At 46.8% G+C, this 288,358-nt stretch overlaps 1 protein-coding gene across 1 annotated transcript; it reads right to left on the bottom strand.

Moving 5' to 3' along the window:
• Positions 1-90,091: 90,091 nt before the first annotated feature.
• On the bottom strand, positions 90,092-238,181 carry LOC119978902 (adenosine receptor A1-like). Its single transcript, XM_038820831.1, has 2 exons — positions 236,996-238,181; positions 90,092-92,059 (listed from the first exon to the last, which is right to left on the bottom strand). Exons 1-2 carry the CDS (start codon positions 237,355-237,357, stop codon positions 91,399-91,401), a joined length of 1,023 nt encoding a protein of 340 aa, XP_038676759.1. The 5' UTR covers positions 237,358-238,181; the 3' UTR covers positions 90,092-91,398.
• Between the last annotated feature and the right edge of the window lie 50,177 nt (positions 238,182-288,358).

Genomic DNA, 288,358 nt, shown 5'->3' with positions numbered 1-288,358 from the left:
AACTGCTTCAACTCCTAATACCACATTCTGAATCTCCTGCTTTCCTTACTATTACTACCTTTACCTCCTGGTGGTTCTGCCACTCTTTCCTTCCAGGCTATTATTCAGTTTGTTATGAATATCCAGAAAATCTGGCTACCATTAACCTTCTCACTTCTCTTGTGCAGGGAAAGATGGTGAACAATAAGAGGGGAGGCAAGGATTGGAGGAGGGACAGCAGTAAGTCGTGTCAACAATAAATGCAGATCACATGTGTTTGGGTAATCTTAGGGTCATGGCGAATGTTAATACTGGCAGGTGAGTCCTGCCGGATTATTGTCTATCATACACTTTCACTGAAACATTACTTACACTCTAGGCTTGACATAGTGCAGTCTGCCTCTACTTACAATTTACTCTAAAAGCCTGTCCTTGTCCCTCTCTTCCCTTTCAGGTCAACAAAATATAGAGCGGGCAGAGTCTGCAGGGAATACAGAAAACATCAGCCATGATGATCCTACATCCTCAACCTTACTTGAGCAAGTAGCGGCCCAGAGACTTGTTCTACCCTCAGAACAGAGATAGTGAAGGTGCAGCCCCAGATTTGTGTCCATTGTCTCCATGGAAAAGGGTCATGTTGCCCTTTATCATGGTGACAAAATGTCTGATCGCCCATCAGCCACTGACCCAGTACTTTTGCTCCACACTGCCAGCTGGGTCAAGCTGCCCTGGTGAACACTGTGACACAGCAGTCTACACCGAGACCTTCAATGTCGTGGTCATCTATCATGACCATCTCAAGTGTGCTGAACAAATAATCTGCAGCATTCCAGTTCCCAGGTTCCTGCAACAGGGGAACCTTCTCAGAGTAAAACCAACGTGGATAACGGGCCGGAAAGTCGGATACTGAGGGAATAACTATTTTCAAAATGAAAAGAAGGCTGAGATATTAAATCTACAATATGCACAATATGAAGTTAAGAGGAGTCTTTCTTTTTGCATTGATGTTGGTTTTCATTTTCTTCATGTAAAAGGAAGACCCAGGATGTTGTTCGTGTTGAAGACCATTCAGGAGGTGAGTGAAAGGATTGGGTAAAACGGTGGGATATTGTGTGTTACAGGGTGGAGAGTAAGGGTCGGTTTGGAAAAATATCTTCAATTATTTGTTGTCTTGTGGCTCCGACAACAGGCAGCACTGCTCGGTCTCCCTCATCATCCACGTCTTGACCTTCCTCCTTTGGCAGCCACAAAGCTGGGCCCACCCTGAACAAATAGATGTGTAGCACTGCTGTGTGCTGTAAATCCAGAAACTTCACCCAGGACGAGGCAGGATCATTATTAGCACCGCAACGTTTGCCACAGAACCCCTCTGCTGAAAATAACCACCCAGAAACTTGCCTGTGTGGAGATTGAGACACCTATAAGTGTTGCTGGCTCGATTTCCACTGAGCATTTGTGTCATGTTTTCCTGACTGGTTGTAAGAATGAGCAAATCAATCACACCCACTTTGCGAAGATCGGCAGGGGACCCCTTATTTACATAATTTGATGAGGCAAGCTTTCATTCCAGGTGATGGTCACAGATACCTACAGTAAGTGCCTTAATCAATATGGCTGACATCACATTTAAATTTGTTTTACTTAAAAATAGCCAGTTCACCAACTCCTTCCCAAGGGCAATTAGAGATGGGCAATAAATGCTGGGCTAGCCAGCGACACATCTCATGAATGAATAAAAAGAATAAATGGGTAGTAAGGGATATAACTGTTCTTATGATTGCCTTTGCAATAATGTGATTTCAACACTCAGCGCCTTTGTTTTTCTGCAAATTAAAGGGGCTGAGAGATGCATTACTTCGAGGAGCCACTTCTTTTCAGAAAAGACGGAACTAAGCCTTATTGACTTAAAATCCAAAGCAGGCTTCATTTCTATTAATGTAGCACTTCCTTGGGGCATGTGCGTGTAAAAGATCCTCTGTCTAGCATTGTGGACTTAAACACTGATAGTCAGGAGACTTTGGCAGAGAATTGGCCACAGGAAAAATAAAGATTGGCCTCATTTTCATTTCTACGTGCAAGTTAGCAGCAATCCACTCCATAAATAACAGGAAAACAAGGCAAGTTGCTGCTCCCAAGTAGGACAGAGAGGAGGAAACTATGGCCAATTCAAATGAGCTCCGTGGAGCATTTCTCAAAGTAAATTGTAATGTTGAGCCTCAAGTAGAACGTCAGGATAGTATGCGTTCATTTAATATTCTACTCACCTGTCATAAGCATAACAAGTGACATTAGTGCTGGGGGATGGAACACCTCCACACCCCCATCTCAGTATTGTCAGCAATGTTGTTTCAATATCCAGCTCTCTTCTGGTTATAGGTTTAGAGAGGCGTTGCTTGAAAGCTCCCCTTACACCCAGCCAACCCTCACACCTCTATCAATGTTCATGAGCAGGCGGCAGACTCCATACATTGACTGAGCTGCTTATGAACTGGCAACGTTTTTATTCTTTGTCAATTGACATGGCCCAGGCATGCATTAAATCATTTACCGGGTCACCATATGGGATGAAGAATATGGATTTATCGGAGAAATTTCTAAGTGTCATTTTGGGCCTGATTGGCATGGTGTTTCTCAACAGCCGCATTGGCAAAATCGTAGCCCGTATTTTGGAATTAATAGCTGCCTCGCCGTCTGATTCACTGGAATCGCATCTGAGCCTCTCATCGCTAATAAGGGGGAGCTGCTTTAAAATGCTCTCTCACAACTCACTCCCAGTCAACGCACAAGCATGATAGTACACAAATCTGCTCCTCACTTTGGGCATGCTGAGCTGGCCAGGATTCTCAACGGCATCGATGCGAGACGGGATGTCCTGTTCCCCCGACGGGGTCAGAGGGCCAACGGCAGAGTCATCAATACCGTCCGGGAGGTCGTGGCAGCGGCAGTCAGTGCGGACAGTACAACAAGGTGATCCGTCGTCCAATGTCAAAAGAAGTCCATTGAGCTGAAGTTTCTCCTCCCCCCCCCCCCCTGATAAATTACTGGCTCACACCTCATACCCTCCCCAAATCCGATCTTCAAGCTTGTTTGTCAGAATCCACTGGCACCCACCAGCACAACCCCTTCATGTCCAGGTTCAGTTCCCACACATGCCACCTGCTATAGACACACCGGCCCATCAAACGTGCTGTTCACAGTGCCCTCTCGTTATCTCACAGGACAAAGTAGCCGATAATAAGTGAGAAAGGACCAAAATGGGAGGGGGAGGGGGCGGTGGAGGTAGCAGGTCTACCAAAGATTCGAGACCTCACCCTCAATGAGGAATGGGCCCTGGATATCACGGGGTTGTCGAAGGAGAGAGCAATGACCAACAGCGACTTGATCCGCATCCATATTCTTCATCCCATATGGTGACCGAGTAAATGATTTAATGCATGCCCGGGCCATGTCAATGCAGACCTCATTCAGAGGATAGGTGTGAGTGCACTGTCAGGAAAAAGGCAGGAGTCAGACTTTGGCATAAACTGAAGAACACTGGAGCTTATCTCTGAGCGAATGATCATCACTCTCCTGCCTTGTATCATGACCCGCTGTCGGTGCTGACACGGGCCCAACAGCTTGGGGTGATAAAAGCAAATTACTGCGAATGCTGGAATCTGAAATGAAAGGGAAAATGCTGGAAAATCTCAGCAAGTCTGGCAGCATCTGTAGGGAGAGAAAAGAGCTAACGTTTCGAGTCCGATGACTCTTTGTCAAAGCTTGGGGTGATGTTATACTGACCATTGAAGGGAGGAACAGGGTAGTTGGGGGTAGGGAGCAGGGATTGGGGCAGGCAGGCAGGCGATGAGCAAAATGGGGGGGGGGGGGAAGGAGGGTAATAGGGTAGGAGCGGTATTGGGTGGGAAGGCAGGGAATGGGGATAGGGGTGGGAAGGAGGGGAATGGGCTAGGTGTGGTATTGGGTGGGAAGGCAGGGAATGGGGTAGGGGTGGGAAGGAGGGGAATGGGCTAGGTGTGGTATTGGGTGGGAAGGCAGGGAATGGGGTAGGGGTGGGAAGGAGGGGAATGGGGATGGGGTGGGAAGGAGGAGAATGGGGAGGGGGAATTGAGGTGAAGGAGGAATTGGGGGTGGGAGAAGAGGCGAGCTAACGGTTTCATCCTTTGAGGATCGGGTGAGGATAAGGGCCTCCGGGCATGCTGGACCCTTGCCACCTCCCGTTCTCCATCCTCCGGCTCCTCCTGCAAGTTCTCCCGGAGCTTGTCCTCCATCCCCTCCTGGTCCGCCTCCTCCTCAGATGATGAGGCCGCATGTCCCTTCTGTCCTCCAGAATGTTGCCCCGCTTCTGTGCCAGGTTGTGGAGGGCACAGCAGACCACCTGAAAGTGGGAGACCCTCTGTGGGATGTACTGCAGGGCACAACCAAGGTGCAGTGGGCATTGGAATTCTTTTTGAGCTGTGACAGCCTGGGTGGCAAATAGGCCTTGTTATATCGGGTTTCCACCTGAGTCTCCGGCCTTCGTACTGGTGTCATCTGCCAGGGGCTCAAGGCCAGGAAATTATCCCCCAAGAGCCAACCTGTCATACTGGGGTAGAGCTCAAAGATGCTAGGGATCTCCGAGTGACCCAGGATGTAGCTATCATGCATACTCAGTGGGAAGTATGCACACGCGTACATGATTCAGAGGCGGTAGTCACACACAAGTTGAATATTAAGGGAGTGGAACCCCTTCCTGTAAATAAAGTGCACTCCCTGATGCCCCTGTGTCTGCAAGACAACATGTGTTCCATCGATTGCCCCCTCGACCTGGGGCAACCTGACAATGGCAGAGAATCCTGCAGCCCAGGCACCTTGGTGGGCCTGGACCAGCTCAAAGTTGATATAGTCGATGTCCGGGCATACAGGGCATCCATGATCTCACGGATGCATTTGTGGGCTGTAGCTTGGGAAATGCTGCACAACACCGTGCTCAATCCTTGGAATGATCTGGTTGCATAAAAGCACAGGCTGTGGTGACTGTATGGCCACCGGGAGAGATATCCTCCTTTTCCACAGGGTTAGTCCGTGAGGACGTGGTACAGGTGCTGGCTGTCTCTTTGTTAAGACAGAGACTCCTGTGGCACATTCTGTCTGCCATCTCATCGAAAGACCACAACACCTGTACACCTTGGGCCATTGCTGCTATCCCCCCTGAGTTCCTCCTCGGCCTGATAGGTGGCCAGGTCTTCAGGCTGTGGCAGCAGCCCCCTGCACATGGTGTGCTGCCTCCAGCCTGCGTCGATGCTCCTGCCTTCTCTGGCATCTGGCTGCCTGGGCTGCCACCAGCCTCTCCGGGACCGACAACACCAGCCAAATTGTGATATCTGTAAGGAATTGGAGAAGGAGACAGGCCGACAATCACACCGGGACATCAAGTTCCCCCACGCCTCCCCGACCTTTACGTGGCCCGCCTTCTCTCAGAGTGCCATCCGCTGAGCCAGTTGTGCTGGAGAATCTCGCTCTGCACACTCAACCCCAGCCACATCAATAGCCCCTAGACCCAAGATCCCTGACCCCAGACATCTGCTGGGAAAATTAGGGGCACCATTCTCCGGTGTGCTCCCCTGGTCCACACACTTACCTTTGGTCATGAGGATATCCCCAGTGCTGAAGCCCAGCTCTTCAGTGTTTGATTGTTGGCTACTATCTCTCTGGTACTGTTAATCTAGAGTTCTGGCACAGTGTTCAGACTTTGATATTTGATTGAAATGCGATGCACTGATCATCATCTGAGACACGGCATATGTACACTTGAGGAGACACTTGAGAGTTGAGGAGTGTGAAGCGCTCCCACAACTAACAAGGCTAATTCCTCATCCGCAGTAGCCTTCAGCTGTGAAGCTGCTCACAGTCAAAGGGAGTGAATGTGACCTTCCGCTCAGTCCTCGAGGGGTTTGGGAGGACAGGTAGGCAGCAGTTGTAATTGCCTCTGTTATGGACCTCCACAATATTTAAAGATGGCCTGAAGGCCTCACAGACGCAAAGCCCCTCAGTTCCTGGCCTAGGGGCGACCCCGCCCCTAGGCCCCGATCACTTCAGAACATGAAACAATGACTGATAAATGCTGATAAAATATTCTTTACAGGCTCAGCTACTCGATGGAACTTACCCAGAGGAAAATTACACTGAAACAGAAGTAAAAAAATATGATATGGAATCTGCGTGACACTTATCCTACATCCCACAATGAGTTAATGCACACATTTCCAGAAAACCACTGCTTAAAATCTCTGTATAAATCACAGCTCTTTTTAGATGAAAGGACCAGCTTCTTTTTATTCTGCAGTTCATTCGAACTAGCTATTGCATGTAAATGATGTGTTTGCTCCCACGGGGATTGGTTGGCCCTGCCAGAACTGTGATTTTTATCCTCTGTAGTTTCTTTCATGTGAAACCACTTCTTTTGAAGGGGACAAACAAAAACTTTTAACAGCCTTTACACCTTGTTAGGCAAAGTGCTAATGGCTTGACCTACAGACTTCCTAGTATCATAACAGTCTGCTTGTTCAGACACCTTGCAGTAAATGGAAATTGTATTTTTCATCTGCATTCATTGTCAATCAAAGCACCCTTTATCCTTAACAATTTATTCCTTTATACAGGCAAGCAATTACTGGTGACAGCCTCCATTTTGGTCAAATCTTATTTAACTATCCACCCATGAACACAGTCATTTCTGTTTTTATTGCAGTGTGATTAGGTACAAAGTAAACAGCTCCTCCTGTCCTGTTCTGACAATAAGCTTCAGTTTTAAATATTAAAGTGTACCCTCCTGTGACAAGTGTGCAATTTTGTTCACTTCTCACAGGCACCAACCTGCAGCCCCCTCAGAGATTGGCAAGTAAGGCAAATTAGACAGTTTTCTAGCGTGGGTCTTCACTTAGAATTCAATATCATACTTCCGATGCAATCTACCAGCTATGTCGCACCCAAACAGCAGCGCGTCACGGCGTAATGTGACCGGTAAATTACAGGAGACCCCGCTCCCGGGATGTAGCCGGCTCGCCACACTTCGCGAGATCTAACATAATCTCGCGAGGCATCGCGATGTGAAGCCCGCCAATTGTGGGTGTGATCACATTTTGGCAAATCTGTATATTGGAGCGAGACAGCTCATCTCGCTTTAGTATGCAGTGCCCTGAGGTAACCAGGCATTGGGATCTATCCCCTTTACCTTGAAGACGTTGGACAGGCGGTTTGGTACAGGTCTCCACAAATGGGGACCAGACAGAATAGCACTCGGGGGGGGGGGGGGGGGGGCACGGTGTTACCCTACCATTACTGGTGCCAACCTGGCACTGCCAAGGTGCTCAGGTGTCACTACAGGGTGAAAGGCTGGCATTTTTCTACCCAGTGGCGATAGGGTGGAGGGTTGCCCTGCGTGGGTGAGGGGGGACCCAGGGAGCCCCTTACAGTGAGTTGGGGAGAAGGGGTTTGGGGTTGCGTCAGGCGCTTGAGAGATTGGGATACCGATGGTGTCCCGATCTCTCCTGGCACTGAGGGGTTTAGGCGAGCTGGACCGCCTCAGAGTAGGAAACAGGAATAAGTTTGGCCTTGGCTGCACATTCCCTGCTGAGCTCCCGTATCTAACCGGAGTCAACCTGCGGCTAAACGCGCCCGCTGTGCTCAATTGCACCCGTCATCTGTGTAACTGTATCACAGGGCGCGTTTAGCCGCATGTTCTTAACGTGGGTAAATGTTTGTGGCGACCTCTTTACTCTACTTTAATATACAGCGGCAGCACTGACGACTGTGTTTGCAAGTCATTAGCTCAGCAATTTATCTGCAACAGGATCTCCAATGGCGGCCAGATTGTTGGTGTTATCAAATTAGAGTTGGGGGTGCAAGGGGGGGGAATTGTTGGTGCAGGGGGTGCAAAATCCAACCTATTAATAGCTTATTGTCACAAGTAGGCTTTAATGAAGTTACTGTGAAAAGCACCTAGTTGACACATTCTGGCGCCTGTTCGGGGAGGCCCGTACGGGAATTGAACCCGCGCTGCTGACATTGTTCTGCATTACAAGCCAGCTATTTAGCCCACTGTGCTAGACCAGCCCCGTCCCAGCCCCTATAGCAATCTTTACCATTGATGTACTCTTTATCACAAAATATTTCACAGCACTCTACATAATGAATTACTTTCACTTTTATTGGAATGAATGGGGGCAAGATGGGAGCCATCCTGGTGTACAGCAACACCCTACAAACAATGAACAGGTGAATGATCAGTTTTCTATGGTTTCTTGAATGAGGGAGAAATGTTGCCGAGAGGAGAGAGAGAACTGCCTGTTGTGAATAGCATCGTGGAATATCTACTGTCCAGCCCAGTCAATGGAGAAGGCAGAAAGAGTCTTGGTTTAACATCTCACATGAGAAATGAAAATGAAAGATGTGCGTTGATTAGTGGCTGATAACTCATTGAGGCGTTTCAAATGGAAGTGCCTGTTCTAATAGTCAGACCCACACAGTAATCGTAGCAACCTTTCACAACCTGGCAGCATTGTACACATGGGGTTTACATTAGATTCATTTTTTTTAGTGAAAAGATCAATGCATTGTGCCACATGACTAAATATTATCGGCTGTACTTTAAAAATGAAGTGTTTCCAAGATACTGAATTCCAATAAATCTGGCATTTGTTTACGCTGGTTATTTAGAATACAATAAAACGCAAAAACATGTCATGACAAATTTCACTGTGGGTTATTATGTTAAAGCTCTGAACCATCTATTTTGTTTTGATTCTGACAGCTGCTAATCTTATGAAAGTGTTTATTAATGCAGGAATTGCTCTGAGTAAGAAATCTCCCCCGATCAATTGTGATAAATCTTTTGTCATGTAACTTGCCTGTGGCAACTTAATAGAGTGCCTCAGTTGTAGGGTGTAACTTATAAAAGATGACAATGGTGTATGTACCATACAGAAACAGCAAATTGCACAGATTTATATCACTGCAGTAGCAGTGGTATCTAATGCCTTTCTTTACCTTATGATTTCTGTAACCTACAGTGGTGTGAATGCAATGGATACCCATGGATATTTGCTTGTATGTTCTCGAATTGCTTTATTCATAGAACCATGAATGATCAGTACAAAAAGAGGCCATTTAACCCATTGAGTTGGTGCTGTTAAAGTCATGTTCAATCCCACATACCCGCCTTTTGCCCGTAACTTTGCAAAATCTTCATCCTCAAGAACCCAACCTACACCTCTTCAAAACGTATGAAAAGACTTTTCGAGTAGAGTGTTGCAGGTCCTGACAAAAAAAAAACAATCCCATCTCCTCTTTGCATCTTTTGTCAAGGATTTTAAATCTGACCCCTCATCATTGATACCACTTGCCAGAGGGAGCAGCCTTTCTCCACCCGAACCTTTCATCTTATAAATTGGTGTTAGATCATCTCTTTACCTGCTCTGTTGAAAGGAGGAATTTTCGAACTTTCCAACTTCTCATAAGTGAAGTTCATTCCTGGAAAGTCTCTTATGGAATCAGAATGGTACATCTCAGAGGGAGGCAATCACTAATCAAGCAGGCACGGGCACTTTCAAAGAGTTAGCTCCAGTGCTCTGTTCTTTTCTCAAAGCCCTGCAATTTTCTCCCATGCAAGTATTTATCCAATTTTCTTTTGAAGGTTACTATTGCACTTATATCCAGTCAGGCAGTGAATTTTATATCCTAACCATACCTTGGGTTAAAAAAAAAGTTTTTACTCATCTTTCAAAGGGCCGTGGGGGTTACACCTGGTGTGGTTCGGGATTTGAAAATCGAGATCCCACAGAGCATCTCGAGATCTCGCCAACTGGGACTGCAATTTTCGAAGGGCCGGTGGTGGGATGGGGAGGGAATGGGAAACCTGTTTGCCACCATTTAATGACCACTGTAAGGTCCCTAAAGAACTTATTAAGAGGCTATGGCGTTCAGGAAAGCAATTTTAAAATCTGATTTTGGTGGTCCCAAACAGTTGGTGCACATTAGTGCACAGCTGTCTTGGTTACTGCAGGGCCAGTGGATGTGTGCTTCCATTTTGAATGGTCAACTAAGAGCCAGGTTGAATGCTATACCTTAACCTGGTGTCCATTGCCATTTTGTGCTGACTTTATCCTCCAGGCCCTTTAATGAACCACCTGCTCTCCTTTGCAAGTCAGTGAGAGCAGCAGCCTCCAATATGGCTGCCGCCTGCCTTTGCAACTGGCTCCAGGTCAGCAGCTCCCATCTGCTAGAGGTGGCCAGTGCTCAATTTGGGGACGTATCTCACTTCTTGCCCGATTAAGGATATCATCATTTCAACATAACATTGCAAGAGTGATGCAGTTCAGGTGACGGTTTGGGATCCAGCATTCATCTTAATGTCTGGTTTTCTCCATTTACTCTATCTGAAGTCTTCCTGTTTTTAAAGTCTAAATCAAATCTCGTATTGTGATGTTGTACGAAGTAAATAATGGCATAGAACATAGAACATTACAGCGCAGTACGGGCCCTTCGGCCCTCGATGTTGCGCCGACCTGTGAAACCATCTGAAGCCTATCAGACCTACATTATTCCATTTTCATCCATATGTCTATCCAGTGACCACTTAAATGCCCTTAAAGTTGGCGAGTCTACTACTGTTGCAGGCAGGGCATTCCACACCCCTACTACTCTCTGAGTAAAGAAACTGCCTCTGACATCTGTCCTATATCTACTACCCCTCAATTTAAAGCTATGTCCCCTCGTGTTGGTCATCACCATCTGAGGAAAGAGACTCACACTGTCCACCCTATCTAACCCTATGACTATCTTATATGTCTCTATTAAGTCATCTTTCAGCCTTCTCCTCTCTAACGAAAACAACCTCAAGTCCCTGAGCCTTTCCTCGTAAGACCTTCCCTCCATACCAGGCAACATCCTAGTAAATCTCCTCTGAACCCTTTCCAAAGCTTCCACATCCTTCCCATAACGTGGTGACCAGAACTGCATGCAGTACTCCAGGAGCGGCCGCACCAGAGTTATGTACAGCTGCAGCATGACCTTGTGGCTCCGAAACTCAATCCCCCTACTGATAAAGGCTAGCACACCATATGCCTTCTTAACAGCCCTATTAACCTGGGTGGCAACTTTCAGGGATTTATATACCTGGATGCTGAGATCTCTCTGTTCATCTACACTACCACGAATCTTGGCATTAGCCCAGTACTCTGCATTCCTGTTACTCCTTCCAAAGTGAACCACCTCACTCTTTTCCGCATTAAACTCCATCTGCCACCTCTCAGCCCAGCTCTGCAGCTTATCTATGTCCCTCTGTATCCTATAACATCCTTCAGCACTATCCACAACTCCACCAACCTTCGTGTCATCTGCAAATTTACTAACCCATCCTTCTACACCCTCTTCCAGGTCATTTATAAAAATGACAAACAGCAGTGGCCCCAAAACAGATCCTTACGGTACACCACTAGTAACTGAACTCCAGGATGAACATTTGCCATCAACCACCACCCTCTGTCTTCATTCAGCTAGCCAATTACTGATCCAAACCGCTAAATCACCTTCAATCCCATACTTCCTTATTTTCTGCAATAGCCTACCATGTGGAACCTTATCAAACGTCTTACTGAAATCCATATACACCACATCAACCGCTTTACCCTCATCCATCTGTTTGGTCACCTTCTCAAAAAACTCAATAAGGTTTGTGAGGCATGACCTACCCTTCACAAAACCGTGTTGACTATCGCTAATCAACTTGTTCTTTTCAAGATGATTATAAACCCTATCTCTTATAACCTTTTCCAACATTTTACCCACAACTGGAGTAAGGCTCACAGGTCTATAATTACCAGGGTTGTCTCTACTCCCCTCCTTGAACAAGGGGACAACATTTGCTATCCTCCAGTCTTCCGGCACTATTCCTGTCGACAAAGACGACATAAAGATCAAGGACAAAGGCTCTGCAATCTCCTCCCTAGCTTCCCAGAGAATCCTAGGATGAATCCCATCTGGCCCAGGGGACTTATCTATTTTTACACTTTCCAAAATTGCTAACACCTCCTTCTTGTGAACCTCAATTCCATCTAGCCTGGTCGACTGCACCTGAGTTTTCTCCTCGACAACATTGTCTTTCTCCAGTGTAAACACTGACGAAAAATATCCATTTAACACTTCCCCTATCTCCTCTGATTCCACACACAACTTTCCACTACTATCCTTGATTGGCCCTAATCTTACTCTAGTCATTCTTTTGTTCCTGATATACCTATAGAAAGCCTTAGGGTTTTCCTTGATCCTATCCGCCAACGACTTTTCGTGTCCTCTCCTCGCTCTTCTCAACTCTCCCTTTAGGTCCTTCCTGGCTAACTTGTAACTCTCAAGTGCCCTAACTGAGCCTTCATGTCTCATCCTAACATAAGCCTTCTTCTTCCTCTTGACAAGTGCTTCAACTTCCTTAGTAAACCACGGTTCCCTTGCTCGACAACTTCCTCCCTGCCTGACAGGTACATACTTATCAAGGACACGCAGTAGCTGTTCCTTGAAAAAGCTCCACATTTCGATTCCCATCCCCTACAGTTTCCTTCCCCATCCTATACATCCTAAATCTTGCCGAATAGCATCATAATTGCCTTTCCCCCAGCTATAATTCTTGCCTTGTGGTATATACCTATCCCTGCCCATTGCTAAAGTAAACATAACCGAATTGAGATCACTATCACCAAAGTGCTCAACTACATCTAAATCTAACACCTGGCCGGGTTCATTACCCAGTACCAAATCCAATGTGACCTCGCCCCTTGTTGGCCTTTCTACATACTGTGTCAGAAAACCCTCCTGCACACACTGCACAAAAACTGACCCATCTATAGTACTCGAACTATAGTATTTCCAGTCAATATTTGGAAAGTTAAAGTCCCCATAACAACTACCCTGTTACTCTCGCTCCTGTCAAGAATCATCTTTGCAATCCTTTCCTCTACATATCTGGAACTATTCGGAGGTCTGTAGACAACTCCCAACAGGGTGACCTCTCCTCTCCTGTTCCTAACCTCGGCCCATACTACCTCAGTAGACGAGTCCTCAAACGTCCTTTCTACCGCCATAATGCTTCCCTTGATTAACAATGCCACACCCCCCCCCCCCCCCCCTCTTTACCATCTTCTCTGTTCTTACAGAAACATCTAAATCCTGGAACCTGCAACAACCATTCCTGTCCCTGCTCTACCCATGTCTCTGAAATCGCCACAACATCGAGATCCCAGGTACCAACCCATGCTGCAAGCTCACCCACCTTATTCCGGATGCTCCTGGCATGATGGGAAAACTGGTCAACTACTGGGTACAATGTAAGAAAAGCTGACTTCGCATGACCTAAAGCCTGAATAAGATCAGAGAAGGTCAAGCTGATCCGAAATGCCTGGACTCCGTAAATTCTGATAAGACTAACTTGTCATAACCCAAAGCAGCCTAAATATGACAAGATAAGGGCAGGAAGAAACAAATCTCCTCCGACTCTTAAACAGAGTCCTGAAAGGTCAGCAAGGTGACACCTGTTTTATGATATTGCTTATGTTTGTACTTCTGATCGAATTCCTGATCAAGCTGTAGTCACGTAATCCTGATTCTGATAATGTATAAATACTGAGCTAATTTTCTATGAAAGCGCGGACTTGAGTAGGAATGAGCAGAGTCACTCCCTGTTCTCCGACCTCAACTTTCAGCCATAAACTGCAATCTGTTTGAAAATAAAGTCTTGTTATGTTTTCTTAACGAGCATTGTTGAATCCTTCTACCACAGTCCAGAAGCGGGAAAATTATTGACTTCTACAATATCTATCTACTCTGCTCTAAGGGGAACAATGCCAGCTCCTCCAGTCAGTGTGTGTATTAATTTTGAAGCAGGTGATAAATTAGGAAACCAGACACCATCCTTTTTACAGAATGCAGCATTAGAAATGTCTGTCTCCTCCCGAGCTAACACCTAGTGATCCAGAAGTCTCTCTTTATTTGTGCTCGAGGCACTTAATCAAGCAATGGCATTCACCTGTGCATCCTTAACAGCAATAATATTAAGGTGCCATTGATACAATGCATTTAATTGTAGTCCCTCATGCTAGAACCATTTCTAATAAACCTCTTCTGTACATTTCCTAAATTGAGGTCCCCAGAAATGGTCTAAGTACTCCAGCTTGGGCAGAACTGTGTAGATTTAGCATTCTTGGTTTTTGCACTCTATGCCCCTGCCCAAGATCCCATAAACTTTATTCACTGTTTTGTTAAACTATCTTTCCACCTTCAAAGATGTGCACAGAAACACTACAGGGTTCTATTCTTGCCCCTTCTTTAAAATCATGCCATTTTTGTACGTATGAACTCTCCTCATTCTTCTGACCAGAAGCTACACACGTTTCTGCAATGAATTTCACCTTGTGGCTGCTCATTCCATTTGCCTATCTATATCCTCATGAAGCCTATTATTACCTTCCTCGCTATTTATCATACTTAAAAAACTATGTCCTCTACCTCCCAAGTTCAAGTCATTCAGTATATATATATATTAAAAAAAACAATGTACACAGCACTGAAGCTGGGACACCTCAATTATACTCCTCCTAGCTTCAGTCTAAATACAGCAATTTACCACAACTGTAGTCAATTTTCTATACTGCCAATCATTTTAGTACTTTCTCTTTATTTTTATCTCATCCGATATCCTAGGAGTTTCCTTATTTACCATAGCTTTTGGAAAGCCGATACAAAGTACTCATTTAGTACTTTCCTAAAGCTTTCGGCCTTAACCAACAGTACTCTATGTTGGATCTTACTAAGCCTAGTTTCTTAACCATTTATTTATTTATTCACTTCTCCCCGAACCTTTAATATTCAGCCTGATTCCCCTTGTGTTATCAAGCTAACACCCCTCATGCACCACGGCCAGGATTCACTGCCAGTAGTGGAATTCCCGACGCAGCAGAGAATCTTGTGTCGGTCAAAATGGGATTGCACCGGCCCGTTGCGATGCCCCAGTCCCCCCTTGGCAGCGGCATTGAGGCTTGCATTGCACCCTATTAACGGGTTGGACACTGGATTTCCCGCGCTACTGTGATGGCCTGACCTTCTTGGATTCGTGTGGGTATGGATTGGTGCAAGTATTTACCAGCGTGGCCCTGAGGCGGTGGACCTCACAGTGGGCCAAAGGGGTAAGTATCTAATATAAGTGTGCCCAAAGTCCATCGGAGGGCGCCCCTAATGGAAATCCTGCCCAGACCATCCAAGCCACCCACCAGACCCCCCAATCAGACTTCCTCACCAGAGACCCCAATCAAGCCCCCACACCAGAGACCCTCATCTGACCCCTGCATCAGATTCCCCCATCAGAGACCCACTTTGAAAGAGAAATAGCTTTTAGTAAGCTGTAATTTACAGGTTACTAGCTTCTGGACAGCCAGGTGTCTTGATAATTTATTTAAATTTCCCTTCACGCTTGAATGCATCTCAAGTACCCTGCTTTGAACCTAGCCACAATGTTTATAAACATGGAGCCATGATTGAAAGCTCCTGACCTCACATCAGGAGTTAAGTGTTTTCTGCTGAGAAAAAGAAGAAGTGAAAGCACAACTCCTAGATGCCTCTGTCAGAGTCTCAGGTGGGGTCTCTGGTGGACATCTCTGGTTGGGGTCTGGTGGGTGGTTTTGATGGGGGGTTCTAATGGGGTATGGTGTGGGATTGTTGGGAGTGGGTTGGGTCACCCTCATGCGTGTATGCTGCGGAAGGGGGTGACCCAGCAATTCCCATGGTGGGGAGGGAGGATGCCCCTACTTGTCAGCGGGGACAGGATTTGCATTGTGTGAGGAAGCCTCCACTAGAAAACCTGCCTGGAGGAAAACCCCAGTCTCTCTCTCTGTAACCAGGATTTTTTTTAATTGATCCATGGAATATCGGCATCGCTGGCTGTGCCAGGTTTATTGCCCATCATAGGTAGTATTTAGGAGACAACCACATTGCTGTGGATCTAGAGTCACATGTAGGCCAGACCAGGTAAGGACGATAGATATTCTTCCCTAAAAAGCATTTGGTGAACCAGATATGTTTTTACAACAATTGTATCATAGCCATCATTAGACTTTTAGTTCATGATTTTTATTCAAATTACACCATCACCCATGTTGAGATTCGAACCCAGGTGCCCAGAGCATTTCCCTAGGTCTCTGTATTACTAGTCCAGTGTCAATACTACTACGCTACTGCCTTCCCAGGTATAAGTACCCAGTCCTCTCTTTTTTAAGCCAAGTCTCCTTTATTACCAATACATCCCATTCCCATGCCTACATCTCACTGACCTTGTTAACCAAAGTTTGAGTATTTTCATATTTGCACTTAAAATTTATTTTGTATGATCCTACCTAACTCTTTGACTTGCTCAACATGGCACATGACAGGATGAAGGCGAAGTGGGAAGCGATATAAGGCAGGAACGTGCCACCATCCTCAGTGTTCTCAGTGATACTAAATGCCATGGATTCTGTGTCAGCCGGCCCCATGATGGAGGGAACCATCTACTCTCTAGAAAAACAGGTGTCCCTGTCACCCACTGGTTCTTCTCTGTTCCATTCTATTGTGTGACATACTATCCTGCAATCGACAGGGCAGAATGTCATTGCAGCTGTGGTGATGTTTGAGTGCTGTGCCTGCCATAGCTGGATTAGCTAGAGCTCTGTGGAATTGGCTGGATATGAATGTGAGGCTGGCATTATTGGAAAGTGTGTAAAGGTGAGGTGGGATGTCTGGATGTCAAGTGTGAGGCCTGACTGCCAGCGAATGCTGATGGATAGGCGATGGAGATGCGATGCACTGAGCAGCTTGAAAGGCTGGCGCAGTGATTGGTGGGAGATACCATGTGAAGATCATTGACTATTCCTGACCACCCTACACAAGGTCATTATATATCTTGTGACACCATTGCTAGACTCTCAGGGTCCGGGGGTCTGGAAATTGTCATCCCTTCTCCCATTCTCTTCTGGGGACCCTGTGAGGGCCACCTGACCCCCAATGGAACCACAGTGTCTGTCCTTCTGTCCCCCTCCACCACTAAAGCCTCCAGAACCACATCCGTAAACCTGGAATTCTGTCTCTGCTCTGGTATTAGTGCAAAAGCCTTTATCAGCAGCCTCCTGTAATTCAGTGCAACTGTCTACCTCCACCTCAATGACCACAGATGCAAATTGTGCCCCTTAATACATGGAGCGGCACAGATTAATGCCTAATCCTATATATTTACAATAGAATTCAAATTCATGTTTCCTGCTGATCTTTTTCTCTTTGGCTCTCAAATTAAACCTTTTCAATTAACTCCTCTACTGAAAATAGATCTTCCCCCTAATTGTGTTCTTTTGCTCTCCATGGGCAGGATTCTTTTTTTCAGGAAACTAAGTGCTCCTGCTGCTGGAAATACACGCTGACATTAGAAGCTGTTCAGGACATGCAAATGTGCCAGCACACAGGCAAGATGCAGCCCGCACAATTCCTGACCCTGACTGGTGTCTCATTCACTGGGGTCAGCGTTTAAGCACTTCACTTACATCATTCTCACATTCCAGCAAGAAGATAGTGACTAGAAGAGCTGCACCTCACTTTCTGGATGCCAAAAGCAATGCTGGACACCACTGAGGAGAGGAGGGCCATCCTCTTCCCCAGGATAGTGTGGAGGCCCAAGCCTACCCTTCTCAATCAGGCTTGGGATGAAGTGGCAGAGGCTATCCATGTTGCCGACGTAACCAAGAGGACCAGCATGCAATACCATAAAAAGGTGAATGACCTCCTTCAAGCAGCTTGGGTGAGTAACCAACTCTGGCCCTTGGCATCACTCCCATCCCGTATTCCTCACAACTGCCCCATTCCCAGAAGCCAAGAACATTCCACCTGTCTGCATTTCCTTTACAGCCCACCCTCCACAAACCCCAGACACATATAATGCCATCCTTGGCTAGGAGCCTTGCACACACATGCCAATAGCTACAAGCCCCCTGATCAAACCCACTTCTCAGTGCCTCCTTTCTCTGTACCCAAAGATAAAGTAGCCCATAACCACCGGGTGCAGGAGAAGACCAGAAGGCGCATCATGGACCTATGGGTCCACAACCAGTTTGAAGTAAGAGCACTCTAAATCGTTGGGAAGGTCGAGGAGAGGGCAGTTGCTGGAATGGAGTTTGGCATGAGCCAAATACATGAAAGGCCAATGCAACGCAGATGACTCGATAGCAAGTGATACTATCATCTGCCTGTGGTGAATGTATTATACCAATTATCCACCAGTGTATTTGTATCTGTGCTGTTGCCCTTGTATTTGTATCTGTGCTATGCTGTTGCCCTTGCGGGCTTCTCCTATAGCCCATTGTATGGTATAATCCATAGGGGAACATGTTGGGGCATGTATGGGCTCCTCCCCTTGAAGGGAGGTATAAAGAGCAGTCGACCTTAAGGCGATTCTCAGTATTGGTTCAGTTGCAGACAGGCACTGTTCTAAGTTGATTAAAGCCACAGTTTACTTCTACTCATGTCTCAAGTGAATTGATGGTCGCATCACTGCCACAGACCAGTCCTTCCCAACATCTCAACCCTTGTATTTTGTCATGCAGGTTCAGCATCAGACACGGCCGGGCCGTCCGTGGTCACTGTCCCCACTAAGGCGCTCAAGACACCCCGGAGCTCGACTCCAGAGCTGTAACCTGCACCATCCAATATCACAGCGACTATCGCCTTGGTGGGTAATGTTAGTGATCAGGCTCCTGGGTCACCCTCTAGTGAGCATCACACACATGCTTCAGCACATTAGGTGGGGGGAGGCATGGACACCTGAGGGAGCAGACAATCGGAGGGCTACTCAAGCCCTGGGAACAGCTATTGTCCAGCCAGATATTGGGCTTCTAGAAAGGACTATCACAGCACTTGTGCAGATGCAGACTCAGAGTCAGAATCTACAGGAGGGAGTATCAAAGAAATTCCAGCACCTTCAAGGTCAGCTGGAGGAGTCCACTCACCTTCAGGCGCAGGAGATTTTGCTGACAATGCATGTCACCCAGGTCACTGAAAGGGTGACGGCCGAAGTGTAAGGTCTGGGGCTAGAAGTCAGAGAAATGTTTCAGGACTCCCAAGCTTTGGGGCACAATGTGCTGCCATGGCTGAGGCACAGGACAAGAGGGCCCAGGCAGAGGCGGACATTGTGTGGTCAGAAATGGACATTACTGTGACACTCCGGAGTTTGGTCCAATCACAAAGGGCATCAAGAGCATTGGCTGGATGCTGAAGGACAATGACTGGACACAGACGGATATGGCTGAGGCACTGAGGGACATAACACACTCAGAGTAAACTGTCCAAGGCACTGAGGAACATGGCTCAGTCAAAGTGTGCCTTGGTTGAGGGCATTGAGACCATGGTCAAGATGAGGCGGGCCTCCAGGGCAGGCAGTGCCAGTTGTTGATGGTGCCTCCAAAGCTCATTCCGGTCCCCCCACCATCCCATGGAGTCGACCAAGAGCCAACAAGTACCCCAAGGGAGGAGTAAGTGAAGGCCCACTCTGGTACTTCCTGTAGGAGAGATGCTGAAACACTGCAGCCCTTCTGAATCTCCCCCACATGACATTGGTGCATCTGCTGGGCAGCGGGCTGAACAGGCTGACACATCGTCACCTGTGACATCCAAAGGTTGACCGGGCCCATCTATGCTCAGGCCCTCCAGAGGATGCCCGCCAAGGGCATCACAGGTCAGAGGGCGGGACAAGCAGCAGGTCAACTCCACTTCTGATGTACTGTCTGGGGAAACACCCAGAAGGAGCATTGGGCCACAAAGAGTAGAAATGCAGATTACACTTAAACACGCATTGGTGTATTTAATACGAGGGGCACAATATTCTGATGGTGTTATGCCCGGCGCCAATCGCACTGCACCAAGTGCATAGTGGAAGAGGCCAAAAACAGGCTACAGATGGGTGCTGAGCAAAGCAGAAAGCTTTGGAAAATGCTGGTATGACCCTCGGAAGGGGAGGGGGTGCTGTGGTAGTGGGAAGGAGGGAAAGGATAAGGAAAAGGTGCAGTGAAGGACTGAGAGACAGGGAACAGGTAAGAGGTCCAGGAGAGGTGGATTCTGCACGGGGGTTGTTGAAGGGGCAGCACGGTTGCATAGTGGGTAGCACTATGACTTCACAGCGCCAGTGAACCGGGTTTGATTCACGGCTTGGGTCACTGTCTGTGCGGAGTCTGCACATTCTCCCTGTGTCTGTGTGGGTTTCCTCCGGGTGCTCCGATTTCGTCCCACAAGTCCCAAAAGACGTGCTGTTAGATGAATTGGACATTCTGAATTCTGGGGCGGGAATCTCCAATAACCGATGGGGCAGGCCGTACCGGTGCCGAGGAGTGGCGTGAACCACTCCGGCGTCAGGCCGCCCGGAAAGTGCGGTATCCTCCGGACAAAGAACAAAGAACAAAGAAAAGTACAGCACAGGAACAGGCCCTTTGGCTCTCCAAGCCCGTGCCAACCATGCTGCCCGACTAAACTACAATCTTCTACACTTCCTGGATCCGTATCCCTCTATTCCCATCCTATTCATGTATTTGTCAAGATGCCCCTTAAATGTCACTATCGTCCCTGCTTCCACCACCTCCTCTGGCAGCGAGTTCCAGGCACCCACTACCCTCTGTGTACAAAACTTGCCTCGTACATCTCCTCTAAACCTTGCCTCTCGCACCTTAAACCTATGCCCCCTAGTAATTGACCCCTCTACCCTGGGAAAAAGCCTCTGACCATCCACTCTGTCTATGCCCCTCATAATTTTGTAGACCTCTATCAGGTCGCCCCTCAACCTCCGTCGTTCCAGTGAGAACAAACCGAGTTTATTCAACCACTCCTCATAGCTAATGTCTTCCATACCAGGCAACATCCTGGTAAATCTCTTCTGCACCCTCTCTAAAGCCTCTACATCCTTCTGGTAGTGTGGTAACCAGAATTGAACACTATACTCCAAGTGTGGCCTAAGGTTCTATACAGCTGCAACATGACTTGCCAATTCTTATACTCAATTCCCCAGCCAATGAAGGCAAGCATGCCGTATGCCTTCTTGACTACCTTCTCCACCTGTGTTGCCCCTTTCAGTGATCTGTGGACCTGTACACCTAGATCTCTCTGACTTTCAATACTCTTGAGGGTTCTATCATTCACTATATATTCCCTACCTGCATTAGACCTTCCAAAATGCATTACCTCACATTTGTCCGGATTAAACTCCATCTGCCATCTCTCCGCCAAAGTCTCCAAATGATCTAAATCCTGCTGTATCCTCTGACAGTCTTCATCGCTATCCGCAATTCCACCAACCTTTGTGTCGTCTGCAAACTTACTAATCAGACCAGTTACATTTTCCTCCAAATTATTTATATATACTACGAACAGCAAAGGTCCCAGCACTGATCCCTGCAGAACACCACTAGTCACAGCCCTCCAATTAGAAAAGCACCCTTCCATTGCTACTCTCTGCCTTCTATGACCTAGCCAGTTCTGTATCCACCTTGCCAGCTCACCCCTGATCCCGTATGACTTCACCTTTTGTACCAGTCTAGCATGAGGGACCTTTTCAAAGGCATTACTGAAGTCCATATAGACAACATCCACTGCCCTACCTGCATCGATCATCTTTGTGACCTCTTCGAAAAACTCTATCAAGTTAGTGAGACACGGCCTCCCCTTTACAAAACCATGCGGCCTTTCACTAATACATCCATTTGCTTTCAAATGGGAGTAGATCTTGCCTTGAAGAATTCTCTCCAGTAATTTGCCGACCACTGACGTAAGGCTCACCGGCCTGTAGTTCCCTGGATTATACTTGCTACCCTTCTTAAACAAAGGAACAACATTGGCTATTCTCCAGTCCTCCGGGACATCACTTGAAGACAGTGAGGATCCAAAGATTTCTGTCAAGGCCTCAGCAATTTTGTCTCTCGCCTCCTTCAGTATTCTGGCGTAGATCCCATCCGGCCCTGGGGACTTATCTACCTTAATATTTTTCAAGACGCCCAACACCTCGTCTTTTTGGATCTCAATGTGGCCCAGGCTATCTACACACCCTTCTCCAGACCCAATATCCACCAATTCCTTCTCTTTGGTGAAAACCGATGCAAAGTATTCATTTAGTACCTTGCCCATTTCCTCTGGCTCCACACATAGGTTCTCTTGCCTATCCTTATGTACGTGTAAAAAGCCTTGGGATTTTCCTTAACCCTATTTGCCAATTACTTTTCGTGACCCCACCTAGCCCTCCTGATTCCTTGCTTAAGTTCCTTCCTACTTTCCTTATATTCCACACAGGCTCCGTCTGTTCCCAGCCTTCTAGCCCTGACAAATGCCTCCTTTTTCTTTTTGATGAGGCCTACAATATCTCTCGTTATCCAAGGTTCCTGAAATTTGCCGTATTTATCCTTCTTCCTCACAGGAACATGCCGGTCCTGAATTCCTTTCAACTGACATTTGAAAGCCTCCCACATGTCAGATGTTGATTTACCCTCAAACATCCGCCCCCAATCTAGGTTCTTCAGTTCCCGCCTAATATTGTTATAATTAGCCTTCCCCCAATTTAGCACATTCACCCTTGGACCACTCTTATCCTTGTCCACCAGCACTTTAAAGCTTACTGAATTGTGGTCACTGTTCCCGAAATGCTCCCCTACTGAAACTTCTACCACCTGGCCGGGCTCATTCCCCAATACCAAATCCAGTACAGACCCTTCCCTAGTTGGACTGTCTACATATTGTTTTAAGAAGCCCTCCTGGATGCTCCATACAAACTCTGCCCCGTCTAAGCCCCTTGCACCTTCAGGGGCTAGGCCGGCGCTGGCAGAGTTGGCGCCGCATCAGCCGGTGTTGAAGTGTCTCCAAGTTGGCAAATGCGCGGGTGCGCCAGCATGTGCTGGCGTCATCCCAGCGCATGCGCGGGGGGTTCTTCTCCACGCCGGCCATGGCAGACCATAACACCGGCCGGCACGGAGGGAAAGAGTGCCTCCACGGCACAGGCCCGCCCGCGGATCATGGGCCCGACCACAGTGGGGCCCCCCCCGAGGCCAGGTCCCCCCACACATCCCCCCCCCCCCCCCAAGGACTCCTCAGGCCACCCACTGAGCCAGGTCCCGCTGGTGAAGACCTGGTGTAATATACGATTCAGGCTGTACACCGGCGCTTCAGCCAACCTCATTCGCAGTCTGACCTGGATAACATCCACGTCGAGCCGAACATCCTTCCATCGGCCTGCCAGCTTCATGACTACAATGGCAATGCCATTGCTGGCAGTGGCTCATGCCAGCTTGTGGTATCGCACCGTTCCTTAAGATCCACCCTGCGTTTCGAAATTGTCGGGTCCAACAAAGCTTCCTTGCATGGTGCTTAGGACTGCAAGATCCTGAATCTCGTACAGCGACTCCATGTTGCCCGCTGAGGCATCAGCCTCGCCGGATGCCAACTTCCAAACACAATTGAATGACATCATTGCATGATACCACAGCGTCCTCGAGGGCATGGGCACACGTACAAAATTATTTTGAAACCGAATGCCACGCCTGTGGTTCATGCACCTCGTCGGGTGCCGGCGCCCCTTGAGGACCGCCTCAAGCAGCAGCTGCAGGACCTCCAGGACCAGGGCATCATTTCTAAGGTTACGGAACCCACGGACTGGGTTAACTCCATGGTTTGTGTCAAAAAACCGTCAGTGTAACTGCGGATTTGTATCGACCCCAAAGATTTGAACCGTAACATCACGAGGGAACACTACCCTATCCCAAAGCGCGAAGAGCTCACCTGCGAAATGGCTCGCGCCAAATTTTTCACAAAGTTGGATGCCTCCAAGGGGTTTTGGCAGATACAACTTGACGCATCCTGTTGGAAGCTCTGCACTTTTAACACCCCGTTTGGCCGGTATTGTTACAACCGGATGCCCTTTGGTATCATCTCCGCCTCGGAGGTGTTCCACTGAATAATGGAGCAAATGATGGAGAGCATCGAGGGGGTGTGGGTGTACATCGATGACATCATTGTCTGGTCCACGACTCTGCAGGAACACATCGATCGACTCAAGCGAGTGTTCCAGAGGATCCACGAGCATGGCCTCCGACTCAACAGAGCCAAATGCTCGTTCGGTCAAGCAGAAATAAAGTTCCTCGGTGACCATATTTCGCAGTTCGGTGTGCAGCCAGATGCAAATAAGGTGTCAGCGATCAATGCTATGAAGGCACCGGAGGACAAGAAGGCGGTCCTCCACTTCCTGGGGATGGTCAACTTCCTTGGGAAGTTTATCCCCAATCTTACATCTCACACCACAGCTCTCCGCAATCTTGTAAAGAAAACCACCGACTTCCAGTGGCTCCCCGCTCATGAGCGAGAGTGGCGTGAACTCAGGGCGAAATTCACCAGAATTCGTCGCCCGCCACAGAGACTGAATTTATAGACTGAATGTTTTGTTGCCTTGTTCTTCGTTTACTCGCCTGTACATATTGTTCTTTATAATTTGTTGTATGCACTCTAGCTGCACTAGACACCTTCCCATGTAAATACGTTCATATTCTTTGTATATAGTCAGGTTCCTAGTCATGTAAACACGCTCACATACTTTGTACATAGTCAGGCACATTCACATACTCACTATTTATTAACATATACACATTTTTTAAAAGGGGGGAGATGTCATAATATACACACAAGTATATGATGGTGCACAGACAGACATTGATTGACACACAGGATGACCAATGAATACACAGAACACAGCAGCCAATCACCAAACAGGACACGATCACTACAAAGCCAGAGGGAACTAGTTTTCCCGCTCTCTTGGGATCCAGCCTCTGAGACAGCCAGAGCCCATGAGCAACAACACGAACATCCACCATGTGGTAGTAAGATAGTCTGGTCAGGTTAGCCTCAGGTCTCCAGTCAACTCAGCATAGTGTCAACCCACAGTTAAAGTATGTTTAACAGTTGGTAGTTCAATAAAATGGAGTTCCACTTCTCCAAGTGTTGGAAGCCTGTCTCTCTCACTGCTCTGGTAAATGCAGTCCTCGCAGACCCAGCATACCCAACACATCACTTGCCATGAAAATTTATGCATGGCAATGAAAAGGCTGGCCTTCCCCGAGGGAATCCCGCTATCGGGCCATCATTTCAAGCTGGAGGCCCAATAGCGATGGACTTTGGAGGCAACTCCCTTAAGAAGTTACACCCTTGGCCCACCATGAGGTTCACCACATCAGGCTCACGTTTGGTGAAACCTGTTGTAATCCCTGCCCAGAATAGAGTGCCGGCCCCACTAAATGGATGCAAATGGATCATTAGGACCCATTTGCATTGGTTTGCAACCTCTCACAGGCGTGTGGGCGCAAACCTCGATTCTTGTGCCAGCGGGAGGGTCAGAGAATCACGTTTGGATCAGAGCCAACAAATGCCCGGCGCCAATCTTAATTTTTCAATTCTCTGCCGCATCGGGGCTCCCACAACTAGCGGTGGGTGGCAGAGAATCCAGGCCCGGATGTCACAACAGGGAGCTGAGCACGCTTCCTGGCTGGGTGCAGGATAGATGGGATCAAGGGCATGATGGACAGGCAGGGCTTGGTGACATCTCGTGATCCTCAGGGATGGGATAGATGATAGACACACTGGTAAGGCTGTCACCCTGAGGGTCTGTGTGCCAGGGAGGGTTCCAGCAACACCAGTGCATGTGTCCTTTGTTTGGGGTGAGTTCTGCTGATCCCTTGCTAGCTCTGCTGTGCAGCAGCACTTTGAAGAGGTGCAATGAGTAGTGCCAACATCTGATGGACATTAAGCATGGCCATGCCTATGCCCTTGATTACACTCTTGGGATGTGGGAGTGTCCGGATGTGCAGGCCGGATGGGAAGCCACATGATCACTGGCTCTCTGAGCATTTCCAGAATTCTGTGAACAGCCAGGAGCCTGTAAGTTAAAGCTATGCAGATAGATTTAAATGAATGTATAGGAACAATGGGTGTCTCAGGCAGGGCACCCCGATCCCGAGGGGCACACTCCATGTCCGCACTTTTGCCACAAAGCCATTCCCTGCTTGTAACTGCTTGCACCAAATCACGCCTGCATGATTCCTGACTGTGAGGGGTGGAGCATTGCAATGAGATGGAACTTCAGGCTTCCAGCCGTTAATGAGATTTAAATCCATGCAAATCCACATCATGGGGCGGAAAGGTCGCTTAGGCTGGCGGCGGGGCAGCGGAGCATCGCAATGGGTCTGGCGCCGGGTGCCAATCCTGTTTTTAGCCCATGCTCGATTCTCTGCTAGATTAGGAATCCCACTCCCCCAAGGGTGGCATGTGGCACAGTGGTTAGCACTGGGACTGTGGCGCTGAGAACCCGGGTTCGAACCCCGGCCCTGGGTCACTGTCCGTGTGGAGTTTGCACATTCTCCCCATGTCTGCGTGGGTTCCACCCCCACAACCCAAAGATGTGCAGGTTTGGTGGGTTGGCCACGCTAAATTGCTCCTTAATTGGAGAAAAAATAATTGGGTATTCTAAATTTATTATAAAAATGGGATCTCACTCCCAGTGACGGATGACAGAGAATTCCCCCCTGTATTGTTTTTGCCCTTTTTCATAATTACTTTCAACTGAATTATTTGGCAGCTACTGTTAGTTAGCTGACCAAACATCTTGCCCCACTTCACTTTCCAGGTCCTTCCTTGTTGGACTGGAAGCTTATCGATTGAGAACGTATTGTACATACAACAGCAATTTCTCTCCTTACCTATGCTTAGCACTATGTCCTACCCAGTCTATAATAGCATCATTAAAGTCTCCTGATATTGTTTTAATATGAAATTATTGTTCCACTCTTTTGAAATTTATTGACAAAATAGCCCATCTATCTCCTCACTCTTTGTAGCTCCATAAAAATTCCCAGTAATTTAACAGCTTCCCTGTTTCTTAACTCAAACCAAATATATATGGTCTGAGAGTTATCCAATAATTCCTTTCTATTTATATTGGGTGGAATCTTGTGAAACTGCAAAACTGTGAAATAAGGTAGGCAGTGGCACTTAATTGTGTGAGAGGCCAATTCCCTGCAAACCAGGAACATTATTCTCACTGAAGGAAGGCAATTGTTGCCACCTCCTTTCCACACGGATCTCTGGAGCATCAATGCATGGAAAAGGTGGCAAATGTCTGAGCGCAGAAAGAAAGTGGCCCCTCAGTCCAGCGATGCCCCCCTAGAGGTGCTCCAACAGGCCTTTCAGAAAGTAACTTCTGCTTCCCAGAGATGGCAGCAGGAGGCCCTCCTGTCTTGATCACTGTTGACCAACAGGGAGCCCTAGACTTAGCATCAGTCACATTCTGCTCTCCGCCTCTCCCACCATGGGCAACTCCACCCTCGAGGTTCACTGCAGAGAACTCTCTTTTTGGCACAGCCGTGTTCAAAATCTCACGCAGCACCCCGCCATCAGTCAGTCTCAATCTTCACTCCAATCACTTTTACACTGAATTCAATGACCTTTCATTCTTGACCAGCTTTCATTGACGTTTGAGCTATCCATGTTACTCTCAACCTGCCGTCCATCATCGTCACCATCCCTCCATCATCCTTGACCATCCCTCCGTTAACCTCGACTCTCAAAACTTCACCATTGACCTTCCCTGTGTGATCATTGGTCTCCCACAATCATTCTTCAATACTGACCTTGCCTGTACAGTGCAACTTTCTTCCTCTGTACCCTACGAGACTTCTTAGGGCTGTCACCTCTCTCCCTCTTGCCCCCAATCAGCCATGCCCATTCCGCTACACTGCCACTAGCATCAACACCTCTCAGCCATCAACACCTCCTCTCCAATAGATGAACAAAGTTCCCCATAGAAGAAAAAGCAGGTCCTGCTGACTACAAATTCACCAGGAAGACTATCTCACCTGCTGCATTCACATCTAGGCAGTTGTGAATCTGAAGGCACTTTACATATGACACCTGGACCTTTGAGCCCATGAGGAATACAAGGGGTGGGGGCATCGACTTCCTGTCTGCCTCACCGCATGATTCACTGTGCTCCTCGCACATGAAAACCTCATTGACCACAGAATGATTGCACGTGGCCAGCAACCCCTCCTGCTAGCCGAAGTGCTACAGACCTCGCGTACCGCTGTCAAAAATCTTACTGCTACTGGAAGATTCTGCCCATCACCTTCAATCACAATTGCCATACACCTCTTTTTCTTTTTCTATCTCTCCTGAATAATTGGTAGCTTGGAATATTAGGACGTCAATCCTGGCCTTGTTTGAGCCACGTCTCGGTTAATATGACTATGTCGTAATCTTTTATATCAACTTAAACCTGCAGCTCAATAACTGTATTTGACATTCATATAATTGAACATTTGCATCAACACTTTTTCTACTTTTTTGCAATTTAGTCCTTGAAATGTCTGGGATACTTCTAATTTGAATGCTGTTTATATTTCTCTGTCCTGTGATTCCATTATTGCTCTTTTCTGCTTTTCAGAGGGGTTCTTCTCCCCATGGCAAGTGAGTTGAAACTCTTCCAACAGTCCGAGTTAGCCTTACAATGAGAATAATGATCTTGGCCCAGTTCAGGTGCAATAGGTGCCTCTGTTGCCCACAGTGCCCTCTCTTTGTCCATTGTCCTGTGTCTTTTTTTTCAGTCTTCATTTAATTATCTGATTCCCTTTTTATGTCAATATTGACTTTGCTTCCACTTCCTTTCAGGGCAGTGGATTCAGAGCACAACAACCCACCGGGCAGAATTCTCCCAGCGCCACCCTTGGAGGGCTTGGTGGAGGGAAAGTACAGAGAATCTGGTGGGAGCCAAAGAGTCGGAAAATTGCCGGAGGAAAATCACATTGCAATTCTCCCAATGGCGGGTTAATGGCGAGTCAGTCATCCCGCTGGCAGATGGCATGGATGCCATTTGCAATAATTTCCACCCCATGAACGCTTATTAAAACAGCTGCCCACCAGCCACCCATCAGGCGTCCCAACCTTGCATCATGCCAGTGGAAAATCACATCAGCGACAAACCCCATTTTTGAAGAGTGGCATGCACAAGTCAACCCTCAGTTCACCAGAGGCTTGAAGGTGAATATAACAAAGCTTTTTATCCATAGTGCTGCACTGTTCATCAATCTCCCGGACAAAAATAATAATAGGGTAATTATATTAGGGGATTACAACTTCCCCAACATTAATTAGGATATTCAAGAGTGTTAAGGGTTTACAGGGACAGATTTCTTGAAACGTATTCAGGGGATGTTTTTATGTCATTTGTGTAAACTCCAACAAGGGATGGCGCAATGGGTCTAATTCTGGGGAATTCTAATTCACGGACACGTGTTTGAAGTGGTAGGGGGGGCGGGGGGGGGGGGGGGGGCATTTTTGTGATAATAACCACAACACAGTACGATTTAAGTTTGTTAAGTGGGGCAGCACTGAAGCACAGTGGGTAGCACTATTGCTTCACAGCTCCAAGGTTCTGGGTTTAATTCCCGGCTTGGGTCAATGTCTGTGCAGAGTCTGCACATTCACCCCATGTCTGCGTGGGTTTCCTCTGGGTGCTCTGGTTGCCTTCTGCAGTCCATGTGCAGGTTCGGTGAATTGGCCATGATAAATTGCCCTTAGGTTAGGTGGGGTTACTGGGTTACCGGGATAGGGTGAAGGTGTGGGCTTAGGTAGGGTGCTCTTTCCAAGGTCCGGTGAAGACTCGATGGGCAGAATGGCCTCTTTCTGCATTGTAAATTCTATGATTCTATTGAAAAAGAAAAAGCTGCTCTACAAAAAATGGCTTTGGATTGGAGGAAGGAAGATTTTATTAAGATAAGGCAGGATCTGGCCAAAGTAGACTGAGAACAGCTTCTTGTGTGAAAATCTACAGTAGAACATAGAACATAGAACAGTACAGCGCAGAACAGGCCCTTCGGCCCTCGATGTTGTGCCGAGCAATGATCACCCTACTCAAACCCACGTATCCACCCTATACCCGTAACCCAACAACCCCCCCCACCCTCCCGAACCTTACTTTTTAGGACACTACGGTCAATTTAGCATGGCCAATCCACCTAACCCGCACATCTTTGGACTGTGGGAGGAAACCGGAGCACCTGGAGGAAACCCACGCACACACGGCGAGGACGTGCAGACTCCGCACAGACAGTGACCCAGCCGGGAATCAAACCTGGGACCCTGGAGCTGTGAAGCATTTATGCTAACCACCATGCTACCGTGCTGCCCCAAAGAGAGCAGTGAGGGATTTTGATCTGGATTTGTTTATTGTCACATGTACCGTGAAAAGTATTGTTCTGGGTGTAGCTCAGACAGATCATTCCGTACACGAAAAGAAAATAGATAGGGCAAACATAAAATACACAATGTACATAAAATACACAGTGTACATAAAATGCATAATGTACATAAAATACACAATGTAAATACGTAGGCACAAGCATCGGGTGAAGCATACGGAGTGTACCACTACTCAGTAGAGAAGATGCGTGAAGAGATCAGATCAGTCCATAAGAGGGTCGTTTCGGAGTCTCGTAACAGCAGGTAAGAAGCTGTTTTTGAATCTCTTAGTGCGATGTTCAAAAAGGAAGTGGGCAGAGTGCAGGCCTAACGTGTTCCCTATCGGGTGAAATATAACAGCAATAAGCCTGGAGACCCCTGGATGTCTGGGAATATTGGATGAGCTCTTGAAATGTCACAACATTCAATATTATGGGCCAAGTGGTGGAAAGTGGGATTAGTGTAGAATTAGGGCGGGATTCTCCGGCTGCATTAATCCGGCGAACGGAAAATCCCGCCCAAGATCAATGGATTTTTCTGTTGTCGGCGTATCGCCCGTGGTGTTCTTGCGCCGCGCAGGGTGGAAGAATCTAGCCCTTAGTGTAGTTTTGTGGGTGCAGACATGATGGGTGGAAACGCCCCTTCTGCACTGTCTGACTATATTACTTTGTGGCAGACTGGTTCCTGTCTCCATCTTCATGCTGAACTGATTTTCATGCACGGCACCGTGCTGTTGGACACATGGACCCTCCTGTGTCACCAGGTCGGATCAGTACTGTGCCTGGGGTTGGGGATACAGGGGATCCCCTTCCCTTTGGTACCACACACCAGGGGCTATCGGGACTCATGCGGCTACTGCAACAGAGGTCTGAAGCTCCACCAGGGGTGAGTGCGAGGTGCGGCCAGCAGGGAGGGGTGGTGTGGTATGAACAAGTGAAGACTAGGGCGACCACGTGGAAAGAGAACTGTGCATGGTTGGGGTGGAGGCAAGGAAAGGGTTCATGATGGGAGACAAAGCGACAAGGAGATAGATGAAAAGGTCAAACACCGGAAGGCAGAAGGAAGACTAAGGGGAGGAAAGTTGGACCCTGATCTGCCTGCATGAAAAGCAGCCAAACAAGGGGGTCAAATGAATAGCACCTGTATAATGGAAGGGGATGAATGCAGATTGCAGATTATGGGATGGGGGCCTGTTAGTGCAGCACATTAGGGAAGGTTTGCGCGAACATTGAACAGGTCAGGCTGCAGTGGTTTGTAAAGGTTACTGCTGTCATGGTAATCTTCAGAAACAGGAACCATGAAAGGCTCCTATTCAAGTTCAGGGGGAACAGACAGGAGTCACAGAGTACAGTCATTCCTGCTGTGAAATGAAAAGGAGTTATAGATGATAGGCAGTCAAGGGGCTTTATGGATCTCACAGTCAGAAATCAGAAGTGTGAGAGGACAGATAAGCTAACCTATTACATCCTGCACACTAGTAAATCCAGAGATAGCTCCAAAACCGCTGAATCTCTGAGCCTAGTTATCCGCTTTCAGGGCATGGTTTACATAATGATGGGATCTCCTGTAAAGAACATTGGTCTCCTCCTGAATGCAACAGTGTTGCATCTCTGAACAATCGCAGCTTTGCCCTGCACTGCCTCTTATTCATTTGTAGAAGGGAGCAGCATTTGAGGTTGATCAGCCACAAGTGCTTCCATTTTGTCAATATGTAGTTGGTACGTGACCATCGAAAGCACATCCTGCAGTTGTACTCGGCTCCCTGGGGTTGTCATGACTCCTGCATCCTCAATCACACCCAGGTCCCTAGGATCTTCGAGGAGGATGGAATATCTGCAAGTTTGGTTGCTGGGGGATGAGGGCTACCCACTTCAACAATGGCTAATGACTCCGGTGCATCATCCTCAGACTCCAGCTGAGGAAAGGACAACACTGATCACGCCACCACACGCTCCCTCATAGAGCAGACCATAGGACTGCCATGGCCTAGGCGGAGAGAAACTCCCGAGGTCAAAAATAAAATCAAAATGCCATTGAATACAGCATTGGGTGAAATGATGGAGCTGAGAACCGTACTAGGTTATTGTGGGACCCAAGCCGTCTCCTTCAACTGAATGTGTGAGATCCATGAAGAGAGGACCAGTTTAATGCCATGCTGAGAGTTTTATAGTGGAGGGAGCTGAGAGAGGACTTACCTAGTGGAGTGCATGAAATCGTTCATCCACTTCCTGCATTGGATGATGCTTCGTGGGCAGGTGGTAGCCCTGCTGACCTCCTGGGCAATGGCCTCCCAGGCTGGAGAGGTGACTTCTTTGTCTGCTTCTCTGAGCCATCCCTCCTTCCGCACCAAATTCAAAATGTCATCATTGATTTCACACTGTCTATTCTCATTCTTCTTAGGAAAATGCATAAAATATATCAATTCAATTTCATTTTCCGCATGTCTGCCCATTTCACCAGTTTGTAGAGATCCTTACATAGTCTGTTGCTGTCCTTCTAATTGCCTACAAAATTTCAAAGTTGCCGTTCGATTATGTTATTCAGTTACATCATTCACAGCGATGGAGCCAGGACCAAAGATGGAGCTGCAGCAGCCAGGACCAAAGATGGAGCTGCAGCAGCCAGGACCAAAGATGGTGCTGCTCAAATCATCTCAGCTGGGCAGCAGCATCCTTCTGATCTGGGCTCGGAGCAGAATTGTCCCAACAGTGGTTGGTCCAACAACTGTTCTGAAGACAATACGCAGAGAAAATGCCTCAACCTGGTGATATCAATATATTATGTATTACACTGTGTCTCTATTTATTTCAGCCTCAAACCACTGCCAAGGGAAACAATGAAATTGGAGACACTCTCCTCCAGGATCCCATCTTTATTTACAATTTCCTTGTCAGTCTCTTTGTCCTTGTCTGCAAAAGAGTTTTTTGTTCTTTATTTTGCACTGTCTCCTGAAGGGGGAAGGAGGTGAGGAAGAATACGGCCCAACGCTCCTCCTGAATGCCCCATGAATACTGACACTCTCCCTGTGACAACATCAGCACATGTGCAGTGATACTGGCAGGCTGGGCATACTGGAGAGATGTTAATAGGTTGCCTTGTCTGTGTGGACCAGTGTGCGTGCACGGATTGCCATCTTGCATTGGCAGCAAGCTTTGAAATGACCCAAGTACAGGCCATGAACTTGAATAAAAAAATAAGTTTCCATCATTCTTACCTCTGGGAAACACCACTGTATACCTCCCTCCAGTCTGAAAAACAACCATTCACCGGTACTCTCTTCCTTCTGTCTCTTAGTTAACTTTTTATCCATGCTGTTGCTGTCATTTAATCCCACAGGCTTTGATTTTGCAAACAGGTCATCTGTTATAACCCCCACGAAACCCAAGGGGATGACCTGATCCATTGCCTCAAGGGGCTCGTCGGATACAAGCTTCCCTGCTGAGGGGCAGGGGCCCAATAGCCAATTCCCCAAGATAAAATCCAGCCTGAGAGGGAGCCGGCACCTACTTAGTTGCTGTATTTCCTAACTGAGTAGGAAATAAACTACTTTTGACTCACCATTTTTGGGTCCCTCAGTGACTACAATAGTCATCCAATTTTAGTTTGATCATTGGCAAGAATGTCTCAGCATGCAGTTGCCCCACAAACCATTAGCTAGTTCAGCAGGCAAAGGGAGATAATGTCTTCGCCACTGATTCGTATGAACTCCACCTTTCAGTGTATATGCCTCTGCAGTAGGGAAGCAGTCAGATCTGTGTTACTTGGAGTAGGCATGACATAAGGAACCGCTGCCAGTAACTATGAGATAGAGGGAATGAGACAAAAGGGGAGAAGGAAATTAGAGGGGAATGAGAGATAATGAGAGAAAGTTCAGAATACAAACTGAAGAAAGAGAGAATGAGAGCAACACAAGGGAACTAAGAGAAAACAGAACATGGATGAAAAAAAAGGATGAATAAAAAAGGAAGTGGAAATGAAAGAGAGAACAAAGTTGTGAGAATGTGCCCAAAAGAGACTGTGAGAAATGCAGATGGTGAATAGGGATAGAGTTTTCCAGCCATTCACTGGTAGCGGAATTCTCTAGTCTCGCTGGCAGCAAACCCGCCCATGAGAATTCCTATTGTTAGCAGTGGAATCCCGCCACTAGCGAGCGGCCGCTGCCAAGAAACATGTGGCTGGGGGGTCGGAGAATCCCGCCCTAGTAGAAAAGAACTATTTTAGCAATGAGAAAAATTGGAAAAATGGGATTTGGAATAACTAGGACAGAATGAGGAAGGACAGGAAGCGAAGACAGCGAAGATGAACAGTGGAAATCAAAGAACCCAGAAGGGAAAAAAAACAGTAAAACGGGGAAACAAAAATACTGGTCCAGACTGATTACTGCAAGACAAAAATAATGGGAAAGAAAACAACAAGAACGGAGGGGAATGAAGAGAGAATGAACAAGACGGTCAGAAAATGAAAGTCAGGGAGGAATGTGGCAAAAGGCACACTTTGTCAGAAACAGGAAATGAGAGAGAAACAGAAAGAGGAAATAATAGATTGAGATTGTGAGAGAAATGAGATTGTGAGAGAAAATGAGAAGGGAGAGGGCAAGTTGTGCATGTGAGAATGTACAATGTATAATACCGATTTAGAAACACTTGGCAAAAAAGTACATCAAGATTCATAAGTAGGTTACATTTTCTGCATGCTTTAGCGGTTATATTTTCCACAAAGGTGGGAATACCAGAAGCATATAAAGTGCTTCCTAATTAAAATGTGATTCTCTCTTAGCAATGCTGACAGGCCAGCTGCTTGCGTTGGTTGTTTATATCTTCTCAGCCATTTTTATAGCTTGTAAAGTGCACACCTCCATAAAAAGACGCTACCCTACAGATAGATCGTTTTTTTTTACTGGTTTGAGCAAACAAAGCAGCACTGATGCCATGTGCTGGCAACTTATAACGCTAACATATTGTCATTTAATAAGAGCCAGCTTGGAGGCCATGTGCATTCAGATGATGCAAACCTGGTTCATAAATTTTGAAGTAACACATTAGAGAAAACCAATTTACCTCATTATCAGGCCGCAGATCCAATTAACTTACTACAAATCGCAAATAAATCTGTGACATCTTCCATTACGGTTAGAAATCAAGCTATTCTGTAATTTACGTAAATTAATTCAGAATAACTCAATTAATTCATATTGTGCCTTTGTTCTCCACCACCAACTGCCAAGCCACCACTTACAATAATAATAATCTTTATTAGAGTCACAAGTAGGCTTACATTGACACTTGAATAAAGTTACTGTGAAAATCCCCCAGTCGCCACATTCCGCCGCCTGTTCGAGTTCATAGAGGGAGAATTCAGAGTGTCCAATTCACCTAACACCATGTCTTTTGGGACTTTTAAAAAAAATATATTTGTATTCTCCTTTTCCACATTTTCTCCCAAATTTGCACCCACCAACAATAAGCAGTGACGAATATAATGTCAATCCCCACAACAACAACAATCCCAATCCCATCCTCCCACCAACCCCCAAACAACTGCCCGCTTGTTAACATAAACAAATAACAAAAAGGAATCAAGAATCACCCATAGTCACCATTAACACATGTAGCCCCCCTCCCCACAACCCTCCCAGCCCCCCAGCCCCCCCCCACTAATGTTCGATGTTATCCAGTTCTTGAAAGTGCATAATCAATAACGCCCACCTTCTCAAGAGTCAAGAATTCCAACAAGTTCCCCCGCCATGCCAGGGCACAGGGTGGAGAGGTTGTTCTCCATCCCAACAGGATCCGCCTTTGGGCAATCAACGAGATGAAGGTTACAACATCTGCCTCCGCACCAGATTCCAACCCCGGTTGGTCTGACACCCCAAATATGGCCTCCTGAGGGCCCGGGTCCAGTTTCACGTGCACTATTTTAGAAATGACCCTAAAAACCTCCTTCCAGTAATCCTCCAGCTTTAGACAGGACCAAAACATATGAACATGATTTGCGAGGCCTCCCCCCCCCCCCCCCCCCCCGCAACATTAGAACATAGAACAGTACAGCACAGAACAGGCCCTTCGGCCCTCGATGTTGTGCCGATCAATGATCACCCTACTTCACACATTCACACACATCTTCTACCCCCTCAAAGAGCCGGCTCATTCTCGCCCTTGTGAGGTGTGCTCTATATACCACCTTCAGCTGTATCAGCCCCAAACTCGCGCATGAGGTGGAGGCGTTCACTCTCCGGAGCACGTTACCCCAGAACCCCTTCTCCATTCCCTCTCCGAACTCTTCCTCCCACTTTGCTTTGATCCCTTCCAGTGGTGCCTTCTCCTCTTCCAAAATAGCCCCGAAAACCGCCAACACTACCCCCTTCTCCAGTCCCCCTGTCGACAGCACCTCCTCCAGCAATGTGGAGGCCGGCTCCACCGGGAAGCTCTGCATCTCCTTCCTGGCAAAATCTCGAACCTGCATGTATTTAAACATTTCTCCCTGCTCCAACCCGTCTTTTGGGGATTGTGGGAGGAAACCAGAGCACCCGGAGGAAACCCACACAAACATGGAGAGAGCATGGAGACTCCGCACAGACAGTGACCCAAGGTGGGAATCGAACCTGGGACCCTGGCGCTGTGAAGCAACCGTGCTAACCACTGTGCTACCGTACCGCCCTTCTGTCTTTGTCCTTGGGTACTGTCTTAGGTTGATTGCTCGCTGCTCGGAAACCTATTTCATCCTAAACCAAGCTTCTGACTCCATTCTTTCTTCACAATGAATACCACTTGCTTCCACGTCCATTGTACCACCTGCCCCACCATTGCTTCAGCCCCTCTGCAGCAGAAATCTTCATCCATGACTATTGCTCAACATTTCTAGTACTCTCCTGGCCAGCCTCCCATCTTTCCCCATCCATAACTTGGAGCTCTTGTGAGATGCTTGCTGTCCTCAACGTCCCATTCACCCATCACTTCTTTGCTCGCTGGTTTACATTGGCTCCCTGTCCATCTGTTCCCCAATTTAAATCTTAATTTCCTCTTGTGCATTATCTTGAAGCCCCCTATGTCTTTAATTTCTTCCGTGGTGCAAATCTCCAAGAACTAACTCCACATTTCTCCAATTGCGATGAGCTCTTTGCAGGCCATACTTATTTCACCTAACTGATGGTGACCATGCCTTTGGTTATCTAAACCCCACCATCTCTCATCCTTTAAGGCTGCTCCTTAAAATTTACCTCTTTGACAAAGCTATTGGTCACCTGCACTAGTATCTCTTTCTTGGCTTGATGGCAATTCATATCCGAATAAGGAATTTGAACCGTTTTCACTGGGTGCTCAGGGTTAAAGTCACCCGCATGGACGTCTGACCCAGTTAAAGCTAAAGTACAAACTCAACGAATCAAAGAAAAGGGTGCAACAAGGTTAGAATGCAGGGGAGTAGCCAGCAGGTACTTTGAATAAATCCCAAAAAAATGACCCACCCCAGGGCCGGGATTCGCCCCTACCCGGCAGGGCGGGGGGCCCCGGCGTAGCGGAGTGGCGAGAACCACTTTGGCGTCGAGCATCCCCAAAGGTGCTGAATTCTCCGCACCTTTAGGGGATAGGCCCGGCGCCGGAGTAGCTCCCGCTCCGCCGACTGGCACCAACGGCCTTTGGTGCCCCGCCGACTGGCACGAGGCTGGCCGAAAGTACTTCGCCGGTCGGCGTGAGTCCGCGCATGCACCGGTGCGTCAGCGGTGGAGGGGGTCTCTTCCGCCTCCGCCATGGTGGAGGCCATGGCGGCGGCAGAACAGAAAGAGTGCCCCCACGGCACAGGCCCGCCCGCTGATCAGTGGGCCTTGATCGCGGGCCAGGCCACCATGGGTGCACCCCCCAGGGTCCGATCGCCGGCACAGAAGTGGTTTAAACCACGTCGGCGGGAGAGGCCTGACAGCGGCGGAACTTCGGCCCATCGCGGGCCAGAGAATCACCGCGGGGGGCCCGCCGACCGGCGGGGCACGATTCCCGCCCCCGCTGATTCCCGGGTGGCGAAGGATTCCGGCCACGGCGGGGGCAGGATTTACGACGGCTCCGGGCAATTCACCGACCTTGCGGGGGGTCGGAGAATTCCACCCATCATGTGGGAATACCCAGTGTGTTTTATTATTTTCTATCATTTCTCTCTAAACTTTCTAATTGAGGTGGTTGATATATATTTGAAAGGAGACACACTCTGTTGGAACTGCAATACATAAGGATAGCTGCTAATGTTAGCGAGATCACACATATTGAACGCATACAGCAAATATTCCAGAAGTTTGAAATGCCACGACAGAGCAAGATCCAATCTATCGGCGCAATGGGATCAACAATGCTATCAAGATTAATAATAATTGTCTTTGTTAGTATCACAAGTAGGCTTACATTAACACTGCAATGAAGTTACTGTGAAAATCCCCTAGTCGCCACACTCCGGCGCGTGTTTGGGCACACTGAGGGAGGATTCAGAATGTCCAATTCACCTAACAGATTATCCCCAAATCCCCCACTATCCACTGTGTGAGGTGGTGTGTGTGGGGGATGGGTGGGATGCACTGCAGTAATTTGCGAAGTCTCCTCAGACTGCACCTTCCAAAGCTGCGTGCCCTTTACTGTCCAGACGGACAAGGGCATAGAATGAAAAAAACACATTTTGCAATCCACATACCATTTCGACTTGGAATTATATTGCTGTTCCTTTAATGTCACTGGGTCAAAGTCCGAGCCGTCCCTTTCTAACAACACCGTAGGTGCATCTAGCACTAGCCAAACTGCCACATTTTAAGAAGGTGGCCCAATAAGCAAATTAGTAACTAACAAGTGCATGACTTCCTGTCTATAAAGAAAACAGCTTTGCAGAAAAAATTTCAAACCCACACGGGTGCAAAAATAACCAACAAAATTTTTTAATAAATTATTTAATGGGATGTAAGCATTGTTGTCAAGGTCAGTATCTGTGCCCATCCCTACTGCCTTGGAGAAGTTGGTGGTGCGCTCCCTTCTTGAACAGTTCCTGTTTATCTGATGCACCACCAATAGTGCATTTAGGAAAGGAATTCCAGGTTTTTGACCCAGTATCAAAGAAATAACAGGGATAGTTTGAAGTCAAGATGTTGTGTGACTGGACAAGGAACCTGCGGATAGAAGAGGTCACAAGTCAGGCAGGCAGCTTGGCGAGCTGAAGGAGGACTATCTTTCAGAACAGCTGGAAAATTCCCTGCCCATCTTCAATTTGTGCCATATATTACGTCGATCTGGACAGGCAGATTGATCTCTTGTTCAACAAATACATGACTACACTAAACACCAAACTGCTAGCTGCCCATTGGCATTCCTGAGGAACAGGGTGCTAGAACAAAGGCAGCAATGTAAGTGATCATGAGGAAACCAGGGTGGAAAGCCCAGATTAACACTCCAAGTCTCATCTAACTAGTTCTTACTTTCTAGGAGTAACAGGAACAGATATTGCCAGAACGTGGAGAATGGTATGGATTGAGCTAGCATCAAATTTTCCCTTGAAGTACCAGCGCTTGAACCAATCCAAAACGATTAATTGGTCTCATTGTTGCTGCACTGGTTAATATTTAGACTGTTTACATTCTGTTTTTTGTCTGGAGAAGATAAGACACTGCTTTATGTTGCTGCTGTTTAAGACGCCATTGAACAATCAGCGTTTCCAGCTCACAACTGTGAACGGCGTGAACTCCAGTCAGCAACACAGAAATTTCTATCAATTATCATTTGGAGAAAATGATGAACTCAAGGAGTAGCAAAGTTTCTATAGTCTCTGATGTGCCGACAACTTCTGACAGTCGCGTGAAATCTATTACTTTTTCCCTATCATCAGAGGGATGTGCTGCATCAAAAGAATTAGCCCGGAGTCTTTCAGTATATAGTTCATGTGATCACTTAAATCACTGACTTATTCCACAGCTATTGATGTTCCTGACTACAGGGTGTGTGTATTTTAATCTTAACTTCTCAGAATCCGATAAAAATATCAGAGAGCTGGTAACACCATTGTATGTGGATATTGATGAGTAAAGCAGATGTTTGATGGAATACTCTGCTGCAATTTTCCTGAATGCTTGCAATGCATTCACGTGTTCTATCTGAAATGCATTCACGTGTTCTATCTGAAATGCATTCACGCGAGTACTGACTGTAATTCATGGCACAAAATCTTAGGTGGGTCTGGGCACACCTTGCCCTCCAGGAGTTCTGAATTTTCTGCTCTTTCTCCAGAAATGGAGGAAATGGTCTTTGCTGTCGGGTTCAGTGCTTCTTCTCAAAATTGCTACGTATGAAATTTGAATACCCTGAAGTGCCTCAAACAGCTTCTTAACTGCATTAACTCCTGCATGTGTGCGGCTCACTCTGTGCCCACTCGTAAAAGGAGTGATAACGAGAGGGGTTGCAAGTGAGTTGTAAAAGAAGTCAATGTGATGCCAGAGAGAAACAAATTCACACAGCGAGTGGTTTGGGTCGGGAATGCACTTACTAGATGTAACGTATTCAAGAGGGCGTTAGATAATTATTTGAATAGAAACAATGTGCAAGGGTTAAGGGGAAAAGGCAGGTGAATGGCACTAAGTCATAATGCTGTTTGGAGAGCCCAATGCAGTCATGATAGGCCAAATGGCCTCCTACCATGCCGCAATAATTCTGTGATTCATATTGGTATGCTACATGGGTAACTGTAATCCAGGGCGTGATTATTCCGCCCTCCTCAACCTCACATTCTGTGACATCTCAACTCTCTCTTCTAAATCATGATGATGGAAATATGTGCTGCGGAATTCTCCATCGGCGGGATCTTCCACTTCGCCGGCAGCGCACCCACGCCTGCAGGTTCCCCGACGGCGTGGGATGGCCACAATGGGAAACCCCAATGGCCGGCTGCCGGAACGGAGGATTCCGGGGCAGGCGGCCATCGGAAAACGGGGCAGACGAGATGGAGAATCCCGCACATGAAATCGCAAAAACTTTCCAGAGTTTAATTAACGTTCACTTTGCGAACTTGACAGTTCTGGAGTGACTTTCAGTTTTCGAATTGAGGGGGGAGGTGGAAAACAGAAAGTGTCATAGTACAGTACAGACTGCACTCTGCCTGACCGACAGCCAGTTTAACTCCAGGAAAACCACCAGAGGTTCAGATCTGTTGTCTAAGCTTTAAACAAAGAGAAGCTAAACTCTTTATTATTTGCTTTCAATTACCCTTGTTTGAATTTTAATTGCAGCTTCTGTGCACAACTGTATACTAAATACATTAGAACAGCCCAAACAAAAGAAAAACCCAGAAAACACAAAGAAGCCCTGACTATATTTCAATTCCCGTTAATCTGCTGTTCCAGTCATGGCTCCTCTTTCCCCCATCCCAGGCTCGCGGATCACTTGCCTCTCCAAGATTTCTCTCCACATGTTGCAATAACTCAGCACGGACCCACCGCAATTTGTAAAGGTTTCATAGAACATAGAACATAGAACAGTACAGCACAGACCCTTCGGCCCTCGATGTTGTGCTGAGCAATGATCACCCTACTTAAACCCACGTAACCCGTATCCCAACAATCCCCCCATTAACCTTACACTACGGGCAATTTAGCATGGCCAATCCACCTAACCCGCACATCTTTGGACTGTGGGAGGAAACCGGAGCACCCGGAGGAAACCCACGCACACACAGGGAGGATGTGCAGACTCCACACAGTGACCCAGCCGGGAATCGAACCTGGGACCCTGGAGCTGTGAAGCATTGATGCTAACCACCATGCTACCGTGAGGCCCACTTGTGCAAGTTGCATAAATAGACTTATTTCTACTAATTATCCTGAGTAGATGACACTTGTCATGAGAATTTCCTTTTGCCTCCTTTGTTAATCACAGTTTCACAACTCGTGGCACTTTTGTGCAAAAGAAAGGTGGGAGTTGAACTTCAGGCGTAAAATTGGTGTGCAGGATATCTGTTTAGGATGACCTGAGCCCCAAAAAACTGCTTTTATATTGGCTATACCGATAACAGGGAGGTTGTCAGCATGCTATTATTACTTCATAAATTGACAACGTCTAGCATTCGCACATAGACAGTTGAAATCACAGTTCTGGAAATTGCTGTCAGTAATGCCCCACTTCTCCTCTGGGTTGCAGTCTCCGTTGATGCAATTTGCACAAAGATTGCTGCTATGGTGTGAAGTATTCTCACTCGAAATACAAGTGAAAATGTTAGACCTTGTACGATCAAGAACATGCAACTTTTTAATGGTGCAATGTCATCATTATAAATGAGCGCCTCTCTTGTCCTGTGAGGGTAATTTTAAAAGCATGGAGACTCATCACCTCGGAAAGAAAATGTTGTAGATTTTTTTAAAAGCTCAAGTTAAAAATGCAATTTAAATGAGGTCTGGACAGTATCAGAATGCAACCCCCCACCCCACCAATAAACAGACAAACAAACAAAAATTATACAAAAATAACAATAAAATTAACAGTCAACAGTAATTAACTCTTTAAAGCAACATTTACTTTAATGTCATAAATTCTGTCCTCTAGCTTTCAGCTTCTGAACGGATGGATCGCTTTCAGCACTGTCCTGTGTATGGCTCATTTAACAGCACCTCGAGGCTGGTCTTCCCCAAACTTCCTGGTCATCCGGTCAAAGGAGAGTGGTCCACCTTTGCAGACTGGCACAATGTAAGGTTCAGGACCACGTGCTGAGAGATGCACTGCAGATTGGGGAAGTTGCCGCAGAAGCACAGTGGTAAAAGATTACTGTCTAAGGTCCTTCAGCCAGACAGCACACCCAGGGACTGGAAACTGTGTAAAATTCCTCAAGGTATATGTTTGACATCTAATAATTATGGTAAATGTAAACTGCAATTGTCAATGTAGTGACTAACATACAGTATTGCAAAAAGTGATTTGGATTGCACCTTATGTAATGTTAACTTTGAACGTTCATGTAATGTACTGTTATAAATGTTATGAATAATGTATATTTATGGGAGTTCATGGAGGCCCGGCCCTTCAAAGAAACAGTCAGCCTCACAACTGTCGAACCTCACTCCCCACTTGGGATCTCCCACTCTCCAGACCCGATGGTCTCTCTCTCTCTCTCTCTCTGACTCTCTCCCAGTCAGTCCCAATCCCACAATCCCCCATTCTACCACCAGCCTGATCATCAAACTTCCTAATTCCCAGTGGCTGAGAACCATCCCCAAATTTCCCTGCTGTGGCCTCCAGCCAACTAATATTCCCACCAGCTGGCTAGGCTGTCAATTTGGCTGGTTACCTGGCAATAGATGGAAGAAACCAATGATAATGAGTTAATGAGTACTATTAGATTTGGTGGGGGTCATTAGCTCAGTTGACTAGATGGCTAGCATGTGATGCAGAATGATGCCAATGGTTCGATCCCCATACCAGCTACGGTAGTTCATGGAGACCTATCACCTCACCTCACCAGTCCCTCAACACACATTTAACAAATTGTCTCTCGCTCTGCAGAAAGATGCCTATGGTCCTTTGTGGACTATAGTTAATTACTTACTGTTAAATACAGTAGGATCACTGTAACCCCCACCCTTTCCATGGTTTTTAGCCATTTCCAGCCTCTCCCGTATGTTTCCCATAAACATTGGAGTAGGTTGGTAGATAATGGGAGATAATGCAATGAGGCTTGATTTCTACAAAGTGAGGCCAGAGGTGTAAAAGCAAATGTATGCTGGATACGGATAGAAACATCAATAAGCCAAAAGGAGTGGCCTAGTTAGATCAGATGCCGATAAAAGTCGGAGACAAAAGAAGGATCAGCAAGGGTTTTATAATAGTTAATCCACGAATATTGGATAGATACTAGAAATATTTTCCATGTATAAAGCGGATTATGGCATTACAGAGAGCTGAAATGAAGAAAGTTACCATGCCTTTTTTGAAGTGCTTGGAAAAGTTTTACTTCAAAGTTTGCCTAATTGTTCTGTTTTGACAATAATCCTGTAAAACCCAATATAAAAAAGGATTAAATTCACTTGTATTCAATGGTATTTGGCCCAACAAAGCAGATTATTTTACAAGACTGCTGGAATAGCCAGAGACAAATCAGGTAGGGTATTGAATATAAAGACTTGGTGGGTAAAGATTGTTTCTATTCAGTTTGCAAAAAAAGTCACGCTTTTTTTTTCCACCAAATGCTGGGGGAAATTAATATTGCGCCAAATTATCAACAGTAACAATGTGAAAAAGCACCCCAAATAATTCTAGGCTAGGTTTTGCAGAGACCTAAAAAAGTGCTGTATAAAAATAAAATCTTCTACATTCTTACTTCACTCACACGTGGCACATTATTATGCACACTTGTCTAAACATAAACATTATCCAACTGATTGTTAAAGATGAAAAATAATTGATGCTTTTAAAACCGCTGTCTGTAATTGTGTATAGGTTTCGTCAGACTGTTCCTGCAATGATGTCTGTTGTTTATTTAGAACACAGAATAATGCATGCTCTCTTTAAATTTCCAGTGAAGAGCACCCTCAGATGAAGGAGTTAATTGCCTGTTCATGTATCCATTAAGTGCACTAAATAACAGGGGGTTGTCTAGTCATCTTGCTGAGGTATTGCGTCCTTCATTCGTTAAGAAAAGTGCTAGATCACTGAGGCAGACAGAAAGAAGCCCTGCAGTTATGAGAAGACTCACACTGTCACATTTTAATGAATGTAACTTTGCTATGAGTCTGCTGCACATTCAAGGTTAATAAGGGCAATTAACATTATCTATGGAAATTGAGTTCATTTTGTAAAGATCGCGTCCCAAGGATTTGGTTCTCTCTTCTCTGACCCACGAAACATGTAGCTGCATAGTAATTATGTGTAGAACTGGGTTCAAACAACACCAAACATTTCTTTAACACCATCATTCAGCAGGACATGTTCTAACTTGCTCTCGGGTCCCTTCTCATCTATGAATGGTAGCATTATTACCTCTAAAACAAAGCTCCATCTTGTGGATACTTGTGGAACTATATGATCAGAACATCAAGAATAGGAACAACTTGGAGGCACATAGCTCCTTGAACAGGATAAAACGTTCCAAGGTATTTCACAGGAAAGATTGTTGAACGAAAGCTGGCACAATGGGCTATTAGGTCACTTGGCCAAAAGCTTTTTGAACCAGTGTGGAATCATAGTCACAAATATAGGTAGGTCTAAAAAAAAAGCACCTTAAAGGAGAAAGTGAGATTGGAGAGATTTAGGGAAGAAATTGAAGAACCACAAGACTAGACAGCTGAAGGTATGGCCACCAATGGCGGCATGATGAAAATCAGAAATGCGCAAAAAGCCAGAATTGGCAGAATACAGAAATGTTGGTGGGTTATAGGACTGGAGAATAGTACAGAGATATGGAGGCCTGGAGGGAATTGAAAACAAGGTTGAGATGCTTAACATTGAGGCCAGATCAGGAGTAATGGGGTGAATGGTAATTAAGAGTTGGTGCGCGTTAGGGTTCAGGCAACAGAGGTTTAGCTGAGCTCAAGTTTATGGAGAATACAAGGTGGGAGACTGACTAGGAATTGGAATGCTTGAGCATAGAGGCAACAGAGGCATAGATGAGTATTTTCAGCAGCAGCTGAGCTGAAGCAGGGGTGAAGACAAGCAATGTTACAGAGGTGATGATGGAGAGGATTTCATAGAATCTCAACAGCGCAGAAGGAGGCCATTCTGCACCAAACCCCCGAAAGAGCACCCTACCTAGGACCACTTCCTCACCCTATCCCTGTCACCCCATCTAACCTGCACATCTTTGGACACTAAGGGGAGATTTAGCACGGCAAATCCACCTAACCTGCATATCTTTGGACACTAAGGGGCGATTTAGCATGGTCAATCCACCTAACCTTTGGACTGTGGAATGAAACCGGAGCATCCGGGGTAAACCCACACCAACATGGGGAGAATGTGACAACTCCACACAGTCACCCAAGACTGGAATTAAAACGGGGTCCCTGGTGCTGTGAGGCAACAGTGCTAGCGACTGTGCAACTGTCTGGTCAACTTAGGGTCTAATAGGACAACAAGGTTGAACACAATCTGTTTCAAAATCAGATAATAGCCATGGACAAGGATGGAGGATGCAGGTGAGCGCTGTGACAGTTCTTCTATTTTAGGGTCTGTGAATTCCGCTTCTGCGCTGCTCTCAGGGCTGGAGTTAAGGAGCTGGCTCAGCTGCTTCCCAGATGTCCCTCCAAAAGAAAGGAAAGCTTCTTTCTCTCCTGGGCAGGAGCCTAAAAACAGGAGATATCACTCACAGCTTGGTTATCTAATGGATGGTGCAATGCTGGATCCCAACTTGGCTGATCACTGCCGAACTCTCGGACTCTTGACCCAAGTCGGCCAAACATCTGTGGACGCTGCGCCATTTTTAATCTTCAATAATAAAATTGATAAATGTTTGACTTGGTAAAGGCTCCTCAAGACGTGGAGCAAAGGCAAGTAAATGGAGTTGAGGTACAAACCCAATCTGATCGCTCTTCATGTTCCATTATTGCAAAATGATAGCAAACGGTTGGTCGTTGTTGAAATCCTTCAATGGAATATTCCCTTAAATCGACCTGAAGGCATCTCAAGTCATCTCTCTCACCTATTGCACCTTTGTTTGACATTGAGCTATTCCGATGCTGCATTAAGGTGGAAGTAATGTCGCAGACCAGGTCAGAGGTCGCTGTTCCACTGTCGGCACTGACCTGAAAATAGATTAGATCGCTTAGCAAGAACAGCTGTCTCACAATTAAAATAAAATGCAGTCGTTTGGAACTCAATTCCATAGGATGGATTTTCCTGAAAACACAAACCAATCCAAAAGGAGAAACCTTCAAATAAATTCATAATCCATTTCACATTGTTATGGTAGAATCTGTTGTTTTCCTCACACCACTGCGTCTGGGTGGAAATGCAAATGAGCACCATAATTTTCTTCAAACCTAAACGTGTTTCTGAAAATAAACTTCTTCAGAAAACAATGTTAAATTAAAATAAGTTCAGACTCTTAAATAGCTACAGCAAAGTAAAGAAACCTGGTTTTCTCAATGATTACAACTGATGGTCAATGTTATGGGCGTAGCTGTTGGCAAAGGCCACAGGGTAATTGTAGCCTTGGGTTTCATTCACTTACTGCGGGTAGCAGCACATGTAAACAAAAACTCCAAGGCAGTATTGCTTTCTCCCCATTGTTAAACTGAGGAGCTTCTGACATTCTCCCTTCAATAATTAAGAGCAAACTTATAAGTCAATGGACCTGAACACATCAATCGCCCTTCTCAAAGACAGCACAATCAGTACATACGGTGGGTGCACAGCATACTCAGATGAGTGTAAAGTAAATGAAATAATATCTTCTCTCCTTTACTTGCCACCTGCCACGCAGTCTTAGTGGCTGGAAGGATTGATTGAAGATTGGCTCCTAAGTCACTGCTGCCAACATTGTGCAATTGTTCAGTGATTGCCTTATTTTGGAACTGGCTATGTTGTTAATAACTTGGGGCCTCAGTGACCAGTGTTATTTCAGATTTCAATCCCAAATGTCATGTTTCGTCATGTTTGGTAGATAGGCAAAACGGTGGAGAGGCAGACAGAATTAAGTTTCCTGCGTGTTTGCCGCAAGAGAAAATAAAGGCAGACTTTGACTTCCGGATGATCTCATTCACATATTTCTGAAACATTTCAAAATGCTTCAGATACAATAAATGTGGTGACAATGCGGCACACAACAGGATTCCATAAGCAGCCGTTAAAGCAATGTTTTGATTCCAACATGGTAAAAGCGCACGTGATCTTGATATTCAGTAAATATACCATCATGCTTTCAAGCAAAGACTTCATGAACCATCTGACTTTTTACAGGGGTGACCATGTGGTGTGAAAAAACGTTCCCAATAGTTTAATGGAACGGAAGTAGTGGCAGTACTGATGGATAACATCGACCAGAATGTCGATTGGAATCAAGACCACGTGGTGGAAGTGTCAGCGACTGAGAGCTGCCGGCCAATCAGAGACCAGCAGCTCTTGTACTTAGCAGCACCACTGGGGACACCATGAGTGCCGCTGGAAGGACTTGTGCCTGAGTCACACGATCGCAAAGTAACCCAGACCACAGATAAGTAATGTGTGGGGGGGTTTCCAGGATAGGGGTTTCATGGAGAGGGGTGAAGCGGATTTTGGCAGCAAGGGCAAGGGAGTGGTTCCACCTGTTCCCCAATGTCATGTCCCTCTCGGCCTGGCACTGAGAGCCTTTGATCAAGGCCCCTCCCCCCGCACCCCAGGTGCTGAAAGTAGTAGCTGTCATGCATGACACATGCGTGTCTGCAACCCGGTTAATACCAGCAGTGCTGGAATGAGACCCTTAAGTGCTCATTAATTGGCAACGTAAGGACCTCAATTGACAGTGGGGCAGGAAGGTTGACTATGGGCCCTCCCGCCCAGAATTTAATTCTGGCCAAGGTGGGCAGGCAGTTGGTTGAGGTGTGTCACTTTTCCCACTTGTCCCACCTGCAAGCTGGACATCAGGGGGAGCTGAAGATTCTTCCCACAGTCTGCGAAAACCAATACTCTTTTATAATCCTAAAGGAAGGCCCATGTCAAAGCATTATGGAAAGATCTTAAACAAATGAATCATGAGGGTAATACTTTAGAAAATCTCAGCTGAGCACCAATGGAAATGTTTTGGAGCTTCCGTTCATCACATAAGTAACTACATACTGACAATAAAATAAGGGGAGATAAGGAAACATCATCCAAAATAGATTTGTAAGGCACTGCAAAGAGAAATCATTAATAAAGACAAATTTTACAAAACTACTTAACCTATCACACCGCTTCATGATGTTGAACATTGCTGTTAAATCTTCTCTTCACATTCTCTGCACCCAGTGGGTCACTCAATGAAGAAGGGAACAATTGTGCATGCACAATTACTGACTCAGAAACCAACACAAGCGTACTCACCAAACACAGAGACATTGGAAGGTCGAAAATGGTTTGGCTCAATTAGCGATTGCAGATATCTTCATTGTTAGCTCTAAACAGAGGCAGTAATAACAGAGAGCAGCTTCTTTTCAATTTCTTTTTTTTTGGAAATGTTTTTATTGAAGTGTTTTATTTTATACACTACACAATAAACAAAGATATGTGGGTCAGATAAAATTTACAAGAGCTCAACATTAGAAGTAAACATCCCCCCTATAACCCCAACTCGTGTTATTTTAAGATATTTTATTGGAATGCATATTTTACCAAAGATGATTGTCATCTATTTACAAATGTATAACTCTTTGCCTCCCTTCCCCTCTTCCCTGCCCTGATGACTGACCCCGCCAACCTTCTCCTCCCCACTCCCCTCCCCCCATGCTTTAGGTGTTCCTTTGGGGCCTTGTTCTATTTTGTTTTATTTGTTTGTGCCCAGCCGGGCTCGAGGTCCTATAGCTGGTTTTGTTGGTCTGCGGTTGTCAGTTGGTGTGGACCTTTCTGCCCATGGGTTAGAGGGCGGTTCTGCCTTGGCCGGCCCTATTTGTCCTGGGGCCCTTTGTCCCTGGTGGTGGGCACTGGCTTTGTAGCCTTGTTTTTGATCCCCGTTGTCTATTCTGGCCATTCCCCACCCCTCCTCCCACCTTGGCCTCCCCCCTCCCTCCTCTCCCCCCTCTGCCTGTTCCCTTGTGTCTTGTTAGCCTCTGTGTGTCACCCACCCTCCCCTTGTTCTATTGGCTGTTGGCTCCAAAAAATATCCTGGAACAAGTTGGTGAATGGCCTCCACGTTTTGTGGAAGCCCTCTTCTGACCACGGACGGCAAATTTGATTTTCTCCAGGAGAAGTTCCGACAGATCTGCCAGCCAATCTCAGGCTTTGGGTGGTGCTGCTGATCGCCAGCCGGGCAGAATTCTTCAGCGGGCGATGAGCGAAGCAAAGGTAAGGACGTCAGCCCCCTACGCCATAAATAGTTCTGGCTGGTCCGATAACCCAAGGATTGCACTTTTGGGCATTGCTCCACTCTCGCCTCCACAATCTTGGACATTGCTTCAAAGAAGACTTGTCCAGAACCCAACAAGTCTGGGGCAGGTTGGCCAGGCCTCCCGGGACCGTTCACATTTGTCCTCCACCTCCGGGAAGAACCTACTCATTCAGGTTCTTGTTAGGTATGGTCTGTGCACCACTTTCAATTGCATGAGGTGGAGCCTTGCACAAGTGGAGGTGGAGTTGGTCCTGCTCAGTGCTTCGCTCCAGAGTCCCCATGGGTGGGGGAGAATCGGCAACAGACCGATTAGCGGCAGCTATGGGTAGGTGGACATCATTTATCTAAACAGGGTGTATCCTGTACGTCATGCTAGCAGGGCCGTTGCTAGGAATTGCGGGCCCAATTAGAAAAGTGATGGTGGCGCCCCTACTCTACAAAAGTAAAAATTTATGTATGTTTATATTTCGTGTAGTATGCTCGTCTTTAACCAAAAAAAAAACATTAAATGCTTGATATACTAAAAGTTTGAAACTTACTTACCCGGGCGGAAGGATTTGGCGGCGCAGGGCTGAAGGATTTGTCGACGGTAATGCGGTGCGTTCCCCAAAAGTAAAAACTACCCTATAGTTCCGCTTAGAATACAGAAAAGGCTTCAAACGGTAACTCTGTCGCTGCTGGCGCGGGGCCCCCTTAAGGTGCGGGGCCCAATTTGATGAAATTGGTCAAATAGGCTTAAAACCGGCCCTGATGCTAGATGGCACTTAATGGCAGGCAAGGACATCTGAAGCACTTCTCACTCTGTCTCTCCACAATCAGGGGTTGTTGTTCCTGTTTAAACAAACTAAAGTTCAATAATCGTGGTTAGATAACCCTCCCAACAGTGATAAGACAACCTGAAAGGGCAGAAAGCGCCCTTGTTCCGGGCTTCTTTTGAGAGTTCTGCTCTTGTGCACATTCCTTTCCAACTCATTCAGCTGCTTATCTGACAGGATGTTAGCAGCCACAGCAGAACTTCAGATTACCCTGGTCTTTCCAAGTTTCACGGAAAACTGGACTGTCGGTGCTAACTCCTGAGATCAGTTTATTGCTGTCAGCTCTTAATTGTGCAAAAATGTGGCTTGCTTTAATGAGACCAGTTTCACAGTTAATGAGATGGAGATGCCGGCATTGGACTGGGGTGGGCACAGTAAGAAGTCTTACAACACCAGGTTAAAGTCCAATAGGTTTGTTTCGAATCACCAGCTTTCGGAGCACTGCTTCTTCCTCAGCTAGTGATTCGAAACAAACTTATTGAACTTTAACCTGGTGCTGTAAGACTTCTTACAGTTAATGAGCTAATTAGTGTTATTCCTTGCAGATTCACCATTCTGTTCTGATAAAAACCTAGGGCGGAATTCTCCGCTCCCACGATAAATCGGGAAGGCCATCGTGAACTCGGCCGAGTTTCATGACTGCCTCGGAGGCCGCTCCTCACACCTAAAATTCACCCCCACCCAGGGGGCTAGGAGCAGCGCTCCGTAAATCTCGGCCGCCGGGCCTTGACGCTTGCGCCAAGGCGGCGCGCCGAGAATGACGCGACGGTGCCGCCTATGTGACGTCAGACGCGCATGCGCAGGTTGGCCAGCTCCAACCCGTGCATGCGCGGCTGACGTCACGACGGCTGAAGGCTCCAACCCGCGCTTACGCGGTTGCCGTCTTCGCCTCCGCTGCTCCGCAAGATGTGGCGGCTTGATCTTGCGGGGCGGCGGAGGGGAAAGAGTGCATCGCTTTGAGTTCCCGGCCCGACGATCGGTGGGCACCAATCGCGGGCCAGTCCCCTCCCGAGCACGGCCGTGGTGCTCACTCCCCTCTCCGCCCCCCACAAGCTTCAAACTAGCATTTGCCGCCCATGTTCACGACGGCAGCGACCAGGTGTGGTTGCCGCCGTCGTGAACCAGTCGGGAATGGCAGGCCGCTCGGCCCATCGGGGCCGGAGAATCGCCGGTCGCCGTGAAAAACGGCGTGCGGCGATTCTTCCGAGCGGGGGGGGGGGGGGGGGGGGGGAGTGGGAGAATCACGGGTAGCGCCAGGGGGGCATGTCGTGAGTCGCCCTGCCCTCCCGCGATTCTCCCACCCGGCGTGGGTGCGGAGAATTCCGCCCATAATGTCAGAAATTTATTGTCTTCATTTCTTTTTTTAAAATTTTAGATTACCCAATTATTTTTTCCAATTAAGGGGCAATTTAGCGTGGCCAATCCACCTACTCTGCACATTTTTGGGTTGTGGGGGCGAAACCCATGCAGACACGGGGAGAACGTGCAAACTCCACACGGACAGTGACCCAGAGCCGGGATCGAACCTGGGACCTCAGCGCCGTGAGGCGGTTGTGCTAACCACTAGGCCACCGTGCTGCCCCTTGTCTTCATTTCTAACAGAATTGTACTGACCCACTCAAGACGGATGTATTGCAAAAACTTCTAACATCATGAGATGCATCTCCACAGATGTTGAGACAATTTGTTGCTCTATCATTTTATAATTCTTTGCATCATTCTGCCAAGCAAGTTGAAATGTACTCATTCGCTTTTTAAACTTGCAAGAAGTAATATTATTTAGGCAGATGTTTCGAATCAGTAAAAAGTTGTAAATAGGAGGTCAAATCTTATCGGATCTTAATGCTGGGATAGTCATATTGACTTTTGTGCTGGAATAGATGAGTGCTGCATTCAAAATGTAAGATGCAGCCAAGCTCTTTGATTAATTTTCTGTCCCTCTTCCAGGATTGTGATGCAATTCCGAAGACATGGCAATTGCGTTCACTTTAAGGATTTTAGCATTGATATGAAGTGCCTGCTTCCTCCAGCTAATATGGTCTTCAGGGTTTCATTACTTCAGTTCTTTGAAGTAGAACAGTAAATTAACTTCAATATGAAGTGATAAAGCTGTGATTTAACATTAATCGGCAATGTTGCTCATTAAAGCCCTGCTTGAAAGTAATAAAAGGGCACTGTCTTCAAGCTTTTAGCAAACTTTATTTCCATGCACATGAGGCCCCAGTCCAAATCACATTAGAATGTATCGTTGCATCAAATGTAAGATACTATTATACTAACCTGGGTTCACATCTCTCTCCACAGACAGAATGCTAAACATGTCACCATTAGGATAAGACCCCTTTAATGAGATGCTTACGGATTTATTTCATTTCAGAAATTTATACTCAAAGATTGGGGGGTTGGATCCTCCATTTCTCAGACTAAGGCCTGGATTCTCCGATTTTGAGGCGATGTCCAGAGGAGATGTCTAGTTTTACAATGGAAAAGTCGGCGTCGCCCCTGCACCGATGCTCCGCCCAGCGGGTCCGCTTGCACCCTGCTTTACCTGCAGATATGGATGGAGAATTGCCGGGTGCAAGTGGACCCGGACTGCGAGATAGTGGCCCCCTGTAACCCCCGTCGTTGCCACCCCCGGACCACCCCCCATCAGTCCCCCCAGCCCCCGCTGAAGCCTCCCCATCCAGCGGAACGCCCCCCCCCCCCCCCCCCCCCCCACGCTGGACACAGTCATCAGTTGCCACGCAAGGTCCCAGAAAACTGTGAGCACAAACACCCTACGCCCTCGGAAAGTCCATTGGGGGTGGAACATGGGGGGAGGGCCTAAGGTGACGTCCTGAGGCCGTCCCAATGGCGTGCGGTGTACTCAGCGATGACGCAGGGGGCGGAGGTTCCAAAAAACAGCACCAATCCCGATTTCGCCGTAAAAGCGGATTCTCCAGCCAATCGCCAAATGCAATTTTGGCTCTGGCAATTGGAGAATCCAGCCCTAAGTGTTGAAGCCGACGCAGAATGAGTGGACTTTCATGTCAGCAAAACTGCAGCCAAACCTGGACCGATTCAGCAACTGTGGAGGAACTAGCACCGGCACCACATGGAACACAATTGATTCCAATGATAAACGGTGCGGGATTCGCTGGGCCCTTGATTGACACTTGGGAGGCTGACAAGCTGCAGGCGCATATACACATTACAATTCCCAGCCAACAAGCTGGCACTAGTTGTGCTGCTGGAGCACGCCCATACAGCTGGTGGGTCAGCTAGGGTCAGAGGGCACCTAAGGTGGTGGTCGGGGGGGGGGGGGGGGGGGGGGGGGGGGGAACACCCATACAGCCCGTGGCTCTAAATTCACAGTAGGCTGTCAGCAGCATTTGCAGCTGCATGGCTGCCTTGCTGGCAATGGTGTTCCGTGTCTGTCCACCCCGACCCCACAATCCAGTTCCTGGCCACCCCCGCTACTCCCCCTGGCCTTGGTAGAAGCCCCCGGCCAGCGGCACAAATGTCAGCAAACTATGGCGAGGTTGGACACTTTCTGTACCCTCCCCCTTTCACGATACCGGTTTCATGATTTTAAAAAGTACAAGTGAGCTGCGGCATCAGGATCTCGGCCCATTGGAGGCAGAGCATCGCGGAGGCCGTGGAGAATAACGGGTCGAGCCTGCTAATGACATGTAAATGGTGTCTACTATACACGCATGCTGACCACATTGATCCTGCTGTCGAGGTGATGCAGAATTGCGATTTGGCATCAAATTGCCGCCGCCATCCGCCACTGACTTTCGCCACTGCAAACCTGTGGGTGCTCCCAACACCTTTGTAAACTTGACCCTCAGATGGACGTCGGTCTTCTGATCTTGTCTCCCAGCCTTAATATACACAGGCAGAGCTGTGTTTTCAGACTCTGAATTTTACCCCGATGAACACAACTAAGGTTGGACACCCTTCCACACTTCTCCACACGCCACCTTAGTGCTCACCCTTGCCGAGCATAGGAGATCATTGAACCTATTTCAACACTGAATCCATGTGCAGTGGAGCAAATCATGCCCGCTGACCTTGGCTGCCGCCTCTGGCCAAACTTTCCTGGTGACGTGGGGGTGGCCTATTTTTGTCGTCTTACGGCATCAATATGTCTCACCTGGCACCCACTGCCTCCACAAGACCACAAGAGCAGTCATCCAAGAAACAGGAGGCTTGATGCCCACCTGAAGTGACCTCCCACCTGGAGAATGTGCTGGATGCTGTTGATGTGTGATGCAGTGCGTCCTCTATCTCTGTGGATGTCTTCAGCAGTCTTGGGCAGTCATCATTACATGACCCGCTGGGTCGCAATGGATCCTGGCACCCACCATGCCCCCGCCCCCACCGGCCTCGTTGAACCTATGCAGATAGGTTTCCCACTGGTTGGTCCTTAATATACCTGCAGCATTGTGGTTTTTCCAGAATCTCGAGTGTAACCGGAAAATGTGGTAGTTTCTGGTCCCATCCACAGTGTGTGCATGTCGCGTGTACAATTCTCACCCAAGAACTTGTCTCACTTTTAACTCCAAATGTTATTACAAATTTAAGAATATAGTTTATTAAATGGCCACCATGAAGTGATTAGCCTCTCAATCATACCTCCTACCTTCTCGGTGTTTCTAACAGACAGTGGGCGAGATCTTCCTGCTGTTCATGGTGGTGTAATCCTCTGGCCCCGGAGACGGCACACCCTGTCACGGCTTTCCCGGCAGTGTGGGTGGATTCAATGGGAAATCCCATTGACAGTGGTGGGGCCGGAAGATTCACCGCTGGCAACAGCAGGGCACCTCACACTGCCGAAAAATATGCCGCAGGGAAGTCAGAGAATCTGGCCAATCATTGAAATATAACCTAATATAGATCCTTTCTGGCGCGATTCTCCGCAAATGCGGCGAGTCGTAAAGGCTGCCGTGAAACTGGCCGTGTTTCACGGCAGCCTCCGCGCCCCCTCCTGGGACCCGATTCTCCCCCCCGGCCGGGGCTAGCAGACAGCATCGCGGGCTTAGCGACCGTCGCTAAGTCCGCGCGCCAAGCGTCATGGCGGCTGATGCGCAGGCCGTCATGCCCCTCAACCGCCCCGCGGACTGATCCTGTGGGGCAGTGGAGGAACAAATAGTGCGTGGGTATCGGACCTGCTGCCCGCGATCGGTGCCCACCGATCGCAGGCCCATGCCACCCTTGGCACGGCCGTGGTGCAGCCGTGCCAATCGGTGCCATGGTTGTCCGGGACGGCACTTTGCGGCCGTTTTTACGAACGGTGAGAGCAGGTGTGATTGCGTTCGTGAAAACGGTCGTAAAGGCCTGGGAACTCGGCCCATCGGCCTGGGGAGAATCGCTGTTCGCCGTAAAAAACGGCGAGCAGCGATTCGTGTCGTAGGGCGGCCGTGGGGGGGGGGAGAATAGCGGGAGGGCGGGAAAAATGTCGGGAAGGCCCTCCCGCTATTCTCCGACCCGTTGTGGGAAGCGGAGAATCGCACCCGCTGTGCTTGGTGTGTTAATATCTCCTTTAGATTGGGCAAACTGCTCCTTTGAATAAGACTGACTGACAATTATATAGAAAATTGAACTTACATGATAAATATACTCAAAGATAGGGAAATCACAGGGCCTGGAGTACTTCTATATGTTGAACATCGTGAATAAAACAATTCAGCAGCTGAGGTATAATTGAAAGGCACTCCCTTATAGTCCTTGAAACAGGCACTCAGAAATATGAGTTTCAGCAGCAAACATAGCAACCTAGTATATCCTGTTGTTTCACAAACACATGATTGTTCTTTGAAAAATTAGGCAATCTGAGCATACATAATTAGATTCAATACTGAACATTTCAAATGAAAATTATATTTAATTAAATAAACCGTCTAAACCAAATAGACAAAACTAGATAACAGCTTATGACTGAGCTGACTCACCAAAATCCATTCAGAAGAGTCATGACTCATTGGCTAGTGCTGGTAAATATTCCTTGATATTCCCATTTGATTGCTACCCCAGCAACAAACATTCAATCCCATCACCACCAATGAACAGTGGTAGCCGTGTGTGCCATCTACAGGATTCACGGCAGGAACTGACCAAGGTTCCTTAGGCAGCACCTTCCAAACCCATGACCGCTACCATCTAGAAGGACGAGAGCTGCAGATACCTGGGAACCCCAGCACTGGAGGTTACCCTCCAAATTACTCACCACCCTGACCTGGAAATATATTGTCGTTCCTTCACTGTCGCTGGGTCAAAATCCTGGAATTCCCTCCCTAACACATGCACCTCAAGGACTGCAGAATCAAATCACAGAATCCCCACAGTGCATAAGAAGGCCATTCGGACCACAGATTCTGCACTAACCCTCTGAAAGTGCACTCTACCTAGATCCAATTCCCAACCATATCCCTGTAACTCTATAGGGGCAATTTAGCACAGGCAATCCACCTAACCTGCACATCTTTGGTTTGTGGGAAGAAACTGGAGCACCAGGAGGAAACCCACGCAGACACGAGGAGAATTTGCAGACTCCACACAGCCACCCAAGGTCAGAATTGAACCTGGGTCCCAGACACCGTCAGGCAGCAGTGCTAACCACTGTGTCACCGTGCCGCTCCTGATGTTCAAGAAGCCAGCTCAACACCACCTTCTGAAGGGCAACTAGGGGTGGGCAATAAATACAGGCCGAGCCAATGACGCCCACATCTCGTAAAATACATTTTAAATAACCTCATGTTCATTTCATGCTGTCCTGATAGGAAAGTTGCAACTACTCAAGGACATTTTCCGTGACTCCATTGACAATGCCTTGCAACGCCAGGATCTCCACTGAGTAGGGCAAGAACAGCAGTTGCATAGGGACACCACACCATCTGCAAGTTCCTCTCTAAGTCATAAAAGATCCTGACTTGGAACTTTATTGCCATTCCTTCACAGTCACTGGGACAAAATTCTGGAATTTTTCTATTCTTCAGTGGCTCAAGATGGCGGCTCACCACCAGCTCTCAAGGGCAATTAGGGGTGGGCAATAAATGCTAGCCTCTCCAGTGTTGCCCACATCGCAAGAACCGAAAAATTTGTCAATGTTTATAATTCTGTGAGGCACTATCTCAAATTTAGTATTTTTAAAAGAGCACAGAGCATAACCTCTCTGCCATTTTCTAAAGTGGAATGTCATGAAATATAAAAAAATTCATTCTTCTTCTCTTGGAATGCAATAGTAATATGCAAAAAACATTGTTAGGCAACACCATTGGCCACGAATTGAGTGAGTTAATATCTCCATTAAGATCCATGTCGGAAATACATTTAATTGATGTCATGAAGCATACAGGATAATTATTATAAGGAATGCAAATCTCGGCAACAAAATCTCGTAATTTGGTAGCCTTCGCCACCGCCATTGTCAAAATGAGGTTCCTGCAGGGAGGTAGGGATCCTAATTTGAATACATTCTCATCTGATTAGTGGGCAGTCCCGCTGGAACCTCCCCCCTCATCGCAATGTCCGACTCTCACAACAGGTTGATAAAAATGGGAAACTGGCAACCTCACCTTTGAGGGGGATATCGGAGGTAAGCCCACAGGTCGACTGTACCCCTCCCCCCCCCCTCCTCCTCCAGGGAGTCCATGGGGATTGAGAACAGCAGAGAGCCATGGAAGGGGGACCCAGTTAAGAGGGCCGCACTGCGTGGGGGTAAGGGGGAGTGGGTTCAGGGATGCTGCTGGAGAAAGCCACGGGTTTGGGGGAGGAATACGGTGGGTTGTGGGGGGGGGGAGCCAAGAGTTCAGCCCCTCAGTGGGGCTGTGAGTGTTCTAGGGGTAGTGGGCAAAGCCCAGGCACCGGGGCAGCACAGTGGGGTGGGGGTGGAAAGGGCAATGTTGATAAGCAGGGGTGAGGTTGGCGGCAATCATGGAGGTTCCACCATTGGCCTGCTTCTGTGAGGAGGGAATGGCTTTGCCCCTTTACCAGGGAGGTTGGACACAGCAACAAGAGGGTGTCAAAGTCAATTGTAAAACACACCCACACTGGGGCTGTAATCCACAAATGAAGGCCTCTTCCTTCTCCAAGGGCTGGGTTGAAAGGCCATGTAGCTGGGTTTAGTTGGTGGGTGGATGCATCACTAGATTGCAAGGCCTGGGGGAGCCCCAAGGTAGGGCAAGAGCCTGCCAGTGCTAGCTGACTGCTCATGTAAGCTTCAATATGGAGCCATGTGAGCAATGAGCACACACTTGCCTACCAGATTAGAAACCCACTAGTCAATTAATATTCCTTAGCTTTGACCGACAGGCCAGTTATGCTCGCAAACAAAGTTCTGATGTATGCTTGTGCCACTGATTGTTTCTCCTGAGTTAACACTTTGCTCGATGAGCTCCCTATTCAGTTAATTCCAAGGCTTGCCTTCAGCCTTTGCTGAGAGGCCGAGCTGATGTATAGCATCCCAGACAAGGGCCAAAGGTTTCAGAGCTCACCAGGCTTTATCGCAGTTGTGTGATCACATGTCAATCCCCCCCCCCCCCCCACGCTTTGAGAGCCTTACACCTATCACATGGGGCTGATGCCTTCACTTGTTGTGAGACCTCAGGGCTCAAGAGGGTGTCTGAAGTAGACGCCCATCAGTCATGCTGAGTGGGGGAATGCTGATGTATGGTCTTGGCCAGTTTGAGAGATTGTAAGGGAATGGGGCTCAGTATGATGGCTAGCACAGCAGTCATGGTGCATCAGAAGGATAGTCGTGGGTTGAATGGGCAATTAGTCAGTGCATGGACTAGACTCCTCTATGGTCACTCTTTCACTTTCTGCCCATGCAGTTAGAAGAGCGATACAAACATGGAGCCAGTAGAGTTGGCAGTAATCCGTCTCGCCATGAAGCAAGGGAGGCAACGCCTGTGCCACTGTGCCAGTGGCTCCCTGGAGGCAGGAGCTTAACCCTGAGGGGGAAAGGTGGCAGGGTCTTCTCAGCTGCCAGAAGGTGGGCCACCGAGGGTGACCACTCGGATGTGAAATTGTCACCCCCACGTTTAAAGACAGCGTCTGACTTTCTTGGGGGTGACTGAGAGCCCATGTCGCAGGAGACATGGTCATGCAACTTTACCAGGTTCTCTGAGAGTTGGCTCCACGTGGCTTTGGAAGCCACCCACTGCCTGGTGCCTTGAAGGTCACAGCCTCCTTAAAGTTCTATGCCAGTGGCTCCTTTTAGGGCACCACCAGTGAACTTTGTGGCATCTCCAAGGCCTCTGAACGTAAGTGCATCTGAGAGTTCACTTATACCCTCATCGCGAGGACACAGTGCCACATCAATTTTGACCCTAGCTTGCCTCAGAGTGTTGGCATGATGTCCTCGGATATAAGGCAATGGGGCTACCCCAATCGACCTTGTAAACTGAGGAGGATAACTGACATCCCTTCCTGGTATTCGTGACTCTACCAGTGTGGCTTTAGCAGCTGATGGGGGGGGGGGATGAGTCCAGAGGCACATCAGCTGACCAGCATTCAGCAAAGTCCTGGACTCCAGCAGTCCTCTAAACGTTGGATCCTTGGGGCGTCCCTGCCTCTGCCTGGTGTGAATCATCAGAAGTGAGGTGCTCACCAATTTGTGACCCAGAAGCCTGTCTGCTAAAAATTCCAAATGAGTTGTGAATAAGCGCTGGGATGGAGTTTAAATGATGCATCCCCCCCGCCCCCTACACCCCCCCAATTGAAGTGGTCAAGTGATATTAGGATGGGCACAAAATGAAATTTATGCTAAATTTTGTTAAAATGTGCCTAATAACATGTCTTGAAACCATTGTTTCACCATGTTCTAAATGGGGACATGCTTCGGAAATCAGAGGCACAAAGGGACTTGGGAGTCCTTGTTCACGATTCTCTTCAGGTTAATGTTGTAGGTTCAGTCAGCAGTTAAGAAGGCAAATGCAGTGTTAGCATTCATGTCAAGAGGGCTCAAATACAAGATTAGGGATGCACTTCTGAAGCTGTATAAGGCTCCAGTCAGACCACATTTGAAGTATTGTGAGCAATTTTGGGCCCCGTATCTAAGGAAGGATGTGCTGGCCTTGGAAAGGGTCCAGAGGAGGTTCACAAGAATGATCCCTGGAATGAAGAACTTGTCGTATGAGGAACGGTTGAGGACTCAGGGTCTGTACTCGTTGGAGTTTATGAGGATGAGGGGGGTTCTTTTTGAAACTTACAGGATACTGCGAGGCCTGGATAGAGTGGACATGGAGAAGATGTTTCCACTTGTAGGTAAAACTAGAACCAGAGGACACCATCTCAGGCTAAAGGGACGATCCTTTAAAACAGAGGTGAGGAGGAATTTCTTCAGCCAGAGGGTGGTGAATCTGTGGAACTCTTTGCTGCAGAAGGCTGTGGAGGCCAAATCACTGAGTTTCTTTAAGACAGAGATAGGTTCTTGATTAATAAGGGGATCAGGGGTGATGGGGAGAAGGCAGGAGAATAACAATGTGAAAATATTAGCCATGATTGAATGGCAGAGCAGACTGGATGTGCTGAGTAGCCTAATTCTGCTCCTATGTCTTCTGGTCTTATGGTTACTCTCCGCTTTTCTTGTTCAAACCAACTCTTAGCCTTAAAAAGGGAAAATTACGCCCGAAGGCTTTGACACAATTCATTCGGTGATGAAAGTAGCAAAGGCATGGCATTAACCTGTAAACTGTTTTCATTCTGAAAGCAGATCTGCTCTACACGTATGGGAATGACAGTCAAATGTATTCTGAAAATATTCCTCCATTTACCTTAATTAGTTCACTAAATCTATTTTAATGAATGGTTTTCCCACTGATTTAGTGTCTGTTGATTCCTGAGTTTATGATTAACAGTTTACCTCAAGGATAACCTGTAAAAGTAAATGCTCGAAATGGCTTCTGATTTTCTGAAGGTAATATAATGGTACCTGGTTAAATTGTAACAGAATTGTCAGGATATCAAATTACTTCACAAACTTTACTACAAGCGATCCAAGGGACTGGTTCTGACAAGAAAAGCATCTGACAAGTCAGCCGAAACCTCTGACGAAAATTACAGGCTGTGGTGTTTAGCCGGGATCTGGGAAGGGGATCTGAAGGTTGAGCTGAGCAATGATTTGAATATTTTCAGCTTGAAGCAGGTTTGATTCTGAACTGAACACCCTTGTCACATGGCCTGAAGAAAATTGATTGGACAGGTTAACGCCACACTGTCGATAGAAGCCTTGCTGACATCGCATGATGCAATTATCTTTGTTTTTCGTCAAGCAAAGTTCTCATCACATTTCATTTCATTGGGAGTCCTTGTTCACGATTCTCTTCAGGTTAATGTTGTAGGTTCAGTCGGCAGTTAAGAAGGCAAATGCAATGTTAGCATTCATGTCAAGAGGGCTCGAATACAAGACTAGGGATGCACTTCTGAGGCTGTATAAGGCTCCGGTCAGACCTCATTTGAAGTATTGTGAGCAGTTTTGGGCCCCGTATCTAAGGAAGGATGTGCTGGCCTTGGAAAGGGTCCAGAGAAAGCAAATGTTTAAGCAACCATGTGCACGTATGAAAACTGCGAGCAGAAAAAAATAACTGGACCAGTAAAGCTGCTTCGTAAAGAAAAAATTATCAATTTTTCATGCAGAAAGGGAAGAATGGACAACTAAATCTGAGTTTCAAAGCACCAGCATAGTATTGGTAACATCCTGTAACTTCATTTAACAAAAATAGAATTTAGATTATTGAGTTATCATATACCAGTGAAATAACAGATTGTGAGCCCAAAACCCCAAGGCCAATAGTGTCAGTATAACGGGGGACAACCAAGCCCTCAGTGGATCAAAGTCATAGATTTACAGTGCAGCAAGAGGCCATTTGGCCCATCAAGTCTGCACTGGCCCTTGGATTTCTTTCCCCATAATCCAGTAACCCCACCTAACCTTTTGGTCACTAAGGCCCAATTTGGCATGGCCAATCCACTTAATCTGCACATTTTTGGACTGTGAGAGGAAACTGAAGCACCCGGAGGAAACCCACACAGACACGGGGAAAAGTGCAAACTCTACAGAGAAGGTTACCCGAGTACTGGAGCTGTGAGGCAGCACTGCTAACCACTGGGCCATGCCACCCCTTACTGCTGAAGAGGAAAATCCACTGGTTCTGCAGTGTGACAGTTGCTTAGCATCTGGACAGGTGGTGTGGACAGTTAAAGTAGCAGAAGAGCACTAAACAAGGAATAGACCTTGGTTGAAACCAAGACCTTTAAAGGCTAGTGCCAACGGTTGAATTGGAGGGAGAGGAGCTATCTATTGACACCTCTTCTTCGATTCAATCAATGGGAGATCAGCACGCCACTTCTCCAGACCCACTGCCAACATTTTCCCAGATATTTTGGAAGATCCTTTGTGGCAGTGCTTGCTCTGTACAAGAAGAGATCAGTCAGTTCCACTTTCCTGAAGCTTTCTGCCAATGTGCCAATCTACCAGCAAGTGCATGCTTTGGCAATTAAAGATGGGTAATTGTTATTGGCTCAACCTCCGAGAGAGAATAAAATGAAATGAAAATCGCTTATTGTCACAAGTAGGCTTCAATAAAGTTACTGTGAAAAGCCCCTAGTCGCTGGACACAGGTGGGACAGCTGATGTGAGGGAACCATAAAGGGTTTGTATCTCTGTTGAGTTTACGCAGAATAAACTTGCTGAAGGTAAAAGATCAGTTGCCGTATTATTCCTCCATCTCATCATGTACTAGCATTTGGTATTATCATTTACTGTCGCTTTCCTGCATCATTTTGAACAGGGAGTGGAGGAAATTCCATCACGAGAAGCATTTTCCCAGTCAAGAGGAGGAAAAGCAGGTTTGGGTATGTGTGGAGAGATAAACCTCTCGGAAGAGCTGTCAGGTTGAGAAGCCGAATCATCCCACCCTCTTCTGTTTTCTCAGGGCGGTTTATTGAAGCCATCAGGGAACCTGTCAGGAAAACAAAAAGGATATTTAAAAAGGCAATTGAGGCATTCCTCGACTCTGCACCTGGCTTTCCCTGCCACTTCACGCTGAATACTTTGTCTACACCTCGTCAGATTGGCAGGGGCAAGTGCACAGCGAGACGTCATTGGTGATTTGCTTGTAACAGTGCAAAGACTGAAATTGATAAGCCTGGGGTTAGCCAAATACAAAAGGCGAGAATTGACGGGAATAGTTCTTTCAGCCTGAACTCACAACTTCCTTTGAGAACGGCAACCTTGTCCAATAACTTCCAGGTGCCTTGGGAACCACTGACCTCAATCTCACCTTCCCCTTAACACGAAGCAAAATTTGCCAAACCTGGGAGGAGGAGGTGCAGCTTGATCCAGTCCAGCAGCCACATCAACAGAAGCAGCTCTGTAAGCAGCTGCCTTCTTTTTTTTCTTAATTTATTGTTTCATGGCATCACTAGCTGCATTTGCTGCCCAAGCTTCTGAATTACTAGTCCAGTGACATTATCGTTGCACCACCGTCTCCATGAAGCTGCATGCAGCTGCAGGGAACAATGAGGATAATCCCAACACAGGTACTATAGGCCTTCCTCCTCAATATGTCCGAACAATGGCGCCTCACAGGTTCTTGCAGCAGGCGATTGCAGACATCCGCAGCCTCCTGGAAGACCTCTACCCAAGAGGAGCAGGTGGCCACAAACTGGCTGTAGCAGTCATGGCCATCCCAGTTCCCAATTTCTTTGTGCCCGGCTCTTTGTAGGGAATTGCCGGAAACATCCATCTGCAGCCCACAATTGCCTCACGCCGTTGCCGTGCTTGCCAAGACTTCCCACTGATGGATGAGGTATGTCAAGCCCAGGGGGTCTGTCAGCTTTACTTTTTTCCTGAGATTTCCATGGGTCCAAGCAGTGATTGACTGCATCCATGTCACAATCAAGGTTCCATCATATCAGCCAGACACCTTTGGTAATCAGAAGGATTTCCACTCTTAACTGCTATCTGACCACTGCAAGAATGTTGTACAAATCTGTGCCAGATATCCATAGAGTTGTCATGGCTCCAGCATCCTTTGACAATCTCAAGTACTGTATATTTTAGATCCAGCAAATAGTCTTGGAGCCTGGAAGACAAGGAATACTAACTCAAGACTCAAGTGCTTTAGAGGCACAGGAGAAATACAACAGGTGTCATGTCACTACCAGAATAATAATAGCTTGAGCTATAGGATCCCTACAGTGCAGACGGAGGCCATTCAGCCCATCAAGTCTGCAGCAACCCTTTGAAAGAGCACCCCACCCAGGCCCAATCTCCTGTCTTATCCCCGTAACCCCACCTGTCTTTCACATCTTTGGACACTAAAGGGCAATTTTAGCGTGGCCAATATCTTTGGACTGTGGGAAGAAACCGCAGTAACAGGAGGAAACTCACGCAGACACGGAGAGAATGCACAAACTCCACACAGATAGTCGACCAAGGCCAGAATCGAATCCATGTTTCCTGACGATGTGAGGCAGCGGTGCTTACCCCTGTGTGACCGTGCACCATTGGCTTGCTCAAGGTGAATTTCTGCACTGGCATATCAGGAGGCTCCAATCTATATGGTCCAGCAAGCGTCTCCAGGATTGCTGCGGCCTTCTACACTCCGACCAACGCAATGTTGCCGAGGGGACTGGAGCTGGTGCAAGAGGAAGGTGGAATCTTCGGAGGAAGAGGAGGAGGAATTTGATATGCCCCTAGTGACTGTAGCCAGTGACTTGTCTTCCAGAGAAGTGTCATGTGAGAGTACGTTTAAGAAATGGGTGTTTATAAATGGGTGTGTATATAAATATCTGTAGTGAGAGTACCTTTAAGAAATGGGCGTTTACTACTGCAGTGATGTCAGAGTGGGTGGAGCTGGGCTGTCTGTCAGCTTTTTACTTCCATTTTAGGCTGTCTGCTGCAGGGTGTGTTTTAGTTTTGTTTTCAGTGTTGGAGCTGAAGCCAGACAGAGCAGGTGTACTGTTCTCTCTGCCATGAAAAGACTATCTCTTGATCATTTGGTGAATTCAGAATTATAAATGTTCTCAGTAGTGAATGTAAACCTAATGTGCTTCTGTTAAAAGATGTTTCTTTTGTTTTCTGGATGTTGTTTGGGAAGTTATTAAGGATTGCTTAGTGTTGTATTCTTTGGGGGTTGTATTTGAATTGATGGTTGCTAAGATGTTCACTGTATGTTTTAAAAAGGTTAACTTGAGTTCATAGAATAAACGTTGTTTTGCTTTAAAAAATACTTTTCCATTTCTGCTGTACCACAGCTGTAGAGTGGGCCGTGTGCTCCCCAGACCACAATCTATTAAAAGTTATGGGTCAGGTGAACTCCATGATACAGTTTGGGTTCTCTATACCCTGGCCCATAACAGAAGTCTACAACATCCTCATCCAGACACGCTTCAGTTAAAAATTGTGTTTGTCGCATTCAACGCTTTCCATCATGACTCCATTATTAACATATTAACTACATTATTAACACACCTCCTTCCCACAGTCACCCAGCCAACTATCACATTCACACCTTTTACAAGACACAAGAAATAGAAGCAGGAGTAAACCATATGGACCAACAAACATTCTCAAGCATGGCTGGTCTTAAGCTTCAACTCCATTTTCCCACTCACTCTTCATATCCCTTAATTCTCAAAGAGAACACAAAATTGCCTGTCTCTTTAACTGTTACAGCCTTTGCTAGTTAGCTTTATCCTCATTCTCTAGATTTGATTAAGTGAACACTTAATGTAATTATATTATAAATTATCAAGTTGGTTTTAGTTGTATGCTAATAAAATCTAGTCTTACTTAATAGTTGATTAATGTGATGATTTAAACTGTACATAGTCCTCTAGCTATGCTCTAAGTTGCGTTTTATACAATTCTTGCATAAACTCCCTCCTCTATATTCTCGGCCCAAGATGGAAAGTGTCTCAAATATCTACTTGACCATTTGGTCTCCAGTCCAGCCACCTTCATTCACACTTCTCTGGGTTATCCCACTTAATATTTATTTCCCTTTGCTATGTTTACCCTCTCCAAATTCTTTGGCCGGGGTTTTGCACCTCTATTTTCCATAAGCGTAAATCGCAACAGGGGCGCAAAAACTCGCAAGAGCCAAAATACAAGATTTGCGCTGCCAGGATTTCACGATGCCAGTGTCCAAGACCCCTGCCGTTGACGTAATGGGGTTCCCAGAATGTAATGATGGGAACCCTATTTAATAGCATTTCAATATCATCAGCGGCTTCCCCGCTGCATCGCCCCTGTTGGTTGGGTTTACAATGGGTAAGTACAGCCCATGGAGAGAGAGGGGCATGCCCAGGCAATACCCTGGCACTGCCTGTGCACTATTCCCTGGCACTTACCCCTGTCACTGGGGGCAGTGCCAGAGTGGTGCCGGATGGGAGGTCGATGCATTAGTGGGTTCATGTGTCCACGGGGTGGTTCTCTGGGTCCTTTGAGGGGAGGGTGGAGATCCCCATGTGGGTGGGGGGCTCTCCGTGTTTGTGCTTAGGAACCTGGAGCGGGATATTCCAATGGCTGACGGCGAAATCGGGACGTATGATTGGGCGAAAAATGGGCTTTGACACCAAAATCGTGGCGGGCACCGGTTTCACGCCAAATCGTAATTCACTGGTTCCTCGGCGGCGCCGTCAATGTGTTCCATTCCGCACATAGAGAAAATGCTGCTGGCATAACATTAGCGATCCTGACCTGGTATTCTCCGGAGCCTCCGTGATTCTCCGCCTCCACAGGAGCGAATTGCCAATGGCGAGGTTAACTTGTGCTTTTAAAAGTTGAGAAACAGGCACCCTGCCATGACCGGGGGACAAGGGGATGGACATGGGGCCGTTGGGACCACCCATGGGACTGGGGAGGTTCCCAGGAACAGACCGCCATTACCGCGGTCTGCAAGGCAGCCATCTTGCTGCACACCCCACTGACCTCCCACCTTGGCCCGGATTCTGCAAAGTGACAATGGCTGTATGGGTTCTCACACACCAGCAGCCACATTTACACTCCACCACCCCTGCGTTCCAGGGGCACCGACGGGGCCATGGGTGCGGGGAGCGGGGATTGGAACATGCGGGGGCAGAGTCCGCAGTGCCAGCCAGGGCCACTGTGTAGCCCGGTGGATCTGGTTGGGCATGGGGTTATGCAGCATGCTAACATGTTGGCCTTTCAGACAATGGATATTGGAATGCAACCAGCACTGGAGGCCTTCCTCCAAGTCGCTGAGAATGGAGAGCCGGCTACCCAACAGGCCGAGGAGGAGGAGGTGCAAATGAGGCACTGCATGAGGTAGCATCTGCCGGACCGGGCACGCTATCAAAGACGGCTGAGCAGGTCTATAAACTTACAGCTGATGTGTGACCATCAGATGTGCATCATGTACATTGCATATGATACCTGGGCAGTGTGCACGATGCCTTCATCCTGGCTTTTGAGGAGCAGCCCCAACTTGGGGATTTGGCTCCTGGGCAACAAGGGTTGTCCACTGCAGCTGTGGCTGATGACACCTATCCGGAGGCCATAGACTGAAACGGAGACCTGCTACAAAGACGCCCATGCAGTGACCAGGGATGTGATCGAGCGGTGTTTCGGCCTCCTGAAGATGCGGTTTAGGTACCTGGAGATCTCTGGAGGGGTCCTCCAGTACAGTGCTGGGAGGATTGCCCGCATCGTGGCGGCCTGCTGTGTCCTCCACAACATTACGCAGCAGAAGGGGCAACGTGCTAGAGGAGGGGGATGAGCACCAGTCCTCATACAACGAGGGAGATGATGAGGATGGACAGCGCATGGGGCCTGGGCAGGCACAGGAGGCTGGACAACTTGTGCGCCAGGGCCAATGTACACACGATGCTCTGATTGCTCCCAGGCTTCACCAACTGGGCGAGGTGGGAGGGGGGGGGGGGGGGGGTGGTGGTGGTGGTGGTGGTGGTGCTGCTGGCATAGGAACTAGAATCAAAAGCAGGCTATTTGGCCCCTCGAGCCTGCTCCGCCATTGAATAAGATCATGGCTGATCTTTTTGTGGGCCTAGCTCCACTTACCTTTAATTCCTTTCCTGTTCAAAAATCTATCTATCTGTGCTTTAAAAATGTAACAAGGCAGCCTCAACTGCTACACTGGGCAGGGAATTCCACAGATTCACAACACTTAGGGTCAAGACGTTCCTCCTGAACTCAGTCCTAAATCTACTCCCCTTTACTTTGAGGCTATGGCCCCCAGTTCTAGTTTTAGCCGCCAGTGGAAACAACCTCCTGCTTCTATCCTATCTATTCCCTTCATAATTTTGTATTTTTCTATAAGATCCCCTCATTCTTCCATATCCCAACCCTCTGGTTTCCCACCAATCTTTATCACTTTGTATTCATTTTCTTTCAATTTGATACGTTCCTTTATTTCCTCATTTTCTAAAGCTGATTAGCCCTTTTCCTACAGTTCTTTCTCTTCACAGGTATATACTTTTGCTCAGCACTGTGAAAAATTGCTTTGAAAGTCCTCCACTGTTGCTCAATTGTCCCACCATAAAGTCTTTGTCCCCAGTCTACCTTAGTCAACATCTCTTTCATCCCATTGTAGTCTCCTTTGTTGAAGCACAATACACGGGTATTGGATTTTACCTTCTCGCCCTCCATCTGTATTTCAAATTCATTCATACTATAAGGCCATTACCCATAAGACCATAAGACATAGGAGCAGAATTAGGCCACTTGGCCCATCGAATCTGCTCCGCCAATCAATCATGGCTGATATTTTCTCATCCCCATTCTCCTGCCTTCTCCCCATAACCCCTGATCCCCTTATTAATCAAGAACCTATCTGTCTCTGCCTAAAAGACACTCAGTGATTTGGCCTCCACAGCCTTCTGCGGCACAGAGTTCACAGATTCACCACCCTCTGGCTGAAGAAATTCCTCCTCATCTCTGTTTTAAAGGATTGTCTCTTTAGTCTGAGATGGTGACCACTGGTTCTAGTTTTGCCGACAAGTGGAAACATCCTCTCCACATCCACTCTATCCAGCCCTTGCAGTATCCTGTAAGTTTCAATAAGATCCACTCTCATCCTTCTATACTCGAACGAGTACAGACACAGACACAGACAAATGAGGAACGGTTGAGTTCCTCATACGACAAGTTCTTCATTCCAGGGATCATTCTTGTGAAATTCCTCTGGACCCTTTCCAAGGCCAGCGCATCCTTCCTTATATACGGGGCCAAAACTGCTCACAATACTCCAAATGGGGTCTGACCAGAGCCTCAGAAGTACATCCCTGGTCTTTTATTCTAGCCCTCTTGACATGAATGCCATCATTGCATTTGCCTTCTTAACTGCTGACTGAACCTGCACATTAACCTTAAGAGAATCATGTACAAGGACTCCCAAGTCCCTTTGTGCTTCTGATTTCCTGAGCATTTCCCCATTTAGAAAATAGTCTATGCCTAAATTCCTCCTTCCAAAGTGCATAACCTCACACTTTTCACATTGTATTTCATTTGTCACTTCATTGCTCACTCTCCTAGCTTGCCCAAATCCTTCTGCAGCCCCCTTGCTCACTCAATATTACCTGTCCCTCTACAGATCGTTGTATCATCCGCAAACTTGGCAACAGTGCCTTCAGTTCCTTCTTCCAGATCATTAATGTATATTGTAAAAAGTTGTGGTCCCAGCACAGACCCTGAGGCACACACTCGTCACCGGCTGCCATCCTGAAAAAGACTCCTTTATCCCCACTCTCTGCCTTCTGCCAGTCAGCCAATCCTCTATCCATGCCAGGATCTTACCCTTAACACCATGGGCTCTTAACTTATTTAACAGTCTCTTATGCGGCAACTTGTCAAAGGCCTTCTGGAAATCTAAATAAATCATGTCCATTGGTTCTAATTTGTCTAATTTCCTTGTTACCTCCTCAAAGAACTCTAACAGATTTGTCAGACATGATCTCCCTTTGACAAAGCCGTGCTGACTCAGTCCTATTTTACCATGCACTTCCAAGTGCTTCGCGATCTCATCTTTAATGACAGACTCTAAAATTTTACCAATGGCCGAACTCAGGCTGACCGGCCAATAATTTCCTGTCTTCTGTCTCCCTCCCTTCTTAAACAGTGGTGTTACATTAGCCACTTTCCAGTCCTCTGGGACCCTGCCTGCCCCCAGTGAATCCTGAAAGATCACCATCACTGCCTCCACAATTTCCTCAGCTACCTCTTTTCGGACCCTGGGGTGTAGACCATCCGGTCCAGGTGACTTATCCACCTTCAGACCTTTCAGTTTCCCCAGAACCTTCTCCTTAGTGATGGCCACTGCACTCACCTCTGCCCCTTGGTTCTCCTGGAGCTCTGGCATCCCACTGATGTCTTCCACCGTGAAGACTGATGCAAAGTAATTATTCAGTTCGTCTGCCATTTCTTTGTTTTCTATTATTATTTCTCCAGCCACGTTTTCCAGTGGTCCAATGTCTATTTTTGCCTCTCTCTTACCTTTTATATATTGAAATAAACTTTTCCTACCTACCTTTATATTACTCGCTAACTTGTACTCATATTTCATCTTCTGTCCCCTTATTGTTCTTTCCGAGAGGATCCCTAACTATGAGATCATTCATTATTCCTCTCTTATTACACAAGGCCAGATCTAGGATAGCTTGCTCTCTCATAGGTTCCATTACATACTGTTTGAGAAAACCATCACGGATACATTCTATGAACTCCTCCTCAAGGCTGCCTTGACCGACCTGGTTTGACCAATTGACATGTAGATTAAAATCCCCCATGATAATTGCCATGCCATTTTTACATGCATTAGTTCTTTCTTTGTTTATTGCCCGCCCGACCGTGATGTTATTATTTGGTAGCCTATAGACTACGCCTATCAGTAATCTTTCCTCCTTACTATTTCTAATTTCCACCAAATGGATTCAACCTTTTTCTCCAATGAACCTAGATCATCTCTCAATACTGCCCTATGTCTTCCTTAAATATCAGACACATTCCTTTGCCTTCCTGCCTGTCCCGAATAGTTTGATGCTCCCGGATATTTAACTTCCAGTCGTGACCATCATGCAAACATATCTCTGAAATGGCCACTGAGTCAGACTCATTCGCGATGATTTGTGCCGTCAACTCATTTACCTTGTTGCAAATGCTCCGAACATTCAGGTAAGTTGCCTTAATGCTAGTTTTTATACCATCTTTTTGAATCCCAACATCTCCATTAATAACATCTCCTGAGTTCTTCCCTTTAACTTTTTTCATAATTTCCCATGTAGTTGAACCCACCTCCCCACGCGCTAACCTGATGCTTTGCTTCCCAATAACCATTATATTTCCCATAGGTTTACCCCCTCCCCCCCCCTCCCCCGCCCTGCACTTGCTGGTTTAAAGTACTTGTGACCTCCCTATTTATCCTTTCCACCAGAACACTGGTCTCAGATCGGTTCAGGTGAAGACCGTCCCAATACTTCTTATCCAATACTGATGCCAATGCCTCACACAAAGGAACCCCTCTTTCTCAGACCACTCCTTTAGCCACGTGTTTACGTCCCTAATTTTCTCATCCCTACACCAATTCACAAGTGGCTCGGGAAATAATCCAGTTATTACAACCGTTGAGAACCTGTTCTTTAACTTAGTTCCTAATACCTTGAGGAACGGATCCTCATGGGTTGGAATAATCCCCCAACAGGTCCTCTTTCCTAATCTTGCCTATGTTGTTTGTCCCAAAGTGGACCACAACAACTGGTTCCTCCCCCTCCCACTCCAATATTCTTTCAAGCCGGTCAGAGATGTCCCTCACCCTGGCACCCGGCTGGGAACATTACATGCGCGAACCTCAATCCTGCTTACAAAGGATGCTACTAGGTGCAGGAGTGCGTGACTAGAGGATTTTCGCAGTAACTTCATTGCAGTGTTAATGTAAGGCTACTTGTGACAATAAAGATTATGAAAAAAAATGATCAATTCCCCTTATTATACAATCCCCTGCAACTACCACTTGTCTTTTTGCTCCCCCGCTTGAATGGCCTCCTGTACCACGGTGCAGTGGTCGGCTAGCTCATGCTCTCTACAACCCCTTAACCTCATCCCACAGAGAGCAATTCCTCATATCTGTTGGACAAGATCAAGAGTTAAGGCTCCTCCATTCCTGAATTCAGATCTCTCTATCTGCTTCACTTGCAGTTATACCCCACTGTCCCTAGCCACTGCCCGAATTTGAGGTACTTAATCTACGGGGTGTGACCGCCTCCTGAAATAAAGCATCCAGGTAACTCTCCCCGTCCTGGATCTGCCATAGTATATGAAGCTCAGACTCCAGCTCATTAATTCTGAGATGAAATTCCTCAAGCAACCAACACTTGCTGCAGAAGTGGTTAATGCGGCTTGCAATGGGATCTGCCAGTTCCCACATCATGCAGTTACAGCACATTGTCTGCCCAGACATCTCTACTTAGTTAATTAGTTAATTGATTAGTTTTGCAGTGTGTATTTCAAATTTGGCACAGATTCTTTACCAGCCAATCGGGTCACAGCTTTGTGATATCATTTTTTCAGTTTTTGTCCGGCTTCAGTGGAATTCCCGAGGTAAGTTATGTTATACTCACCGAGTTTGATACCCCACCCTCCGAGACTGCTCCCTGGAGACTAGGCCGCAAATCCCCAAGATAAGTTACTTTATACTCACCGAGTTTGATACTCAGCCCTCTGAGTCTGCTCCCTGGAGCCTAGGCCGCGAATCCCCAAGGTATGTTACTTTATACTCACCGAGTTTGATGCTCCTCTCTCCATGTCAGCAGGCCATTCCATCACATGGTCCCATCGAATCCCTGGGGTGGCAGAGGTGGGGATGATGGCAGAGGGAATGGGGGTTGGGGCTGGTGGGGGTTGGGGGATGGTGAGATTGGGGTGGGACATCGAAGCGGTGAGCACTGGCTGAACTGTGGTCCCCTGAGCCAAGCCCACCTACAACATCCGGCAATCCCCCCCCATCATCCCGTGCCCCCTCTGCGGCCAGCCCAGACCAGCCCACCCCTAACACTCTTCTGACAGAGCACCGAGGCAGGTTGAAGCAATGTGCACAGGTGTTTAATGTGCAAACCTACATACAGATACGCGCCCTAGCCCATATCACTAAACTGTGCCATGCACCCGTGCCAACTTGACTGGTATCTAATTTTCTTGCCTTATGTGTCCCAACACTATGTCCAGGTGGATTCCCAGACTGTACATCAGCAGTGGAGGTGGCCTGCTGAGATCCCAACCTGTCAACCGTGGTCCCCTTTGCCAACCTTTTTAGAAACATAGCAAAAATAGGAGCAGGAGGAGGCCATTCAGACTTTTGAGCCTGCTCCACCATTCATTATGATCATGGCTGATCATCCAACTCATTAGCAAATTATGCTATTCCCCCATTTCTTTGATCCCCTTTGCCTCAAGTGCTATATCTAGCTGCTTCTTGAAACCATACAATGTTTTGGGCTCAACTACTTCCTGGGGTAATGAAATCCACAAGCCGACCACTCTCTGGGTGAAGAAATGTCCCCTCATCACTGTCCTAAATGGTCTACCCCATATCCTCAGACTGTGACCCCTGGTTCTGGACACACCCACCATCGGGAACATCCTTCCTGCATCTACCCTGTTTAGTTCTGTTCAAATTTTATAGTTTTCTGTGGATGGGCCCGGCTGCTGCTCAGGTGTCCCTGATGGCATGGTGCCGCCCTGATCTTCCCTCTGACCACCAGATGCACCAAGACAGGATTGGGGGGAGTCCAAGGTGCTGCGATGTGCCAGCACCTCCCCTGCGGGAGTTGCCGGCATGGGCCCCATCACCTCTTCCTCCCCCGATGGCCCCCCCAGGTTACTCCATGGAATGCGGTTGTGAGCGGAGCTAACCCCAGAGGCTCCCCCGCCACCTGGAGCTGCCAGTCCCGGAGGCCCACTGCCGGCTCAACCAGGGTTTGCATTCCTACGGCCATGGAGCTCAGGGAGTCGACCACCTCCACCCAGGACTGATCCACATCACACTGTGACTGTGCAACCACCTTCTGGCTCTGTACCACATCAGCCAGTGACTGCGCCATCTCCCTCTGGGACAGGGCCACCTCCCTCTGCGCCTGCGCCACATTGGCCAACGCCTGGGCAATGTCGCCGATGTTCTCAGCCATGACCTGCTGTGACAGGCTACGCTCAGGAGCTCCACTGCAATGTCCAGGTGGCTCTGTGAGAGGGCAGTCCTGTCCTGGGCCTCGGCCACCACCTGAACAGATTGGTCCAGGCCTTGGACTTGCTGATCCATAGCCAAAGCCTCAACCCCAAGGCCACCCTGTCACCTGTGCGGTATTTGCCGGCACCACCTCCTGCTCCTGCACGCAGTTGGACTCTTCCACCTGCGCCTGCACGTTTCAGAAGCCCAAAACCCGTCTGGACTACAGCTAGACTCTGGGGTCTGTCCGCCTCCTCGGGGGCTCCTACTTCCACCTGATGTACGCACTTGTGTGGTGAGCCAACAGATAGCGGAGCCTCTTCACTAAAGTGCCCAACTGAGGTGAAGGTCTCTGGGACGGTGGAGAGGTTGGAGATGGCTGTGATGGGAAATCCATGTCATCCTCAGACTTGAGCTCCCGGGTTTCCTGGGTCTCCCCTCCGTGTCGGTAACTTCGTCGCTCTTGGTGACTGCCCTTTCTTCGGGCCCACTGACCACGTCCTGGGCCCATAGCTCTGCCGCGGTGAGGGGCAGCAGGTCACGCGGTTCCCCCTCCAGTCTTCTCCCGCTCCTGGAAGTTATGGGTAGCCTTCTCCTGGGGCAGAAGATAAGAAAATGCACAGCCCGATGCATGGGGTAGGTAGCTGGTGGCTTCAGTGGACAAGGCACGCTCATGAAGGACAGGTCATGATGGCAGATACGGGTGCCACATGTAGTGCAGGGTGGGGGTTCGGCTGCCATCCAGGTGAGTGGGTGGGTTAGGGTTATGTTGTCTGGGAGGGGGATTGGTGCCAGTGGTGCAGTGCTGCCTACTCACCCTGGCTGCCCTGAGGAGATTGTGCAGTTTGTTTTGGCACTGCTCGCCGGTCTGGATGTTATCGCTTACAGCTTTGCCACTTGCGCCCAGACATGGCGAACGGTGGTGGCTGGCAGCCTCCTTCCCATGCCGGGGGTAAAGGGTGGTCTGCCTCCCCTCATGGCGTCCAGGAGGTTCTCAAGCTCGCCGTCTGTAAATCTTGATTCCGCTCTCCTTGCTGCCATCTTGTTGGCTGGGATGGTGTGTGTGGGGAGCGAAGTGTGTATATGCGGCTACAGCTTATTAGCCTCCTGAGTGTCAATTCCGAATACAGCAAATGCGACACCGTTTCTCATTGGAATCATTTGTGTTCCACATGGTGCTGGCCCCTTACCGGTTGGGGAATCGGTCCAGTTTAGCTGTCGTAGAAATCCACAAATCCTACCCTGGCGTTAACATACTTGGCGGGATTCTCCGATTGCTGATGCCAAAATTGAGTTCGGCGATTGCCAGATAATCCGTTTTTATGCCGAAATTGAAGCCGGCGCCGTTTCTGAGATGCTCCGCTCACTCAAAAACGGCATAATAGCTGAGACCCTCCCTCAATGTTCCACCCCTGATGGGCCGACTCCCTGATGGCGTCGGCCGCTTGTGCTCATAGTTTCTGGGGACCTCGCGAGGCAGCTGCGGCCTGTGTCCAGTGCCGCCACAGTCGGGGGGGGGGGGGGGGGGGGAGCCATTCCGCTGGCCGGCGTGGCTTCGGTAGCGGCTGGGGGGACTGGTGGACGTGTTCCAATGGTGGCGGTGAAGGTTACAGGAGGGTACTATCCGGCAGGCCAGGTCAGCGTGCGGCCGGCGCCATGTTGTACGGCGCGGCCGCGGACCCGGCAATTCTCCATCCGTATCTGCCGGTAAAGCAACCGGGCGCAGTTGCTGTCCCCCCCACCAGTGGGAGCATCAGCGCGGGGGCGCCGCCGACTTTTTCATTGTAAAACTGGATAGCTGCTCCGGACATAGCCTCAAAATCGGAGAATCCAGCCCGCAGTCTCAGGAATGGAGAATTCCGCCGCTTGTTTTTGTTTTTATTTCTGATTGCTGGATAGCTGACATTGTCACGGGGGTGGGCTCTTCATCGGACCCGCCTCCAGTATTTTCGTTAACTAAGTTTTGAAAAATACAGCGGTAAAGTCCGGCAGTGGGGCTGGCGGCCTAATCACCGTTTTACCCGCTCGAAAACACCACTTAGTTAAAAAGAAAATGCAGAAATCCACCCAACATCGCACACTTCTTCAGATTGAATTCTGTTTACCATTTTCCTGCTATCTGACCAGTCTATTAATATCTTCCTGTAACTCTCATTCTCATTGTCAACCACAAAGCTAATTTTTGTATCATGTCCAAACCTCTTCATCGTGGCATCTATCTTGAAGTCTAAATCATTGACGAGTACCACAAAAATGCAGAACCACACTGGCAACAGGCATCAAGGCACGGCTCAGTACTGGATGTGATTAACAGCAGAATCTAACCCCTGCTTTCAGATGTGAATTTGCTGGTGTCCCAGCAGGTTGTTGGACTGAGCGAATCCCTTCCCACACATGGAGCGGATGAATGGTCCCTTCCCTGTGCGAACACAGTGGTATGTCAATGAACCTCTTTCACTTTTAAAGCTCTTATCACTGGTTGAATATTTAAAAGGTCTCTGACCAGGGTGAACAAGTTGGTGAGTGAAGAGGCTTGATAACGCTTTCAACCCTGCTCCACATTTAAAGCAGGTGAATAACCTATGACCTGTATGTACTCCAAGAAGTGTGTAGAGTCTGGATGGCCACATATGAGTGGTTTCCCCTTGCTGTGAATGGTATAATGGGTGGGATTTCCAGCCCTTCAGGTCCTGCCGAAGGCGCCCCCCTCCCCACCTCACCCCTGGCAGGTCCCCTGGCTGTGAGGCGGGAAAATAACGCAAATGACCATTGACTTTGGTGGGACTGGAAGATCCTGTCAGCAACCAATGGCAAGCCGCCACCGCTGCCGGAACCTTCCCCACAGAGAAGGCCGGAAAATCCCGGCCAATGTATTCCAGGCTATAAAATTGGTAAAAGCTCTTTCCACAGTTAGTGCACTGGAACACTCTGACTTGGGTGTATGTGTCTTGGTGCTCTTCCAGTCACACGGATATTTGAAATCTTTTCTCACAGGCAGAACAAACAAACATATTTCCTTCCACATTCAAAGGCCGGCGATGGAAGATTCAGATGAATCAAGTGACCCTGTCAGAATCGAGTGACCCTGACAGAGCTTCACATGGCGTTTGGTTTGACTTTCCCATATGCAAATCCAACCTTCCCATTGACCCTTTACTGCTGCCTTTCCTCCTCATCAAACCTGATCATTCCATCCCCCGAAAGGAAACCGATCATGACACAATAATTTTTACGACAATGAAGAGTTCACTTAAACATAGGGGGCGGGATTCTCCGTTTCTGAGACTAAGTGTTGACACCAACGCAGAATCGTGGACTTTTACGACAGAAAAACTGGCGCCGCACCTGGACCGGTTCTGCTACCGTTGAGGGGCTAGCACCGGTGCCGCGTGAAACACAATCAATTCCATTGAAAAACGGTGTTGGATTCGCCGGGAGGCTGACAAGTTGCAGCAGCACATACACAGTACAAACCCCCACAATCCTCCATCCTCCCTCATGCTTGGAAGGTTCTCAGGAGTCATTTGATGGTGTGCACTCAAAATGCTGGTCCTCCATTCAGGATTCCTCACCCTCCTGCCTCATCTACTCCATTGGGACCTTCTGGAAATGAAAGGCATGAGTTAGTGCTGAAAGGAAGTGAAATAGGGTCCACAACATTGTGCAATTAAATCTAAATGCACTCTGTGTGTGTGTGTGTGATACCTGATGCGATCTCCAGGCCTCTGCGACACCCCCATCTCTCCATTGCCATGGTCAGGACTTGCGCCACTCTGCTGAACTCCCTTCTTTCTCCATCGCAGTCAGACTGGCGATAGCTGCAGTTCCCCCCACCAGCATCTCTGACTCTCCCTGGAGCTGTGGGCTCTCTTCTTCTGCAATAAGAAAAGGCAAAGAGTTGGGAGGTGAGGGGTGGGGTGAGCGCTTGAGGGTGGACACTGAATATTTCAGAAGGAAATGGACAGAGACTGAGTGTGACTAGGCTGAAGTTGAGATGGAGATTTTAGGAGGAGACTGGATTGTATGTGGCAGCTAGGTGTGTCGATCAGAGCAATGCTGTGCAGGAGAATGCTAAGGAGGGGTGAGATAGCGATGGTTGCCAGGGCAGTTTCGAGACACTCACCTTGTCAGACCTATATGGTCTGTAAACCTTTTCTGATACTGGATCCAGGCCCTTGGTACCAGACTCCTGCTGCTTACAGCCTCCACTACTCCTCATCGCACCTGCTTTGTCAGGCTGGCAGGCATCCTTCTCCCATCCTCAGGGAAGAGCCCTTCTCTTCTGGTCCCAGCTGTGTTCACTGTGATCTCCAGGGATGAGTCTGAGAACCAGAAGACAACCGTTCCACATCTTCCTTCCATTCTTCATTCTTCTCACTAGTATATTCAATCACTGACTGCTGCCATTGTGAGACCTGCCAGGGACCCTTTCAATAACAAACCCTCATTACATATTTACGTTCATCCAGCTGTCAACTCTCTCTAATTGGTCAGGTAACCCAGAGACAGGATGATAAAACCCGGTGGAAAACTGCCTCAGTTGTCGCTTTGCTTCCCACTCCTAGTAGTGCACAAGACACATTTTCACCTCATCCCATAACTAATTTTCCTGGAACACGTCACTGGCCTGTCGCCAGAGGCTTATAGCTTGAGGGGCGCCATGCCACATCCCACATGGCTGTCCAGGAGTCTATTCCACTGTTCTGGAAAATACAGAATGTGTCATTTGAAACATAGAAGTCTGCCAATATCTGGTCTGGGAGAGTGCAGGGAAAGATCCCACAAGAGGTTGGTGGCAGCTGAAAAGAGCAAAAACTGTGGCCAGCTCTTCTGTCAAAAATGCAGTCAATTTCAGTCTGTCAGAATTGTTATTACAACCTGCAGCAGGAGAAAGGGAAAAAGAAAAAGAGAGTTTGCATAGATTTCTTTGTGCTGTGTTGAAGCACTGTGATGTACTGAATAGAGTTATTGATCCCAAGAAAGCTCAGGCTATGAAGGGCAAGGTTGAAATAAAATTGGCCCAATCTAAGGAAGTGTACCAGCAGCAGCAACCAGCAGCAATGGGGAGGACAGAGGACAAAACACAGAGAACAGAGAAAACAGAGAGAGAGAGAAACAGCAACAGGAGAGAAGGGGAGGAGAACTACAAGAGAGAGAGAGAGAGTCTGAAGGTCCCTACAACAAACCAGCAGCATCCAGAATCACTAATAGTTTTTCCTTTCTGTAAAGAAAGTGTTTGCAACTTATTTAAAAAAAGTATAATAATAATAAAATAACTTAACCTGAAAAAGTGGTTATTAGCTTACTTCACTTCCTTAGCAATGCAGGACCCAGGACATCGATGCTACTAAGGGGTAAGTAGGTAAAATTCTTCGGTGAAGGTATGGGTTATACCGGGGAATAACTTGGAAATATAGTTTGACCTGAATGGCACCCACTGAAGCCTGCATCGGAGTCAGGGAGTGAGAATCCCTGTTCACCATTTGGAATATTGGCCCTTTTTGGTATAGGGGGAATTCTAAGACAGAGTGGTGAATTTACAAAAACACCACTCTTACCAGTGCCATTGGTATATTAGAAGGATTTTGCAAGTTGATACTCACCCTGTTTGGTTGCGTTTTGGACGCACCTTCCTTGGCCCATTTGTGGGGAGGCAGTGGCATAGTGGTATTATCGCTGGACGAGTAATCCAGAGACCCAGAGTCATGCTCTGGGGACCCAGATTCAAATCCCACCAGGGTAGATGGTGAAATCTGAATTCAATAAAAATCTGCAAGTAAAGTCTAATAATGACCATGCAACCATTGTAGACTGTTATAAAAACCCTTCTGGTTCACTAATGTCCTTTTGGGAGAGAAATTTTTTGTCCTTACCTGGTCTGACCTACACGTGACTCCAGATCGACAGCAATGTGGTTGACTCTTAAATGCCCTCAAGGATGGGCAATAAATGCTGGTCCAGCCAACGACGCCCACAATAACAAAAAAGGTCCTGGGGTGGGACTCAAACCTAGAGATTCTGGCTCAGAGGCAGCAATGCTACTCACTTTGCCACAAGACCTCTCTGAACAACCAAAGTAGAATCCACTAATTAATCAAACAAGTTTGTGATTAAGTAGTTCAATCAATTCAACAGGGTCTTGGGATTGGATTCTTCAGGAACACCCGCGATCGCCATGGATGGGACATGGACCATTGGGCTATTGACCTCGGGTGGGAATTTCTGGTTGCCGTGTAGGCAAGGCTGAAGCGTCCCACCCAATATGTGGAAAATTTAATCTGTTCTTCCCAAAATTGGATTATTTGTGACGTTCTGTCCTAAAGTCTGGGTTCGATCGTAGGGCAGGGGGGACCTTATACGTGGCCGGGCTATTTTTGGATGGGCGGTCCAGGTTGGGCGCACGGCGGATCGGGGGCACTATGTTCAGGGTCCAGCTCCATGGTCTGAGTCCACCGTGGAGCACAGCGCAGCCGCTGGAGGCCTCCGCCGTGCGCATGCGTGGCCTCTGATTCGGAAGTGCGGGGGCCTGTATCTGCAGCAGAAGCTGCTAGTTTCATGCTGGTTCACTGCTAACTCCTGCAGGGCTAGGAATATGTAGCCCTTTCACGCCAGTTTTTCTGGCGCGAAAGTCCAGTTTTTACGACGGCGAGGGGACATACTCCCAAAAACAGAGAATCCAGCTCCTGATGCCACAGGTCTATGTTTAGATCATCACAAAGCATGGATTATTTCTTTCACATGTTTTACCATCAACAATATGGGTATACAATCATACTCTCTTTAGTGAAGTGCACATACTCTCCCAATCTGATTTAAACCAGTGCTTTGAAGGAAAACTATTACATATCTATCATGAGATGGATCTAGCTTCCTATTTTAGGCCAGCGACTAAATTACACCAACTAGTTAAAACTCTTTTTCTGAGTCTACACCAAAGTTCATTGCTGTGTCTCCAACTAGAGCTCCATGCCCACTACATATTCAAATGGATGACAATTATTAGGAAAATGAGAGCAATATACAAGTCTTGATTTGTATAATGTAATTGTTTAGAAAGCCCACAATTTGTAAGCCTTTTTGAATGAAGTCTAATCAACCAAATGGGTTTTTAATTTTAGTTTCTGTCTTATTCCACAGATTCTTCAATGGTTCCATGAAGCACAATTTGGAACAATCCTACCGCTGGCCTGTGAAGTATTTTCTTTTCTCCTTTTTTGTGATGAAGAGTTTGGGGATTAAATATTGTCAGTTCTTTGAATGGTAACAGTAGCTTCAGAGGAGACCATTTAAGTCAGGTTTTACAATTGTATAAAATGTGCAGATAAATGGGTTGCACCGTTGTGCTAAAAAATTGATGTCTCAAAATCTGTATATTGCCAAGTGTATTACCAAGAACTATTCCTGTCACTCTACAGAAAAACATAAGAGGGAAAAGGAATTTTCAGCATGCGGTTATCCGAAGCTCTTGTGCTCTGGCTGGACCAGTGTTTTTCAAACTTTTTTTTCCGGGGACCTATTTCACAGGGGTCATTGATATGTGGGTGGTTTGATTTGGAAATTTGCAAATGGCACAAAGATTGGCCATGTAGTTAATAGTGAGGGGGATAGTTGTCGACTAAAGGATGGCTGGCACGGTAGAACAGTGGTGAGCACTACTGCCTCACAGCTTCAGGGACATTGGGCGGGATTCTCCAATAATGGGGCTATGTCCCCACACCTGCGAGAAAAGAGGCGCAAATCACTCCGGCATCAACGGTCCCTGATAATGAGGAATGCTCCCCTTCCGAGGGGGTTTGGTCGGCGCCGAAGTGGTCCCCGCAGCTCCAGCCGGCGCGGAAAGGCCGACGCGAACTTACGCATGCGCGGAACGGCCAGCGAGGTTCTGCGCATGCGCGGGGGTTCCCTTCTCTGCGCCGGGCCCCAGGCAATATGGCGGATCCCTATAGAGGCCCGGCACGGAGGAACATAGGCCCCCATGGAACCAGCCCACCCGCCGGTCGGTAGGCTCTGATTGCAGGCCAGGCCAACGTGGAGGCCGCCCCCGGGGTCAGATCCCCCCGCACACCCCTCACCAGGGTGGCCCCCGCGGACACGCCTTCCAGGTCCCGCCGTGTGGGACCTTAGTAACCCACGCTGGCGGGTATCGGCCGAACCCGGTGTCCACTCGGCCCGTCGGGGCCCAGAGAATTGCCGGGAGGGGGCCCGCTTTCAACGGCCCCCAACTGGCGTGGCGGGAATCCCTTGGGCACCCAAGAATCAGCGCCAGACAATCGGTAAGCCGGTGTCGGGGAGAGATTCTCACGTCCCCCGGGGATTCTCCGACCCGGCATGAGGTCGGAGAATCCTGGCCAATATTCTTGCAAATATCAGGGGCACGGGTTCAATTCCGGCATCGGGTTACTCTCTGTGTGGAGTTTGCACTTTCTCCCCGCGTCTGTGTGGGTTTCCTCCTGGTGCTCTGGTTTCCTCCCACAGTCCAAAGGTATGCAAGTCAGGTGGATGGACCATGCTAAATTGTCCCTTAGTGTGCAAAAGTTTAGGTTGTGTTACTGGGTCTATGGGGAGAGAGTGGAAGCATGGGCATTAGAAGGGTGCTCTTTCCAAGGGCCGGTGCAGACTCGATGGGCCGAATGGCCTCCTTCGGCACTGTAAATTCTATAATATCTATGGTTTGGCTGAGTAGGCAGTGATGTGGGAAATGGAATTCAATCCGGCCAAATGTGAGGCATTTTGGAGGGGGAAACAAAGCAAGGGAAGATATTGAAAGGGGTCGAGGAAGTGACAGACCCTGAAGTGCATGTCCACAGGTCATTGAAGGAGGCAGGACAGGGTGGACAAGAAAGCATACGGAATGTTTTCCTTTATTAGGCATGGTATTGAATACAAAAGCAGGGATCTGGTGATGGAACTGTATAAAGATTCTTCGGCCACAGTTGGAATTTTGTATATAGTTCTGGTCACATTACAGGAAAGTCCTAATTACTCTCGATAGTTTTACAAGAATATTGTCAGCCTTGCAAATTGCAGTTATGAAATGAGATTGGATAGGCTCGGATTATTTTTCTTCGAACAGAAGAGGTTAAGGGGTGACCTAATAAGGTGTGCAAAATGATCATGGGCCAAGATAAGGTAGACAGGAAAGACTTGTTTCCCCTTGCTGAGGGGGTCAATTAACAAGGGACATAGCTTTAAGGTGATTAATGGAAGGATTAAAGGGGACATGAGGAAAACTATTTCACTCAAATGGTGGCTGATGTCTGGAATTCACTGTCAAAGTTGGTGGTTGAGGCTGAAATGCTCAACTCGTTTAAACAGTACCTGGACCTGTATCTGAAGTGCTGCAACCTGCAAATCTAAGGACCAGATACTGGGAACAGGGATCAAAATGAACTGCAATTTATTTTTTATCTTTTTAGGCTGGCGCAGACATGATGGGCTGAATGGCCTCTTTCTGCACCGTATCCTTTCTATGGTTCCCTGAGGATCGCCATTTGTCAAGGCTTTGTCTACCCACATAGTCCCAGGGTGATGGGGAGGAATTACAGGTCAGTCATACAAACCTACAAAATGAAAACAGCAATAACAAAACCTACAACCAGTATGATTAGTTGTTTTTTTTATTCTAATACTTCTGGAAATATATATTTTATTTACACATTCACCCATTGTGTGAACACAGCAATTTCATTACATCAAACCATGACATTTGTATTTAGCAATTCATTTAAATAATACTTTTCATATATACAGAGCCGCTTTCTCTTTTGTGCTATTCTGAAATTCCTTTTACAAAACAATATCTGATGGTGAAATGTTGGTGTATAGTAAATAGAATTCAAAAGAACAACTGTGAGAAGGTGAAAGGGTCAACTGCGAATCCTGATGATTCGACATAAGAGTTTGAAATCGAGAGCTCAGCTCATTTATTGATGAAAAACACTTTAAGAGATACTACATATTATCGGGGAAAGCAAAAGATGGTTTAACAATATGATAAATCTGATGCATTCATCACACTGCCTAAAATATGATGGCTCATTTCATACTTAATACAACAAAAAGTTAATTTGTCTTCAGAAATAATTAATTCAGGTAAGGTATGCCATGGAATGTGTTAAATCCAGTTGAAAGGCCTTGCATGCGTTGGAATTGTGACTTTTATAACCCTTAGAAGGACCACAGGAAAACAATTATTGATCTCCCCGTGGGACCCGCGGAGTGCAAGCTTCCCAGATAGGGTGCGGAGGACACCCAGCTGGAGCTCACTGAAGACTTTTAGATAAAAGCCTGCCCAAAGCAGGGTCTGATATGGTTAGTTCTCCCAGCAACAACTGTACTGGGAGGGAGTTACTGCCATGAGCAGAATATCGTACATAGTTAAATAGATCTCTGTTCCACGATCTGTTCTTTAAGTTACTAAAGTGACCTACTGCAGTCATAATCATATTTAGTTTCACTTTCCATTTCTGATGTCCTCTTACTTCAGATGATGTATCGCCAAGATCATAAGGCAAATAACACAGGAACTTTTCCCACCTGCAGATGGTTTCCAATGTCACTTAACAGGCCCAACTATGAAGCAGAGTTTCCAAATTCCGGTCATATCACTACTAAATAAGTCTCAACCCGTCCAATCATTCTGATTCAAAAAATTAGCTTGAGGAAGAATATGCGTGTGTGAAAACTATTCATGAACACGTGATAAGATGTTGTCTGAACAACTTATTTCATTTCCCGGTCCTTTTATTAAGTTCTCTTCATTATAAATTGCAGCATCATATGACTTTCTGTGCTTCTGTCAATGTCTTTCAGGCAGCTCTTATTTTCAATGTAAGACTATCATTATTTTGGGTTTTTATTAAGTATATGAGATGAGGTGTCCCAGGATACGTTCGAAACAGGAATGTCACCTCAAATTGATCGAGAGTAGTTTGCTTTGATGGACTAAACATTTTTGTTCATTAATTGTCTTATAATATAGCAGAGCTACTTTTTGACTCAGAGAAGACAATCCAGCAAAGTTATTGCAATAGAGTAGAAGAAATATTTATACAAAGCATTTTTAAGGAAATATGTGTATTAACTGGTCATTTTTCACACCTGTAATGGTATCACCTGCACAACTGTCATTCCATCTGACAAGACGTCTTACCTTCATAAGAGTCTCAGGTATCACAAAGTCTCAGATTCTGCTCATACCTGATTTGAAACAATCGATACTTATTAAACTGTTACAAGAAAATGAAAGTGGTCGATTGGTCTGGTTACCAACATGATACGAATCCAAGATATTGGAAATCAATTGGAGTCTACATCGCAAAAGAGATGACCTGCTGATAAAGTCTAGACTAATAGGAGCAATTACGGTTACAATACCTTCCTTGTCATTTAATTTTGTTTCATTTCTCATTTTGACGTCTCTATTCATAAGCTTCAAATGCTACCACAAAATGACAAAGGAGTGTCCATTTCACAAACCTAATTGTAATAAAGTGCATTTGGAAAATTTATGGATGCATATGTAATAATTCTTAAAATGGGCAAATTAAATGATTTGTTAATTAAACATTGAGTGATCAGGATATTGTATTTCACTGAGTGACTGAAGATTTTGGATGATTTTCCAGCCCTTCCCAAACCCCTGCGGCAGGCAGGATGGACAAACCACGCAGAATGCCATCGGCATCCAGAGACCCTACAGTGCAGAAGGAGGCCATTCGGCTCATCAAACCTGTGCCGATTCTCTGAAAGAACACTCTATCCAGGCCACCTCCCCTGCCCTATCCCCGTAAAGCCACGTATTGATCATGGCCAATCCACCTAACTTGCACATATTTGGACTGTGGGAGGAAACTGGAGGACCTGGAGGAAACCCACGCACACACGGGGAGAACGTACAAACTCCACAGAGGCAGTCACCCAAGGTTGGAATCGAACCCAGGTCCCTGGCACTGTGAGGCAGCAGTGTTAACATTACACCACAATGATGCCCAATTGGCGGGATCAGAAAATGCTGAGCTATCTCCACTGCCAGGAAACACACCGGAAAATCCTCTGTATTAAAATAAGTAACTCCTCACTAGAACACAACCTGAAGTACCTTAACCTCTGAATGTGCATGCCTAAAGATTCCTTCAGTAACAGTAAAGTACATTATCCTAGCCTTGGAGAGGAAGTACCATGCCAAATGCTTGAAAGGTACAGCCTCCTTTCCTGAAGGCAATGAGTCATGCTGAGGTATAGTTCCACTGGCACCAGCAATGATCTAGTACCTCACACAAATGATCATTTGTCATATATCAAGTCTAGACGGTGAGTAATGGAATGCTATTACATTGAGGATGGGATCACAACCAAGCCTAGCTTTGCTCTCGTGAGTACCCACCAATGCCCACAATCCACCATGAATCACTGGATAATAAGCAGATGCAAAAGCTATGGCTGATTTTTCGTCTCTGTTGTGCTGAGCCAACAGAATCTTTCCGATGCTCTGGTTGAGATCACCCAACAAAGGAGCGGTTCAGGATCAAAAAAGGTCCTACTCTGGGTCTTTCTGTAAAAAGGCCAGGTCTAAAGTGAACCATATAAAAAACAAACTATTCATGTTTTTCATAAACTGACGAGGGAGAAAACTTTCTTATAGGGATATCTATAGAGGAATCAGTGTGTCAGCAAGCCTTGTGGCAGAATGGTAGTGCCCCTACCGCAGGACTAGAAGCTCTGGGCTCAGTCCAACGCCAGGACTTGTTGGCCAAGGAAGGAACGTTCAACATGGTTCAACGGGCTGACTGATAATCAGTGTGAAAATCCTCCCCCACTATTCCCCACAAGGGTATAGGTACGCTAGCAACAATCTGATGCTCGGTTTACCCCCGACACGGTGCGGCACGGTTTCCAGTATGACTTGGGCAAACACTTAATTTTATGTTGAATAATGTCGAGGAAACAAAATTATTTTTGCATGCCAAAGAAGAATTTTCAATTCGCTTTAAAAGCAACATTACATCAAGTGGAACTGTTCTGACATGCGAAGAAATCTCTGGATGGGCAGGAAAATATAATCCACCTTTGTTTTTGTTATGAAGAAATCGGGGGAATGATACAAGTTAACGATGCATGGGACCTTTGGTACTCATCCTAGTCTGTCTGCTGAAGCAACTGCTGTGTCACCAATAAAACTCTTTAACCCACTCCACCATTATAACCATTTGCTAACATTAGATGCTTATCAAATAATTAGTGCAAAGTAGATTGGAAACATGAAGACGATCTGGCATCACATTTTCTACAATGAACTGAGAGCTGCTTCCGAAAAACATCCAGCCATTCTCACAGAAGCCACCCCTGAACCCCAAAGTCAACAGTGCAAAAACAAAATTCCATTTGATAGGTAAAGCATTCCTTTGTCAAAATGCTCCAGTTAGACTATAACACCCGACTGAGATGTACCATTGATAACTACGTATCTTTAGAACTCCTATTGGTAACAGCACTGATGCCACCATATGCAGAGCTCCTGCTAAAGGCATACAGATTGGCACTGCCCCAGTGTATCCACTCTAGATGCCGTGCCTGAGATAGATTTCTCTCATGAAGCTTACATAAGGAACTGAAACAAAATGAAAATGATTCACCGACAAATATGAGCTGGTGAAGACATTGGAAGCTGAACACATTTAATCAATGGTGTCAGGCTGAAAAAAATTGATAAATGATAAGTCGCTGAAAGTAAGCGCACATGTAAAGCAGGCAGTAAAGAAGGAAAAAGGTATGTTGGCTTTCACAGAAGAGGATTTGAGTATAGGAATAGAGATGCTTTTTTTTTCAATTTAGAGTACCCAATTCATTTTTTCCAATCAAGGGGCAATTTAGCATGACCAATCCACCTATCCTACGCATCTTTTGGGTTGTGGGGGTGAAACCCCATGCAAACACGGGGAGAATGTGCAAACTCCACACGGACAGTTACCCAGAGCCGGGATCGAACCTGGGACCGCAGCGGTGAGGCAGTTGTGCTAACCACTGCGCCACCGTGCTGCCCAGGAATAGAGATGTTTTACTGCAATTGTATAGCAGTACACACCTGGAGTATTTTGTACAGTTTTGGTGTCCTTATCTGAGAAAGGATGTGATTGCTATGGAGGGAATCAACAAAGGCTTACGAGGCTGATTCCTGGGATGGCAGGTGAGACAAAGTCGGTTAGGATTAGGGTGGCACAGTGGCTAGGACTGCTGCCTCACAGTGCTAGGGATCTGGGTTCAATTCCGACTTCAGATGACTGTTTCTGTGGACTTTGCACTTTCTTCCTGGGTCTGCGTGGGTTTCCTCTGGGTGCCCCAATTTCCTCCCACAGTTCTAAGATGTGCAGGTGAGGTGGATTGGCCATGCTAAATTGACTTTACTATCTAAAAGGTTAGGTGGGGTTACTGGGTTATGGGAATAGGGTGGGGCCTGACTTTAGGTAGGGTGCTCTTTCAGCGGGCCGGTGCAGATTAGATGGGCTGAATGGCCTCCTTCTGCACAGTAGGAATTCTATGATTCTATATTCATTGGAGTTTAGAAGAGTGAGAGGGAATCACCATAGAAACTTACAAAACTCTGACAGGATAAGACAGGGTAGATTCAGAAAGAATGTTCCTGATGGTGGGGGAGTCCAGAACTATGATCATAGTTTGAGGATAAGGGAGTAAACCTTTTAAGACTGAGGTGAGGAGAAATTTCTTCACCCAGAGAGTGATGAATCTGTGGAATTCACTACCACAGAAAGTAGTTGAGGCGAAAATGTGTAATTTTAAGAAGGAATTAGGTATAGCTCTTGGGCTAAAGGGATCATGGGATATGGGGGCAGAAGGCGGGATCAGGGTATTGAACTTGATGATCAGCCATGGTTATAATGAATGGGGATTAGACCCCAAGAGCCAAATGGCCTACTCTATGTATATTAGATAAACACCTGGGAGCCACTCTATGCATAAATACGAATCTCTGATGGTACTGGGTTGCTCTGCATGATGAAATGTCATTAATTATATGACATGTATTTTACACATGGAAATTATTCAATTGTACCATTGGCTTACAACATCTGAATGCAGGTAAATGTTCAGATTAAATACAGAAGAAAGTCATGTACATCCTGCTCGTTACAAACTCCGTAGTAAGCGGCATAAAATAAACATGGGCAATCAACACATCTGTCGACCGCCAATGTCTTAGTGCAAATTTTAGGTCAATAACAATGATTTCTCTCTTCTAATTAACCACCAAAGATTCAAATGTCAATTAAAAAGTACCACAACAGTAGTTTACAACTAAATGTAAGGCCTGCTGGCTCTATCTTACAGAGTAATAGAGCGAAATGAACCACCTGTATCAGCAAACATACACTCGTGATTTTATAAAACACACTTGCTCGTAAAGCATATCGTCAGGCCACCACATTCCTCACAATGATGCACAGCGACGGTCTTGAATAGTAGTCTCATTTTGGCTGTTTAAGTGCATCACCGCCTTGATCTAAGTTAATGGCAGTCTGTTAAGATAATTGAATCCTTGAGGAAAGTTCACTGTGCACGTGGAAGGTGGCATCGTGGCACTTTAGCAATGATGCTGCTAGTGGAAAAGGATCTGTTTATTTGGGAACTGGAACATCTTTTCCCTCGTCGATGTGATTGACGAGGCCAGGGACTGGAAGCTAAAACCACTCTCTGCACAGTGCCGTCTGCAGCATTTCTCATCCTCCTCAATCCAGCAGCCTGGTATCTCAGCTCGTGCTCACCCTGTTGTTAAATTCTGAGAACATGTAAACATGACAGGGAGAGAAAACACAGAGCAAAAAAAAACGGTGTAAAAATAAAGGCTCAGAAAGACCTTGCCAGCTATGGTTCAAACCGTTGGGGGAAAAAAAGACATTCTTTGCTCGGATGTCACGTGACAGCTGAGGATTCATTTTGAAAGTTTACCATAGCAGCACACAGTATTTTAAAAAGTTGATGAGCTCAATGGCAATGTATCAAAGTCAGCCATGATCATTATTTTTGCACTTGATTATCCAGGCCCAATCACTTCAGGTTAAGAAGTAAATATATTACATAATACTTTTCTGTTCTCTTATAGCCCTTAAATGTTCTCTGCTCAAATTATTTGAGTTGTGATTTTTATTGCACCAAATGTACTGGCTCCAAATCTGGAGAAAAGTCACCCGGAACTTGTTTATCTTGAAGGCATAGACTATGGGGTTTACAGCAGAGTTTGCGTGAGTTAGAAAGATGGCGATGTACATCACTATATTTGGTTTTTCACAGAATGGACAGAACAGTGTAATGCAGTTGATGATGTGTAGAGGAAGCCAACATATTGCAAACAAAAGCAACACTAGAGCCAGCGACTTGGCAAGTTTCAGCTCCTTCCCAAAGTACCTGCTTGGGTCGGTATTGTTGATTGACACTGCCTTTTGATTCAGGTGCTTCCGAATAAGATTAAATATTTCCACGTAGATCACAAAGATCAACACGAGAGGTGGCAGCACCCATCCAAAAAAGTTGAAGTAGACCATGTAGTCCATGCTGATTACCGTCTCAAACTGGCACACAATTATATTGTTCACAAGGCTCGAGTTCACCCCATTTTGAGTTGCCTCTGTGTAATTGTTCCATCCAAACATTGGGATCATACCGACAATCGTAGATATGACCCAGCACAGAATAACAGCAGCCCCAGCTCGCTTCTGCGTCACAACACTCTTGTAGCTGTGGAACAGAAATAAAAACACTAGGTTAGATCATTAATTTCACATTTAAGCTCAATGTAACAATCTTCCTTCTGAAATGATTCTACTGCATAATCTAAACCAATGCACAATGTCGGAGAAGCAGGGCCCAACCATGGACTGATAGTTTTCCACCATTCTTAGCCATTTCTTCTTGAGGTCGTTCCAATAGGAAGCAAATGCTTATCCTCAGCAAATCAAGAAGAACCAAAAGTCCATTCACTCTTGGCTACTTTGAAGTACCTCCACGGAACTCTCTGGCAAAGGGACAAATGGAGAAGAGAACGTTGGGAATAATTGTAAACACAACCCTTCATTTTAATCCAGAACGTAATCCAGAATATCCAAAACTTTATTTCCCTTATAATAAACAGGACACAGATTGTGGCCTTAACTCTTCAAAATGGAGCCTGAATCAGCTCAACTAAAGCCATGGAACGTAGCACGAGAAAAGCTGATTAGTAGAAAATGATTGGTTTCTAACAGCCGCTTGCCATTAAACTTAGATTTTTGCACAGCAGAATCAAACAGTAAAGGACCTGTTCTAGATGGCAGGATGTTGCATCTGTGAGAAACATGCATTTAATTAGTAAACAATGATTGGATTGATACATTGAGTAATACAGAAATGCTGCCAATGTTAGTTTCAATTTCACAGAATTTAATTTGCTTTGATGCTTTGCCGTTACAAGTTCCAGGAAGTGGAAGGCAGAGTTGTCTAAGGTCTCACGGTAATTTGCAGACACAAAATTAGATTCGGCAGTACCACTTGTGCCGGTTTCATGGACAGCTGAAACTGCCTAAAACTGGGCCAATACTCTTCCAGCCAGGATGCTAACATGTTTGAGTTGTGCCTGCCGTTGGAAGCCTGCAGTGTGGGAAGACTGTGATGTCAAATCGCTAACACTGATTTAGCCACCATCTGCCATTTTGAGCGTGCAGGCCCATTTAACACCAAGGTTCCGGTTTCACTGCAGAGCCTGAGCACAAACACCAAGGCTGACATTCAGTACTGAGAAGGTGCTGCACTGTCAGAGGTGCAGGTGAGACATTAAAGCAAGTCACCCCCCGCCCCCTCCACCCCCCAAATCACCCCCCCCCCCCCCTCAACCACACCTACATGGACAGATGTACAAGATCCTACGGCACCATTTGAGGAAGAGTGGGTAAGTTATCCCCGGTGTCCTGGCCAATATTTTTCCCTCAATCAACACCACAAGAAAAAAACATGGGCCGCGATTTAACGGTAAAACTTATAAGTGTTATTTTGGGCGGGTTGAGCGGGATGTTTCTCGCTGGCATTTTCGGTGAGATCCACACTGGTATTTACCCACATTTATTTTTGGGCCTTGGGGAGTGTCTTATTATGCTCTAGGTGTAGCATAAGTGGCTTCCTTGTGGTGCACTTGACAAAGGAAGGATCATACGTGGAGATAACTTCAACACGTTTATTAAACTATATACACTTCTATTACTTGGGTTCGACACTACTGCTAATCCTACTATAGCTACTCAGACTGACTAACCAGACTGCTACAATCCACTTGGTGGCAGTGATATCAAATCAACCCTGTGTCTCTACTCACTGACTGTCTCCACTGGAAAGAGGCAGATCATGTGTGTGGTGTCCTTTATATATGAGTTGGTGTAACGCCCTCCTGTGGTCGTGTCACCTCTGTGAGTATCGTGAATGCCCATCGGTCGTGTCCTATCCAACTGATCTATTGGTTGAGTGTGTGTGTGATGTCTCTGGTGCTCCCTCTAATGTCTAGCTCGTCTACATGTATTTACATTAACCCCTTGTGTATTTGCAGTGATGCACATCACCACAGGGAGTTTCTCCCCAATCAAGCCCAAGCCTAGAAATGTTCTCAGCATTGGGTAGCTGAAATTGCTGGCGAGACTGGCTACTCAGAGATTGAGCCACCATTTTGAAAGGGTGCCCCAATCTCCAACTGAGCTTGAACTCCCCCACGCTCTCCACCCATGGGCAATGTCACCCGCTGCACACGTACACATTTCCCCAAACCCCCCCCCCCCCCCAAGTGAGGACATTCCCCCCTCCAGGGCCAGTCAGGGGGCCCCCTTTTCAGGCCTCCCTACCACACTTTTGGGACCTGCCCCTTTCAGGATCCCCAGCGTTCAACTCCCAATCTTTAGGAGGCCCCTTCATACCTGCGCTTCAACCCCCATCCTTCAACCCCGTTTTCGTGAGCCTGGCCCCCGTCAGGCCCTGGCCCTTGGCAATGCCACCCTGGCAATGCCACCCTTGTACCTTGACAGTGCCAGCCTGGCAGTGCCACTGGGGCACCTTGGCAGTGCCAGACTGGCAAGGTGCCTGGGTGCCAAAGCGAGAACCAATGTGCCACACTTCCCTTTCCCTGACCACCCAAGGGTCTCTAATGACCTGGGAACATCCTCCCAGGTGTCGTTAGGCCTGTTCCACATTTGTGTGGACCAGTGATAAACAGCACCATGGCGAGGTCTCCTAGGCACGGGCCTTAGCTCCCGGGCGCTGGAGTAATCCCTCACAGACAAATATAAGTGAGCTCATTTAAATATATATATATGGATGTCGTCCTCGCGTCGCCTTGCGAGATCTCGTTAGATGCCACAACACGTTCTGAATATCGCATGTCCTGCGAGAGGACTCTTGCGAGATGTAGCGGCCTTGTTGCATTACGATGTCGGGCGTGACGAGGCCGTTCGATCTGGTCACTATCACATTGCTGATTCCAGGAGCTTGCTGAGTGCGTATTGACTGTTTCCATTCCAACAACAGTCAAATTACTTCAAAAACTACCTCATTGTCTTTAAAGCACTTTGGGACGCATGTGGTCATGAAAGTCACTCTATAAATATAAGTCTTCCTTTTTCTTTCTTAATCATTTCCAGTTGAACATACTTTTAGCTGCACAAGGGACCCTCACCCCACCGTGCCACCTCCCAACCCAAACTACTTGTGGTTAAAGGGCGAATCATCCAACAATCATGTGAGGTTCTTGTGACGTTCTTTTGTTGATGCAGAGTTAGTGGAAGGTATTTATATTTGTTCACAGGATGTGGTTGTTGCTGACAAGACCAGCCTTTATTGTCCATCCTTAATTGCTGGGGCTACAATTCCTCAATTAATAAAGCAGTGTGCATGCAGCAAAATCTGGACTATATTTGGGTCTGAGCTGATAAGTGATAGACAATATTCACAGCCCACAAGAGCCAGACAATGGCCATCTCAAATCTAACTACCTCCTCTTGACATTTAATAGCATTACTGTCCCTGAAGCCCCGACTACCAATATCCTGTGACAACATTGACCAGAACCATAATAAGATCATCTATATAAACACTGGTTACAAAACCGAGTCAGTGGCTAGGAATTCTCCGGTGAGTAACGCACCACCTGACTCCCAAAAGGCTTGACCACATCTACAAAGACACAAGTCAGAGTTGTGGAATGGTCTCCACTTGATTGGACAGATGCAACTCCAGCAACACTCAAGGAACTTGACATCATTCAGGACAAAACAGCTCCTGTGATTTGCACCCCATTTACCCAGCGTCACCCAATGGTTCCTATGAACGCTGAGTGTGAACTGATTAATTATAACTCTCGCTATAGTTCCCTCATCTTCCACCAAATGAGGGAATTTGCTTTTAATTACCAACTTAAAACAGATGTTCAACTGCAGCACAATTTCAGCATTAAAATGGAGCACCAATTCCACAGGGCTCAGGTGATACGAGTGTGCCTACCCCATCTAGTTTTCTGCTGCTTTCTGTGGTTTTGATATGCTGTCCTGCAAGAAAGGGAAATGAATGTCAGTGTGTGTGTGCTGTAATGTGTTTGGGTGATGTGCCTGCACTAGCTGAATAGCTAGAGGAATGCAAAAAGTGGGTGTGAGGTGGCAAAATTGGTGTATGTTTGCGGGTGAGATGGAGCATCTGAAGGTGCGGCGTAAGTCCTGATTGCTAGAAATGGCCAATGGGCGAGTGATGGGAGTCTGGTGGCTGGAGATGTCTTTGGCATATTCATTCGCCATCCTCGACCACCCGTGTGAGGTTATTGACATCTTGCGACACTGAGGCCAAGTCCTGGGAGTTAATCACTTTACCACCTGTCCCCATGTCCTGTTTAGGATCTGTCTGAAAGGCCTCCTGGCTCCTGCGGAAACTTGGTGCCTTTCCTCCTTTCCACCTCCATCATTAGTGCCTCTAGAACCATCGTCAAATGCCTGAGAGCCTCTCTCGTTCTCTCTTGCCCGTTGCTCCAATTGTTGCACTTTGCTTTCCAGCCAATTCTCTCGCACGCCTGCAGCTCTCCCTTAGGTCTCCTGCCTTTCAGAGGTCCGGGCTGGCAGTGGGCCGTGTGAGCCAAGCACACAATTTGCTCCTTACTGAACCTGCGGCAGGTTTGCAAAGCACGGCGTTGCACGCTGAAATCTTTTCAATATGCGAGCAGCGCAACATCTGTGTGCCGGACATTGGGCTAGTCTAACCTCCCCCAGGGTATTTACTTCAGGCGAGGTTATTGCATTATAATAACATCAAATTGATCAGTAACAAGACAAGAGCTGAACACTGATCATCAATTCTGTGCAGCAGGAATCGTGTTTCAGAAAACACTGCTCACTAAATCAGACAACATTGACATTTGCAATTGGCTGAATTCCAGACACGGTCAAACACAGCACAGGGTACAAATCACTTGAAATATTTGCTGGAATCTATTTCCCTTTGCCAGCTCTATCTAATTTACTTTTGTACTTTAACATCCACCCATTTATCTGCCTGAACAGCAGTCCAAAGGTCCAACTTCCATTGTGGCGCTGCCAAGTTATGCCAGTTTGTTACTATAGCAACATAGGAACAGAAGTAGGCCATTCAACCCATCAAGCCTGCTTCTTTAATATGATCATGGCGGATCAGACACTTCAACGCCTTTTACACCCACTCACCCCATAACTCTTTACGTTACTATGAATTAGAAATGTATCAATTTCTACCTTAAACATACTCGAATGAGCTTCCATAGCTCTCTGAGGTAGAGAGTTCCAAAGATCCACAACCCTCCGTGAAAATAAATTTCTCCTCATCTAATAGTAATAATAGTAATCTTTATTGTCACAAGTAGGCTTACATTTACACTGCAATGAAGTTACTGTGAAAAGTCCCCAGTCACCACATTCCGGCTCCTGTTCGGGTACACAGAGGGAGAATTCAGAATGTCCAAATTACTTAACAGTATGTCTTTTGGGACTTGTGGGAGGAAAGTAGAGCACCCGGAGAAAACCCACGCAGACACAGGAAGAATGTCCAGACTCCACACAGACAGTGACCCAAGCCGGGTATCGAACCTGGGACCCTGGAGCTCCGAAGTGGCTTTTCCATTATCTTAAAATTGTGCTCCCTGGTTTTACACTTCCCACCAAGGGAAGCATCTTACCGGCATCTACCCTTTCTATATCTTTAAGTCCCACTACATTTAGGCGTGAGTGGTGGCAGCCATCTATCTCGTAAGATGATGGTTTGCATCACAGTTAAGCCTCAGCTGGAGCGCCATTCTGGCCTAGCAAGTCTCTGCCACATTTGCTGCAGAGGAAGACAGAGGGCTGAGAAGGTTCATAAATTGCTGGCCCCTGAGCTTTTCAATTCTGTTCACCTCTTTCAAAGTCCTTGCAAACTGTCAGACACCCGCGATCACAGCCATCAGCCACTGTCCCCCCAAGTTGTCAGTGTCTGCCATCTTCATATCTCAGTGGCTGATGGCTGTGATCTCTGATGTCTGTGTGGAGTCTGGACTTAAATAAACTGTTTCTGCTCACATGGTCAAACGTCCCGATGAGATGAATTAAGGCAGTAAATAGTGGCCTCCTTTGTTCACGGTATTTTTCTTTCAGTTGCTGAACTAAATGGATCATATCAGCTGTACATCTTTGCAGATTACTCCTTATCGATCATGAATGGAGGTGGACAATTAGACAACTTAAAAGACAAAGAGGCTCCACAAAAATCCCTAGCTTTAAGACATGTATAAAGCATCCACAACCATTTCAGCCAGATGGAGTAAGGGCACGATCTACTGGCCACAACCTGCTGGAATCGGAGCAGCATGCGAACTGTACACCCTGAGAGAGGCCTTCCCCCGGATTTCTGACGGCCGTCACACCTCGCAAGATCTAACCAAATCTCACGAGATGTCACATTCTGGACCCTGGCCACAATGTGCAGGACCCAGTGGTTTAAGAACCCACTTAGCTGTGCTGCCACCGGATCGATCAGCCTCCCGGCATCTACCAGTCTCACCGAGGAGGCCCCAGATAGGGGCTATTCAGGATTGGTCCTCGCAAACAGGGACCAGGCTGAACGGTACCTGGGGAGTCTCCCGGGTGACCGGAGGCCCCCGGTGGTCAGCCTGTGGGCAACGTGGCACCCTGGCACTGCTGGTGCCACCCAGATATCTTGGCACTGCCAACCTTGCACCCTGGCAATGCCACCTAGGCACGTTGGCAGTGCCACCTGGGTGCCAACATGACATTGCCAGTGTGTCGAGGTGGCACTACCAGTGTGTCAGGCTCACAACTGATTCTCCGCCAAATTGCCTTTCCCGATTTTGGCCTCACCCGACAGAGAATCCCACCTGTTGTTTTTAACCTTAAGTAAGTTGGCCATGGGACTCGAGTTGGATGAAGATGAGGTACATAATGGGAGGAGCCATGTTTGAGGCAGGCAGTAGTTTTAGATTAGCTTCTGGGATCGACGAGCTGAACAGCAGCTTTTGGGCAGAAGGCTTGTTGGGTCTCACAAGCGGCTGCAGGACATTCTGGGGGGGGGGGGGGGGGGGGGGGGTGAACAGCCAGCTGTCATGGTGCACATAGGCACCAACGATATAGGTACAAAATGGGACGAGGTCCTACAAGCTGAATTCAGGGGGTTAGGAGTTAAACTGAAAAGTAGGACCTCAAAGGTAGTAATCTCAGGACTGCTACCTGTGCCACGAGCTAGTCAGAGTAGGAATGTCAGGATTGGTAGGATGAATGCGAGGCTCGAGAGATGGTGCAAGAGGGAGGGATACAAATTCCTGGGGCATTGGAACTGGTTCTGGGGGAGGTGAGACCATTACAAACCGGACGGTCTGCACCTGGGCAGGATTGGAACTGATGTCCTGGGGGGGGGGGGTTTACTAGAGCTGTTGTGGAGGGTTTAAACAAATGTGGCAGGGGGATGGGAACCAAATCAGGAAGTCGGAAGGGAGTAAAACAGGGACAGAAACAAAAGGCAGTAAGGGGGAAAGTGTAAGGTAGAGAAGCCATAGTCAAAAATCAAAAAGGGCGACAGTACAAGGGACAGTGACTTAGGGGAGCTCAGTGAATAGGCCCAGTAATACTAAAAGGAATAAAACGGGAAGTAAAAATGTGAAGGGTAAGCGACGCGGCAGGTTGTTACATGAAGATATGGGTCCAATGACAAGGAAAATTAGGAGAAAAGTTAAGAGGAAATATAACTTAGGAGAGGTTACTGATCGAGGTGTTAAGATTCAAAACAGAGGGGTATGAAAGCCAACATAAGTGTACTTTACCTGAATGCTCGTAGTATTCGGAATAAGGTAAATGAGTTGATGGCGCAAATCATCGCGAATGACTATGATTTAGTGGTCATTACTGAAACATGGTAAAAGGATGGTCAAGACTGGGAGTTAAATATCCGAGGGTGTCAAACTATTCAGAAGGAGAGAGTGGATGGTAAGGAGGTGGTGTAGCTCTGTTATTTAAGGATGACATCCGGGCAATAGTGAGGGATGACATCGGTGCTATGGAGGATAAGGTTGAGTCCACTTGGGTAGAAATCAGGAATAGTAAGGCGAAAAAGTCACTGATAGGAGTAGTCTATAGGCCACCAAATAGTAACATTATGGTGGGGCAGGCAATAAACAAAGAAATAACTGATGCATGTAGAAATGGTACAGCAGTTATCATGGGGGATTTTAATCTACATGTCGATTGGTTTAACCAGGTCGGTCAAGGCAGCCTTGAGGAGGAGTTTATAGAATGTATCCGCAATAGTTTCCGAGAACAGTATGTAATGGAACCTACGAGGGAACAAGCGGTCCTAGATCTGGTCCTGCGTAATGAGACAGAATTGATTAACAATCTCATAGTTAGAGATCCTCTTGGAAGGAGCGATCACAATATGGTGGAATTTAAAATACAGATGGAGGGTGAGAAGGTCAAATCAAACACCGGTGTTTTATGCTTAAACAAAGGAGATTACAAAGGGATGAGAGAAGAGCTAGCTAAGTTGACTGGGAGCAAAGACTTTATGGTGAAACAGTTGAGGAGCAGTGGAGAACCTTCCAAGCGATTCTTCACAGTGCTCAGCAAAGGTTTATACCAACAAAAAGGAAGGACGGTAGAAAGAGGGAAAATTGACCGTGGATATCCAAGGAAATAAGGGAGAGTATCAAATTGAAGGAAAAAACAAAGTGGCAAAGATTAGTGGCAAAGTGGGAGACTCGAGGACTGGGAAATATTTAGGGGGCAACAGAAAACTACTGAAAAAGCTATAAAGAAGAGTAAAATAGATTATGAGAGTAAACTTGCTCAGAATATAAAACAGATAGTAAAAGTTTCTACAAATATATGGGAGATGAGGAAATGGCTGAGGAACTGAACAGGTTTTTTGGATCAGTCTTCACAGTGGAAGACACAAATAACATGCCAGTGACTGATAAAAATGAGGCTATGACAGGTGAGGATCTTGAGATGACTGTTATCACTAAGGAGGTAGTGATGGGCAAGCTAATGGGGCTAAAGGTAGAAACGTCTCCTGGCCCTGATGGAATGCATCCCAGAGTGCTAAAAGAGATGGCTAGGGAAATTGCAAATGCACTAGTGATAATTTACCAAAATTCACTAGACTCTGGGGTGGTCCAGGCGGATTGGAAATTGGCAAACGTGACAGCACTGTTTAAAAAAGGAGGTAGGCAGAAAGCGGGTAATTATAGGCCAGTGAGCTTAACTTCGGTAGTAGGAAAGATGCTGGAATCTATCATCAAGGAAGAACTAGCGAGGCATCTGGATGGAAATTGTCCCACTGGGCAGACGCAACATGGGTTCAGAAAGGGCAGGTCGTGCCTAACTTATTTAGTGGAATTTTTTGAGGAATTTTTTGAAGGCAGCAGGGTAGCATGGTGGTTAGCATAAATGCTTCACAGCTCCAGGGTCCCAGGTTCGATTCCCGGCTGGGTCACTGTCTGTGTTAAGTCTGCACGTCCTCCCCCTGTGTGCGTGGGTTTCCTCCGGGTGCTCCGGTTTCCTCCCACAGTCCAAAGATGTGCGGGTTAGGTGGATTGGCCATGCTAAATTGCCCGTAGTGTCCTAAAAAATAAGGTTAAGGGGGGGTTGTTGGGTTACGGGTATAGGGTGGATACGTGGGTTTGAGTAGGGTGATCATGGCTCGGCACAACATTGAGGGCCGAAGGGCCTGTTCTGTGCTGTACTGTTCTATGTTCTATGTTCTACATTACCAGTGCGGTAGATAATGGGAGCCAATGGATGTGGTATATCTGGATTTCCAGAAAGCCTTTGACAAGGTGCCACACAAAAGGTTGCTGCATAAGATAAAGATGCATGGCATTAAGGGTAAAGTAGTAGCATGGAGAGAGGATTGGTTAATTAATAGAAAGCAAAGAGTGGGGATTAATGGGTGTTTCTCAGGTTGGCAATCAGTAGCTAGTGGTGTCCCTCAGGGATCAGTGTTGGACTCACAATTGTTCATAATTTATATAGGTGATTTGGAGTTGGGGACCAAGTGCAATGTGTCGAAGTTTGCAGATGTCACTAAGGTGAATGGTAAAGCAATAAGTGCAGAGGATACCGGAAGTCTGCAGAGGGATTTGGATAGGTTGAGTGAATGGGCTAGCGTCTGGCAGATTGAATACAATGTTGACAAATGTGAGGTTATCCATTTTGATAGAAATAACAGCAAAAGGGATTATTATTTAAATGATAAAATATTAAAACATGCTGCTGTGCAGAGAGACCTGGGTGTGCTAGTGCATGAGTCGCAAAAAGTTGGTTTACAGGTGCAACAGGTGATTAAGAAGGCAAATGGAGTTTTGTCCTTCATTGCTTGAGGGATGGAGTTTAAGACTAGGGAGGTTATGCTGCAATTGTATAAGGTGTTAGTGAGGCCACACCTGGAGTATGTGTTCAGTTTTGGTCTCCTTACCTGAGAAAGGACGTACTGGCCCTGGAGGGTGTGCAGAGGAGATTCACTCGGTTGATCCCAGAGCTGAAGGGGTTGGATTACGAGGAGAGGTTGAGTAGACTGGGACTGTACTCGTTGGAATTTAGCAGGATGAGGGGGGATCTTACAGAAACATATAAAATTAGGAAGGGAATAGATAGGATAGATGTGGGCAGGTTCTTTCCACTGGCGGGTGAAAGCAGAACTAGGGGGCAAAGCCTCAAAATAAGGGGAAGTAGATTTAGGACTGAGTTTAGGAGGAACTTCTTCACCCATAGAGTTGTGAATCTATGGAATTCCTTGCCCAGTGAAGCAGTTGAGGCTCCTTCATTAAATGTTTTTAAGATAGAAATAGATCATTTTTTGAAGAATAAAGGGATTAAGGGTTATGGTGTTCTGGCTGGAAACTGTAGCTGAGTCCACAAAAGATCAGCCATGACCTCATTGAATGGCGGAGCAGGCTCGAGGGGCCAGATGGCCGACTCCTGCTCCTAGTTCTTATGTTCTTATGTTCAGCATTAATCTGAAAGGCAGGCATCTGCAGGCTGTTTACAGATGGATCTTTCTCTTTCTTCAAGCAGTCTTTTAAAATAATTCTTTATCCAGAGGCTAGCAAGTAATCCTGTGTTTGCTAATTTTATTTAGAAGTTTTTTTGACCTATAATGGATTTTGCTTGCTTGGAGATAAAGACGATATCAGTTAAAAGTTAAAGTGTTGCCTTTTATTTTATTGTTAAGCATTGTGTAACTGTTGCTTGTGAGTTACATTTCTTTAAGGTGGTTTAATACTGTGTTAATAATAAAGTTTGTTTTATTCTACCATATCCTTGCTTGTGCGTAGGATCACTCCTGGAACAAAGTATCCTTTCCTCACAGTTTTACAAATTTAAAAACATGTTGGGGTTCTTGTCTGGTATCCGAGCAACTGCTGGGGTCTGTAATGTAATAATCTTCATCCATTCACATTTACAATTTAAATGTAGTGACAATATCACAAATTGATTTGCATTTGTGGAATCGACACAATTTACAAAGATACCTCAATTGGGTTTGATATTATAATCTTCATTTCAGACACCCTACAGTACTGACATTCCTGTCCAGACTCTGAGTCGCAGAGATCGCTCCCAAGGTCAGACAACTCAGCTGAGAAAAGTAAGCTACACTGTCCATTATTGTTGACAGGTTCAAATATCAGCCAGCGCTGCTCTTAACCCCATAATTATAGCTGTCATGTGACCAATATCACAATCACGATGTCATTTCAATCTTCATGACTTTTAAACAAAAATCTCTGGAACTTTCACTTCTCCTCATCTCTCCTGAAAACATTGGCTGCGAAATCCGATATTGCCCGAAAAGTGGTCCGGTGATTGTAGTGAGTGATTAACTGTTCCTTCCAATGTGGAATAATGAGAGGTCAGTGCCATTCAAAGATGGACTACACTGCTCAAAACCAGATGGATACTTCTGAAAAAGATTTTGACTGGAATAGGGACTAGAAATAGGGAGGCAGGTATGCCTGAGCAATAAGAATAGTGAAAGATGGAGGAGTAACAAGGTAGACAGATGCAGCACTGGAGGACTTAGTCCTGGATGTGGGCAAGAGGTGCTTTATCCATAGGAGACCAGGAGGTTCTCTAGACAGAGACTACAAAGGCAGTCGGAGCAGAGATCTGTCATGGTTAATGCCGGCAGATTAGCCCCAGTGTCTTGGTTTCAGTGCAATAAAAGGTTTAATGACCTCACACAAGTGGTGAAGGCGAGCGAATGCATCTTCATAATAATAATCTTTATTGTCACAAATATGCTTACATTATCACTGCAATGTAGTTACTGTGAAAAGCCACGAGCCCCGAAAAGCACCTGTTCGGGTACTCAGAGCAAAAATTCAGAATGTCCAAATTACCTAACAGCACGTCTTTCGGGACTTGTGGGACGAAACCGGAGCACCCGGAGGAAACCCACACAGACACGGGGAGAATGTGCAGACTCCACACAGACAGTGACCCAAGCCAGGAATCGAACCTGGGACCCTGGAGTTGTGAAGCAACAGTGCTATCCACTGTGCCACCGTGCTGCCACATTACACACTGCTTGATTGGCTGCCACCCTTCCATTCACCTACCAACAAGCCTCACACTCATAGCGTCACCTTATCCTCGCACACTTAAGCATGGCTGCAAGCCTCATACTCACATCGCACAGCTTACAGACCCTGTTGGATATTCAACCATGACAACAAATTTACATCCCTTTAAGGTACAAAAATCCAGCAGTAAAAGTGATCCAACAGTGGTGAACAAGAGAAATTCTATCATATGTGAGGAAGAGGCAGAAAAGGTTGCCAAAAAAAATAGTAAGCCTGAAAGGATAGGGAGCATTTTAAAATCCAGCAGGGGGCAGCAGAGCAGAGCTTCTGATTGGCTGTTCCGGGGAGATTTGCATTCGTGCAGTGCGGTCAGCGTAAGTTGAAGGTGCACCTGCATCAGTGACCCAAGGAGTTCGACGGAAGTCAAGCACCCAAGACACTACACGTGTAGTGTCTCCCACCTGCCCTCCTCCTCTAACCTAATAATAAGACCCATTGGGGTGAGCAGGTGAGTGCCTTATTACATTATTATTTTTCTTTTTCTTATTTGTTAACCAGAACTAGGTTGAAAAAGACTATAGCAGAGGTATCCAAGTTTGTTTTTTTTTAAACTGAAATTTATACAAAGTAATAAATTAATTAACTAATCAGAGATGGCTGGGCAGGTGATGTGCTGTAGCTGTATGATGTGGGAGCTGGCTGTTCCCCTTGTGAATGGCAATGACCACATCTGCAGCAAGTGTTGGTTGCTGGAAGAACTCCGGCTCAGAGTTGATGCTCTGGAATCTGAGCTTCAAACACTGCGGCACATCCGGGAGGGGGAGAGTTACCTGGACACTTTGTTTCAGGAGGCAGTCACACCTGGGAGATTAAGTAATTCACATTCAGTAAGTGATCAGGGATTTCAGAGCGTGACTGTTAGTGAGGCAGGCAGGGGGAACCTGAGTTCAGGAGTGCAGGAGCCTCAGCCCTTGACCTTGTCCAACAGGTATGAGACTCTTGCTCCCTGTATGGATGAGGAAAAGGGCTCTGGACAGGATGAGCCAGCTGACCACGGTACCATGGTGCAGAAGGCCATTCAAGAGGGGGGAGTAAAAAGACAAGTAGTTGTTATAGGGGATTCTATAATTAGGGGGACAGATAGTATCCTATGCAAGCCGGATCGGGAGTCTCGCATGGTGTGTTGCCTGCTCGGTGCCAGGGTGCGGGACATCTCTGACCGGCTTGAAAGGATATTGGAGCGGGAGGGGGAGGATCCAGTTGTTGTGGTCCACGTTGGGACTAACAACATAGGTAAAGCTAGGGTGGAGGACCTGTTCGGGGACTATCAAGCACTAGGAAGAAAATTGAAATACAGGTCCTCAAGGGTCATAATCTCCGGATTACTGCCCGAGCCACGTGCCAATTGGCATAGGGACAAGAAAATTAGGGAAGTAAACACGTGGCTAAGGGATTGGTGTGGGAAAGAGGGATTCCACTTCATGGGACATTGGCATCAGTTTTGGAACCGGGGGGATCTGTACCGTTGGGACGGTCTCCACCTGAACCGATCTGGAACCAGTGTTCTAGCGAAGAGGATAAATAGGGTGGTCAGTAGGACTTTAAACTTCTGAGTTGGGGGGAAGGGAAAGTGAAAGCGACAGGGAGCATGGAGTTAAATGGCAAGATACGCAGGAGGATAACATGTAGGCAGGTGGATTTAAGCTTGAGGCAGACTAGGAATTCAACAAAAAGGAAGGATAACTTTGGACATCTTAGGACTTCCAATATCTGTAATGATAAGAAAGTTAGCATTAAGGTACTTTACCTGAATTGCTCGTAGCATTTGTAACAAAGTAGATGAACTAATGGCACAGATCATCGTGAATGATTATGATGTGGTAGGCATCACAGAGACATGGCTGCAGGGGGTTCAGGACTGGCAGTTAAACATCCAAGGATATACAACCTATCGAAAAGACAGGGAGGTGGGCCGAGGGGGTGGGGTTGCCTTGTTAGTTAAGAACAAAATTAAATCTATGGCACTAAACGACATAGGGTCGGATGATGTGGAGTCTGTGTGGGTAGAATTGAGGAACCACAAAGGCAAAAAAACCATAATGGGAGTTATGTACAGACCTCCTAACAGTGGTCAGGACCAGGGGCGCAACATGTACCGGGAAATAGAAAAGGCATGTCAGAAAGGCAAGGTCACGGTGATCATGGGGGACTTCAATATGCAGGTGGATTGGGTAAATAACGTAGCCAGTGGATCCAAAGAAAAGGAATTCATGGAATGCTTACAAGATGGCTTTTTGGAACAGCTTGTCATGGAGCCCACAAGGGAGCAGGCTATTCTGGACCTAGTGCTATGTAATGAACCAGACTTTATAAAAGATCTTAAAGTAAGGGAACACTTAGGAAGCAGCGATCATAATATGGTTGAGTTCAGTCTGCAGTTTGAAAGAGAGAAGGCAAAATCGGATGTAATGGTGTTACAGTTAAATAAAGGTAATTACGAGGGCATGAGAGAGGAACTGGCGAAAATCGACTGGAAGCAGACCCTAGTGGGGAAGGCAGCAGAGCAAAAATGGCAGGAGTTTGTATGCATAATTGAGGACACTGTACAGAGGTTCATCCCCAAGAAAAGAAAGATTATCCGGGGAGGGATTAGACAGCCATGGCTGACAAAGGAGGTCAGGAAATGTATCAAAGAAAAAGAGAGATCCTATAAAGTGGCCAAAAGCACTGGGAAATCAGAAGATTGGGAAGGCTACAAAAACAAACAGAGGTTAACAAAGAGACAAATAAGGAAGGAGAGGATCAAATATGAAGGCAGGCTAGCCAGTAATATAAGAAATGATAGTAAAAGTTTCTTTCAATACATAAGAAACAAACGACAGGCCAAAGTAGACATTGGGCCAATTCAAACTGATTCCGGAAGGCTAGTGATGGGAGACGAGGAAATGGCTGGAGAACTTAATAAATACTTTGCGTCTGTCTTCACAGTGGAAGACATGAGTAATATCCCAAAAATTATAGAGGGTCAGGGGGCTGAGTTGAGTATGGTTGCCATTACAAAAGAGATGGTGCTAAAAAAGCTAAAAGGTCTTAAAATTGACAAATCTCCTGGCCCCGATGGGCTACACCCTAGAGTTCTGAGAGAGGTGGCTGAAGAAATAGCCATGATGTGGAGATGCCGGCGTTGGACTGGGGTGAGCACAGTAAGAAGTCTTACAACACCAGGTTAAAGTCCAACAGGTTTGTTTCAAACACGAGCTTTCGGAGCACGGCTCCTTCTTCAGGTCCTGAAGAAGGAGCCGTGCTCCGAAAGCTCGTGTTTGAAACAAACCTGTTGGACTTTAACCTGGTGTTGTAAGACTTCTTACGAAGAAATAGCAGAAGCGTTGGTTGAGATCTTTCAAAAATCACTGGAGTCAGGGAAAGTCCCGGACGATTGGAAGATCGCTGTTGGAACCCCCTTGTTCAAGAAAGGATCAAGACAAAAGATGGAAAATTATAGGCCAATTAGCCTAACCTCGGTTGTTGGTAAAATTCTAGAATCGATCGTTAAGGGTGAGATTTCTAAATTCTTGGAAGAGCAGGGTCGGATTAGAACAAGTCAACATGGATTTAGTAAGGGGAGGTCGTGCCTGACGAACCTGTTAGAATTCTTTGAGGAGGTGACAAGTAGGTTAGACCAGGGAAACCCAGTGGATGTGGTCTATCTGGATTTCCAAAAGGCCTTTGATAAGGTGCCACACAGGAGGCTGCTGAGTAAGGTGAGGGCCCATGGTGTTCGAGGTGAGCTACTGGCATGGGTTGAGGATTGGCTGTCTGACAGAAGGCAGAGAGTTGGGATAAAAGGTTCTTTTTCGGAATGGCAGCCGGTGACCAGCGGTGTCCCACAGGGTTCAGTGTTGGGGCCACAGCTATTCACCATATATATTAATGATCTGGATGAAGGGACTGGGGGCATTCTAGCGAAGTTTGCCGATGATACGAAGTTAGGTGGTCAGGCAGGTAGTGCTGAGGAAGTGGGGAGGCTGCAGAAGGATCTAGACAGTTTGGGAGAGTGGTGCAGGAAATGGCTGATGCAATTCAACGTGAGAAAATGTGAGGTCTTGCACTTTGGAAAAAAGAATCCAAGCATAGACTACTTTCTAAACGGTGAGAAAATTCATAAAGCCAAAGTACAAAGGGATCTGGGAGTGCTAGTCGAGGATTCCCTAAAGGTAAACATGCAGGTTGAATCTGTGATTAAGAAAGCGAATGCAATGTTGTCATTTATATCAAGAGGGTTGGAATATAAAAGCAGCGATGTGCTACTGAGCCTTTATAAGGCTCTGGTTAGGCCCCATTTGGAGTACTGTGTCCAGTTTTGGGCCCCACATCTCAGGAAGGACATACTGGCACTGGAGCGTGTCCAGCGGAGATTCACACAGATGATCCCTGGAATGGCGGGTCTAACATATGATGAACGGCTGAGGATCCTGGGATTGTATTCGTTGGAGTTTAGAAGGTTAAGGGGCGATCTAATAGAAACTTACAAGATAATACATGGCTTAGAAAGGGTGGACGCAAAGAAACTGTTTCCGTTAGGCGAGGAGACGAGGACCCGTGGGCACAGCCTTAGAATTAGAGGGGGTAAATTCAGAACAGAAATGCGGAGACATTTCTTCAGCCAGAGAGTGGTGGGCCTGTGGAATTCATTGCCGCGGAGTGCAGTGGAGGCCGGGATGCTAAATGGCTTCAAGGCAGAGATAGATAAATTCTTGATGTCGCGAGGAATTAAGGGCTACGGGGAGAATGCTGGTAGGTGGAGTTGAAATGCCCATCAGCCATGATTGAATGGCGGAATGGACTCGATGGGCCGAATGGCCTTACTTCCACTCCTATGTCTTATGGTCTTATGGTCTTAAAATTCAGCAAATGGGAACCAAGAAATTGATAAAGGAAGGAAAATAGAATATGATATTAAACTAGCGGGATTATAGAAATGGACTGTAAGTTTCTATAGTAATGCAAAAGGAAAAAGGTTAATTGAGACAAATGTGGGTCTATTACAGGATGAGAATTGAGAACTTATAATGGATAATACGGAAATGACAGAGAAATCAATCAACTACTTTGGCCAGGATTATCTGGTGCTGCCTGCTGTGGGAATTATTGCGGATTTGCCAGAGAATTTGACAGGCCAGCCAAAGGTTTGCTGACTTTGGGCGCGAACCTTTGGTTCTTTGATGGACAGGACGGGAAAATCCCAGCCTTTGTATCAGTCTTCTGGAAGATATGAAATATTGGGGAGCCAAGGACTGAGTGAGATTGAGGATTTGAATTAGTATGAGTAAAAAAGTCAAACTGGTGAAATTAATGGGACTGAAAGTTGGTATGTCCCTGGACCTGATGGTCTGCATTCCAGAGTGTTGAAAAAGGTGGCTGTAGAGATAACGGATGTATTGGTGATCGTCTTTCAAACTTCTATTGATTCTAGAACAGTGTCTGCAGATTGGAAGGTAGCAAGTGTAACCCTACTATTTAAGAAGGGAGTGAGAGAGAACACAGGGAACTACAGTCCTTTTATCCTGACGTCAGTGTAGGGAAAATACTAGAATCGATTCCAAAGGATGTGATAACTGCACACTGAGGAATCAGTGGAGAGATTAGGCAGAGTCAATGTGGATTTATGAATGGGAAATCATGTTTGAGAAATGTGTTAGAGGTTTTTGAGGATGAAATTAGTAGAATCGACAAGGGAAAACCAGTAGTTGTGGTGTATTTAGATTTGCAGAAGGCTTTCGAAAAGGTTCCACATGGGTTTGTAAGCAAAATTAGAGTGCATGGGATTGGGATTCGGGGAAATATATTAGCGTGGGTTAAAGATTGTTTAATGGACAGAAAACAGAGTGTAGAGATAAACAGGTTATTCTTGGGTTGGCTTGCTGTGAAACAGTGAGTTACCACAAGGTTCTGTGCTTGGTCCTCAGCTATTTCCAATTTATAGCATTTATTTGGATGTTGGGACCAAATGTAATATTTCCCAGTTTGCTGAGGACACAAAACCTGGAACTTGTGAGGAGGATATGAAAAGGCGTCAAGGAGAATTTAGACAGACTAAGTGAGTGGACAGGAACATGACAGATGGAATATGAAGGGGTTAAATCATTGAATGCAGTGGGGTTCCCCTGGGAAGCTGCTGTCAAGTTTCCACAGCTGCAGACGGGCTGAACAAGAGACAAGAAAAAGGGAACTTTTCAGCCACAAGAAGGTCGCCATAACATCCAAGCTCTGCAAGTGTGGATGTTTGGATGGTGTAGCCATGTAGGAGTGCTTTGTGGAGCAACTGACTATTATAATTAGACAAGCACTTAGAGACTGTAACTGGTTAACTATATTCACCTGACATAAATGAAGCCATTATAACTATTAGCTGTAATTGGATATCAATGACTTTAGAACAAATGTATACTTATGATTGGTATATGCAAATCACTTGTACGATAACCAATGGTATAGTTACTGTTGCAATGAGTTGCTCAGAGAGTCAGTACACTATTTTGTGGATACGTCTCCCCTGCGTACCTGAATAAACTGGTGGGCAATTTATCATTGCCAATCCACCTAACCTGCACATCTTTGGACTGTGGGAGGAAACCGGAGCATACGGAGGAAACCCATGCAGACACGGGGAGAACGTACAGACTCCACACAGACAGTGACCCAAGCCGGGAAGCCGCATGGGCCGAGCGGCCTGCCGTTCCCGACCTGTTCACGCCGGCGCCAACCACAACTGGTCGCTGCCGGCGTGAACATAGCGCAAAAGGTAAGTTTGGGGCCTGTGGGGGGGGAGAGAAGAACGAGCAGCACGGGAGGTGACTGGCCTGCGATCGGTGCCCACCCATCATCGGGCCGGCGTCTCTAAGAGACGCACTCTTTCCCCTCCGCCACCCCGCAAGATCAAGCCGCCATGTCTTGCGGGGCAGCGGAGGGGAAGACGGCAACCGCGCATGTGCGGGTTGGAGCCGGCCAACCTGCGCATGCGTGGCTGACGTCACTTAGGCGCCGCAGTCGCGTCATTCTCGGCGCGCCGCTTTGACGCAAGCGTCAAGGTCCGGCGACCGAGTTTCTCACAACGCCGCTCCTAGGGGGGGGGGGGGGGGGGGGGTGAATAGGGTGCGAGGAGCGGCCTCCGACGCCGTCGTGAAACTCAGCGGAGTTCACGACGGCTTTCTCGATGCCGCGCGGCATCGGAAAATCGCGCCCACAGTTTGGCGGTAAGAGCAGGAGAGACACCTGGTCAGCCATGCTTGATGTGAAGTGGCGCCCCTCAATCTATAAGCCCCTGGCCGTAGACTAGCAAGCTGTCCCAGGAATAACTAGCTATGAAAATGGACGAAAGTCTGCCTTAGCGCAACACTAGATGCGGGAAGAGAGAGAAGAAGAAAGCTGACTTGCAGGTGCAACAAGCAATTTGGAAGGCAAATGGCATATTAGCCTTTATTGCTTGGGGATTTGAATACAGGAGTAAGAAAGTTTTGCCGCGTTTTGTATCGAGCCTTGCGTCGCACAGGGGCGCAGTGGTTAGCACTGCTACCTAACAGCGTTGAGGACCCGGGTTCAATCCAGTCCTTGGGACACTGTCCGTGTGCAGTTTGCACATTCTCTCCACATCTGTGTGGGTCTCACCCCCACAACCCAGAGATGTGCAGGCTAGGTGGATTGGCCACACTAAATTGCCCCTTAATTGGAAAAAATAGAATTGGGTACTCAATTTTTAAAAATATGGTATCCACGCCTGCAGTATTATGTGTAGTTTTGGTCTCCTTCGGAGGGACGGATTCACTGACCAGAAAAGAAGTGCAGTGAAGTTTCACCAGACTAATCCCAGACATGGCAGGATTGTTCTGTGAGGAAAGATTGAGGAGCCTGGGACTGTATTCTCTAGAGTTTGGAAGAATGATGGGTGAACTCATTCAAGTGTACAACACTCTTACAGGGCTTGACAGGGTAGATGCAAGATGGATATTTTGCCTTTTAAGGGGTCTAGAACCAGGGCACTCAGTCTCAGATTAAGAGGTAGGCCTCAGGACTGAGATGAGGAGGAATTTCTTTAGTCGGGGCTGCTGAATCTTTAGAATTCTCTACCCCAGAGGGCTGTGTGGGCTCAGTCATTGAGTATGTTCAAAACAGATACATTTCTAGATACCAAAGACATCAAGGGATATGGGTATAGTGCAAGACGATGACCTTGATGTGGAAGATCGGCCATGAGCTTGTTAAATGGTGGAGCAGGCTTAAGGGGCCGAATGGCCTACTCCTGCTCCTATGTTCCTATATCAGCCAAATACATTGCACCACATTAACAGATAGACTTCCCTCTCTCTTGCAGTATCCTTCCTCCTCATCCAACAGTCTCTTCTCATACGCAAGCTGCAGATGGTGTAAGCTTGTCCCTCTTCCTTTCATCCCCCACTTCAACCCTACACATCTCCCTTTCTTCCTGCAGACTGCCAAGAAACTGCAACCTGGGCAGGCATCAGCAGCAGGAGCAAGACGTGGAAAGCAGGTAAGAGACTGACAAAGAAACATTGTTATTTACTCTCACATGCAACACCCACTGGCTCAGATGCTGATAACACACATACTTTAGAGGGTAGCTAAGAGGAAGAAACTATACACGATGAGACATGTGTAGCCTGCAGACAGGGCTGCGGAAAAGGTGCCGCAGGTATCAGCTCGCCTGAGGACAGGTTTCCACGGGGGTTCCGCTGCAGAGGACTCAGATGAGTTCTTTGACGGGGTGGCCAACAGAAAGTAAGTTAATGGGTGCACAATGAAATGTTTACTGCGTTGGTAGACCGGCCAATAATCTGCAGTCTCTGTCAAGGAGCGTTGAAGAGTCCGGATCCAACCCAGTACATGGCTTTGTGCAGAGCTTGGAGCCTATTGTTTCTGGTATGGAAGTAGTGACACTCCAGGAACACATCAGTAGACTCAACCATGACACAGCATCTGATGGTCGATGCCTCAGCTTCCATTACAGCATAGGCAGTAGACACTCCGTGTCAGTCTACTGCACTGGAAGCTCAGATTGAAGTCAGACAAGCTTGGCTTGCTGCCATCACTGCTGCAGGTACCAGCGTGCAAAGGGTTTGCAGGGTGTCACAGCAGTCCAGCCTCCGTGCTTCAACATGGTGGCACAGTGGTTAACACTGCTGCCTTACAGCTCCAGGGTCCCAGATTCAATTCCGGCCTCGGGTAACTGTGTGGAGTTTGCACGTTTTTCCTGTATCTGCGTGGGTTTCCTCCGGGTGCTCTGGTTTCCTCCCACAGTCCAAAGATGTGCAGGTTAGGTGGTTTGGCCATGATCAATTGCCCTTTAATGTCCTAAAGGTTAGGTTAGGTGGGGTTACTGGGTTAAGGGGATAGGGTGGGGCCTGACCCTAGGTAGGGTACCCTTTCAGAGGTTCGTTGCAGACTCGATGAGCCGAATGGTGTCCTTTTGCACTGTAGTGATTCTATGAAAACATTGCCAGGATTGCTGAGGCCCTGTCCCATGGGAATGGTAGCAATGGGAATGGGAATAGGTCTTTGGTGTGCAAAACCGTGATCCTCTTTCAGATTCAGGAATTATCCTCTGTCTCTGCCATTCTGTTAGTGACTTTCCTGTTGCCTGCCAGCCAGCTGGTTCAGTCTACATGTTCAGGCGATGCAGTCGCAAAACAGGCCTTCAGAGCTGAGCAGGGTCATCTGACAAAACCAAGTGAAGCTTTACCCATCAACCATGCAGCTGTCACTGGGGTGGCACTCCTTCAGAAGAGAGAAGACAGAGGCTAAGGGAATACACAAGGGTAATTATCCATCATTTGTATGGAATTTTGGATGGTTTTTTCGGCAAAGTTGGTTTGGAATGCATGTTTTCTGCTGACTTTTATTTTAACTCTGTGGTCATGAGGACACTTTGATGGTCAAGACAAAGGAAAGGTAAGACATGGGACTGCCGTTGAATGGGGAACTGGGGTTTGCATTTACTGGTATTGCAGTTGGACGAAACAAGCAGAGACAGCCTGGCTGGCAAGAGGATGTATAGATTGTCTCCTTCCTCCTCCTGTTCCTCCTCCACCTCCTGTTTTCCTCCTCTTCCTCAGCTCTTGCCTGGAAGTCGGGCCTGTCCTAGAATTATAGTATCCCTACAGCACAGGAGGAGGCCACTCAGCCCATCAAGTGAGCCCCGACCCTCTGTAAGAGCCACCCATCAAGCACACTCGCCCACCCTGCCCCAATAATCCCTTAACCTCACCTAACACACATCTTTGGACACTACGGGGCAATTTAGCACAGCCAGTCCACCTAACCCGCACATTTTTGGACGGTGGATGGAAGCCCACGCAGACACGGGGTGAGCATGCAAACTCCACACTGACAGTCACCCAAGGGGGGAATTGGACCCGGGTCACTGGCACTCTGAGGCAACGGTACTTTTTTAAAAAAATGATTTTGTTACAAACATGTATCGAAACAGGTTACAGCAAATAAACATACATCCCAACAATCAACAATACAGTCTGTACAGATTTTTCCCCTTTTTCACCGCCCCCACTGAGATGAACAGCTCCTCAAACACGGTCACAAACATCCCACACCTTTTCTCAACCCCGCTGCAGCACCCCTTAACTCATACTTTGTCTTCTCTGACCACAGGAAGTCGTACAGGTCACCCAACCATGTCGCTACCCAGGGTGATGATGCCAATCGCCACTCCAACAAAATTCAGCACCGTGCAATCAGAGAGGTGAAGGCGATCGGCATCTCCCTTAGCTCCACCAGACTGGCGAATCCTTTCTCCAAATACAAATCCCTCACCTTGACCAGCCCCACTTCCCTCCACCTCCTGTACACACTATCCATCCCCCCGGCTCAAACCCATGATTCTCGCACAGCAGCGTTAGCACCGACATCCCTTCCACCCTAAAATGCATCCTCAGCTGATTCCATATCTTCACCGTGGACTGCACCACCAGACTCCCTGAATACCTACTCGGAGTCATTGACAACGTTGCCATCACCATAGCCCTTAAACTAGACCCTTTACAAGATTCCTCCTCCATCCTAACCCACTCTACCCCTTCTCCTTCCAACCACCCGCCATATCTTGTCCATAGTTGCCACCCAATAATAATGAAGCAAGTTCAGCAATGCCAACCCTCCTGCTGTCTCTGTAGCAGGGTCCTCCCCGCCCTCGGCACCTTCCCTGCCCATACAAAGTCCGAGATGATTGTGTCCACTTTCCGCAAAAAGGCCTTTGGTATAAAGATCGGGAGAGCCTGCAAGATAAACAAGAACCACGGCAGAATATTCATTTTCACCACTTAGACCCTCCCCGCCAACATTAAGCTGAGACAGCAGTGCTAACCACCATGCCACCGTGCTCTCATTATGGTGATGTCCCGCAGTTTGCAGCAGACACAATGGCTGGAATTTTCCAGCTGTTCCTGCTGGTGGGATCTGCTGCTTCATGCACCGTTCATGGTCACACGCCAGCTGAACAATGAGGAATAGAAGTCCTTGTAGATGCAATGTGTCTCCAAATATATATGCAGCTTCAATAAAGTGGCATATGCCTAGTCAATGACACACTGTATCATGGGCAAGCTTGTCATTCAGGTAATGATGTATGCTCACTCTGCCTTCCTCTCTCTGGTAAGGGGAAATGCAATGTATTCCCTTCCCTGCAAACAGTTTGTCAGTCACTTGCTTGACACAACAATGAATGGAGAACTGCAAGATTTTGGAGAATGCTCCATTGGTCTGGAATAGAAGGAGCCTGACCAGAGGTTGTTTGTGGCCACGGCCATTTACACTGTTATTGGCACTGCCTTCCTCACCTTGTTCTGAAGTTACAATTTGGGCTATAAGGTGGGAGATTTCAGCGAGCATCTCCTTCGCGAAACAGAGGTATCAAACGCATTGTGACTTGCGAAGGTTGTGGTCGGAGATTTGTTCCCTGAAGATTCTGGGTGAATAAGGCCATGTCCAGAGTGCCCTCTTCCCCTCATCCTTCTTCAACCAGTTTTTTCCTCCTCTGTTTCACCTCTGCTCATTCTCCCTGTCACACAGGCCAGAGGGGATGGAATCTAGGGCCTTCAGTGTCTGAGATCATGTGATCTGAGGAAAACATTTGAGTTAAGGCCTTCATCGCATGTCACGCCATTCTTGGTAGCAGCACAAATTATCAAATACTTAACTAACCTAGAAGCAGCCAATAGAAATAAATCAGCAACATAGCCAGAAACGGTTGAGAAATCATTTAAGTAGAATTGGTGAGAGGGCTCTTTCCATCTGTTGGACACATGTTCAGCTGTTTAAGGATAAGGTCGGAGGTTTCTAAAGCACTGACGTCGAAAATGGCACGACTAGAGCCAAAACAGCATAGCACACTGACAAGCATTATGATCTGCTGTGTCTGCTGCAGATTTCTACAACACTACTGAATTACCTCAAATAGTGTCACATACGGCGTGCACCAAATCAAGCAGATCAAACCTTTTTTTGGATGCGAAGCAGCTAAAAATAAGACATTATCCAAACAAATTTTCAGCCAATATTTTTTAAATAATGCAGCTCAATAAAATATTTGTAAGAAACCCTACAAAAGAGACTCAGTGCTGGGGGATTTTGAAAATGACACTTGGCGTGATTGTATGGCCTCGTTGCGCCCCACTTGGGCGCGACAAGGCTGTCAAATCTCATGAGAAGCCTCTCGCAAAATCTGCTACACTCGGGACGCCTCACGAGATTTAATGAGATCTTGTGAGATTTTGTGAGATGTCACGATCTGGATCTCATCCTCACTGGGTGAGACCCATATTTGCATATTTAAGATTTGCATATTTATGATTTGCATATTTAGACCCACTTAAATATCTCGGCGCCTGAGTCTCCCAAGGCCCGGAAACTAACGGCTGGGAGACCTCGCCATGGCGCCATTCAATACTGGTCCACACAAAGTGGACCAGGCATAAAGATACCTGGGGGGATCTTCCAGGCCATCGGAGACCTCTGGGTGGTCGGGCTCTGGGCAGGGTTGTACCCTGGCACTCCTGGTGCTACACGGGTACCTTGACATTGAAACCCAGTCACACTGGCAGTGCCACTCGTTCACCCTGGCAGTGACACATCTGAAATGGGACTCCTTTTTTTCTGTTAAATCGTGCCCACTCTTCTTGATGCAGCAAATGGAAATAGTTGTAATAGGTCACAAGCTTTTGAGATTGTCTTCCTCAAAGGCAGTGGAAGTACAGTCTGAACATTTTTAAGGTAGAACTAGATAGATTTTTGATTAGCACGAAGGTGAAAGATTATCGGGGTAGGCTGGCATGTTGGGTTGACGTTACAATCAGATATCAGATCAGTCATGATCTACGTGAATGGCGGAGCAGGCGTGAGAGGCCGAGTGACCTGCTCCTGCTCCTAATTCCTATGTTCGTATGTACATCATTTTTATTGCAACATCACGTACAAAAATGTGAAATATATTCTCATGATACAATGCTGAACCTTGACATAAATTGCATTTGCATAATAGAAAAATGGCTAAAAACTGTGTCTAGATTGTAAACAAACTTCTGTGGAGGAAATAGCTGTTTCAATCATTATTGTACAAATTTGTTTGAAGGGATAAAGATGGTCAGACAGACATTGCTAAATAAGGACAACCAGCAGCAAATCAAAAGTGACCCTAAAACTACCCGGCCCAGTCACACTATCTTTCTTACTCAAGATATCTACAATTTTGCACATCTACAACCAATGGTTCCTTCATCCCCCTTACACACTTGAGCACCAATCACCATTCCCGTACCAGCCTACCCGGACAGGCGCCGGAATGGGGCGACTAGGGCTTTTTCACAGTAACTTTATTGAAGACTACTCGTGACAATAAGCGATTTTCATTTTTTTCATTTCATTCATTTTCCCATTCTACCAGTTTATTACTGTTCTTCTGTAATTTCATAGAATCGTAGAATATATAGTGCAGAAGGAGGCCATTCGGCCCATCATGTCTGCACCGGTCCTTGGAATAGCACCGTTCTTAAGCCCATGCCTCCAGCCTATCTCCATAATGCAGAAACCCCACCCAATTGTTTTTGGACACTAAGGGGCAATTTAGCACAGCCAATGCACCTAACCTGCACATCTTTGGACTGTGGGAAGAAACTGGAGCACCTGGAAGAAATTCATGCAGACATGGAGAAAAAGTGCAAACTCCACATGGACAGACACCCGAGGTCGGAATTGAACCCAGGTCCCTGGAGCTGTGATTCAGCAGTGCTAAACACTGTGCCACCCGTGCAGCTTTTTCCTCCACAGAAAAATGTGTTTACAATCTAGGCACAGATTTTAGCCATTTTTTTAATCATGCAAATGCAATTTATGTCAAGGTTCAGCATTGCATCATGAGAATATATTTCACATTTTGTTGCAGTTCTCCTCAGCATTGACTAGTCCCTCCCCAACTTGGTGTCAATTGCAAATTTAGAAATTGGTTTTGATTCCAAAATCTAAATCATTAATGTAATTTCTAAACAGCAATGGTTGCAAAACTGATCCCTGTGGAATAGTTTCCCTAGCTTTAATAATAGAGGCATAGAATCTAAGAGCAAGCAGGTTATGCCGAATACAGGACACTGGTTAGATCTCAGCTGGAGTGTACAGTTCTGGGTGCCACACTATAGGAAGAACGTGAACGCATTGGAGTGAGTGCAGAAGCTGATTCTCCGGTCCCCCAGGCGCGTATTGCTCAGTATTCGCTGGTGGTGGGATTCTATAGTCCCACTGCTTGTCAATGGGATTTCCTATGGAAGCCACCTCACACTGCCAAGGAAACCCACCTAGTGGGAAAAGTGAATCGCTACAGCCGGAGAATTACAGCCAAGGTTTACAAGAATGGTTCCAGGGATGAGAAACTTCAGATTGGAAAAGGTTGGAATGTTCTTGTAGAGATGAGAAGGCAAAGAGGAGATTTGATAGAGCTGTTCAAAATCACCAGGAGACTGGACAGTGAAAATGGGGAGAAACTGCTCCCACTGGTAAAAGAATTGAGAATGAGAGGGCACAGACTTAAAGTGATTTGCAAAAGAAGCAAATGTGACATAAGAAATGTTTTTTCACACAGCGAGTGGTTAGTGTCTGGAATGCACCGACTGGAAGTGTGGTGGAGGTAGGTTCAATCGAGACATTCAACAGGGGGTTAGATAATTACTTGAATAAAACCAACGGTAAAGGGTGCGGGGGAAAAGCAGGAGAATGGCACTAAGTCACAATGGCACATTATTGAGCCGGCGCAGATACGATGGGCAGTAACAATTCTGTGATGCTGTGCAACAGCAGTTCCCACCTTCTGGCATTTTGAGTAACACCCCTTTCATCCTACTCCCTGCTCTCTGTCTTGAAGCTAGTTAGCAATCCATTCTGCCATTTGTCCCATGACTCCACATTCCCTGACCTTATTCGTTAGATTATTTGGGGGAACCTATAGGAGGTCTTTTGAAAAGCCAGATAAATTACAACCACTTTCTGACTATTGTCCACTGTCTCTGTTGCCTCCTCAAAAAAAATCAGTAAGGTTGGTCAAGAAAGATTTTCCCTTTGAAATTCATGCCGACTCTATATTCATTATTATAGTTTACTTTCCACATCTTCTATTCTTTCCTTTAGTAAGGATTCTATTATTTTTCCTTGATGTTCAGCTGCTTTGTCTATAATTCCCTGGACATGTTCTATATATAGGAATTACACTCGATAGTCCCCAGTCCTCTGCCATTACACCTTTTTCTAACAAATTATTAAATATGTATAGAAATGTATCTGCTATCTCTTTCCTAGATTATTTTCAAATTACGACAAGGTGACTTGATGCAGAACATGAAACGTTAATATTTTGTTTAATTATGAAAGAAAAGAGAACATTTTCTAAAACCAGAACTTGAGTAAATTCTAAGTTAAATCCTTATTCATTGAAGAAGCAATTCAAGCCAGTTAAAACACAGGAAAGAAAATTAGGATCAGGCCCCATCAGGAAATAAATCTCACGTTAATTCCCATAATTTTCTGACAATTTATGCTTGAAATATTTTGATCCCATGCACACTACACTGCAAGTGCATAAGTGGTGAAAAAGGACATCTTAGCGAGTTCTGTAAATGTTCAATGGTTAACTTGACTATAAAATCCATGGTGAATTGCTTGCTCTTGAATTCTGTCAGCAATTCTGGAGTTGAAGATTTACGACAATCGATAGCATTGTGCTGAAAATTCTTTTTGCACCAGGAACATATTGACAACCAAGAGCAATTGTCAATAGTTTATGATGGAGAGTTCTTTTTTTATCAATGCTGCACACAACTTAGTTCTCTTAAAGTGAATTGATCAGACGTATAGGGTTGGATTGTTCCGACAGAGGCGGGCAGCTGGAGTCTGGAATTTTTCCTGACTTGGCAAACCTGCCTCAGTTTAACAGGCCCTGTTGTACACTATGGCTGGAATTCTGCGGGTTTCCCAGTGGCGTGGGGTGGCTTCAATGAGGATTCCCATTGACAGCGGCAGGTGCAAAGAATCCCTGCATCAGCAAACTGCGCACCACCTCCCACCGCCAAGAATCACATGGCCGGGAGACCAGAGAATCCCACCCTATATTTCTCCTGAAAGGCAGGGGGGGACTGTCTTTCATCAGCTGACTCCAGAAGCGGATTGTCGATGGACATAGATGCGGGAGAATGTTGAGGTGGGTTGGTTTGAAGGACTGCCTCCGTTGAACTGTTTTAGTAGCTGTTAGGCCCTCAGAGCTCTGAACCATCACACTGCCTCAACGACTTTCCATTGCCTCTCCATGCCAACTGATTCCATCCACCCAAGTAACATGCTTCCTCATACTTCTCATGCCACCCTCACATCCATGCAGTATTCACCAGGGGCTAACTCCTGGAGCTATGTGGATATGAAAAGAAAATCTTCAAACAAGCGAGTACCGCTCTCACTCATCCACACCTGACATTGCGAACACCCATTCATGAAACCCATTCAAGATTTTAAATCTCTTCATGTGGTTATTCCCTTATAAATGTAAACAAACATCTACTCAGACCCCGAATCAAAGAAAGCTAATAGTCAATAACTATTCTGACTAAAACTGTGAACTCAGATGACCCATTGAGATAATTGTAGCTCCGCAGTCATAATGGCATAATAAAAGCTTGTGGCAAATAGCAACCCAGACCTCCACTGAAATTTCATGAATAGATGATTTTTTTCCTAACTTACACCAGATGGCCTGTCAATCAAAGCAGTCTAGCAAAGGGTTTTTTCAACTCTTCCTGATAGCTGCAACCTGATTTTTTTATCATGTCTAAAGCACAGCAAATTTTAAAAACTTCAGATCATAGCTCTTAAACAGATTATATCCAACCTTCAAAAGTGTTTACATGTACTCCATCAATTTGTGACTCCTGTAGTATGGGTTAAGATCCTTGAACCAGTCAAATTGGGGTCTGTTTCAACTTAGCACTCAGTTCAAATGGTCCTGTTAAGTTCTGCTTTTCCTCCTGTGAGTCACACTTCTGGTAAATATTGAATCTGTCTGAAATGGATCCAGGTCTCACCCGCCACATTTAAAGGGTTTCAGATGCCTTTGCTCCACAAAAATTCAAACCATAGAGTTCCTATGGTAAGTTATTCAGTCCCTGGGCCTGCCGTTACTTCAAGAGGTCACTTCTATTGCATATTTTGTTTGTGAAATTTGATACGGCCCATAAATAAGTGGGGAAATTTCAATGTGTGATTAGTATTTGCCTGTTGCTTCCAAGCAGGCAGCATGCAAACTGCCTGTCAGTGTGCTGTACTGTTTTGGCTCTCGTGGTGCCATTTTTGATGTCAGTGCTTGAGAAACCTCCGCCCTGAACCTCAAACAGCTGACATGTGTCCAACAGATGGAACGATCCCTTTCACCAATTCTACTTAAAGGATTTGCCAACCATTTCTGGCTATGTTGCTGATTTATTTCCACTGGCTGTTTCTAAGTTAGTTAAGTGTTTGGTGAGTTGTGCTGCTACGAAGAATGGTGTGACATGCGATAAAGGCCTTAACTCAAGTGTTTTCCTCAGATCACGTGATCTCAGTCACCAGAGAGAGATTTATCCACAGGCGTCCGGGATAATTTCCAGGCATACGCTATCTAGGACTAAGGCTGGTAACTCCTGAACACCTTAGCTATGGAACACCCCCATGATTCCTGAGTTTGTTTAGATTGGAGTACAGGCTACTTACTGGATACTGCGAGGCCTGGATAGAGTAGACATGAAGAGGGTGTTTCCACTTGTGGGAAAAACTAGAACCAGATGGCACAATCTCAGACTAAATGGACAATCCTTTAAAACATAGATGAGGAGGAATTTTTTCAGCCAGAGGGTGGTGAATCTGTGGAACACTATGCCGCATAAGGCTGTGGAGGCCAAATCCCTGAGTCTCTTCAAGACAGAGATAGATAGGTTCTTGATTAATAAGGGAATCAGGGGTTATGGGGATAAGGCAGGAGGATGGGGACGAGAAAATATCAGCCTTGATTGAATGGCGGAGCAGACTCAATGGGCCGAGTGGCCTAATTCTGCTCCTATGTAAGGGCCGGTGCAGACTCGATGGGCCAAATAGACTCCTTCTGTACTGTACATTTTATGATCTATATTTTATGGTCTTATGGAGTACTCCTTACTTGAAGTTTTAAGCTTGGCATCAATTTCCTCAGGAAGGTGCGAAAAAATTGAACTCCAATCTGCAGAAGGTTGGGAAACCAGCAGTAGGGAAATGTCAGGAATTGGCATGATAATACAATATCCCCTAAGAGTACATTTATACCACTCTGTCAATCCCCTCAAATAACTATAAGACAGTTTTCCAGCATGCAGAGGCTGGATGCCATTTCTTCTGCGGATCTTTAGTTACTGGGCTATCTTCAGCCCAGCGGAAGAGAAGACTCAATCACTTTTACAACCTTGCAGCAAATATTAGTTATTCCCTTTCTTTTTCCTCCCTTTGGGGAGGTCACTTACAAGGAACAGAAGGTTACAAAGTAAACATAGTGTTCTTTTATAGCAATATTAATAATCCCCTCTCTTCTTCCTCCCTTTAGGAGGTCACTTGGAAGGAATAGAAGGCTACAATGTAAACATAGTTTGGTTAATAACATAATTTACACTGCATTCACCTCTGCTCCCATCTCACGTCCACTGTGAGTCATTCAATTTCCTGGGAGAGGCCTTAGGAATTTGTCCAGTTCCTATTTGAAGGACGGTGGATATTTGATTTGAAACTAATCCTAAGTACAGACGATCTGCGGTTGAGGCCAATAACCTCCTGTAAAATGATATGCTTTATCACATCAAACTAAAATTCTTGCTTAATATTTCATACACATGCCCGTTTCTCGTTCTATCTCAAATTAAGCCACCTATCTTTAGAGATTTATTTATCTTTATATCTATCTTTATAATTTTAGAATCTTCAACCACGTCTTCATAAGCCGATGCAGCTCTAATGCAAATTGTTTCAAATGAATGGGCTGAAATTGCCTTTCTTTCTTCTAAGTGCTGGTTCAGGCGAGGAAAGCAGTGACACACCTGGATTTTCTCACCATATTGTCCGGTGCTTTGAAGAAAAATATCCTGGAGGCATATCCTACGCAGATGGGGTTGGGCCTGAAAAAGCCGGTAATGTACCACCCCCATCCCCTGCTCCCGCATTGGACACAGGAAACCCTCCCCCCCCCCCCCCTCACATACAGGCGAGCCCACTCTCCACAGACACCGGAAAGCATGCCCCCCCCCCCACCATGGAACTCCTCAGAGGAACCTCCCACTTGGTACTGTCTCCTGGCATCCTGGCACTGCCCCTTGACACAATGAGTCACTCATAAAAAGTAAAAGCCCTTCGACTGGATTGGACTTCTTTGTACCTTCTCCATGGCTTCAACATCCCCTTCTTTTTACAGGACTAAAATTGGGTGCAGCGTTACAAGGAGGAGTGCACCAAATCCCTGTGTCGTCAATGTGAAGCATTTTTAGTTTTCTATTTTATTCTACTAAAAATGTAATTTATTCACTTCCCAAATGGTCTTGAAGACTGCTGAACAACTGTCCACCCCCCTTGCTCTGCATTTATTTAGTGGGAATCCTTGTATTTTATATAGTCGTCAGATGTTTTGAAAACCAAAATGCATAACAGTGCAATAAACTACATTGAAAGATGACCTTACATGTGGCCTATCCTTCTCAGCTTCTCTAAATCACGCTGTAATCTATTCATTTGACTAGATTCTCCGCTTTTGTGCAAAACGGTGCCCTTTACAAGCCATTAACGATATAATGAACAGCATTGGCCCAAACATCATTGGTAGCCTGTCTCCTTGCAGATCTATATTTTCATATTGATGAAAACTCTCTGCCGTCAGGATTACAACTAATCTTCTGTCCAGAATATCTGACTCACCTGATGAAATCGTTCACAGCGACCTTTTAAGCTGAACCCTGAAGGCAATATATTTCTTATCTCAGGAGCAAACTTTCCGGAAATGTCTACAGTAACAGTGAGGCAGCAAACAGACTTTCTGCAGCAAGCTCAGCATTTGTCCGTTCACGCAAGAAACTGCAGAGGAAACAAGGTATAAACGTACAGCAAATCCTGCTCTGAACAAAGCTGTGGGAATACCTCCCTCCTATATGCTCATGTTATGGACAGGGGAGAAATGATAGGTATCGTTCCCCTTTTTCCCACCCTCCAACTGACCAAAGGTGGCAGATTCTCTGTTGGGAGACTATGTTCATCCGCTGGAGGTGAAACGGAACTGATTTGCGCTCCCAGCTGAAGCTATCCCTCGCCATGCAGATTTAAGTATGGCGAGACATACGAGGGAATCCCGCTTTTGGGCCGTTATTTTGAGTGGGCGGCCCGAAAGCAACCTCGGCTGGTCAACTCCCCTGTCTCCTCCTCATCTCAAAGCAGCCCCCTCCCCTCCACAACACGATTCAGCCCTCCGCCTCTGGATTTTCAGGGTCCCTTTAGCCTGCTCCTAAGTATAGGGATGTCCTGACTACCCCTCGAGGCCCCTTGAATAGGGGGACTGCCCAAGACTAAAGGGGCCTCCAGAGACCCATAAAGAAAGGGACGTCCCAGAGACTCTCTAACTAAAGGAAACACCCAGAAGATAGTTAAGCGCTGTCAATTTCCAGCTCAGCACTTCAAAATCACTCAAGCATGAAGTGGGTGTGGTGATTGAAATGCACTTGGCTTTCTTTGAAGTGGTTGATGTTTGTAAACATTGTGCTTATAGCATTCAGAGTTACTCATGCATGAAGGAAGATGAATGAAGGAAGGCTGACACCTGTGTTTGTGGAAGCTGTCAATCACAGCCCAATAAGAGAAATTAATGAATGGCTTGTAGCTAAAGGATCTGAGAGGTTTAAGCACAGGCCACTGCCTTTCTCTGTCCAGGAATGGACACGTGGTGCTTTCTCTGTTTGAGCCAGCAGGTGTATGCCCAGGTGAATGTTACAACAGTAGTTTTTTTTCACTGCCTCTGTCTGGACTGCTCTCGAGCTTCCAGACAGGGGTCTCCTTTCTGGAGGGTCTGTGGGGGGGGGGTTCCTTTGATTAGGGTTCTTGGGGGGGGATCTCTTTAGTTTGGGGGTCCTTGGGGTCCCTTTAGTTAATGAGTCTCTGGGGGGGATTTACTTTAGTGAGAGGGTCTCTGGGGGTTTAGTTTAGCTAGGGGGTCTCTAGGGTTTTTAAAATCCCTATTTAGGGGATTTGTGGATGGTCCTGCTATCCAGGGGGTCTCTGTGGGGGTCTCTATATCAATGGGTTCTCTGTGGGGTCTCCCTAACTAGGGGGTTTCTGTGGGGGGTTCACCCCTACTTGGGGGTCTCTGGAGGTGTCTCCCATGTTATGGGGTGTCTGGAGGGTGGCGGTAGGGGAGGGGTGGCAGGTCGTGCATTATGGGTGGGTGGTCCTTGGGTGCACTTTGGGGAAAACTCACTTAAGGGGTTACCACCTTGGCCCATGGCGAGCTCCACTACATCAGGGCCACACTGGTAAAGACCAATAGTGATCCCCACCACGTGATTCCCGGCTCAGAGGACCGGAGAATAGTGAGGGGCTGATACTTGATTTTCCTTTAAGTCTTGAAATGGTGCAGGTGTATGTTGCTCTTTTGGTCGATGAAGATGAGTCTGGAGGTTTTAAGAAGGCAGATTTACTGGGAGTGATCTACCGGCCGCGTTGTGCCCGAACCCACATAAGCGAGCGAGACTTGGTCCAGCCATTGTTGACGGTATTCTGATCGCGACGCCTCGCGGGATCTGGCTCGATCTCACGAGATGTAATGGCAGTCAAGAAGCCCGTGGACAGCCTTTCCCGGCATTGGCTGGTCGCGTCTCGCATTCGCAAGTAGCCGGTAAATCATGCCCCACATCTCTCAACTCCATTTTGTTGTGAAGTAAAATGTCCATTTCTTGTTTATACTTCATGATGTGTGAAGTATATTATGTAATTGTGGCACTTGGACTTCCAACTCCAGACATATTAAGCAGTTCGATTGTTTCCACGCGGAATGCGTTGGGAACATGGTGGCATCAAATGGAAGGAGAAAGTGTCCAACACTGATGAACTTCAAAGAGCCAAAAAGTTTGGTATTCAAACGCTCTTCATCAAAGCTCAGCTCATATGGAGAGTACATGTAAGACATACGACCAATGAGAAAATCTCGAAGGCAGTCATGTATTCACAACTTAAACTTGGACATTGTTTGCGAGCTAGGCTGAGATTAAGATTCAAGAACTCCTTGAATGCAAACCTCAGAAAATGTGGCATACCCACCAAAGGCTGGGAGAAAAACAGATAAGAAAGAGCTACCTGGGGAGCAAACTATGGTAGTGCCATTTTTTTCCCTTCAAATAGCAAAGATAGCAGAAAAACAAAGGAGAAAAGGCAAGTTAGACAGAAAGGACGTTCCATCAAAATCAGACAACAAATCCTTAGCCTCACAGCGGATTAGGTCTGCTATTAGGTACCACGGTCATATTGGAACGCACAACAGATGACCCTACACATGTAAGAAATGACCACCTTCGAGATGAAGGGAAACCAATTATGCTGACAAACCTTCTAACCTCTATTTCATCTCAGTCTTTTGGAAATCATGATTATACATCCAGCAGAGTGCCATCATTCACTAGCTCAGTCACTTGCTCAAAGATCTCGATTGAAGTAGTGTGGCAGAAACTTAATATTCTAATTTCACACCGAGCCTGGCGAATTCTTGTCAGCTCCTCTCACCGATACTAAATTACACCCTTATCATGCCGGCCAGCATTTTCTATGCACCTCATATTACATTGATGAATGTACACCTGAACCCAATTAATAGTAATTAATATATGAACAGTCAGAATTTGTGGGAGGACTGCTGCAAGGCAGTGAGCAAAGGAAATCATTAAAGTAGTAATTGTTTAATGATTTTAGCGGTCTCTTTACCTTGCTCAGCAGCTAATTCTGCTCATCATCTTATTCGCTGTCATCTGATTAATATTTAGGGAGCATTCTGTGGAGGATGTTTGTGATAACACACAAGCCAACCATATTCTTAGGGCTCTGGATTGGCCTACATAGTGGAACTCCACTATTCCGCCTAGACAGCTGAAGTGCGCCTCAAAGATATCTTTCACTTCGGGTTTTGATGATGTTAGGCACATCTTCTGCTCTCTTCTCATTGGATAACGCCGAGGTGTTGTGATGAATGGCAACAAAGCCAATCACTTACTCCAGACGCCATCATTGGACTCTGCTTGACCGCTTGATTAAGGCTGGCACAGTTGTCAACTGTGATGCACGATCAATTGTACAAAGACTAAGGTTGGATACAACTGTGGCTTTATTGCAGTAAGATGTGTGGCCTCCCACAGCAGCTGCCGAAATGGCTGCTGAATAGAGGACACGCTCCTCCTACTGGGCAGAGCCAGCAGGCAGGGGCTACCGGCGAACCTGTAGTACAGGTCCTACCTTACATCACCTAATGCAGGTGTAACAGTGGTTTACCACAAACTGCAGAATGAATGAATCATGGGAGAGAAATGTGCAGCAATAGGCATGATTCTGCCCCCGTACTCACTGATGGCACACAGTTGGCCAGATGGATCCTGCCACATTAATCTACCTGTAACACTGGAGTCCAGTTACAGATCCCTCCCTGGAACAGGAGGTGCAAAGCTGCATGTCAGCTTCCTCCAAGTCTCTTCAGATATATTACGGTGCACAACACTGTATGATTGACAGCAGAGACCAGTCAGATTAAATCACACTTGCCTTTCATGCTTTCTCTAATCTTATCACCTCCTCTGTCAGAAAATACAAACTCTATCCCAAAGGAGTACCCATACATGGAAAGTAGATAGCTCTCTTAACAACAATGGAGGTAGTACCACATTTCAGAAGCTATCAGCAGATGGACAACTATTTCCAGTCCGTGCTGTTGTGTTATAAGATGACAATTGTGCAGGAACAGCACCCAGAATGCAACTTAAACGCCAAGTCCTTTTAAAAACAAGGGCACGACTATTGAAACGGGTATTTAGCCTTTTTTTAACAGTTCGTTCAAGGCATCAGAGCTTTGTTGCAAAGGCCAGCATATGTCACCCATTTCAAATTTCTCTTGAATGGTGGTGGTGAACAGCTGCCTTTCAGGTGTTATAGGTACACCCTCAGTGCTGATAGGGAGGGAGTTCCTGGATTTTGACTAAGCTAAAGTGACAGGATGGCGATATGGTTTCAATCCAGTAAAGTATGTGGTTTGGAATGGAACTTGTGGAATGGTGCCACAAGTTGCCCAGAAACCTGCCTTTTTCTCTGTAATGCTATTGTGTTTATTTGTACACAGTTGATTTAATGAAAAGATTGTGGGTGGGAAGATGCACAGTCCAGTACCTGGGATTAATCAATGTGTCACCAATAATACTCTGCAGCTCATCGACCTCTTTCTGAAAAATACATTAGTTAGTCAACGGTCTGAAGAACAAAAAAGCCTAAGATTGGTAACAATACAAAACCCCCAACAAAATTAAAGCACAGGTACAGCCTGGTACATTTGCAACCTGGGAATATGACTAACTGACTCATAAATCAGTGGGATGCTGCGCGATTGGAAAGCTGGCAGAGTGGAGACTTATGTGGAAAATTTCCCATACTTATATGGCAAATATCTTCTGATTCTAACAAAGATCTGGGGCGGGATTCTCTGCTCCCATCGCTGTCAATGATAATTCCCATTGAAGCCATCCCACACCACCAGGAAACCAATGGGACCAGAAAATCCCACCGGTGTGTACGGCCTGAGAATTCCGGCCCCCATTTCAAAGCAATTTAACTGGGTAGGTGATGAGCCATCAATTGCACGTGAGACGAGTTGCTGTACAAAAGTTAGGCTTTAATAAGCTAGAACTTAGCCCTGCGGTCGACTACAATAAATGGACGACCGCCGGGCGTTCTGACTATTTATACCTCGGTATGGAGGCGTGGTTAACTCAGCCTCTCGACCAATCGGAGAGCCATCACATGACTGGTCTCAACCAATCGGTCGAGAGGCACATGACCGACCAGGGCCAATGGTAAGCCGGTGTTCTGCACCAATGGCAGACAGCTATGCAAATCATACCACCACAGTAGGAAGATGTGTTCACTCTGGTTCAGTAACCAAGCCCCCCTCCCCAACCCTCCCACACGGTAGCAGGGGCGATTCATCTTTGGCTGCCAGCCGTATCCTCTGGTCCCGCCAATCATGGCTGGTCTGCCCCGCTGCCAGAGAACCCACCGCAGGAGGTGGCTTTTGGCGGGAAGATGATGCTGGCAGGAAGGGCGAGAGAATCTCTGCCATACAAATATTATCCCACATTTATTCACTTCAGTATTTTCGTATTTTGCTTTTATATCTTTAGAGCACTTTAGTTTCACTGCCCGATAATCCTTTCTTCTTGTTCTACAAAACGATAGACGTTGATTCAATAAATTAAGGTTCACTTCAGATGATTCAACTAAATGTGTGATTCTGGAATATCCATTTTGAAAGGAAATCTGGAATGAAAGATATATTGCAACGCTGGCCCGTACAGATTCTCCAATTTTACCTTCTCCTGCACTCCTGTTCAAAGATAACTTTTCAGCATAAATTCGACTCATTTGGTTAAATTGCTTCATTTTGTTTGAATAATTTATAGATAATTGCTGAGAGTCGTATTTTGAATTTTTCAAAGTTAGCAGTGAATTGTTTATAATATTTGGGATGCATAGCAAATCATTCAAATTGCATCTTTAATTTATTTTAGAGCAATGGCAATGAATGTTGCAGCCACCATTTGTGCTATCAAGGTTCTCTACATTAATTTTTAAATATCAGTGAAAGTCAAAATCAAATTACATTGCATCTCATTCAGCACTGTAACCAGTGCTCTGAATGCACTGATGTAGTAACCATGAGTAATCACTCTACAATGGGACCACAGATCTCCAGGCTATGTTATCGATGAGAGCCAGACATGCCGAACACCTTCTCCATGAACAATGCTTGTTTTAATATGTCTTTCATCTCGTATCTTGCTCTCACATTTTTTAAAACATCCATGCGAGTTGATCACAAGTACAGGAAGGAATCGCAAAGCCAGGAGATAGTTTTCATAATGTGATTCCATCCCCTAAATGAACGTGGTATTCATAGAGGAAAGGCAAATAGCAAACTAAAGCTCACTTCTAGATGAGCCTTGGATCATCAGCTCCCATTACACAAATCTCACACAGCCTGTGTCAACACACACCTCTTGGGACATTTAATGCCCCCTCTCCTGCCAAGATTTCAGGATTTCCCTAACTGCTGGGGGGATTGCTGAGAAAAGAGATCTGTCAAAGCTTTTTGTCTTACACTCATCAGACACTTTGCAAGAATACCAATATGAGGGGAAAACAACAATGCTTGGCAGTTTTCTGTCAGTTACTCTCACTCGTGCATTCTCCATGGCAACACCTCTACCAACCAGAATCTATTTGCCAATGAATCAGCATACAGTACAAATTGCTGATTTCCCCTTAAACTGGCACTCTTGCAAAGTGTCCTGATGAATTCACGATGAAACATTTTGACACATCTCTTTTCTCAGCAATACTCAGTGCTACCAATCAACCAGCTGCTGGGCGTGTTTATGCTTTGGTGATGCTGGCAGGCGTTGCTGGTGATGCCAATTAATTTCATAACATAGCCATGCCCCTCTGCTGGAGTGACACTGTCAAGATTTATCATGACATCTCTAGACCATGTACATGCACTGGCCAGAAGGTCTTGGCCAATCAGTGACAGTGGGGATTGTGGTTCGTCCACAGCGCTTACAGGAAAATCAGCAACACAGCAAAAAATTACAAGAATAGGAATGGAGGTAGAGCAGTGAAAAAGCACTTACATCAGGCAAGCTTACATAGTGGTTGTTGCGTAAACAGTGCTTGGCTATATAACTGCTTGAGATTCACTGTGTAAAGTGTATAATATATTCATTTACATCTAGATAGAACATTAATTCACAAGGGTACACAATGTACTTCACTAAATTGGCCTGGACCTTTATCTAGTTTTTGTCGCTATCACAATCCATATGGTTTGTGAAGAGGGTGGCGTCTGTAAATATTGTGATGCGCAAGGCATCACAGTTGTATGAAACAGGTAGAGTGGACCAGAGGGTGTTAATATTCCTGTCCATCATTCTTCACATGGTCATGTGTAAGTGAAGGGAGGCTATTCAATCTGTCAAGGAAAGGAATCCCCATTATCTTAACTAGTCACCTTCACTGGAAAGAAATAACTGAAAAACTTGACATGAGGAAGACAAAGTGTACAATAAATATTGAATCATTTTTAGATTAAATACTGCTGAGGTGAATCATTTGTTGCAGCACAAAGCTTATAATAAGTCCCTCAGATTTTTCACTCCAATCTCTTACAGCGTACCACAATTTTCCATTACCAATAAACTTCCCCTCCTCTCCCAGAGACCAGGGAAGGATGGCTTATGAATGAATCAGAGCAGTAACAAATCAAACACCTCTGAATAAAAAAGCCTTTGCCTCTTCATCTGTCAGAGCTCAAAGTGCACTAATTTAATATTGACAGACGATGTAAAGCCCCATTGACCTCAGGCAGAAATTTTCGGTCTTGGGCCAGGTGCGACCAGAAATCCTACTATAATAAAATGCATGTCTGAGGAGAGAGAGAGACACAAGGGCAGAAGGATTTACTGATTGAAAAGAATAAAAAAAAATGAACAAAATTTCAATCCATTCTTTCTTTGAACAACCTTTTTTGTTTCTAGTTGTCACTTTTCACGTTTCATTGCAACATAACCTTATTATTACACTGAAGCCCATCGGAGTCATAAAGAAACTCACATTAGCATTAAAATTCGCAAGCACAAACTGAGCTATAAAATTCTGACCAACACACAGTCTATAGAAATGCAACTCTAGCAGAGAATATTATATTCCGTCCAGTCAATTTATTGATTTATAACTAACCTATATTTTCATTACAACTTAGTTCACGTTAGAAACAAGACAGGAACAAAGGCAACTTTTGCTCAACTCTTAATTTTGTATGCTTAGAGGTGTGATATATTCGTGTTGGGATACAGAATATCTCAGGTTCGCCTTAGCAGTGCTCATCAGCAGCTCATGCATACAAAGCAACGTCTATAGCATTCATGTGACAGTTTTCCATTTCACATATCAGCCAACCTGTGGTTTCTCTCAGCAATGTGCCAATTTCACCATTAATTATTGTCAAATTGAAAATATTATTGACCAAGGTCCATTAATTCTGGACGCGAACTACCCAAACTCATTTAGCGTGCACCCAACAGAGAGAAAGATAATCATTCTACCAGTCTAAAATGGATTACAATCCCAGGTTAAGTGGTGGAATTCCAGTGTTGTGCCTAATGCACAATGTTTTTCCATCATCTACTTAAATATTACATCTCCGCAGAATACTAATATTTTCCTGAGAGCCTATTGGTGATCAAAGAAACCAAAGGCAGTCTTGACAGCGTATAGATTTATTCACAGAATGAATCATCACAAGTATGGGCGGCACGGTAACATAGTGGTTAGCACTGTTTCTTCACAGCGCCAGGGACCCGGGTTCGATTCCCGGCTTGAGTCACTCTCTGTGTTGAGTCTGCACATGGCCCCCATGTCTGCATGCGTGGGATTCCTCCGAGTGCTCCAGTTTCCTCCCACGATTCCGAAAGATGTGCTTGTTAGGTGAATTGGACATTCAGAATTCTTCCTCAGTGTACCCGAACAGGCGCCGGAATGTGGCGACTAGGGGCTTTTCACAGTAACTTCATTGCAGTGTTAATGTAAGCCTACTTGTGACACTAATAAAGATTATTTTTACATATCTCCCGACTCCGCTCAATTCTTGTGTCAGTAAGTCTTCACATGTTCTCAAGTGACCATCCAATCAATGCCCTTCACCTTGATGTACTTAAAGTCAGTTGATACATAACCACTGCTACTATTATTTTGACCTATGATGGAGTCAATTGTAGAGGAGACAGGCAAAATGCAGATTTACAACTATAATTCTCTGACTCTAAGTAGCAGTTTATTCCCAAAATTAATGATTGAAACTAGTCAAACCTCGGGTTTCAGAGTAAATTTGAGCTGGGGCAAAATATTTTTCCAAAGGGAGTAAGCAAAAGTTAGATAAGGAATGAATGTACCTAGCGTGGGTTACTTATAAAATATAGTATTTGGTAGTGGCTTAGGGATAGGTTATCATGGGCATCTTTGGCCTATTGTGCAATAATAAAACAGAGATGAAACAGATCTAAAAATGGGGCAACAGTAAAATAAGGACTTCTGGCTCTTATCATATTAATTTTTCTTATTTATGCCCTGCCACTAACTTTAATGAGGAGCACGTGGATAAAAAGCGAATACAGATAGTACTATGGACTTCTGAGGGTGGATTCACCAGTCAACATCGCACCGATTGGGAATTCCAGACGGGTGGAGAATGGAGGGTTTTGGGAAAAATGAATCTGATGGCCGGTGTCAAACCCGTTGCGATCCTCCAATCCCCACTGGTGGCCTTAGCAGACTACCTGCTGGTAGGATGCAAATCAAGCATTGAGACAAATTTAATATCAGTAACAGGCTCAATGCTCATGTCCCAACTCTCCCTTCATGCTCGGATCCCCAAAGCGGAAAATCCATCGGGCAGACTATGATGTCAGTTTGCACAAGCATAGCGCTGATGCCATGGATCCCGAGGTCGGTAAAGGGGGTCAGAGCACAACTGAGGTGACCCCAAAGTCCAATGGAATTCCCCGTCCCTCCCACAGTGCAATTCTTGCCCTCCCTCTTGACAAGTAGGGCCATTCTCCTTCCCCACCACGGGAATAACAGGTCATCCCCACAGCATGCAAGCATGAGGGTGGCCCAACACCCCCAACCAATCCCCCACAGCCTCCCCTATCAGACCCCCCCCAATCAAATACTCCATCAAATCTCCCATCAAACCTCCCCATCAGACCCCCCCATCAAATCTCCCATCAGTCACCATCATACCACCCATCAGACCCATCAGAGACTCCCATCAATTATCCCCATTAGAGATTCCCCATCAGACCATCCCATCAGTCGTCCCATTAAACAACCCATCAGAGGCCCTATCAGTTACCCCCATTAGAGAACGGATCCTGAGATCCCCTCCATCAGACCACCCATCAGGCTTCCCCACCAGACCCCCGCATCAGTCACCCCATCAGAAACCACATCAGATATCCCCATCTGACCTCCAATCACACCCCCATCACACACTCCCATTAGTTCCACCCCATGAGTCCGCCTATCAGTGCTCCCATCAGTTCCCCCCATCAGACAGCTCTATCAGAGACCCCCATTAGAGACTCCCATCAAACCCCCCCCCAATCAGAGAACTCCATCAGTCACCTCCATCAGAGAGCTCCATCAGTCACCCCTGCGTGAAAGCTGAAGAGCGGTCCAAGCAGTAGAGTGAAATTTCATTGCATTTTCACTGACCCTTCCCTGACATTAGATGCCTCAGTCAAAAATGTTCAAAGCAACAGCTTTTACAAATGTAAGATGTTTTCTCGAGAGCCAAATACATTTGAACGGATTTCAAATCCCTTGACAGCTTTTGAAATGCAAAACCCTCTCACCACATCAAAAGCAGCTAAGTGCTTTCTGCTGAGAAAAAAGAGAAAGTGAAAACACTGAACATTGTGTTTAACATCAATGGAGGGCTCTGTGTAACTAAAGCACCCCAAAACTGTTTTTATTGCACTCCCCCCTTGAGCCAAGGAACAACCTTCTATTGTCCTTTTTACTTTTGTAGTTGTGTACAAGCTTTTAATCATGTATGTACCATTACACACAAATCCATTCCCAGTCACTCGCCCAGCAAAAAACACTGAAATAAAAATATGATGCTTTATTCACTTATCTGTTCTCAGTGGGTGGTGGGCTCAGTTGTTGGCTGATTGTCAACTCTGACTCATTGAGAAGAGCTCAGAACTTTCCAAATTATTTGTCTTCTTTAACTGGTAAAAAGTGGTGGTGAGGGGGGTCATCAAACCCAACCCCCACCGAGGAGGTACACTCTCCTTATTATCTCCCATCATATCCAACAATTCCATGAATAATGGTGAGCAATTTAATTACAGGAGTGGAAAAACCATGTGTATTCATTAAGCTGGGCCTGATTCCGGAAGGAAATTTTAACATGAGTAAAGCTGCTGCGATTGGGTTTCGGAGATTTGGGGGATAAATGTACAAAATGTTCGAGTGCGTTGGAAAGTTGCCTCTGACCACCAGGGTTCAGGATTTTACTGAGGGACGGATGACCAATCATCTCCCCGGAGTCAGGTTGGTATTTTAATGTGTTTTTGAGATTAGCGACCTCAGATTTAGCCTGTTTTGCAAATTTGGCCATGGCCAGCTGGAAAAGCAATAGTTACCATGAAACAAGTATGGCTCCCTGGAAAGGCAAAGTGCCTTCACAGCATTCCTTATGGACCATGGGAAGCAGCAGTGTTCCTCGGTGGGGGTTGGGTTTGATGACCCCCCTCACCACCACTTCTGGATTGTTCCCTCCCACTGGGAGTCAAGGATCAAACCCCCTTTGGGATCAGAATACTTCTTCCTCAGATCAGGGAATTGGCTGGTATTTGGCCCTGCCCCCATCCCTGTTGGGGGCAGGGATTTAAACCTACCGAGTTGTGGAGACTCCTGCAGCTGGTAGTCAAGCTTGTCAATCAGGGAGTCTGCCACCTCTAGATCTATCAAGACCCCTCTGGCCTGCTGATTTACAATCATTCCAAATTAGATTATGATCAGCAAACTTGGGAAAATCTCTTGAAAACACTATAAGACTAGAAATGATCCCCATTATATATCATGCCAGTCAAATCTTTGCAGTTAGACAATGGTGGCTCCTGAACTGCATCTTGCATACTCTGACCCAACCAGACGATTATCCACTTCAAAAACTTTACTCCTATGCCATACCTTCTGGTTTGTTAAGGATTTTGTGGCCAGCATCACAGAACATCAACAGCATCCCCTATGGAAATGGTTCTGTGGTGTTGAACAACATAATACCTTTCAATTTACGCTCCAACATTGCCGACTGCTGTAACTGCTGATGCTTCATCAACTGGCCTTGCTGTATGTTCGTATACAACTTCAGAATTATAGCGACAGGCAAGAAATATTCTTTGCATCCAGAGCCTTAATGGTGACCGAGCGACACTATGCCACCATCAAGAAGGAAATACTGGCTGTTACATGATAGATTCCTGGATCAACTTCTGAGCTTGTCCTTCCAATTATAGAAGAGCATAAGACCCTCATTCCCCACTTGAGTTTCACGGAGATTGTTAAAGTGCCCCTACACATTCAGCGGCTTGATGCATTATCTATCTACATTCCAAGAAAGCCACGATCCAGAGCTACAATAGGCCAAGCTATTGCCTTGGGTTTCACACTAATCTCAGAAGTGGAAGCATTTTCGTCAGCTGTAATGAGTCTAGTGTGCATCTTCACCATAAAGCTCCAAGATCAAAGATGGATGAGGAATGTGTTCAAGTCCAGAACTTCTGCCTGCAACGGTGGTTTGAATATAGTGAGAGAACCTTTAAGAAATTGGTGTTTAAGAAATGCACAAAATTTACGAAATGGGTGTTTATCAGTGATGTCAGAGTGTGGGTGGAGCTTGGCGGTCTGTCAGCTTTTTACTTTTGTTTAAGGCTGTTTGCTGCAGGGTGTGTTTTAGTTTCGGTTTTAGTGTTGGAGCTGAAGCAACACAAAGCAGGTGTACTTTTGTTCTCTCTGCCATGAAAAGACTATGTCTTGATCATTTGGTGAATTCAGAATTATAAATGTTCTCAGTAGTGAATGCAAACCTAATGTGCTTCTGTTGAAAGGTGTTTCTTTTGTCTTCTGGGTGTTTTTTGGGAAGTTATTAAGAACTTAGTGTTGTATTCTTTGGGGGTTGTATTTGAATTGATGCTTGCTCAGATGTTCTCTGTATGTTTTACAAAGGTTAACTTGAGTTCATAGAATAAACATTGTTTTGCTTTAAAACATACTTTTCCATTTCTACTCTACCACACCTGTAGAGTGGGCCGTGTGCTCCCCATACCACAATCTATTAAAAGTTGTAGGTCAGGTGAACTCAATGATACACTTTGGGGTTCTCTAAACAGTGGCCCATAACAAATTGGGGGCTCATCCGGGATAAGTCTATCTATTGGATGGGCTTAGTGAACTTAAAGGCAGTGAGGGGGGAGCATATTGTGGTTGCTTTTCAGGTGTGGTATTCCAGTTTAAGTAGGGAGCGTGTTGTGGACAATGGCTCTTTCAGAGGCTCAGAGGTTTTTGGGGGTGGAGGCGGTCACACGCGGTACCTTATGGACAAAGACTAAAAGCAGACTGTTAGATTTGGCAAAAGCATTGCAGTTAACATTCCCTGACAAAATGCAGAAAGATGAGGCAACTATGGTGGTGGCTAAGCATTTAAAGTTGCCTGCGATACAGTTTGACTCATTGGAAATGGCAAAAATTCAGTTACAAATTAAACAAATGGAACATGAGAAAGAATTAAAGCAGCTTGAATACGAAAGAGTGGAAAAAGAAAGAGAGTGAGAGGAAAAAGAAAAGGAGAGAGAAGAAAGGAGAAAATAAAGAATAGCCCAAGCAGAACAAAAAGAAAGAGAAAGGGAGATACAGATCAGGGAACAAGATAAAGAGAGAGAGTTTGAACTTCAGAAAATGGCCATGAAACATGACAGTCAGTTAGAATTGGCAGACGTAAAGGGGAACATACAGTTGGATGATACTGATGAGGATAGTGAGAAAGAGCATTAAAGTCGAAGGCTTGGTGGGAATCTATTTAAATATGTCCAAGCATTGCCAAGGTTTGACGAGGAGGAGGTAGGAGCCTTTTCATTTCATTTGAGAAGGTGGATAAACAAATTAAATGGCCACAGGACATGTGGGTATTACTGATTCAAACAAAGCTGGTAGGTAGGGCTACTGAAGTGTTTGCATCACTACCGGAGGAGGTATCTGGGACGTATGAGGAGGTGAAAAAATCCATCTTAAGTGCATATAAACTAGTGCCTGAAGCTTACTGACAAAGGTTTAGAAATTTAAGGAAAGAATTTGGTCAAACATACGTATGGAGTTTGAAAGGCTCAAACAATAATTTTGATAGGTGGATAAGGGCTTTGAAAATAGACCAAACGTATGAAGCACTCAGAGAAACTATATTTTTGGAGGAGTTTAAAAATTCGATTCCTGATGTAGTGAGAACTCAATGTAGAGAGTTAAAATTGCGAGGTTAGCAGCAGAAATGACAGATGGTTATGAATTAGTTAATAAATCATAAATTTGTTTCCAACATCAGTTTCAGCCTGTGAGGGGTAGAAACTAGGGATATGAGAAATACTCAAGTGGTAAAAGTAAAGGTGATATGATGGGAGATAATAAGGAGAGTGTACCTCAGATTAGAAAAGAAATCCAGGAGGGTGGAAGAGACATGAAAAGTTTCAAATGTTTTCACTGTAATAAACTAGGCCATGTAAAGTCACAGTGTTGTTGGTTGAAGAAAAGCACTGGGAAGGCTGATGTGGTAAAACAGGATAAGACAGTGGGGTTTGTTAAAGTGGTAAAGGAAAGCCCAAGTGAAGCGAAGGAGATGCAAAAGATTGTACAGCCTGATCAAGAGGTGATTGATAAGAAGGTGCCAGATGTCTTTAAAGAATTTACTTGTCTGGGTAAAGTTTACTCATGTGTATCAGGAGGAGCAGGTAAAGAAGTCACAATTTTAAGAGATACGGAAGCCAGTCAATTTTTAATGGTAAGAGATGAGCAGTTATGTAGTTTGGAAAGAATGTTGCCAGAAAATAGAACATAGAACATAGAACGATACAGCGCAGTACAGGCCCTTCGGCCCTCGATGTTGCACCGACATGGAAAAAATCTAAAGGCCATCTAACCTACACTATGCCCTTATCATCCATATGCTTATCCAATAAATTTTTAAATGCCCTCAAAGTTGGCGTGTTCACTACTGTTGCAGGTAGGGCATTCCACGGCCTCACCACTCTTTGCGTAAAAAACCCACCTCTGACCTCTGTCCTATATCTATTACCCCTCAATTTAAGGCTATGTCCCCTCGTGCTAGCCACCTCCATCCGCGGGAGAAGGCTCTCGCTGTCCACCCTATCTAACCCTCTGATCATTTTGTATGCCTCTATTAAGTCACCTCTTAACCTTCTTCTCTCTAACGAAAACAACCTCAAGTCCATCAGCCTTTCCTCATAAGATTTTCCCTCCATACCAGGCAACATCCTGGTAAATCTCCTCTGCACCCGTTCCAAAGCTTCCACGTCCTTCCTATAATGAGGCGACCAGAACTGTACGCAATACTCCAAATGCGGCCGTACTAGAGTTTTGTACAACTGCAACATGACCTCATGGCTCCGGAACTCAATCCCTCTACCAATAAAGGCCAACACACCATAAGCCTTCTTCACAACCCTATCAACCTGGGTGGCAACTTTCAGGGATCTATGTACATGGACACCGAGATCCCTCTGCTCATCCACACTACCAAGAATTATACCATTAGCCAAATATTCCGCATTTCTGTTATTCTTTCCAAAGTGAATCACCTCACACTTCTCCACATTAAACTCCATTTGCCACCTCTCAGCCCAGCTCTGCAGCTTATCTATGTCCCTCTGTAACCTGCAACATCCTTCCGCACTGTCTACAACTCCACCGACTTTAGTGTCGTCTGCAAATTTACTCACCCATCCTTCTGCGCCCTCCTCTAGGTCATTTATAAAAATGACAAACAGCAACGGCCCCAGAACAGATCCTTGTGGTACGCCACTCGTAACTGAACTCCATTCTGAACATTTCCCATCAACTACCACTCTCTGTCTTCTTTCAACTAGCCAATTTCTGATCCACATCTCTAAATCACCCTCAATCCCCAGCCTCCGTATTTTCTGCAATAGCCGACCGTGGGGAACCTTATCAAACGCTTTACTGAAATCCATATACACCACATCAACTGCCCTACCCTCGTCTACCTGTTCAGTCACCTTCTCAAAGAACTCGATAAGGTTTGTGAGGCATGACCTACCCTTCACAAAACCATGCTGACTGTCCCTAATCATATTATTCCTATCTAGATGATTATAAATCGTATCTTTTATAATCCTCTCCAAGACTTTACCCACCACAGACGTTAGGCTCACCGGCCTATAGTTACCGGGGTTATCTCTACTCCCCTTCTTGAACAAAGGGACCACATTTGCTATCCTCCAGTCCTCTGGCACTATTCCTGTAGCCAATGATGACCTAAAAATCAAAGCCAAAGGCTCAGCAATCTCTTCCCTGGCTTCCCAGAGAATCCTAGGATAAATCCCGTCCGGCCCCGGGGACTTATCTATTTTCACCTTGTCCAGAATTGCCAACACTTCTTCCCTACGCACCTCAATGCCATCTATTCTAATAGCCTGGGCCTCAGCATTCTCCTCCACAATATTATCTTTTTCTTGAGTGAATACTGACGAAAAGTATTCATTTAGTATCTCGCTTATCTCCTCAGCCTCCACACACAACTTCCCACCACTGTCCTTGACTGGCCCTACTCTTACCCTAGTCATTCTTTTATTCCTGACATACCTATAGAAAGCTTTTGGGTTTTCCTTGATCCTACCTGCCAAAGACTTCTCATGTCCCCTCCTTGCTCGTCTCAGCTCTCTCTTTAGATCCTTCCTCGCTTCCTTGTAACTATCAAGCGCCCCAACTGAAACTTCACGCCTCATCTTCACATAGGCCTCCTTCTTCCTCTTAACAAGAGATTCCACTTCTTTGGTAAACCACGGTTCCCTCGCTCGACCCCTTCCTCCCTGCCTGACTGGTACGTACTTATCAAGAACATGCAATAGCTGTTCCTTGAACAAGCTCCACATATCCAGTGTGCCCAACCCTTGCAGCCTACTTCTCCAACCAACACATCCTAAGTCATGTCTAATGGCATCATAATTGCCCTTCCCCCAGCTATAACTCTTGCCCTGCGGGGTATACTTATCCCTTTCCATCACTAACGTAAAGGTCACCGAATTGTGGTCACTGTTTCCAAAGTGCTCACCTACCTCCAGATCTAACACCTGGCCTGGTTCATTACCCAAAACCAAATCCAATGTGGCCTCGCCTCTTGTTGGCCTGTCAACATATTGTGTCAGGAAACCCTCCTGCACACATTGTACAAAGAACGACCCATCTAATGTACTCGAACTATATCTTTTCCAGTCAATATTTGGAAAGTTAAAGTCTCCCATAACAACTACCCTGTTACTTTCGCTCTTTTCCAGAATCATCTTTGCCATCCTTTCCTCTACATCCCTAGAACTATTAGGTGGCCTATAGAAAACTCCCAACAGGGTGACCTCTCCTTTCCTGTTTCTAACCTCAGCCCATACTACCTCAGAAGAAGAGTCCCCATCTAGCATCCTTTCCGTCACCGTAATACTGTCCTTGACTAGCAGCGCCACACCTCCCCCTCTTTTGCCCCCTTCTCTGAGCTTACTAAAACACCTAAACCCCGGAACCTGCAACAACCATTCCTGTCCCTGCTCTATCCATGTCTCTGAAATGGCCACAACATCGAAGTCCCAGGTACCAACCCATGCTGCCAGTTCCCCTACCTTATTTCGTATACTCCTGGCATTGAAGTAGACACACTTCAAACCACCTACCTGAACACTGGCACCCTCCTGTGAAGTCAAATCTGTGCTCCTGACCTCTATACTCTCAATCTCCCGTACCCCAAAACTACAATCCAGGTTCCCATGCCCCTGCTGAATTAGTTTAAACCCCCCCAAAGAGCACTAACAAATCAGGGTGAGAGGAGTAGTGTTCAATTATATCAGTAAGGTTGGAAAGTCCAGTGAAGAGTGGTGAAGTGGTAGTAGGAGTAATAGAGAAACTATCTTGTCCAGGAATACAGTTTATCTTGGGTAATGATACAGCTGGATCGCAGGTGGGAGTGATGCCTACTGTGGTTGATAAGCCAGTGGAAAATCAAACAACATCCATGCAGACTTAACCCTTTAAAATTGGCACAGGTTAACAAAGAGATTGAGAGTATGCTTAAAAATGGCATAATTGAAGTGGGTTGTAGCCAATGGAGCTCACCCATAGTGATGGCACCAAAACCAGACAGTACCCAACAGTTGTGTGTGGACTATAGAAAGGTTAACGCAGTTACAAGAACAGACTCTTATCCTATCCCACCTTTGGAGGATTGCATTGAGAAAGTGGGACAATGAGCTTTTATTTCCAAACTGGATTTACTTAAAGGTTACTGGTAGGTACCATTATCTGAAAGGGCAAAGGAGATTTCAGCTTTTGTGACTCCAAATGGTATATACCAATTCAAAGTTATGCCATTTGGCATGAAAAACGCCCCAGCAACATTTCAACGGTTAACTAACAAAAGTCCTTTCATGATTACCCAATTGTGCGGTATACATCGACGATCTGGTAATTTTCAGCCTAACATGGACAGAACATTTGAAACATCTGATGGAGTTATTCGATTGACTTCAGGAGGCGGGTTTAGTGATAAACCTAGCCAAAGGTGAATTTGGAAAAGCCCAAGTCACTTTCCTTGGCCATACAATCGGACAGGGTTGAATGGTCACACGGGATGTGAAACCAACAGTTATTGAGGAGTTTCCAATACCCTCAAGATGAAGGGAAATAATGCAATTTCTTGGCATGAGTGGATTTGATCGAACATTTGTGCAAAAGTTTTGTGATTGTTCCACTGATGGACCTGCTGAAGAAACGTTGAAAATTTCAGTGGACAGCGAAATTTCAACAGGCATTTGATGTCCTGAAAGCTGTGATAACCATTGCTCCTGGGTTGGAGAATTACAAGGGACTCTGCGATCAGATTAAACTAAAGTATCTGACTTTAAAGAGGCATGCCGTGGCTTGGAGTAATGGTTGGATCGTGCAGAGAACTTCTTGTTCAATGAGACTGTCAATCGAGAAACATTTCAATTGGAGGAAGACGAACAAGAAAAAGGACTATATTATTATACCTGTTTGTGTGTGTTGTTTTTTTGAAACGAAAAAGTATATTTACTGTGTGCATTTCTTAAAGGACAGTAAAAAGGTGAAAAATGAAACCATCTTGAAGTTGATGGGTTTTTTTTTCGTGGGGGGAGGTGTCATATGAGAATACCTTTAAGAAATGGGTGTTTAGAAATGTACCTTTAAGAAATGGGTGTTTATCAGTGATGTCAGAGTGTGGGTGGAGCTGGGCTGTCTGTCAGCTTTTTACTTTCATTTTAGACTGTTTGCTGCAGGATGTGTTTTAGGTTCGTGTTTTGTGGTGGAGCTGAAGCCAGACAAAGCAGGTGCACTGCTGTTCTCTCTGCCTTGAAAAGACTATCTCTTGATCATTTGGTGAATTCAGAATTCTAAATGTTCTCAGTAGTTCCCGTTCCCATACCAGCCTCCCCGGACAGGCGCCGGAATGTGGCGACTAGGGGCTTTTCACAGTAACTTCATTGAAGCCTACTCGTGACAATAAGTGATTTTCATTTAATTTTCATTAGTGAATGTAAACCTAATGTGCTTCTGTTAAATGTGTTTCTTTTGTTCTCTGGATGTTATTTGCGAAGTTATTAAGGATTACTTAGTGTTGTATTCTTTGGGGGTTGTATTTGAATTAATGATTGCTAAGATGTTCGCTGTATGTTTTAAAAAGGTTAACTTGAGTTCATAGAATAAACATTGTTTTGCTTTAAAAAATACTTTTCCATTTTTGCTGTGCCACACCTGTAGAATGGGCCGTGTGCTCCCCATACCATAATCTATTGAAAGTTGTGGGTATGTGAATTTCAAGATACACTTTGGGGTTCTCTAAACCCTGACCCATAACAATAATGCAGCTGACCAGCCAGCTCACCTTTAAATACCACGAGTATCATGGACTCTACCATAGTGGACGACCTCTTAGTTTTTGATCACTCCTTGGTCATTCCCCAGTCCATGCGAGAGGAGACCCTGTGCAGGTTCCATGAAGGCCACTTTGAAACGTGGAAAGCATGAGCACTGCAATCTGTGTGGTGGGCGAGCATCACACAGGGTGTTCAAGGTTGTGTCCTACCCTGTCAGACCTGCCACATTAACAGCCAGACACCCAGGGAAACTCTGGTGCCATCCAGTTTTCCACATCGGCCTTTGCAGAAATTGGGGCTTCTCCTACTTAGTTATCAAGGTAAGAAGTCTTACAACACCAGGTTAAAGTCCAACAGGTTTGTTTCAAACACGAGCTTTCGGAGCACGGCTCCTTCTTCAGGTGAATGGAAAGGCTTGTTCCAGAAATGTTTATATAGACACAGTCAGAGATGCCCCGGAATGCGAGCACCTGCAGGCAATCAAATCATCAAAGATGCAGAGAGAGAGGTAACTCCAGGTTAAAGAGGTGTGAATTGTCCCAAGCCAGTTCAGTCGGTAGGCCTCTGCAAGTCCAGGCTTGTTGGTGGGGGCCGAATGTAATGCGACATGAATCCCAGATCCCGGTTGAGTCCGCATTCATGCGTGCGGAACTTAGCTATAAGTTTTTGCTCAGCAATTTTGCGTTGTCGCGTCTCCTGAAGGCCTCCTTGTAGAATGCTGACCCGGAGATCAGAGGCTGAATGTCCTTGACTGCTGAAGTGTTCCCCAACTGGAAGGGAACAGTCCTGCCTGTTGATAGTCGCACGATGCCCGTTTATTCGTTGTCGCAGTGTCTGCATGGTCTCGCCAATGTACCACGCTTCGGGACATCCTTTCCTGCAGCGTATGAGGTAGACTACATTGGTCGAGTCGCACGAGTATGCGCCGCGTACCTGGTGGGTGGTGTTTCCACGTGTAATGGTGGTGTCCATGTCGATGATCTGGCATGTCTTGCAGAGATTACCCTGGCAGGGTTTTGTGGTGTTGTGGTTGCTGTTCTGAAGGCTGGGTAATTTGCTGCAAACAATGGTTTGTTTGAGGTTGCGCGGTTGTTTGAAGGCCAGTAGTGGGGGTGTGGGGATAACCTTGGCAAGATGTCCATCCTCGCTGATGATGTGTTGGAGGCTGCGAAGAAGATGTCGTAGTTTCTCCGCCCCAGGAAAGTACTGGACGATGAAGGGTACTCTGTCAGTGGTGTCCCGTGTTTGTCTTCTGAGGAGGTCGGTGCGGTTTTTTGCTGTGGCGCGGTGGAACTGTCGATCAATGAGTCGAGCGCCATATCCCGTTCGTATGAGGGCATCTTTCAGCATCTGTAGGTCTCTGTTGCGCTCCTCCTTGTCTGAGCAGATCCTGTGTATACGGAGGGCTTGTCCATAGGGGATGGCTTCTTTAATGTGTTTCGGGTGAAAGCTGGAGAAGTGGAGCATCGTGAGATTATCTGTGGGCTTGCGGTAAAGCGAGGTGCTGAGGTGACCGTCCTTGATGGAGACGAGTGTGTCCAAGAATGGAACTGAATTTGGAGAATAGTCCATGGTGAGTTTGATGGTGGGATGGAACTTATTGATGTCATCGTGTAGTCGTTTCAGTGATGTCTCGCCGTGGGTCCAAAGGAAAAAAATGTCATCGATGTATCTGGTGTATAGCATCGGTTGAAAGTCCTGTGTGGTGAGGAAGTCCTGTTCAAACTTGTGCATGAAGATGTTGGCATATTGAGGTGCAAATTTGGTCCCCATGGCTGTTCCGTGCGTCTGGATGAAGAATTTGTTGTCGAAGGTGAAGACGTTGTGGTCTAGAATGAAACGGATGAGTTGCAGAATTGCGTCTGGAGATTGGCAGTTGTCGGTGTTGAGGACTGAGGCTGTTGCAGCAATGCCGTCGTCATGGGGGATGCTGGTGTAGAGTGCCGAGACATCCATTGTGACGAGGAATGTTCCTGGTTCAACTGGTCCATGGGTGCTGAGTTTCTGTAGGAAGTCCGTCGTGTCGCGACAGAAGCTGGGTGTACCTTGTACGATGGGTTTCAAGATGCCCTCGATGTGGCCAGAGAGGTTCTCACACAGGGTCCCATTGCCTGAAACGATAGGACGGCCTGGTGTGTTGGCCTTGTGTATTTTCGGGAGGCAGTAGAGATCTCCAATGCGGGGATTACGTGGGATGAGAGCACGTAGGGTGTTCTGAAGGTCTGGATCTAAGGTCTTGATCAGTCTGCTGAGTTGGCGGATGTGTTCCTTGGTTGGATCTGCGGGTAACTGCCTGTAGTGTTCCTGGTTGTCGAGTTGTCGGTATACTTCTTTGCAGTAGTCTGTTCTGTTCAGTATGACGGTGGCCCCTCCTTTGTCTGCTGGTTTGATGACGATGTTGCGGTTGGTCTTGAGAGTGCGGATGGCGTTGCGTTGTGCTTGGGTGATGTTTGAGGCTGCCTTGTGATTGCGAGTGATGAATCTGGCATTGACACGACTTCTGACGGCTTGAGCATACATGTCGAGTCTAGGGCAGCGGCCTTCCGGAGGGGTCCAATTTGACTCTTTCCTTTTCGGTTGCTGCACTGCAGATCTCGCGGTCTGCTGTTCCGGTTCATTGGTCGTGTCCCTGGGTTCGCTGTCGGCCTCTTGGGGTCTGTGGAAGAATTCCCGGAGCCTCATTCGCCTGATGAATTCCTCCGTATCTGCCGCGAGACTGATGGGGTCCATTTTGGTGGTGGTGCAGAAATTGAGCCCTCTGCTGAGGACTTCGATTTCGTCTGGTTGAAGGGTGTAGTCTGACAAGTTGACAATGGGCCATGGGGACCAAATTTGCACCTCAATATGCCAACATCTTCATGCACAAGTTTGAACAGGACTTCCTCACCACACAGGACTTTCAACCGATGCTATACACCAGATACATCGATGACATTTTTTTCCTTTGGACCCACGGCGAGACATCACTGAAACGACTACACGATGTCATCAATAAGTTCCATCCCACCATCAAACTCACCATGGACTATTCTCCAAATTCAGTTCCATTCTTGGACACACTCGTCTCCATCAAGGACGGTCACCTCAGCACCTCGCTTTACCGCAAGCCCACAGATAATCTCACGATGCTCCACTTCTCCAGCTTTCACCCGAAACACATTAAAGAAGCCATCCCCTATGGACAAGCCCTCCGTATACACAGGATCTGCTCAGACAAGGAGGAGCGCAACAGAGACCTACAGATGCTGAAAGATGCCCTCATACGAACGGGATATGGCGCTCGACTCATTGATCGACAGTTCCACCGCGCCACAGCAAAAAACCGCACCGACCTCCTCAGAAGACAAACACGGGACACCACTGACAGAGTACCCTTCGTCGTCCAGTACTTTCCTGGGGCGGAGAAACTACGACATCTTCTTCGCAGCCTCCAACACATCATCAGCGAGGATGGACATCTTGCCAAGGTCATCCCCACACCCCCACTACTGGCCTTCAAACAACCGCGCAACCTCAAACAAACCATTGTTTGCAGCAAATTACCCAGCCTTCAGAACAGCAACCACAACACCACAAAACTCTGCCAGGGTAATCTCTGCAAGACATGCCAGATCATCGACATGGACACCACCATTACACGTGGAAACACCACCCACCAGGTACGCGGCGCATACTCGTGCGACTCGACCAATGTAGTCTACCTCATACGCTGCAGGAAAGGATGTCCCGAAGCGTGGTACATTGGCGAGACCATGCAGACACTGCGACAACGAATAAACGGGCATCGTGCGACTATCAACAGGCAGGACTGTTCCCTTCCAGTTGGGGAACACTTCAGCAGTCAAGGACATTCAGCCTCTGATCTCCGGGTCAGCATTCTACAAGGAGGCCTTCAGGAGACGCGACAACGCAAAATTGCTGAGCAAAAACTTATAGCTAAGTTCCGCACGCATGAATGCGGACTCAACCGGGATCTGGGATTCATGTCGCATTACATTCGGCCCCCACCAACAAGCCTGGACTTGCAGAGGCCTACCGACTGAACTGGCTTGGGACAATTCACACCTCTTTAACCTGGAGTTACCTCTCTCTCTGCATCTTTGATGATTTGATTGCCTGCAGGTGCTCGCATTCCGGGGCATCTCTGACTGTGTCTATATAAACATTTCTGGAACAAGCCTTTCCATTCACCTGAAGAAGGAGCCGTGCTCCGAAAGCTCGTGTTTGAAACAAACCTGTTGGACTTTAACCTGGTGTTGTAAGACTTCTTACTGTGCTCACCCCAGTCCAACGCCGGCATCTCCACATCTTAGTTATCAAGGCAAGACGTACCTCATTGCTGTAGATTATTACTCTAGTAGACTGGAAGTAGTCAGACTCTATGCCACTACTGCAGATTCAGTGATCAGATGCAGACTCAGTAATTGACTTTGTATATGTCGTACGTAGTGGACAATTGGGAGGTCAGTTAGATCAGTTGGCTGGACAGCTGTCCGTGATGTGGAGCAGACACCAACAGCGCGGGTTCAATTCCTGCACTGACTGAAATTATTCATAAAATCCCTGCCTTCTCAACCTTGCCAGTTGCCTGAGGTGTGGTGACCCTCAGGTTACATCATCACCATTCAGCTCGCTCTATGTTCCTCTGGGATTGTGGCAACATTTACATTTTATTTTACATAGTGTGTTTTTGAGTAGGCGCATCTCCTCTGAATCTCCTACACCGAGCCTCGAGCACATATTGTACATATTTGCTTAAAACTGGTTTATTTACACTATTATATATTGTACATATTGCAAATAAACCAGTTTTAAGCAAATACTTGAATCAAGCTATGGATCCTCTATAAGGTACAAAACCTAGTGACATAACGATAATGTCCCTGGATTTATAATCCAGAGACCCAAGTTAATGTTCTGGGGCGAGGGGTTCAAATCCCACCATGGAAGCTAGTGGAATTTAAATGGGATGGGAGTGTGTGCCAGAGCTCCTCAGTTCCTGGGAGGGGGGAGGGTGCCCCAAATCTGAAGGGGCCTAACCCTAACCCTAAACATTGAGGCTGGGTGTGAAAATAGGGGCCTGGCAAACTTCACGCCGGAGGCACTGTCACCGTGAAATTGCATCTGGGGCGGGGTGGGCGGGATCCCATCCACTCAACCTGCCAGGTGGCAGCGTAAAGCTGATCAGGAAAACCCGGATAGGTTCCTGGTCTCAGACATCACAAACATTAACGCAGAATCCATTAATTCAAGAGGGAAACAATCTGCCAAGGGATTCTATCCGAGTCGCTATTCATTGAGAGCTGCTATAAAATGGAAATTTTGAAACAAGGAGCCTGGTAGACACAGGTAAAGCTAATGTTTAAAATCAGTTTCCGAAGAAAAATGTATAGAATTGCAATTGAGTTAAAATAATAAAAACACAAAGAGGTGGGAAATAGAAAAAAAAACAGAATCTAGTACAAAAAAGAAAATACCAACGTTTTAAAATTTTGTTTGTAATCTTTCCAGCGTTTAGCCTAGTTACATAAGAAAAATTTACAACATAAAAAGCTGTTGTGACACCAGTAAAGGTTTTTTTAGGGCAACACAATATCCTGTTTGATTCATGGCACAATGTTTGTGCCTCACGGGCCAAATCCATCAACTTTCCCACATGCTTGTTCAAACTGAACATGGTTGTACACAGTCTCAAGAGTCCTATTTGATGCTGTGCTGAGCTTCAAATATCAAATCTACCCCACAAGAAGACTGGCTCTTTGAATTCCTACAATGCTGTTTCTCTATGTCCAACTCTGTACCATCCCTGCTGAATCCTTCATTAATGCCTGTGTCACCTCACAGTAAGATTTCTTCATTGTTCTCCTGATACTTCACCCTACATAATATTTAACTCATCCTAAAATTGGCTGATTAGATCGCCAAAAAGCTGGCATATGCACAAGGCGCTGAATGGCCTCTTCCTATGCTGTATTATTCTATGATTCCACTTTACAACTAATGCAGGATGAGTGGAATTTCCTGACCGTGCTGGCAATCAATCTATGGGTTACATTTATTTCTATATTTAGTCTCATTCAGTTTCAGACTAATAATCTCAATTTATTGTTCGGAGATTAATAAAGGCCTACATCTGACCAGGCTGACACAAAGCCATAGCTGTACAGCTTTTAATTTCTCTTCCCAGATAATTCCACCCCTCCTCACTCCCGATAATTGACATTGTTCAGACACACTGAACCTAACTGTCATTTGTTTGATTCCCGAATGCATGTTATCTGATCCAGTGTAATCCAGGGTTTGAACATGTAGCCTTCACCATTTAATGTATATGGCCACCTACTCCTTTTCAAATGACTGGACAATCGCAGAGCCCTTCAAAGAAACGTGGGAACATAAGCATTGTTCGATAAAAAAGACAACCAATCATCTGGTTCATCTTCTATCATCCAGTTACATGATTGATCTTTTACAGCATTTGTTGAAAGAAATAATCTTAATGCATTATAAGCCTTCAAAATCTGAACTTTATAAATAACTCTGACTTGCTGTGCGGTAGGCTGCAAGACTGCAGCACATTATAAGGTCAGGGCTGCATTACTTGTGAGGTCAGCTGAGATTTTCAGTACTTGATGCGAAAAGATGAACAGCATGAGGAGCCAGTGCTGCTTGCAGCTTGCTAAGAATGCGCACACAACATGATATAACTGACTGTAAATAATTTGTGGCACAAATGTTGACGCCAATTAATGTGCACGACTTATGGGTGCATAGGTAATTTAACATATTCCGTGATTGTTAATGGGCTTGGTATTATTGTCAGTGGGCAATAACATTTTATTGCCGACCGTCTATCTCCCTACATAATGTTGGTTATCTATCAGATTATGCAAATTAGCATTCAGCAGAATCTTGGCATTGTTTATTTCGTAAATACAGCCACAGCCTATAGAAGGTTGACTGAACAGCTAAATACAAGCTGTGTTTCAACAATGGCACAAAAATTGCATTCATCTAACACCTTTAATGTAGGAAAATGTCCCAAGGGGCTTCAGGGGGTGTAATCAAACGTGAACCAAAACCCGGCCAAAGAGTGCGGCACGGTGACAGAGTGGTTAGCACTGCAGCCTCACAACACCATGGACCCGGGTTCAATTCCGGCCTTGGGTGACTGTGTGGAGTTTCTCCCCACATCTGCATGGGTTTCCTCTGGATGCTCCGGTTTACTGCCAAAGATATGCAGGTTAGGTGAATTGACCACGCTAAATTGCCCCTAGTGTTCAAAGATGTGCAGGTTGGGTAGGGGTACGGGGATAGAGCGGGATGCAGTGCAAACTAGTTGGGCTGAATGGCCTCCTTCTGTACTGTAGGGATTCTATGATTAGGGCAGTTCACCAAACGTTTGGTAAAACAGAAGCATCTTCAAGGAAAAAAGATATGGGAAGAGTTTAAGCGAGGAATTCTAGAACATAAGATGGCAAGCATGGTTCCCACTGATTGCACTAAATTAATTTCAGGGATGCGCAAGAGGTTAGAACTGCTGGAATAAAGCATTATCGGATGTTTCTGTGGCTGGGGGAGGTTACAGAGAAATGGAGAGGTGAAGAGGCCATGGATATAGTTGATGGAACAAAGGGCAACGGAAATTGAACTCCAGCCTACGTTCTTTTCCCATCAGGGACAAGCCTCCAATGGCAACTGAGCTTTGACAAGTTATTTTTTTTTCAAATGCTGCTGTGGAACAAACGTCAGTCTTTGTCAGCTTTTATATGACTTGAATTTTAAATAATCTAAATTTGAGAGATGAAGGGCGAAATTCTCCGCCCCCCACGACGGGTGGGAGAATAGCGGGAGGGCCTTCCCGACATTTTTGCCGCCCTCCCGCTATTCTCCCCCCCCCCCCCCCCCGCCGAAGTCCCGACCCGAATCGCTGCCGCCGTTTTTTTACGGCCGGCAGCGATTCTCAGCTGTTAGATGGGCCGAAGTCCCAGCCCTTTACGCCGTTTTTACGAACGGCAAACACACCTGGTCTTGCCGTTCGTAAAAACGGCGTGACTAACTCGCTATTAATAACCATGGCACCGATTGGCACAGCCGTACCACGGCCGTGCCAAGGGTGCCATGGGCCCACGATCGGTGCCCACCGATCGCGGGCAGCGGGCCCGATGCCCGCGCACTACTTGTCCTTCCGCCGCCCCGCAGTATCCATTCGCGGGGCGGCTGAGGGGCAACCCGGCCCGTGCATGCGCGGGTTTCGCGCAAAAACGCGATGACGTCACCCGCGCATGCGCGGGTTGGAGTCTTCCAAACTGCGCATGCGCGGCTGACGTCATATGACGCGTCAGCCGGCGCTAACTCCGGCAAGCGGGCTTAACGATTTTCGTTAAGCCCGTCTTGCCGGAGCCTACGGCGTCGGGCTGGTAGCCCCGACCGGGGACCAGAATCGGTCCGCGGTCGGGAAGGGGCGCGCTGCCGTAAAACCCGCCCGGGTTTTACGCCAGCTTTACGATTTCTCCCGTTTTGGGAGAATCGCGCCCGAAGTGTCTGGCCTATTAATTCACCTGATTAGCCCATTCTATTCGGTAGCAACAAATGGCAAGATGTTAGATAAATCACAACATCAGATGTCCATCATTTTCACCATTAATATTCAGTTTAAACTAAGGAGTATCCAGGGCAATATTCAATTTGTTCAAGTAAAACATTGTAACCTTTCCACTGCTATAGAAATATTGCTGCGTTATTTGAGAAGTTCTGTCAATTCTTTATTGTATAATAGCAGTCAAAGCATTTACTGAATGTCATGGGGACAGTTGTTACTTTAATCATTATTGGGTCAAAGATTTGAAAATTCTGAGTAACATTTCAAAGTTTTTCTGAGTTCAAAGGCTTGCTCAATGGGAAAAGCAGATTCTGCCTCAATGGGCAGAGGTAATGTTTTCAGACCCTATAATCTGTTAGCCTGCAACCAATGTTGGCAAGGTTCCAGCTACTGAGATGTGTAGCTCGAGTTGGGAAATTTTCCAAATTGTCAGACCTGCCTCAGTTTATAGGACCCTGTTGCACCCTACTGTTGGTCTGGAGATGTGCTGAGACCACGGCCAGGATTCTCCCCCACCCAGCGGGGCGGGAGGTCCCGGCGTAGCAGAGTGGCGCCAACCACTTTGGCGTCGGGCCTCCACAAAGGTGCGGAATTCTCCGCACTTTTAAGGGCAGGCCCACGCCGGGGTGGTTAGCGCCACGCCGACTGGCACCAAAACCGGCGCCAAAGGCCTTTGCCGCCCGCCCGCCGGCGTCGAGGCTGGCCGAAAGACCTTCGCTGGTTCGTGCATGCGCCGGTGCGTCAGCGGCCGCCGCCGCCTCTCTTCCGCCTCCGCTATGGTGGAGGCCATGGCGGCAGCAGAAGAAAAAGAGTGCCCCCACGGCACTGGCCCGCCCGCCGATCGGTGGGCCAATATCGCGGGCCAGGCCACCGTGGCGGCACCCCCCGGGGTCCGATCGCCCCACGTCCCCCCCCCCCCAGGACCACGGGGCCCACTCGCGCCACCAATCCCACCGCCACCAGAGGTGGTTGAAACCACGTCAGCGGGAGAGGCCTCCCAGCGGCGGGACTTCGAAGAATCGCCGCGGGGGGCACGCCAATCGGCGGGGCGTGATTCCCGCTCCCGCCTATTCTCGGGTGGCGGAGAATTCCGGCCACGGTGGTGGCGGGATTTACGTCAGCCCCGGGTGATTCTCCGACCCTGCGGGTGGTCGGAGAATTCCTCCCCACATCTGGAGTGTTGTGTCTAGTTTTCGTCTCCTTATTTGGCCTTCCTGTTCCATCCTGTCTATTCTTTCTGAATACTGAGTTCCCTTGGACATTCAATTCCCAGTTCCGGTCCTCCTGAAACCATGGGTTGGACTCTCCAATCGCCGAAGCTGAAATGGCGTTTGGCAATTGGCCAGAGAATCCATTTTTACATCGGAATGGGGGCGTGGCGCCGTTTTTCCGATACCATGCCCCCTGAAAAACGACATACTCCACGACGTCGGGATAATCTCAGGGCTTCACCTGCCCTCCCCCGATGCTCTGCCCCCGATGGGCCGAGTCCATGACGGCATGCAGCGCGTGTCCTCTCACTTTTCGGGGACCTTGCATGGTGGCTGTGGACTCTGTCCAGCGCTGCCACAGTCGAGGGGGGATGGGAGGGGAGCCATTCCACTGGTAGGTGGGGCATCTGCAGGGGCTGGGGGAACTGGTGGGAAATGATCCGGGGTTGGCGAGGGGGCTTACAGGGGGACAGCTTTTCATAAGCCAGGTCCGCGGGCTGCCGGCGCCATGTTGTACGAAGCAACTGCCGCAGGCGCCTGCTGTGCACATGCACGGACAAGGACTGGGCCATTCTGCCTCCGTATCTGCAGGGGGGCTTTATGCCTGCATCATGCCACCTCAAGCCCCCCTCATAGCCATTCATCCAGTATCCACCATGGGTAAACTTCAGGAGACTACAAACAAATCAAGCTCTCACTCATTTACACTCGATACAGAAAATAATTCTTATTCATGAAACCCATTCAAAGAATTTTAAATCCCTTCAAGTGGTCAACCGTTATAAAAACAAACAGAAACTGCTAATCCTTTAAGACTCTTTAAGCTGCCAATCAAAATGTGGACCCAACTGCCGCTAAGACAATTGCTTTTGAAGCTTTTGCAACACAGCTAAACATTCATAATAACCTCATGCGTAATAACACAACTTGTCAAATGTCAACAATGAACTCTACTGAAACCGTAAGAACAGATTGAATTTTATTTTCTATCCGACACCTTGTGGCCTTACAAGTTCAACTGCTGGTGTTTTTCAAAAAATGCTAATTGACAGCTGTAACTAGTATTTTCCTTCATTTTTAAAAGGCTGTGATTTAATTATCTTCAGATGACACTTTAAACAGATATTATTTAAAGAGCATTCCTGACTATTTTATGAATTTCTGACTCCTATATTGTGGGCTAACACCTATAGAACAGTGAAAATGAGGCCTATTCGAACTCAGCACAAATTTCAGATTTCGCTGCTGAATTTGGGCTTCCTGCCTTTATGATGCATGCCCCAGACGCTTTCCTTTTCTGGAAAAAAATGCAATCTGTTGGAAATGGGGATGCGGTTGCCATATCTGGTTCCACCCACCATTTTTTAATGTTTCTAGAGCCTGTGTAAATCTGGCTCAATATCAAAAAAATGAATGAACAGATTTCAACAAAAGTTTGTTTACAGATACTTATCTATATTGATAGGGCATAGTCCAAGGGGAAAAAATAATTTTTAGCAAAGATACTGATCCAAATCTGCTCCCAGGGAGTGTTATAAAATATCTATCAACAATGGGAGATAGGACAAATTGACTCTTGGACTGTTGTGCGTTGTTTAATTTAGAATGTTCTTCATTGTTTTAGAATGTCTAAGCTTCTGCGATGCAATTTGTCACAGCTGTCAACATGTGAGCAGAGTTTTCAGGGCAGGTTGTTGGGTATGGATTGGCATTAAGCCTCCTCAGTAAGATGGAAGCTCTTAGAAATATACATTTTTCAGCTTTGTTGGTTGACGCCAACGCAGAATCCATGGACTTTTACGACAAAAAAAACAACTTCGCACCTGAACCGATTCAGCTACGTTGAGGGGCTAACCCTGGTACCGCGTGGAACCCAATTTATTCCAATGAAATACGGTGCGGGATTCTCTGAGTCCGTAATCGACACTCGGGAGGCTGACAAACTGAAGCTGCGCATACACATTACATTCCCAACACACATTTATCCCAGCCGTACCGCTGATGCGTCGGCTGGCGCCAGAGGGCACCCAGGGGGGTGCCATGGGGGGACATCTATATGACCCCTGGCACTAGGTTCAAAGTGGGCTGTTAGCAGTGTACGCAGCTTCATGGCTGACTTGCCGGCTGCGGCAATGGTGTTCCATGCCCATCCACCCCGACCTCACAGCACACCTCCTGGCCATCCCCCCCCCCCCCCCACTACTCCCCGCGGCCTGCCAGAAGCCCCCGGCCAATGGCACAACTGTCAACAAATTATGGTGATGTTGGACACCTTCTGTAACCCATTTTTCCCCTCAGCAGCCACCACGCCGGTTTCACAATTTTTAAAAGCACAAGTGAACCGTGCCATCGGGAACCCGGTCCATCGGAGGTGGAGAATCGTGGAGGCCCTGGAAAATACCGAGTCAGGCCTGCTAATGATATGCAAACGGTTCCTACTGTACGTGCATTCCGGAATGCATTGACGCTGCTGTCAAGGTGCAGGAGCATTACAATTTTCCGTCAAATTGTCGCCTGCCGCGATTTCGGCATCAGAACCGATTCTCCGCTCAATCGCCTTTCCTGATTTCACCGCCGGCTAAAGGCGAATCCCGCCCAGAGTGTTCTGATACCCCCTACTTACTTGCTTGTAAGGCATGGAGGTCGGGAAGCACAAGTCCCGAAGGCCTCCTGCATATGCGCAGGCTAAGAATAGGCTGCACATGCACACTTTGACATCTTTGTGTTCTCCCGGCTGACAACCAGCCCTGCACATAGGGAAAAAAGAAGGGCACGAGAAACCGAGTCAGGCAACTGCACGCAGAGTGCCATTGTCAAGTAAGTGTTCCAGGGAGAGGTACGAGGGTAAGGAAAGGGGGGGGGGGGGGGAGAATCGGTAGAGCTCCCAAACCAGGGAGGAGAACAGTATCCCAGAGGCAGACAATAGACTGGGGACAGAAACAGGTCCTGTTTTCCATTTTTGAGTTAGTAAAAGAAGAAATGATGTCCAATTAAAGACCATTAGACCATAAGACATAGAAGCAGAATTAGGCCACTTGGCCCATCGAGTCTGCTCTGCCATTCAATCCGGCTGATATATTTCTCATCTCATCCTCCTGCCTTCTCGCCATAAAGAAGAAACTACAGAGAGCAGATGCTAAGTGAAATGTGATTTGGAGAAACTCTGATAACCGAAGAAAGCTCAAGAGAAGTTCTCAAGAATTGAGTCGGCAGTAACACATTGGTGCCTCTGTGTTCCATGCTATTGGCCAAAGGTACCCCTTTGCAGCAGTGGTGTTCTGCTTTCCACAACCACAAAGCTGAAGTTGTGATTGTAATTTGATGCTTGATTAAACTTGGGAAATCCGGGGGAAAGAATCCCAGAAGGTAATAATGAAACCCTGTGAGATGGGCCATTGTTGAAGCTCTCCGAGTGGCCAGAACTCCAAGGCGGGATCATCAAAGTGGAGATTGGAAATTCTCTTGAGAAAATGAAGTACAGTGAGATCGGTTGGTTCACAATGTGACAAACGTCTGCGTGGGTTGTTGAGAAATCTATGAATTCATTTTAGTTGCATATGTCATATATTGTGTAGTTTAGACCGCAGTTTACCTGTTAATTCACCTGGTACCCATACTTACCCTGAATGTTAGATTATAAGACAGATATTTCAAAATGTTTTGCGGTTCTGAATTTGTACAGCAAAGTTTAATTTTGTTGTTGAAAACTCATGGAATCTTTTAACTTAATTTACTGAGCAAGTTCTTAAATCTCAAATTTTGTCTACATGAAACAAAATATGATTGGTCCCTAACTGTATCACATACACAAGCTGGGATCTCGCCAAGAAACATACAAAGAGCATTGATCAGACAGGATAAAGCCTCAAGAACAAGTGCGTAATTGTAATAACATTGGGTTAACGCGCACGGTGGAGGTTTCTGCACAACTGAATGCCCTCCGCATTTGTTTATTCTCCTTTGGAGCTGCAGGATTTCTTGCAAGTTCACTGCCAGAGGAATGTAGAAAAATTAATAAGTGACCCTCACATTTTATTGATTTAATCCTGCTATCCGTGATTGTGCTTTATGGTTAAATACCATGCATATTTCTTGCTGCACTCAGACTTGTCCAACCATGGACAGATTTGTTGAAAACATTTATTTAAAGAATTATTGCAGCAACTTAAATTTATTCAGTTCATTTTACGTAGAAAAGTAGTTCAAACTTAAGGTGGCCTGTAGAGGCAAAATTGAGAAAATGGACAAAGGAGAGGCAATAGAAAGCTTGATCTATGGTGAGTTTTAAGATTCCCCTTGAAGGAGGAGATGGGGAGGCTGAGAGGAATGTGGGATTGTAAGGCTTATAAAGGTGCATTGTAAATAGTAACATAAGCAGTTATAAGGACTAGTTATTATCATAAACATTCTATTGCCTTGCACATCCACTTCAAGGTCATTGCCGATGTTTGTAAGTAAGCCCCATGATCTTGCTTCGCTTCGCTACTAATCTTGTCCAGCTTCAAATCCTAAACAAACCTGCTGCTCCTACAACTCTGCATCATTGTTTAGGCCGCTCTTTCTCTCGCTAAACTATGAGAGGATGTTCTTTCAGTCTCTTTGGAACTCCCTGCGTACAATAAATTCCCACTCCCACTGGGTCTAAATCCTGGAACTCCCTCCTAATACTACATGGACTTCAGTGGTTCAAAAAGGCAGATCACCACCACCTTCTCAAGGGCAAGCAAAGATGGGCAACAAACTTTGGCTTTGCCAGCAACACACTCTTCCTCGTTGACAACAATAACTCCCTCTAAAATGACCCGGCAAGCCACTTAGTTGAATCAAAACTGCCCATTGCAGATAAATACTGAACGTATTAGCAACATATACATTCAAAGAATTTTTGAAAAAACACTTATGATCCAGTAACAGCATCCCATCTTTCCGCTCAGCATTCAAAAGCACTCTGATATAATTCATCTGATATGATTAATGAACCTGTCAATTCTCCTCACATTTTTCTTGCCTTTTGTGGTGGTATGATTAGCACAGCTGCCTGCCATTGGTGCAGAACACCGGCTTACCATTGGCCCTGGTCGGTCATGTGCCTCTTGACCGGTTGGTTGAGACCAGTCATGTGATGGCTCCCCGATTGGTCGAGAGGCTGAGTTAACCCCGCCTCCAGGGCGGGGTATAAATTCCCAGTATGCCCGGCGGTCATCCTTCTACTGTAATTGACCGCAGGGCTAACATCTCGTAGATTAAAGCCATACTTTTGTTCAGCAACTCGTCTCGCGTTCAATTGATGGTACATCACCTTTTAACCTTTTTCTTTATTCCATCTAAGGGGCAATTTAGCCTGGCTAATCCACCTACCCTGCGCATCCTTGGGTTGTGGGGGAGAATGTGCAAACTCCGCACGTATAGTGACCCGGGGCCGGGATTGAACCCGGGACCTCGGCGCCATGAGACAGCAGTGCTAACCATTGTGCCATCATGTCGCCCTGTATCCTTTGAGTGCCTAGTTGCGCGTCAGAGTACATTCCTGAAATGACATAACCTACTTTTTCTCTCTGACCTTGACTACCTCGCTGTTTATTTCCAGCACTTTCAGACAATTGAAATTGCCATGCCAGACCTTGTCCCTGTAGCGCAATAAAATGCTTACAGAAGTTTCTGATAAGAATTCAAATCCTTTGGAGAACTGTACGGGCACCGTCAACTTAAAATGTCCGACAAATGAATGGGCTGGAAAGTAATGATATGTTTCAACTGACCAGTGCCGGGAGTTGACCAATTTGAAACAGTAGCTGCAAAATGGTAAACACATTATAGTCTCAAGAGGGTATGGTTCACAGTCCTAACCTGTAACTGCCAGGCAAAACCAAATTCTAGAAATAATGGGCGGGAGTTTCTAGCCCTCCAGCCACGTTTTTCTCGGCGCACGCTGTTTGCTGGTGGCGGGGTTCTCTCTTCCCACCGCTTGTCAATGGGATTTCCCATGACCCAACGCCATCACGAAACCCATGAACAGGGGTGTGCTGCCAGTGGAAAAACGGAATCCTGACATCTGTTGAACATACAACATAGAACAGTACAGCACAGAACAGGCCCTTCGGCCCTCAATGTTGTGCCGAGCCATGATCACCCTATTTAAACCTACGTATCCACCCTATACCCGTAACCCAACAACCCCCCCTTAACCTTACTTTTTAGGACACTACGGGCAATTTAGCATGGCCAATCCACCTAACCCGCACATCTTTGGACTGTGGGAGGAAACTGGAGCACCCGGAGGAAACCCACGCACACACGGGGAGGACGTGAAGACTCCGCACAGACAGTGACCCAGCGGGGAATCGAACCTGGGACCCTGGAGCTGTGAAGCATTTATGCTAACCACCATGCTACCGTGCTGCCCAGAAGTGTTGAATTACGACCATTATTGAATGGGGTGTAACTGGATTGTTAATGGCACACCAACCTCTTAAATATCGCTACCGTCATTGACCTTCAAAAGCCAATTTATTAAATTATTGAATATCAAATTTCTAACACAGCAATTAAAAATGCTACATACTTAAAAAAAACTTTTAGAGTCCATTTATCTTTATTTGAGCTTCTTTCTGTTTTTGTTAAATTTAGAATCATAGATTTTACAGTGCAGAAGGAGGCCATTCGGCCCATCGGATCTGCACCGGTCCTTACAAAGAGCACCCTACTCAAGCCCACGTCTCTACCCTATTCCCGTAACCCAGTGACCCACACTTAACCTTCTTGGACACTAAGGGCAATTTAGCATGGCCAATCCACCTAATCCGCACATCTTTGGACTGTGGGAGGAAACCGAAGCAGACACAGGAAGACCGTGCAGATTCCCGGGGCCGGGGTCGAAACCGAGTCCGCAGCACCCTGAGGCAGCAGTGCTAACCATTGCGCCAACGTGCCGCCAGTGTTTTAGCTTCTATTTTAATGCAGTTGAGCATTTTGTTTGCTCTGAACATTTAAAGTAAAAATGGAAGACATGAAGTGCTTCTAAGGTTCTTGTTTCTTGTGCATGAATGGTCAAAGTTGATTAGTTGCCTACCGACTTGCTGGCGTCACTGCTGTTGCACACCAACAGTCAGCAGGTTTAAATGCCGAGGGGAAAGACAATATTTCTGCACCACGATGACTGGAACTTTGTGAGCTACTTTCTTGTAGGTCAACAGCGATCAGACCACTGCTTTGCTGCGGATTGAACGATTCAGGGTGCTAATGTTCAGGGTACTAGGTTCACACTGATTTGAGATAGTGGACCTCCTACGAATAATGGGTGCATTATATTCTCTTTCAGAGTGAAGTTAAGTCCAGCCTGAAGTCAGTGCTGTTTTTCTGAAAAGCTGGAATCAAAGGAAGATCCCTATCAGCACTGTCTCCTCCATAAATATTACTGTCACTAATATTTCTCATTTCAGACTATAAAAGTAAATATTGAATAGTGACCTAATGGTGACTTTGCTTATAAGTATCTGAAAAATACTGCATTACAGTTCTGTACTTGGCAAGATGTTATTTTCAAATATATAAATATATTTAATTATGTTCTGTCCTCAATACAAGATTAATCTTTCATGAGACAAAACATCAAAATCAGTAAAAGGATACCATACCAAGCAAAGGAAATTATTATTTCATAGAATATAGATGCAGGAGTGGGCATTTTGGCCCTTCTAGCCTGCTGTGCCATTCAATATGGCTGATCATCCAGCTCAGTAACAAGTTCCCTTTAGCTCCTAGGGTCCTGGGTGTGATAACTGGAATTACAAAGTGCTTTATTGAATCTATATTAGTACTACATCACAGTTGATTATGTCCACTAGCATTGAATGCAGGATGGGCATGTAAAATAAAATGGGCGGCCAGCTCAGCCGTTCCCGTCCACCCCCAAGCTGCCCCCATGCTACGGTGAGCAAAGGCCATTTAGTTGCCAAGTAAAGGCCACTGAAGGGCCTATTTCCACATCCAGCACCATAACATAAGAGGCAGAGGATGGCCAAAGGAAAGTGGCCACATTGCTACTTCCCCAACTTGACGTTAAAATGTGGGAAGGAAGGGAGAGGAGGTGGGACAAACTCCTTTGGAGGATCCTTTGTGCCCATCAGGGGGAAACCACTAAGATGGATCCCCACCTGTGTGCTTATCCATCTAGAACCCAAAACCGCCCCTACCCCACCACCTCCAACACATTGCCCACCCCATTGCAAGGCGCCTCAATCTCTCCCTGTTCCAAAATGCCAAACTTAGCTTTGCATCTGGTATCCACCTTCCTTCTTCTCTGAATACCTGTAGTTCCACCAGCGGCCATCATTGCATTCTGGCGCTGCTGAGACATCTCAGAAGCAGCCAATCAGACTTGCTGGCAGCTCCTGAGAGCGAAATGAGGAGTGGAAGTCCCACCTTTACCTCGGTAACACTGCCTCTGGCGTGCAATCACTGCAGGTCAGCCCTTCTTTTTAGACAGAATTTTCTTAGAGTATTTTAAAAAAATAACGCAACAAACCCTCAAAATCTGGTACAGCACGGTATATATACATCTCTATACATGAGTATAGAAAAAGACAGAAAAATAATTGACGTTAATGAAAAAAGACTTCATAATATCAGTCGGTTCTTAGACTTAGTGTCTCCAACTATGCAATATAAAAAAACACAGATAAACTAGAGAATAAGAGAGAAGAGGATAAGGCCATGTAAACATGGTAATACAATGCACACCTTCACGCACAGCGAAATCAAAATGGTGCCATATAACTGATTGTAATCAAGTCAGACATAGCGGAACCTATACATATGAGATTGGGGTCCCATACCTTTTGGAATACACTTTTGAACAGAATGTGCAAGTTAGCAACTCCATCCATTTACATTCCATAAAAATTGGTGGCAATTCTGAATTGAGGGATACTTATACTAATCCAGGAGCAAAGGAAGTTGTTCCATGCCACAAAGGTTAGGATATTATACAACCTTTTTTCATTAATGTGAATCATTCTCCTGTCTGGGAGCCCCAGAATCAAGAATAAAGGATCAAATTCTAAGGCCATGTCAAAAATCTTTTCAAGCTCTTTAAGTACACATGACCAGTAGGGTGTAGTGTATGTAGTCACCCACGACCACCTGGCACTTTAGGCACATCAAGGATACAGCAGGATCAAACCTGTATCTGAAGCTTGGTGGGATCTGCGGACGGTGTAACATTTTCACATGAGTCTCCCTCATCCAATTACAGGCAGAAATTGTATCGGTGTAAGGGCAGTCCTTTCTAAAGTTGGTGGTTTACCTGAGGGGTGGTGGGTGAGTTGGGATGGCAAGGAAGATCCCACCTCTGTTAAGCCACCACTATGGTTTCTTGGTGCAACTGAATTCGCTGAGCTACTGTTAGAAATTAGCCATATGTCTGGCATGTATGTATAATCGACCTGAAATAGGAATATGTTAGCGCTGTGAGTTTGTTTACTGGAAATTGCTGAAGGTTTAATTTACACAGAAACACATACAGTGGAACAATTAATTACAGATGATTGCAACAGTACCAGTACCTAGTCTAAAAACCCTAAATGGGCAGATAAGGCCGGGTGGGACATCAGTTGATACTTAAAGCAAACATGCGACAAAGCTGTGCTTGACTTTTCTGAGGTGCTTACATGAGTTACATAGAAAAGAAGAGCACGAGTCGGCCAGTCAGGCCTGCCTCGGCTTTCAATATGATCACGGTTTATCATCCGAGTAACTTATTCCCGCTTTCTCCCCACATCCTTTGATCCCATTAGCCCAAGCGCTATATCTAACTCCTTCTCGAACACATACAGGGCGCAATTTAACCACTGCTGTGCCCGGTGAGGATCGGGGCGCACCTCGTGAATAGTGAGACAGGCCAAAATCGAGGTTCGAGGTGGGTGCAAACCATTTTGCAATTTACCCAGCTCGCTCCTGGTGCCGAATCCAGGATCACGCCCAAAAAATAGCGAGATTATTAATCCTCATTTGCATTCATTTCATTAATCTCATTAACGAGATTGAAGTTGAATGTTGCAGCCTCCTGGGAATTACCCGACGCCCCAGCGAGAAATCATGTGGCCGTCATTCAGTACTCTTTTTTTTCCAAAACGTGGAACTGGCGCTACGACTTCTGAAGGGAAGTTAGGAGGTCAGTAGCCATTTCCATTTTCCAACATGTATATCAAGGGCTCCAGTCCTGCCCCAGTGCTTGGGGAGAGGTTGGTGGCCATGAGCTACACCTCAGGGGGTTTGGACTTAGTCAGGGGCTGGAAGGGTTCTAGGTCGGGCTTGCACCTGGGCAGGGGGGTGAGGGGTTTTGCATCTGTGAGGGGCCTTCAAGCCATTTTTAAATATTGTGGAGACCCATAACAGGGGAACCAAGCTGGAGACAGTGCGTCCTACCAACCACTCCCACGACAGAGCCCTGCTGTGGCTTCTATCCTGAAAGTCAATTTCATCTCCTTTGACTGTGGGCAGCCTCCAACTTCACATCTGATGGCTATTTCAAATGAAGAAATTGCCTTGTTAGCTGTGATAACACTTCACACTCCTCAACTCTCAAGTCCCTCCTCAAGGGAACATGTGCCATGTCCCAGAGGATGATTAGTGCACGGCATGTCAAACGGACTTTGATGGCTGAGCAGTGTGCATGAACTCGATGAGTGTTTGCTCCACAGAGGCGACTGCCAACAATCAAACACTAAAGAGCAGGTTTCACCGCTGTGAATCTTCTCGTGGCCATAGGGTAAGCACGTGGATCAGTGGTGGGCAGCTGAGCACGGCTTCCCTAATGTTCCTGGCAGAGGTCTGGGGTCTGCAGTCTAGGGGCTCCTGATGTGGCCGGGAGTGAGTGTATAGAGAAAGGTTTGCCAGCAAAACTGGCTCGCTGGATGGCACTCTGAGAGAAGGCGGGATATGTAAGGGTGGGGGAGACTTGGAGGATCTGAGTGTCTCAGGATGGAAACTCCAACTAATTGTTGGTCTCTCTCCTTCTCTAATTCCTTCCAGATCAAAACATGTTTGTGGGTGTTGATCCTGCAGGGGCTGCCTTAATGTTACTGGTGGCAGCCGAGGCTGGCGGACATCGGAGAAGGGAGCAGTGGTGTCGCAGGCTGGAGGCAGCATCCCATGTGCAGGGGAGCGCCACATACCCTGAAGAGCCGGCTGCCCATCAGGCTGAGGGGGGACCAAGAAGGGAAGGTCAGCAATGGCTCCAGGTATATAGGCATTGTGGATCATTCAATGAGCTGACAGACACCATGTGCCACAGAAGACAACACCTCTGCAGGGTGACAATGAGGCACCTATGCCATGTCCTCATGGATGTGGAGCCCTGCGGGGGAGAACACCTTATCCCGATGGCCAAATAGGCCACCGCAGTCTCGACTAATATGCCACCGAGTCATTCCAGGGCTCGAGCAGGGACCAGCGTAGCATTTAACAATCTACAGTCCACAGGTGCATCTGGGAGGTGACGGATACTCTGCATGCCCAGGCATCAGGCTTTATAACCTTCAACCTGGACCAGGCCCACCAAAGTGCAAAGGCTGCTGTCGCTGGGTGCCCCAAATCCAGGGGGCATCGATGGCATGCATGCTGCCCTGCCAGCATCGGAGGCATCAGGGAGTGCCCTATATTAACAGGAAGGGGTTCCATTCCTTGATTGTTCTGATCGTGCACGGCCCCCACCTCTGTATCATGCATGCGTGTGCCCGTTACCAAGGGTGGGGCAGCAGGGTAGCATGGTGGTTAGCATAAATGCTTCACAGCTCCAGGGTCCCAGGTTCGATTCCCGGCTGGGTCACTGTCTGTGTGGAGTCTGCACGTCCTCCCCCTGTGTGCGTGGGTTTCCTCCGGGTGCTCCGGTTTCCTCCCACACTCCAAAGATGTGCGAGTTAGGTGGATTGGCCATGCTAAATTGCCCGTAGTGTCCTAATAAGGGTAAGGTTAAGGGGGGGGGTTGTTGGGTTGCGGGTATAGGGTGGATGCGTGGGTTTGGGTGGGGTGATCATGGCTCGGCACAACATTGAGGGCCGAAGGGCCTGTTCAGTGCTGTACTGTTCTATGTTCTAACAGCTACATCCTGGGGCACCCAGAGATCCCCGTTGTCTTAAGGGGGCACTCCAGGCTGGCAGATTGGCTCGTGGGGGACAAGGGATACCCGATGAGGTCATGGCTAATGACGCCGGTGCGGAGGCCTGAGACCGAGGTAAAGACCCAATATAACGAGGCCTATGTTACCACCCATGCTGTCATTGAGTGGAGCATCGGACTGCTGAAGATGCCCTGTAGTATATTTCCCAGGTGGTCTTTGTGGTGATCTGCTGTGTCCTCCACAACCTGGCACAGTAGCGGGGCGACATGCTGGAGAAGGAGGAGGATGGACAGGCCGTCTCATCTAAGTGACAGATCAGGAGGGGCTGGAGGTCGAGCCTGAGGAGGAGTCAGAGGTTGGAGAACATGCAAGTCGGAGTAGGAAAGCCCTCATTGTTTCCAGATTTTCATAGGACGAGGTTGCATCCATGAGCTCAACCCCCAACAAATCCCCCTCCTCCCATTTCACTCCCTCTACCCCATTTCCCTCCTCCCCATCATCCCCCCTCCTCCTTCTCATTTCCCTCCTTCCTCCCAATCACCCCTCCCCTATTTTACTCACTCAACACCAATCCTCCCTTGCCGCCCTCCCCCCACCCCCTCCCCCATTCCCTGCCCCCTTCTCGCCCATTCTGTTCCACCCTCTAAACATCACTCCAGGGTTTGGGCCTGTGTTGGCACTGTCAGCGGGTCACCGTACAAGGAAGGGGAGTGATGATAGCCCGTTGTGAGGAAAACCTGGATGCTTCACAGTTTCTGCACAAGTCTGACCCCTGCCTCTTTGCTGACAACGGGCTCACACTCATCCTCTGAACAGGGTCGGCATTGGGGGCTTTTGATCTTGCGACCACTGTGCCCTGGGGGGTGGGGGGAGCAGAGGGCAATAGGGGGAGGGGAGCAGGCAGGCCATTGTGAAGATTAACGTGACACAGGCTTCAAATGTATCAGGTGTTACGTTTTAATCGTGAAAATTTTACATTTCCATTCCCCCTAACTACGATAGTGAACCTCACAGTGCCCACCCAGTTCTCCTCACTCTTCTTGATCTTGTGTGATCTAGTGCTACGTCTAGGTTTGTTCCCAGGATGCACAACAGAGGTGGGGGCAACCTGCTGCTTTCCACATCCTGTGGCCTTTGTTGTCCTTGGCGGACATCCTCTAGAGGGCCCGGAGCCGGAGGGCCCCAGCCGACTTACTGGTGTCACAAGTGTCGCAGTGCCACCTTGTTCTGCCCACTGCCCTTGAGAGGCGCCGGTGTCAGGAGGGGGAGATGCGGAAGAACTAGAGACCGCCTTCATCTCCTTGGCGGCAGGCCCCGGGTTGGCCTCCAGCACTTCCTTCTCCCTGACAGTGCCCGTAGGGGAAGCTGGAGTGAACTTCAGAAGCGTCTGAGTCATCTGACTCTACCAGTCCTGGAGGCTCCCCGTTGTCTGCAACATGGTAACGATGCCTGCAGTGATGCTCCTCAGTGACTGGGCCATGCTCTGCAGTGCCTCGGCAATGTCCACTTGCTTCTGGGACATGTTTCTCATCGACTGGAACTTGATGTTGAGGAACTCAGCTATGGCCGTCACAAACTGAGCCATACCTTGGCACCAGTACTCAAGACGTGGACGTTATGCTCTAGGCTTATCACTGTGTTCACCACCCGAGCAGTGTTGGCCTAAGGCCATGCATTGTTGGCACCATCTCCTGCACCTGAAGCCTTTGGGACTCCTCCAGTCGGCTTTTCAGTGACTTGCACGTCACTGACACCGCCTCCTGAAACTTAAGGTTCTGTCCTATCATCTGCATCACCTCTGGGAGAACCTTGCCCAGAGGCTCATCATCAGACTGATATTCAACTGATTCCTGGGATCTAGCAGACCTCTAACTGCCGTCTCCATTGGATGTTCCTTGGATGTTCCTGCCTCCACCTGATGTGCACCTGCAGCTATATGGTGCTCACCAGATTGTGACCCAAAAGCCTGTCCACTAATGTCGCCCACTGAGGTTTGTATCTCTGTGTTGGTTGAAGGTGGGGGTGATAGCTGTTGTGTTGACTGGGAGAGTGTGGTGAGGGAGTGTTTAAAAGCAGTTCCATCTTGTTAGCAACGAGAAGCTGACACGCAAGTCAGGCGAATCAGATGGCGAGGGAGCCAGTAAAGTTGAGAATTTCGTGAGGGCTCATTTTTGACACGAAGTGCTGCTGAATACGGGCCACTATCGAGAAACATCCCACTTTGGATGGGATTTACTGGCTATTCATGCCAGCGCAAAATTCCAGTCCCTCACCAGCGCATGGGTTTCCCAGCAACCGGGGGTGCTGTCAATGGGAAATCTGGAGGCTGGCGGGCCGTCTCTCCCACTGAGAAACACATGACAGGGTGGTCAGTAAATCCCGCCCTTTGAAATATTTCCGCTAAATTGCCCCCATAATGTTTTGGTCTCACTGCTTCTTCTGGTAACAAATCACTCATTGGGTGAAAAGACTTCTCTCAGCTGAAAAGGTTTACCCCGTATCCTTAGACCTTGCCCCTGGTTCTGGATACCCCCATCATTGGAACATCCTTCCTGCATCGAATCTGTCTAGTCCTGTTCACATTTTATAGGTTTCTATGGGATTGCCCCCTCATTCTTCTCAACTCCAATGAATATAACCCCAACCGACTCAATTGCTCTACATCCGTCAGTCCCACCATCCCAGAAATCAGTCTGATTAACTTTCTCCACACTCCCTCTATAGCAAGAACATCTTTCCTCAGATAAGAAGACCAAAACCATATAATATTCCAGGTGTGTCCTCATCACGGCCCTTTATAATGAAAGCAAGATATCCCTGCTCCTGAACCTTTCGCTATGAAGGCCAACATAACATTTGTCTTCTTTACTGCCTGCTGCACCGACATGCTTACTGTTAATGACTGGTGTACGAGGACACAGAGGTCTCACTGCATATTCCCCTCTCTTGATTTATTGCCATTCAGATAATAATCAACCTTCCTGCTTTTGCTACCAAAGCGGATAATCTCACATTACACTGCGTTTGCCATGCATTTGCCCACTCACTCAGCTTGTCCAAATCACACTGAAGTTCATTAGTAAGTGGAAGTAAAATAGAAATTACTTCCAATAATGTCACAGGTCAACAGTTTGCTAAGAAAGGAGAACAGCCAAGCTGAATGTCCATTATGAGCTGTTTGTTCCAAGTGTTCTGACCAGCCCATGAGTAGAATAGATACAAATAATGGAACCTTTGGGAGTAAATTTGATGCCGGAGATGGGATATTACTAGGAGGTTAAAACGGTCAGAGATTCAATGAGGGAAAGTTGAGGTAAGAGTGATTGATCAGTGCCAGAAGGGAATAGCAAAGGCTCAAGAAACTAACAGGAAGTAAACAGCATTAAAGACAGGATTTTCAAATTAAGGTTTGGATTAAAAATTCAACGTTTGATGAGGTATTTTGAAAGAAAATAATTTTTTTAAAAAGTTGTATTCATTCATGGGATGTGGGCGCTGCTGACTAGGCCAGCATTTTTGCCTATCCCTGGTTAGTCATGAGAAGGTGTTGGTGAGCGACCTTCTTGAACCACTGCCCTCTCTGAGGTGTAAATACACCCACAGTGCTGTTTGGGAGGGAGTTCCAGGATTTTGACCCCAGAGACTGTGAAGGAACGGCGATATTTTTCCAAATCAGGATGGTAGGTGACTTAGACGGGAACTTACAGATAGTGGTGCTCCCAGGTATCTGCTGCTGTGATCCTTCTAGAGATTAATTGTTATGGTTTGGAAGGTGCTGTCGAAGGAACCTTGCTGAGTTCCTGTAGTTCGCCTTCCAGATGGTATGCCAGCTGTCACTGTTTGTCAGTGGTGGAGAGATTGAATGTTTGTGGAAGGGGTACCAATCAAGTGGGCTGCTTTGTCTTAGCTGGGCTGCTGTACTTATCCAGGCAAGTAGGGAATATTCCATCACACTCTTGACTTGTGCCTTGTATATGGTGGACAGGCTTTGGGAAGTCAAGGCGTGAGTTACTTTTCACAGGATTCCTAGCCTCTGACCTGGCCCTATAGCCACAGTATTTATATGGCTAGTCTTGTTCAGTTTTTGGTCAATGGTAACCGCCAGGATTTTAAAAGTGAGGATATCAGCGAGGGTAATGCCATTGAATGTCAAAGGGCGATGGTTAGATTATTTCTTTTTTGGAGATGATCATTGCCTGGCACTTGCGAGGCGTGAATGTAACTTGCCACTTGTCAGTCCAAGTCTGGATATTGTCCAGGTCTTGCTGCATTTGGACATGAACTGCTTCAGTATTTGAGGAGTCACGAATGGCGTTAAACATTGTGCAACAATCAGCGAACATTTCCACTTCTGACCTTATGATGGAAGGGAGATCACTGATGAAGCAGCTGAAAATGGTTGGGCCTGGGGCACTACCCTGAAGAACCCCTGCAGTGATGTCTTGGAACTGGGATGACTGGCCTCCAACAACTACAATCATCTTCCCTGGTGCCAGGTATGACTCCAAACAGCGGAGCGTTGTCATCATAGGATGAAAAGACCTTGCCAATAATCCATCTAGGTCTACCCCCAAAAAAGTGATATCAGGTAAGAGATTTTGGAAGTGCTCAGTGCTGTAGGCAGTGGGGAATGGTTAAACATCCCTGAGTGCTTCATGAAGACTTGGGCGCTGAGAAGGGAAGTGGAGGAAGAAAAAAAATGTGTTTGAGCATTCCTGCAGTCCTACATGATCCAGACCAGTATTCATAACTTGTCACGGTTGAACATTTTTTGCTGTTTAAGAGTGTATTATATCCTGTCTTAAACTGTGATTAAACTCAACATCCCGCCAAGTCGTTTCCGATTGATTACACAGTGATAACATGAACTATCTATTGATAGATTAAAATCACTACACTACCAAGTTGATATTTTATCCCATTAGGTTTTTTTGGGGGGTTTAAATTTTTAAAGGGGCTGGTTTAGCTCACTGGGCTAAATTGCTGGCTTTTAAAGCAGACCAAGCAGGCCAGCAGCACAGTTCAATTCCCATACCAGCCTCCCCGGACAGGCTCCAGAATGTGGCAACTAGGGGCTTTTCACAGTAACTTCATTGAAGCCTACTCGTGACAACAAGCGATTTTCATTTTATTTTAATTTGACGCGTGAAAAAGCATTGGCGTTGATGCGTGTGCAACAATTGTCTGAAAGGTTAATTTGCAAACTTGCGCTCATCTCTAAAACAGGCAGTAGAATCAAGGCTGTGCAGGAGAAAGTTAACTAAAATGCAATGTCACTCTTTTTGAAGAGAAAAAGGAAATGAGTAGCTTGAAATTAAAACAGAAAATGCTGGACAATCTCAGCAGACCTGACATCATCCGTAGGGAGAGTACAGAGCTATTGTTTTGAGTCTGGATGACTCTTTGTCAAAGCTGGAGAGGGCTGAAAATAGGATGAGATTTATACTGTTGTGGGGGGAGGTGCTGTGTGGTGGAATTGGGCTGGATCCAGGGCCAGGGATAGGTGGAAATTGACAAATATGTCATGGACAAAAATGCAATGGGAATGTAAATGGTGGTGATAATGACTAAGAAGGGTGCTGATCCTGCACATTAAGAGATTAGAATGTGTTAATGGCAGCAGTATGTCAAAGGAAAACTTGGAACAGGCAACAGATGGCCATAGTGGAGGGGAGATTATGGTGAGGGAAAAATGGATTGATGGAAGAAATGAAAATAAATTGATAGAAATTTAAAAATTGAAATTGTTGTTTAAGCCCCTCCGTTAAATTAGCAAAGGAACTTCATTCAACTGTCCACACGCTGGCACTTTAATGGTTAGGCTGAGGATGAATTATTTAGAGGTATATTTTATCAATGCTTTACTAAATAAAGTAGGTTAACGGCAGTTTGGAAAAACAAGATCCTTCAAACTTACATATTAGGTGAAAATACAAGGTGAAGACTATGAAGATGTCAGCCATGATTCAGAGGTAGCATTCCTTTCAATGTGAGAAGGTCATGTGTTCAAGCCCCACTGCAATGATCTCAGGACATGACCTCGCCAATATGTTGACAGCAATGAGACTTAGCAGCCTCCAGAAGAGTGCACGTGGTTAGTAATTTTTAAAGAAATCTTCACTCTTTCATTGGACATTTAATGGGGGTCTTTCTGAGGGCTCCTGCATACTCTCCCCCTAGACCCTGCACCACCACATACACCTGATAGCGAGATCATAGCCACTGTTCCCACAAACGCTTCCCACCTGAGTAATTTTTTTTAGAAAATATTTTATGAAGGCATTTATAATTCTAACATTTTAAGCAAGAGAGATCCAACACACGCCAAAAACCCACAATAACAAACCCAACGCCCCTCAGCCCTAAATCCTAACTACCCATACATTAGACTTCTTGCCCTTAATCGTCACTTCCATGCCTCTCCTTCCCCCCCATACATCCCCCCTTGCTGATGGTCAATTCTCATTGAAGAAGTCGATGAGCGGCTGCCACCTCCAAGTGAACCCCTGCAACGAACTCCTTCAGGTGAACTTAATTTTCTCTAGCCTGAGAAACCCTGCCATGTCATTGACCCAACCCCCGACTTTGGAGGCTCTGAATCCCTCCATCCCAGCAAAATCTGTCTCCGGGCCACCAGGGAGGCAAAGGCCAAAAAGTCAGCCTCTCCCCCGTCCTGGGCTCGTGGCCTACCGATACTCCAAATATTGCCATCGCTGGGCTCGGAGTCACCCTCCCTTCCAGAACATCTGACATGACATCTGACAATCCCTGCCAAAATCCCCTCAGCCTCGGACTAGCCCCAAAACATATGTACATGATTCGCAGGACTTCCCCCCCACCACCCACACCTCCACCTCCTCAAAAAACCTACTCATCCGGGCCACAGTCACATGTGGACCACCTTAAACTGGGTCAGGCTAAGCCTGACACATGATGAGGATGCATTGATTCTCCTCAGGGCCTTTTCCCTTAACCCGACTTCCAATTCTCCTCCCAGCTCTTCCTCTCACTTCCTCTTCACCTCCCCGATTGGGACCCCTTCCCACTCCATCAGTTCCTTATATATTTCCGAGACCCATCCTTCCCCAACCCTTTTTTAGACAACACCTTATCCTGTAGTCCCCTTAGTGGGAGGAGAGGAAAGCTCGCGACTTGCCTCCAGACAAAATCCTGCACCCGCAGGTACCGGAACCCATTCCCACCCAGTAATTCAAACTCCTTCTCTAGCTCCTCCAGGCTTGGGAAACCCTTCTCAATGAAAAGGTCCCAAAATCTCTCAATCCCTGCCTGTTGCAACCTCCTGAAACCCCCATCCAGCACCCCCGGAGCTAACCGGTGGTTATCACAGATCGGTGATGAGACCGAAGCCCCCCTCCCATCTCATGTGCTGCCTCCATTGCCCCCACACTCTCAGTTCTGCCACTACCACTGGGCTTATGGAGTACCCACCGGCGAGAATGGCAGAGGTGCTGTTAACAAAGCCTTCAGACTAGTGCCCTTGCAAGATGCCGCTTCCACTCGCTCCCACACCGACCCCTCCCCCACTACCCATTTCCTAACCATCAATATATTAGCCGCCCAGTAATAATTAATAAAGTTCGGAAGGGCCAAGCAGTCCCCTTCCCGCGTCCCCATTCAAGAAGGACCTTCTTCACCCTCGGGGCTTTCCTGGCCCATATAAAACCCGAGATCGTCGTATTCAACTTACTAAAAATGCCTTGGGGATGAAGATTGGGAGGCACTGAAACACGAATAGCAGTCTTGGGAGGACTGTCATTTTCACAGTCTGTACCCTCCCCGCCAGTGACAGCAGGAACATTGAATTGGATTGGATTGGATTTGTTTATTGTCACGTGTACCGAGGTACAGTGAAAAGTATTTTTCTGCAAGCAGCTCAACAGATCATTCAGTACATGGAAGAAAAGGAATTAAACAAAATTCAAGAAAATACATGAGAATACATAATAGGGCAACACACGATATACAATGTAACTACATAAGCATTGGCATCGGTTGAAGCATACAGGGTGTAGTGTTAATGAGGTCAGCCAATAAGCGGGTCATTTAGGAGTCTGGTGACAGTGGGGAGGAAGCTGTTTTTGAGTCTGTTCGTGCGTGTTTTCAGACTTCTGAATCTCCTGCCCGATGGAAGAAGTTGGAAAAGTGAGTAAGCCGGGTGGGAGGGATCCTTGATTATGCTGCCTGCTTTCCCCCGGCAGCGGGAGGTGTAGATGGAATCAATGGAGGTTCGTGTGATGGACTGGGCGATATTCACGACTCTCTGAAGTTCCTTGCGGTCCTGGGCCGAGCAGTTGCCATACCAGGCTGTGATGCAGCCCGATAGGATGCTTTCTATAGTGCATCTGTAAAAGTTGGTAAGGGTTAATGTGGACATGCTGAATTTCCTTAGTTTCCTGAGGAAGTATAGGTGCTGTTGGGCTTTCTTGGTGATAGCATCGACGTGAGTGGACCAGGATAGATTTTTGGTGATGTTCCACCTACGGAAGTCCCCTTTCATTTGTTCAATCAATCTGCCCAAATTTAGTTTATGCAGCTGACCCCAGTCCCTTCCCACTTGAATCCCCAGGTACGTAAAACTCCCTCACTCCACTTTGAACGGCATCCCCTCAGTCTCCTCTAGTGCCCCCTTGTCTGGATCGCAAAAACCTCACTCTTGCTCATATTCAGTTTGTAACTTGAGAGTGAACCAAATTCCTCCAGTATCCCCATAATTCTTGCAATTCCGCCCAACGCGTCTGTTTATCAAGGAGCAAATCATCCGCATAGATCGAGACCATATGTTCCACCCTCCACTCTTACTATCCCCCGCTAAATGTTCGAGGCTTCCAGTGCCATTGCCAAAGGCTTTATGGCCAGGGCAAACAGTAGTGGGGAGAGTGGACACCCCTGTCTCGTCCCCCTCCATAGACTAAAATACCATGGGCGGGATTGTCCCGCAATCGGCGGGATGGCCCGGCGCCGGCGCCAAGAACGGCCCGAACCACTAAGGCATTGGGCCACTCGGAAGTTGTGCAATCCTCCCTACTTCCAGGGGCTAGGCTGGCGGGGAGGGGTTGACGCTGCACCAACCGGCACTGAACGGCCGGCGTGGTCCCGCGCATGCGCAGCATCGCCGGCATGTTCTGCCACATGCGCAGAACCGCCGCGTGTTCTGGTGCATGCACAGGGGAGGTGTCTTCTCCTCGCCGGCCATGGCGGAGCCCTACAGCACAGGCCCGCTGCAGTTTGTCCTCACATTTACCACCGTTGCCTGATCAAGCAACCGGCCCAATCCACAAATCTCCGCCCAAACACAATCCTTGGGCGAAATTCTCCGACCCCCCGCAGGGTCGGAGAATCACCCGGGGCCACCGAAAATCCCGCCCCCGCCGTGGCAGAAATTCTCTGCCACCCGGGAATTGGCGGGGGCGGGAAACACCACCCGCCGAACGGCGAGTCCCCTGCGCCGATTCTCCGGCCCGCGATGGGCCAAAGTCCCGCTGCTGGGAGGCCTCTCCCGCCGCTGAGGTTTGAACCACCTCTGGTGGCAGCGGGATCGGCGGCGCGAGCGGGCCCCCGGGGTCCTGGGGGGGCGCAGGGCGATCGGACCACGGGGGGGGGCCCACATGGTGGCCAGGCCTGCGATCGGGGCCCACCGATCGGCGGACGGTCCAGTGCTGTGGGGGCACTCTTTTTCTTCCGCCGCCGCCACGGCCTCCACCATGGCGGCGGAAGAGAATCCCCCAGCGCGCATGCGCACCGGCGAATGCGCGAACCGGTGAAGGCCTTTTGGCCAGCCCTGGCGCCGGGCGTCAAAGGCCGCTGGAGCCGGTTTGGGCGCCGCCCCGGTACAGGCCTAGCCCCTCAATGTGAGGGCTTGGCCCCTAAAGGTGCGGAGAATTCCGCACCTTTGGTAAGGCCCGACGCCAGAGTGGTTGGCTCCGCTACGCCAGGACCCCCCGCCCCGCTGGGTAGGGGAGAATCCCGCCCCTTCTCAGAACATCCCACAAGTACTTCCACTCCACCCAATCAAAGGCCTTTTCTGCATCCATGGCCACCACCACCTCGACCTTGCGCTCCTCTGCTAGCATCATTATTACATTTAGGAATGGCCTAATGTTGGTCGTCAGGTGTCGTCCCTGAACAAATACCATCTGGTCCTCCCCTATTACTCCCAGAACACAATCCTCTCTGCGTGTGGCCAAGATCTTTGCCAGCAATTTTGCATCTACATTTAAACAGGGAGATTGGTCTATACGAGCCACAGCTCTCCAGATCCTTATCCCGCTTCAAAATAAGGGAAATCGATGCCTGGGATAACGTTCTGGGGTGCACTCCCAGCTCCTTTGACTCATTAAAAGCCTTTACCATGAGCGGCCGAACAGCCCGGAAAATATTTTATAAAACTCAACCGGGTGTCCCAGTGCTTTACCTGATTGCATCGCCCCAAACCCATCTATAAACTCCCCAAGCCCAATTGGGGCTCCCAAATCCTCCCCCAAATCCTCCATCATCTATCCTCAGGAACTCCAGCCCTCCCAGAAATTGCTTCAAACCCTCCTCCCCGGCTGGGATTTCCGATTTGTACAATTTACGATAAAACTCCCAAAACACATCATTTACCCCCGCCGGATCCAGAACCACCTTCCCCCCTGTATCTCTCATTTTCCCAATCTCTCTCACCGCCTTCTATTTCCTCAGCTGGTGCGCGAGCCTCCTGCTGGCTTTTCCCCCGTATTCATACATCGTCCCTTAACCTCCTCAGCTGTCCCTCTGCCTTGCCTGTGGACAGGAGCCCAAATTGTAGCTGCAGTCTCTGATGCTCCTTCAAAAGCCCGTCATCCGGAGATTCCATGTACCTCCTTTCCACCTGTAAAATGTTGCCTACCAATCTGTCCAACTACACCCTCTCATCCTTCTCCTTATGGGCCCGAATTGAGATGAATTCCCCCCCTAATAACCGCCTTCAGTGTCATAATATACACACAAGTATATGATGGTGCACAGACAGACATTGATTGACACACAGGATGACCAATGAACACACAGAACACAGCAGCCAATCACCAGACAGGACACGGCCACTATAAAGCCAGAGGGCACTAGTTTTCCTGCTCTCTTGGGATCCAGCCTCTGAGACAGTCAGAGCCCGTGAGCAGCACGGTAGCATGGTGGTTAGCATAAATGCTTCACAGCTCCAGGGTCCCAGGTTCGGTTCTCGGCTGGGTCACTGTCTGTGCGGAGTCTGCACGTCCTCCCCGTGTGTGCGTGGGTTTCCTCCGGGTGCTCCGGTTTCCTCCCACAGTCCAAAGATGTGCGGGTTAGGTGGATTGGCCATGCTAAATTGCCCGTAGTGTCCTAAAAAGTAAGGTTAAGGGGGGGGGGGGGTTGTTGGGTTACAGGTATAGGGTGGATACGTGGGTTTGAGTAGGGTGATCATTGCTCGGCACAACATCGAGGGCCGAAGGGCCTGTTCTGTGCTGTACTGTTCTATAACATCCTCCATGTGGTATTAAGATAGTCTGGTCAGGTTAGCCTCAGTTCTCCAGTCAACTCAGCATAGCGTCAACCCCCAGTTAAAGTATGTATGATAGTTAAGAGTTCAATAAAATAGAGTTGCATTTCTTCAAGTGTAGGAAGCCTGTCTCTCTCACTGCTACAGTAAATGCAGTCCTCGCAGACCCAGCTTACCCAACACATCATTCAGTGCCTCCCAAACCACCGTCGCTGAAACCTCACTCGTGTCAATGATCCCTATATTTCCCTGAATGGCCTCCCTCACCCGCTCACATGCATCCTCCTCCGGAAACAGCCCCACATCAACGTCCATTGCGGGCGCTGGGCCTTTCCCTTGCTAACTTGCAAGTCCACCCAGTGCGTGGCCCCACCTGAGTAACTGACAGCACAGGCAGCGTGATCTTGATAGTTACACAGAGACAGTAGCCTATCGATTCTCAGGGAAGTTTTTCTCATAACCACATTGTTTACAACATTTCTGTTGACAAGACAAAGCATGATGATGAGATTTAAAAAGAAAGAGATGGGAAAATAAATGTTGAAACATTCTAGATATGAAAAATACCAGAATGTGAGATTCTCTTTGAGCTTTCATTTAGCTGGGACAAGCTTATAATAACAATTAAATATAACATGGGGGCAGAATTTCTGTTTTGGGTTCAATTTCTGATTCAAGCACAAATTGGGCCCAATATTGTATACTTTTGAATAGCATTTCACTCCCTTCCCCCCACTTTGGGTTTATGTTAAGTCTCACTTGCGCATCACAGATTGCAACATTTGCCATCAACTAATGCAGTTGTGCAGTAGTTTATGCTTAATAGTTATTATTTCATTCGTGAAATAAAATGTCATTAAAATCATTGAAAATAGGTTTATCAAAAACATAACCATCGTAACCATAGCACAATCCAATACCCAATGTTAAATTATTGAAATTGACTTAAAAAATATATAACGGGCAGCACGGTGGCCTAGTGGTTAGCACAACCACCTCACGGCGCTGAGGTCCCAGGTTCGATCCCGGCTCTGGGTTACTGTCCATGTGGAGTTTGCACATTCTCCCCGTGTCTGCGTGGGTTTCGCCCCCACAACCCAAAGATGTGCAGAGTAGGTGGATTGGCCACGCTAAATTGCCCCTTAATTGGAAAAAATAATTGGGTAATCTAAATTTAAGAAAATATATATATAACTATTTTGACTACATTACTAAATACTCCATAAAAGGAGATTATGGAGGGTGGAACTGGATGGAGCCAATCTTGACATTCATTTATAAACATTTGTTTATGGAGTTACACATTACAAGCATGCACCTCCTTACCCAACGGCCTTACCAGAACAACCAACCAGAACAATCCCGTACCAGCCTCCCCGAACAGGCGCCGGAATGTGGTGACTAGGGGCTTTTCACAGTAACTTCATTTGAAGCCTACTTGCGACAATAAGCGATTTTCATTTCATTTTCATCATTTCTTAGTTTCGGTCTGTGTCTATTTATAGAGGCACGTACAAATCCCCAGTTAATTCCACACCCCTCCCCCCACACCCAATCCCGCCACCCCCCCCCCAATTTCTCAGTAAATTAGAACAAAATCACATTTAAAAGCTTTTAAAATATATTGTTCTGAATCCTTTTGCCCGAAAGATCCAGTTTAATTTATGGAGTCTCCTGAAAGGCCTGCAAATGAGTGCAATCAGCAAAATCTCCAAAGGGGATTTATTCAGCCTGTGGATGTGGCCAGTTTTGGGGGTGGTACATGTTTTTAGTATGATTTTGTTTGTCAAACTAGTACAGGTAATAATGGAATCCTGAGTTACGCTGACTACAAATTATGCTTAAAATTCCAAAATCTTTTGTGACCAATACAACATAAATTCATCTAACGCCTTTGATAAAATAAAATGCTTTACATGAGCATTCTAAAATAAAAATGATACAGAACCCATGAGGGACTCAATCAATGACCAAAAGCTTGGTTGAAAGGGGTCGATTTGTAAGGAATGTCTAAAAGGAAGAAAGCGATATAGCGATTTGGCAAAGAGGTGAAAGGAGGATGTTCCAGAGCTTCGAGGCTACTGGAGTGGCAGCCACCAATGGTGCAGCAATTAAGATTGGGATATATGAGGGACAAAATTAATGCACTGCAGATACCTTGGAGGGCTGTGCAACTGGAAAATGCTACAAAGGTAGGGAGGGGTAAGACTGTGGATGGATTCGAAAACAAGCGTGAAAATTTTAAAATCAAATCATTGTTTGTCAGGAAGCACAGAGGTAATCGGGGAACACGGCTTGGTGCGAGCTAAGAGACGGACAGCATAGTTTTGGCTGATCTTAAGTTTAAGGGCAGATTTGTAGCAATGCCTGCTAAAATATGCTAAGGAAACCAGAACAATTGAGTGAAAGCTCCAGACAATAAACTTCAAGACACAGGCAAATATACTTATTATACCCCTTTCAAAGTTAATAAAATGACAGTGGCGTTTGCAAATAAGGCGCCTGCAGGAGTACATTAAAAGCTTTTTTCTTTATCTAACTACAAATAGACTTTTGAAGCTTTTATCGCTAATCTCTAACTTGTCACTTTCGAGAAGAAATTCTGTATCTTACTGACCAGTTAACAACATTACCGAAATAGATCACAGCACATACCATCCTGCGTTTATTTGTGGTTATGATTGAGAAATAAATTTAGTGGTATCAGAGGCAGTGGAGGCCAGACTGAGAACATTGCAACTTTACAATAAATCATATGCTTGGGGTTGCTGATATGCATGCGAGGCCAATTAAGTTTTCCCACCCTTCTTGCCAAGCTAACTTTTTATAAAATGTATTCTTTCACGTGGATGTGGGCATCACAGGCTAACTTTCACAATGCCTCCAAATTGCCCTTGAACAGAGAAAGCTTGCTTTGCCATTTCAAAGGGCAGCTAAGAATCAACTACATTACTGTGGGTCTGAAGTCACACTTAGGTCAGATGAGGTAAGGAGGACAGCTTCAAGATGTTTTTTTAATGACAATAAACGATGACTTCACGTATAGTGCTGAGTCTATTTTATTCGTTGAATTTAAATTCCATTAGCTGGCATGGTAGGATTTGAACACATGTCCTCAGAGCATTTCTTTGGCTTATTACCCACTACGCCATTCCCCCATGCACAAAGGTACTATGCGCGCAATTTAATGGCCATATTGCGCTTAAGCAAGAGTGCGACAAGGCCGTTAAATTATGGGAGAGGTGAAAAACGAGTACCGTGCCAGTCGCTGATCTGTTTGCAATCTAACCGGTCCGCCCGTTGGCGATATCTGGATCTCGCAATAGTGTGACGAGAAACCACTAATCACCACTTAAGCCCAATTTCCGTACAATTAACAGGAGCAACCCCCTATCCAATGGCCTCCTGTGATCTAATGGCCTCCCCAACAAGTGGGCACCGATTAGCACTCCTTTTTAAAAACGTGAAGTTGGCAGTAGGGCTGCTGTGAGGACCTGAGCAGGTAGACATCTTCGCTCACAAGCAAAGAGGCTGGGGCTCTGGGTTACTGCCCCAGTGCTCAGAGAGGATGTGAGAGATCCCCCGGTGGTGGGGTGTGGGGGCAATCTTGGTTGGGGTGGTCCGCCATCAGGACGGGCGGGAGGGTGGGGTGGGGGGTTGCGGAGCAGGAGGGGATGGTCATCCATGGCTTCAGCAGGGGGGCAGCTGTCTAAGCACCAGTTTGTCCACCATGCTAACCTCTGCACCGTGTAGTCACATTCCCGGGCAACCCCAGCCCCAGACAGCATGTGCAACTGACCACCCATAACTCCCACTGACTAAGGAGGCCTCTGGCCATGCAGCTGAGGGCTATTGTTAATTGGGAATTGGCAATCGTTGTTAAGTGAGTACCTCATATTTCCTAAGTGGATTCCCGTGGGTAGACGTGCCATGTAACATGTGGGTGTTATTGCCCACAATCAGACCGTGATGCCTGGACACTACAGGAAGAAACATCATGGATGCAGCGACCAACATGCGAACACCCAAGGGCTGGGCCCCAGAACTGGGGGCATTACTGCGGTCGGAGGGTGGTCAGTGTGCACGGGGAGGAGACCGCTCCAGGTAATGTTACGTCCAGGTGTCTGAGGTACAGGGTGTGGGGTCCAGTGAGCAGGGGCCTCCACTGTGGCCAGAGGTGCGTGGGCAGGGATTTTTGGATGGCATGGGGATGGGGGGGGGGGGGGGGGCAAAGGGGGACATGGAGGGTCTCTGGGTGGAAGACACTTCTGGCTGTCAGTCTTACACCCTCTCCCAATCCTTTACAGACGTTACACGGTATGGACGATATCTTGGAACTCACGGAACCTGCCCTAGTGGTGCTGCTGGTAGGCCCGACGGCCAGATGCCGGATAGGCAATGGCAGCTGCGTCGACAGAGGCTCACCCTACACCCTGATGACCTGGGCTCCCCATCAGGCTGGGGAGGGACCCAGAGGGGGAGGCCCAAGAAGGCCCAAGGTGTACAGGCACCACTGGTCATTCAAAGACATGACAGACAGCATGTGCCACAGGACAATCCGCCTCAACAAGGGGATGATAAGGCACCTGTGCCATGTCCTCAAGCACCACGTGGAGAATGAGGAAACCCGCCCCTGGTGACCATCAAGGTCACTGCAGCCCTCAATTTCTATGCCTCAGGATCATTCAAGGGCTTGAGCGGGGACTTCTGTGGCATCTCACAAATTGAGCCCACAGGAGCATCCGTGAGGTTGCCGATGCCCTGTTTGCAAAGGCAGAAAATTATATGAATTTTGACATGGACCAGGCCCAACACGATGCCCGGGCAGCAGGATTCTCCGCCAGTACTGGGATTCCCCAGCTCCAGATGGCACATGTCGCCTTGCGCTCACTGGGCCTTGAGGGAGTGCCCAACATCAACAAGAATGGTTCCACTCCTTCAACATCTAGCTGGTGTGCGATCACCACATGAAGATCGAACATCTGTGTGCACGCTTCCCTGGGACCGTGCACACAGCTACATCCCAGAGCAGTTGGACATTCCTGGTCTCTTCAAGGACCACCCCGGGGTCGCCGGTTGTCTCTTGAGGGATAAGAGGTTCCCGCTTAAGACCTGGTTAATGACACCAGCACGGAGGCCAGTGGCCGTTGCAGAGACTCGATCAACGAGGCCCATGTGGCCATCCGAGCTGTCATTGAGTGGTGCATCGGACTCCACAGAATGCAGATCTGATGCCTCAACCACTCTGATGATGCACTGCAGTACACTCCCCAGAGAGTCACCTGCTTTGTGGTGGTCAGCCGTGTCCCCCACAACCTGGCACAGCAGCGCGGTGACGTGGTGGATGTGGAGGGGGAGGAACATGGGCCACCTCCAAGGAGTAGGATGAGAAGGTGCTGGACCAGGAGGTGCTGGAGGACAAACCTGGGGAGGATACTCAGGACCAGCCGGAGAATAAGGTACAGGCGGGAGCAGAGAGAGTTCGGCAAGCCTGGTGGGCCAGGGAGACCCTCCTTCTTGCCCTCTTTACCTAGGACGTGGCCTCGTCTGTCATCCCCCTCTGCCCAACCCTCCCCTTCTTCCCACCCCCCCCATCTCTCCGCATTCCCCCTCCCCTCACCATCCTCTCCCACCCCACGTCCCCCCGTCCCCAATTCTCACACTCCCAGGGTCTATGTCCAATCATTCAAGAGTGAAGGGTCTGTGTCAGCACTGTCAAGGTTAGGGGGACAATGATACCCCGCAGAGAGCTGTGAGCTGGTGCTCCTCATTCAATGCCATTGTCTGATCTCTGCATGCAGTGTGCCGGGGGTGGGGAGCAGAGTGGTGTCCAGGACCTCCATGTCCGGGGAGATGGTACTTGGTGCTTGGCCTTTAGCGAAGTAAGTGCCAGAGGCATTATATTAGTTGAGGTCAACAAATTTTTATCAGTTATAGAAGTGACCCCCAACTTCCCCACTCTCCCCACCCATTCCAGACCCTCCCGCATGCTCCTCCCCCATCACAGCCTGCCCCTAGACCCCTTACCCCTACCCTACACCCCCAGTACCCTCTCAGTGATCCTCAACGGCTTAGCCTTCCATGCTCTACAGCTGCACTTAGGTGTGTCCTCAGGATGTACATGAGAGGTAGAGGCAGCCAACTGCTTATCACGTCCCGTGGCCTTTAATGTTCCTGGCATGCATCCTCTGGAAATCCTGGGGGCTAGAGGCCCCCAGCACATTTGCCCTCGGCGCATGCCCTGCCGTGCCGCACTGTACCGGGTGCCGATTGCGAGACGTACCGTTGTCAAGTTGGTGGAACTCGGGGAAGCTGGTGGCCACCGCCACTAGAATGGGTCTGAGTTCACACCCAGCGTCCCCTCCTCCTGGTTGATGCCCATAGGACCCTGGAATTTACCTGGATAGAGCGCCAGCTGCCCCTGTGCCATCTGACTCTGCCAGCCCTGGTAGCTCCCCAATGGCTGCAGCATGGTGTCAACATCCTCAGCGATGCTCCTCAGTGACTGGGACATGGTCTGCAGTGCCTTAGCAATGCTCACCTGAGACTGGGTTATGCTCCGCAACACCTCACCCAGGTCCACGTAGTACTGGGTGACGTCCCCCGTGACTGGGACATGTTGCTGAGGCGCTCAGCCATGGCCATCATTGACTGAGGCACACCTTGGACACCTCCAATCATGCTGCCAACATCGTGCACCATGCTCTCCACTGCGATCATCACCCTCGCAATATTGGCTTCAGTGCCACGCATTGCCGGTGCCATCTCCATGCGCTGTGGCCTCTGGGACTCCGCCAATCGGCTATGGACCTGCTGGAGTGTCGCTGACATCCCCTCCTGGATCTCACGGCCTGTATCAGCTCCGGATAAACCTGTTCCAGAGGCTCAGCATTTGACTGGGACCCAGCTGAATCCTGGGATCCAACAGACCTCCGACTGCTATCTCACCTGGGGGTTCCTGCCTCCACCTGGTGCGCATCATCAACTGTGAGATGCTGAACAAATTGTGCCTCAGATGCCTGACCACTACCATTGCCCACCGAGGTGTGTGTATCTGTGTTGGTGGAGAGTGGGGATGACAGCTTTGCCACGAAAACGGTGGCATCCTCGGTGCTCTCCTCCAAGGTGTCCTCTTAGGAAGCGTGGAGGGAAGCGGGGCGAGGGAGCCACCCCAGATGGGCTCACGCCGTCGGCTATAGGTCCTGTGGGAAAATGAACACGTGGTCGGTGGGAAGATGGGTCAGTGTGCATGGCATTAAAAACACATGTTTGATAGTTCATCTGGGTGGAGGCCGGTCCTCACCTATTTGCCATGCACTGGCCTCTACAGTGGTCACTGATCTGTCTTTGGCCAGTCCTGTAACCTCCAGGGCCCGTTCCTCATAGTGGGCGAGGACACTGATGTCTGGCACCTCGCTACCTGTCGGGGCAATCTCCTGTGGGGCACAGAGGGGGCATAATTGGCCACACGCATGGTTTATCACGGTGGTGGAGGGGGATTCCGGGGTTGGTGGGGGGTTGGGGGAGTTGGGCCACATGGGGCGGGATGGGGAGTATGGGGATGTGAGGAATATGGGGGGAAATGAGCCAGGTGTCAGGAATCTCATGGCAGTTCCCGCTCACTACCACACTTAGAAACCCTTTGGTAAAATTGCGCCCTTTGTAGCTGGTAATGCTCCTAACTCCCAGGTTTTGTTTTGAATGCATTATGAATTTGCACTCAAACTCTATCGTGACTCCAGTGCTAACCCTTATTTCCTTTCCAAATTGTCTTATTTTATATTTATTTCACATTCCATGCCCCATCTACAACAGTGCTGTTTTCTTACTCTCTCTCTAATAATCAGCAATAGTGACTGAGATTGTAATCCCACTCAAGCATATGGAACTGCATTTATTTTTAACAATGGTATATTCATTGAATCAGGACACTGGAATCGCCTGTGGGCATGTGGCGGTCAGTCATTTGGGTTTTTGTCTCAATTTGACAGCTTTATGATCAGCTTTGTGATGCCAGCCCATCAATTGTCAAATTTATTTAATTCAGTCTCCCAACTTGCTACATTGGGATTTGAGTTTATATCGATGATCTGTCAGATATACATTAGCTATTGACTTCTGGTTCAGATATACCACATATTAGCTTGGAACTGTCCCTGCCATGATGGTTGCCTGCAGGATTTATTGCCTCTGGTGCCCAATTCCATAATTACCTGAGGAATAATCTGTAGTCTGCAAACGCAGTTCACCACGGAGATTCCTAGGTAGCATGTAAGTCTTGATTTCTGAAGAGGAATGCTTAAGGAGTGATGGTGGACTGGCCACTTCCAATTCAGGTACACCTCCCACACATTCCCTCTTCCATTCACTTCTTTCATCTCCCCAAACACTCAACCATGATTCATCAAGCCATAGAATCAGACAGCACAGAAAAGGCCATTTGGCCCATTGTGTTTGCGCTGGTCAAAAACGACCACCCAACTATTCTAATCCCATTTTCCAGCACTTAGTCCATAGCCTTGTATGCCCTGGGATCGCAAGTATACATCTAACTTCTACTTAAATGTTCTGAGGGTCTCTGCCTCCACCATCCCTTCAGGCAGCTGATTCCAAACTCCCACCACCCTCTGGGTAAAAAGGTGTTGCCTCACATGCCCTCTAAATCTCCTGCCCCTTACCTCAAATCTATGCCCCCTGTTCATCGACCCCCTCCACAAACGGAAAAGGTTTCTTCATGTCTACTCTATCTATGGCTCTCATAATTATATACATTTCAATCATGCCCCCCTCTGCTCAAAGGAAAACAATCCAAATCCACACAAACTCTCTTCATAACGGCGACATCCTGGTAAATCCCCTCTGCACCCTTTCCACTGCTATCACATCCCTCCTGTGATGTGGATTCCAGAACTGCACACAATACTCTGGCTGTGGCCTAACCAATGCTTTATACAGTTCCAACAAAATATCCCTGCTGTTAAACTCTGTGCTTCAAAGGCAAGTATACCATATGTCTTCTGAACCACTGTATCCACCTGCTCTGCTACCTTCAGGTACCGGTGTACATGCACACCAAGATCCCTTTGATTTTCGATGCTTCCCAGGGTCCTGCTGTTTATTATATATTCCCTTGCCTTGTTTGTCCTGCCCAAGTGCATCACCTCACACGTATCTGGATTAAATTCCATTTGATCAGGCCACCAAAGCAGCCTGTCTGTATCCTCCTGTAACCAAAGGCTATCCTCCTCACTATTTAACACCCTGCCAGTTAATCCCTGCGACTCCAAATGAGATTAATTCTGACTCTCAGAATTGCTTCCAATAGTTTCCCCACCACTGAGGTTATAAAGACTGACCTGTAGTTTTCTGGTTTATCCCTTCCTCCCTTCTTGAATAATGGCACCACATTGGCTATTTTCCAGTCCTCCGGCACCTCTCCTATGGCCAGAAAGGAATTTTAAAAATTTGCCAGCACCCCTGCTATTTCCTCCCTAGCCTCACTCAGCAGCCTGGGATACATTTCAATTGGCCCTGGAGATTTGTTTATCATTAAGCCACTCAGAACCTCCTCTCTGTCTATGTCAATCTCTTTAATTTTATTACAGTCCTTCTCCCTGATTTTTATACCGATATTGTCCCTCTCACAAGTGAACACTGACAACAAGTATTCATTTCGAACCCTACCTACATCCTCTGGCTCCACCCACAAATTACCACTGTGGTCCTTAATGGGCCCTACACTTTCCCTAGTTACCCTTTTACCCTTAATGTACTTGTAAAACAATTTAGGATTTTCCTTTATTTTACCTGCCGGTATTCTTTCATGCCCTCTTTTTGCTCTCCTAATTTCCTTTTTATGTTCCTCTTGCACATTCTATATGCTTCTCAGGATTCTGCTGTTTTGAGCACTCGATATCTGCTATAAGCCTTGTAATGTTCTTGTCAGATGGCCTGATTTATATTACAAGAACACTTGTAGCTAAAGCTATAAACAATTTATCAACATTAACTGTGGGTAAACTACATGCAAAACCGATGAATAACAGTAAGATTAAGCACAAGCAACCTCTCCCATCAGCTTCCTCCAGCCAGTCTGAGGAGTCAACTGGCTCTAACATTCACTTACATACTAGTGAGACTCCTAGTGGCCAATCGGTGAATTACAACACAACCATGATATCACTGCAAGCCTCTCTTTATCCTTATCCAATGCTGTATTTCCCTCAAAATCCAGAGTTCACTATATTTGTTGGTCCCATCCTTTCCCTTGATTGGAATATGTTGGCCCTGTACTTTCCCTATTTCCTTCTTGAATGCATCCCACTGTTCTGGCCCTGTTTTACCTAAAAGTGTCCTCTCCCAGTCCACTCTGGCCAAATCATATTTATTAAAATTGACCTTTCCTCAGTTTAGAACTTTGAGCTCAGGCCCACCATTGTCCTTTTCCATAACAAATGAGGGCAAAATCCATTTTAGAAATCTTTGTCCTAACAATTGAAAAATACATTGGATGCCCTTTTAAGCAGTCACTTCCTGGATGGCCGCAATATTTCTGACCATTTACACATGGACTTTGCAGGCATGGATATTCCTTTGAAAAGGGAGTGGAATTTGCGCATTTAATTGGCTCACAAACAACTGACATTATTTGAAATAAAGCTGAAGACAAAACTGACATATTCAATTATTGTTTGTGTTCCAAAGTTAGACTGGCTCAATGTTCAGAGTAACCTTTGCACTGTTTGGGTCAATGCAATCTTACAGAAAAAAGGGACATTCATTTCTCCGTCTCGAAAATTTAAGGAGAATGGGAACAAAATCTGTAGATATTAGTTCATGACAACGGCGCAGTCAGAAATAAAAATAGCCTATCAATCAGTGCCTTTTATCAGACCACAGTAAAAGAGGCGATGTTGAAGTCAACCAAGGTGGGCTTATAATGGACAACACACCAGCATCACAGAGATAGATTTGGATCATCTGTGATTCTAATAATCCATAAAATAATTGTGCTGCACTGCCCTACTCCAGGTCAGTTAACCTTCTTTTACTTACCTCAATTTAAAACAATGGCTCATTGGTCTAGGGGAATGATTTTTGATTTGGGTGTTCTGTTTATAATAGAAACAATGTGCAGGGGTACATGGAAAAGGTAGTGGAGTGCCACAAAGTCATGATGCCCGTTTGGAGAGTTGGTATGTGCACTCTGAGCCAGGTGGCCTCCTTCTGTGTTGAAATTATCCTGTGAATTGTATTGTTATGAATAATCCCTTTGAATGGAGATCAGGGGCGGAATTCGGGGTTGGAGAATCGCCGGGGCCGGCATCAATCCCGCCCCCACCGTGTCCTGAATTCTCCCCCCCCCCCCAAGAATCGGCGGCAGCGGGAACCACGCTGCGCCGGTCGGCGGGCCCCCCGCGGCGATTCTCCGGCCCGCAATGGGCCGAGGTCCCACGGCTGACAGGCCTTTCGCACCAGCGTGGTTTAAACCACCTCTCTTACCGGCGGGATGGGGCAGCATGGTAGCATGGTGGTTAGCATAAATGCTTCACAGCTCCAGGGTCCCAGGTTCAGTTCCCGGCTGGGTCACTGTCTGTGCGGAGTCTGCACGTCCTCCCCGTGTGTGCGTGGGTTTCCTCCGGGTGCTCCGGTTTCCTCCCACAGTCCAAAGATGTGCGGGTTAGGTGGATTGGCCATGCTAAATTGCCCTTAGTGTCCTAAAAAATAAGGTTAATGGGGTGGGGTTACTGGTATAGGGTGGATACGTTGGTTTGAGTAGGGTGATCATTGCTCGGCACAACATCGAGGGCCGAAGGGCCTGTTCTGTGCTGTACTGTTCTATGTTCTATGATTGGTGGCGCGGGCAGGCTCTGTTGGGGCGGCGTGGGGTGATCTGACCCCGGGGGGTGCCCCCACGGTGGCCTGGCCCGCGATCGGGGCCCACCGATCCGCAGGCGGGCCTGTGCCATGGGGGCACTCTTTTTCTTTCGCCCCCGCCATGGCCTACACCATGGCGGAGGCGGAAGAGACCTCCTCCCCTGCACATGCGCCGGTATGACGTCAGCAGCTGCTGACGCACCATCGCATGCGCGGACGTGCGCTGGCCGGCGAAGTCCTTTCGGCCCCAACTGGCATGGCGCCAAAGGCCATTCACGCCAGCCGGTGGAGTGGGAACCACTCCGGTGCGTGCCTAGCCCCTCAATGTGAGGGCTTGGCCCCTAAAGGTGCGGAATTCTCCACACTTTTGGTGCAGCCTGACGTCGGAGTGGTTTATGCCACTCCATCCCGCCGGGACCCCCCACCCCGCCAGGTAGGGGAGAATCCCGGCGCAGGTTATTATTATTGAGTGGACTCGTCTAATCAAAAGTATGCAGTGTAATGTTACTGAGTGCAATTTGTTTTCCCTATTTTGCACATGAAATGAAAATGAAATGAAAATCGCTTATTGTCACAAGTAGGCTTCAATGAAGTTACTGTGAAAAGCCCCTAGTCGTCACATTCCGGCGCCTGTCCGGGGAGGCTGGTACGGGAATCGAACCGTGCTCTGGCCTGCTTGGTCTGCTGTAAAAGCCAGCGATTTAGCCTGGTGAGCTAAATAGCAACATTTATTCTTGTTCAGAAATGTTGGGTGGAGGGGGGTTGGAGGGATAGATTTTCCTCCCCAGTTTTCAGTGGTCGGATATGGGGGTGGAAGAGAATTGAGGGGGAGTCCCAAAATGGATTTCACACGGTGGGGGGGGGGGGGAGGTTACCCACTCGATTGCCCCGACAGTGAAGTAATGATGTTGCTGCCATGCAATGATGGGAACCCCATTATAATACACTTACATATATTTAGCAAGACTCCCGCTTGTATCAACCCCCCACATAATGAAATCACCACCCCATTGAGTGGCATCATGTGTCTGGGGTTTCCAATATGTTTTGAAAAATGAGGAACTGGCAAACAGACTCAATGGAGGTGAACTGTAGAGTCCCCAGGGAGGAGGGGGTCATGCCTGGGCAATACTCTGGCAGTGCCCCCTGGCACTGTGCCAGGTGGTCCTTTTCTTGAGGAGATTTAGGGTGCCCTAAGGAGGTGTCCCTGGGGTCAGGGGTGGGTGTGCACATGGGGGTGGGGTGCCTTGGGGAGGGCCCTGTCTACATGGGGAAGGAGGGCGTTCCCGGGGGCTGGTCCTTTTTTTAATTTCATTTTAGATCAGGGCATTCTCAAAAAACATTCAGAGTCAGCCCTTCAGCCTGATGCCATGGGACCTGCCTCTTCACTTTGTTTTTTTTTTCTAAGTGTTTTAAAATACGACGTGAAAACCCGATGAGGCAGCTAGCAGGCTATCGCCGCTTTTCCTGCCGAAGAATGTAGTTTGAAAAGAAATCAGAAAATTCTGCCCGCGGGGGGCACAGTGGCGCAGTGGTGAGCACTGCTGCTTCACAGCGCCAAGGACCCAGATTCCATCCTGGCCCCGCGTCACTGTCTGTGTGGAGTTTGCACATTCTCCCCATGTCTGCGTAGTCTCACCCCCACAACCCAAAGATGTGCAGGGTAGATAGATTGGCTGCGCTAAATTGCCTCTTAATTAGAAAAATTAAATATATGAAAAATAAAATTCTGCCCTATGAACGCAACAGCACTTGCAAAGGTTGCTCATTCTGATAGTATGCTTGCACTTTGAATATTTTCTTTTTTTGCTTGCATTTCCCAATGAGAGTAACGACACCGATTTCCTGTGGTACGAAGGAAAATTCACATCTCGTCGCTAGAGTCAATTTTTCCCGTGAAAATACTGTTTCATGTTTGGTCTCAAGGTCCTGAGAAATTCTGGATGAATTTAATTCTGGAACTATAACTAAAAGATCCAGGAAAGATGGCTCTAAAAACACTGTGGCATTTGATAATTGGGCAAGGAAGATTTTAATGACAGGACTGAGGCCTATTTCTCAGACTATCTGAACAGTCTTACAGAATAAATAAATACATGGATGGCTGTTCATCTTTTTCTTGTACCAAAATCAAAGCAAAGTCTTTGATGGAAATTGGCTAGAATTTTCCATTTTTTTTCATCTGTTTAAACTGAAAACAAGAGCTCATTGCTTGCATCTTTTGAAGATCCATCATTAAAGTGCATCATTCTTCAATTTGTAAAATGTGACAATGTTCAAAAAAATCCCATTTCTTTTCAGGTTAGAAGAAGTTCCCACATTTCAGATTCATGTTGCACCATCTGCCATTTACACTCATTGGGCTTAATTTCTGCTCCTGAGTCGAATAAATAAAGTTGGTAAATTTCCTGACACTGCAACTCAAACTCAGGGAGAAGCTGCCACAACCTGTTGGATGTTCCAGTGGGGGGTGGGGGGAGACTACCCCATGTGCAGACCCCAAGAGCTATAAAGAGATTAAATAATGGTCTATGTGTCCATTGCAGACTTCACTAAATTTAACAAGAAACACTCTTATTGATAACATTTAAATCCCTGCGAGCACCAAATCCCTTATAAAAACGAACATTTCCTTCAGGTATTTAATTATTTTGGAAAATAAATACTTATGTTCCTTGCCCCACATCCAATGCAGTTAATATCTTCATAACCACTTGGAGCTTCTAATCAAACTGTGAACTTACTGGCTCATCACTGTAGTAATTATAGGATGTGGAAGCACTCAAGCAATATTAATCCTTTAATGGTAGCCTTCTGGCTTATGCCACCAAACAGTGAAATAGCAAGCACTGATTTTTATTTAGATTAGATTACTTTTTTCAAAAATGTAAAGAGTACTTAAATGGGTACCTAAGTGACTTGACAGCTTGATAGTTTGAGAGAGCTTGTCCACTCTTTAGATACGTTCATGTCAACACATAACAATCCCAAAGAGGTACTTGCCCTTTCCCAAAGGGGACTTGACCTCTCGCAAAGGGCACATCACCTCTCCCAAAAGACATCTGACCTCTCCCAAAGGATACCTTACCTTCTAAAAAGGGTTCCTTAGCTCTTAAATTAACTCCCATTCCTCAAACATCTAAAGCACAAGGATTGTGTTTCAAACAGCCCAGCAACAAAAAGTGCCTCAGTTTGAAAGTATCTGCAAAAGTTCAGACCAGTAAGCAAAGAACAGCCCTCCAGCCCTCACCCTTCACATACCCTTAAAGACCACACACTCCCCATGCCTCATTTATTCTAACTCATGCCATCTCATACTCACACACACCAAGTGGCCCCTCATAACGCCCATGCTAGCATCTGCCTCTCTACCCAATCTCATGGCCCTTTATGGCCTAATGCCACCTTAGTTCCAAACCATGCCAACTCATGGCCCCACTCATCCCCATGGACCTTTATCGTCTCCATACCAATCTCATTGCAACCCATGTCCTGCACACACATCATCATTTGCCCTTACACTCTTGCTGGCAATGCAGTCAGTATCCACCATGGGCAGACATCAAGAGCATGCTGAGATGAAATAAAATAAGGTTCTCAGTGTCTATTAAAGATCACTGCATTAAAAGAAACACTCCCATTCATAAAAACCTATTCAATATATTTAAGTCCCTTCAAGTACATAATTCTTTATAAAAACAAACATTTGTATTCATTTAAAAAAAAAAAAAAAATTTAGAGTACCCAATTATTTTTTTCCAATTAAGGGGCAATTTAGAGTGGCCAATCTACCTAACCTGCACATCTTTGGGTTGTGGGGGTCAGACAGTGACCCAAGGCTGGGATTCGAACCCGGGTCCTCAGCGCCATAGACAGCAATGCTAACCACTGTGCCACCGTGCTGCCCCCTACATTTGTATTCATGGCATCATATAAAGACATCTTATCTCTTCATAATCACTTGGAGCTACAAATTAAACTGTGAACTTAAGCACCCTTCCCCCCACTGAGATATTGATAGGTGGTGGAAGCAGTCAAGCAGCACACATCCTGTAATGGCAACACTCAGACTTATCTCAACAAATAGTAACGAGATTGCAAGTTTCTGTTTTTTCTTAATCTGATGCTAACCACTGTGCTAACCGTTATGCCACCATGCCGCCCCAAATTTCCTTTACCATTAAGCAGTTTAGTCCCCCAAGATTGGCAAAAATCAATTTCACCAAGTAATTAAAAAAATTCTGCCTAATGAAATTATGCACAGCATGCAACATCAGTTCTTAGTGGAAAAAAAATTCTATCTAGTATTGATGCTTCACAGCGCCAAGGACCCGGGTTCAATTCCAGCCTCGGGTGACTGTGTGGAGTTTGTACATTCTCCCCGTGTCTTTGTGGGTTTCCTCCGGGTGCTCCAATTTCCTCCCAGAGTCCGCAGATATGCAGGTTAGGTGGATTGGCCTCGTTAAATTGCCCCTTAGTGTCTAAAGTTTAGGCAGGGTTACGAGTGGAAGGCGGGGAATGGGCCAAGGTGAGAGTGCTCTTTCAGGGGGATGGTGCAGACACGATGGTTCAAATAGCCTCCTTCTGCATTGTAGAGATTCTATGATTCTATGCAATTAGATGCATGAGCACTAATCTCTTGCTTCTTGCACAACACTAATAGAACTGGAGGGGGGGGTTAACATCAGTGTTGCCACTATCATCTCCTTTAAAATATAACCAAGACCGCACATGTGGGTGCCGCATAATGTGCGTACATAATAAACTCCTGTTGATAGAAAGGGGAAATCGACTCTTTGATCCAGCAAGTAGGAAGTGAAAAGAGACTTACTCATAGTCATTTGGTTTTCAACTCAAAATGGGTCCAAAGGATCAGGTTTAAAAACAGAATAATTTAAAGCTGAAATTGTTTCTTGGCAACCTACGGTGGAAGCGTGCTGAACTGGAGAGAGGAATGATCAACGAGAGATGCACACGCATTCAGGGTACATTATTCCTAGCGATCAATTTCTGACAGGAGAGCTGGAAGCAGGTTGTATTCCTGGGCTTTCAAAAACAGCTACCATTTATACAGCTCTTTTAATGTAGTTTCACAACTGCAGCTGCGTCACTGGAGTATTGTCAAGCTTAACTGCTCTCTCCACCTGCTCTATCACCTTCAATGATCTGTGTGCATATCCACCCAGGACCCTCTGCTCCTGCGCTCCCTTAAGAATTGTTCCCAGCACAATTTCTCTGCATTGAACTTCATCTGTCACCTGTCCGCCCCCCACCAACTTGTCTATGTCCTTTTGAAGTTCTACACTGGCCTCCTCACAATTTACAATTCTTCAAAGTTGTGTTTCATTGTAAACTTTGAAATTGTCTCCTGCAAACCAAGAACTTGATTATTAATATATATTAGGAAGAACAAAGGTCCCAATACCAACCCCTCAGGAACCCCACTACAAACTTACCTCCAGCCCAAAGAATACCATTGACGATTGCTCTCTGCTTCCACAGAACCCTACAGTGCAGAAGAAGGTCAATTGGCCCATCAAGTCGACGAAAACTCTGAGAGAGCACCCTCCCTAGGCCCCACTCCCCTCACCCTATCCCCCATCTAACCTACACATCCATGGATACATTGGGGCAATTTAGCATGGCCAATCCACCTAACCTGTGCATCTTTGGACAGAAAACGGAGCAACCGGAGGAACCCCCACAGACACGGGGAGAAAGCGCAAACTCACACAGACAGTTACTCGAGGCCAGAATTGAACCCGGGTCCCTGGTGCAGTGAGGCAGCAGTGCTAACCATTGTGCTACCGGGACGCATGTTTGCATTGTTTAGCCAATTTAGTATCCACATCACTATTGTCCCTTTTATTCCATGAGCTATAACTTTTCACAAGTCTGTGGTGTGACACTCTATATTGAATGACATTTTAAAATCCATGTACACCACATCAGCACCATAATCTTGATCTATCCTTTCTGTTACCTCTTCAAAAAGACCCCAGGATGTGTTATGACACCCTGGGCCAATGTGTAGTCAATTCCAGTCCCACTGTGTGTGCTTTGTTTCACAGAGACATGGCTCACCCCTGCCTCACCGCACTGTGCCGTACAACCTGAAGGCTTCTCAATAAACCGGGCGGACTGCAGGGCGTCATCAGGCAAAGCAAAGGGTGCAGGGGTTTGTTCCTCATCTACTCTTTCTGGTGTTTGGATGTGGCGACCCTGGCGATCTACTGCTCTCCGGAATAACTGACCGTGAGTGCCGCCTGCGCTACCATCCACCCCAGGCAGAAGCAAAGAAGGCGCTGGACAAATTGTACACAGTGATTAACAACAATTAAAACAGAACACCCAGAGGCCTTGTTCATCGTGGCCGGGGACTTCATCAAGGCCAACCTCAAGAGTGTCCTGCCAAAATTCCACCAACACATCTCCTGTCCCACCAGGGGCGACAGTATTTTCGACCACTGCTACTCAAAAATCAAGGGCGCCTACCGTTTCATCCCCCAACCGCACTTCGGAAAATCAGACCATCTTGTGCTCCTTCTCCCGCCATTCAAACAGAAACTTAAGCGGGAGAATCCGGTGAAGACGATTATGTAGTGCTGGTCCGAGGAAACAGAAGAGTTCCTAAGTGACTGTTTGGAGTCAGTGTTTAAGAACTCAGAGACCAACCTAAACTAGTATGTTACCACCGTCACAGACTTTATCAGCAAATATGTGGACGACTGGGTGCCAAAGAAAGCAGTAGGTACGTTCCCCAATCGGAAACCATGGCTCAATCGGGAGATTGACTTCCTATTTAAGGCCAGGTCTGAGGCATTCAAGTCAGGTGACCCTGACCTCTACAAGAAATCCAGGTACGATCTGGATGCCAAGAGACAATATCAGACAAAGCTAGAGTCACAGACTGGCGTTACAGACTCTTGTCTGTTGTGGCAAGGCTTAAACAACATAACGGGCTACAAAGCAAAGCCGAGCAGAACCTCGCAGCAGCGCACCCCTCCCCGATGAATTCAATGCATTCTCTGCTCGGTTCGAGCAGGAAACCATCAGACTGCTGTCGACGGCCTCAGCAGCCCTCATACCCACCGCACAGCTTCTAAAGTCAGATCGACCTTCCTGAAAGTGAACCCTCGGAAAGCAACGTGTCCAGAGGGTCCCTCGTCATGCACTCAGATCCTGTGCGTAACAGCTGGCAGATGTGTTCTCGGACATCTTCAACCTCTCACTAATCTGTTCCAAGGTCCCCACCTGCTTCAAGAAGACCACCATCATACCGTTGCCAGAGAAGAACCAGGCAACGTGCCTCAATGACTACTGTCTGGTGGCCCTGACATCGATCATAATGAAATGCTTCGAGAGGTTGGCCATGAGGCACATCAACTCAATATTCCCAGAATGCCTAGATCCATTGCAATTCGCATACCGCCGCAACCGATGCACAGCAGATGCTATCTGGCTGGCTCTACACTAATCCCTGGAGCGTTTTGATAACAAGGACTCCTACATCAGACTCCTATTTATTGACTACAGCTCCGCCTTCAATACCATAATCCCAGCCAAGCTCATATCAAAGCTCCAAAACTTGGGACTTGGCTCCTCACTCTGCAACTAGATCCTTGACGTTCTGACCCATAGACCACAATCAGTAAGGATAAACAACAACACCTCCACAATAGTCTTCAATACCAGGGCCCCTCAAGGCTGCGTCCTTAGCCCACTACTATACTCCCTATAAACACAGGACTGCATGTCAAAATTTGGTTCCAACTCCATCGACAAGTTTGCTGACGACATGACCATAGTGGGTCGGATCTCGAACAACAATGAGTCAGAATACAGGAGGGAGATAGAGAGGAGTGGTGTAATGACAACAATCTCTCCTTCAATGTCAGCAAAACTAAATAACTGGTCATTGACTTCAGAAAGCAAAGTATTGTACACACCCCTGTCTGCATCAATGGGGCCGAGGTGGAGATGGTTGACAACTTCAAATTCTTGGGTGTGCACATCACCAAAAATCTGTCCTGGTCTACCCACGTCAACGCGACGACCAAGAAAGCGCTGCAATGCCTGTACTTCCTCAGGAAACTAAGGAAATTCAGCATGTCCACATTGACTCTTACCAACTTTTACAGGTGCACCATAGAAAGCATCCTATCTGGCAGCATCACTGTCTGGTATTGCAACTGCTCGGCCCAAGACCGCAGGAAACTACAGAGAGTCGTGAATACCTCCTAGTCCATCACATGAACCCACCTCCCATCCATTGACTCTGTCCACACCTCGCGCTATCTTGGGAAAGCAGGCAGCATAATCAAAGACCCCTCCTATCCGGCTTACTCACTCTTCCAACTTCTTCCATCGGGCAGGAGATACAAAAGTCTGGGAACACGCACTAAGATTCAAAAACAGCTTCTTCCCCGCTGTTACCAGACTCCTAAACAACCCTCTTATGGACTGATATGATTAATACGACACTCCTGTATGCTTCATCCGCTGCCTGTGTCTATGTATCTACATTGTGTATCTTGTGTTGCCCTATTACGTATTTACTTTTCATGTACTAAATGATCTGTTTGAGCTACACACAGAAACAGACTTGAAATGAATGAAATGAAAATCGCTTATTGTCACAAGTAGGCTTCAAATGAAGTTACTGTGAAAGGCCCCCTAGTCGCCACATTCCGGCGCCTGTTCGGGGAGGCTGGTACGGGAATTGAACCGTGCTGCTGGCCTGCCCTGGTCTGCTTTCAAAGCCAGCGATTTAGCCGTGTGCTAAACCAGTCCCTTTTCACTTTTCACTGTACCTAGGTACACATGATAATAAACAAATTCAAATTCAATACAATACAATCCAAGGGCTGGTTTAGTTCAGTGGGCTAGACAGCTGGTTTGTGATGTAGAACAAGGCCAGCAGCGCAGGTTCAATTCCCGTACCAGCTTACCCGAACAGGCGCTGAAATGTGATGACCCGGGGCTTTTCACAGTAACGTCATACTTGTGACAATAAAAGGTTATTGTAATATTATTATAATATATACTATATTATATTGTTATATTATATTATTATTATATTATATTATTATTATATTATTGTTATATTATATTATTATTATATTATTGTTATATTATATTATTATTATATATTATTATATTATATTATTATTGTTATTATTATTGTATATATTATTATTATATATCTACTTGACCCAGAGTTGCAACACGGTTGAAAATAGTTTTTATTGTGTGTCTCCGGTAGTCCTCAGCTGCCCAATAACTACAGTCACCAGGTTTTGGTTGACGGCGTTGGGGGTGGGGAGCCCGGGAGGGGTAGCGGCGCGGCCGTGTCTGCGGGCGGTGTGGGGGAGGCTGCCGGGGGTGGGGGTGGGGGGTGGCCCACACATCCGGGAGTGCGGGTGGGGGTGGGGGGTGGCACACACATCCGGGGGTAGGGTTGGGGGTGGGGTGTGGCCCACACATCCGGGAGTGAGGGTGGGAGTGGGAGGGTGGTCCACATATCCGGGGGTGGTGGTGGGGAAGGAGCGGTGGGGGCGACAAAGGCTGCGGGTGGCCACGGCCCGCCATGGCAGGGCGGATCCAACGGCCAGACCCCATGACGGCGGACACACGACTGTCCACCCAACCAGTTCGCTTTGCGGAGCAGGCGGCCCAGCCGTTCTGACGTGTGCCAGACACCCGCACCCGACCCACCAAACTGGCGGCAAACACCAGCAGGTATGTCCAGGGCGGCACACATAGGAGCCCCCCAGTGTGGGCACTGCCACCAGACGGTGGCCCTGGCAGAGGGGACGGCCGACGGGTCTCAGGGCACCGAGGAGGCAGCGGTGGGGCGCGTGCTGGCATGCTGGCAACCGGGCCGGTCATGTAGACCATGGCACCTGGTTGTGGAGGGGTGTATACTAATGCTGAAACCCTGTCTACCCCCACCCCCCTGCATGAGGCCCAGTGGGAGCTGGAGCACGGGCGTGACAGGGAGGTGGCGGAGCCAGTTGCAGAGCAGCGGGCTGCAGTGGGGCACATGCAAGCTGCAGGGCCACATGCCCGAGAGGCGCAGGAGGAGCACCATGCCGTGTGGGAGCCACAGCAGGAGGATGATGAGGAGGAGGAGGGTATGCCACGGCCACGGAGGCGTCCGATGCGACAACGTGTGTATCGGCCCCGCATGTCCTTCGAGGACCTCCCGGACAGGGCGTGCAGGAGACTCCAGCTGAGCTGGGAGACCGTTGCCCACATCTGCCACCTGATGGCACACCTGGCACCACGTGGGACTGGGGGTGGACATGCCCTCCCAGTGGCCGTCAAGGTGACGATCGCTCTCAACTTCTTCGCGACGTGGTCGTTCCAGTCACCGAGTAGGTCCTGTCTGCCATCTCTCAGCCATCGGTGCACTGGTGCATCGCGGACCGGTACATAAAGTTCCCTGTGGACAGCGCCCACCAGGATACCCGCACAGCGGGTTTAGCCGCTGTTGCCCGGCTACCCATGGTGCAGGGGGCGATCAATGGAGTGCACATCGCCATGCGGCCCACGTTGGAGGAAAGGGTAATGTGCCTGAACAGGAAGGGTACATATTCCATGAACGTGCAGGTGGTCTGTGACCACATGATAACGATCCTGCACGTCTGCGCCAGGTACCCTGGCATGTGCATGACTCCTTTATACTCTCCCAATCGTTCATCCCCGCCATGTTTGAGGGACACCCCCCTCCCGCCTGCAGGGCTGGTTGCTGGGTGACAGGGGTTATCCGTTGCGGTCATGGCTGACGACGTCTATCCGGAGGCCGCAGCGCCGCTACAATGATGCCCATGCAGCGACCAGGAGTGTGGTCGAAAGGTGCTTTGGGCTGCTGAAAATGCGCTTCAGGTGCCTGGACAGCTCTGGGGGGGCCCTACAGTACCCATTGGAGAGGGCCGGCCGCATCGTCGTGGTCCGCTGCGCCCAGCACAACATAGCCCAGCAGAGGGGCGATGTGCTGGAGGAGGAGGACGAGGACGGTCAGGATGAGGGGAACTCTTCTCCAGATGAGTGGGATGGCGAGGGGGAAGCAGATGCACGGGACATGGGGGATGGACGGCAACAGGAGACTGCCCACGCCGCTGGCTGGGCCAGCAGGCACGGTAGCTGCACGTTTCAGCGACCACAGTGGGGGTCAGCAGTGATGGGCATGGGAACAGACAGCAGAGTTCAGTACCTCCCCCACCACCGACCACCCTCACCGCCCACACCACCGACCACCCTCACCTCCCCCACCACCGACCACCCTCACCTCCCACACCACCGACCACCCGCACCTCCCACACCACCGACCACCCTCACCTCCCACACCACCGACCACCCGCACCTCCCACACCACCGACCACCCTCACCTTCCACACCATGCATACGACCCCTCCATGACACATTCACCTGCGGCACAACGGGATGGGGGCAAACAGTTGATGGTGTAAGTGAGTCTGGTACAAGGCACAGAGGATGATGACAGTCCGCCGTGCGAATGGGCTCCGAGCCATACATTGTTCGATAATGTCTGACTCATGGCTACGTCAAGACCCTCCACCTGGGTGTACCCTGCACGCGGCCCAGACATTGCATCCCATGGCCTTGGCATATGGCTGGGGGTGGGTTGGCATGGGAGAACAATGGGGGGGGGGCTCACATCACACGCACCGGAGCTCAACTTCTATCGCAGTGCCCCTACACACACTGGCACACAGTCCCCGCCCGCATCGGACAGAGTACAGAGGCAGCTCACATAGGTGTGGAATGTGTTTAAGAACAGACGTCCTGCACATGTGCCCTTGCCCAGCTAACTATTCTGTGCCCTGCACCCGTGCCAACTTGCTCATCAGTGTCTACCTTTCTGGCCCTATGGTGTTCTACGTCTTGGTGTTCTGCCAGACGGTACGGCAGCACTGGAGGTGGACTCCTGTGATTCCTGCCATGTGACTACCGTCCCCTTTGGCGGCTGTTTCCTGGGCGGCCCGTCCTGGATGGGCCAGGATGCACTTGGGCAATTGGGATGGCGTTCTCCCATCCTGTTCTGCCCGCTGCCCACTGGATGCACCAGGGACGGTGGGGGGGAGTCCGAGGTGGCATGGCGTTCCGGCACCCCGCCTGCAGGGGAGCCGGAACGGCCCCCAGCACCTCCTCCTCCCTCGGGGTGCCCGGTGGCCCCTCAGGCTCTCCATAGGATGGGGGTGCAAGCAGATCCAGCACCTGTCACCACCATCACCTGGCTCTGCCAGTCCTGGAGGCCCATGCTGGTATCGACCAGGGACCGGACGTTCGCAGCCATGGAGCTCAGAGAGTTCACCATCCCTGTCTGGCTCTGTACAATGCCGTCCATCACCCGTGCAATGGCGCTGATGCTCCAGCGATGGCCTGCTGGGACTGAGCCATGGACTGCTGAGACCGCACCAGGTTGTTGAGCGCCTCAGCGATGTTTAGCTGGCCCTGGCTCATGGCTGCCTGTGAGACGGCAGCCCTATCCTGGGCCGCGGAGGACGCGTGCTCAGATAGCCCCAGGCCCTGCAAACTCAGTCCCATGCCCGACACCATCGCCACCATTGTCTCCACCGCGGACGCCACACGTGCGGTGATGGCCTGTGTGACACTCATGACCGGCACTATTTCCTACTCCTGGACATGGATGCACTCCTGCACTTGCGCCTGCGGGTGCTGGAAACCGGCCGTCACACTATCACGCCCCTGGGTCCCTGACTGCATCGGGTCTATGGGTGGGCGGGGGAACTCCAGGAACACCGGACCCATCTGAGCGGCAGGTGTTTGCCGGGCCTGGGCTGCCCACCGTCTGTCCGGCCCCTCGGCTGCTCCTACCTCCACCTGCTGTACTGGATCAGCTGTGTGGTGCGCATCAGTCTGTGTCCCAGAAGCCTCATCACTGAAATGGCCAACCGAGGTGAGAGTATCTGCGGTGGCGGACGGTGCAGGGGACAGCTGTGACACAACCTCGGTGCCTTCATCAAACCTGCGGTCGGGGGTTCCCTGGGGTGCCATGTCCCATATGTTCGTCCCCTCCGTGGTGTTGTCGTGTTGTGTTCTTTCATGTCTGTCTGTCCGCTGTGTGCTAGTGTCCTGTGTCGTCGTGTCGTGTCTGTCTGTCCCCTGTGTGCCTGTGTCCTGGGTCGTCGTGCCGTGCCTGTCTGTCCCCTGTGTGCCTGTGTCCTGGGTCGTCGTGCCGTGCCTGTCTGTCCCCTGTGTGCCTGTGTCCTGGGTCGTCGTGCCGTGCCTGTCTGTCTCCTGTGTGCTGGGGTCCTGCGTCGTCGTGCCCTGTCTGTCTGCCCCCTGTGTGCTGGTGTTCTGAGTCGTTGTGTCGTCACTGGATTGGGCCGGAGCGCTGTTGTTGGAGCTGCCCCCCCACATTGCTGCTAGAGTCCCTGCAGGCTGGCCACCCAGGTGCTGGCCGGGGGCGGTGTAAGCCTGATGCACCCGGTTGGTCTGCGTCGGCTGGCTGTCCAGGCGCTGGCCGGGGCAATGTCTGCCAGGTGAACAAAGAACAAAGAAAAATACAGCACAGGAACAGGCCCTTCGGCCCTCCAAGCCTGTGCCGACCATGTTGCCTGTCTAAACTAAAATCTTCTACACTACAGTCGTCTGCGTCGACTAGCCATCCAGGCGCTGGATGCGGGCGGTGTCTGCCAGGTGCTCCGGGTCGGTCACCGCGAGGCCCTGCGACACACAATACACCATCATGGTTAGGCAGGTGGAGGGGGGTATGGGTCGCGGTACGGAGTGAAGGGGGAGTGCTGAGGGGACAGTGCAGAGGGGAGTGTGCTGGGGGTTGTGTGCTGAGGGAAGAGGGCTGAGGAGAGAGTGCTGAGGGGAGTGTGCTGGGGGTTCTGTGCTGAGGGAAGAGGGCTGAGGGGAGAATGCTGGGAGTAGTGTGCTGAGGGAAGAGGGCTTAGGGGAGAGTGCTGGGGGTAGTGGGCTGAGGGAAGAGGGCTGAGGGGAAAGCGCTGAGGGTAGAGTGCTGAGGGGAAAGGGGCCAGGCAGTGGGGGATCTCACTTGGTGGCGCGCCCCCGATCTCGCATGGGCAATCTCCCGGTCCATGGGTGCACCAGCTATGTCCAGTGCCCTCTGCTCATGCACGGTGAGGGGCCGCAAGGCAGGTACATCCCATCGGTTCGGGCACGCTCTCTCTGGTTATGGGTGCTCTTCTCCTGGGGGGGAATGACGCCATTGTTAGGCAGTCTGATGCATGCAGTTGGATCTATGTTTGCATGGGTGCACAGGGCACACGGCCAACGCGGCTTGCATGGGTGGCTGCAGCCATGCGGGTCATGGCTGTGGTTGAACCGTCCCCCTGGGGAAGAGGTGAGAGTTACACATGTGGGGGGTAGGGGGAGTTGGTGCCATGGGCACATTGCTGGGTACTCACCCTGGCTGCCCTCAGTAGGTCGTTGAGCTTTTTGCAGCACTGCTCGCCAGTCCTGGGTGTCAACGCAATGGCACTGCCGGCCACGCCCACCTTCCTCCACAGATGCCGGGCCATGTTGGGTGGGACCTGCTGGCCGGGTCCAGGGTACAGACACCCTCTCCTCTACTCGAGGGCGTCCAGGAGCATCTCCAGGTCATGGTCTGTGAACTGGGGCGCTGCTCGGCATGGCATCATGCTGCTCCATCGGCAGTCTGTGCGCTCACATCACCTTATGTGCGACGCAGCAGCACGTCAATTGCGTGGCGCCGTGTCTCCGATGCTGCTCCAAGGCTGTGCCCCCATGCTTCCCACCGCGCCCTTGCTGGCCCCCTTGCATGGCGCAGAAAGGGGTCCTGGAACGGGCGCCAACCATGGAGTGAAACACTCCCGTTTTGGCGCAGGCGCCGACACTCTGCCGCCGGAGCGGAGAACCGCACCCATCATTCCTGGCCAATGCATTGATCAGCAGCCAGCCAAATGAAATAAACCCCTCAATCTCTTGGGTGCCATTAAGTATGGGTTCTCCTGCCCAAAATACAAAACTTTATAATAGTCTTCTCTTTTGACAGTCTGCTGGACTTTTTTTTCTTTTCTTTTTTTAAAAATAAATTTAGAGTACCCAATTAATTTTTTCCAATTAAGGGGCAATTTAGCGTGGCCAATCCACCTACCCTGCACATATTTTGGGTTGTGAGGATGCAATCCACGCAAACACAGGCAGAATGTGCAAACTCCACACAGACAGTGACCCAGAGCTGGGATCGAACCTGGGACTTCGGAGCAGTGAGGCAGCAATGCTAACAACTGCGCCATCGTGCTGTCCTCTCTGCTAGACTTAAAGGTATGTCTTCATTACTGAACCATGGCCAAAAACGATAAAGACACATGTTGGTTAAACATGATTTCCCTGTAGAAATCCATGCTGACTCCTCCTTGTCAGCCTACATTTTTCCATGTGACTGCTAATTCTATCACAAATAATTGTTTCAAGAGATTTTCCCACTACTGATGTTAAACTGACTGGGCTGGAATTGTTGGAGCTATGCTATACTTTAAACATGGGTATATTATTTGCAATCCTGCAGTCCTCTGGCATTGTCCAAAAGTCTGGACAAGGCTGGAAGACTCTGGTCAGAGCCCCGACAATATCCAATCTCAGTTCCCTCAATATTCTTGGATGCATCTCATTTGGTCCTGGTGTCTCGTCAACTTTCAGTACCGACGGTCCATTTAATATTTCCACCTCATCCATTTTGAACCCTTCCAGGAACAGAATTTCCTTGTCTGTCGTTACGTCCTGGGAAGCATCTACCTCCTGGGGTAATGGATGCAAAATATTCATTGAATACCTCATACACGCATCCACCTCCATGTGTAAATTCCCATTTAGGTCCCTAATCAGCCCTATTTCTCCTTTTAACATCCTTTTACTATTTATAAGCCTGTATAAGACTTTTGTATTCCGCTTTATGTTGGCCTACAGTCTTTTCTCATAATCCCTCTTCGCTTCTTCACCTCCCCTCTAAACCTCTGTATTCCTATCTTGCTTCTCAACTTTATTTTCCACCTGACACTTGCCATAAGCACACCTTTCCTTCCTTATCTTAATTTATATCTCCTTTTGCCTCTAAAGAGCTCTGGATTTGTTTTCCCTACTTTTGCCTTTTACAGGAATGTACTTTAACTGAGCACATTCTGATTTGACGGTAGCCCATTGTTCGGCTACAGTTTTTCCCGCCAACCTTTCATTCCAGTCTAACCGGCCCAGGGTCATTCTTGTCCCATTAAAGTTGGCTCTCCCGCAGTTAATTATTCTTACTCTGGATTGCCTCCTTTCCTTTTCGATCATCATAGTAAACCTTAGAATACAATAATCCCTCACTAACAACTGGCTGAACTGATTTCCAAGAACTAGATTCAACAGTGCATCCTTTTTTATTGGGCTGGACACCAACGACTGTACATTTTTTTTTGTGAATACAATGTAAGAACTCTTGCCTTTCGTCACCCTTCATGCAATCATGTATTCACATACATAGGCAGTAACTAATTTTGTAAACACCCTCACTCAGGTTTCACCCATTAACGTTCATTCTTTATACATGTGCTTTCTTTCCCTCCCGGTATTTTGTACATTCCTCTCTAATATTTCCTCTTGGTTCCCACACCCCAGCTAAGTTAGTTAAAAATCCTCCCAACCGCAATAACAAAATGGCCCCGCAAGGAACTCAGACTCAGCTCTGTTCAGGTGCAACCCAGCTGGCTTCTACAGGTGCCATCTCCCCCAGAATCAATTCCAGTGTCCCTGGAATCTAAAGCCCTCACTCCTGCACCAGCTTTCCAAACACGCATTTATCTGTCTTATCCTCCGATTTTGGTATTCACGTTCACGTGGCACTGGGATAATCTGGAGATGATGACATTTGAGGTCTTGCGTGCTATTTTTCTACGTAGTTTCCTAAATTCTGATTCCAGGAGCCCATTCCCCTGCCTACCTAAGTCATTGGTACTAATGCGGACCATGACATCTGTTCAGCCTCCCCCAGAAGAGAATGTCGTGCAGCTGCTCTGAGACATCCTTGTCCCTGGCACTAGGGAGGCAACATACCATCCTGGAGCCACATCTGCAGCCACAGAAAGGCCAGTTTAATCAATTGCCTATCACTGTTGCTCTCCTTTCTTCTTCCTTCTCCACTGTAGAGCTAAGCCGCTCGTGGTGCCTCAAACCTGGCTCTGATTAAACTCCTGCGAGGAGTTTCCAAAACGGTGAAAAACATTTAAGTGCAGGACTCTTGCACTACCTGCCTCGTTCTCTTGGACTGCCTGGTGGTCACCCATTCCTCCTCTGCCTCCAGGCCTTTAGGCTGTGGTGTGACCACCTCTCTCTGAAAATGATATCCACATAGCTCTCAGCCTCGTGGATGTGTCACAATGCCTCCAGCCACATCACAAGCTCTGAAAACCTGAGCTCAGGTTTCTGCAGCTGGCAACACTTCCTGCACATGTGATCATCTTGGACATGGGTAGAATCACAGAATCATATCATAGAATCATAGGATTTACCGTGCAGATGGAGGCCGTTCGGCCCATCGGATCTGCATCGGCCCTTGGAAATATTGCCGTAAGCCAGTAACCCCACCTAACCTTTTGGACACTAAGTGGCAATTTAACATGGCCAATCCACCTAACCTGCACATCTGTGTGACTGTGGGAGGAAACCAGAGCACCCAGAGGAAACCCATGCAGACATGGTGGGAAAGTGCAAACTCCACAGTCACCCAAGGCCAGAATTGAACCTGGGACCCTGGAGCTGTGAGGCAGCAGTGCTGACCACTGTGCCGTCGTGCCCCCCCCTCCCCCCCCCCCCCCCCCCCCCACCCCCAACGCATCCATGACTTTGCACGTATTACAGGACATGCATCTTTCCTCATAACTGAAGCCTTTCATCCCTGATATAACATAGTCTCTTCTGTACACTCTCCATTATCTTGACAATCACACAACCGTCTGTCGACTGTCCTTGAAGCCATTCCTGGTCACTATCCCACATTCCCTTTAATACCATGTTGCTTAAGCTCATAGGCACTTTATCAATTACCTTTTAAAATTCCAGCCACAACACGGTTTATCATTTTGGCGTTGTAATTCACTGCATTTTCAGAAAGTACAATTAAGTTGTCAGGACACTAAGTAGAAAAACGTAGAAAAACAAGTATCTGTATAACAGATATTGTAGCAATAATAAGAAAGGTACACCATGCCGAGCAGATTTACCAGTTTACAAGGAACACAAACATTTTACATGAAAATACAACAAGCAATTAGAAAGTCGAACTGCACATTGACCTTGACTGCAAGGGGTTTAGGGTACAAGAATAAATAAGTATTGCTATATTTGTATAAGGTTTTAATAAAACCACATCTGGAGTACTTTGAGCGATTTTGGTCAAGTAAATTGGGCCTGGTTGAGATCTGTGGGAGATGTTCTCATTGAAACATTCTCGATTCTGGAAGGGCTTGACCGGATAGATACTGAGAACTTGTTTTGCCTGGCTGGTAAAGTAGAACACAAGGGCAAAGTCTCAGGATAGGGGGTTAATCATTTCAGACTGAGATGAGGAGAAATCTCTTCACTCAGAGGGCTGAGAGTGTCTGGTATTCTGTACCTCAGAGGTTGTGGATGTCCCACTGTTTCATTGGGACCAAAGCCAGTGGTTCCCAACCTTTGCCTTTAAGCGGACATAGATCATTATCAAAAGCGTGTGCGGACCACAACATATGCTACCCGTTTTTAACATTATTTTTTACATAGCCAATAGCAGATGGGAATCAAACTTATATATTAATGGGTATTAAAAATGCAGCTATTTCTAATAGGTTATGATGCACACTCATAAATACATTGTGGATTATATTGCAAAAGGATGTTTGTGAAGCAAATTACATTGCGAATAATAATGTAACATTGATTATGATACAAACAAGGAACACGTAGTTCTATTTGCTTTCTTACAGTCCACCTACAGTACTCTCGCGGATCATTATGATTCTATGACCACTGGACTTGAATTATAGAGCAAAAATCATAAAATACCTGTTGGAGGAAGTGGTGAGCAAATGTACACTTGTCCGATCAAAGGCCATTTTGACCACTGTGTCCTGCTGTAAGAGGGGGGGGAGACTGGTTTTGCTCAGTTGGTTAGACAGCTGGTTTGTGATGCGGAGTGAAGTCAGCAGCGTGAATTCAATTCCCGTACTGGCTGAGGTTATTCGTGAAGGTCCTGATTCTCAAACTTGCCCCTTGCCTGAGGTGTGATGATCCTCTGGTTAAATTGCGACCAGTCAGCCCCTTAAAAGGGAAAGCAGCCTATGGTCATCTGGGACTGTGGTAACTTTACACTTACACCTGCTGCCATCACCAAGACAGAAGGGAGGCTGAGGTTAATTTCTGCTGGTTGGTGTCTCAGTTATGGGGAGAGACTGGAGAAACATAAGCTTTTCAGGAGACAGCTTAGATTTGTTCAAATCCCACCATGGTAACTAGTGGAATATGAATTCAATTAATGAAGCTGGAATATAAAGCTAGTTTGAGTAATGGTGTCATGAAACTGTCATCAAATGTCGCAAAAAGAGATCTGGTTCACCTACGTTCTTTCGGGAAGGAAATCTGCCAACTTTACCTGGTCTGGCCTACATGTGACTCTGGGCCCATGGCAATGTGGTTGATTCTTAACTGCCTCTATACTGACCCAGCAAGTCATTCAGTTCAAGGTTAGTTAGGGATTGTCAACAAATGCTGGTCTTTCCAGTGATACCCATGAAAGCATAAAAAGGAAACAAATGAATTCTCAGCTAGATTGATGGATAAGAGCACCCGAGAGTTATTGCAGAAACAATTGAATGCTCCAAAGATAGGACTTTAAGGAAGAGCTCTTAGGAAGAGCCATACGGACTCAAAACGTTGGCTCTGATTCTCTTTCCACAGATGCTGCTAGACCTGCTGGGTTTTTCCTGTGTTTTTGGTTTTCATTATAGGGACTTTAAGGGTTGTTCTTCATCGATATACTAAGATGGGCAGAATGGTTTCACCCACTTTCACTGTTTTGTAATTTATTGGACCATAACTTCCTCAGGGCTGCAATCAGTGTTGGATTGACACTCTGTACCAATTTATGTGCACCAAATTTGTACTGTGCCTGTCTCGCCTGACCTTCCTGACTCAGGCCAGATGGGACCCAGGCAGTGCAGGGATCGCCAGGACCCAGAGTCAAAATCAGCTGCCATGAACAGGTAGGTTTAAAGGTCCACTAGGTGAGTACTATTGCCTTGTGACGGGTGTGTGTGTGTGTGTGTGTGTGTGTGTGGGGGGGGGGGGGGGGGGGTGTGAGTCCTTCGTACTGTCCGAGTCCCATCGGGATCGGGAGCAGCGGGAGCACCGAGTATGGGCAGAGAGCAGTGCTGGGGTCGGTCTGGGTGATTAAAATAGTCAGATGCTTTAGTTTTCCTAAATTTTCAGTAACACTGGCAGAACTATTTGAAGTTAGCGATTTAAATCACTTGTCATTGATTCCCAGCGCAGCGCAATTTTCCAAGGAAAGTTAGCGCCTCTATAGAGTCCTTACAATGCAGAAGGAGGCCATTCAGTCCATCGAGTCTGTACCAACCCTCCGAAGAAGCACTCTACCTAGACTTAGCCCCCCATCCCCATAACCCCACACATTGATCATGGCCAATCCACCTCACCTGCACGTTTTTGGGCAATTGCTGTGCTAATGCCAGTCTGGGAATTTCCATGAGGGTTCCCCAGCACATCTTTGGGGTACTCTCCCCCTCCCCCGAATCCGGAGCCCAGTTGTAGCAGCCCATTGTCTCGTGACGATTGTAGCTCACAAATATTTAATAACGTGTTCAACAAAGTCGTTATTGACTTTTAAAATTTCATTTAAATCTGAGAATCGATTGAGCAAACTAATGTTCTTACATCTCAAGCAAAAGTGATAAAGTGAAGCAAAAAAATGTTGAAAAATATGTCGCTGGTCAGCTATCATATGAATGTGAAAGGCGGGTTATCATTTATATGTTGGAGTTCCAAAAATTATTGTTTTGATGCTTTTTATCTTCATAAGTTATATTTATGCCAGTTCAAAAAAACCATTTGCTTCAGTGTTTCTATAATAATTTTTTTAGAAAGAATAACACTGTCACTACATCAATGTTGATCTGATAACCCTGCAGGTGAATCAGAGTTTACTCCATTCACAGCTATTTAGTCGAATGACATCTTCATGCTGAACTGAAATGATAAGGCAAAGATTAGGCAGAGTGTCTGGCCACAGTCAACATGTAGCTATTTTTGCTGAGAAGTGTTCTGGTCTGCGATTAAAACATGAATCAAAGTATCCGCAAGTAGAAACCAGACAGTGGTGCGCTTTAATGTGAGTAAATGTTCAAAGTGATCGCACATAACTAATAGAAATGACATAGACAGTCCCAGTATCGGACTTACTGGCATGTGCTTCCAGCACAAAAGAAACTGAAACGTCTTTAGTTTGGCATTCCCAATTTCGGGCAGCTTTGTACAAGCGAGGAAACAATTTGTCAATGTTATGCCACAAAAGGGAGAAACTAGTGTTGAGCCGAGGGGCAAGTTCTTTTTAAAAGGCATCATCTTCCTGCTGATTCCTCTCACCTCCCTTCAGTCCTCTTCAATAACAAATGCCAACCTTTTAGCAATTGCCTTCATGTTGTCTGCTGATCAAATGCTGATCACTTATCAATTAGTGGGAGGCGCCGCTTTTGCTAAATGGCAGGAATAAATATGTCTGCTTTCTCTTTCCGCCCACCATTGCTTAGCATGATGCCATGTTAACGTGCGGTTCCTAGTTGGCCAATTTAGTACGACTCATTCAAAGGAATGGGATTTCACTGCCAAATATATGTTTAGGAAGGCAAAGGAGAATTTAAACCTCAAAAGATGGATAGATTTGGGACAAGTAGAAGGACAAAGTGTTAAAAACATGACTCCTGACTCAAGATACCCACTTCAGGTTTAAATGTGGGCAGGTGACCAGCCTGTTCCAAGGAGATGGCTTGGCACTTTAAATATTCTAATGAGGTCGTAAGCCTCGTTGTTATCTCCCCTTTGAAATTGAACTTTGGTTGACCAAGAAACCCATCAGCTAAACCCAGTTGAGGGTTGCTGGATCCAGGAAGTGAATGGATTTAAATTTACCTGCTGGGTTCAGTCCACCTGCCTGGGCAAAACCTGCACAATCGGGCAATCACACATGATCATCTCCCCACTCTTTCATTCTTTGCCGAGCCTGCCCTGTAAGGCCTCCAGTTCCTCTCTCTCTCCCCCCATAGGCCTCTGATTGTCTTGCACACCACACTTCAGCATGTCAGCTAAGTTAAAATACAAACCCTAAAGATGCAATGTGCACCAATTAAGCGCAAAGGGTGTATTTCAGAATGTGGGCAAATTACCACTTATGGCCACTTACATCACTCAGGAAAATCAGCTCCAGCAATTCAAGAATCTGCCTTTCATCAAATGATGCATCCTTACTAGAAACTTGAAAAGAATACACAATGAACTACTACAACATCGGAACATTGCTAAGCATACAAATTTGTAGCTACCTAATGCCTAATGCTAGCCTTCAATCTGGAACATGCTCAGCTCAAGGGCTTGTTGATAAAATGGTGAGCTTGCAAATTTAGGATCCTTTCAGGAAAGCACTCCAGTCAAAATGCAACAGGAATATTTAACGAAAAACATGTCCTGTGTCCTCACTTCTGATGTGCACTCCCAGTTCGGGAGACTTCTTACAGGGAATAATAAATCAAAAGATGACTCCTTAATGCCTCACCTCTCGTACTAGATTTGATTCTCGGCTTGAAGGAATTTGTAATCCGGATCCCAGAGGGCATAATTCACACTTTTCATAATTCAGCAATAACTGGCTAAGAATATAAATTTAGAGAAATATTGTTCTCCTCAAATGTATTTTTTGTTCACCTTCAGGATCACAGAGGGATTTGCCAGAATTAATCTTTCCCTTAATTGACCGAGACGTGTTTCCATCTGTCATTTTTGCCTCGCCCGGCAGATAACATGGCTGGTGGTGGGGGAAACTTTAGGAGCTGTGTTGTCTCGGCGTAACATAACTAAACAGAACAGACTGAATGGACTAGTCTTTTTATATTACTCTCTTTTTTTTCTTAATAAATTTAGAGTACTCAATTCATTTTTCCAATTATGGGGTAATTTAGCGAGGCCAATCCACCTACCCTGTACATCTTTGGGTTGTGGGGGCAAAACCCATGCAAACGTGGGGAGAATGTGCAAACTCCACACGGACAGTGACCCAGAGCCGGGATTGAACCTTGGACCTCGGCGCCGTGAGGCTGCAGTGCTACCCACTGCGCCATATATTACTCTCTTTTAATATTTGTTTGCACTGTACATAGATCAGTATGATGCGGGATGAGGTTAATGAAAGGTATTGGAGGACAATAGAAAAGTTTTATCTGCACTATGCCATTTTTTAAAATTTAATTAATTTTTTTATTTATCCAATTCTTTTTGCCGCCCTTTCTGCACTGTGTCTGACATGATGTTGCAGGTGTCAGCTGTTGCCACCTCTGACTCACAAGTCTGGCATCAAGTCCCACTGCAGGGCTTAAATGTAAAACTCAAGGCTAATATCCCAGTGCAGTATTCGGGCTGTGTTACACTGTCAGTGGAGCTGTCTTTTGGATGAGCCTGTCCCTGCAGAACTCCAAGGGTGGGACATCCTCTGGATGTTCCAGTTTCCTCCCACAAGTCCCTTGTTAGGTATTTTTAACATTCTGAATTCTCCCTCAGGCGCTGGAGTGTGGCGACTAGGGACTTTTCACAGTAACTTCATTAAAGTGTCAATGTAAACCGACTTGTGACAATAATAAAAATTATCATTATTATTAAAAGATCCCACTGCAGCAGTTTGCAGAAGAACTGGGGACATTATCCCAGGTGACCTGACCAATATTTATGCCTCAAGAAGCATTACTAAAACAGATTATTTTGTCATTGCTATTTATGGGAGCTTGCTGTGCGGAAATTGGCTACTGGGTTTCATGGGTGTAATGAACTCCAATTGGCTTTATTGGTTGGCCAATTGGAGTATGAGCTCCCTCAATGATAGCTCATTGAGGGGGCCCATATAATCACCTGTGTAGGCTTTGTGAGCAGTCTTAAGTTGACTGGACTGCTAGCAGCACTGTTTGTAGTTGCTCCTGTAATATCGTTATTGTAAATAAATATTGGTGTGGTGACGGAACTCCTGCCTCCCGTGGATTACTACAGTGGCGACGAGGTAAACTACAAATTTTGCGGAGACCAGCTGCCACACTCGGAGGGTAAGCCTTGCCATTTTAAAAATGCCGTTTTTTGGGAGGTTAGAGGCATTCAACACGGCTATTGAGGACTGGTCCCAGTATGTGGAGAGAATGTGTTACTTCTTCCGGGCAAATGATATACTGACGGACGAAAGGAGACGGCTTATCCTGCTGTCGGCGTGCGGACCCTCCGCTTTCGCCATTACACGTAGTCTGACTTATCCTGATGCGCCGGACACGAAAACTTTCCAAGAAGTAACGGAATTGGTGAAAGAGCACTACGACCCAAAACCACCCCTCATTTTGCATAGGTACAGATTCTACACAGCGAAGCGGGAAGACAGGGAGTCACTCACGAATTTCTTGACCCGCCTGAGAAGGCTAGCAGAAAAATGTGAGTTCGGCCCGACGCTAAATGAAATGCTTCGGGACCGGTTAGTGTGTGGTATAAACGACCTCACAATACAGAAACGCCTGTTGGCGGAAACGGAGCTAGACTGCAGGCAGGCGTTACAGCTCGCACTGTCCCTAGAAAAGGCAGCAAGGAACTACAGGGCACGCCAATGGAGGTAGATACCTGTGAGAGGGACTACCACAATGGGTCCTGCTACCAGATAGCTGCTCTCAGGAAAAACCTGAGGAATAGAGGGAAAAAGGAAAACCCCAGAACTGCCCCCAAGTCTGCCAGGACTAACTGGAGACAGAGGGAAGTACCGGCTGAGGCTTTCCCAAGAGAGAAGGACCATTTCTGGCACCAGACAGAGTGGGGTAACAACGACAGAAACCCTAGAAGGTGACAAAAGAGGAATAGCAGGTGGGGGCACAGGGAAGTACACAACCTAGACGCCCCATCCTCCTCCAAAGGGAAACAATTATGTAATATTACAACGAAGAAAGCAGAACCCATTAGGATTACCCCACGGGTGAACGGGCGGCCGACAATAATGGAAATAGACACGGGTGCGGCCGTATCAGTAATGGGAGTGGCAGCATTTAGAAAAATCAAAGATGGACTCCAGCCACTAACCCTAACAAAAACATCGACGAAACTTAAAACCTACACGGGGGCACCCCTGGAAGTTCAAGGCACGAGTCATGTATCTGTGGAATATGAGAAAGAATTGCTCAGATTACCGTTGACGATAGTAGAGGGCTCCGGACCGAGCTTAATTGGACGGAACTGGCTGAAAGACCTAAAATTAGATTGGATGAAAATTTTCCAGAGTGGAAGCGGGCAGTTGAGTGGAGTACTCCAAAAATACCCGGAGGTCTTCCAGGAAGGTTTGGGGGAAATCATAGGCGCCAAAGCAACTTTGCACGTGGACCCAGAAGCCCTTCCGAAATTTTGTAAGGCCAGGCCAGTACCTTTTGCATTAAGGAAGAAAGTAGATGACGAAATAGAAAGGTTACGGTGCGACGGCATTATCAGACCAGTACAGTTTTTGGAATGGGCAGCGCCGGTGGTACCAATTTTGAAGCCAGACGGCTCGCTACATCTCTGTGGGGATTTCAAACAGACAGTAAACAATAACGCACTGCTGGACAAATACCCAATCCCGAAAATATGCCAAATTGGCAGGTGGGCTTTTGTTCACGAAACTAGACATGAGCCACGCCTACCTGCAGTTAAAACTGGACAAGGGCTCCCAGAAGTTCGCTACGATCAACACCCTGAAAGGCCTTTTTCGTTGTACTAGGCTACCTTTCGGAGTGTCATCAGCCTGCGCTATATTCCAGCGTACGATGGAAAATATTCTGCAGGGACTACCGCAGGTGGCGATTTATTTGGACGATGTCTTAATCACGGGTAGGACAAACAGGGAACACTTAAGGAACCTGGAGGAAGTGCTCAGGCGTTTCGCAAAGGCAGGCGTATGGCTAAAAAGGGAAAAATGTGTTTTTCTGGCCCCACAAGTGACGTACCTGGGATATAAAGTAGACGAGTCAGGCTTACATCCATTAGAAGACAGAGTAAGGGCAATAAAAGAAGCCCCAGCTCCCACCACGGTCCAGGAGTTACGATCATTTCTAGGATTGGTAACCTATTATGGAAAATTTATTGAAAATAGGGCATCCGTCCTAGAACCCCTCCACCAGCTACTAAAAAAGGGGCAAGAATGGAAATGGTCCACCCACCAAAACCGAGCATTTAGGGACATTAAGGAACAGCTGTCATCCAAAAATGTCCTAGGGCATTATGACCCAAGGAAGGAGTTGGTGGTCACTTGTGATACATCCCCCTACGGGGTAGGAGCCGTCTTAGCCCATAGAGGAAGGAATGGGGATGAACGGCCAATAGCCTATGCTTCGAAGACCTTGGCGATGGCTGAGAGGAAGTACGCCCAAATCGAGAAGGAAGGACTGGCGGTGATATTCGCAGTAAAAAAATTTCACCAGTATCTGTACGGGCGGAAATTCACCATAGTGATGGACCATAAGCCGCTATTAGGGTTATTAAAAGAAGACAAGTCAATACCCCCGATTGCATCAGCTAGAATCCAACGCTGGGGCGTTGCTACTGGCGGCATATAGATACATTCTAGAGCACAGACTGGGAACGCGAGTAGCACATGCAGATACTTTGAGAAGACTTCCCCTCCCGGACACTCCGCCGCAAATACCAAAAGTAGAGGAGACAGTAATGACTCTTTTTTTTTTGGACACCCTACCAGTAGGCGCACAACATATTCGGTTGTGGACGCAAAAAGACCCAGTTTTAGCCAAGATGAAGTATTTACTGCTAACAGGAGAACTGGAAAGACCAGTGGAGCCCCAGATGTACCCATACTGGAGCCGAAGGGACCAAATAACCGTAGAAGACGGTATCCTATTATGGGGAGCCCGGGTAATTGTCCCAGCTCAGGGCCGTCAGGCAATCTTAACTGAGTTACATCACGGACACCCAGGGGTGTCTAAAATGAAGATGCTAGCTCAAAGCTACGTTTGGTGGCCAGGTTTGGACACAGACATAGCAGCCTTGGTACGTCGGTGCCAGGAGTGCCAACAGGGGCAACGAGTGCCACCAGCGGCACCATTGCACCCGTGGGAATGGCCAGGCAGACCGTGGACCCGCCTGCATATTGACCACGCTGGCCCTTTCATGGGCTCAATGTTTTTGGTGATAGTGGACGCCCACTCCAAATGGTTGGACGTCCACCGGGTAAACACTTCAAGCACAGCATCGACCATTGAAAAGCTCAGGGCCTCGTTTGCGACACATGGACTACCGGAGGTATTGGTGTTGGGCAACAGAACGGCATTCACAAGTGGGGAATTTGGAAAATTCCTGAAGGAAAACGGAGTCCGTCACATCAAAACGGCCCCTTACCATCCAGCGACCAACGGCCTGGCAGAGAGAGCGGTCCAGACACTTAAAGCGGGACTCAAGAAGCAGCCGTCAGCGTCAATAGACACAAAGCTCTCCCGCTGGCTGTTTGATTACAGGACCACACCGCATTCCACAACGGGCATACCGCCAGCTGAACTCTTAATGGGAAGGCGGCTGCGAACGAGGCTGAGTCTCCTTTTCCCAAATTTAACGGGGTAAGTGGAGAAACAACAGGAGGCCCAACGCAGGGGGCATGATAATAGTCGGCAGCAGAGACATTTCCAGGTGGGGGCACCGGTTTGGGTCAGGAATTATGGGAATGGACCAACGTGGGTCAAAGGCACGGTACAGTCCCAAACAGGGCCCATATCCTATGAGGTTTCAATAGGAGGTAAGATGCTGAAGAAACACCTAGACCAAATAAGGGCAGCGGAACCACACCTGGAGGCAGGCGAAGCAGGACCGCCTCAAGCTGGGATAGCCCAGACGGAAAATATACCCACACCCCAGCCCCGAGCAATTTCTCCAGACCCCGTCATCCAGTCATCAGAGTCGGAGATGGACACACTCGACGAGGCCGCCGCGACACCTCTCCCCGAGGAGGAGGAAGAACAACTTCCAAGGAGGTCGTCAAAGAAAAGACGGGCACCTATAAGGTACACCCCGCCCACTTCGGAGAACGACCCGGCGGACGACACAGAGGTGACAGACCCAGACATGAGGAGCAGGAAGAAGCTCAGAGGAATGCCAGCTGGCAGGAATTCCTCGGACTTTGGGGGGAGGGGTGTAATGAACTCCAATTGGCTTTATTGGTTAGCCAATTGGAGTATGAGCTCCCTCAATGATAGCTCATTGAGGGGGCCCATATAATCACCTGTGTAGGCTTTGTGAGCAGTCTTAAGTTGACTGGACTGCTAGCAGCACTGTTTGTAGCTGCTCCTGTAATATCGTTATTGTAAATAAATATTGGTGTGGTGACGGAACTCCTGCCTCCCGTGGATTACTACAATGGGTAAGTCTTTAAAATGTTAATGTATGCAACCTTCTAAATTGCTGTCAGCTATTTAGAAGGAATGCAGCTGATCATGCTCACATTTCATCTAGTGGAAATGATTAGTGTGCTGATTGCAAGAATGGAGGAAAAGATCTTTGCTCCTTGATATTGAAATCTGCTTTTGCAGATTCAGAATTGAATTTAAAGTATTTGTTTATTTATATCTGCAGACTATTGCGCTTACCTATCTGTCTTCAGTTAAAGAGTTTTGTACCACAACTATCCACGTAACCTTCCATGAAAGGCTCAAATCAAAAGCAGTGAAATGGATTTTTAACAATTCGCATTGTTTATTATTTTAAAACAGCTTGCGGAGTATACCGAGTATTAGATTGCTAGCTTCCTTTCATTTGTTTCTCTTCTGTGTAATTAACCTGCTTTTAATTACGTTCAACTATTGGTTTGGCTTGAACACAACAGTGCGACAATGCAGCATTTTCCACCTTTCAAACCAGTATCAAAACATGATGGGCAACTATGTAATCTCGGCTTCGTCCTCCCATTGGAAAAGGGAAATTCTATTTTCTGGGTCATCGACAGCCACAGATGAGGTCATGAAGATTGGAGGGTAGCAAATGTTGTGCCTCAAGAAGGGCCGCAGGGAAAAGCCCTGGGAATGACAGACCGGTGAGCCTAATATCTGTAGTGAATACGTTGTTCGAGGGTATTCTGAGAGACAGAATCTATAGGAATTTTGAGAGGCAAGGACTGATTAGAGGACTGTCAGCAAGGCTTTTTGAGTTGAAAATTACGTCTCACTAATTTGATTGAGTTTTATGAAGGGGTAACCAAGAAGGTAGATGAGGGCGGTGCAGTCGACACTGTCTACATGGACTTTAGCAAAGTCTTTGACAAGGTACCTCATGGTAGGCTGTTGCATAAGATTAAATATCAAGGGATCCAGGCTGAGGTAGCCAATTAGATACAAAATTGGTTTGACAACAGAAGACAAACGGTGATTGTAGAGGGTTGTTTTTCAAACTTGAGGCCTGTGACCAGTGGTGTGCCTCAGGGATCAGTGCTTGGTCCACTGTTATTTGTTATTTATATTAATGATTTGGATGAGAATTTAGGAGGCATGGTTAGTACGTTTGCAGATGACACCAAGATTGGCAGCATAGTGGATAGTGAAGAAGGTTATCTAGGATTGCAACAAAATCTTGATCAATTGGGCAAATAGCGTTTAATTTCGATAAATGTGAGGTGATGCATATTGGTAGATTGAATTGGGGCAGGACCTACTCAGTTAATGAGAGGGTGTTGGGGAGAGTTATAGAACAAAGAGATCTAGGAGTGCAAGTTCATAGATCCTTGAATGTGGAGTCACAGGTGGACAGGGTGGTGAAGAAGGCATTCAGCAGGCTTGGTTTCATTGGGCAGAACATTGAAGACACGAGTTGGGACGTCTTGCAGAAGTTGTACAAGACATTAGTAAGGCCACACTTGGAATATTGTGTACAGTTCTGATCACCCTATTATAGAAAGGATGTTATTAAACTAGAAAGAGTGCAGAAACGATTTAATAGGATGCTACCGGGACTTGATGGTTTGAGTTATAAGGAGAGGCTGGATAGACGGAGACTTTTTTTCCCTGCAGCGTACGAGGCTTAGGGGTGATCTTTTGGCGGTTTATAAAATAATGAATGGCATAGATAAGGTAGATAGTCATGGGGTGGGATTCTCCGTTGCCCGACGCCGATATCATAATCGCCGATCGTGCGGAGAATCACTTCCGTGCGCAGCCATGAACCTGGCCATTCTCTGCCCGTTTTTGGCACGGGAGCCGGGACTTTCACCCAGTGCCGCTGCTAGCCCCTCACCGGTCCCGGAATCAGTGAGGGTTCGTCGTCGATTTTGCTGTCGTAAAACGCCTGGGAATTCTCCGTTTCAGTCAGCACTTAGCTGCTAAAAGGGAGAATCCAGCTCAACATTTGGGCGGCATGGTAGCACAGTGGTTACCATTGTTACTTCACAATGCAACAATTCGATTCCCGGCTTGGGTCACTCTTTTGTGAAGTCTGCATGTTCTCCCCATGTCTGCGTGGGTTTCCTTCAGGTGTTCCAGTTTCCTCCCACAAGTCCCTAAATACGTGCTTGTTAGGTGAATTAGACATTCTGAATTCTCCCTCAGTGTACCCGAACAGGCGCCAGAATGAGGCGACCACGGAATTTTCACAGTAACTTCACTGCAGTGTTAATGTAAGCCTACTTGTGACACTAAGAAAGATGATTATTATATTTTCCCAAAGGTAGGGGAGCCTCAAGCTAGAGGGCACAAGGTTAAGGTGAAAGGGGAGAGATACAAAAGGGTCCAGAGGGGCAATGTTTTCACACAGAGGATGGTGAGTGTTTGAAATGAGCTGTCAGAGGCAGTCGTAAGGGCGGATATAATTTTGTCTTTTAAAAAGCATTTAGACAGTTATATGGGAACGATGGGTATAGAGTGATATGGGCCAAATGCGGATAATTGAGATTAGCTCAATAGTAAAAACTGGGCGGCATGGACAAGTAGGGCCGAAGGGCCTGTTTTCATGCTGTAAACTTCTATGGCTCTATTTCACCCCATTCACGTCACACATAAAGTTGCAGTTCTAGTAAAATTTTGTGCAGAGCAACTATGAAAACTACTTTGCTTTAGTTGTTAACTAAAGTGAAATAAGCTGGGAGAAAGCAATAGACATGTTTAAAACCTATTACTTTGCCTTTGAACCATGAAATCAAAGTAACTTAAGAATCTTATGCTGAGTATTTAAAATGTGGTTCTATTTTTGCATTCAAATGCTGCTGTCATCAATTATCATGACATTAATGTCATTAACCTACTGCGTTACTGTCATAAAATTCAGCCCACACGGCTCCAAATTGAAAACCATTTTAGATTTGTAATGCGACTCTTAGGTTGACTAGAATCCTGTTCCTAAATACAGTGAATCTTGGATCAACACTGCCAGGCAATATGACAATCTAATTTTCTCTGGTGCCAAATAAACATTTGGGTCAAATCCAACAAATAATTATTCTGAGTAAACAAAGAAAATATGTTCTAAAATTTCATGTGACATTATGACTTACACGGTGACAGGAAAGAACCTGTGGGCTGGTCCAGACACAATTCAATTTTTATCATTGATTATATCCAGGAGTTAACATTCTCAATGCATGCTAAAATGACTCTTTGATATGTGGTGGCAACAGGCGAGGCTTCTCATCAAGACTGTATGCCCATAAAATTCAGGATATAAACTGCATTTGTCAATGTAAACATTGCTCCTGTGGCCATCGAACAACTATTTCAACATAACAGATGACCAATTGCAAGAGAGTCATAGTCACCATTCCAGCTCGCTTACTTCATTGTTTTGAATATTTTGTAATTTCTTTAAAGGTGTGTCTGAGAGGTGACCGGAACAGCACATGACCCATGGGTTGCTGTGAGCACGGAATACCTTTCCATGATAATCGATAAGGTATCAATGATAATTGATTAATTGATCGTTAAACTGAGCCGAGGACCAGCCAGCTTAAGCTGATTCATCAGCGAACTTCCCTCTAACCTAATGTCAGATGTGGGGATGCTCGCTGATGTTTGAACAATGTTCAGTACCATTCGCGACTCCTGAGATGCTGATCACAGTCCATGTCCATATTCAGCAAGACCTGGACAATATCCAGGCTTGGGTTGATAAGTGGCAAGTAATACTCACACCACACCAGTGCCAGGCAATGACCATCTCCTACAAGAGAGTATCTGACCACCTCCCCTTCACATCCAATAACATTACCATCGTTGAATCCCCTATTATCAACATCCTGGAGGTTACCATTGACCAGAAGCTGAACTGGACAAGCCTCAAAAGTACCATGGCTACAACGCCAGTTTAGAGGCTGGGAACTCTGTGGTGAGTAACGCAGCTCTTGACTTGAACCATGAAATCAAAGTAACATAAGAACCTTATGCTGAGTATTTATAATGTGGTTCTATCAAAGCCTGTCCACCATCTCTAAGGCACCAGTCAGGAGTGTTATGGAGTACTCTCCATGTATCTCTCAAACAGCATGCAAGAAACTAAACACCAACCAGGACAAAGCAGCCCACTTTTTTGGCATCTCATCCACCACCTTAAACATACACTACCCCCACCCCTCATGCATATTAGCAGCAATGTATACCATCTACAAGATGCATTTCAGAAAGGTCCTTTGATAGAATCTTCCAAACACACAACCTCTGTCACCTAAAAGAACAAATGCAGCAAGGATCGCTAAGATTTGCAGAAGAGCAGGTAGGAGAGAGTACTTCCCGAGTGAGATACAACTAAAGTGAGCATGCGTATTTTGGAATTTGGAGCACACTAGAGATTCAGTGCAGAGGGGAGAGAGGTGCTCTTTTGTTTTGCTTTCTAACTTTTTAATCTTCAGAGAGTGGTCTTGCCCTGCTGCAGAGAGCTGATTGGTAAATAGTAGTATATTATTTTACTCAAATTTAAAGTTATATTATAGAAAGTTTTTAAAAGAAAGTATCTTGAATAATTTTCTAATTGGTATGAACTTAACTAATGTTAACTAAAAGTATGACTGGGGAGCTCAATTCCATGTTTTGCACAACCTGCAGCATGTGGGAACTCCTAGGCAGTCTGGATGACCACATTTTCATTAAGGGTCACCAGTTTGACCAGCTTGAGAGCCGGGTTTCAGAATTTGAGCGTCGGCTGGCAGCACAGCGGTGCATTCACAAGGTTGAGAGGTTTGTGGATGTGGCCACCCCACAGCTTAAGGAAATGCAGCCAGAAAGGGAATGGGTGGCCACCGGTTATAAAAAGAGGTTCAGACAGATAGTCAGGAAAGCCCCAGAGTGCATATCACTCAGGAGCAGTTTTTTGATGTTGGAAAATGGTGAGAGTGGCGGTTCCTCTGGGGAATGCAGCCAGAGCCAGGTTCCTGGCATAAGGGAGGAGCAGTAAGAGTGAAAGAATAATCGTGGTAGGAGACTCGATAGTGAGGGTTACAGATAGGTATTTCTGCAGCCACAGACCTGACTACAGGATGGTGTGTTGCTTCCCGGGTGCCAGGGTCAAGGATGTCACTGAACAGCTGCAGGACAATTTGAAGAAGGAGGGTGAACAGTCAGAGGTCGTGTTTCACATTGGTACCAACGATATAGGAAAATGAAAGATGAGGTCCTGCAGCAAAAATTCAGGGAGCTAGATAGAAGACTGAAACGCCGGACCTCAATGGTTGTAATCTCTGGATTACTCTCAGTGTCACATGCTCGTGAGTATAGGAATAGAAAGACAGAGCAGATGAATGTGTAGCTCAAGAGATGGTGCAGGAAGGAGGACTTTAGCTTCCTGGATCACTGGGTCAGTTTCTGGGGAAGGTGGGACCTGCGCATGTCAGATTAGTTGCAATCTGAACTGGAATGGGACGGACCAACATCCTTGCAGGGAGGTTTACAAGTGCTGTTGAGGGGGTTGGGGGGGGTTAACTTATTTGACAGGGGAGTGGGTCACAGTGTGGAGGTACATTGGGAGGTGCGGCATGCCAAATATACAAGAAAAACCTAGGAAGGCAGTGCAAAGAGAGACAAGTTTTGGCACATACTGGGTGGCATTTATTTTAATGTAAGGAGTCTTGCAGGTAAGGCAGATGAATTGAGGGCTTTTATTAACACATAGGGGTATGATATTATTGCTATCACAGAGCCATGGTAGTGGGACGGGCAAAACTGGCAGCTAAATATTCCGGGGTATAGAATCCTCAGGCGAGACGGGGGATTGTAAAAGAGGAGGTGACGTTGCACTATTGATCAGGGAATCAATTACTGCACTATGGGGGGATTATATCTTGGCAAGCTCCTCAATTGAGGCCATATGGGTGGAACTTAAGATCAAAAAGGGGACAATCATGTTCCTGGGAGTATGCTTTAGGCTCCCTAACAGTCAGGGGAAGATAGCAGAGAAGATATGCAGGCAAATCTCAGAGGTGTAAAATAATTGAGTAATAATAATATGAGATTTCAACTTCCCCAATATTAATCTCCCCGGACAGGCGCCGGAATGTGGTGACTAGGGGCTTTTCACAGTAACTTCATTGAAGCCTACTCGTGACAATAAGCGATTTTCATTTCATTTCATAAATGGGGCGGGATTCTCCCCTACCCGGCGTGACAGAGGGTCCCGGAGTAGGGGAGTGGCGCCAACCACTCAGGGGTCGGGCCTCCCCAAAGGTGGGGAATTCTCCCCACCTTTGGGGGCCAGCCCCGCGCCGGAGCGGTTGGCACCAGAAGACTGGCGCAAAACACCGGCGCCACCGGCAGCGGGGCTGGCCGAAAGGCTTTCGCCGGTCGGCGCATGCGCCGGCAGCGACGTCAGCGGCAGCTGGCCGCTGACATCACTGCCGGCGCATGCGCGATGTGGCGTTCTCTTCCGCTTCCGCCATGGCGGATGCCGTCGCGGCCGAGGAGGAGAAATAGTGCACCAAGGGCATTGGCCCGGAGTCTGAGCGGGGGGCCCCGATCGGGGGCCAGGCCACTGTGGGGGCACCCCCGGGGCGGCGGGACTTCGGCCCATCCGGGCCGGAGAATCACCGCAGGGGCCTCTCCGATCGGAGTGGCGAGATTCCCGCCACCGCCACTTCCCGGGTGGCGGAGAATCTCTGCCACGGCGGGGGCGGGATTTTCGGCGGCCCCAGGCGATTCTCCGACCCTGCTGGGGGTCGGAGAATTTCGCCCATGCTTAGAAAGGGTGAAATTCTTAAAGTGCATCCAGGAGAGCTCTTTGAGCCAGCACGTAGGAAGTTCCACAAGAGAGGGGGTAGTACTTGACTTAATTTTAGGGAATTTAGCCAGACATGTTAGTAGCAGAGCATTTCAGTGATAGTGACCATAATTCAGTAAGATTTAAGGTAGTTATGGAAAAGGACAAAGGTGGACCAGAAATAAGGGCCGGGATTCTCCGAATTGAATTGGGGGATGGCTGATTTTAGTAGGCTAAGACAGGTTTGGACAAAGTGGACTGGGAGCAGCTACTTGTAGGAACATCCACATCTGAGCAGTGGGAGTCATTCAAAAAGAAAATAGAGAGAGTACAATGCCAGCATGGTCCCATAAAATTAAAAGGTACGATCAACAAGTCCAGAGAACCCTAAATGTCAAAGGTTATACAGCATTGGATAAGGAAGAAAAAAAGGGAAGTTTATGGTGGTTTCAGAGAGCCCAAAGCAACACATGCCTAGAGGAGTATAGAAAGCGCAGGTGGGGTACTTATAAACAAAATCAGGAGAACAAAGATGGGGCATGAGAAAACACTCCTTGGCAAAAAAGGAAAATCCTAAAGTGTTTTATTAAGCACAAGAGGGTAACCAGGGAAAGAGTGGGCCCATTAGGGACTAAAGAGGCAACATGTATGAGGAGCTGATAGATGTTGGTGAGGTAATTAGCATCTGTGTTTACTGTGGAGAAGAACAATGTAGATATAGAAAGCAGGGAGATGGACAGTGATATAATTGAACAGATTAACATTAAGTAGAAGGGAGTGTTAACGGTATTAGCAGGCTTAAAGGTAGATAAACCTCCAGGCCCGGATGGGATATATCCCAGGCTATTGTGGAAGCAAGAGAGGTGTTTACAGGGGCTCTCACATTAATTTTAAAATCCTCCCTGGGGTACCAGAGGACTGGAGGATAGCTAACGTGGTACCATTATTCAAGAAAGGGTGGCATGGAAAAAATGTGTAATTACAGGCCAACAAGTCTAACAACAGTGATAGGGAAATTACTGGAAAGAATTCTGAAGGACAGAATGAATCTGCACTTGGAGAGGCACGGATTAATCAAGGATAGTCAGTATGGCTTTGTCAGGTGCAGATCATGCCTAACAAATTTGATTGAATTTTTCATGGAGTGTGTTGATGAGGGCACTGCTGTTGAATAATTATTATGGAATAATTATTTCTACATGAAATAATATGAGGAATTTATTTTCTCAGAGGGTTGTGAGTCTTTGGAACTTCTTGTGTATATTTAAGGCTGAGATAGATAGATTCTTGAGCAGTAAGGGAATCAAGGTTTACGGGAAGAGGGCAGGAAAATGGATGTGAGAAACATCGGATCAGCCATTGAATGGCAGAGCAGGCCCGAGGCGCCAAATAGCCTACTCCTGTTCCTTATGGTCGTATGATGTGGAGATGCCGGCGTTGGACTGGGGTGAGCACAGTAAGAAGTCTGACAACATCAGGTTAAAGTCCAACAGGTTTGTTTCGAATCACTAGCTTTCGTAGCACTACTCATCACCTGAGGATGGAACAGTGCTCCGAAAGCTAGTGATTCGAAACAAACCTGTTGGATTTTAACCTGGTGTTGTCAGACTTCATATTATGGTCTTATGGTCTTATAAGGTGGTTAAGACGGTATAAGGGACACGTGCTTTTCTTAGCTGAGGCATAGAGTGTAAGAGCAGGAAGGTTATGATGGGGCTGTATAAAATCCTTGCTCGATCGCAGCTAAAGTACAGTGTGCAGTTCTGGTCTCCACTGATGTGTTAGGCAGGTTGGTTCGACATTGACTGCAACTGGATGCAGTGAAGCTAGAAACAAATGTCTGACACAGGAGATGACCCAATACTGTTTTATTTAACTAGTGGACTGCTGTACATGTTCAGCTGTGGGTTGATACTCGACTAATCCAACTGATGACCTCTTACTGGCTTGACCAGACTTACTAGCTATCGCATGGTAATAGTGCTCACTAGCTTGTGCACTCTGACTGTCTCAGTAGCTGGGTCCTGAGTGAGGGAGAGTCTTAATACCCTATGGGCTTTATAGTGGTGGTATCCTGTCTGATGATTGGTTGTTCTGTGTTGTGTGTTCATTGGTCATCCTGTGTGTCAATCACTGCCTGTCTGCATCTCATTATATACATGAGTGGATATTATGACACCCATATGTCGGACTGAAGTGATTGAACAAGAAAGGGCGCAGAGGAGGGTTACCAGAATGTTGCCTGGGCTGGAGCGTTTCAGCTTGGAAGAGAGGTTGGTTAGACTGGGATTTTTCATTCGAGCAGAGAAGGCTGAGCAGGGACCTCATTGAGCTGTACAGAATTATGAGGTATATGGACAGGTAGATAGGAATAAACTGACCCCTTAATAGAGGGGTCAATAATTAGGGAGCATAGCATTAAGTGTGGAGCAGGAGATTTAGAAGTGATTTGAGGTAAAGCTTTTTCACCCAGAGGTTGGAATCTGGAACTCACTGCCTGAAAGGATGGTAGAGATGGGAACCCTCATAACATTTAAGAATCATTTAGATGAGCACTTGAAACACCATAGCATACAAAGTTACAGGCCAAGTGCTGGAAAATGGGGTTAAAATAGATAGGTGTTCAATGGCCAGCACAGACACGATGGGCTGAAGGGCATCTTTCTGTGCTGTAAAACTCTATGATTCTATGAGATAGACCATAATATATAGGAGTCTTTCGGCCCATCGAGTCTTCTCCGTCATTCGATCATGGTTGATATGTTTCTCGTCCCCATTTTCCTGCCTTCTCCACATAACCTCTGATTCCCTTATTAATAAAGAACCTATTTATCTCTGTCTTAAAGACGCTCAGTGACTTGGCCTTCACAGATTTATGTGGCAATGAGTTTCACAGATTCACCACCCTCTGGCTGAAGAAATTCCTCCTCACCTCGGTTTTTAAGAATTATCCCTGCAGTCTGAGGCTCTGTCCTCGAGTCATGAACTCTCTTACTCGTGGAAACATCTCTGTGTCCATTCTATCTCGGGCTCTCAGTATTCTGTAAATCTCAATGAGATCCCCACCCTCATCCTTTCAAACTCCATTGAGTACAGACCCGGAGTCCTCAACCTCTCTTTGTATGACAAGCTTTTCATTCACAGGATCATTCTTGTGAATCTCCTCTGACCCCCTCCAAGGCCAGCACATTTTTCCTTAGGCATGGAACCCAGAACTACCTCATGATATTCCAAATGGGGTCTGAGCAGAGCATTATACAGTCTCAGCAGTACATTCCTGCTCTTGTATTCTAGCCTTCTCAAAATGAATGCTAACATTTGCCTTCCTTACTGCCAACTGAACCTGCATGTTCACCTGAACTAAGGCTCCCAAGTCACTTTGTGCTCCTGATTTCTGAAGCCTTTCCCCATTTTGAAAGTAGTATACAGGGCCGGGGCGCCATGTGCTAGGGGGCGCCATCAAGGAGTGCGTGACTGGCGTCAGAGACCCGGTGCCACGTAAAAGACTCGGGTCCCGCGCATGCACAGTTGGGCCGGTGCCAACCAGTGCATGCGCGGTGGCCGCCCTCCCCCAGGCCGCCCCGCACAAACATGGCGGATGGATCCAGGCTCGCCATTGGAAGAAAGGAGGCCTGCCGACAGAGAGACCGGCCCGCCGATCGGTGGGTCCCGATCATGTACCAGGTCACTCCCCCCCCCCGGTGAACGGAGACCCCCCCCCCGAAGGGCGTCGAAGTTCAGCTTGCCCAGGGCGCCAGCAACCCTAGGGCCGGCGCTGGTAATATATGCCTCTATTCTTCCTACCAAAGTGCATAACCTCACACTTTTCCACATTGTATTCCATCTGCCACTTCTTTGCCCACTTTCTTAGCCTCTCCACGTCCTTCTGCAGCCTCCCTGCTTCCTGAACACAACCAGTCCCTCTACGTATCTCTGTATCATCTGAAAACTTGGCAACAATGCCCTCAGTTCCTTCTTCCAGATCGTTTATGTATCTTGAATAGCTGTGGTCCCAACACTGACCCCTGTGGAACTCCACTAGTCACCCTCTGCCACCCTGAAAAAGACCCCTTTCTATCCACTCCATGCCTTCTGCCTGTCAGCCAATCCTCTATCCATGCCAGTACCTTGCCCCTAACATTTTAACTTCTGCGTTACCTCCTCAAAGAATTCTCACAATTTGTCAGGTATGACCTCCCCTTGATGAAGCCGTGCTGACACCGCCCTACTTTACCATGTACTCTGCGATTTCATCCTTAATAATAGAGTCTAAAATCTTACCAGGGACCGAAGTCAGATGCATGGAAACATCACCACCTTCAAATTCCCCTCCAAGTCATGCTGACTAGGAATGATATTGCCGTTCCTTCACTGTCACTGATCCAAAATCTTGGAACTCCCTTCCTAAAAGCACTCTGAGCGTATTCACACTACATGGACGGCACCGGTTCAAGATTATGGTTCACTCCCACCTTCTCAAGAGCAATTTGGGATGGGCTACAAATTATGGCCTGGCCAGATTCACCCACATCCTGTTAAAACAGAAAAAAAAATCTTCCCCTACACCATTGCAGCGCTTCAAGAGGACGGCTCACCACCACCTTCTCAAGGGCAATTAGGGATGGTCAATAAATGTTGGCCTAGCCAGCAATACTCACATCCCATGAATGAATAAAAAGAGTAATAGCAATAAAGATTGTGTGGTATTTGATTCAAGGAATGTTTTATTGCAAAACCACAGGTTATAAATACGTCTGGTAATACACACTCTCATTTCCTCTAGGATATTGATCTACTGGGAATGATTCACATTGATTGGACTAGATTTCTCTGTAAAATAATCCCCAAAAAGAGTTAGCGGATATTAGATAATCATTGCATCATTTTTGTAGATTGCTAATTTATACACATTTAAACTAGTGATTTTTTTTTAATGAATATTGGAAAAATCCTATCATTGACTCTGTCATAGAAAATTTTCATTTATTTGCCTAGGTACAGTTGCACTAAAGTTCTTGTGAACTTTCCAAACAAGGAGCTCATTATAAATGTTGAAACTCGGTGTTGTCTGATGTGAAAATGCTCTGGTTATTGCAGTGCTCACATAACTTCACCTCTAAATGGCCAACAAAACTACTTTATTTATTTCTGCTAATATATTCAATTTTCATGGAGGTAGATGACTGAATCCATATTTGCAAAATCGGTATAAATTTTTCGGTAATAAAATTATTATCTGAACATCATGGAGAAAGATGTCAATGCCAGAAAATGTACTGCTGTTTTTTTTTTACTTTTGTTGCATACAATGGCATTATCAGGAACTCCAGATTAGGTTTAAGATAGGTTAGATTTAGGTTAAGATTTCTTATGTACGCCTCATCGATGTGCCTCATCCCTTACCGCAAGAGACCAAGCACACACACACTTAGCTGCTACATAATTCCATGTCTTATACAATCCATCTTTGTGACCTATTTGAGCGTAACTAATTTGATTGCAATTAGTATAAAATCAAAAGCATTTTGTGTTGTAAGCTCACAACCACTTTGAGCTGAATCAGAACTGTCATAATTAATTTCAATTAGAATTTCAACGTCTGCCAAGGAAAATAAAACTTACAATGCATCAGTCTTGAATGGATACCAGATATGAAATAATTATGTTCCAATCTATCAGAACTGCCATTTCTCCATCTTGTAAAAGATTACTTTAAAAGATCGGAAGCGATCACTAAGATTGAAGTCATGGAAAGGTCAAACCAATGCAAGGAAAAAGAGTTAGCTTACATACCTTGCAGTTCTGTTTATCCAAGTGTGTTATAACTAACTGGAAGGAAAAAAATCTTATCTATCTATATATAACATATAAATAAATTTACATCAAAGTGTACTTGAAGTATTTTTTCCATTTTGAATTTCTGGGTCGACATGTAAAATCAAGTTGAAGAACTGCAATTACACCCTCCCTCCAATGAAGGCAATGTCATTTGATAAAGGAGGCTATAATTACAATATAACAAGTTTAGATAGGTTGTTTCCATTATAATGAGGAACATGATACAATGGGAATATATAAAGACTGGAATATATGGTAGTAGAATTGGGACTGTTTAACACCTACTCCCTGCCAATTATCCCTCGGCCTCTAACCTTATCTTACTTGAAGATTGCATTTGGAGTTGACTTACCATCTGCCGTGCCATAGCTAGGAGATCAACCAATATAATATGTTTAAAATATTACATTTGCATGTACTTTCCAAGTCAGCTTTCTCATTATAAATTCCTTTGTCTCAATATCCCTTGTACTATAACCACACTTAATCTGAAGACTGTTTTGCCTTGACTGGCTGTGTACAATGCAAGGACGATTTACTCGTATACATAATAAATAATTGAGTGAAAGTTATCACAGAGTCATCTATATTTAGTTTGCTGTACTCACAATACATGTGTAACATGAATACTTTCCAATATTGTCATAGATTAAAGGTGTGTTATTCATCTCCACATGTCAGAATTTATGTTACAGTGTTCATTAAGACATTTCACACCATCACATAAGCACTCCACATGCTCTATATTGGACCTGTTTTTATATGTGTACATGTGGAGTGAAAAGTGTATATGTGTGTCTGGAGTGGAAGATATGTGTGTAGTATGGAAGGCATGTGTGTGGGTGTGTGTGCCTGTATATGTTTGGAATGGAAGGCATGTGTGTGGCTGTTTCTGCCTGTATGTGGGTAGGCTGAAAGGTATGTGTGTGGGTGGGTGTGTGTTTGTATGTGAAGTGGAAGGTGTGTATGTGTTTAGACTGGAAGGTGTGTGTGCCTGTGTATGTGTTTAGATTGGAAGGTGTTTGTGTTTGTGTAAGTGTAGGCTGGAAGATGTGTGTGTAGATTTGAAGGGCTGTGTGTGTGTGGAGACTTAAAGGTTTGTGTGTATGTAGACTGGAAGGTGTGTGTGTTTGTGCAGAGTGGAAGATGTGTGTGTGTATAGAGTGGAAAGTGTGTAAATATAGAATGGAAGGTGTGTGTAAATCAGACTGTGTGTGTGTGTGTGTGTGTATGTATGTGTGAAGAGTGGATGATGTGCACGTTTGTGTGTATGTATATAGACTGCTAGGGTGTGTGTGTATAGAGTGGAATATGTGGCTGTGTATGTGTAGAGTGAATTGTGCATGTGTGTATGTGTAAAGTTGAAGGTGTGTGTTTGTGTAGAGTGGAAGGTGTATGTGTGTAAAGTGGAAGATGTGTGTGTATATAGAGTAGAGGTGTGTGTAAAGAGTGGAAGGTGTGTGTATATAGAGTAGAGGTGTGTGTAAAGAGTGGAAGGTGTGTGTGTATATAGAGTGGAAGGTGTGTGTCCATGTGGAGGTAAATCTGCGTGTTTGTATCTGTAGAGTGGAAGGTGTGTGTGTGTGTGTATATAGAGTTGGCGGTGTGTATGTATACAGTAGGTGTTTGTAGACTGGAAGGTGTGTGTGTGTGTGTGTCTATGTGTGCATGTGCAGAGTGTAAAGTGTTTGTGTGCATGTGCATAGAGTGGAAGGTGTGTGTGTTGTGCCTTTGTGTAGAGTGGAAGGTGTGTGTTTTTATGTGTAGAGTGGAAGATGTGTGTGGAGCGGAAGGTGTCTGCAGACTGGTGAGCATATAGAATGGAAGGTGTGTGTGTAGAACGGAAGGAGTCTGTGTAAATATATATAAATATATAGAGTGGAAGCTGTGAGTGTGTGTAGAGTGGAAGGTGTGTGTTTGTATATGTAGAGTGGAAGGTTTGTGTGTATGTTTAGAGTAGAAGATGTGTGCGTAAAGTGGAAAACGTATGTGTTTGTGTCGAGTGGAGGTGTGTGTGTCTGTATAGAGTGGAAGGTGTGTGTGTGTAGTGTGCAATGTGCGCGTATGTGTGAAGTGGAAGGTGTATGTGCGTGTATATAGAGTGGAAGGTCTGTGTGTAGAATGGATGGTGTACATGTAGAGTGAAAGGTGCATGTGTTGTAGAATGGAAGGTGCATGTGTGGAGTGGAAGGTGTATATGTAGAGTGGAATGTGTGCGGGTAGAGTGGACAGTGTGTGTGTGTGCGTGTAGAGTGGAAGGTGTGTGCGTGTAGAGTGGAAGGTGTGTGCGTGTAGAGTGGAAGGTGTGTGCGTGTAGAGTGGAAGGTGTGTGCGTGTAGAGTGGACAGTGTGTGTGTTGCGTGGAAGGTGTATGTCTAAAGTGGAATGTGTGTGTTTAGAGTGGATTCTGTGTGTGTAGAGTGGAATGGGTGGGTGTGTGTGTAGAGTGGAATGGGTGGGTGTGTGTGTAGAGTGGAATGGGTGGGTGTGTGTGTAGAGTGGAATGGGTGGGTGTGTGTGTAGAGTGGAATGGGTGGGTGTGTGTGTAGAGTGGAATGGGTGGGTGTGTGTGTAGAGTGGAATGGGTGGGTGTGTGTGTAGAGTGGAATGGGTGGGTGTGTGTGTAGAGTGGAATGGGTGGGTGTGTGTAGAGTGGAATGGGTGGGTGTGTGTAGAGTGGAAGGTGTGTGTGTGTCGAGTGGAAGGTGTGTGTGTGTGTGTGTGGGTCGAGTGGAAGGTGTATGTGTGTCGAGTGGAAGGTGTATGTGTGTCGAGTGGAAGGTGTATGTGTGTCGAGTGGAAGGTGTATGTGTGTCAGTGTGTCTGAATATTCTACTGGTATTGGAGGCAAATGCATGGCACATGCATGGTTGCTAAAGTTTGGAATAGCCTAGAAAATAAATGCAATACGTACGATATGGAGAAATTATCCGTGGTAAATTATGACAACAGCTTGCCATTTATATTATTGCCTTTAACGTAATGAAACATCCCACGCTGCTTCACAAGAATGTTATTTGGCAAAAAATTGATACCAAGCTACACAAGGCAATATTAGGTAAGCTGGGCAAATGCTTGGTCAAAGAGGCTGTTTTTATGGGATGTCTAAAAGCGGGAAAAATTGAGGTGGAGAGGAAGAAAAGGTTTTCTGACGACATCTTAGAATCTAGTCATTTTGACAACTATGGTGCGAATGAAGTATACTCATTGAGTTCTTATAATCAATGCCATATTAATGGAATACTTACAGGAGCACATGTCTGGCAAGGTACTGGCAAATATTTCTTGCCTGTAAACACAATATACGATGATATGTATATTTAAATATTCTCAGTTGGTAGTGGAAGATTGCCTGTTCTTATTCACTGGGCAAAAGAGTATTCTTTACTTCAGGTATTTGGGGAATAATGTAAATGACTGGCTTTTTAGTTATGATGCAGGGACTAACCTCTGCACCAGCCATCAGAGAGCTAACCCCCTCAATGGTATTAATCGTTGGTTGGAGCCGAAATGCCAAACCAAAAAAAAAGCCTACTTGGTTTTTGGAAAAGACATACATTAATGCTTCCAAGAATGAGTGCGCTCAATTGTATCTCACTGTTTCATGAAAGGAAATCATTTTCCAAAACCTGGCTATGATCCAATAAAGCCTTCTAGATTATTGAGACAACAATTATAGGGTTGCACGGTGGCACAGTGGTTAGCACCTCTGCCTCACAGCTCCAGAGACCCAGGTTCAATTCCGGCCTCGGGTGACTGTGTGGAGTTTGCATATTCTCCCCCTGTCTGCATGGGTTTCCTCCGGGTGCTCTGGTTTCCTTCCACAGTCCAAAGATGTGCAGGTTAGGTGGACTGGCTACGCTAAGTTGCCCCTTAATGTCCAAAATGTTAGGTGGGTTTACTGGGTTGCAGAGGTAGGGTGGAGGCGTGGGCTTGTGTGGGGTGCTCTTTCTAAGGGCCGGTGCAGACATGATGGGCCGAATGGCCTCCTTCTGCACTGTAAATTCTATGATTCAATGTTTGCATTAGTTTGTCCACATTCTAAGGGAGACAAGACGGCAATGAAGGGCTTTTATTTTAGGTTTCTTTCGATGACATATTTCTATATAGAACAGACTGAGGGGCTCATAAGGTCAGTTGCACCAACATTTCCGTGTGATATGTGATCGTGAAAGAAACCAGAAATCTGGCAAGATTTTTTTTTTAAAAGCACCTTCCGATGAGACACCTCCAAATTATATTCCTGCCCGATTTCTTCCCCGACTCCTCACTCAGTGGTGACGTTAAAGTACAAGAACTATCACTGCACAACTACACTGTGGCATTGTCTGGTGCCAGGAGTTTATTTTGGAGCAAGATCCGCTGGCAAGACACAGCCAGTATCAGTGAAGCATGTGCAACAAGCTGGACAGGGAAAGCCCCCCCCCCCCCCACAGCTCAGCCACTGTGTCCTATGTGTTTTCATGTATGGAACGATCTGTCTGGACTGTGCCCAGAACAGTACTTTCCACTGTACCCCGGTACACCTGACAATAAACCCAAACCTGGAGTGATCCCTGGATGTTAACTCGGACTGAAGCTCAATTCCCTGGGGCGGGTCTGAGCGCCACAATTGGCTCACCCACTTCTCTGGGAACTGGAGCGAAGGGCTTCCCTTCAAAACGCCTGCTCGAACCCCGGGGAAAGAGGCAATGGGAGGAGAGGCCGATCAACGTGTCCAACTGCAACACGGCAAAAAAAAAAATCCCAAATCTCGCCCCACCCTGAAAAATAACCGAGTGAAAACTGGGCTAATGGTCTAACCCCTGTGACCTGTGTGTTGTTTTCCTCTGCTGGCGCCTGGGGGCTGTCAGACATCACTTTAAATGTCCAACCCAATCACTATCCCTTGGTGAAGTCAATTTACAGGTTTCCTTTCAAATAGCTGTGCAGCGCGAATTTAGTGAGGGTTAAATAACTTCCCACAGGCACACTCATATTGATGGGAGGGACACAGATTAAACAGAGAGCGAACCATATCTACCGGAGGAATGAAACTGCATCCCCACGTGGGAATGTAGGCGATTTCTCTGTTACTGTTTAAAGAATGGGATGAAGATTAATAGCAAAGCTTTTAAAAGAAATGCAGGCTGCGTTGGAAAGGCATTTTCCGATTAGATTAACATGTCCTTGTACCGAACAGGTGAAGGACATATCATTTCCCTTCTGTAACTGCAGGCTGGCGGGTCCCAGCCGCTCACAGGTACTCCACTGCAGTTTGATTTAAGGCTGAGGATTGAGAATTAGGGCTGGAGGTTACCTGGTGGGGATCCTGACTCGGAGGTATCGATCTATCGCGATGGCCAGCAGCGCAAGGATAGAGCTTTGAGTTAGGACCAGCACGGTGCAGGAGAAGAGCAGGCAGCTGTAGAAGTGGGTCTGGAGGCCGATGCTGATGGTGATGGCCAGGGGGATGACCAGGGACCCCACGGCGATGTCAGCCAGGGCCAGGGAGACGATGAAACAGAAGGTGGTGTCCCTGAGAGCTCGGTTGATCTTGACCGCCCAGCACACCAGCACATTGCCCAGGACAGAGGCCAGCGCGATCACCACCTCAATCCCGATGTAGATGGCCAGAGAGGGGGAGATGGTCCCAGCTTCATCCTCCTGAGGAGCCGTCATCCTGAATCCGCCCCAGTCCAGAGCTCTGTGAACAGCTCCCGAGCGATTGTCACTGGGAGAGGTGCCTCCTCCTTCCCGTCTACGCTCAGTCCCCTTTGGGAGCGCTCCGTAGTCACAAGCCCGTCTCCCGTCCACTTGCCCGCATCTGCCGGCTCGCCCCCTTCACTGCAATGGGACTGGCATCTGGCACTGTGAAGCGGGCCCTGTTCACTGGCCACTGCCCAGCTTCACACTGACAACATCTCAGGGAGTCTCTCGTCCATCTCTCAGCAGCAGCGGCAGCAGCTCTTTCGGAAATGTGTCAGCCCTTTCATTTTTTTTATGGCACGTTTGCAATTCAAATGTCATCGGGGGGGAAAAAAAAGAGCTTCCTGCAAAGAGCGGCTCCTTCTCATCGAAACTGAAAATGCTGGAAATGTTCAGCAGCCCTGGGCAGCATGTGTGGAATGAAAAAGAGTTAACGCTTTAGGTTGATTGACCTTTCGGCAGAACTGTGTCCTTCTCGGTGTGTGCAGTTTAGCTGAAGCCCTTGGCTTTCCCCTCTGTCGCTGTTCATCTCTCTCTGAGAGTGTGCCTGCCTGCGTGTGTTTGGTTTCAATGTGGTTTGTGAGTGTGTGTTTGGTTTGAGTATGTGTGCGGATTGTGAATCGGTGTGTGGTTTGTGAATGCGTCAATGGGTTTGTGAATGTGATTTGTGTCTGTGGTAGGAGAGTGTGTGTGGTTTGTGAAGGTGTGTGATTTGAGAGTATTTGGTTTGCAATGATATTTGATTGCGTGTTTGGTTAGTAGTTGCCTGTGAGCCTCCCTGGTCTCAGTGCGTATGTTTGTCAGTGTGGGATAAGTATGCGTGGTTTGTTTGTGTGTGTGTGCGAATTGGTTTGTTTCTGTATGTGGTTGGTGACTGTGTGTGAATTGGTTGTAAGTGTGTGTGGTTTATGCATGCCTGTGTGGTTTGTCTGTGTGTGACATGGTGGCACAGTGGTTAGCACTGCTGCATCAGTGCCAGGGGCGCAGGTTCAATTCTGGCCTTGGGTGACTGTGTGGACTTTCGCCCGGTGTCTGCGTTTCACCCAGATGCTCCAGTTTCCTCCCAAGGTCCAAAGGTATGCAGGTTAGGTGGAATGGCCGTGATAAAATTGTCCCTTAGTGTCCAAAAATGTGTAGTTTAGGTGGGATTGGGGATAGGGCAGGGGAGTACACCGAGGAAGGGTGCTCTTTAAGAGGGTTGGTGCAGACTCGATGGGCTGAATGGTCTCCTTCTGCACCGTAGGGATTCTATGAACATGTATGGTTCGTGAATGTCTAATTTGAGTATGTCTGGTTTGTTAAAGTGTGTTTGGTTTGTGGGTATGGACATATCGGTGTGCTTGCGTGGTAATTTAAAGCAGCATTTCTCTCCATTTAATCCCAGCCCAGCCAGGTGGGTGCAGTCCGGTCAGGGCTCCGGAAGGTTAAAGGAGTGTTTGGCACTTGTCCAGTTCCAACTCCCTGTGGTACTGATTAGTCTTCAATGGAATAGATATAATCTACAGCCGAGAACAAACTTGTAACTGTGTTGGAAGCATTCATTTATCTGAACGATAAGAAATACAAATCCAGTATGGGAGCACGAAAATAAAGGTTGTATTTAATTGTATGTATTTACATACATTTATGTATTTACATACTTTGAACGGTGTGTGGGCAGGTAAAATTACATCGACTGTCGAAACTTACTATTTGGAGCCAAGTTAATTTTAAACGAAACATTTTCTGTCTCTCTTCTATTTAATTATAGACAACATGAAACACTTTATGGAACGCAATGATATATTTGAAAAGTTAATAATTCTAATTCAACCGACAATAACTTGGAAGAGACACACTGTTGGTTCGTCCCAGCTCGTGTTTCTCACAATAACCGGGACAAGCAGTCCCTGTGTTTTAACTATGTTGCAAAATAAAGCCAAACGCGCGACGCTGTTTTAAGACGTACATGCCAGCACTTCTAAAAAGTTAGAAAAAAGTAAAGGAGCCACGCGGTGCAATAAATGAGAGTAACCAGGTTCGATGTCCATCCGCTGCCTGACTTCAATGTAAAGGAGATGTTAACGAGCACAAAGCGGCAGAGAGCAGACACAAAAGTCCCCACAAATGAGCAACCTAATTGAGAATTGCTCATTCATGATTGATGGGAAACAGGGATTTTAAACATAAATGTGACACTGGTGCAGCAGAGGGAGCTATTGTGAAATAGGCAGGCAAACACCTATCCGCAGGGTTCACTTCCTGCTAGTTGATTCAAAGTGAGTGGAAAGAGACACCGACCACTTGCCATTGGAGTATTTATTCGTAATATTGTAACTTCTTCCCACTTTTTTCCACGTAGCTAATGAAACGCCACATGGTTTGCCCTCCGCGCTAACAAATGAGGACTTACTATTCCCTCCAAACCCACACAAAAACCAAACACACGGGCAGTGGATTTAAAACAACCCGAAGAGCTGTATTTTAAATTATTCCGCAGCAACTGATATACGTGCGATGAACTTGTGTTAAAGGGGTCAACGAATCTCCATTATCACTAACGCCTGCAGGCAGCCTGGGGCAGGGCACCAGTATCCCGGTCTCCCCACAGGCATACCATCAACATCATCCCAGTGCAGTTGAATGAAATGTAGAGTTTCTATATTCCCACTCCCCCTACCCCCACCCCCCATCACCTCAAAATAAAAAAATCAGGCTCTAGAAATCTGATGGCAGCGGACTTTCACAATTAATTTGTGTTAATCTGTGATTATGAGGCATTGTTTGTCAGCACTTTTAATTTATTTTTAAATGAATACATATATTGTTCCTTCAACTCCCCCCCCCCCCCCCCCCACTTCGTGTGTTCTTTGTGTGTGTCCTTTGGGACTGCATTGGGTAAATAATGCATTATGAAATTATTTTCATACTGAAATTTGCAATGCAAAATTGTTTTCCATTTCACCAAATCGGTGGTAGAGACAGCAAATGTGCAATATTGCATATTTGTCTGTGAATCTCTGCTGAAATTGGAACGTTTTCCCTTTTTGAAGGCTGTGTCAACACAGGATCTTAGAATCATGCGGCGTGGGGGAGGCCATTCAGTCCATTGTGCCTGTGCTAGCTCTTTGGAAGAATGACCCAATTAATTGTGCTTTCTCCTGCACAATTTGTCACTTCAAATATTAATCCCACTTCTTCTTGGGAGGCCATTGTTCAATCTGCTTCCGCCATCCTTTCAGACAGCGCATTCCAGTTTATTACAACTTGCTGTGTAATTTAGATTTTCTCGAGTTACCCTTGGTTCTTTTCTTTTTCCAGTTAAGGGGCAATTCAGCGTGGCCAATCCACCTACCTTGCACATCTTTGGGTTGTGGACATGGAGAGAATGTGCACAACTCCACAAAGACAGTGACCCGGGGCCAGGATCGAACCTGGGTCATCGGTGCCATGAGGCAGTAGTGCTAACCACTGTGCCACCGTGCTGCCCGCCCTTGGTTCTTTAACCTTAAATCTGTGCCCTCTGCTTACTCACCATTCTGCCCCAGGAAAACTCCTCCTTGTTTACTCAACCAAAATAATGCACGATTTTGATCACCGCTAGTGAATATCCTCTTGACTCTAATCTGCTCCAGTTTCTGTAGTGTCTCTAAATAATTAAAGCCCCTCATCCTTTGTACCATTCCAGTAAAGCTCCTCAACGCCCTTTCGAGAAACTTGGTGTTTTCTGTAAAATGTGGTACAGATAACTGGGGCGTGAATCTCCAAGGCCCGCGGCGGGACGAAGAATCGCCGCAACTGCGCCACGATGCCCCGATGCCGGTGCGTTATTTTCCGAGGTGCGGAGAATCAGCGCCATTTGCGCCAGCGCATTTGATGCGGCGCGGGCCGCTGGAATCGGCTGGGCCGCCGATTTTACGGCCCGAATGGGCCGAGCAGCCGCGCGGAAAAAGCAGAGTCCCGCCAGCTCCGTTCACCCCTGGTCGCTGCCGGCGGGAAATCTGTGCGAAGGGTCGGAGAGGGCCTGTGGGGCAGGGAAAAGCGGTGGGGAGGCCTCCAATGGGGTCTGGCCCACGATTGGAGCCTACGATCGGCACACCGGCCTCGTCCCCCCCCCCCTCCCCGGGCCTACTTTGTTGCGCGGCCGGCCCCTGAACCCCCACGCCATGTTGCATAGGGGCTGGCACGATGAAGAAGTCCCCCGCGCATGCGCAGGTTGGCGCGGCCCAACTGCGCATGCACGGGTTGGTGCGGCGCCCATTTGGCGCCGGGAAGGGAGGCTGGAGTGGCGTGAACTGCTCCAGCGCCGTGCTGGCCCCCTGTGTGGGACAGAATTGGTCATCCTCGCCCCTGTTTCATGCTGTCGTGAAATGCGACAGCGTTCACGGTGGCGCAAACACTTAGTCCCCATTTGGAGAATCCCCCTCCCGGTTTCAATACTCCAGCTGGGACATAATCAGTCTTTTTTTAAAGATTTGCGTAACATGCCTGCATTTGTTTCGATGGCTCTATTTCTAAATCCTTTATAAATGCAATTTCAGTCCAAAAGGAGGAACAAATATGGCAGCAAATCTACTACTTCTTTTGCATTGGTCCCAGCTTGATTTGGGTGTATGTTGTGTGTACTCTGGAGTAATGCCCAGATCTGACCCCAGAACTGGAAGGAAATATGAATGGAGGCCGCCAGTTCAGCCCCTCGAGGCCGTTCAATCATTCCGTTAAATCAAGGCTGATGTGTACCTCCAGCCACTCTTTGCCGTATATCCTTCAACACTCCTACTTAACACAAATCTATCAATCTCTGTCTTGAAAGAATGAATTGATCCAGCTCTGTGGGACTCAAGAGAGGAAGCTCCAGATTTCTGCCACCCTCCATGTAAAGAAGTGGGTTTTGGCTTAAAGCCAAACACTGTGTGACCTCTTCTCGACATTGTCTCATGCCACCTGGACTTTACACGAGATGCAGTGTAACTCAAGTCTGATTTTTTTTTTAAATGCTTCTGTTTGAAGTGTTAAATCTCCTGGGAATATTATATACTCCGTATTTAGCCCTGTCAACATTATGAGTCACTGCGTTGGCTCTCCATTGTCCTGACCTTAAAATTAGCTACCAGTAAAACAGGGGGAGGATTGGCAGGGGTGGGGGGTTGGAGATTTGGAGCTGCTTTTTGCACATGCAGTCAACTTGTCTTCTAGTGTGCAAACTAAGGTACAGCATAGCGCCGTTCACATGAGTTGAGCAGTATAATTGTATTGATCCTTTCTGCTTCTCTCTCATTAACACACTCTGTGCCCTATGTCCTGTTCTGAAGTTACTTCTTTGGCTTGAGCTCATCTTTTGTCTGCTTACACTTCCATGAAATGCCTTGGAAAGTTTTAGTACTCTAAAGGTGTTAACAGTAAGAAGTCTTACATCACCAGGTTAAAGTCCAACATGTTTGTTTCAAACACTAGCTTTCGGAGCACTGCTCCTTCCTCAGGTGAAGGTGTTAAGTAAGTGCAAGTTGCTGATGTTTATAAAGTAGATTTTGAGAATTAGTGACACAGCAGAGCTTCACACATCAGGAATTCAAGCATGAAGCTTTTACACCCTGGTTGATTTTCCAGCTGAACTTTCTACTCATATGCTTTTCTATCACCTGACACCTCATGTTAGGAGGTTATCCATAAAGGCCCCACCTTCTCAACCTTGCCCCTCATCCTCGGGTTATATCACGATTAGTCAGCTCTCCCCCTCATAGGGGAAAGCAGTGTATGATCATCTGGGAGTAGGGTGACATGACCTTACCATGATAGGAGTGCTCATTTGTTTTGGAAACCTACCCCCAAGTCCAAGTAAAGGTGATAGAATAAATTTTAATTTCCATTGCTCTGTCTGGTGCTGCCACATTGCCGTCCTCATGTTTGCACAGTAAAGTGGCAGAACACAGGATCTCCTACCATCAAAGTACTTCGTACAGGTCTCGAGTTGTATTCTCATTTTGCAGCCAGGTTTAAAGGATCGCGGAATCTTCAGCTTGAGTTGCAGGTGTAACAACAAGACAAACCGGCCTTCCCGAGCTTGTGGATTTGGATTCCCTTGAAGGGAAATAAGGGATAAGAAACAAAATGCTAGTATTGTCAGCGACTCTCACATCTCATGAGCAAATAAGAAAAAAAAATGATCATGTTCCCAATTCTCAAATGCAAGAACTCATCCAATTGCACTTGACTCAGCATGGCAGCTTCATCTTCTGGGGAAACAAAGTCATTTTGACTATTTGAAAGAAAACTGTGATTCCCACCGAGACCTGTGCTGTATTTTTTACATTTTATATGTTGCCATAAAAATCCCTTGGAAATCACATTAAAAATTGAAAAGCTTTATTGCAGATTATTAGACTAGCTCTGCTGGATATTTTGTGGGAGTGTGGTTAAATGAGTTGAATTGTAAATTCTAAAAATTATACCCATTTGCTGACATTTTAAGGTTTTTATGTTTGTTCAGGGGATGTGGGCATCGCTGACTGAGCCATAATTTCTCGCCCATCCCTAATTGCCCCTTGAACTGAGTGGCTTGCTACACCATTTCAAAGGGCATTTCGGAGTCAACCACGTTCCTGTGGGTCTGGAGTCACATGTAGGCCAGCCTCCGACTGGGTAAGAATGGCAGATTTCCTTCCCTAAAGGACATTAGTGAACCAGATGGGTTTTTCCAACAATCGACAATGGTTTCATGTTACCATTCGACATTTAATTCAAGATTTTTATTGAATTCAAATTTCACCATCTGCCATGGTGGGATTCGAACCTGTGAACCCAGAGCATTACTCTGAGCCTCTGGATTACTAATCCAGTGACATATCCACCACGCCATTGCCTCCCTTTTTATGAACATTCAAATGAGATTGGGAGGTAGTGTGCAATTCGAGATTGACGTTTTTGGCTCATTTTTGGTAAGATATCCAGGTGGTACCTAAGGAAGAAATGGTAGGACCTGAGAGTACTGTCAGGGGGATGTACCTTTAAGAAATGAGTGATTATCAAATAGCTGCCGTGATGTTAGTGTGTGGGTGGAGCTGGGCTCAAGTTCCATTACATCAAGTTCAAAAAGGTCGTGTGACAAGCTCCTGGATCACAGTGTTTGAATTTCTTAGTAGAAGTTCATGTTGTACCATTTACCATGCATTACACTAGAAGCACTTAATTGTTTGATAGACAGGAACAACTGGTTTTGCAAAATGTCTGGATGTTCAGGTTTTTTTATCTACTGATTCTCAGATTTGCTTTGAATTGAAGTTCATCAGCAATTTCTACCTACAGATATTATCAGAAATGGGATGGTTAGTGTTCCCTCTAAGCTGCAAGGTTGCATAGCAATGTGCAGCGCGGGAAACAAACAAGCCTTGCACAAGGAATAATCCTTTTCAGAGGCGCACATGCCTAGTTGCTTGTCAATCTTAAAAGGTCCGGACGGTGCGACAAGTCAGCTATGTATAGCACATAGAAGATAAAGGGAAAATTTGTGATATTAATAAATGACCAACTGTGTCATTAATTGTGCACTCACCCCTTTACAAATCCCATAAAGCGCCTTCTCAGGAGATTTATAATTTTATATCTTACCACCACATCCTCGCATAATCCCACCACCTACCACCACTCCTTCCTCTTCTAGAAATTCTGACTGATGTTGGGTATTGTGTCCACACTCAAGGCGTAAAGAAACAGATCATTTATTGAATAAGGAACAATTTACACAGGTCGAAGTTGGCCTTCCTTGCTCAGCTTCCACTCAGGCCGAGCTTTTATACATAAACAGCGGGGAAGCTCATACTCAGTGAGACTCATGGACAGACTAATTGGTCTGACCCCATAGGTTTTGGCAGGTTATAGCATTGGGGTATTTTGCCATTGTACAAGCAACAGCAACAACATAAATATAATACCATTTCTCAAAGTTCTTTGAAGGAGTGTTTTCACACAACTATGGATACACAGTCAGCTTAGGGGATATTGGACCAGATGACTGCATGCTTGGTTAAATAAAGTTTTAAAGGCCATATTAAAGGAAGTAAGAGAGACAGAGAGAGGAGAGCATTCAAAAGGAAATTCCAGACCTCAGCAGCTGAAGGCATGGTCACTAATGATGGAGCAATTAAAATTGGAGATTCTTGAGTCATCAGATTTGGAGAAATTTCTTGGAGGTTGTAGGACTGGAGATCACAGAGATAGGGAGAGGCAAGACCATGGACACATCTGATAAACAGGCATAAGAACTTAAAATGAAGGTGTTATTTAACTGGGAATTCATATAGGTCAGTGAGCCCAGGGTTAATAAATGAACTGGACGAGGAAGGAATTAGAACATGGAAAACAAGAGTTTTGCTTGACCTCCTGTTTACAGCGAGTAGAATTGGGGATCCACCAGGAGTGCACTGGAATAGTCAAGTCTTGAACTAAAAAAGTCATGGATCAGGGTTTGAGCGGCGGGTAAATTCTCTGGCACCTTTCCAAAAGCTCCCATTACTCATCACCCAGCCTATATAGTGAGTGTTAATAACCCCATTGATTCTAGGGAGCATCACAGAGAGGCCTGGGCCAATGTTCATTCGATGTTTGAACTTGTGCATTCCAGTCGGGTTCACTGTACATCAACCGGGAGCTGGAAACCTGAATAATCTATCTCTCCCTTAGCCAAGGGCAATCGGAGATCAACTGGAGTTGAGATTAGTGTGGCTGAGATAAATGAACTGGAGAATAGGGGCTGGTTTAGCTCACAAGGCTAAATCGCTGGCTTTTAAAGCAGGCCAGCAGCACGGTTCGATTCCCGTACCAGCCTCCCCGGACAGGCGCCGAATGTGGCGACTAGGGGCTTTTCACAGTAACTTCATTGAAGCCTATTCGTGACAATAAGCGATTTCCATTTCATTTCATTTCAGAATATGCGGGTCTTCCTGGGATAACTTAAATGGCATTTCACATTCTTTTTAAAAAAAATTTTTTTAACGCATTTTCTTCAAACTTGTATCAAAGTAGGTTACAGCAAATAAACACCCCGGGAAACATTCTTCCCAACAATCAACTATACAGTTTGTACAGATTTTTCTCCTTTTTCACCCCCCCCCCCCCCTCCTCCCCATCACCCACTCCCCTGCGTCAAGCAGCTCCTCAAACACCGTCACAAACATCCCCCATCGTTTCTTAATCTCCCCTGCTGAGCCCCTAAACTCATACTTTATCTTCTCCAACCGCAGGAAGTCATACAGGCCACCCAACCATGCTGCTACCCCAGTGGTGATGCCGACCCCCACCCCAGCAAAATTCGTCGCTGTGCAATCAGAGAGGCGAAGGCCAAGACATCGGCCTTCCTCCTCTCCATGAGCTCCGGTTTCTCTGAAACCCCAAATATCACCACCAAAGAGTCCGGGTCCACTCCCACCTCCACTATCCTGGCTAAGACCGCGAACACTCCAGCCCAGAATCTCCCCAATTTTCCACAACCCCAAAATATGTGTGCATGATTCGCTGGCCACCGCCCACACCTCTCACACTGATCTGCTACCCCCTGAAAGAAACCACTCATTCTCAGGGGTAGTCGGGATGTGGGGAGTAGGTGGGTCAGAGGGGTAGTAGAGCGTGAGGCGTTGTTGAGGTGCTTCCAGTGGTGATTCAGAGATTCAATAGTACAGTTACCACGGGTTAGACTGGTTCTAATCCTTCTAACTTTTCCTGGGTAATTATTCTGGTAAGTGAGTCAAAACCATTCTAAATCTCCAAGTTTGAATCAGAGTTTTGGAGCATTCCAGATGTAGGGTAATTGTCCAGTGGAAATTGAAACTTCTCAGGCAATTCCCGTGTAGTCAGTGTGTGGCGATTTCACAGAATCCTTCCAGTGCAGAAGGAGGCTATTCGTCCAATCGAGTCTGTATTGACCCTCCGAAAGAGCACCCGACCTAGGCCCACACCACCATCCTATCTCCGCACATCACCAAGACACTAAGGAGCAATTTAGCATGGTCAATCCACCTAAACGGCACATTTCTGGTCTGCAGGAGGAAACCAGAGCAGCCGAAGGAAACCGACGCAGACACGGAGAGAAAGTGCAAACTCCACATAGTCACCCAAAGCCAGAATTGAACCCTGGTACCGTGAGGCAGCAGTGCTACCCACTGTGCCACTGTATTGCCCCCTTTGGTTGGAAGCACCATTGATATATTTAAATTAACCAGCGCCACATTGTCATACAAGATCAGTTCACTTTGGTACACTGAATGCTTTGTGCACAGTAATCCCAATAGTACTGCATCAGGCTTGAACTATTAGACCCATTGGGTTGGATTCTCCATCGGCTGGAGTGCACTTACGCCCAGGGATTTTGCGACGGCATGGGGGTGCTCACAATGGGAAACCCCATTGGCCGGCTGGCGGCTGGGAAGATCTTGATGCCGGCGGGGCGCGCTGAACCAGGAAATGGGTGCAGCGGGACGGAGCATCCCGCCCTTTAATTCTCGATTAGCCAAAAGGCTCCTCTCCTAACAAACTAGAAAGTAGTGCCACTCATGTAGACTGGCAACCTGCAATTCCTTCACCTGTTGTTGGTGGCATGTAGCACCTTGATAAAGGGTCAGCCAGGCAACAGTATGCATCACATTGTAGTCATATCACACTTCAACATAATAGAATTGTTAAGGTATTGTGTGTGGGACAGGGGCAAGTTGATCAGTATTCTTGTTGCAGCCTAATCTAATTGTTATCAGTGGAATTGCCTTAATGTTGAGCTTTATTGTCATCGGGTGGAGACGGCCGAATATTGCCATGTGGGTAGGTCAACAGACAATGTTTATTTTGCCATGGCATATGTAGCTTATGCTTAATGACATCCTTGAAAAGAGCAAGGGCTATAGCTTTGGTCACTTTTACAGTGAACAGTCCTGGAAAGCACAAATGTGGACCACACAAGGACAGGATCAAACTTGACCCATTTAGCGGGAATAACTCACAGACGCTTGTGTCTAGGTTCAAATTTTAAAAACCAGATCCCAAAATGCATTGATATGTTGAGGAAAAACAAAAGAAATTGGCAGGTAATAAATGAACAGCCAACGAAGGCTGAGACATAACAAACATTTTAATGGTTTGTCTGTATTGTACATCACGGAATAGCCAGGATTTTCCAAGAAGTGACAATCATTAGCAGAATGCCACTCCATTCCACCTTGTCCACGCTACAACGCTGCTCCGCATTCCTCTCCGATCGTCTGAGACTAGCTTATCCAGAAATGTGGAGTGCAGTGTCCATCGGAGAACTGCATGGCACCTTGTAGAGAGGGGGGGGGAAGACCGGCTACACCCCTTTTATGGCACTAATTGCCATGTAGTTAGTTTAAATATGCACTGGATGTTAGTGAATAGTTGGGTGGGTGGGTGAGGTAAGTGGATAGGGTGGCAGGTGGGTGAGGTTGTACATGGATAGGGAGACAGGCATGATATATTATTGATGGGTAATGTTGGAGGCTGTTGGTTACAATTTGGAAGGTCTTGAAGAAGTCCTCATAGTCACATGAAGGTTAACTGTAAGTCTTTATTGACTATTATAACTATTCTTCTCTACCCTTCTGTGCATTCTACCTTTGGCAGTTAAATAATTTGTCAAAGGCTTTTAATGTTTCATCAAAGCAGGTGAAGGGTTCACCAAAGCTGTGCATTAGGATTACTTCATCAGCAAGTTCACCAAACCGATATAAAATATATTAATCTCTACTTTTTCTGACTTTCCACGGAGACCCGATGGCTTCCAATAGTTTAAAAATTATTATCTTTAGAGGACCCAATTTTTCATTCGGATTGGCCCTTGGATAATTCCAAATTGGTCCCAAAGTGTGGAATTCTGATTCGTGGATAAAATTTAAAAGTGTAACTTCAGTTTGAAGAATTTTCTGAAATTGAAGATGGCGACCCATTCACTATGGAATTACACTTGCCAGTTTCGTATTGTTCTGCCACAGCGGCAATCACCCTTAGTCTGAAAATTGGTTTGAACAATGGCTGCCTGGATGGATTGCCTGCAGACCACTTCCGTATAGTGCATAGTGCCAAATTTTTTAAAGTGTGCTTCTAAGTTATGATTGTCCTGAATTATTTAGTTTTCTTTTTCTTGCTTCGAAGCAAGCTTAGACTTGGAGATTGGGTATTAGCAACGTGTTTTTTCAAACTGCCCTTCTAGCCACTGAATTAGTTAAAAGGTTCACCGTACTTGCTGTATCCTGGGATTTTAAAACATTTAGCGCCCGCCTGCTAGCTCTGTTGCCTCTGCACTCCAGGATTTGAAGCTGGATATCCTGAGGCATCTCCTGTTGAAGTAAGGAATTTTAAATTTCAGTTTCAGCATCCAAACCTTTGGAGCTTTTTCCCAGTGATTTTTCCTCTGTGCCTCTGCTTCAGGGGCTTATTTTTAGGTCCAGGTGCTTGGTTGAATTTTTTTCTCAGTTTTCCAGTAGTTTACTTTTTCTCAGCAACCTTTGGGCTTATCCACCAGCTGCCACCATGTTATAGGGTGTTAGTTACCGTTCGGTTGATCTTGGAGAAGTCCTTGTAATCACATGCAGGCTAACTGTAAGCCACTATTGACTATTATAACTTTTTACAAATACATTGTGAAGTGTACAAGCTATGAGTTGTCTCCATGCTTGCTAGTACACACTGCTCTCTCCAACATGAGGCTGACCCCCTGGGGGTGGGCCAATGTGTTGTCTTACATCACTTTGTGGACGGTATTGTACTCGGTCACATATTACCCCTATATGTGTCAAACACCTATACTATAGGTAGGGGGACAGGTGTGATGGTGGTTGGAAGGGTGGCAGATAGGCAAGGTGACAGTTGGGTAGGATAGCAAGTGGGTGAGGTGATGGTTAATAGCATGGTAGGTGGGTGAGGTAGAAGGTGAGTAGGGTGGCAAGTGGGTTGGGTGTCAGGTTGGGGTGATAGATGGGTAGAATGGCAGGTGAGTGAGGTGATAGGGAGGTAGAGTAGCAGGTGAGTAGGCTGGCAGGTGGGTAGCATGACAGGTGGGTAGGGTGGCAGGCGAATGCCAGTGATAAGAAAGTCAGAATCAGGTAGTGGGGGGGTAGTCCGGTTGGGCTGGGTGTTAGTCAGGTGATGGGGGAACAGTAGTTAGGAGTGTGGGGATAGTTGGGAAGTCAGCTGAGAGGGCAGGGGAGGGGCAGCGAGAGGGGAGTCAGTTTAAATGAGTGGGGAGAACATTTCGTGGAAAAGATGGTCCCGGGTTGGCGTGACCCAGCATCAAATTTGTTAAAGACAGTTAATCCTTTTTTTTGTATTCATTTACGGGATGTGGACATCTCTGGCTGGGCCAACATTTATTGCCCATGCCTAATTGCTCTTGAACTGGGTATCTTACTGGGGCCAGTTCTAACGTCAACCACATTTCTGTGGGTCTGGAGTCACATTTAGGGCAGACCAGGTGAGGATGGCAGATTTCCTTCCCTAAAGGATATTAGTAAACCTGATTGTTTTTTGCGATAACCGACAATGGTTTAATAGTCATCATTAGACTTTTAATTCCAGATTTTGATAGAATTCAAATTTTGAACCTGGATCCCCAGAACATTATGCTGGGTCTCAGGATTATTAGTCCAGTGACAATACCACTACCCCATCACTTCCCATAACTCAATCACTCAAATCGTGATATCAAATAAACAGTTGGCATCATGAAATGCTCATTAAAAAATGGCGACTTGCCAGCCTCTGCCTTCTTTCCATTGACCCCTGAGATTTCCAAAGCTTGCCTATCAATGTAGACCAGGCCTTCATCTGAGAACAGTCAAAAGAGGCAGTAAGGGCCAAGAGAGACCTTCCGTGGTTGTAACCATTCTAATTATGCCTTGGGAATGTAAATCCATTCTTTGTCCTGCCATCCTAGAACAGGGACAGTCACCAATCCAGCAACTGCAGGTTTCATTCACTTCATGCTGGTGTTCTGTATCTGTCCAGCTACCCAGGCAAGGAAAGGGAGGAAGCTATATTTTGCTTTTTCATTTCAACAATTTCAAATTAGTTTACTGAAGCTGAACTAAACAGAAAGGACCCTAAGTGGGCAGAAATGCTCATAAACCATGATTAATTGCTGACAAACTTTGCAGCATCAATTACCATTTTTATTATTTTAAGATACCGCCAACTCTCAGTTAAGACTTTCAATTGAATTTTAGATGGAATCATGCAAAACCGAATTTAATTTACGTATGGTCCACTGTGTGAACAAGTAAACCTCGTGCACAGAGTTCGTAGGTCAGAGGATTTGACTCCTGACCTCACCTGCTCAATTCCTTACATCCTTTTGATGAGGGACAGTGGGTGCTGATTTTCTGACAGACGATTTAGGCATAAATAATAAGATTGCCCTTCCTGTCCGGATGTGTTCGCCCCTTTATATGAGACATTACGGTTAAGTCTTCAAGCAGGACTCCGCCCACAGCCTTGCTTATAAAAGCTGAGTAGAAGGTGGAATTACAAATAAATGTTTGCATTTCTCTTTGTTATTGATGCATTTTGCACCATACATTGCTGGATTGATTTTTTGGGGGGCCTCCACTTTTGCTAACACCTTTTTGATTGCTGTTGGCCTTGATGCTGCACCATACTAAGAGTTAAGGATGGGGATTCCAAACATTCTGTTGAATTGAGATGAAGAAGAGGTATTTGTGAAGGACTAAGAGATGCAGATGTATTGGCCCCTAGATCTTTGGTTACACCCATGTCTACCCTATTAAGGCAGCAAATGACCAAAGAGACACGGAGCGCAATTAAATGAAAAGGTTTCTTAGTGTGATAACGAGCGGGAAACGTCGTGAGCTTCCCGTCGCTCGGACCAGCGAGGCTGTCCCACAATCCAACATTAATTGATCCACTTAAGGAGGCCCCATAGCCTTCACGTCGCTAACCGTGACTCACCAGCATGAGTGGAGTGTCCAAGGCGTGGCTCAGTCAGTGACGGCCATGGCTGAGGGCCTCGGTAGAATGTCCGACTCGCTGGGGAAGGTGACCCAGTACCAGGCTGACCTTGATGAGGTGCTGCGACACATGTCCCAGTCTCAGGTGGGCATTGCTAGGGTGCTGCAGAGTGTGTCTCAGTCACTGAGGAGCATCACAAAGGGCATCGACACTGTGCTGCAAACATCATGGAGCTGCCAGGCCTGGCAGAGACAGAAGACGCTGGGGCTCAAACCAGCAGCTCCCTCTGACTGAGGTAAACCCCAGGGTGCTGTGGGCACTGACCGGTAGGAGGGGGTGCTGGTTGCTAACCCTGACCCTGGTGGCTACCAGCTCTCCGGGTTCCACCCGTCTAATCAAGCCACATCGCATAGTCAACACCCGGGACTGGGTGCCACGGCTGTACATGTGCTACCATCAAGAGCACCGATGCCCTCCGGCTCCAGAGGATGCCCACCAGGGGCTTCAAAGACCACGGGACGTGGGAAGCCGCTGTCTTTCTCCACCTCTGATGTGCATCCTGGGTAAACACCTAGACGCAGTGATAGAGCCAGGAAAGCCCAGCACGTTGAGGATCAGTGAGGGCACTGGAGAGGGGAAGGGGGTAGGTATGCAGTAAGAGGCCAAGTGTGTGTTGGGGGATGGGAAGGTGTTAGGGAGAGTGAGGGACTGGTGGGGAGAGTGGGGTGGCACCATTGGGAGAGTGGGGCAGTGGTGGACACTTGTGTGAGAAACAAAAACATTCACCACAACCAGTAGAATGCATCTGGCACTTTCCTCTGCCACCAATCCCATGCCTCATCTCCCCAGATATGGGGGTCCTGGACCCGTCATGCCCCCCCTCCCTCCCCGGCACACTGCGTGTAGGTGATGGGTGTCAGCGAGCATTCAGCAGACAGGCAGGGGTCAGATTATGGCATGGATTGAGGTGCTCTAGGGCTTAGCTCTCTATGGGTTATCATCACCCCCCCCCTCCCCCTCCCCAGCCATCGACAGTGAACCACTGACAGTGCCGGCAAAGTAGCAGCACCTTTGATCGATATAACATAGACCCTGGGAGGGTGGGGGGAGAGGGAGGATGGTGAAGGGGGCTGCAGAGGGATAAGAGATTGGGGAGGTAGGGTGAGGGGGAAGGAGGGAGGAGAGACAGAGTGCAATAATGGACTAAGTCACGTCCTTTGTGAAACAGGTGACAATGAGGGCCTCCTTGGCCCTCCAGGCTTGCCGAACCCTCGCTGCTGCCACTTGTTCTCCAGCCTTTGGCTGGTCCTCCATTTCCGCTCCAGGATCGTCCTCCAGCGCCTCCGAGTCCAGCGCCTTCTAATCGTACCTCTCCTCCTCTTTCTCGGAAGCGTCCGCATGTTCCTCCAGCACGCCGCACTGCTGACGTGCCTGGTTATGCAGGGCAAAGCAGACCAGCACAAAGTGGTTGATCCTCCAGGGGTTTAGAACAGGGCACCACCATAGTGATCAAGGCATTGGAATCGCATTGTTAGCAGTCCAATGCACCACTCAATGACAGACAGGATGGCCGCATGGGCCTTGTATCGGGTCTCTATGTCTGGCCTCCTTACTGGCATCATTAGCCAGGTAATCAGCGAGTATCCCTTATCCACCAAGAGCCAACCGGCTATCCTGGGGTGGTCCTCAAAGAGGTTGGGGATATCTGACTGCCCCAGGATGTAACTGTTGTGCAGGGTCGTCCTCCAGCTCCTCCGAGTCCAGCGCCTTCTCATCGTACCTGGGAAGCGTGCACACACGTGCAAGATCTTCAGGTGGTGGTTGTACATGAACTGGATGTTCAGGGAGTGGAACCCCTTCCTGTTGCATTCCCAGCCGGTCCAGTGAGCGCAAGGTAACATGCGTGCCATCTATGAACTCCTGGACTTGGGGCATCCATTCGATGGTGGAGAATCTGGCTGCCAGGCATTCTGATGGGCTTGGTCCATGTCGAAGTTTATATAGTTGGATGCCACGGAATCCATGACCTGTCGGATGAACCTGTGGGCTGTAGCCTGCGAGATGCCACACATGTCCCCCTCCTCAAGCCCTGGAATAATCCTGAGGTGTAGAAGTTCAGGGCTGCAGTGACCTTGACGGCCACGGGGAGTGGGTGTTCTCCTCCTCCACATGGAAATGGTACAGGTGCCGCACCGTCTGCTTGTTGAGGTAGAGTCTTCTGCTGCACGTGCCATCCAACAACTGCTCGAAAGACCAGTGACGCCTGTACACCTTGCGCCATCGCAAACCTCCCCATCTGCTTCTCACCCTGGCCTATTGAGCGGAAGGGGCCTCAGACCGTGGGGTGGAGCCCCGCACATGTGCTGCTGCCTCGAATCTCTGTTGACGCTTGTTCTGGAAAATACAGAATGTGTCATTTGAAACATAGAAGTCTGCCAATATCTGGTCTGGGAGAGTGCAGGGAAATATCCCACAAGAGGTTGGTGGCAGCTGAAAAGAGCAGAAACTATGGCCAGCTCTTCTGTCAAAAATGCAGTCAATTTCAGTCTGTCAGAATTGTTATTACAACCTGCAGCAGGAGAAAGGGAAAAAGAAAAAGAGAGTTTGCATAGATTTCTTTGTGCTGTGTTGAAGCACTGTGATGTACTGAATAGAGGGGGACCCATTGGCCTGGTTGTGTCCCACCATGCCCCTCTAAGTCCCGTAGCCCATCCCCTATCGGAGGTCCCGATCTCTCCCGCCAAAAAGCACTAAGCGCGTGCTCCCCTCGCCCCTCCCCCCACGCGCGAGGCAGGAGCAGAGAGCAGCAGAACGCGCGAAGCAGCAACAGCTGGCGGCCGGGGCGCGGCCCGGGGGAGCTCCGCTCCCCTCAAGGAGGTGGAAGGCTCGAAGATCAACGCCAGCAAGAATGAGGAGGAGAACTAAAAGAGAGAGAGAGAGAAACAGCAACAGGAGAGAAGGGGAGGAGAACTAAAAGAGAGAGAGAGAGAGTCCGAAGGTCCCTACAACAAACCAGCAGCATCCAGAATCACTAATCGTTTTTCCTTTCTGTAAAGAAAGTGTTTGCAACTTTAAAAAAAAGTATAATAGTAAAATAACTTAACCTGAAAAAGTGGTTATTAGCTTACTTCACTTCCTTAATAACGCAGGACCCAGGACATCGATGCTATTAAGGGGTGAGTAGGTAAAATTCTTTGGTGAAGGTATGGGTTATACCGGGGAATAACTTGGAAATATAGTTTGACCTGAATAGCACCCACCGAAGCCTGCATCGGAGTCAGGGAGTGAGAATCCCTGTTCACCATTTGGAATATCGGCCCTTTTTGGTATAGGGGGAATTCTAAGACAGAGTGGTGAATTTTCAAAAACACACTGTTGCTGCTTCGCCTTCTTTGGCGCCTGGCCACCCGGCCTGCCAACCGTACCACTAGGGCAAGCTGATCAATACCTGCAAGGAATTGGAAGAAGATGTGAGAATGATGAACAGTGGTGCCTTCCACCCCAGGACCCTCCAGTCTCCAACCCAGCCCATCATCCACAAATCCGACACAACCTGCCCATGCATACCAGGCCACAGCGGGGGCCGCTGCTCACCAGCCCCCACACCCTGCACCCCGGAGACTCCCACATAATGTTACCTGTTCCCCCCCCCCCCGCCCCCCCATTGCATGTACCCACCGTCCAGCCGCACACACGCCCCCAAGGGCTGGGGCCCATCCCCTGGGTGTTCGGATGTTGGCTTCTGCGTTTGTGATGTTGCTTCCCAAGTGTTCAGGCACAGTATCCAGACATCACTGTCTGATTGATATGCTGGGCAATAACCCCCACAGGAATTCACTGGGATGTATGATTGCCAATTCTATATTAGCAAATAGCCCTCAGCCGATCGGCCAGAGACCTCCGCGGTCAGTGGGAGTCATGGATGGCCGATGGGACAGACAGGCAGAGGCTATGGTTGCCCCTGCAATGGGTATACATGATACAGAGGTTGGTATGGTGGATCTGCACATGGCTGCCCCACCCCCATTCCAATACCCCCACACCCCCAGTGCCCTTGGGCTCTTTGCCTGTGAGCGAAGATGGCTACTCACCTCCTTGGGTCCCTTCAACAGCCCTTCCATCAGATACATGTTTTTAAAAAGGAGTACTAATCACCGCCTGCGTGACCACTTACTGGGGAGGCGATTAAATCACGGGAGGCCATTAGATATGGGTGACTCTCGTTAAATGTATAGACTTGGGCTTAAGTGGTGATTATTAGTTTCTCGCCATGCAGGGTCCCAATTTCACCTGTGGGCGCGGGGCAGTTGGATTGCAAATGGTTTGGCGGCCAGTGCTGTTCTTGTTTTTGGCCTCTCCGGCTACTGAACAACCTTGTTGCACTCTTGCTCGAGCAAAACGAGGCCACTGAATCACACCCAGAGTTATTCATTTCAGTGCATATTATTGATGAAGGCATGGTGGGCGTGATTCTCCCAGCCCCACGGCAGAACGGAGAATCGGCGCAACCGCGCCACGCCGCCCCGACGCCGATGCATGATTCTCCGAGGTGCGGAGAATCGGCGCTATTTGCGCCGGCGCGTTTGGCACGGCGCCGGTCACGGTCGACTGTACGAGGCCAGGCCGCCGATTCTCCAGCCCGGATGGGCCGAGCTGCCGCGCAGAAAATGCAGAGTCCTGCCACCGCCGTCCACACTTGGTCGATGCCAGCGGAAACTCTGTGCGAAGGGTTGGGGGGGGCACCGTCCCCGGGAGGGGGGTCTCCGATGGGGTCTTGCCTGCAATCGAGGCCCACCAATTGGTGGGCCGGCCTCTTTCACACCCCCCCCGCAGGCCTACTATATTGCGTGTCCGGCCCCAGAACCTCTGCGCCATGTTGAGTCAGGACCGGCACGTTCCGTAAAGCCACCGCGCATGCGCGGTTTGGCACGTAGCCACTGCACATGTGCGGGTTGGCGCCGTCCCCAGTGCACGCCAGGAAGTGAGGCTGGAGGGGCGTGGACCACTCCAGCACCATGCTGGCACCCTGTGGGGGCCAGAATCGCTAGTGCCCATGCCCGCGATGGCACAGACACTCTGTCCCTCGACCGGAGAATCGCGCCCGGTGGGTCTGATGTATAGCATTTGTATAGCATTCCATGAGAATCACATTATTTGAAGGGGAAGAAACACTGTGAATGATATGATATCGCTTTAAGAGAGAATATGCTAATGCATAATTGGGCAAGATGTAAACCAATTGATCAGCAGTCATTGTTCAGAGAAGCTTTCAGTTAGCTAGCAGCAACTGAACATTGCTGTTAACAATTGAACCTGTTGAACCTTTATAGCAAATGTGTCTGTTGAACAAACTTGTACTACATCTTCAAATAAACAAAACCTATATGTAATTTACCAGTCCTGTGTAAGATGGGTAAGTTTGTATTAAGCAAATGAAAAAATACAATGGGCAGCATTTTCACCCAACACGCTGCGCAGAACACCATTGGCTGGCAGCAAGACCTTCTGGTCCCACCATTGTCAATAGGGTTTCCCGGGAAGTGCACTCCTCACTGCCGGAAATTCCGTGGTGGAGGTGCGCCGTTGGCAGGACTGGAAGATCCCGCTAACGTGGACGGTTGGAAAATTCCGGCCAATAGCTTTGAAGGTGAGTCATTCGGATTTGAAATGTTAACTCTGCTACTCTCTCTTACAGATGCGACCAGACCTGCTGAGTTACTCCAGAATTTTCTGTTTTTTATTTCAGATTTTTGCACCCACAGTATTTTGTTTTGTTGTATACAAATACAACAAGCGGATCATTGGAGAACTCAGCAAGCTCTTCAATTATGACTATTAAGGCGATTCTCCGGCCTGGATGGGCCGAGCGGCCTGCCCAATACGACGGGTTCCCGTCGGCGCCGTCCACACCTGGTCGCTGCCGGCGGGAACATGCTGGGGGGATGGCCTGTGTGGGCGGGGAGGGGGGGGGGGGGATCCAGCACCGGGGGGGGGGGGGGGGGGGGGGCCTCAAAAGAGGAGGAGGACCTCTCTGAAGGAGGACCTCCTTTCCTTCGCCGCCCCGCAGGATCCATCCGACATTTCTTCCGGGGCACCCGCGGGGAGGACGGCAACCGCGCATGCGCGGGAGACATCATTTACGCGCCGCCAAGGCCCGGGGTGCGTAAATGACGCGGCGCCGCTCCTAGCCCCCGGCGGAGGGAGAATAGGGGGCAGGAAGCGGCCTCCGACATCGGAGTGAAACACTCCGGTTTTCACTCCGTCGTCGGGACTTAGTCTTCCGATGGGAAAATTGCATCCGTGCTTTCTGATGCAGGGACTCTGACTGAGGCTCACTCGTCATGGTAAGTGGGTCCTGCCTGATACTTTCAGCATCAGAGAGAACAGTGCTGCCTGCATTTCATCACTGACCTTGGGAACAATGAGTTTACTTTTCTGCCAGCATTCCAACCTCCTTTTTTAGTGTGCGTTTCTGAGCTTTTGTCTTCATAGGTTTTATGCCCGCCACCATGAGCACTATAGACAAAACCAACGGGCCACACTTGTTCTGTGCCTGCAGCTTACTGAATTAATGGATGTTCCTTTGTTGTAGTATTTGTTCACAATGCAAAACTGACATCTGCACGTATTTCCTGGCTGCACAATTTTATTTGTTCCATTAAAAATTCCTATGCGCATGTTTTTAATGTATCAACAGATGCAGATTTATCACCATCAATTACACAATCTAATTCGGGGGACAGACAAATGACTCAAAATGCTCTTTGTCATTCTCTCATTCATCATTTTCTCTCGGCTTTTGAAGCTTCTAATGTTTAAGTTGAGGAGTTAAGCACGTTAATTCAATTTTCAAAAGAATGGTGCGTTTAAAGTTAATGGGCGGGATTCTCTGGCCACCACCGCCCGCCGACCGGAGAATCCCCCTTGCGACCGGAGAATCCCACCTGAGGTCAATGGAGTTCACCATTGTCCGCGGCTCGCCTGTGGTGTTCTTGCGGCTTGCAGGGCAGGAGAATCCAGCCCCACTAATTATGCCGTTTATGACTTGTGTAAGACAGAAGTTTGCATTTGCATTTCTTTTTTCTAACTTTTTCCAATTAAGGGGCAATTTAGCGTGGCCAAGCCACCTACCCTACACATCTTTTGGTTGTGGGGGTGAGACCCCTGCAGACACGGGGAGAATGTGCAAACTCCACACGGACAGTGGCCCAAGGCTAGGATCAAATCCGGGTTCTCGGCGCCGTAGGCAGCAGTGCTGACCACTGCACCACCGTGCCGCCCCAGAAGTTCTTAATTCTAAGGCTCACAAGACAGTTGGAAGCAGAGAGAAAGGCACAAATACCGGAAGCCAAATTAAAAATTTATTTCCTCAACTCCATTTGGTTTAAAAAAATAGAATGCAGTTTGAAAACAAAAAAAACTTCTGAAAGAAACAAATTGAGGGAAAATGGTGGATTTCATGAGGGCGGCTTGGGACACCTGCTTCATGGCTTTAGGAGATAATATAATTGTTATTGTCACAAGTAGGCTTACATTAACACTGCAATGAAGTTAATGTGAAAAGCCTCTAGTCACCACATTCCAGCCCCTGTTCGAGTACACAGAGAGAGAATTCACAATGTCGAAATTACCTAACAACACGTCTTTTGGGACTTGTGGGAGGAAACTGGAGCACCCGGAGGGAACCCACGCAGACGCAGGGAGAGCGTGTATATTCCGCACAGATAGTGACCCAAGCCGGGAATTGAACCTGGGATCCTGGCGCTGTGAAGCAAAAGTGCTAACTACTATACTACTATGCCGATTTAATGGCTAGTGTGATAAAAGTTCAGATGGGTAGCTGCAGAGTACATGGGACATAGAACATACAGTGCAGAAGGAGGTCATTCGGCCAATCGAGTCTGCACCGACCCACTTAAGCCCTCACTTCCACCCTATCCCCGCAACCAAATAACCCCTCTAACCTTTTTGGTCACAAAGGGCTATTTATCATGGCCAATCCACCTATCCTGCACATCTTTGGACTGTGGGAGGAAACCCACGCAGACATGGGGAGAACAGGCAGACTCCGCACAGACAGTGACCCAGCGGGGAATCGAACCTGGGAGTTGGCACTGTGAAGCCACAGTGCTATCCACTTGTGCTACCGTGCTGCCCTTTGGGGTCAGAAGGGGTGGGGGTCAGCAGGGGTGGGGTCGATAACCAGTAAGAGGGCTGTGGCTTGTCGATAGCTGAAAGGAGAAGAGATTGGAGTTGTAAATGGGAAGGGAGAGTGAGTAGGTAAATGGACCGGGTTATGGTGGGCAAAGGTGATCAGAAAATAAAAAGGAATCACTGGAGGGGATAAAACGTATGCTGCTGAGGAACATATCGTTTGCAACCCCAATCCCAAATTCAATCTGTCGGACTGGTGGCTGTTTCTCCCACCACATCACCTTTCACCCAAAAAGAAACCAGCAAACAAAAATGTACAGTCAATGAGAGAGATTTACAGTATTCTGAAGCCAATATTTAGCTAACCATTAGAAGACAATTAAGATCATTTTCCAAGTACTAGCCAATTGTGAAGAAAATTGTCCTTGAAATATTACCTTAAATAATTCCACAAGGACATGCACGTTCTTTGACTACTGCACATTTATGGAATTTATATGCTATAAATATGAGTTGTCCTTGTGCTAGGGTTAGATGCAAATAAGTTACTTTTTATGGACATTCATGTCCAATCATTGAAGAAAACATTTTGTAACAAGGATTCATCCTTTTACAATAATAACTGAGTAACTCCAAAGAGGATGAACAGAGCAGATGGTTACGAACATTGAAGAGACTGCCAGCAGTGAGACAGCCAGGTGGAAACCACTGTCAGGAGATTAAGTGAGAGTTTAATTTTAACTGCAAACTGAGAGTGGGAGGAAGCATGTTGCAGACACCCCACAGGTGAAGCTACTCATAAAATCCTGCTCTGCTGCTGCTTAAGCATTGCCCAAATTCACAGTTAAGGATTTTTTGGAATTGTTCAATACTTCAAATCTGCATGACGTTGTTCAACAACGATACACTAAAGTCCTTTGACGGGAAAGAGATTGGGAAGACATTTGGGTGCTCTACCTTTGCCCTTTGTTGGTTTTGGAGCAGCTATCTTAAATGTCCTGTGCATTGCATGTCTGACCACATACGTGAAGCCTTGCTGAATTACAGCACACTTGCCTCAACATCAGAAGGTTGTGGGTTCAAGCCCACTTCACTCAAGAGGCATGCACGTTTAGGCCACAACCTTCACCAAGGAAGGGGAGACCAAAAACCGCTAAAGACCCCGTCAAAGCTGGGGATGCAGAGGCCGTGTGAGATACCCTCAATCACGACACAGGAGAGAAGATAGATGATTCAAAGGCTTTAATCATCTGAGAACGGTACTGCAGCCGAGAAGTGTGCTCATCACATGTTGCCTGAGTGAGCCTTATCTTATATACCGTTTCCTGGGGGCGGAGCCAAAGGCGGAGTCCCCCAGGGTTCCAAGCCCGGTCTTAAAGGGCCAATTCATTAAAGGTAAGGTACCATTATATCAGCTACTGATAACATTCATCACACCGTGCTAAACAAAGTTACTGGGCCTCAGATTCTTTTGGTCTGTTCCTGGCTTGACATCTGGCCAAATTGACATAATGGCTGGCGACTGAGGGAGCAAACCAACCTTGGGAGGCCCCAGTGAAGGACTCTTGGGTCTTAGAACTGGGACTACGGCGTTGATGATCTGTCGTATTCAAATCCCGGCCCTGGGTCACTGTCCTTGGGCTTCACCCTCACAATTCCAAAGGTGTGCTGGTTAGGTGGATTGGCCATGCTAAAAGTGCCCCTTAATTGGAAAACAAATAATTGGGTACTCTAAATTTATAAGAAAAAAGGACTCTTGCGTCGGTCTCTGGTAATTGGAAGTGGGGGTGGGGGTCAGCAGGGATGGGGTCGATAGCCAGTTTAAAAAATAAGGTCCTTTTAAAAAAAATTTAGAGTACCCAATTATTTTTTCCAATTAAGGAGTAATTTAGCCTGGCCAATCCACCAACCCTGCACATCTTTTGGGTTGTTGGGGTGAAACCCACGCAGACACAGGGAGATTGTGTAAATTCCACACAGACAGTGACCCAGGGCTGGGATTCGAACCCAGGTCCTCAGCGCCATAGGCAGCAATGCTAACCACTGCGCCACCGTGCTGCCCAAAAATAAGGTCCTTTAAGTGTAATTTAAATGCCGTCTCCACTCCAGTCAAACTCTGTCAGCGCTACTGTTGGCAAAGTCTGTCTACAGGGGGTGTCATTATGAGTTGCTTACTCAAGAGCTTCTTTAGCTGCCCAACCTGGGCCTCGTGGTCGAGGTGTAATGCACTGTTGGGATGAGACATTTGCTTTGTCAGGAGTTATATTTAAATATGTAAATGTTGCCAAAATCGCAGAGGACCACAGGCTACACTCCCCTTTGAGACCTGACTGGTGGTGATTTAGAACCATAGAATTCCTACAGTGCAGAAGAAGGCCATTCGGCCCATAGAGTCCCCGTAACCAGCACAACTTTGCACACTAAGGGGTAATTTAACATGGCCAATCCACTTAACCTGCACACCTTTGGAGGAACCCGGAGGATACCCACGCAGGCAGGCATGGGGAGAAAATGCAAACTCCACACTGACAGTCACCCAAGACAGTCCAACCCGGGTCCCTGGCGCTGTGAGGCAACAGTGCTAATCACTGTGCCACCCCATTTAACTGGAGGATCACCACACCTCAGGCGAGCGACAAGTCTGCGAAGACGGTGCCTTCCTGAATAACCTCAGCCGGTACGAGAATTGAACCTACGCTGTTGCCGTCGCTCCGCATCACGGTTAGCTCAGTTGGCTGGATGGCGGGTTCAATATCTGTACTGGCTGAGGTTATTCATGAAGGCCCTGCCTTCTCAACCATGTCCCTTGCCTGAGGTATGGTGACCCTCAGGTTAAATCATCTCCAATCAGCTCTCTCTGTAGGGTAGAGCAGCGTATGGTCCTCTGGGATTGTGGATACACTTACATTTATATTTTACACATTTAAATATGTTCATTAAGTATCCCATGGAGGCACTCAGATGTTATAAAATGATGTTCAATCCCAGTGGAAGAGTGAGGGGCTTCTTTAGAAAATGACTGCTGATGATGCTGTCACACCACAGAGCTGGAAGCGGAATGTTAATTAAACAATTGGTCTCCACAAAATCGGAGTACACCGAGCCTGTGGAGGAATATATTAAGATTTTCTTTTGAGGAGAAATAGGACAGAAATTCTCCTCTGGAAAGCTGTCAGACTTACCCCATGTAGAATTCATCTGTAGCTGTGGGTTGGCGATTTCTTGCTAAGACTGATTGATGAAAATGAGAGGAGAAGTGTCCATCCCTAAACCATTCATCGAAATAATTATAAAATTATTGAATTATTTTATTCCTCCTCTACTTTCCCAAAGAATAGCTGATTTCTTGGTGACACAGAAATTGCTGCGTTGCATTAGCATTTTCAGAGTCGGAGCCAATAGCTCAAATCACATTCGTCAAGAAAATACTTTACTCTGTGTCTTTACAGCTTGACTACAACATTTTATTTAACCACTTATGACTCGGACATTTATGAGTATCCCTGCATTGACTGATTTAGCTACACATTAGCTAAAAATTTGATGCCTAACCAATGGAGTAAATAAACCTCATGAAAAATTGTGGGTGGGGATTCTCCATTCGCTGACGCCGAATTCGCGGAACGCGATTGGACAGAGAATAGGTTCTGACGCCAAAATCGCAGAGGGCACCGATTTGATGCCAAATCGTGATTCTCAGTAACCTCGACAGCGGCGTCAATGCATAGCAGAATGCACATACAGTGGACACCGTTTGAATATCGTTAGCAGGCCTGACCCAGTTTTATCCGGGGCCTCTGCGATGCTCTGCCTCGGATAGGCTGAATTCCCGATGGTACATTTCACTTGTGAAACCGGCATCGTGGCTGCTGAGGGAGAGAGAGGTGTTACAGAAAGTGTCCACCATCGCCAGAGTTTGCTGACATTTGAGCCTCTGGCCAGGGCCTTCTGCCAGGGCCGACGGGAGTAGTGGGGTGGCCAAGTGATGAGCTGTGGAGTCAGGGTGGAAGGGCATGGAACACCATTGCCACAACCGGCAAGGCAGCTATGCAGCTGCGCATGCCCACTGTGAACATAGGGCCATGGGTCGTAGTGATGCCCACCCAGGCCACACTCCTGGGTGTCCCAGTTGACCCACCAGCTATATGGGCGCGCTCCAGCACAACCAGTGCCATCTTGTTGGCTGGGATGAGTGCGCGTGGGATTGCAATTCACGTATGCGGCTGGAGCTTGTCAGTCTCCCGAGTGTCAATAATGGACCCGGCGAATCCCGCAATGTTTTCCATTGGAATCGATTGTGTTCCACGTGGTGCCAGTGCTAGCCCCTTAACAGTAGCGGAATCGGCCCAGGTGTAGCACCAGTTTTGCTTGTGGTGTTCTTTATGTTGCTAAATTCAGGATGGTTGGCCTAGTGTTCACAAAGATCCCAAAATATCTTGAACTTGAACAAAGCTATAAATTTATTAACACTACTAATTTGGATTTGATACGTACTCCTAAAGAATACACAGTTGATTATTAACATTTAAACTACACTCATCTACAACGAATCTTTATACTGATATAAACTATGATCTGCTCTTACTCACACTATCTGTACTTCTAAGTCTCTTTAGCTAATTCCTGCACATACTCTCCCACAAGTCTGAGCATCATTGTGTTATATACTTGTAACTGTAGCTCCCTCTAGTAGCCTCTCTAGACATTTCATTAACCCTTGCAGTTCTTACATTTATGATAATTGCTGTTGCGTAAGTCCACAAATTCTGCATTGGCGTCAACAGAGCCTCATAAATGGAGAATCCCGCCATGTCTCTTTCAATATGATCTCAGATTACAAAATGGTCATATAGCAACCATTATACTTGTTTTGACTAAAGATACATGCTGACAGCTGTTCAGTTCAAGGATGCTGGTGACATACATCACAAAACTCATATCACATATCATCGATGCATTAGTGGACAGGTAAATTGGTAAACATGAAGCAAATGGATAGACGATAGTAACACTGAGGCAAAAGATTCTCGTCTGATTTCTGCATTATTGTGCGGTATCACAATTTCAGTTTTTATTCTCTGATAGTTCCTGCGACCACTCCAATAAGCAGAACCCTTGATCCCTCTGCATGCTTTTCTATCCACGATCAGTTAAACAATATTGTTACCTGCAGATTGTAACATATAACATTGGCTGCTATAAACCAGGACATGGAGAAACAAGGGGTGGATTCTTTGTCCCGCCATGCCACATTTCTGTTTAAGCATGCCGGCGGGATGCTCCGCTACGCCGGCTGGTCAATGGGGTTTCCCATTGTGGGTCAGACCCACGCCGTTGGGAAACCCCCAGGCAAAATGGTGTAGCCACCTGGGGTGGCCACTGCCCAACACAAAATGGAAGATTACAAGGAATGCAGGGAAAATGGACATGTTGCAAAAGCAAGCAGCTTGCCAAGCGCTTGTGTATTCTGACTACTGCAGAAACCAGACAGCACTGTGAAAGAAAACAAGTTAGCATACTAATGAGGCGATACCGGGCGATCTCCAGGTACAATGGAAACAAGTTAACACAAATCGATACATTAAATGGAAGGCCAGACTTCTCGGCGCCAAAAGAAGTCCAAAACAATAAGTCCCAAGAACCGCCCAGTGATCAAGGAACTGCCCCGTTATTGGGGAATTCAAATCAATCGATTAGGAAGAGACCCAATCGATTGCGGGTGTATAGAGGGTCCGCCCAGGTGGGCGCGAGACCCTGAGAGAGGTATAAGACAGAAACCGCGACCCCAGCTCTCTCTCTCTGCCAGCCCTCCCAGCAGAACACCATTGCAGCAGAAGAACCTTGAGGAGGAGAGGTCTGGACAGCAGCCGCCAACACGTAAGTGTCATTCGACGCACGCTACAAGAGTAGACACTCCTGACCCCCTTTAGTTCATCACTACTGGAAGCCTGCGGACCCAGGACAAAGCTAGAGGCCGTTGTTCCCTGATCCGGCAGTCCCCTTATCCAGATAAGTATTTGGCTTATTAGTGGTAGGGTTAGCCTAGTCTTATAGTTTTATATGCATGATTAGTAGATTACTGTAATATAATAAACGTGTCTTGTTTGAACTTACTAACTGGTGTCTGGATTTATTGCTTTGAACTTGAACTTGAAACTTGTGGCGGTATCTTAACGATACCTGGCGACTCCAAAGCTAAGGAACGAAATAGAGCCAAATTGATTGTTAAGCACACTCACCCAGAACGAGCAACAACGGAGCATCCCGATGGTAAAGAATCCAACCCAAGAATCTTATTGTTTAAATGGCTGGCAATAACTAGTTATTAACATTTACTGTATCTGAAACAATCTTTGCTGATAGCCTAACGTGCTCATCCATGACTGCCTATTTGAACTGCTTGATTTCTTGGGATAAAAACAGAAAGTGCTGGAGAGACTCTGCTGATCTGGCCGTGTCTGCGGAGATTTTCTTTTCTTAACTCAAGGGATGTGGGTGTCGCTGGTTTGGTCAGCATTCATTGCCCACGAGAAAGTGGTGGTGAACTGCTTTCTTGAACTGCTGCAGTCCATGTGGTGTAGGTACACCCACAGCACTTCAGAGAGGGTGTTCCAGGATTTTGACCCAGCGACAATGAAGAAACGGCGATATATTTTCAAGTCAAAATGATGAGTGACTTAGGGAACTCCCAGGTGGTGGTGTTCCCATGCATCTGCTGTCCTCGTCCTGCTAGAAAGAAATGGAATTAACAGTTCGAGTCCAATATGACTTCTTCGCAACCCAGTTCTGAGGAAGCACCATATCACAGAATCACCAAATTTTTATTGTGCAGAAGGAGGCCATTCAGCCCATCGTGTCTGCATCGGTCATATTCAGTTTGAAACTCTTTCCACGAATGCTGCCAGATCAAATGAGATTTTCCAGCACTTTCTCTTCTATTTATTTCAGATTTCCTTGGGAGACAAGATGGCGTAGTTAGCACTGCTGCCTCACAGCGCTGAGGGCCCGGGTTGGATCCCGGCCCTGGGTCACTATCCGTGTGGTGTTTGCACATTCTCCCCGTGTCTGCATAGGTCTCACCCCCACAACCCAATATGATGTGCAGAGTATGTGGATTGGCCGTGCTAAATTGCTCCTTAAGTGGAAAATATAACTGAGTGTTCTAAATTTAAAGACAAAGTCAGATTTCCAGCATCTGCTGTATTTTGCTTTGATTCCTATGGTCTTTTCAATCTTGTATGTTCTCAAAAACGTGCACCTCCATCCCTTTCCCCTTTAAAGTCCTTGCAAGTATTGTCACCTTACAAATGCATGTCCATCTTTCCTGGACCTCCAGGTTTTAATCCCTCCATACTGTCCCTGCCACAGTACTGAAAGGGCCCTTATCAAAGCCCCTAATGATGACCTGTGACAATGGTAATCTCCCCCTCTACCTCGCTGCAGCTGTTGGCAAGGCGACGCAATTTTCCTCAAAACTCTCTCTTCCATCATCCAGTCAGGTAGGACGTCACTCGCCTGATTACCTTCTTGCCTGTCCAGCTGTAGCCCTGTGGGATTCAGCAGAGTCCAACAAATCTAGAAGTCACTGCAGAGAGCCTGTATGTGCCTTTTCAACCCACTCAATGCATACGTTCAGATGTCCCAGCCAATTAGTACCAACGTGCCCGAAGACAACCCACGTGTTGTGGTGTGAACCCTAACCCAAATACTACCTTTGAGGGCTTTTGCTTTTGGGAGCCAAAGAGAGAGAAATGACAACATGGAATCCAGCATGTCAAAAGCTGCACCTCTTCTCACTGATGCCTCTCTGAGGACATAGATGTACTGATCCCTGGTAACAGGATGATGTATTGGGCAGGGGTGTATTTAAAAGTGGCACAATAGATTAGCAGCAAGAGTGCAATGCCATGTTTCTGGATACAATGTAGGAAGCAGTTCAATGATCTAGGCAGAGAATGGCGTGAGCAAATACTTTCACCTGGACCCTGATGTGTGCATCACACCAACCCACTCACTCTGCCTTTTCAGGCCTATTCCAGCATGGCATTTCCCACAGCAATGCCCATCCCTCTCTGCATATCCACCTCCTCATCTCTCCATCTGCCAGTGACACTCACCCGTATCCTTCAGTAATACTATAGCTCTCTTCATAGTCACTCTGAAGTTAAAACTCATCACTATTCTTAGAATTCCCCCTATACTGAAAAGGGTCGATATTCTAAATGGTGAACAGGGATTTTCACTCCCTGACTCCGATGCAGGCTTCGGTGGGTGCTATTCAGGTCAAACTATATTTTCAAGTTATTCTCCGGTATAACCCATACCTTCACCGAAGATTTTATCTACTTACCACTTAGTAGCATCGATGTCCTGGGTCCTGCATTGCTAAGTAAGTAAAGTTGGCTAATAACCACTGAATCAGGTTAAAACGTTTAAGTTATTTTATTCTTATTTTTTTTTTTAAAGCTGCAAACACTTTCTTTACAGAAAGGTAAAAAGATCTTGCTTCTGGATCCTTCCTGTTGGTTGAAGGGACCTTCAGGCCCACCTTGACAATCAATCTTCCTTAAAATCTGGTCTTCTTGAGATGTATTCGCTGGTGAGCTCGGTTGCGGTGTCCTATCCTTCCCATGTACCGAGCTGTGAGAGCTCTGCTGGCTGTCCCCTTTCTTCGGGTTTATATTCTCTTTCGAAGAGTTATTAAGTTTTAACGCCTTTATTGTAAATTAGCTTGTTTCACTTTGATTGTTAAAAAGTATCTTTGATGTAAACATTTTAATACAACTAATTATTCATTTTGGGCATAACGTCACCTCTCAGATCTGATTAAAAAATGCTTTGGTTTCAATAGGTGTTACTTTTATTTCTGTGATTTCTAATCGTTTAATTTTCCAATTGTCCCCAGCTCATAACTTTGCCTTTGATTTTGACTTTAAATTATGTTCCTCATGGACAGGTTGTCTCCAATTTTCTTTTAATTGACTTGATGTTCGTAGAATTTTACACTTAGAATTGACACCAAATTCGACTGAGCATCATCCATCCTTTCCAGCTGTTTACTAAGAGAGTTTATTTCAATTAAGGTGTGAAACTTTGATTTTAGCTGTATGCTAAAATTTAACTTGGTTATGACTTGAAAGACCTGCCTATTTTAAACATTCGTCACTTAATTCAATTGAAACTCTCATCCATGCTTTTCCAGAAACTTCCTCAGATAGTTACATTCAATGAAGGTGTGAGCCATTGTTTTAGCTTGTTACATGAAACCTGCGTGTTTGCTAAGCCTGCTTGTGAGAAAGAATCTGCATTTTATAATCCTGCTCTTTGCAGCTTCTATTAACCTTTTGTGGGATCTTTCCCTGTGTCCTCTCAGACCAGATATTGCCAGATTTCCATGTTTCAAATGACACATTTTTCTGTATTTTCAAGAACAACTCTTAACACATGCTTGTCATCCATCCATTCATCTCATGCCATAACGATCATGAGTAACTCCTTTACTTCCTTTCAATGGAGCATTGAACACAAGAAGCACAGAACCAGAGGGGCCATCTAGCCATCTCCATCCTGTCAAGTACAGAGGAGGGGACACTGGAAATCAGTGGAGTCAGTGCATGTCCTGTTGTCGGAAGTCAGAAACTGAAATCCTCCCGACCAGCTGATGACAGAATTAGATATCAGGCAACCAATGCGACATATAACACTCACGTATGTCAATAGGACATTGAATGTGATAATGTGCATTACAAGTCCAAACATTCTTACCTTGACAATACACATTTATGACTTTTATTTCATAAAGGGCTCTCATTTGTTTGAAGTCAGTGGTCCAGGTCATGGGCAATAGCAACAACTGTTCATAGGGAGTCACTCTGAGGGTGCACGATCATGGGACCCATGCTGAACTGGCACCAGCCCAGCGGTGGGACCAGTAACGCAGATGGTTGGGTTTTCACCCGATGACACATTTCACAAGTGAGAAAGAGCAGATGGTGGCGGCAAGGACAGCAGTAGCAAGTCTGCTTCAGCGGGCACAGGATCCTTCAAGTTCTTCTAAGCTGGACACAGACACTACCTCGGGGGCAATCGATAAACAGGATACAGCAGAGAATGTGTGATGTACTGGCAGGCTTTCCAAGCACACTGCACAAGGTTGCTGAGAGATTGGAGAAGCTTGTCTCAAGCATGACAGGAATGATGTCCTATGTCTTTGCAATGTTGTCTTTATCCATAGAGAGAGTTACCACCTAGAGGCAGCAACCAATTGCAGCCAGGAAACGATTGCATACAGCCCCATAACAATGCCTTTCACACTATGGATGTCACCTTAAATAGGATGAATTATATCCTAGCCTTAATCAATCATCTCTCCACTGAACTGCAAGAAAGAATTATCCAGCTCATTGCCAGCAGAGCAATGCGGTTCCACTATGTGAGGCTTAATGTGAAAGGGGACATGGGAGTGTGAACAAACTTGCCTCAAAGCGGATCAACCCCCAAGTCAATGCCTTGCATGTTGCCCAGCATCCCAATGGCTGATTCTACCCCTGAAGATGGAACAGTTTTTGTCTGGGCCCTCAGTTCTGTTGACCAAGAGGGCATTGGTCAAGAGCACTCGGCAGTCAGAGTAGGCATCTGAGTTCACAGCCACTACCTCAGATGAAACTATAGGTCATACCATCTAGTGTTAGGAGGAAGAGTAAGGATTTGTAGTTGAACAAGGGTATAACATGGGCCTGTTACACATTATTAGTACCGGATTTTTCACTCCCATTCACATTGAGAACAGAGACTACCGTGAGAAGGCCAAAATCCCTTGTCACGTCAATGTACAGACAGGAAGCAATTGTCCCCTGCCCCACATCAATGGCGGGCCACATTTCCAACTGTTCAACAATGGGAACCTCATTGAAATACACAAGCATATCATTGTCGGACCAATAACTCGAATCATGCCCCCATGTTAAAAAATACATTCAAATCAGCGTGATGTCAGAATGCGTGAAGCACGACAGGCCTCAGAAGGCATGCACCCAGAAATCCGCAGGGAATTCAGAAGGTGAGTGCATCACTTGGTGAGAGAGGATCATGCAAGGGTTATGCCATGGTACTACCAATTTACGCCAAGATAGTGTCACGATGGAGGATGGTGTTAGGGGTAGTGGTGCCAGAGGCATGCCAGGAGGTGCCAGGAGGGTTCACCTGGGTGAAGAGTATTTCCTTGTTTTGTTGCTGTGCCCTGGGGTGACCTTTAAGTATGGCACCTGGATCATCAAAGTGCTGAATGAATGGTGGGGTGGGCGAATCAGCTCCACCGATACACCATGAAACCTCTGCCTGACTTCCTTTGGCACTATGTGCTGCACAATATGGTGTATAAAGTCACTGTTGCCATAAGAGGCCCCAAGGCTGCTTTTCCAGTCCGACATCGAACTTAGAATTTTAATGTTTCTGTTTTATATGTGAGATGTTTAAATATTGTTTTACATCACTTTCTTGCCATGGCCATTTTTGGCTGCTGGCTGGGTTGTTACCCTGACCAAGTGTGCGGCCAATTACAGCCTCACTCATCCCGAAGTCTTAACAAAGTGAATTAACCAATAATTCTTTAAAAAAATAGCCCAAATCTTTGGCCCTTGGCAGTCCAGTCACCAGGTTTGTAAGTTTAAATACAATTACTGTTTATTCATAACAAGACCAAATATGAAATATGCAGTGAATACAGCTGCTTAACAACAAGATAAACCTCTCTTCCCCCTTTAACTGCCCCACCCTCTACCCGCATACACATGACAGACAAACACAGAGGGGTGGAAAGGGGTAAAATAATAAGGATTAACGTCAAAAGATAAAAGTTGTTGCTTCAGATGATGAGTTCTTCAGTGCACTTTCTTCACAGTATAAGTGTGGTCTGCAGCCCATAATGATCATCCTTGCAGTTAGCAAAATCTTACTAACAGCTTTTTCACAGGAGCTTCAGACCAGCTTGTTCTGCAGAGAAGATTATAAGATGCTGGTCTCTGCTTGCATTAGCCCTTTTCTACAGAGATAGAGTTGGTTTCCACAGTGACTTTTTGGTGAGAATTTGCTGGCTATTTCTGGAGAAAACAAAGTGGTATAAAGAAAGCTTTTCTGCCTCAGCTGCCAAAAGTGAAACTGAAACCTCTTCAGGTCTCTGAACCATTTAGTTGCGAACAGAACCAATTACCACCAGTTACTGGCCAGAGCACTACCTTTTAGGTCCATTCATTGCCGCCCCAGTCACATCAATAAATCTGGGTCATCGCTGATCTCATTCTAAAACAACACAGCCTACTAGATTTTCCTATTCGAATTAAAAGTGCAGGCTGCTTTCCCTGCTGTACCTAAAATCATAGGTCCATAATTATAGAATTTACAGTGCAGAAGGAGGCCATTCGGCCCATCGAGTCCGCACCGGCTCTTGGAAAGAGCACCCTACCCAAGGTCAACACCTCCACCCTATCCCCATAACCCAGTAACCCCACCCAACACTGAGGGCAATGTTGGACACTAAGGGCAATTTATCATGGCCAATCCACCTAACTTGCACATCTTTAGACTGTGGGAGGAAACCGGAGCACCCTGAAGAAACCCACGCACACACGGGGAGGATGTGCAGACTCCACACAGACAGTGACCCAAGCCGGAATCGAACCTGGGACCCTGGAGCTGTGAAACAATTGTGCTATCCACAATGCTACCGTGCAGCCCCCACAATGCTACCGTGCTGCCCATATAACATCCATGGGTAAAAAATGTAACAGCAAAATAAAAGAATGGGGAAATAAGAAAATAAAAGGGTAATAAATAGGAACAAACAGGAAGGATCCTTACAGGGTAATGTCCTTTTCAGCTGCATGATAACAGGCTATGAGGGCGGTGAAAGGTTTGTTCAGTTCATTGAGGGTTGCCTTTTTTTATTGGCACTGGAGGAATAGAAGGGGGAAATGGCGTTTGCATGTGGTTGTTAGTGAAGCTTGCAATATGAGAGCACCTGGGCATGATGCAAAGAAATGTGTAATTTTGGTTGGTGCATTGCCTGCACCATCTTCTGCCTCCTCCCATATCCCTCCCTAAAAACATTAAAGGAGATTCTATGCTCTGTGTGTTTCTCCTATAAATCCAAACACATCTGTTGTGCAGAGAACAGAGGACACCACAGCCATTCAGGAGAACATGGCTGGCATGTATTGAAGGCCATCTCCAGATCTGCCAGGCAACCTGGGGTATATTTTTTGCTTGTTCCATAAATTCAAGACATTCACTCTATCGCTGATGTTCTACGTTCCTCAGGTTTGTGAGAAGTGTTGTCAGCCATGTTTTAAGAGCATATACCTTGTCTCCAAATAGCTGATCAGTATTTCTACTTCCAGGAGTAAGGTGTTAAAGGAGAATGGGCTGCCACAAGACAAAGCATCACAGCAGCAGCCTACCTGTATAAAACTCCTGTAAGTAATGGCACAGCACACTGATGGAGTGGAAGCCCTTGTTATTCGTAAACACTCCTGGGTGATTTATGGATGCTTTCAATGTCACATGTGTGCACTCACATGTGGGAAGCCAGTCAGCATCACAAACATGAGCACCCAGTCATTTTGACTGACATTAAGGCTGGCAATGCTCACCTAGTTGGTGGCTTTGGCAAACAATTCATCAATCACATTGTGCATTTCAAATATCTCCAGGTTACCCCCGCAGGATCCAGGAGCAAAAGACGTCAGCTGTCACTGGTCACATGGCCACCAGGTCCAGAACGCTGCAAATGTCTGGCACCACCTGACGCAACACTCTGAGCTTTCTGAGACGCTGGTGTTCTAACATATTAAGGAAGATTACCCTTTGCCTGCAGACTCGATGTGCCAGCTATGAACTCTGCAAGCTGCACCTCTCTGCTGCTTCTTTCTCTCCTTTGCATTCTAGTCCCAGCCCTGTCGGCCCTCTGAGAGCTTCTGCCTAAATTGAGAGAGAGCTGCCCCACAGACTAGTCAAGCAACAGCCTGACATAGACATACTCACGTGATCATACATTGCAATGTCCCCAATGTCACCATCAACCAAGGGTAAGTAAAAGCAAATTACTGCGGATGCTGGAATCTGAAACAAAAACAGAAAATAGTGGACAATCTCAGCAGGTTTGACAGCATCGGTGGAGAGAAAAGGGAGCTCCCTTTTCGAGTCTGGATGGCAAGCAGATTGGCCAGTATTTTCTGTGTTTATCTCTGGGCATGTCCTGTCCCACCAAAATGAGAGATCCACCAGAGGTGGCAGTAGTTGTATAAAGTTGGGAGGTAGATGTCTTGGGAGTTCTCAACATCTACTCTGGGCTTCATGATGTCTCATGGTATCAAGTCAAACATGGGCAAGGAAACTTCCTGCTGCTAACCATGCGCCGTTCCCCCTCAGTTGATGAATCAGTACTCATCATGTCAAACACCACTTGGAGGAAGCACTAAGAAAGGCAATGGCACAAAATGCACTGTGGGTGGGGGACCTCTATGCCCATCACCAAGAGTAGTTCACTAGCACCACTAATGATTGAGCTGGCTGAATCATAAAGGACATAACTGCTAGACTCAGTCTGTGGCAGGAGATAAGGGGACCAATAAAAGGGAAAAACCCTACTTTCCCTCATCCTTACCAATCTGCCTGCCACAGGTGCATCTGTCCACGAGTGTATCGGTAGGAGTGACCACTGCACAGTCCTTGTGAAATCAAAGTCTTGTCTTCACATGAGGAATTTCCCTATTGTGTTGTGTGCACTAACACCATAATAAATGGGATAGCTTTCAGACAGATCTGGCAGCTAAAAACTACTGGGCAGCCATGAGGCGTTGTGGGCTGCCAGCTGTAGCAGTATTCTACTCAACCATAATCTGTCACCTCAGGGCTCAGCATATATACCCATATCATCAAGCCAGGGGATCAATGTTGGTTCAGTGAAGAGTGCAGGAGGGCATGTTCGGAGCAATGCCAGGCAGACCTAAAAATGAGCTGTTAACCTGGTGAAGTGACAACAAAGGATTACTAGCATGCCAAACAGTGTCAGCAAGTGATAAAGAGCTAAAAGAGCGCACAATCAAATGGACAGATCTAAGCTCTGCAGTCCTTCCACATCTAGTTGTGAATGGTGGTGGACAATGAAACAGCTCATTGGAGGAGGAGGCTTTACAAATAAACCCATTCTCAATTAGGGGGAGCCAAGCACATTTGCGCAAATGACAAGGCTGAAGCATTTGCCGATGGATACAAAGATCAAAGAACAAAAAAGAACAAAGAAAAGTATAGCACAGGAACAGGCCCTTTGGCCACCCAAGCCTGCGCCGACCATGCTGCCCGCCTAAAGTAAAATCTTCTACACTTTCGGGTCCGTATCCCTCTATTCCCATCCTATTCATGTATTTGTCAAGACACCCCTTAAACGTCACTATCGTCCCTGCTTCCACCACCTCCTCTGGCAGCAAGTTCCAAGCACCCACTACCCTCAGGTCAGGATGATCCATCTTGACCTCCTCCGGAGCTCCCCAGCACCACTGATGCTTCAGCCAATTCAATTCACTCCACGTGAAGTCAATATACAGCTGAAGGCACTGGATACTACAAAGGCTATGGGCCCTCACAATATTCAGGCAATGTTACTGCAGACTTGTGGTCCAGAATGTACTGCGTCCTTAGCCAAGCTTTTCCAGTACAACTACACCACTGAAATCTACCCAGCAATGTGGAAAATTGCCCAGGTATATCTTGTACACAGGAAACAGGACAAATCCAATCCGATCAATTACTGGCCCGTCAGTTCATTCTCAATCATTCAGCTCCTGACCTCATTATAGCCTTGGCCCAAACATGGACAATTGAACAGAAACTGGACCAGCCATATAAATACTGTTACTACAAGAGCAGGTCAGATGCTGGGAATTCTGTGTTGTGTAACTCACTTCCTGACTCCACAAAGCATGCAATCATCTACAAGACACAAGTCAGGAGTGTAATGGAATACGCTTCACTTGCTTGGATGAGTGTCTCTCCAACAACACTCAAGAAACCTGACACCATCCACACCCAAGCTTGAATGGTACCCCATTCACCATCTTCAATATTCCCTCTCTGCACACAGGAACTCATCATGTCTTCATTGACAGTATCTTCCAAACCCTCAGGTGGTAGCAGCTAACCTGCCACCACCTAGAAGGAAAAAGCAGCAGGTGCATAGGAACACCACCATCTGCAAGTTCTCAAAACCACACACCATCCTGACTTGGAACTATATCAGCTGTTCCATCATTGCTGCTGAGCCAAATTCCTGGAACTCGCTCCCTAACATCACTGTGGATGCAAATACGCCATGTGGACTGCACTTATTCAAGAAGGCACCTCACCATCACATTCTCAAGGGCAATTAGGGATGGGCAACAAATGCTGGCCTAGCCAGCGTAGCCCACATCCTGTGAAAAAATATTTTAAAAATGCTGGACGGGATTCTCCAATAATGGGCTATGTCCCTAAGCTCGCAAGAAAACGGGCGCGAATCACTCTGGACTTTCTTGGAGAGTGAAAGGGGCTAGCAGGGCCCCGGAGTAGTCCTCGCAGCTCCGGCTGCCGATACGGGACCCTGCACTTCCAGTCGCGGGTCCGCGCCTGCGTGCGGCAGCTGCCTGTGGCGGCGGCCTCGCGCAACATGGCGGACCCACACAGCGGGCCGGCCCCGTAAATATAGCCCCCCCGCCAGATTGTGTGCACCCGCCGATCGATGGCCCCCGATCGTGAGCCTGGAGGTCCTGGAGGCCCCCCCCCTCAGTGACGGATTCCCCCCCCCCCCCCCCCCCCCCCGACAGGGCAACCACAGACTGGGACCGCAGCCGCCACTCCAAGCTCCCGCCGGGTGGAACCATGAGTGAACCACACCAGCGGGAAATCGGCCAGTTGTCAGCAGAGAATCCCCGTGGGGCCTCTTTCAATGGCCCCCGACCGGTGGCGCGTCGATCACGGGAAGGCGTCGGACCCTATCGCGGGTCTGACGCCCCATTCTCCATCGCCCCGGGCCGAGCGCGATTTCGGCACAGAGGCTCGGAGAATCCTGCCCACTGTTCCCACAGCAGCCGACGGTTTCTACTGTGGGTGATGCACCTCCTTGTTCTGCTGCTGCTGCTGATCCTATTGATCCTCTTGTTAGTCACCTTAGTCCCTGCCCCATCACCACCGAGTGTTGCAAATATGCAATCTGATGCACTGGAGCTAAATGCTGAAGTCATGGTCTGTAACTGGCTGCCTAATGCACTGACTCACATATCCTGGATTTCACCCCCCGCCACCCAGACCCTGAACCATGCACTGTCCTCCCCACCACAAACTCTATTCTCTAGCCACCAACTCCATCCCTCTCCCTGTCAATTGTCTGAGGCTGAGCCAGCTTGTTCGTTACCGTGAATCCCATGTCCATCCACACCATCTGCAAGGCTGGTTACTTCCACCTCTGTATCATTGCCTGCTTCTGCTCTTGCCTTGACTCATCTGCAGCTAAACTCTCAGATCTGCATTTATCTTTAGGCTTTACTATTTCAATGCTCTCATGGTCAGCCTCCCAACTTCTACTCTCCACAAACTAAAACTCGTCCCAATCCATATCCTAACTCACAAGGTCTGTGCTTATTGACGAGGAATGACTCCTGGTTGAGCAATGTCTCGATTTTAAAATTCTCATCCTAGTTTGCAAATTCCTCTGTGACCTCACCATTCCCTATCTCTCTAACCTCCTCCAGCCCGATACAGATATCTGCATTCCTCTAATTCCAGCTTCATGAGGTACCTCAACATCTTTAATCGCTCCACTATTGGTGACTGCACCTTCAGCTCCTGAAGACCCTAATCTTTGGAATTCCTTCCATCAGCCTCCCTAGCTTGCATTCCCCTCTGAAGACATGCTTTAAAATTTAAATTTAAAATGTACCTTTTAGGTCAAGGTTTCGTACCTCAGCCCTAATCTCTCCTTATGTGGCTGAGTAGCAAATTTTGCTTTAAAATCCTCCTGTTAAATACTTGGGTCATGTCATAGATATCATAGAATTTACAGTGCAGAAGGAGGCCATTCGGCCCATCGAGTCTGCACCAGCTCTTGGAAAGCGCACCCTACCCAAGGTCAACTCCTCCACCCTATCCCCATAACCCATTAAATAGATATATATTGCTACATTAAAGGCAAGTTGTTGTTTTTTTGTAAATGAATAGCATTGATACTGAGATATTTTAGTTTTGATTCTGTTGGGAAGACTGAACAAGCTAGTGCCCATTTCTGGAGAAAGGAAAATCTGAGTTGTCACATAATTGAGGTTTTTAAAGTTAAGGTGGAGTTTGATGGGATTGTCATCGGTAAAGGTCAGGATTCTCCGTCCATTAGGATTCCTTTTTCCTGTTGGTAGCACATTCCTGCCCATGGGTTTCCCAGTGGCGTGGGGTGGCTTCAATCTGGAATCCCATTGACAAGCGATGGGAGCGCTGCCGAGAACCACATAGCTACGTGACCGGAGGAACCGACCCAAAATGTTTCCAAACGTGAAACGTTCAAAATTATGGGTCATGCGTATAAGATTGACACTAATAAACCCAACAGGGAATTCAGGGAAACGTCCTTATCAAAAGAGTGGTTCGAAGGTGAAACATACTACTTCATGCTCCAGTTGGGATGAATGATATGGATAAGCTTAGGGGAAAATTAGATACGTCCATGATGGAGAAAGCACATAAAAAAATGCTGATGGGTGGGGCGGCATGGTGGCACAGTGGTTATCATTGGTGCCTCATGGCACCGAGGACCTGGGTTCGATCCCGGCCCCGGGTCACTGTCTGTGCGGTGTTTGCACATTCTCCCATGTCTGCGTGGGTCTCACCCCCATCACCCAAAGATGTACAGGGTAGGTGGATTTGCCACGCTAAATTGCCCCTTAATTGGAAAAATTTTAAAAAGACATGCTGATGGGTTAAACGAATTAGGGTAGAAGAAGGCTCATGTCGATCAGGAACATAGATTGGTTGGACCAAATAGCCTGTTTCTGTGCTGTAAATTCGATGTAATTATTCAATGTAATTATTTGGGAGACTGATTAATCATTCACATTATACTTGCATTGGAAGCAGTTCAGAGGGATTATCTTATGAGGAAAGTTGAACAGATTGGGCCTACACCCATTGGAGTTATGAAGAATGCAAGGGGACCTGATTGAACCATTTCAGATTCAAAAGGGGCTTGACAGAGTTGATGTTGAGAGGATGTTTCCACTTGTGGGTGAATTTAGAGTCGGGGGCACAGTTTAAAAATGAGGGATCTCCCAATTAAGGTCGAGATGAGGAGGAATTGCTTTTTTCAGAGGTTCATTAATATTTGGAATTCTCTTTTACAGTTAGCAGTGGAGGCTGGTCATTGGATATATTCAAGGCTGAGTTAGACAGCCTGGGATCGACAAGGGGTTATGGAGATCAGGCTGGAAAGTGGAGTTAAGGTCACAATCAAATCACTTCCGATCTTTTCAATTAGTGGAGCAGGTTCAATGGGCCGAATTTCATAGAATCCCTGCAATACAGAAGGAGACCTTTTGACCCATTGCATCTGCACTGACCCTCTGAAAGAGCGCCATATCAAGGTCCAATCTTCTCCCTAGCCCTGTAACCCACCTAACCGGCACATCTTTGGACTGTGGGAGGAAACCGGAGCACCTGGCGGAAACCCACACAGACACAGGGAGAATGTGCAAACTCCACACAGTCACCCAAGGCTGGAATCGAATCTGAGTTTCTTAGCGCTGTGAAGCAGCTGTGCGACCTTGGCCTCCTCCTCCTATTTTCTGTGATCTATGATTTCCTATGATCGTCTGATTTCATTATTGCAGCCTAGCTGTTTTGATCCCCTTCTGGCTATAGGTTCAGCTGGATTTAACTTGACAGAGCTATGATTAATTAAAAAGTCTAGCTTTAGTACGAGAGGCAAATATCACATTATTACAGGAATACTCGCAAATGAATAGTAATGCAGCAGTGATCCGAGAGAAAGTTTAAAAATCTTAAATGTTGATGAACAAGTTTTTATTTTCAAATATGTGCGGAAACAGTGCTTCAGCAGTCTTTTCGAACTGAGCTGAAGAACTGTAGTTACAACATGTTTTTAAACTTGTTCGGTGAGAAACTCCAATTGTCTTGAAGATAGTTGCTAAAAGAGATTAATATGGTTTTCTGTGGGAAACAAATAAGGTGCAACTCTTCTTTTCGTTGATATGAAAGCCCTACAATTTCATTCCTTTGGGTGGCTAAGCACATTGATCCATCAACATGCTTTCTCACAGCATAGGTTTGCACCCACAATATACATCCACCAATCCTCAGTGTCAGCCGAGCCAGCAGGGTTGAGAGAAAGGGGAAACAGCACATATACCCCCTCAGATTTCTTTCCTTGTTTGTGGAAAACGCCTCACAAACAGGGAAATAAATCAATGGCTTATCTTGAAGAACTTTTCTGTACTTTCCTCTGGCTAGTTTTAATCACCAATCACTGAAGGATCTGGTTGCTGTCTGTAATTATGCTGGGGCATGACTATGACCAAAACTCGAAGAAGTATGATGTTAATAGCTGCAAACCCAGGGAAAGAAAAATGAACACTGGAAGGCCTCAGCTTTAAACTGCTTGACTAATCTTTAAGATAATTGGGTTAAGTTTTCACTCGACCATTAAAAACGTGCATTGGTGCCATTCTGTAATCTTAGTACTTTGATATTGTGTCTGAGGTTCTTCAGAATAAATGTAATTACAGTTTACTAAATTGTTGTAACATTGAAACTCTAGTCTAATCCTTCCTGCCTCATGCACGTACAACGTTTACACAGAAATGAATTGAAACACGACCATGAAAGGTTTTTTTCAAAGTCTTGATATCATTTTGTCTCCCTTGGACTTGAAACTTCAAAAGTCCTTGGTGAGGTTCAGTAAGCCTGTCTGTGAGAGAGGCTCCAGGATCTGGTTAGTTTAAGCATGCAAATGTTGTGATGCTCTGATGATTGAGGCAATCAGAAGAAATCAAAGAAACCGTTTCAGTCTGCAAACTTGGCCACCCTTTGAAATGACTAAGAACCAGATTAAGTGACTTTCTGCATCATGAAAAACCAATCACATAGAGTTCAGGTGGAGAAAATTTCAAATTTCTTTAAGCACTCATCAGTTTCCCCGCAGTCACTTGGTAATGGCGGCCGCCACAGTGCCACTGAGCAATATGGGTTTGGATCAAGTGTAGTTCCCAGACTCTGCTGAGTCAGCTAATGTTGGCTGAGACAGCAGTTGGAAAAGGGGCTCACCGTCCTAGTTATTTACAAGGGTGAGTTGTGTAAGTGCAGGGGCTGCAAGGTTTAGGGGAGGGGGTGGTAGAGAGCAGTGTTTCAGACTGGCGGGGGGTGGGGGGGGGTAGGTGGAGTGAGAAGTCTACGTTTCCCGAGCAATGAGGAGTTTTTAACTCCACAGCCTGCACTTTTTCTCTCTTTAACTGGTCTCCTGCTCCGATAGCAGCCTGACTAACAAGCAGAGCTTCCAGTTAGGCAGAGAAGACTCTGGAGTTGGCGACGGTCCAAACCCCAACGACAGGGTGGGCCTGATCCAGAAGGGGAATCTAATACATGACTTTGGCAAGGTGTGGAGGCAATCGCCAACAATGGAGAAGGCCTTATTCGTGACCCTAGACGGTCTTTGTATTGGGTGGGTGTGTCTGATGGGGTGAGGTAGAGTGGGAGAGGGGTGTTTCAGGGGGGTATCTTTGGGAAGGGGTGGATTTCTGGGATTTGTTTGGCCATCCCGCCCTTGTCCCACTTCCATTAAACCTGGAACCCACCTATTCTAGGGGCTAAATATTACTACCCCTGGGTTTCTGACTCCTGGTTGCAATCCATTGATCTCTATAGAGATATCAACATGCATAGATGCCAAATAAGGAATGATCAGCTACAATGATTTCACGGTGGGGAAGATGGCCAGAGCTCAACCATAGGGCGGGGGAGTGGGTCTAGGTAGGTTGCTCTTTCAGAATGTCAATGCAGACACGGTGGGCTTAATGGCCTCCTTCTACACTGTAGGAATTCTAGGGTTCTAACTTAGATCAAATGTGAACAATGGATATTTTGTTCTGGTCTTGGAGGGCTGTCTGCATCAATGAAGCAGTCCAAAGAGCAAAGTAGAAAGGCAAAAAAAATTAAGATGTAAGTGACCCAGTTTAGGTTCTTGTCCTTCTATTTAAATGTCTGTAAAACCTTACAATCTTGATTAGAAACATCCAAACCATTAACTTGTCTCTTCTCTCCGCAGATGTTGCCTGTCCAGCTGAGTGGTTCTAGTGTACTCTCTTTTAATTTTAATTGAAATGTTATCTTGTCCAGTCCATGCCAATCCATCAGTGCTATTGAACAACTGGCTCCTCTTGAAGAAAACTTCTTTGATGGCTAAATTTTAAAGGCAATGAATTGTTGTCTACCTCAGCAATTTGCAGGCTCCTGTGCTTTGGCATTTGAAAGAAAGATATGCCCAGCCAGCATACAAGCTTTGACCTCAATCTTTTCTCAGTCCTGCCTTAAATACGTGCAAAGCAATGGAGCTGCCACTCTTTTGAACGGGTTCATTCAACGGGTTTTGGCCATTCCCTTAATAAATAGACAAAGGATTCAGCTTTCAGTCGAAGTCAATTTTAAATCATATGGACATGTTTACCTCAATTCATATGAAGATGTAATACATAAAGTTCCCTATCTAATGCAGAATGAAAACAGTTTTGGCAAAGAGAGCATAAAATTAGCAGGGGAGAAAAGAATGTGATTTAATTCTCTTGCATAACCTTCAGATATCAACGTGTGATTTTTAAACATCTGACATAACAGTGTGAGCAATTTTCTGCTTTTAAGTGCTTTGTAAACAAGCATCAGCTTGTAGACTATAAATGTGTAATCTGAGACTGTGGCTATTCAGAGAGAACACTTTCTAAAGTATACAGAATATTGTTCAAGCTTTATTAGTATAATTAATATAAATCAGTCCCGGTTCTTGCTTTCCACCTCAAACTGAAAATTCAGCCTGGAAAGTTAGCATGCAGATACAGCAAGCAATTAGGAAGACAAGTGGCATGTTGGCCTTTATTGAATAGGCCCAGAGTACAAGAATGAAGAAGTTTATCTACAATTGCAAAAGGCTTTGATGATACCACACATTAGGGGACATCACACAGCCCCCCCAACTGGGTCCCATTGAATGGGTAGCTCACCTACAGCAATCCCATCCAGTACCAAGCTGTGCAAGATATCAACCAGCCTACCCATCCTTAGGCCTATTGAGGCTCATAATTGGCCAATTAATACCAATTAAGGATCTGTTTCTGCATCTGCTGCAATAATACGTGCAGCTGGGGGAAGCAAAATGATGGACACCAAGGAGGAGTGGTACTTCTATTGGCGGGGGGGGGGGGGGGGGGGGGGGGGGGGAGGGGGGGGGGGCGTTGTCTGTGCAAATTGGAGTCCCCCACCACAATGTTACCCCATCCCCCACTTTGTGTCTGCCAACACAGGATTCCAAACCCGGAAAACCCTGAACCCCACAATCCCAACTAGCCCCTCCCCAAATCCACTCCCCATCCCCACCACTAGGGTCTTTGAATAATCATTGCCAGGTAGATTGTAAATAGTATCGCACAGCCTTGCTTGACCCCAGACTTTGAAGGCATCTGCTTCAGTTCTTCCACACAGGACAGGCGCAGCCATATGATCATAAGGCAATTGCAGGGTACTAATTCAATTTGTTGGACATCTAAGCCTTTGGAACACAACGCACAGAGCCGTCACTGGGTCAAATTTTGGTTAGGTCAAGAAATGCATCAAAGATTTCCTGCTGTTGTGCTTGATAATTTTCATGGATTTATCAGACAACAAAGAACATGAAAGGTCCAAAGGCACACTGTGTCTCTGGGAGGATTTTCTTAGCTACAGGAAGTAGGTGATTTACGAGAACGTGTGTCTGCTATGGATGAGAGTGAAGTATCTAGATAGTTCCCACAGCAAGATTTATCTCACTTCTTGAAGATATTTTCTATTATCACATTTCTGAGGTCAGTGGAGAGTTCTTTTTCCTGACAAACCCATAATATAAGTGCATGGAATCTTGATGTGAACAAATGGTCGCCAACATTGAAGATCTCAGCAGGAATACCACTGGGGTCAAATACTTTATTATTTTCCATCCATTTGATTACTGGTTGCAGTTATCCCATCGATGGTGGTTCACCCATAGATTCCACCGTACGGGTGTGTTAATTACTGCTGAACTCAGATGGTGAAATAGGAAACTGGCACCTATCGTTTACTCAAGACTAGATTTATTGATGGATTGCAACATCACAAATGTCTATCTGCTCCCTAACCAACACCCAGGTCCCAGAGGTCTCTCTTTACATGTACTCAAGATACTTAACCACTCAGTGCCCTTCAACTTTTATCTTTCACATTAATAATACTATTAATAGAGAGCATCACAGCCATTGTGGATTCACAGCACCTGTAGTACAGTTTTTGTCACCTTATCTAAGTTAGGATATGCTTGCCTTGAGGCAAGATTGGTTCCTGGGGAGGCAGGTTAAGTCAAATAGACCTATACCCTCTGGAGTTTTGAAGAATGAAAGGTGATCGCATTGAAGGATTATGAAGGTGCTTGACAGCGTAGATGCTTGCTGGAGGACTAAGAACCCAGGCGGTTGGGGGCCAGATTTTCTCCTTTATGTTGGGAATCATGAGTAATGAAATGAAAATCGCTTATTGTCAGAGTAGGCTTCAATGAACTTACTGTGAAAAGCCCCTAGTCGCCACATTCCGACGCCTGTTCGGGGAGGCTGGTACGGGAATTGAACCGTGCTGCTAGCCTGCCTTGGTCTGCTTTCAAAGCCAGCGATTTAGCCCAGTGAGCTAAACCAGCCCCTGTGAGACCATTTCCTGATGTTGCATTCTACCTCCTGTATAAATGCACAGGCGTATATTATTTTCCTCCCACAGAGCTGGGGTTGGGCTGGAGTAGGGGCCTCTGGTTACCAAAGCAAGTCTGAGGCAGGAATGGAGGTGGGTGGATGCTGAGGCTAACAGAGTGGAACGTCATTGAGACATTGACCTAATTCTGCTTTTTACTGTTAAGGCCCCTAGCCATAACCCCTCAACTTCCTCATCCCCCTCCAAGCCTCCCTCCCCTCTCCATGCCCCCTCATCAGCCTTATAATAATATTGGGAAGGCTTTGAAACACTCATGACATTGTTAAAAATAAACAAACATCCGACCATAATCAATTTGATAAAAGCTGTTCTTAGGATTGTCAATTAAACACAAAGGTCATTCAAACTACACTTGAAAAATAGGAACAGGAGTAGGCCATTCAGCCCCTCGAGCCTGCTTAATGATCAATGAGATCATTACTGATCTGTGGCCTAATTCCTTTTGGCCTTAATAGCTTTGCTTAACAAAAATTTATCTCTCTCAGATTTAAAATTAACAACTGATCAAGCGTCAACTGCTGTACGTGGGAGAGAGTTTCAATTCTCTACCACCCTTTGAGTGGAGAAGTGCTTCCTGACACCTCTCCTGAATGGTCTGGCCCTAACTTTTAGACTATGGCTCCTAGTTTTAGAATCTCCAACCAGTGGATCATTATCCATCCTGTCTTTTCTTGAAGACTTTGATCAGATCACACTTTATCCTTCTAAATTCCAGGAAAAACAGGCCTAAATGTGTAAGCTCTCCTCATAGCTTAATCCCTGTAGTCCAGGTATCATTTTGTAAACCTATGTTGCACTCCCTCCAAGGCCAATATATCCTTCCTATGGTGTGGTGCCCGAACTGCTTGCAGTACACTAAGTAGAGTCTGACCAAGATTTTGTGTAGCTGCAACATAACCTCTGTATCTTTATACTCCAATCCTCTAGATATAAAGGCGAGCATTCCATTAGCCTTTTTGAATATTTTCTGAACTTGTTTGTGGCATTTTAACGATCTATGTACCTGAACTCCCAAGTCTCCTTGGACATTACTCTTCCCATTTATCCTTTTTTTGGTCCAATCTCACACTTACTTACATTGAATTCCATCTGCGACAATTTTGCCTATTCACTGAGCCTGTCAATATCTCCTTGCAATTTTATGATATCACCCAGTCCTAGACTGTCTACAATGCCACTAACTTTGTATCATCAGCAAATTTGGATAGATGACTTTCTATGCCATCATCCAAGTCGTTAATGAATAATGTGAATAATTGAGGCCCCAACACAGGTCCCTGTGGTACATCAATAGTCACACCCTGTCAATTACCGATTATCCCCACTCTCTGTTGCTTGCCACTCAACCAATTTCCTAAACAAGTCAACAATTTGCTCTCAACACCGTGAGCTTCCACCTTAGTTAACAGTCTTTTATGTGGAACGTTATCAAATACCTTTGGAAGTCCATATAAATATCAACCATAGACATTCCCCATCCGCTACCTTAGTCACCTCTTAAAAAAATAAATGAGATTTGTCAAACCTGACCTTCCGTCACAAATCCATGCTGGTTCTCCCTGATCGACCAAAGGTTTTTGAGGTATTCAGTTACCCTATCCCTGATTACAGACTCCAGCTATTTCTCCACCACAGATACTAGGCCAACTAGTTTTTAATTCCCTGGTTTTCCCCCTTTCACCCTTCTTAAAAAGTGGAGTGGCATGTAACGTACTTACTACTCTTAAGTGCTCATAAATCTGTCAAAATAAACAACATTCAAAAAGCCCTTCAAAGAAACGTAACCCTATTAAATAGTCATAAAACTGTCAAGCAAACAAATCGCACAATTATTTTGAAAGTTATGGTAAACAACACCTGCTGAGCCAAATTCATTAGTAGGATTTGGACCTCTGTCAAACATTCATAGATTCTATTGCACAGCTATATAAACTCTCAAAAGTTGAATACAATAGAGGCTTTGACATTGACAGAACATGAGCCTAGTCATCTGGTCATGTTTTCAAAGGCTCAACAGATGTCTAGACATTAAATCGATGTAAAATACTAAACATGGGGTTGGGATGACACTTTCCTATCGGATTCTCAATATGATTGAATGCATAAGAGCCTTTATTGACTGGAGAAACTACCCCAATGCATCAGACCACGAGTACAATGCTGATGAACTTAATGGTTACTTACCTTTTAAGGACCTATCGTTAATCACTCAATTAGAAACCTACCTAACTTATCAGGTAGCACCTAATTATGACGTCAAAAGTTGGCAATACCATTTAAACTTATCTTTCCAAGGTTTCCTGACTCCACAGCATGCTGCCACCAAACCTTAGGAACTGACTGACCTGAAATGTTTTACATAGTTTTCGGGAACGTCTTACTAAAAATCTCGAACTCAGGGAAATTCAAAATTAAGGCAGATATTTTAAAGGTTGTACCCAACATCGATTTGCGTGCATGTTGAGTTGTGACCTGCGCTAGTCAAAATGGCAACTGGCGGGAATCAGCTGGGAAATTTAAACATATGTTCCTTTCACCTCCATTTTCAGATGGTTGATGTGGGCTGATGTTAGGACAGCAAAATCCAGCCCCTAGTCTCAGGTTCAGGGGTGAACCATTGATGACTGAAATTAGAAGAAACATCTTCACTCAAAGTGTTGTGAATCATTGGAGTTCTCCATCCCAGTGGTCTGTGGATATTCAGTCACTGAGGATATTCAAAGCTGAGATAGACACGTTATCCAAATGTGGGGATTTGGGGATTGGATGGTATCGGGAAATTAAAGTCAAAGATCAGCCATTCCATATTGAATGGCAAAGCAGG

This window comes from Scyliorhinus canicula, chromosome 15 (assembly GCF_902713615.1).
Source record: "Scyliorhinus canicula chromosome 15, sScyCan1.1, whole genome shotgun sequence".
NCBI lineage: Eukaryota > Metazoa > Chordata > Chondrichthyes > Carcharhiniformes > Scyliorhinidae > Scyliorhinus > Scyliorhinus canicula.
This window is presented reverse-complemented; position numbering and strand designations above follow the sequence as displayed.

What these genes read in the sequence shown, in the direction of transcription:
- LOC119978902 (XM_038820831.1), bottom strand. Translation starts at nt 237,357, where the DNA reads ATGACGGCTCCTCAGGAGGATGAAGCTGGGACCATCTCCCCCTCTCTG. An exon ending in CGAGTCAGGATCCCCACCAG is followed by an intron (nt 92,060 to 236,995) that starts GTAACCTCCAGC and finishes TCTGTTCCACAG; the next exon opens with CTACAAGAGTGTTGTGACGC.